The sequence below is a fragment of the Rousettus aegyptiacus genome, unplaced genomic scaffold (assembly GCF_014176215.1).
Source record: "Rousettus aegyptiacus isolate mRouAeg1 unplaced genomic scaffold, mRouAeg1.p scaffold_m13_p_14, whole genome shotgun sequence".
Taxonomy (NCBI): Eukaryota; Metazoa; Chordata; class Mammalia; order Chiroptera; family Pteropodidae; genus Rousettus; species Rousettus aegyptiacus.
In genome coordinates this window covers 47,091,787-47,313,619 of record NW_023416289.1, presented here as the reverse complement: position 1 = coordinate 47,313,619, position 221,833 = coordinate 47,091,787, and the positions used below count along the sequence as shown (strand labels likewise).

General features: G+C 44.5%; 12 protein-coding genes, 1 long non-coding RNA gene and 3 pseudogenes across 30 annotated transcripts in view; 5 read left to right on the top strand and 11 right to left on the bottom strand.

The window, feature by feature from the left end:
* Nucleotides 1-3,688: 3,688 nt before the first annotated feature.
* Nucleotides 3,689-3,804, top strand: LOC118611778 (annotated as a pseudogene).
* A 10,355-nt stretch (nt 3,805-14,159) lies between these two features.
* Nucleotides 14,160-37,797, bottom strand: PPP2R1A (protein phosphatase 2 scaffold subunit Aalpha). The gene is made up of 15 exons (XM_016125607.2): nt 37,578-37,797; nt 32,817-32,907; nt 29,152-29,252; nt 25,178-25,410; nt 24,224-24,371; nt 23,977-24,132; nt 22,008-22,122; nt 21,840-21,910; nt 21,322-21,456; nt 19,269-19,442; nt 18,943-19,003; nt 18,119-18,273; nt 17,004-17,146; nt 14,726-14,817; nt 14,160-14,566 (listed from the first exon to the last, which is right to left on the bottom strand). The coding sequence occupies exons 1-15, from the start codon at nt 37,653-37,655 to the stop codon at nt 14,550-14,552; spliced, it is 1,770 nt and encodes a 589-aa protein (XP_015981093.1). The 5' UTR covers nt 37,656-37,797; the 3' UTR covers nt 14,160-14,549.
* A 6,569-nt stretch (nt 37,798-44,366) lies between these two features.
* On the bottom strand, nt 44,367-64,502 carry LOC107500428 (zinc finger protein 350). The gene is made up of 10 exons (XM_036232711.1): nt 64,245-64,502; nt 62,580-62,664; nt 59,181-59,378; nt 58,158-58,284; nt 57,780-57,875; nt 54,390-55,720; nt 48,956-48,976; nt 48,462-48,588; nt 48,084-48,179; nt 44,367-45,847 (listed from the first exon to the last, which is right to left on the bottom strand). Exons 3-10 carry the CDS (start codon nt 59,193-59,195, stop codon nt 44,619-44,621), a joined length of 3,042 nt encoding a protein of 1,013 aa, XP_036088604.1. The 5' UTR covers nt 59,196-59,378; nt 62,580-62,664; nt 64,245-64,502; the 3' UTR covers nt 44,367-44,618.
* LOC118611822 lies at nt 45,908-46,026 on the bottom strand (annotated as a pseudogene).
* A 6,700-nt stretch (nt 64,503-71,202) lies between the features above and the next one.
* Nucleotides 71,203-85,479, bottom strand: ZNF614 (zinc finger protein 614). Its single transcript, XM_016125608.2, is given in 6 exon segments — nt 71,203-73,038; nt 73,040-74,501; nt 74,834-74,929; nt 75,205-75,331; nt 79,503-79,720; nt 85,350-85,479. Coding segments are annotated over 5 exon segments (1,902 nt in total). The 5' UTR covers nt 79,518-79,720; nt 85,350-85,479; the 3' UTR covers nt 71,203-72,836.
* Nucleotides 83,735-83,853, bottom strand: LOC118611592 (annotated as a pseudogene).
* A 133-nt stretch (nt 85,480-85,612) lies between the features above and the next one.
* LOC118611471 lies at nt 85,613-89,473 on the top strand. Its single transcript, XR_004954479.1, has 2 exons — nt 85,613-87,071; nt 87,929-89,473. It is a non-coding gene; the product is annotated as an uncharacterized LOC118611471 (long non-coding RNA).
* Nucleotides 89,474-90,234: 761 nt separating this feature from the next.
* Nucleotides 90,235-104,576, bottom strand: LOC107500408 (zinc finger protein 432-like). Of its 3 annotated transcripts, none has more exons than XM_016125585.2 (5): nt 100,299-103,721; nt 98,617-98,796; nt 96,507-96,633; nt 96,301-96,399; nt 90,235-92,346 (listed from the first exon to the last, which is right to left on the bottom strand). In XM_016125585.2, the coding sequence occupies exons 2-5, from the start codon at nt 98,629-98,631 to the stop codon at nt 90,626-90,628; spliced, it is 1,962 nt and encodes a 653-aa protein (XP_015981071.2). In that variant the 5' UTR covers nt 98,632-98,796; nt 100,299-103,721; the 3' UTR covers nt 90,235-90,625. The 3 variants fall into 3 exon arrangements, with proteins under 3 accessions (XP_015981071.2, XP_036088482.1, XP_036088483.1); XM_036232589.1 differs by lacking the exons at nt 90,235-92,346; nt 96,301-96,399; nt 96,507-96,633 and adding exons at nt 103,732-103,802; nt 104,465-104,576 and having other exon boundaries at nt 98,634-98,796; nt 100,299-100,405; nt 100,568-100,590; XM_036232590.1 differs by lacking the exons at nt 90,235-92,346; nt 96,301-96,399; nt 96,507-96,633 and adding exons at nt 103,732-103,789; nt 104,465-104,575 and having other exon boundaries at nt 98,634-98,796; nt 100,299-100,405; nt 100,568-100,590.
* Nucleotides 104,238-135,029, bottom strand: ZNF613 (zinc finger protein 613). 6 transcript variants are annotated; one of them, XM_036232587.1, is made up of 5 exons: nt 130,985-131,114; nt 118,024-118,232; nt 115,176-115,342; nt 114,824-114,967; nt 104,238-109,858 (listed from the first exon to the last, which is right to left on the bottom strand). In XM_036232587.1, the coding sequence occupies exons 3-5, from the start codon at nt 115,207-115,209 to the stop codon at nt 108,183-108,185; spliced, it is 1,854 nt and encodes a 617-aa protein (XP_036088480.1). In that variant the 5' UTR covers nt 115,210-115,342; nt 118,024-118,232; nt 130,985-131,114; the 3' UTR covers nt 104,238-108,182. The 6 variants fall into 6 exon arrangements, with proteins under 6 accessions (XP_036088480.1, XP_015981066.2, XP_036088479.1 ...); XM_016125580.2 differs by having other exon boundaries at nt 115,176-115,302; XM_036232586.1 differs by having other exon boundaries at nt 114,824-114,916; nt 115,176-115,302.
* A 96-nt stretch (nt 135,030-135,125) lies between these two features.
* ZNF350 (zinc finger protein 350) lies at nt 135,126-146,693 on the top strand. Of its 5 annotated transcripts, none has more exons than XM_016125653.2 (5): nt 135,126-135,532; nt 137,351-137,549; nt 137,915-138,041; nt 138,325-138,420; nt 140,437-146,693. In XM_016125653.2, the coding sequence occupies exons 2-5, from the start codon at nt 137,535-137,537 to the stop codon at nt 141,744-141,746; spliced, it is 1,548 nt and encodes a 515-aa protein (XP_015981139.2). In that variant the 5' UTR covers nt 135,126-135,532; nt 137,351-137,534; the 3' UTR covers nt 141,747-146,693. The 5 variants fall into 5 exon arrangements, with proteins under 5 accessions (XP_015981139.2, XP_036088500.1, XP_036088501.1 ...); XM_036232607.1 differs by having other exon boundaries at nt 137,882-138,041; XM_036232608.1 differs by having other exon boundaries at nt 137,351-137,559.
* A 986-nt stretch (nt 146,694-147,679) lies between these two features.
* LOC107500400 (zinc finger protein 182) lies at nt 147,680-155,374 on the top strand. 6 transcript variants are annotated; one of them, XM_016125552.2, is made up of 5 exons: nt 147,680-148,130; nt 150,472-150,644; nt 151,299-151,425; nt 151,709-151,801; nt 152,311-155,374. In XM_016125552.2, exons 2-5 carry the CDS (start codon nt 150,630-150,632, stop codon nt 154,263-154,265), a joined length of 2,190 nt encoding a protein of 729 aa, XP_015981038.2. In that variant the 5' UTR covers nt 147,680-148,130; nt 150,472-150,629; the 3' UTR covers nt 154,266-155,374. The 6 variants fall into 6 exon arrangements, with proteins under 6 accessions (XP_015981038.2, XP_015981040.2, XP_015981039.2 ...); XM_016125554.2 differs by lacking the exon at nt 147,680-148,130 and adding an exon at nt 148,183-148,198; XM_016125553.2 differs by lacking the exon at nt 147,680-148,130 and adding an exon at nt 148,212-148,337.
* A 12,566-nt stretch (nt 155,375-167,940) lies between these two features.
* LOC107500373 (N-formyl peptide receptor 2-like) lies at nt 167,941-172,677 on the bottom strand. The gene is given in 3 exon segments (XM_016125502.2): nt 167,941-169,867; nt 169,870-170,002; nt 172,657-172,677. Coding segments are annotated over 3 exon segments (681 nt in total). The 3' UTR covers nt 167,941-169,340.
* A 2,670-nt stretch (nt 172,678-175,347) lies between these two features.
* Nucleotides 175,348-185,949, bottom strand: LOC107500453 (N-formyl peptide receptor 2). The gene is made up of 2 exons (XM_036232644.1): nt 183,090-185,949; nt 175,348-175,660 (listed from the first exon to the last, which is right to left on the bottom strand). Exon 1 carries the CDS (start codon nt 184,953-184,955, stop codon nt 183,900-183,902), a length of 1,056 nt encoding a protein of 351 aa, XP_036088537.1. The 5' UTR covers nt 184,956-185,949; the 3' UTR covers nt 175,348-175,660; nt 183,090-183,899.
* LOC107500454 (N-formyl peptide receptor 2) lies at nt 175,681-181,369 on the bottom strand. The gene is made up of 2 exons (XM_016125714.2): nt 181,302-181,369; nt 175,681-177,530 (listed from the first exon to the last, which is right to left on the bottom strand). Exon 2 carries the CDS (start codon nt 177,517-177,519, stop codon nt 176,464-176,466), a length of 1,056 nt encoding a protein of 351 aa, XP_015981200.2. The 5' UTR covers nt 177,520-177,530; nt 181,302-181,369; the 3' UTR covers nt 175,681-176,463.
* A 19,761-nt stretch (nt 185,950-205,710) lies between the features above and the next one.
* On the top strand, nt 205,711-214,270 carry HAS1 (hyaluronan synthase 1). The gene is made up of 5 exons (XM_016125710.2): nt 205,711-205,719; nt 208,487-209,194; nt 210,624-210,849; nt 211,454-211,586; nt 213,246-214,270. Exons 1-5 carry the CDS (start codon nt 205,711-205,713, stop codon nt 213,919-213,921), a joined length of 1,752 nt encoding a protein of 583 aa, XP_015981196.2. The 3' UTR covers nt 213,922-214,270.
* Nucleotides 214,271-215,956: 1,686 nt separating this feature from the next.
* SPACA6 (sperm acrosome associated 6) overlaps nt 215,957-221,833 on the bottom strand; it is an 11,677-nt gene continuing 5,800 nt past the window's right edge. Inside the window, exons 3-8 of one of the 2 annotated variants that reach the window (XM_016125779.2) lie at nt 220,007-220,075; nt 219,357-219,380; nt 218,914-218,991; nt 218,671-218,789; nt 218,114-218,270; nt 215,957-218,036 (exon numbers count right to left, since the gene is read on the bottom strand). In XM_016125779.2, coding sequence (XP_015981265.1) covers nt 217,822-218,036; nt 218,114-218,270; nt 218,671-218,789; nt 218,914-218,991; nt 219,357-219,380; nt 220,007-220,075 — 662 coding nt within the window. In that variant the 3' untranslated portion in view covers nt 215,957-217,821. The other variant, XR_001594530.2, reaches the window with a different exon arrangement.

The following is a 221,833-nucleotide window of genomic DNA, read 5'->3' as shown; positions in this document are numbered from 1 at the left end:
TCCTGTGGAGCCGGGCTCTTTCCTGCCTGTTTTAAGTTTATTTTTCGAACCGTTTCAGGTAAAAGCACAGAGTTCTGCGGGTCATTGTGTTGAAATGAGCTGTCTACGCTTTAGCAGATGAAATCAGCTTTAGTCAAAACAGTTTCTGCTAAGGGATGGAGGAGACACGTGTCTGACGTAGGTCCAGGACCGGCTCCTACAATGAGTTTTTAATTAAGCAAGAATTGCAGTAGTTAGTGCAGGGGTTGTGTGACCGGATTGGGGCAGACACTCAGCAATTGGAAACAAGCTAGCTTATTGAAAGAAAAGTACACTCTCAGACGGCCTCCTTTTGCCCATAAAGGGGCCGGGGCGGGGTGGGGGGGATGCGGAATCGCGATGTGGATTCATGATAATGACCATGATAATGAAGTAGAGGGGAACTCTAGGTCACACTAGCTGTCCTTTCTGCCACTACCTGTGTTGGGGAATTTCACTATCATTGCTTTGCTATTGTGTCAGGTCGAGGGTTTAGTCAAGCTATTTTTCATCTTGTCTGCTGTGGGGAGTGCTCCTAATGTAACTCCTGCCTCAGACGCACACTTGAATATGAAAGTCAAAAATCTACCGGAGGTAACCAGACATTCGTTAAAGAAAAACTATGAAGAAATCGATTTAAATTGCTTTGTTCTTTATGCTTTTTATTCTACAATCGAGGTGAATGATAAACTCAGAAGCCTTTTACATAAACTTGTGATTCATAATTCATTTGTCAAAAATTTCTAAATCTAATTTCAAAATCACTTTACATTTATCCAAGAGTAACTACAAAGAGCGCTTTTCACATAAATAGTCATATTTTAGCTGTTGTTTCTTTACTGATGTTCTGACAGGTATGCATAATAAACGCTGTTGATGAAAAAGGCATCCTATGAAAAGTACACAGAGTGACCTGATCATAAATTCCTACCTGGGCTGGTCTTGGTGGGTAGTCACGCCCCAGGCATCCAGCTCCTTTACTGAAAGGCTTATCTCTGCCTTAACTAAGCCCTGTTCATTGTTTCTGTGCATCTAGGTTAACTCTCCTTTGAAACACTCCCTTAGAGACTGCTCAAGAGAGAGCAACATCTTAACTTTCCTGTAATCCTATCCCTTTGTTGCTTCTGCTCACCCTTGTCATCTTCCTCTTACTCCTTCCTTAATCTCAAAATGCATTAAAAGAAACTGCAGTTATTCTGGAAAGCGCTCAGCTCAACCTACTGACGTCTTGCTTCCAGGTGTATCCTCGTCTTAGCTCATAAATGTTTGCAAAAACTCTACAGGTTTGGAAGTTCTTACATCAATAATAGACATTATACTTTTTAGATTTCTCTTTGGGGTTTATTTACTGATGTTTAACGATGTTTGAGTCTTTGTTATGTTAAGGGGGGAAATTTTCAAATGGCCAACTTCTGCTTGCTTGTTTAATGTTTAACCAGAGTATAGTTCTAGGGTGTAGTTATCCTGTGCAAAGATATGCTAATGGATAATTCCTGCTTCTGTAAATCTGCTTGCTTGTTTAATGTAATTGTAGGCTTTATAAGCGACCACCTCTGAAAGCTCAGGGCTGACTCTCTAGTGGGGAGAGTCAGTCGCCAGCCGGCTAATAAAGGTTCACAATTCATCTCATTTGGCTCCGTGGGTCTTAAATTTGATCATGCCAACAACAGTTAACTACATTGCCGCATTTGTTATAATTTTAAGATCTGTTATGAATTGCCCATGAATAGTGGAGATTCCTGCTGTCTAAAGTCCTTCCAAATTCATTATATTTGTAATATTTTTTTTCTAGTACTTACACTGTGATAGTTTGTTATCAATAGATTTTTTCATCCTATTGTAAATGTTGCTTTTGACACTGCAAAGGATTCTTTCAGGAAGTGAAACTAAGGAACCACTCTGATAGATTTCTTAACTTGGTTACATTTATAATATGCATCCTCAGATTTAAATCCCTACCAGTCGCCTTGAGGTAACTGGAAGTTAATCCAATCCTATTATGAAATCATTCTACCCTTTTGCTTTGTGCACATTTTCTTCAAATAATAATAATAATAATAATAATACAGTGTTGGGGATAGATTTGGGGATTTTTAGAAGGTAGATTATGTAGATTATACAGTATGATGTAATACTGCCGACCGGCCATGTCGTCATGAAAGAGATTTCGGCATGAACACCCACGTTCACAAGCAAGTGAACTGAACGAGTGTCTGGTAGAACTTTTCGTCAGACTCAGAGTAGTTGTGGAGAAGCCAATTATAGGTGACATTCATGATGCATTTTGTTTATGGGGAGTTTTGTTTCTTGTAAAATTTATAGGGGAGTGAAATAACATATTCACAAGAAAAAAGATTATTTCCTCAATCACAAGAAGCTTTTTTGACACGTCTCTTTGTAATATCATTATAAACAGATGCAAATTATTAAAGACTTCAAAATTATTAGACTTCAAAAATTTGCCAAACAAAAAGTAGTCTGACCTAATGAATTCAACTCTATCAGGAAAACAGAGACTACACACATTTTAAGCACACATGGGACTGTGGGGCCTCAAAAAAATCATTTCCCTGCCACCTGGCTGGGCTAATAATCACTTTGAATAGAGACAGGTTAACAGGAGAAAATTAACAGGTTTATTATGGATATTAATTCTCATGGGGGCCATGAGATAGGTGACTCAAAGAGACATTGGGGGTCGAGGTTTATAAGCCATTCTAGAGCTAAAAAAGAAAGTGGAGTGTGTGGTTTGAGGACTTGAAAGTGCAGGAAAGCAATTCACATGGAGATGGGAAACTAAATGTTTGGTAAATAAATGTTGGCTGGATCATCTTTAAGAATGGGACAGAGGACTTTGAAGGAACAGGCCTTGCCAAGTTCCGTTCTATCACACACTAGTTTATATTAAACTAGCTATTTCTTATGCTATCTCCCTTACCAGGCTCTTCTATCTAAATTCCTTTAGGCAAGTAAAGGAGGGTTTGAAGTTCTTTTCAGAGTCTTTTGTTCCTTCATACCTAGCTTAAAACCAATATCTCAAAAGGCATATTTTGGGGCGGCAAACTCTGCTTCCTGTCAGAATATACAATGTTTCCCCCTATCAGATAAAAGAAAGCCAAGCTGGTTTTTGGAAAAGATTTTAGACAAAAGAGAGAATGCGTTGAGCATGAGCTCTCTCAGGATCTCACAGAAAGAACTTCAAACCCTCCCCCTTTACTTGCCTAAAGGTCAGACAGAAAAGGGCTTGACTTTTACAGGGAGGGGTCTAGAAAGAGCAGGGTGGGGGAATGAAGGAGCCGGTAGCAAGACCTACAGTGGACAGAGAAATGTTTTTTCTCTGAAGTTGCCTGGTCTTAGGAGAGGTTTCTCCTAATTACACTGCTCAAGGATGTGCCTCAATTCAGAGACCTAAGAAGGAGAGATTAACAAAAGTTTGGTTAAGTCATGTGACTCAAGTGGAAGAGTTAAACCCATCAGAAAATATCTTTGATTAAAAAAAAAAAAGATTGTATGCTAGTTTGGACTAACAGCTACAAGAAGGCAGTCACCTGGCATCCTCTTAACTTTTATAGAAAGTTCTTAGGATGTGGTTCCATAGCATAGCAGATAGCACATCTGCTTTACACACAGAAGGTCCTGGGTTCATACCCTGGTAGAGCCACAGTCCACGGTCTATAGCCATGCCACCCTGAACAATCCTGATGTCTGATCTCAGAAGCTAAGCAGGGTTGGGCCTGGTTAGTACTGGGAATGGAGACCACCTAGGAAGACCAGGTGCTGTAGGCATTAATAATAAAAATCGCTTAGCCTAGGGCCTATTAGGCTGTGGGGAAAATAAATAACCATGACAGCAGAAATAATAATGGCATGGTAACGAGTAAGAGTTATAAGGTGTATAGCTTCTCTCCCTGCACATCAAGATGACCTAGTAATGTGCATTGTTAAGATGTTTTCAGTCCACAGAGCAAAGAACCAAATGAAATGGAGGCTCCTGTGTGATTTTGACATGATATGCGCACCAGCACTATCAAGTTTCTTCCCAGCATGTCCTAAGGCTGGGCCCTTTTTCCTCACTAGTCATCAACCCCCTGAGGCAGCCAGAAACAATGGTCATGCTCGAGACTAAGGGCCTCAAGTATGGGTTTCTGTTAAGGTGAAGATAACATCATGGCCTCTGGTTTCAGCCCTTGAGTCCTAAAGAGGATGACCTCATGGATTCAGAGTGAAGGACACAGCAGCCAATCTTAAGACCCCAGAATCATTTACTGCCCTTGCCTCACTCTTGACTGGTTGGCAAGACCCCTGACCTTCCAAATCTTTGTTCATGAGGACTCGGAGTTTTGCTCTGTAAAATCTCCCCCATCTGTGCATCACAGAAGACACGTGCTTTTGAGCCTTAGCTTCATGCTCTCTGGGGTGGAACCATCCATAACAAAACAGTGGATCCTTCTCCACCTTAATCCTCTGTGTTTAGGGTTTGGCTCAGCCAGCGCCAGGTGGACAGTTTCTGTTCAGCCACATTACAAGCATTTCATTCCCATTGATCCGTGAGGATGAATAGTTCAGCTAATGACTTATAGGACAAAAAAATGGGAATTTGTAGGGTTTGGGTCTGGCTTTGTTCCAGGTAAACTGGGCTGTCCCCAAGTCTGACCTGAGTCTTATAAGGGCAGTTCTGCAATGGGATACTATTGAGCCATAAAAAAAGAAGGAAATCCTGCCCTTGGTGATAACATGCATGAATCCTGAGGGCATTATGGTAAGAAAAATAAGTCAGAGAGAGAAAGACAAACACCACACTATCTCACTTATATGAGGAATCTAAACAAACAAAACAAAACAAAAAATGAAAACAAAAACAAAAATACCTGAATGCAAACTCAGACACAGAGGGCCGACTGGTAGCTGCCAGAGGGAATAGGGTGTGGGGGAGGGTGAAATGGGTGAAAAGAGTCAAAAGGTACAAACGTCCAGTTATAAAATAAACAAGTCAGGAGCATTTGAGATCTTGTTCTCCAGCATGTCACCAGTTTGGCTTAAATAAACTCTTATTTAAAAGGAAAAAAAAAAAAAACCCACACGAGTTATGGGGATGTAGTGTACAGCATGGCAACTATATTTAATAATACTGCATATTTTAAAGTTGCTAAGATAACAGATCTTAAAGGTTTTCATCCTGAGGAAAAAAAATTCTGTTAACTGTGTGGTGACAGGTGTTAAGGAGACTTATTGTCAGGATCGGTTTGCCATAAACAGAAATATCGAATAGTTACATTGCACGCCTGAAACTATTATAGTATTATATATCAATTATACCTCAATAAAATAAACAAATAAGAAATTTTAGGAAAGAAAGGAAAGGTGGTTCTGTTTCCTCAGACACAAAGCCTTGGGGGAACTCCTTAAACATTGCTGTTTTCCAGGATGACAAGGCTCAGGCACATTTCAGTATAGTCACTAGGGAGTATGACACCTAGCAGAGTTAAAAAATAACAATAATAAAAATAAATGTCATATGAGAATAAAAAGAACATTATAATCTTAGGCTAATAATAATGAACTCTTTAGTCCTCCTCTCTAAGGAGTCCCCCAGACCTTGGCAGCTTTAGATTTCGGTGATGATATGTGATGCAAACTAATTTCCTCTTCAGAGTGAAGCCCCCAGGGGTGGAGCTTGTTCTGTGATGCATGTGGCCACATCTCGGCCTGGTATGTGCCGGAGCTCAGGTAGAAATCACCTGGTGGCCCCAGGGTTGTGTGAGGGACCTGCCTTCAGCTTTTCCCCAGACTGCCCTAAGTCCCCAGGTCCTTGCACCCCCTCCATGGGCCACGTGGACTAACAGGGCCGTTCAAGTAGGGCCCTCTGTCTACACCTGAGAGGAGCCTCTACCCCAAGAGACTCGGAGCAGGAAGGTGTTTACATCACAGCTTTCTTTGCAAAAGAGCAGAAACAGAGGACTGGAATAGCAATTTGCGATGGAAATGGACAAAAGTCTATGATAGTGATGTCTAAAATGCATAGTTGGTGACATACGTGGAAGTCATGCTAGGTGTTCAGTAATAAAGCAGATAATCACTGAGTTCGCAGATGAGATTTTTCTTTGCTGCTTGCACGTGTTTGTGTGACTGTATGTGTGTGTGTGTGTGTGTGTGTGTGTGTGTGCGCGCGCGCGCGCGTATGTGCAGGGGTTTTATGAATTGTGGTGCCCCGGATTGTCGTCAGCCACCCCACTTAATTTTCTCACATTTTTAAAGTGCATTGATTAAGGCACATTTTTCAAAAGCCTATCTATGTTTCAATATTTTTTAAAAGCTTTGAAAATTTTTAAATGTTATCTCACATAAGTATTTCATCCTCCACATTCCACTGCAGTTTAATAATTTAAAGACTCTCTTAGAGTAGCATTAGGTTCACAGGAAAATTGAGAATAAAATCTTTCCAAAGTGAATCTTTCCAAAACAAAATATGGCAGAGTCTTTTGTAATAGAAATTTGACATGTCCTAATTTACTACAGGGACAGTGGGGAGGAGGTGACTGACATCCCTGGATGGCCCAGCAGCCAGGGCCATCATCTGAGCAGACACAGCCCTAATTCAGATGTCACCTGAGGCAAAGCAGGAGAGGGACAAAAGTCCCTATCTTCTTCTGCACTCTCCACTTTCTCTGCCAGGCCCTCCCTGGGTCTGTACCTGCCCAAAGGGGAGTTGGCTGGGGAGTGGGCCTGAGCAGGTGACAGGTCGACAATGGGTTGGAGAAATTTAAAGCCAATGAGGGACAGAGATTCTAAGACAGCCGAGAGGCTGCTAGTTGCACTCTCCAGGTGGGGACCTTGGACAGAATAGAAGACCAGTCCACAAGAGCTCTTCCCAATCCAGTCCCACTTCTGTCTCATGGGAAAGGGTCACACGTCCCCTGTCCTTGTAAGTCCTGGGGCTGAGTTACTTCCCAGTCCTCTGACGTCAGGCTCTGCTTCTGGTGGCCTCTTGCCCTCTGGATTTCTCAGGAGAGCTGAGGAAGCACTACCAGAGGTGCCCAGTATGCCCGCAGCCTGTGTCTTCCTCTACCATGAGACGACAAGCCAGACTAGTCACGGTGAAATGAAGTCCTTTTTAAACAATCGCTTCCTTCAGAAAAATCACTATTTCAAGAGAGATGTGCACCGCCATATTCACGAGAGCCAAGACATGGGTACAGCCTAAGTGTCTATCACCGGATGAATAAAGAAAGGAATGGGATCCCCAACCTTTACAGCACCAGAGGCCGGTGCTCCTGTGAGCATCTGCGGCAAAGCTGAGGCTGGGGAGAGGCTGCAGGTACAGATGGTGCTTCACTCACCCATCCATGGCTCCCCTCTTGCCGCGTGGCCCAGGTTCTAGAAAGAACTGAAGCTGCAGGGGAAGAGAAGCGGGTCCACAGGGCTCACTGGGGCCAGCCGTCTGCTCACACTGGCCTTGCTCCAGGATCGAGGGCCTGGGGCAGCAAACTAGCTCCTTTAGAAAAGTCTAAGCTTGGGGACAAACGAGGCCTGTGGCACACGTGACCATGACTGCTCTCAACAATGAGCTTGATAACAAAGCAGAGTCATCTCTTTATCTGACGCTTCCACGTGCCAGCTCATAGGAACTAGGTTGCCCACTCATGTGAAAGGAGAACCGGACAGCTTGAGGGATGGCACCCCGGGGCCGCGGCCCCTGCCAGATCTTCCCAGGCTGCGGCGCCTCTCAGGTGGGTGAAGGACCACAGGACTCACCTCGGGTCATAGAAGGAGGACATTACTCGAAAGAAGATAAGGCATAAGGACACATTAAGCTGTTCTCCATCCACTGATTATTAGTGAGACTCTTATCTGTTTTGGAAGTATTCCGAATGTTTTGTCTCCCTAACGTATAGAATGTGTTTATATAAAGTATATTCTATTTACATGCTATACTATATATTTTATGTAATTATTTTTAACACGTGGTTTCCAAGTATCCCCAAATAGAATAAACATTACACAATTATATACTTATCTTAAAACATAGATAAAACAAAAATTTTGTCAACACCACTAAAAACTAAGATTTTTCAGCATAAAAGACAAAAGAAGTATAAATATAAAATCCAACAGGTCTGGTTGGAGCCAGACATTCTGCATTTCTAATCGGCCCCCAGGGGACGCTATGGCTGTCACTCCAATGACTGAGCTCCGTGGATCAGGGACATAGAGAAGGTAAAGGTTCTGATTAATGCTAGACGTTGATACTTCGGTATGTAGGGCAGTGGTTCTCAGCCGGGAGGGATTTCACCTCGCAGTGTGAATATACCATGTCGTTTCTGGCTGTGGAGGAGGTGGGGAGGGGTCACTGCTATCTAGTGAATACAGACCAGGGTTGCTGACAAACTTCCTACAGAGGAGGGCCTCCAAGGAATTAGACAGCTAAAACTATCAGTAGTGCTGAGGTTGAGAAACGCTGCTCTGTGGAACTGTTCAAAAAAATAAAAACAGAGTGTGTGGCTTCCAGACTAGGAAGAAGGAAGAAATGGATCGAGAAATCCTAAGTCAATCCACAAGGGAGGTGGTGAGCAAAAGAAACACAGAAGGAGAGAAGGAGAAAGCAGAAGGTGGCAGACCCAAGCCCGGGGGTGGCACTGAGCACTAAACATTGTGCACTAAATATCGGTCACAAACGAAAATCGTCAGACTGGATTTTTTAAAATATGCCATTTACAATCAATATATCTAAACCCTAAGGATGTAGAAAGTGAGAAAGAAAAAAATGGGGAAAACACAGCGTGCAATACTAATAGGAAGGAAACTGGCGAATCTATCGTGATAGCAGAGAAGAAAGACTTGAAAGAAAAAGGCTACTGTTCTATCCGAAGGTTATGTATTTCAAAATGATAAAAGACTGAATTCACCAAGGTATAAAGTCTTCATTTTACACCTCCGTAAACATGACTTCAAAATATATATAAAGTGACAATTTACAGAACCGAGAGAGAAAGCAGGCAATGCTATGGTTAAGGCGCCAGTTGGGCACAATTTCCTTAGTATTAGTATTTTAAAAGCAGGATTAATTTTGAGACAAATAGTAGGTCTGCCTACCAACGAATCATAAACTCGATCATTGGATCAAATGTAGAACGGTGTTCCCGGTGTTTGCAGACTATGCATTCAACAACACGCAGATTTACAAAATTTGACTAGATACCGGGCCCATAAGTCTCGGCAGGTATAAACATTTTTAAATATCAAATATGTTCTCTAATTATATAATTCAATGAAGCTAGAAATCGAAAGCAAACAAAATTCAAAAGAAATAAAATCCTCTTCTAAACAGCACTTGAAACGAATAGTATTTATTATTTCGCGGAGAAAAGAAAGTTCCGTTTTATACTTACAAAGCTACTTAGCTGGACCAAAGGTTGGCAAACTATTGTGCGTGGGCCAAATGGGGCCTGTCGCCTGTTTTGGAGGTGGGATGGGCCTTGGGGGTGGTTGTTTTTCACTGAGATATAATTCGCATGTCATAAATGTTAGTTTATAATTCAGTGGCTTTTAGTATATTTACAAAGTTGTGCAAGTATCTCCACCCATTCCAGAACGTTTCATCCCCCACAAAAGAAACCCCATACTCATGAATAGGTCACTTACCATTGCCACTCCTTTGCCCAGACACTAATCTACTTTGTCGCTATATTGCCCGTTCTGGTCATTTTGTATAAATGGGATGCTACAATATGTGGCCTTCACCTTCGCTGTAGCATGGACCGACACTTCGCTCATCACTATGTCTGAGTCACACGCACTCCGTGGATACACCACATGTTGTCTATTCATTAGTTGATGGACAGATGGGTGGTTTCCACATTTTGGCTATTATAAATAATGTTGTTACAAATATTTGTACAAGTTCTCACGTGGCTATTTCTTTTCAATTCTCCTGGGTATATATATACCTGGGAGTGGAATTGCTGGGCAGAATGGTAACTCAGTGTGACTGCCAGAATGTTCTCCAAAGTGGGTACACACTTTACATCCCCACCATTTGGCAGCATATGAGGGTTCCAGTGTCTCCACATCCTCACCGAACACTTATTATTTGCAATAACTCATGGGTCTTGTACCCGGTAATCTTGCTGAAATTATTAGCTCAAAAAAAAAGTATTTTAGTGGACTTCTTGTACACAAGATCATGTCGTCTGTAAATAGTTTTGTTTCTTCCTTTACAATCTGCATGCCTTTTCTTTTTCTTGCCAACCAGTCTGGCTAGAACTTCCAGCACAATTTTGGGTAGAGGTGGCAAGAGCGAAAAAACATTTTTGTCTTGCTCCTGATCTTACGTGGAAAGCACCCAGTCTTTTATAAAATATTAAGTACTTGCGGGTTTTTCGTAGATGGCTTTTATCAGGTTAAAGAAGTTGCCTTCTAGTCCTAGTTACTTGAGTGGTTTGTTTGTTTGTTTGTTGTTTTTGTTTCACAAAAGGGTATTGAATTTCTTCAAATGCTTTTTCTGCACCAGTTGGGATAATCATGCGTGTTTTATTTTTATTCTATTATGATGTATTACATTGATTTTTCCAATTTTAAACTAACCTTCAATGCTTAGAATAAATTCTACTTGGTCGTGATGTACAATTATTTTTTCATTGCTGGCTTTGGATGGCTAGTATTTTGTTGAGGATTTTTGCATCTATGTCCATAAGATAATGGTCTGTCGATGTCCTTTATTTAATGGTTTCGGTATCAAGGTCATGCTGGCCTCAGAATGAGCTGGAAAGTGCTCCTCCGCTTCTACTTCCTAGAAGAGTTTGTAAACAATTGGTATTACCTTTTTAAACGTTTTGGTAGAATTCTGTGAGAACATAGGACGTTCTCTGTAGATCATTTTTTAATTATTAATTCAATATATTCTATATATTTCTAATGCGTGATTATTTCTGCTGTGATTTACTCTCTATCTAGGACGATAAAACTCTACATAGTAGTCTAAGCCAAGTTTTGTCACTAGAGCAGCTCAAGTCAGGTCAGGATTGGCCCCAATAACTCATTTCTACATCTTGCATCATGGCTGAGGGTCAGGGCCCATATTTCCCACAGTGCTGCCAGCCAGCCATGCCCTGCTTGTCCTCATCTAGCTCGTGGGGCTGTCTTCCCTCCTTGGCTGGGCCCCAGGACTTCAAGTCACCAGAGTCGGGTATTTTCCTTCTGGGAGATCTGTGGACTTCCGGTCTGGTCTGTTTGTAAGAGCCCACAGAACACACCCTGAACATTCTGGTCTGTTCCCCCATCTGGAAAACACAGCTGCACAGGGAAGGTCTGGAGGGGCTGTGGGGATGTCCTCCAGATCCGAGGGCCGGCAACAAGGCAGGTGCTGAGGCGTCAGCTGTCATGATCAGACTCGAGGACAGGAGAGGGACAGGGCCTTCCTTCCGGCCGCTCCTCCTGTAACCTCTTGTGGGTTTGAAAAGGGGAAGTGTGAGAAACTCCTGCAGTCCTGGCGGGATGCCTGGTGCTTGGAGCAACAAGGTCATCAGAGCAGATGTGGACTTGCACACAAGGACACAATGCAGGGAGGGCGCACGCGCCTGACCTTTTCTGGGACTTCTTCTCTAGGGACCGGGATAGGAAAAAGATACCTGAGAAGAAAAGGTGATAACACAGTCATAGCCTTGAGGCTGAGTCTGGGAATTGGCTGTAGTTTGTAATTGCTAACCTGATAGTAACTAATGATGTTTTGCAAAGCCAGCTTTGTGAGGGAGAATAAAAAGCCATGGAAACAGTGGGTGGGGGCTGCTAGCATTGCCATTCCCCCTCTCCCTTATCCATGTTAGTAAAAGCATTTCCAGACTCTGACTCTTCTTCCTAATTGTCTCCGCAACAGGAAGTGGCATCAAGTCTGCCTCCTCGATCTCACCTCGCAGGACCTCTCAGCCACCTCCCTGATCTCCTGGCCTCATCTGACCCTGGAAGGATCTTCCCAAGTCTTACTGGACTCTGTCCCTCAGGGCCAAGTTCAAGCTCTTTGCCTTGGCATCTGGAAGCTCTCCAGGCTCTGGGCCCGCGCGCTTCTGCATGCCCGCCTGCTGCACTCCACACGACAGCCCACAGGCCGGGAACTGGCCAGGGACGCTGACCCACGGTGGCTTCACAGGGACCACAAATGTTTTCCAGGTAGGAGGGAGGGAGCGGTGAGGCCTAGAAGCCTTGAATCCTGGTCGCCAGGGTGACTGCTTCCATCCCTACTCCCTCGGTCCAGGTGCCATGGAGCCGGAGCCCTGATCTGCCTCCTTGGCAACCGTTTCTTCCATTTCCCTTTTACCCACCACCTCCCTTTCCCACAGTACTGGCTCCAGCTCAAAAGTCCTCTCACGGGCCAGAATCCTCCTGGGGCTCCTGTCCTAACGCCACCCCCTTCCATTCTGATACTGTCACTTCTCTGCCAAAAAACTCTGTGGCTGCATCCACCCTCCGGGATAACGTTTCCGTCCTCGGTCTGCTCCAGAAAACTCTACACTCTGGCATCAGCCTCGTCTCCCGAGCAGGCGACACCTCTGCATTTAGGCAGCAGAGCCAAGGTGGACCACGTGTGGCAGAGTGCCACTCATGGCAACACTCAAGCGCGCCTCGCCTGGGCCCCGCCATGCTGACTCAGCCTCGCCACGCGGCTCACTCCGGCCTGTGGTGCGGGCCAAGGCATGTGGGGCACTTGGCAGCTGGGATCCTGTCTTAGCATCAGCTCTGCAGCCTATGCCATTGGCTAAGGCAGTTCGGTCCCATCTGGCCGCCATGGAGAGGCCGTGTTAGCCCAGGTGCCGGCCGCGAGTGAAGACACCATCGTGGACACTTCTGCTCCAGGAGATAGCACAAGAAGCAGCTTCCAGCTAAGCCAAGCCTGGACCACGGCATTATGAGGACCAGGATGCTGTCAATAGTTTTTGTCATTAAGTTTTGGGGGCGGGTTGCTCTGCAGTAAAACCTAACGGAAACACGGTGGACCGTTCATTTCCATGTTCCTTCAACGATTATGGGAGGGATGCCCAGGGCCAGAACAGTCAACGTCACTCTGAAAGAGATGAGTGACCCCCACTCCCCCCGAAACCTCATATTCTTCACTCATTCAAGTCCTTCAAATGTTCATATCCTGGGAAAGGTACACGTGTGGTGGGGGTGGGGAGTTTAAGGCACAGGCCCCGCCCTTAGGAAACTAACATAAAATGAGCTGATAGCTGAGGAGCAGGGAACCCGGCCTGGCAGGGTTTAAGCCCCAGCAGAACACGGCATTCTGCCAGGGCGACTGTTACTCAAGCATCGCATCCTCTGTGAAACCTTACGCGCTGCTGCAAAGTCAGCACTATTTATCAGAATTTAGGTGACCTGCAAGTGACAAACCCCAAGCACAGTCACTCAGACAGTATAATTCTCCCCGGCACAGACACTAGCGCAGCCTGGACAGCACGGGGCCTCGCTGCCACCCTGGCAGCCATCCAGCTGGTCGCCACCTGGCCTGCACAGGAGCACGGGAGGGAGGGAGCGGGCACAGCTCCTCTCTTAGAAACGTTTCCTGGATGCTGCACGTACCATTTCTGTTCACATCCAGAACTCGGTCTCATGCCACATGAAATTTTGAGACCTGGAAAACGCCTTAAATCCAGGCAGTCCTCTCTATTATGGAGAAATGGGAGAACAGATATTGTGGGACAGCTGGTTCTGTCCCCGTCCCGCCCTGCTACAGCCCTGAGGACCCCGAGGGCTCCTCTGGGCAGGGCCAGCCCACAGGCGCTCTGGCGAGTTCCAGCTGACCCTGATGCACTGTTACTGCTTGACAAGTATTAATTCACTTGAATCTTCACAACCCGCCTCGTGGTGTAGATTCTACCGTCATCTCCATTACAGAGTACAAAACCGAGTTTAGAGGGACTGCATAACCCGCTCACAACTGCACAGCTGTGCGCTGAGGACTGGGCCATGGTCCCGGGGCAGTCTGGTTCCAGGAACCTGCTCATGGCCGCCAGAGTCTGCCAGCCCCGCAGGCCGGCCACACTCTCCAAAGAAATCCCATACTCGGCCACCAAGGCCTCCTTGGCGAGAAGGACAGAGACCATGGCTCAATGGGCAGCCCTTCTCCACGCCAGGGACAAAGACCAGACAACCAGCTGTTTCTACACCTTTATTTCTTTGTGAAAAGGGGGAAAAAGGAACAAAATAAAAACGGCACAGTTAACACGAAGAAACCACTGGGGAGGAAGGAAGGGAGGCAGAAGTAAACGGTGGAGGGGGGCTCGGATGTGCACATCTCTGCCCTGTGGGCAGGGGTGCCCCCCCGCCCCCTGGCTGCTGCGCTGTCCTGCTGCCGTGCTCCCCCAGGCCCCAGGGAGGTGGACAGTGAGAATTCGGACTCCCAGGCTGGGGAGAGGAGGAACCGTGCTGGGGGTAGGGCCTGGGGTCAGACCATGCTCAGGGAGTGACAGCCAAAGGCCCCCAGTGTCTCCCGAGGGCGGACGTCAGAGGCGGCTGCTGGCTCTTCTTCCAGCACCATTCTGGCATCATGCGAGAGACAGCACTAGGGGACAGGAGCAGGAGGCAGTCAGAACCACAGGTGGCGCCCTGCTCGCGCTTGCTCCTGCTCCTGCACCCCTGCCCTCCCCCCAGGCTGCTGCCCACCCATGCAGACTCCCCCCATCCGCCACCTGCTGGCGTCTCTGAGTTCGCACAGCCTCACCAGTCAGGGCCTCCTGGGCAAAGTACTTGACGTCCACGTCCTGGTCCTGCGTCAGCTTCTCCAGGATGGGCTTGACCTCGCTCTGCAGCGTGCTGAAGAAGGGGAGGGTGAGGCACAGGCTGAGCCAGGCATGGCTGGGCCACGAGGCAGGTGGAGGTGCATACAGATGAGGCCCATGAACCACGTGAGGCCCAGAAAAGAAGGTCACAGGGCCCACGAGTCTAAGGGGCGGCAGAGAGTGGACTTCCATCTATTTAATGTGCTGATCGAGGCCCACCAGGGATGAGGTGTGAACACACAGGTAAATGCCACACTCTCGATTCCTGCCAAGGAGCTGACCTGGGGGGGCGGGGGGAGAGGTGCGGACAGACTCAGCTGATGACCAGGAACAGAGTGGCAAGTGCCAAAGAAGTTCTTGGCCCTAGGCCGTACAGGAGCAGCCCAAGGAGGCTTTTGCTCTCGTGAGGGGCCCCGGGGACATCTGTCTGCTCTGGGAGTCAGTCATTTTAGGAAATGAACGTGAACGTGAACGATACTGAAGGTAATGTTGTGTCTTGGAATAGACGCAGAGAAAGACATCACAGACGCAGGCGTCACATGTCCCCTTCCAGGTGACTGCTCCCTCCCTCCCCGACATGTGACCGCTGTTCTTACTCCTGTCACCTAGATCCATCTTCTGTTTCCGAACTTGATATAAGCAAATCATAGGATAGGATTCCTTGGTCCGGCTTCTCATCCCACATCGTGTCTGGGAGTCTGTGAGAAGCACCCATGTGCTGTCTATGGCAGGAGCCATTCTTCACTCCCAAGCAGAGCTCCCTGCTGTATGGCCGAACCACAGCTGACCTGCTGGACTGCTGCCAGGCACGCGGGCTGTTTGTTTCAGCAACAACGTGACTAAAGTCACAACATCCTTTTGCGAGGAACACTTTTGTCTTGGATGCGCACGCAGGAGTGGACGTGCCGGCGCAGAGGAGGTGCGCGCAGGCATCTCTGTGAGTCTGCCTGGCTTCAGAGCTCAGACACACTCACGGCTCAGAGTCCCGTCCGCCCGCAATGTGCGGGCCCAGCTCCCAACCCGAACGACTCTGCACTCCTCCAGTTCTGCCCATTCTGCGCTGTTTTGTTTGCATTTTCCCGATGGCTACTGACGTTGGGCACCTTGGCACATGCTCGCTGGCTATCTGGAACCTTCTTTCGTAAGTGCCTGCTCGAGTCCTTCTTAGCCCACGTCTTTCCTGGGGTTTGCCTTACCGATCCATCGGTCGGTCCCGCCAGAAACGTGCACGTCGCAAACACCTGTGTCAGCGGCTGCGGGACCCTCGCCGCACCCACCGCGTGTGGTCCTTGCTGTGCTGAAGGCGCGTGTCTCAGTCCGCTCCTCTGGCAAGCGGCTTGACAAAAAGGTGCCTGCTACTCTAAGTCCTGATGACATTTTCCACTTTGCCTCTAGGAATTTTTTAAAAAAATATTTCTAATTCCTGCCTGTTACCTCTAATTTGTTTTTGCACTCAGGCGGGAGGTTCTGAACCGGCCATCTACGGATGGTACCGGGGTTTCCTCTGGCTCCCGAACCGTGATGGCCCCTGCTGCTGCACACACGCGGGCCTGTTTCTGTGCCCTCGACTCTGTCCTACTAGGCTGTGTGAATGTCATGACGATACCTCACTTCTTAATTACTGCAGTGTCAAGGTATCTCCAACGTAAGTCTTCTGACATTTTTCTTCCTTATACTAACCTTGGCTGCTTCAGATCTTTGCATTTCCATGTTAATTCCAGAATCGACCTGTAGATTTTTCTCTGACCCTGACTGAGATTACACTGAACCGATCCATGAATCTGGGAACCTTCCCGTCCATAAATAGCACGCGGGGCTTTACCTCCCAGGATGCTTAGCAGTTTTCACTAGAGGTGTTACATGTCTTGCAGCGACTATGTTCTTGGACGTTTAACTGTTTTGATGCAATTATAAATTTCACATGCACAAACATACTTACATTTGCCAATTTCATTTTCCACTCCTCATCTGTTCCCCGTATACAGAACCACTGCCCACCCCCTTCTCTCCCGCCACATGAGGTGGGCCACGCGGACTCTCGTTCTACACCTGAGGAAACTAAGACCTTGGGAAGGGGAAGAACAAGCCAAGGTCACACAGCAAGCTAAGAGCAATGCCGGGCCAGGGTGCAAAGCCAAGGCTGTATCCTCAAAGATCAAAGATCAATGAGCCTGGAACCAGCCCCACTGACCCTGGACTGAGGGTCAGTCCAGGCCTCACCTGTTGTCCAGGATGGGACCTATCTTCTGCAGGGACTTGGCCACGTTGAAGCGGACGTTGGCAACGGGGTCCCCCGCCATACGCAGGACCGTGGGCAGCATGTGCTTAGTGGTGATGTCCTGCCCGCAGACCTCAGACAGCACCTGAGGGTCAGTGAGTGGCAGAGAGGCGATTATCCAAAGTTCACAGCCAACTCCCATGTCCCCATTCCCTGACCAGCCACCTCAGTGATCACCAGGCCTGAGTGTGACACGAAGCGATGTGGGGACCCCGAGTCAAGGGTCGTCCATCCCGGGTACACGGTTTAGTCTCCTGAAGCTCTCGCCTACCCTAAAACCCCCCAACACCACTGTCCCCTCCCCTTGGAATGCGTGGCCCAGGTAGTCCCCCAGCCCCATCTCCCCTTCTCCTCTGGGGATGTGCCTTGACTCCCAACCCCAGGACCCCTCCTCAGTGCAGTGGTCCCGAGGGTGAGGCACGGGAAGAAGTGACCAGAACACACATTATGTTTGTTTAGAAACACGACCCTTTCGTTTCGAGTTTAACACGCGGCTCACTGAGGTGACGAGGAGGGAGCACCTGCTCTGTAGCACAAAACTGTCCTAAGCCCTCTGTGTGTGCAGCCAAACTAAACCTCACGACCCCGTGACCAGGGCACGGTGGCTGCTGGCATGAGTCTGTCACAGGTGCGAACATGGCCAGGCCTCGCTGTCAGGTCACCTTCCCGTGGTCCAGTGCCAACGCACGGCCATCGAAATCGAGGTCGGGACCCAGAGGCTGCACACCTGCCTGTCTGTCACAGACACACACACGTGTGCTTGTGGGGAAGGGCAGGGGCACTCACGAAGGTTTGGCAGTTGCTGCTTTCATTGGCTGAGTTCCCCTAATCCTGGGTTTCCCACCCTGCAGGTCCCCACCTCCCCAGAGACCCTGTGACTCTGACTGGGGAATAGAACCTCTGGCCTGCAGCTCCCCTGGGACTCAGGCCTCTGAGCCCGGGGTCCCTGCTTCCCCACTGCCAAGGCAGGTGTCTCCCTGGATGACCTTTAGCCACCCATCCTCTCCCGGGTACGCTGGTCCTCAGGGACGGGCCGTGGGCACATGAGGGTGCTCACATTGATGCAGAAGAGTGTTGTCATGCGGTGCAAGTAGTTGGGGTCCCCAGACATGGCCAAGACCTTGGGGATAATAGTGGCGTGGGCCCACTCCTTCCCGAACTTCTCCACCAGCTTCTTCAGGTTGCTGGTGGCTGCCTCGCGGATGGCATAGACTGCAGAGGAACAAGGAAGAGAGAGCAGGGGTTCAGGAAGTGAAGGATTAATGCTGGGGAGTGAGTCACGCCACCACCGCCTCCTGAGCAGCCCTGAGGTCCCAGGCCACAGGTGACCCAGGAACTAAGAAGGACGAAAGGGCTCCTTCGTGTAAGTGCGGGCACCCTCTCGGCAGCCTCAAGACACCAGTTCTATTACTAGCCAAGTCACACGGTGGGCGAAAGGCCCCAAGAGGCAATGCGCCCAAGCCAGAGACTCAGGACTCAGGACCTGGGACAGTGCCTGCGACCAGAAAAAGTTGCCATTCCTAGCAACAGTGAGCAGTGCTCACGAAGGCCCTGAAACACTGGGGTGAGAAGTCTCACGTTTCACAGGACTGTGGCTGGTGGCCTGTTTCCACTTCGACACCCAGGGGATTCAAACCCAGGGCTGGTGGCTCGGTGGCCCTGGGACTTGAGACCATAGCAGGCAGCCCCTGGTGGTGTAACGTGCCCCGCGCACCTACACTGCTCCAGGATTCTAACACACAAGGGACTTGGTCCAGGTGGGCATCTGGGGGCATGGAGAGTGACTCCAGCATCCACCAGTCCCCTCACGGGCCCCAGCCAACCTGCCACCTGCCCTTCCTAGAGCCGCTGTGGCCCCCTCCAGCCCGGCAAGGGACTCACCATGATCCACAAGCCAGGCCATGCACAAGGAGTTGAGCTTCTCGTCAAAGAACTCCACCCCCTGCGGGAGGAAAGGGCGTGAGGGCTGGGAGGCGGGGCTGGGAGTGTTTCCGGCAACCCCCCAGGGAAACACCCATCTCCCCCTAGTGCCCCTCCCAACAGACGACCCGGCTTGCCGTCACCAAAGGAGCTGCTTTCCCTGCTTTTTCTAACAGTCCCCTTCATGTGTTAGAGCCCCACTTCTGGCGTTACTCCCGACAGTCCTCATAGCCCGTCACGTTGCCAAGTGATTGGACCCCAGCCTGGCCCCCAGCCTCGTCACTCACCAGCTGCCCAGCCAGCAGGGGCATGTACTCGATGATGGCCAGCCGCACTCGCCACTTGGCATCCTCCGCCAGCTCCACGATGGCGGGGAGCAGCGACTGGGACAGCTGCCGGATGCCGATCACCTCGTTGACGCAGTCCAGGTTGGAGATGATGTTCAGCCGCACCTCCGGGCACTAAGGGGGGACGGGAGGCTCTGGGAGGGCGCCCAGCACGTGGCGCCCCGACGGGCTGCCAGCAGCTCACCCACACCGATGCCGCGCACCGAGCACCACCCACCCAGCCCAGCTCCCGGCGCTGCGCACACAGAGCACACAACGTGGAATGTTAAGTGAAGCTGCTTTTCAGATCCTGCTAACAGTGGCACAAGAAATGATCAGCCACAGCGAAGAACTTGCAGGAATCACAGTACGAAAATACAGAACTTGGGAAAAAATCTGACTCGTACCGATCCCACCGTTTGCTAGTTGGAGGCCCTGTGGCAGGGGACTTTAGCTTTCTGGACACAGAGACACCTATCTAGCGTTGCAGGGTGTCTGAGGCTACCACAGTGCCTGCCCCAGGGTCTGACCCACAGAGGGCTTAATGCGGGAGCTTCTTGTTAGCATTTCTGGGACTTTTACTCTGCTAGGCCTCGAGCTTTGTCTGTCTCCAGCACCCAGCAGTCTCTGGCCCATAGCAGGTGCTCGACACATTTCTGAAAGAATAAGCAAAGGACTACCTGCCTGTGAATAGCAACATTACACTCACTGGTCACAACAAGTGTATATGCGACCCCACCTACTGCCACAAAGCACGTAAAACTTACAAGAAAAGACACATATACACCATTAGCGCTTGTCCATCAAAATGGAAGGCCGACTAGATCCCTGTTCCTCATCACATGTCCCTGGATGGCAAAGGCCACCGACTTGTTCTTCTAGCTCAAATGAAGGAACAGGTGAATCAGTGAACCGGGTGAGTGTGTGAGTCGTGGTTGGGTGGCCCAAAGCCTGCCTGGCCCCTGCCCGGCTCCTGGGAGGTGACCACTAAGCCCCTGGAGTGTCCTGTGTGGAAGGGTGTCACTGTTCACTTGGGGCCCTGGGCCCTGCACACAGAGTATGCTAACAGTGTGACTGAGGGTGGGGCCTGGCTCCTGCAGTGTCACCTGAGCTCTGCAGGGGCTGGGGACCAAGTAACTAGGGGCAGCTCCATTCCAGACCCAGGCGACCAATCCCCAGTAAAGTCCCTGGGAACCCAGACTCAGTGAGCTTCCTGGAGGACAGCACTCCGTGGCTTCTGTCACGTGTCATTAGTGTGAGACTTAAGCACTGTCCACGTGAAGCCGCCGGGAGAAGACAACTGGAAGCTGGTGTCCCTGCACCTCCCTTGCCATTGCACCTGGATCTATCTTCGACATAAGTCTCAGGGCTCCCTCCCGACACTCATCTGTTTCAGCAGCTCTGTTCCCCCAGATTCGAGCCCAACCTCTCTCCCTGATACCCGTGACCTCTCCAGCCATCTATGTGACCTCTCATCTCTACTCCAGGCCAACTAGGCAGCTGGCGTGCTCGCATGCCTGCCTCAGGTGAATGGGGTGTCCGGGGTGTGAGCAGGCTGATTGCTGCCTCTTTTGGGCCCTCAAGGGCCTAGGCCGGCTGCTGTCCGGTGCTTTTTCCTTCATGCCAGCCAGGAGGGAGGCAGCAAAACTCAGCAGCGCCTCAGACCCACAGGGCGTGGCGGTCCCGGGCTAACCCCAGGTGGCCCGCCCACCTCTGGGGCACAGTGTGAGAGACAACCCTCTTATTTAGGCCTGTGTATTTTGGGGTCTCCATTAAAGCTCCTCAGCCTGAGCTGTAACGAACGCAAACGTGTCACTGCTGGGATCGCGATCATGAGGTCGCCCAGCTCGCTCCCTTCCCAGCCAGACTCGGATGGTCTCGGGGGATCAAAACTGTCTGTCTTTTCTCAGTGTCCCTGATACCCAGGAAGACTGGCACAGATTAAGGGCACGCGAGACAACTGTCTGAGAAGTTGTGACACGGTTGTGACAGTGCGCCACGCCCGCACCCTCACCTCGTCCTTCAGCTGAGCCAGGAAGAGGGGCAAGAGGTGCTCAATGGTGTTGTCCTTGCCCAGGATTGGGGAGAGGCCCATGATGACCGAAGCCAGTGCCGACTTGACGTGCTGGTTGGCGTCTGACACCAGCTCCTGTGGGGGAGAAAGGAAGGGTGGCCGCAGGGCCCGCAGCCCAGTGAATGACGCTGACGAGCCTGAGCCATGCTTCTGCTTTTGTCCTCGTCGCTCGTGGAACAGGGGATGGCTCAGGCTATGAGGGGACCTGACTCCTTAGACGTCCCACCTGCTTGAGGTTCAGTGACCACACCTCTAGCAGCCCCGCCCCAATCCCAAAGTGTCTGGAGAGTGGTCTCAGCGGCCTCTGAGGGGTAAGCACCCCACTTGTGGGCTTGGCCCCCCGACCGTTTCAAAACCAGGCTGCCCGGCACCAGGAGGCTGGGAACTCAGTTTGCACCCGGCTGTCCCTCGAGTCGGTAGCCTCAGGTCTGCCCCCTCCTCCCACCAACCCCCACTACCTTGATGCACGGCAGGATCTGGGTCATGATCACGTTCTCCCGGCAGTCGGCAGAGAGATTTTCACAGAATTCTGTGGACGGGGAGGGGAGGCCGGAAGGTGAGACCTGGTCCTCGCTCCGGCCCCGCGGATACCTGCCCGCTCGCTATGTGGGGTCGCCAGCACCAACCTTTGACCTTGTGAGAGGCTGCGGCCCTCACCTCGGCCTCACAGTCTTTCATCAGGTTCTGGAAGGCGGGGACCAGGTCCGTCTTGGTGATCTCAGGTCCCACGGCTTTCTGGAGCTGTGGAGCAGGCAGGGGGTGGGTGGGGGGGGGGAGGTGTTAGAGGGCCTGACAGGTGCTCCAGGCAAATGAGGCCAAGATCAAAGTCAAAGGCACCAGAATCAAGGATAAGAACAAGGCCCTTGGAATCACAGCTGAGACCTAACCCCGCTGCCATGAGTGACCCCAGGGCAATTGTTTGAGCATCTGTCTCCTCACAGCATGGGCGCAGTTGTTGCAAGTGTGGCTCTGGGGTCCGGCTGCCTGGCTCAAATTCTTTTCAACTTGTGACCTTGGATGAGTCACTTTACATCTCAGATCCTGTTTCCTCAAGAGTGAATGAAGACGAGGGCACCCACCACGTGGTGATGGTGCCTGCGTCAGAAATGACGCTGCCCTCCACATCGCTGAGGCTGTTGGAGGTTCTCGCCCTTTGATCTGTGTACTTTTTCTTTCTGAAGACTGGTTGCCAGGAGCACTTTCGTGATTAAGATAAAACCAGATACTGAGCAGAAAGAAGGTAGGCTGGGACCTGCCTGTCCCCTGGCACCAGGCAAGGGAGGGTGCGGGGCTCTCCTGCACAGCTGGGTCTTGAAGACTGAGAAGGGAACAGGGCAGTTCCTGAGGAGGGGACACACAGTGAAGACTTTGCAGGGCCTCACGTCACCCTGGCAGGTGCTGCAATTCTGCTGTGTGCCAAGCAGTTTTAACAGCCTGAGGTCCCTGCCTTCATGGTACTTCCATAGAAACCCCACGGTGACCCAGGGTCCTGCCGGCCAGAGCCAAGGACGGGAGGTGCCCCAGCCCCGCGGAGCCGAGGCCACAAGTCCTTCCAGACACAACAGGGGAAATAAGTGTGATCACAGGAGAAGGGGCCACAGGGCAGAGTGGCGCCGAGAGCTCCAACTGGACCTGCCCGTCTCTCCAGCTGACCACGTCGTGGGCCCCCGAGGCCCAGCTGTGAGGTTCCTGCTTGCGCTAGCACCCCACTCCCAGCGTCCTCTGTGAGATCCCAGTTCCCGTTCTGGCTCTCAGCCACTCATCTTCTAGACCTAGCTGTAGTGACACCTCCTATCCTCCACGCGTCTATGCCCCACGGGGGCGCCTGTGACACCGGACCATTAATTGACCTCCGTGTACCTACCTTCCCACAGGCTGCCTGTTCCCTGCGGGCTAGGCACGAGCTGAACCCACGGCATCCCCAGCGCCCAAGGAGGAGCTGGTGCTCCACAAACACGTCCCCGTGGAGAAAGCACTGCCCTGGAGGGTCAGCGACGTGGACCTCCTCCCCGTTCTGCCTGCCTGGTGCTGTCACCCTGGCCTGTTAAACTTCTGGGCAGCAATACGGCCTACACTGTGGCCCACCTCCAAGATTCTGTGTTGAGGGCGTGACCCCCCAGCACCTCTCAGAACGTGACTGTCTGCAGGAAGGGCCTTTAACGACGTGAATAAAGTACAGAGAGGTCACGGGGTGGACCCGGTCCAAAGTGACCGCAGCCCTTACAAGGGGAGATGAGGACACGGACACGCAGAAGGAGAACCACATGAGGACGCGGGGAGGGGACAGCCATCTGCCGGCCAAGGAGAGGGGACCTGGGTTGCTGCCTAGGTCTTGGACCTGGAGCCTCCGGACTGTAGGACATAAGGACACCCGGCGCTTCGCTAGGGCAGCCCCAGCACCCTCGGGCGCCCCGTTGTGCCTTGTCTGAGGGTGGTCAAATTGGGTTAGGGTACATGAGCATCCCTGATCTGCTGTGGCGCCCTCTCCCATGGAACTGGACCTCAGAACCGTCCTTGACACTGCCACGAGCTGCCCCAGTCACCGAGCAGCACTAGCGCATATAGCAGGGCCCCAGAGCACCCCGGTCCACCCACCTCTGTGAACTTGTCGGCCACCATGTACCGCACGCGCCACGACTTGTCCTCGGCGGCCTGGCGCAGGGTGGGCATCACCAGGGCCTCCAGGTCCTCCTGAGGCAGCAGCTGAGCGATGTTCACGCATGCCTCCACTGCCAGCAGCCGCACCGAGTCCTACGGGGGCACCGGGTGGCGGATACCCCGTCAGCGCTGGGCCGCTTCCGAGGCAAGGCCCGCCCAACAGGGGCACGGGAGCCAGACCCACCTGCTCGTCAGAGGCCAGGTTGGAGAACATGGGGATGATCTCGCTCTTGACGTTGTCCAGCTCCAGCACCTTGGCGAACTCCCCCAGCTTGGAAGCTGCGGCCCGCCGCACCATGGGGGTGTCATCTGAGCACAGGTTCCGGAAGTACCTGGAGATCAGGATGCGGCTCAGGGGGTGGGACTCAAGGGACCCCGAGGCAGCGGGTGGCGAGGCAGGGAAGAGTAGTGAAGGCGCCAGTTTTGCTCTGGACAAGTGATGCCGCCTCCCTGCGTCTTCCTGGCCCTAGAGCGGAGCTGTGTGACAGTGCCTTTCCCTAGGGTCACTGTGAGGTTTAAATGGGACAACGTGTGAGCACGCAGCAGCCTGTCAGCACAGTGGGTGCTGATCATGTCATAATGACCCCATGACACCACTGCGCTGAGGCACTGGGCGAGGGTGAGGGCCTGAGCCTGCTACTCAGCAGGCGGTAGAGCTGGCAGGTGGATGGACATCTAGAGGGAGGGCAGGAAATACACGCTCAGGGGAAACTTTAATCCGATTAAAACATTCTCATCCGTTCTTCCGGGAGGCAAGTCTCGCACACGAGAATTCCCTGGGCTATTGTCCCATGGGGGCAGAGGTGGGGCAGGCCCAAGACAGCACCCCGCGTCACGTGTCGAGTGCTTTTACGCACCAGGTGTGTGCAACACACTTCAGATGTGATAATTCTCTTAAATATCACAGCGACCAAAGGGAGAAGGAACTATTATCTCCATTTCCCAGACGAGCAGGAGGCAGCACCTGGATCAGAGACCGGGCCCTCAGTGACCCCTCCCCAAGGGGTCGGAAGGGTGCCAGGCGCGGGAGAGCTCGGGGTGTTCGGGACCCAGGGAGGCCTGAAGGGGGCTGAGGCACGAGGGAAGGGGCCAAGCTGAGCAGCAGGCTGAGCCACCTGGGGACAGGGGCCGGACTCACTGTCGGAGCTCGGCCTTGACGGCGCTGGACACGCGGGGGTAGCAGACGGAGAAGAGGCCGCAGGCCGAGGTGCGGGAGGTGAACCAGTCGCCGCCCGCCAGCCGCTTCACCAGCGGCACGAAGTGGGCCTCCAGGTCAGAGGGTGAGTGCTCGTGCGAGATGGCCCGCAAGGACTCCACCGCCTTGTCCCGCACCACCGTCTCCTCCACTGTGGCCAGTGACTCCAGGGGTGGCTGTGGCAGAGAGACGAGGTGACCAAATGGCTTGCCCCACCAGTCCCGGAGCCCCAACCCCACCTTGTCCCGTGGGCTCGTTTCCTCCGAGACGCCTCTGATCGCCCCATCCAGCGCACCTTCCCCAAAGAGCTACCGTGAACCTCGTTAATATCAGTGCCATGGGCCCGCGAACCCCGGTGTCACACGTCGCTTTCTGAGGAGAGAGCCCCAGCTGCCACGGGCTTCACCGAGTGCGATGATCACCACTGACACTAACTGGAATGTCTACTGTGTTCTAAGCAAGGCCACTGCGCGGCACTGCTTGGGGTGGGGGGTAGGGGGTGACTGACTCCTATGAAGCAGGTCCCATCCCTGTCTTCACTTTAAATAGGGAGCCAAGGCACAGACGGGCTAAGGCACTCGCCTAGCACAGCAAGAGCCACATGCCAGGAGGCAAACCAGGCCACCGGACCTGGGGCCTCAAGGGAAGGAAAGCGCAGAAGTGGCTTCTGACAGGTGACTGCATCATCACGTTGGTGAGGGAGCCTGGAGGGACACCTGATGGGCTCACTGTCACGTCCCCAGAGCCCAGCAGAGGTCTCAGCATAGGGCAGGGACACAGTAGCCACTGGCCCAATGAAGGTGGCCCAATCCACCCTAATGCAGCCCAGTCAGATGATGGAGGGGACGCTGTGCTCTGCCGTCCAGCCTGGCCTGACGGGGAAAAGAAACCACAAAGCGAAATGCTACCGGGGCCTGGGCAGGTGATAGAAGGAAGAGCTCAGCAAAGGTGATGGGTGGGGACAACAGAGAGGCAGAGACTATGGCATGTGGCCCAGGAAGCATGGTGCCTGTCAGCTCATCAGACGTCACCACAGGGCAACACGGTTGGTAAAAAGCAAACCTGGTTTTCCAAAAGCAGCCAAAGGGCCAGATATTTTATGTAAAAACTCTCCCTCTACCCGTGCTGCAACACGGACGGGCCTTGAAGACACGTGCTAAGTGAAATAAGCCAGTCACAGAAGACATGTGTCGTATGAATCCTGCACGAGGTGCCCAGGGCGATCGGATTCAGGGACAGAAGGGAGAAGGGTGGCACTGGGTCCGGCAGGGGCCGCTCTTTGATGGAGACAGTTTCAGTTTGGGAAAATGGGAAAGACTGGAAATGCACAGTGGCGACGGCTGCACCACGACGCACGTGTACTCACTCCACAGAGCCGCGCACTTACAAATGGTTGAAATGGTAAATTCTATGTATCTTTTATCACAAAACAAAAATTAAAAACAAAAACAATATTTTGTAAAGTCTCATTTACAGAAGGCAGGCGATGACTCAGGAGGAAAAGGTCACACTGGGGACCCGCTGTGAGGGGCCACTGTGCTGGCCCAGGGACCCCGTTATGAGGCTGCGTCACAGCATTCTGCTGTCCTAGGGTTTTGGGCACAGGATCGGCTCACGGGGCTGCAGTGTCACCGGGCTCTGCAGGGACTGGCACGCAAAAGGCACTCTGACTGTAAGTGGGACTTAAGGTAATCTGTCATTATAACAGGCTGGGGACCAATGTTGACTGTACTACGTCACCCAGGGGTCTGTGTCCCAGGGGCTCGGTGTGGCAGCCAGCTGGCCCGCAGCAGGCTCACCTGGGGGGCGATCCCCAGGCCCTCACCTGAAGAAGTGGGCTCTGGAGCGGGACTCAGGACCATGCCCATTCAGGGAATGCCCAGCGATGCTTTGGCACACTGGGGACCCGCTGTGAGGGGTCACCCTGAGAAGGGTGGGTGCCAGGGGCGGGGGGATGCAACCTCCTACCCCATCTGCTCTTGGGAGGAGAGTGGCTCTCAGAGACCCGCCACCCTGAAAGGGGCAGGAGCTGCTGCTACAGAAACAATCCTGGCGCTGCGGCTGCACGGGTCCCCAGGAAATCAACTCTGGGTCAGCACCATGGGGGCCCAGGGCTGGGATGGGTGATACACCTCCAGCCCCCACGGGTCACAGTCCTTGCTCATGTGTGTGGGACGAATGATGGCATAAGAGCCGTTTTCCATTTCTCATAACTTGTCAAGCACCAGAGCAGCCGCCTCCTCTTCCAGGAGGTCTTCCATGACAGCCACCACATTCCATCTGACGGAACCAGGGCCCCCTGTGACCCTCTGTCCCAGCTCTGATCAGCCCCTTGAGCAACAGGAGAGGCAGTGGCTCTGGGCCAGGGGCCTGGCTTTGCGTCCTGGCTCTGCCTCCTCCCTCAAAGCTGCCTGTGCCTCGGTCCTCCCCTGTGCAAAGGGCTGACACGTGCGCGTCTCGCAGATTTACCGTGCCTCAGGCACTAGGAACGCATGCTGTGCATGCTGAGTGAGCATCGCTATTGTGACCTGACTCACCTCTGGGCTCCCTACACTGCTTGGTCCGGGGGCCCCGGGATGTGTGTGCTGATGTCAACGCTATGGACCCCAGTCCCAGAGGTCACACATAATTGTTCCCCAGAAAGATGGGTGAGACGACCAGAACTCCCTACCCTCCCCCCACCCCCCGAGATGGCTCTGCAGGAAGGGCCCCTACGAGTGCAGAGGTGCTGAACAGCATTTCCTGCTCAAATCCTCCGAGAAGCTGCAGGAAGTCAGGGACTCTCTCCTCAGAAAAGTGACAAATGCCAGGGGCTGCACAGAGTTCGGGGGCCCTCCCAGGCTGGTCTCCAGACCCTTCATCCCCATGCTAAGCGGCTGCGATCTATGTAAAACATGAATGATCCCATCCACACACGACTCTGCGCACAAGTGACATGCATCCACATGGACGAAAGCACCAGCACCGGACGGCGACCATTGGAGTCCCTCAGACTGCACTGCCTGGGAGCAAACAAACTGCCACGTGTGCCGAAGCCCGAGATGCCGGCGGCTGTGAGCAGCATGCCGTTTAAGGCTGCAGCTGACTCTGTGACAGCACCACATGCAGAGCCCACGGTATGAAGTTCCTTCAGAAACAATGGAACAGAATGCTGAGTGGAAGGGGGGGGGCAGGCTCAGCGCCCAGGGACCTGAGGACCAGAGGCAGCCAAGGAGCTGGGCCACCTCCAAGGCCACAGGACTGGAGCACTCCCCAGATGACAGTGGAGGACCTTCCTTCTCTTCTCTCAAAGGGCATAACTGTTAGTATCTGACCCATCTGTGTCCCCAGACATCACCCGGCACGAGCCCAAACAGGCGGGCAGAGTGGCAGGGGCCTGGGGGAGCACTGAGTGGACACGCCAGGAACCCCAGCTCTGCTGCCTGCCAGCCATGCAACCCCGGACGAGATGGTCAGACTCAGTGCTCCAGGTGGCTCCTCCGCAGCAAGGGAGGGGCAGGCACGGTGGCACAGCACACAGCCCAGCACTGAGGGCCACCAGCTGTCAGCGCTGACTGCGTGCGGGCCCGGTACTATGCTGAGGGCTTAAGGTGACATAAAGACAGGTGCCAAGGATGCTGCCTTTCCAGATAAGAGAATGACAGATGGGACAGAGAGGCTAAGCAACTCCCGCAGGTCACACAGCAAATAAGCGGTGGAAGCCAGCCTGATGCCCGACCCAGAGCCCCCATGGATGCAGCATGCCTGCTGGGGCCTGGCGCTGGCGAGCAGGTGGCGGCTAATGGCGAGGACGGTTGCGTTCTCAGTGCTGCTGTATCAGATGCACTTACTGACTCGATGGGTTCAAGTGAATGTCCCCGTGTTCTGAGAAGGGGACTCCCGGGCCCCATGACATCCTCCCCTCCCCCTGGACTCACCAGCAGGCAGTGCACGTACTCGGGGCCTCCCACCAGGGTGGTGAAGGTTCCCAGCTGCTCCGCCAGCGCCAGGAGGACCTCATCCTCATCGTAGATGGTGTCTGCGGGACCAAGACAGACTGTTCCAGGCCCCCCACATCCGTCCCGGCCCCTGGCCCCCGCACTGGCAACCAGCAGCCTCCTTCCAGCCTCCCCACCCCCACCACCACTCACCTGGGCTGCCAGCCCTCCCGGCAGCTCGCTCTCCCCTCCACCCCCCACTGGCACAGGGATCAAGGGCAGGGCTGGGCCAGATGATGGCACCAAGTCCCGCGTCTGCCCTTGACCGGGTAGGGGATGCTGGGTGAGCAACACCACCTCTCCAAGCCTGGTTTTGCGCCTGTCACATGCTGCTCATCACTGCCCCCCTCAGCGGGGTTACAGGGAGGAGCAAACGGAGCATGAGGCAGAGCCCCGGAAACGTCCGCCCTGGTCCAGCTGCCACCTGCGAGACTTGTTCAGCTACTGCCTCTTGCAAGAGTCCTGAGCAGACCCAGCAGATCCCTTCCCTCGATCCCCTCCCCCTATGCGTTTATCAGAGTCCTTCTCAGTAAGCTCCCAGGATCGGCTGCTCTCTGTACCCCAGTTCCTGCCAGACATTGGGCTGCTGATCGAACGGCTGAGGAGAGTGCTCCATCCTGATGCCATCCCCTATGGCCCTTGCCCTCCAACTCGATCAGTTTTCTCTAAGGCGCTGGAAACTATCACCCTCCACTGTGCCCACCCACCACACCGAGCACTCACCTGCCACCCCCCTGCCCAGAACGCTCCCTCAGAGGCCCCTGTGGTTCCTCTCATTCAGGTGACACCCCCGGCAGGGCCTGCACAACTGCCCAACTGGCCTTTTCTGTCACTCCTGCTTCACCTCTCCCCGCCTCATCACCCACTACCCAGGTCCCCAACTGGGATGAAGCTCCGAGAACATGGAACTGGGATCCGTCCTTGGGGGGTGCACGTGGGGCGCTCGCGGAGTCAGTGGCTACTGGGGACTGTTTACGACTGCACTGGGACCAGCGCATGAGAACCCGGACCTCCTTCCTGAACTGGAGGAGCCCGTGGGGCTCGAGGGCAGACGGTATCACGCTCTCTGCCCGGTCCAGGGCATTGCTGCAAGGCCGTGCGGTGTGGTCAGGCCAGGCCCGGGACTTCTGAGCAGACCCTGTATCAGCGTTCTCACCGAGTCCGAGTTTTTAAACGGCAGGTTACTCTGCGGCCCAACAACAGACACACAGGTTACTTGTCTCACTCAGGAACCCACCCACGTCTCATAAATCATGGCCCACGTCACAGACACTGGTCTAACATGGTGGGGACATGACGTGGGCATTTTCCTGTTGTGACACCAGCCCTGAACGTTTCGTGGGAGCCCAGGGAGGCTCGCAGCTTGTTGGTCTGAAGAAGCATCAGCGTCTGAAATGCAGCGCTCCCGCCGTCTGCTGTTCGGACACTGTGCAGTCTCCTGAGGCCCAAAGCCGAAAACATCTGTGGTCACTTGGAACTACGACAGCTTAGGGAAGCTTTTCTCATGAATTACTGGCTCCTCTTCCATCTTATGGTTCCCACATATTTTGCCCCCAGTTCTTCGCACCTGAATCATTAGCATGAGGCCACCACGCGTGACACTACCATGATGAAGATAACGCACGTGCTAACTCACTGCATCTGCACATCGGTCCTAACTCGCTTCAAGCGATTATTCCTTTTCCAACAGGCGATGACGCGCACCGAGGCTGGGACCGAGCCCGCCCCTAACCCTGGGGCCTCTGCTCGCAGCCTGTCCCTCCCGGGGGAACATCCTGCCAGGCCTTCCGCCCATCGCGCCCTCCCAACACAACTCTGCACGCATGCTGGGTTTGTTCTTCTACATCTTGTGTCCCCGACCCGAGTACGACACCTCTGCAATTGCTGTACTGCTTTCATCTGCTGGATTAAACCCAAACTGCGCCCTGGCGCCCAAGGCTGGGGAAATCCAACCCGCCATCACCCAGTCGTCCCCACGCCTGCCCTTGGCAAATCACCACGCTCAATCCCGCTCCTACCTGCCGCTGACACCCGCCAGGCCCGCCCCAGACGCCTCCGCCACCAGGGGCGAGGCTGCGCGTCCTCTCTGTGTGGGGCACTCAGTTCTCACGGTGATCCTGTGCATCAGGCCCCGCACTTCCAACCCGTCACAGAGACAAGAGCCGAGGCAGGCGGGTGTGGCAGCTCGCCTGGGTCTGCCCTGTGGGCTGTTGGCACAGCTGGGCTCAAACCCAGGTCCCTGCAACCTCCTCCCCTCTCACAGCTTTTTAACAGCTGCGCCACTGCCGTGCGCGCCACCATCCCCTGTGCCTCAGAGTCACTCCTGTCTCAGTATTTGGAGGCTTTCAAGTCTCTCCGACAGTTCGTCAGGGAAGCCACCTCGTTTGGGGCCATCTGCTCAGATGCCAACTCCTCCCACAGTACTCAGAGGCAGGTACACCTGTGCTCTTCAGTCACAGCTGTGTCACCCCAGGAAAGTCCCCGTAGTGCTTTAGGCCTCAATTTCTCCACATGTCAAATGAGGAAGGGGTGGCAACTTCCGCCTCCTTCCTCTCCAGAATCATGACCAGGTCCAAGAGGACTGGACACGAAAGCGTTCATTAGTGATAACACACTGTGTGACCTAGGCTTTAACTGCCATTTTAATTAGTGTTACGTACGAAGTCCTGATAAAAATAATGGGAAAAGAGGACTTAGCAACTGGCGTTACATGCTGCGCTAAGTGCTCCGCACCCACTTTCACGGACAGGAGCTCAGAGCAGGCCGCTCGCTGATGCCTGCACAGCACCTGCCACATGCTGGGCCCCGTCACAGCGCCTTCCTCTGACCTTACCCAACCCTCCTTCCAGGTTATATACTATGCCCATGTCACACACAAATAGTTGGAGGCCGGCAGATGTGAAACACTGTGACCAAGGTCATGTGGCTGCAAGGTGGCAGAGTGTGGATTTGAACCCAGGTGGTCGGGACCCTGAGGCTATAGCCAATGCTGTGTGTTTGGGGCCAGCACGACCACATAAACATCCTCTCTGGGTCACCTCCCAACTGCATGACCTTGGGCAAACAGGTTACTTCTGCTCTTTGTGCCTCAGTTTCCCCATCTACAAAATGGGGGCAATAGCCCTACCTACCCTAGGAGGCGCTGGGGGTTAATCTCAGATAATGGAGGTGACCTGCGTGCACTGCGCACAGGCCCCAGTCCGAGGACTCCACGTGCGTGAACTCGGTCCCCGCAGGAAGGGGTCAGAACACCTCCTGGCGGGCAATGGCCAGAGCTACTGATTGTTATTATTTAATGTTCATATCAACACCACAGCATGTGGACGATCGCCCCTATTGATACATGACACAGATGGAGAAGTAAATGACACCTAAAGTCACCAGCATCTAATGGCTGGATCTGCGGCTCACACTGGCTCTCCCCTCTGCCAGACCCCTTCCCAGTCCTTGCCCCGAAAACTCCAGAGCATTCCCTCAGAGTGGGGCTGGACATCCCCTCCTCAGAACCTGCACCCCCACCTCAGTGCCCAGCACGGGGCACACAGTGACAAACCACGTCAGATCCCCCGCGAGGCCTCCCACCAGCTACATGCACCTGGGCTCACCTGTCAAGAAGGGCAGAAGCTCGCTGCGGGTCCTCTCCACCCCGAGGGCCAAGGCGATGGTGGACAGCTTCTTGATGCTGTTGAGGCGGAGCTGACGAGAGAACAGAAAAGGAGGGGGATGTCAGCGAGCCCAGACGGCACCCGGAACCACATGTGTGTGAAGGTGCCAAACAGCAACTTGGTGACACCCACCAAGTGACCGAGACCTTGAGTCGTTACGCTGCGCCGGGAGCACTGGCCTCAGCAGAGCACCTTCTGGGGCTTGCTGAGCCTCCACCGGCCCCGTGGCACTGTCCAAGACCATTCTGTGCAAAACTGTAGATGCCTGCCCCCACTTGTCCCCTGCCTCCCCCTCCCTTTTCCCTGTCTCGTGCTCAGCGCCATCGGATGTGCTCGGCACCCTCTGGAGTTGGTCGCAGCCACCAGGAGCTGGGAAGGGGGTGTCAAACGGATCTTCCCCAGAACTTCTGGAAGGAACCAGCAAGGCTGACACCTTGATTTCAAACTTCTGGCCTTGAGAGAATACATTTCTGTGGCTCTAAGTCACATTTGCGGTGCTTCATTGTAGCAGCCACAGAAAACAAATGCATCTGGCTCACTCACGCACACGCACATGTGCACACAGGCAGGCGTGGTGCTGAGCGTTTACAAATGAGGATGTCGCCCAGCCCCCTGGTCCTAGGGGGGGTGGAAGCACAAGCGACACCCTCCTTCAGCACTGTGGACAGAGCCCGGAAAGGCAGCAGCCTGAGTCAGTGAGCGCTGAGAGGGCGGGGACCACAACACAGCTGTGATCACTTGGCTGACTATGACGCCTCTGCCTTGGCCTCCACCTTGTTTCTACATCACAACAATGGGGCCTCCCCTCCCCAGCTAGCAGGGCTGTCACCAGAATGCAATGACGTCACGTGTGTGACAGGAGAAGGAAACGCCCTCATGAGTCAGCCACTGCCAGGCAGGGCAACAGGGCAAAGGGTTGGGGCTCTCTCAGCCTATCCTCCCCTGGGCCCCACCCCAACTGCAAAGGGGTGTGCCGGTGACAGAGGTCCCGCCACATCCACATCGACATGGTTCCTGCGTAAGGGGTTTAAGGGTCTCTGTGGCATCATAGACAATAAGGAGAATGTGAGGAAGTGCTCTGCGGCTTCTCCTCACACACACGCACACTAACATCCCTGTGCAGTATCGCTGGCTTTCTGGACTTGGGCTTGAGGTGGGCCAAAAACTCTTCTCCCTGGCAGAGAAAAGGCCTCGTTGGGCCCGGGCTGAGCTCCTGCACTGGGCTATCCCGCAGCACGTGAACCCCTGGCTTTCAGCTGTGCATGTGAAACCCCCAGCCCAGGAAAAGACACCCCCAAAACACCTCTGCGTCTTCACTCAGTGAGTGACAGAAGCATCTCCCCACCTCCTATAAAGTCCTGATGTCTACACGGCCTCCGTCTTAATTTCGCGAAGGAACACGTTTTTAAATGAACATGTGTGTGCGAGTGGGCAGGTGTGGGAAACCAAGCACCCACTTAATCACTGTCGTGTAGCTCGAGAATGCAAAGAGACATCACGATCTCCATTTCTGTAGCATTTGGGGAAAAAAGTAACATCCCTACCACCTTGGAAACTGCAGTACCAACGCAAACTGTTTGTACCACTGCCTGCCACCATGATTATCTACGGACGCACCTGTTCCTCCATTTGGAAGGTGACTTGTCTCTGGGATGAAGAAAGAGTATTACTAACTGGGCACATTGAAAAATAAATATAAACATTTTTTGAGTTTTTAAAAACCCAGTTACCATTTAAGTGCTTCCTATGTCAAAGTGTGGTACTTTACACATGTTCTCTCATGGATTCTTCCAGCAAACCCATGAGACACACACCACCTGTGTTCATTCACAGATGAGGAAACTAAGGCGCAGAGACGGGAACGCAGGTCGCCGTGACACCGTTTGGAACTTGGCCCCATGTTCTTCACCACTATGCTTTTTGGTTTAAACCCTCAGAGGACAACTTTATTTCTAAACTCTGCTCCACCAAGTCCCTAGATACTCTATAAAAAGAAGTCAACCCCGGAACGTCCTGTTTCTAAGATGTGGACACGGGGACACTGTTGCAAGGTCTCCAACAGCGGCTAGTAACTGTGTTTCTTTACAGTTTTATATCTCACTTCATCCTGGCAGCAACCTAGCCATCCTTTTTTTCACTTAATGAGAAAATCAAGGCCCAGAGGGTTGAGTGGTAAAAAAAAATAAAATAAAATAAGAAAATAAAAAAAAAAAAAAAAGAAAGAAAGAAAAAAAGAAAGAAAAGAAAAAAGAAAAACCTCACAAAGTGGTCAAAGCAAGTTTGGAAATGCGCTCTAATTCCACCCACGACACAACCTCCTGCGTGTCCCCTCTAGGCCTGGACTTTCCTTTGATGGAGGAAGGGACTTCAAGCCAAGAAACACTGGCAGCCTCTGGAAGCTGGGAAAGGCAAGGAAGCGTTCTCCCCTAGTGCCTCCAGAAAGAACTGTGGCCCAGCCGACACCCTGATCTTAGCCTGGCAAGACCTGTGCTGGACTTCTGACCAGCAGAACTGGAAGACAATACATTGGTGTTCTCTTAAGCCACTAAATCTGCTTCAGGAGTTTTGCATAACAGGGCTCCTCTCGACCCTATCCTGGACATTTTCGGCAGATGATTCTTTGCTGGGGGGCTGTCTGTGCACTGCAGGTATGGAGGCCTACCTGACTTCTATACGCTAGATGCCAGTAACACTTCACTAGTGGTGACAATCAAAAATGTCTCCTGGAGGGCAAAATCACCATGGGCCGAGAACTACGGCCATGACCTGCCTGTTCTCTCTTCCTCGAAAGCTCTTCCCCACCCTCTTCCCGGAGCAGGCTCCTTCTTTTCATCTCACCTTGAACGCTGCGCCCTTAGAGCCCTCTCTGACTGGCCTACTTAAAACGCACCTTCCTCACCCCACCTCGTGCCTGCTGTGACTCTCTACCCAGAGAGCCTCACGTCTCAGGTCTCTACTCAAACGTCACTTTGGCAAGCCTGCCCTTGACCACTCTTTAAAACTCATCCCGAACCCCTCTCATTTTTCTTGGCACTCACCCCCATCTAACACACAACACATTGTACTGTCCTTGTCTTGTTTATCGTTTCCCCTAAAACTTAAGCTCCACGAGCCAAGAGTTTTTGTCCGACTAATTCCCTGTTGCGTATCTGTGCCTACAGTGGTCCCCGACCTTTCTGGACCAGGAATCAGTGTTCCTATGACAATCTAACATCTGATGATCTGAGGCGGAGCCGAGGCGGTGATGATGGTGCTGAGGAGCAGCTGCAAATATAGATGAAGCTTTGCTCATCTGCCCACCGCACACCTGCTGTGTGGCCCAGTTCCTAACAGGCCATGGACCAGTACCAGTCCGCGGCCTGGCGGTTGGGGACCCCTGCCCTACACAGAGCAGAAGTCCTCCGAATATGGGCTGATTCACTATCACAATGTCCTACTGTTTCTTTCCCAACACATCTCACATGTGTCAGTGACAGAGTCGGCTCTGTTTCACATCTGTCTCTTGTAGAACAGTGTCACCATTACATCCTCAGCACCACACCTGATACGTGGCGCATGTGTTCACTTAACAGATGTGTTACTACAACAGCCCTATGAACCTGACAATGAGCTCCGCTGGAGAGAACAGGACACCAAGCATTGGAGAGCGTAACTAAACTGCCCACGTCAATGAGCAAGTGGAAGCCCAAGCGAACGACCGCGGCTTGTCTGACTCCAGAACCAGGGTGATACACCCAGAACCTCTAAGGCTGGGTGGGCCCAGGCAACTGGCTAAATCCTATAAAGAGGGAAATTGGAGCCCGAAGGGACGATGCGACCGCTTCAGTCAGCACTGCCGATAATTACAGCTAACATTTACTGAGCCCTTAAAACGGGCCAGGCACCCGGTCTATTACACGTGTGTTATTAACTCGTTCAGTCCCTCACCGCCCCTCAAAGAGACCGCGCCTATTATCGGCCCACATTTATGGAAAACAGAGGCCCGGAGCGGTGAAGTAATTTGCACGAGATCCCATGGGGGGGTGGAAGGTGGAGCTGGGGAGCCCTGACTCACCCCGATCCCGAGCCGGCCGGGCCCCCTCTCCCGCTCACCGGTGAGGTGTCAGCCCTTTCGGGAACTGCACGCCCCCGAGACCGTGCGAGGATCCCAGAAGCTGGGCGGGTTTCCACCTTTAATTCGCTCCAAATTTAGCAAGACGCCCCTTGCAGGTGGGACGTTTTCTCCCATTTCCGGGGGCTACGCCAAAATTGGAGGGGGGAGAGAGGGCAGTAGGAGGGCAGCCTTCCCTTCAGTGCCCGTCTGGGGTGTTCGTCCCGCAGCACCGACGGCCCGCGACCGAAACCCAGAAAGGAGAAAGCGAACCCCAATCCCGACCAAGCGGGGGTCCCTACTGCGCCCTCCCCGTCGCCAAGGGGCGCTCAGGGGCCGCCGCCCGTCCCCGAGCCGCCCCTCTCCCTGCCAGCTACCTAGGCCCGGGGCCGCCGCGCGCCACCAGGCAGGCCCGGGACTCCGGGCCGCGCGGCACCCAATCCCGGGCGCCGTCTCATCGAGTACGGGGTGTCGGGGAGATAAGAGCGGGCCGCTGATTGGCCGCCGCCCCTTCCGCCCCTCCCCGCGAACACCGAGCCCTCTCCGCGAGGGTCGACCGCGCCCCCGGGCCCCCGTTCCCTCCTTGCCCGAGTCCCCTGCGGCCTCCGGACCTGCACATCCTCGTTGCGAAGCTCGTCTATGAGCACCGCGATGGGATAGAGCGAGTCGTCACCGTCAGCGGCCGCCATCCTGGCTCCGTCCCGTTCCGGTCAGACGGCGGCCAGCACGGTGCTGAATTTGAGCTGGGGAGGAGCAGGACCGAGAGGAGGCGGGCGCGCGAGCGTGGGGGCGCCCGAGCCACTTCACAGGGGCTGGCCCACGGTCATTGGCCGCCCCTCGCCGGGCGAGCCCGCGTTTCTTTGGTCCGGACAAATGAGGTCCCGCCCACTTCCCGTTTGCCATTGGTCGAAGGGACGCGGTGAGCTCTGCCGAGCCAAGGACGGAAGAAAGGAGACGGAAGTCCTTGGTATCTTAGCGACCGAGGTTGTGCCCGCCTACGTCGTCACTAACAACGACCGAGACGAGCAGTTGTTTCCAGCCAATGAGAAGCAAGATTGGGAGGTGGAGCCGCCTGCCCTTCTGAGAGTCCTGGAAAAAGCTTTTGCGCGTGCGTCGCCAGTAATACGTGACGTCATGTAGGGACCGAGATAGTCTGCAATTTTAGCTCGTGGGCCAGTGGCCAGGTGGGTTGGCGGGTGGACTCCGCGCGTTTGTGCCGGAGGAGGAGGAAGAGGAGAAGGAGAAGGAGGGCGTGGATTTTTGATTTTTGACTTATTGCGCGGAGGCCCAGAGAAGTGTGGTTACTTGCCTGAGTGTCTGGATTGAAAACCAAGCACCTCAGGCTGGCCGTCAGGACCTTTGTGAATTGGATCCTTGAACCCTCTAGGCACATCGCCCACCTCCCCTCGTCGTACGTGAGCAGTCCTGGAAATAAGAGCCGGCTCAGCATATTGTAAAAGTGGAAAATTCTCTAGTAAGCTAGTCACAAAGACAGGTCAGGGAGTGATATCTTCAAGCACCAGCTCCCCCCCCCCCCAAAAAAAAAAATAATAATGACTATCACTGCCAGGATGCAGATAACAGAACTGTCTACCAGGCCCTGTTTGCTATAAGATTTAAGAGTCCCCCAGATTTTTGCACCAGATGATAACAGCCAACTTCTGCTTCTATAATCTGCTTAATGCATAACTAGAGTGTAGTTCTAGCAGATGTCCTGTGCAAAGATATACTGATGGCTAACTTCTGCTTCTGTAAACCTGTTTGCTTGTTTGATGTGGTTTTAGGCTTTATAAGCTACCTCTTCTAAAAGCTTGGGGCTGATTCTCTAGTGGGGAGAATCAGTCAGCGGCCAGCTAATGAAGGCTCATAATTAATCTCAAATTGGCTCCGTGGGTCTTAGATTTGAACACGCCACAACAATATCATGCTTTTTCGTTCCAACAAGCCTTTGCCCAAATCACACTTCCTCCTCGGAGAACTTTTCCTCTTCAATTGTCAGATCTTTACATAAATGTCTCCCCTTCCTTGCCTTTCTTTACGATTGGCTCTCGAGCCCCCGGAGTCACTACTCTCGCTCCCCCGTCTCTCCCTCCTTCTTTAGGACTGTGACTAGTTTCGGAGTCTGTTTCCTTACACACACTAGGAGCAGAGTCTGGGCAGACAAATTTCTGTTTCAGCCTCACGCAACACAGCCCCCTGGCAGTCTTGGGCTCGTCCTGACGGAGGGAGTTGAAGAATGGGGTTGGGGAGGCCTTGAGATGCTCCTGCCTCCTTCATTCTGCCCTATGAAGGGTGATCCTGAGTAGGACTCCTGGACAGGTCCGAATAGCCCAAGCATCCTTTCCAAAGGCCCCTACCCATTCTAGTTAGGAAACTACCCGCCATTAAAAAGAGGAGCGGTGGTGGCGGTGGTGCATATGTCGACCTTTGACCTTTATATTCCTAGGATCTACCCTTGCCCTCCCCCCTCAACACGAGCTCACTGAGAGAGACTACAGTTCTCAGCTAAGGATGCACTTTTTAAAAAATTAATTAATCATTTTTTTTATGGTGACATTGGTAAACAAAATCCAGTAAGTTTCAGCTGTACATTTTAACAGTAAGGCATATATATATTTATGTTGTGTGTTCACTTCCCATAGTTAGATTTCTTTCTGTCACCATATATTTGATCCTTTTACCCCAATTACCTTCCCACCCCCTCAAGTCTACTGTCCATGTCCATGCTAACTAAGGGTGCACTTTAAATATCTTGAAGTATCATTTGTCAGTTATACCACAAAGCTGAATAAAAAGTCACAGATGTGCCACACAGAGGTGACCTCTGAATCAGAACAGATTTAATCAGGACCTTGACTCTGGTCAGATTCTCAGAGAACAGGGCCCTACCATGGGCATCGGTATGACAACACAGGCTCCTATTTCAGCACTGCAATTAGTTTCCACAGTTCGAACCCCGAAAGAGGAGTGTCCATAACCTGCCAGTGTATAGTTTTCCGAGTGGCACAGTAAACAGACCACTGGCAACAGTCCTGGTATCTGAGATCTGACCAGAAAGGGAAGAACCACATCCGATTTCAGCACTGCACAGCCGACACAGGTAAACAAACATGGTAGCCCAGGGAAACAATTAGGTTTCAGCCTAAACCACCAGGGAAACTGGACCTTGCATCTACGAGTCTAAGGTTCCTATTGCCAGTGGCTTTGACTATAGTGTGGAGATGAAGTTTTCTTCCAAAGTGACAGGTACCACTTTTCTAAACCTGAAACGTCGCTGGTTGCATTCTTGAATTTGCATTTCCCATGAGATGTAGGACTTTGTGGACCCTTCGCTTCAGTGCCCGTCTGGGGTGTTCGCCCTGCAGCACCGAGGGCCCGTGACCGAAACCCAGAAAGGAGAAAGCCAACCCCAATCCTGACCAACCGGGCGTCCCTTCTGCACCCTCCCTGTTGTGGGTAGTGAAGTCCAAGTTGACTCATTCCAATATTGGAATATAAAGCTTGTTGAAAAAGGAGACAACAGGCCCAAAATGGAGTCATTTGTACTAAACCCCACCTGGCTCCACATGGCTATTATAGTACTATTGACTATATTTCCTATGCTGTAATTCCCATCCTTGTGACTTTTTTAACTATCAATTCGTACCTCTTAATCTCTTCTTTTTTTTTCGCTCATGCCCCCAACTTTCCTCCCACCTGGTAATCATTAAGTCTGTTCTCTGTTCTATGAGTCTGTTTTTATTTTGTTTCCTCATTGATTTTGTTCTTTAGATTCCACATATAAGTGAAATCATATGGTATTTGTCTTTGACTTCTTTCACTTAGCATACATAATATCCTTTTTGGTTCATTCATGTCATTGCAAATGACAAAATTTCATTTTTTTGGCCGAGTAATATGCCATTGTATATTAGTACCACTACCTTTTTATCCAGTTGTCTATTGATGGGCCCTTAAGTTGCTTCCATGTCTTGTCTGTTGTAAATAGCACTGCAGTGAACATAGGGATGCATATATCTTTTTGAATTAAGTGTTTTGGATTACTTTGAATTACCCAGATCAATTGCTAGGTCACAGGTATTTTTATTTTTAATTTTTTAAGGAACGTTTAAACTGTTTCTCATTAGTGGCTATACCAATTTTCAATCCATCCAACAGTGCACAATAGTTCCCTTTTCTTCACATCTGCCCACACTTGTCATTTGTTGATTTATTGATGGAAGCCACTCTCACTGGTGTGAGGTGATAGTTTAATTTGTAGTTTTAATTTGCATTTATTTGGTCGGGAATCTCCAGTTCAATAATATTCATCCTGGATTCTTTTCAAGAACCACTGCACATACTAGAAAAGTAGCCAGGCTGACCTAAGTATATTTTGTGTTAGCTCCACTCTTCTCCTAGAGCACAAATCTTAATGTCACTATTGTCACCATTCAAAATAACGTTTGAATATAGCCAATAATATTGTAATAACTGGATGTGGGATACACGGAAAATCTTTGTACCATCTCTGTAATTTTTCTGTAAATCTATATAGTCTAGGTGAAAACAAAACAAAACAAAACATGGCTGGACTACAGGATAAACAGTACAAGAGTGGCTAAAATAAAAAAGGAAGAAAACAAAGAGTTATTTGGGAAAAAAAATCATTTCCATTTCTGATATTTCTGTGAAAAGAAGAACCTCAGGCGACAGGCACTGTAGAAGCAAGCAAACATAGGGTAGAGGTCAAGTGTGACAATACTTGCCAATCTGGAAATACCAGCAAAAAAATAATAGCTTAAGCTTTCAGAAGGAGGAAATCATTGAGGGAGTTACAATAAAAGTTAAGAAGGAAAAGGGACACTGTTAACAGGCAGGGAGGTGCCCTCATCTATACAAGAAGAGAATAAAGTGGCCAGTCTGGCAGAGGCATGGAAGGAATGGATGACAGAGAGCAGGACCTCAGCTGTGGCTGGGGCAGAGAAGGAAGAAGTAGGTGAGCCGAGGGTACCGGGAAGAAGGACACCAAACAAGAAACCTACAACCTAGACGAGCCAAATGGGAATCACATCCAGAACAGATATGGAAGACAAATCTTTAAAAGCCAACCATAAGAATGATCTTATTGAGGTAGAGTCGTAATTGGATGCATCTTTAAGATAGATGAGAACGAACTGTATCAACTGTTCTGAATCATCTCCAAAGAATTAAGAACTGTAAGGAGAGTTCTCAAGACATTTCAAAGGTGTCATTCCATTGACTGTCTGGAATTTTACTTCAACTCTCTTCCATCTGGCAGGTTCTCACACCCTCTCCGGGATGTGGATAATTGTATATTTCTTCCCCTGCTCTCCATGGTTCATGTTCCAATCTGAAGGGCCTCTGTTTTGTTAACTTGATACCGTCATGAAGGAGAAACCACAGAGAAATTGGACCTAATTTCTTCAGCTGGGGGTGGGGAATGGGGGAGGGTGGCTGTATCTGAGGAAAGGAGAAAATTTCCCTTTAAGGGACTATAAACTTGTACCCTGGAAGAGTACAACCCTTTCACTTGGAAAGAAGAGCATCTATTCTGTTTGGAGGGAGAGAGGCAGTGAAGAGTCAATGACCTAAGAAATTGAAGGCCAAAATGAATCAACACTTCAGACACTTTCAGCAACTGAAAGAAGCACAACAGACAGGGTGTGCTCGGAGTGACACAGGGCAGATCTTCTCACCCCCTGACACCAGGTTTCTACATCATGTCCCCATACAGGTCCTTCTGAACAGGGGCCTGGAGCTGCCACTCCTCCCAGGTGAAGTCCACAACCACATCCTTGAAAGACAATGAGCCCTTAATCACACAACCAATTCAGTCTGAGGTTTATGTCATAAGGTGAAGTAGAAAGAGAAATAGTATGTTGTGATCATTTCCACCATACATGCTATGGGCCACTTTCTATAGATCCACTTGTAATTTTTGTGTGTGAAAGTAAAATCTTTAAAATAAAAATATAGTATTAATAACTACTCATTTTCTTGTTCTCAAGTGTCAAATGGAATAAGTTGACTTTAAAATCTCTGGCTTACCCAGACTCCATCTTCAGTATATATTTTTGACAATCTATCCATCTGGCACTGTTTATAGTTCCTGTGATAACTGATAAGCCGAACAATTTCTTAGTGTCAAAAGGCTTGTCTTACAGAAGGAGACAAACTTGAGTCTCCAAATGCAGTAAAAAGTTAGAGACAATGCCAAAGCTGTATCTTAGGGCAAAACGGATACACAAATAAAAGGAAAGAGAAATTCTATTTGAGGGCATCCAGTTAAATTGCACTGAAGGAGTGAAACGAGCTGAGTTTTAGGGAATTATTAACGTGTTCCTCAGAAAGACTGGCAGTGGGGTGAGGGTACAAATGGGCTTTCAGGAGGGAGCTGATTCTCTTCAGTGTTCACGTAGAAAGGCCTATTAGAGGCTTCCCCTCCGCCAGCTACTTTCTGATGCGGGTTACCTTACAACTGCCCTGGCACCTCCTCCCAAAGATTCAGTAACACCCCTGAGCGAATAATAACCGTGGGTCACAAGAGGAGCCTCCAGGGACCCAGATTCTGACTATTTGGGCCATTGGGAAGAAAATATAACAGACACCTATGGAGCAGACATTTTCTGAAGGTATGCCCTACAGAGAAGGTAGGCCTTTCCTGTGGACATAAGACTTTTATCTCCCCAAGTACCAGCAATAGCATAGCGGATGTGCCAACTCCAATAACACAGTGCTATCCTCTTCCCAGTCACTATATAGGACTGAGACATTTCAAAGTTGTCACTCCTTCATTGTTTTGTCTCGTTTTCCTCGCTGTGTTGTAACCATCTGTCACACGACTGCCAAGCACGTGAAATCTGGCTACTACGACAGAAGAGATGAATTTTCACTTATTGGTTTTCAGCTTTTTAAAACATTAAAGTTTAAGTAAAGCCACTAAATTTAGAAAACTTATAGTATGTTGGTGGAGAAAAGAAATGGGATTTAAAATAACTCATTTGTGTTCCGATACTTGTCACGAGAAGTTTTCTCCACTCCCTCAAAACAATACGCTCCTTAAACAAGTCATATTCCTTTGAACTATTTCACCTAATAAAAATATTTACATCCTCTCACTGGATCAGCCGTCGTATCCTCAGTGCCTGGAACAGAACCAGGTACAAAGGTTGACAAATACTCTGGTAAATGAGATAACTGACTCATTCTAAACCAGGTTTCATGAGTTCCTCTAGATGATAGAAACTCCCTCTGACAGTTTTTGGGTGACATCCCAGTTTTCAAATAACCCTTTACCTCGGCTGGGGAAACTGAACTGTTATTTACTGCCCATAGCCCACCAATCCAGTATTTACCTTTCAGTGGTTTTCCCTTCTTAGCAACATTCCAGATACAAGTTATGTTCTAAAAATTCACTTTATTTCCTCCACTTAGCTTCTTTCATTCCTTTGACACAACAGAGAACCTGAAGTAAGTTTGGGTTAACATAAGATTATGCCTCTGTGTCAACGGACGTATTTAATACCATCAACATATCAGGCCTTTCCAGTCTCAGCATCTATACGATTTCTCAGTATTTACTTTTCAGACATAATACGAGCTAGAAATTTGACTCCAATCTGTTACACATAGAACAGCTCACTTTTCTCCTACTGGTTTCCTGGGACATAAAATAAGACATAATTGATCACTGAAGGCGTGACCACACTCATTGCATTCACGGGGTTTCTGTCCTGTGCAAATCCTCCCGAGGGCGCACATCTGGCCACAGGCTGCCCCAGTATGACTACGTTCCGGTTATTTAATGTTGTCTGAGAGACCACACAAGGCAGCCGCACAGTCACTGTATTAACAAGGTTTTTCTCCTGCAGGACAACACTGGTCTGTGATGAGCTGTGACTCTCTGAAGGAGGGTTTTCTACCTTGATTGAGTGAATTTTCTGATGTTCATTGAGGACTGACTTTGCTCTGAAGGCTTTCCCACAGTCATTACATCGATAAGGCCGCTCTCCTGTATGAATTCTCTGATGAACAACAAGCTGGGGCTTCCCAGTAAAGGCTTTCCCACAGTTGCTGCATTCAAAAGGTTTCTCTCCTGTGTGAAATCTCTGATGTGTTGTGAGGGATGACTTCTGGCTGAAGCCTTTTCCACATTCGGTGCACATATAAGGTTTCTCACCTGTATGAGTCCGCAGATGTACTATGAGATTGCCCTTCTGGATGAAGCCTTTCCCACAGTCACTGCATATAAAGGGCTTCTTTCCTGTATGTATCTTATAATGTATATTGAGCCGTGATCTCGTCAGGAAGGCTTTGCCACACTCAGTGCATTCATAAGGTTTCTCTCCTGTGTGTGATCTGCGGTGTTCGTTTAGTGTGACCTTTCTGAAGAAGGCTTTACCACACGAATTACACTGATAAGGCTTCTCTCCTGTATGAAATATCTGATGGTCGGTGAGCAAATATTTCTTCATGAAAGCTTTCCCACATTCACTGCATACGTGACGTTTCCTTATTTTCTGGGATTTCTGATGCTTCATGAATTGGGACTTAGTGTGGATAGGATTTTGGCTTTCAAGGGATTTTAATTCAGTCTCAAACGGTTCACTGTTAGCATGGAGGAAGGATTTCCCATGTCCAGTAAGCTCAGCGCAGTTCTCTATTGCATTGGTTCTGCTCTGGTTAAGTAAAGTTAATTCTGATTTCGTACTTGCTCCATGTGAGCCAAATACATCATGATTTTGATGAAATAGAAAATGAATTTTGCTCTGATGAACAGAATTGTCAAATGTGTTACATTTGTGCCATTGTTTTAGGTTATTTTCCATCTTTCCATCTTGGAAGTGCTCTAGCATATCATCATTAACTTTCCAGATTCCTGGGAAAGAAAAGAACAATCAAATCACCCATCCTCTTTTTTTTTTATTATTCTTATTTATGCTTACAGCACCTGGTCTTCCTAGGTGGTCTCCCATGCGAGTACTAACCAGGTCCGACCCCGCTTAGCTTCTGAGATCAGACAAGATTGGGCTTGTTCGGGGTGGCGTGGCCATAGACCATGGACCATGGCTTCACTGGGACATGAACCCAGGACCTTCTGTGTGTAAGGGAGATGCGCTAACTGCCGCACTATGGAACCACGTCCCCATCATATTGATTTGGACATAGGGTGATTAAAAAAATACCTTGATGTGAGATGTCATGTTTAGTGATGATCCTATGATACATAAGTTTAAATAATACTCCACGTTCAGTGTTCCTTGTTCATTGGAAAAAAACAGATAGTGAAAACACACAAATTTGGCTACTTTCTGAGTATTGGCCTTGCCAAATGTGCAGAACATTAGCAATATACTGTTGCAGCAGACCATGGGTGGGAGGGCCACCTCACCCCAACTGGTGGGAAACAGTCGCTCTCCCCATATTCCTTCCTCACTGATGGCTGCTGAGGACGAGGCGTAGTGCTGGGATGCAGGCACACACATAGTCCTCACGTTCACGGAGCCTGCGCAGCATTCGGTAAAACCACTCAAAGGGCAAAGGCAGACATGAGGGAAACTGTGCCACGTTTTGAAAGATGGACGGAAGACACACAGGAGATGGAGAGGGACAGAGGAAATGAGTCTGTATTTGGGAAGCCAGGACTCACTAGTGAATTCAGTGTTGCGGGTGGCATGGTGGGAATGAACAATGATACAGCGGAGCTCCATGCATGTCTAACATACAACTTACACCTCGGAGAGGTGTTCCATTTTGTCCAGGATCAACCCCAGCCTCAGCACTTAAGTGTTCTATTATGCTGACTTAATTTGATCACAGCACATTTCACCCCATCTACATAGTATTTACTTTTTAATTTTGATTGATTTTGGGTCTCTTTAGAATGAAAGCATTTGGTTTATCTGTATGGTTTTTCAAACTGCTGTTATACCCCAGCTTATTTTAGGGTATCAAAAAATAAGTTATAAAAGGGTGAAGGTAGCAATCAGATGTGTAAAACATATTAGTTTAGGAGAAATGATAGCAATCTCTGAGTGAATAATAGACCACATCACAGAAATCACTGAAAGAAAAATTTCATGTCATGTGAGAGGTAACATGGTTAACTGGGAATTAATGGCCTCAGAATATGATGGGAGAAAAACGAAAGCATTCAGGAAGTAAAAGAGTAGTAATAGCTACGATAAACTGTAAGAAGGATCAGAATTAGTAAAAACACGAAGGGATTAAATGGAAGTAGACAAGACTCATGGTCTGATGTAGACTAGAACTGGTAACGGAGGCTGTTACAATACATTTCCTAGTTAAAATACATCAAAACAGCAGACTCCTTTAAAGGAGAATGCTGAGTGGGAAGGGAACATTGAAGGAAATGCCTGCATGGCCCGGATGTAAGATGTGCAGGAGTGAAGAAGAACATAAACCTATCAGGGTTTCCTGGGAGGGAAGGTGATTCTAGGTCCTCGCAGGTATTGGGAGCCCAGGAGAGTTGACATCGAGATGAGTAAATCCTACAGCACTAAATAGACTCAATGCTGGACCACATGGGGAGAGAGCAATTGGGATGTCTTCTCCAGTGAATAGCTTAGCTTATTAGAAAGAAGAAAACATTGAAGGGATAGGAGATTACAAAAAAAGAAAGAAAGAAAAACAAAACCTTTCAAGAACCTCAGAGTGGGGAAAATGGCACAGCATCAAGATGGGTGGATGTTCGGAAAGGAAGCCATGACTCGTGGGGATGGAAGGTGCAGTTGTCAGAGGACAGAGAGTAACTCGGGGTGTTGTCTTTGGAGGGAGGCCTTGGACAGTGGAATCTCAGAGCAAGCGAGATGGAAGTGTAAGAAGAAGGAATGATTTGAGAATCCTAGAAACGAGAAGACTATGCAAACCAAACAATTAAGATGTAGATAAAACACGGAATGAACGGATCCCAGAATAGAGAAAGGGATATATTTTTCTGGAAGCTCCTACAAAGAAAAACTGGTGCCCCATCAGAAGAGACAAGCATGGAGGCACTGCTTATCTGTCCTCAACCCCCTCACCTCTGTGACTCTTCTCTCAATGACTAGAATGGTATTTCCATGCTTGCACCCTTGGCTGGTTCTCTCACTCACCTGAACGTGTTCGAGGGTGGACTTTGTCCGCCATCGTCCATGGTGGTTCTCCTTGATCCAGCCTGGACAGTGTGTCTGGTTTGCTGGCTTGACAACCTGTTCGTGGAAAATGATAGAAGGCTTAGATACGCTGAATTGGGCTTGCAGGTCTGAGTCTGCAGAATGTTACGTCTGAGGACAAACAATTCTCACACCTACAAAGTCAAGGCTCTTCTCTCAGGAGAAGGGAGAACACAGCCATTTCTCTGGAACCAGAGTGGGCACTGAGGCTCATCTACCACTTCAGGGCATCGCGAACCCTCCAGAGCTTTCAGGAGCTGAGGAAGGAAAGACCACTGACTGGGCACCCTTGGAGCGACACAGGGGAGCTGTCCTCACCCACTGACACCAGGTTGCTGTAGTTCTCCGACATCACGTCCCGGTACAGGTCCTTCTGGGCAGGAGCCAGGAGCTGCCACTCCTCCCACGTGAAGTCCACGGCCACGTCGTCAAATGTCAGGGACTCCTGTAACAACACCGCGCAGTTTAATGATGTCCTTTTGAAGGTATGAAAGAAATGTTAGTTTCCTGCTCATTTCCACTTTATAGGCAGCATCTAGATATCAAATGGAGTTCTAATGTATAGTTGAAGAATCAAATGCCTAAAAGTATTCTATAATTGTACATTCAGTCATCCATGAAGTCATCCAAATAGAAGTTTCTATAATGTGTAGAAATGTCTAATTAACCTGGAAAGATAACATTTATATATAAATGAGACAAAAGAGATATACATATCTGCATACTTTCCGATTGACAGAAGTGGTTTTTTTTATAGGCCTCTTCAAATCCATTAGGGAACAAAGGAAAGAATAAAACAAACCCAATGTCACCTGGGCCTGGGGCATTTTCTTCTAATTTCTGAAAACAGCTCACAATGATGAGGTTCTGTCTTGGTGTCTTCTGGAACCACTCTAAATTTCTGTCTAGAAATCTCAGTCTTCAGTCAGGTGTCTGTCTCCCTGGAAATGCTGACACCCAATCTAACTTCTTCCTCTCTCAGTTGATTCTTTTGCTCCTGGGTGTCAGGACCTGTATGTGCAGAAAATTCAATTTGAATGATTCATTTCTGCTTGATCCAGATGCTACAATGTTCCTGAGCGCTCATCTCCACACAATGCCACAACATCTGAGGAAAGTGTCCCCCTTTCCATGGGGTCCTGGAAGAATTTATACCTCTGGCCAATAAACTAAAGATTCTGTTATGGGAGAGGTAGTCCTTTTCTGTGGAGTTTAAGTGGAGTGACTGTGAAAAGAGATGAGCAAAATGACACTGTAGAGTCAGAATAATTTTTGTCTTCTTCCCTTTAGGTTCTTTGGCTGGTCTAATAATTAAATTGGTATGACACAGATTAACAGGAGAAAACAATTCAAACTTCTAGTAACATTTACATCTCTTGTATATTGGGAAAAGATCTAGGAAAACTGAGTAACTAAAAATAGCAGAAATCATCACCTTAAATATACCACTTTCAGCCAAAGACAAAAGATGCTGGGAGTGGAGGATGTTATGGGAGGTTACCAGGAACTGGGTTAGATTATTATGCGAATTGAAGTCCCAACATACTCCACTCATAGTGAAGGTGGGCCAGGTACACCAAGAAAGACACCCTTACAAATGGAAATATTCTTTACTAAAGGAAACTTCTACTAGGTTTTGAGAGCTTCTCTCAGGACTGCAGTTTCTGTAAATTACACAGCCTAAAATAATCAATATCCCAAAGAGGAATATTTTAGGATGGCAAAATCTGATACTCCTCAGATTCAAGGAATAACTCATCTAGAAGAAAAATGTTCACCACAAATCACTAAAGAAGTTTTCAGCATTCTAGCTAGCTAAAAGTGAACCATTTACCCACTCATTTCATAGTAATTCGGTCACTAGCGTTGGGAGTTGGAACCACCACGATTGACTAAGATGGACCAAGACTTACTAATATACTAGGTCATGGGTCACTTTGCCCAGAGGATAGAGACTAAACGATGTGGACATTCTGTCAGCAAAAAAAGAAAGAAAGAATGTATGTCAGGCAAGTATGTCCGCTGCTGTGAATTAAGAGGTGAGTTCAGACGTTAGCGAACATTTTCTGCAGAGACAGATAAACACTTTTCCACTTGCAGGTCAAAATGTCTGTGTCACAATGGCCCATTTCGGCCTTTGCAGCCCGAAAACTGCCACCTAAGATATGCAGCAGCGGGTGTTCCTGCTTTAGTCCCTCAGTCTGTAGTTAGTCAACTCCTGTTCAAAAACTAGATGGTTTCGAATGACTGCCCCGGGCTGCACCTCCGCAGGTTCCAGCGGCAGCCAAGGTCCCGACCTTAACCAAACACCCAGGGTCCTAGGCGCCCCTTTAGAGCGTTACTCTCAGAAGCCTCTCTGGACCACCGACGTGGACTGCACACTTCGTTATCATCCGTCGGAAGCGTGGGCCAGGCACCCCCACGTGATGACATCCACGCCGACCCCAACATCACTGCGCCCATACTGAACACCCAACCTGAATCCGAAAACGCGATCATCCTAAATGCCACCTGCACCCCCTGCGAGTGGAGTGACCTGCAGAGCCCCATAACCTGACGATCGGGACGAGGACGTTGATCTCCACAGCTGAACCCCAGGACACCCCTACCGCAGAGAAACGCGTCTGGCTCCCCGGAGTCCTTAACTCCCGTTCCCACCTGGTCTGGCTGAAGTCCCGCCACCTCGGCGCTCCCACCCTCCCGCTCTGACCTCGGCGATGATCCCGTGGCCCGCGCTCCAGCACGTCCACACGTCGCCCGTGAGAAACACAACGCCTACTGTGACCAAGGAATAAATACACAAGAAACTTCCAGGGGCAAAGCTACAAACCGACCTGATTCTCCCCAGACCCACATGAAGAGTGCGCACCGAGCACTTCCCAGGACGGTTTCAACTTCGGGGCCGCGCCTGCTCCGTCTACGGCGGCCGACGAGGACCCGCGGGCAGCGGGATTTCCGGCGTTTCCCTCGGCGGCACTATGTCCGCGCCCGGCTCGCCGAGTTTCCATGGGGGCGGCCATGTTGGGAAACTGACAGCCGTACAGGAGGCAAACCGGCGGCTGTGGGGTCAGTAGCCGGGGGTGGCGGGAAGGTGGGAAGCCACTGCGCTTATCTCGTGTCCTGGCACTTCGACTTTGGTCGAAAATGGGTAAATTCTCAGAACTTTGCGAGTTCAACAGGGCGCGCGTGAAGTTGCTTTCACCGGGGCTGGGCGAAACACCGTGGCCGCGGGGCACATGCTCCACCTTGTGTACGAAAGAAAAAAAAAACGTTTAGGAACGGATGACCAGGAGTTTGGTGTCAGTACAGCGGGCGGGAAAGGTGGACAAGATAATACATCCCGTAAACGGACACCCCAGAAAGCTTCTGGCCGGAAAACAGTTTGCAGGAAGCGGTCTTTAAGGGTAGAAAAGAGTTTCAGACACTGGGTACAGTCTGGGGCTCGATGTCATGGTCAAAGGGAAAAGGGTGGCTGGGACGAGCCTAAGTTGTCATTGGAGTGGGGACTCGGGTACAAACCCCCTAAAATGAGGCCAGTGAAGGTCCGGAATGCACGGGGAGGGCCCGACCTGAACCCGTCCCAGTACAACATGAGGGTGACGGTGGGGACCCTAACTCGGCATTTAGGGCAGGGAATGTCCAAATGAGGTGTGCTCCCGCAGCTGTTAAAAATGGAGTCCTGACTCCAGCCCCAGAGGTTCTGGTTCAGCAGGGGTGGGATGTGACTGGGGAATTTGCATTCCAGTTTCTGAGGCAGGAAAATGTCAAAGTGAGTCATTGCAAAGAGTCCTGTGTGGGGCTCACCGTGAGGATCACTTCGTAAATGTCTAATCACTAGGTTATACACCTGAAACTAACATAGTTCATGTCGACTGTTTGAAAAAGAAATCTTTTTGTAAAAAAAAGAAAAAAAAAAAAAAGGAAACAAAACTGCCCTGGAATGTTGTCTGGTTACAGATTTTATGATGGATGACTCCACTCAGTACTTCAGTGTTGGCTCAAATTACAAATTATATCTAGAAAAGCTGGGGCGGGGGCGGGGGTGGTGGGCAGGAATAAAACCTCTCCCGTTACTACCTATACATATTAGGCTTTATTTTTCCTCATAAGACTCATCACTTCTTGACATTATATAATCCATTTACTAGCTCGTAAGGTCCATAATGGCTGTTCCTTTGACCGTTGCATTCACTGATGTAACCTCTGTGTAGTGCAGTGCCTTGCACAGTGCTGGTGCCTTAAAGCGGTGTCCCCAACCTTTCTGGAGCCAGCGACCAGTGCTCCTGTACGAATGTAATGCCTGATGATCTGAGGCGGTGATGGTAACGCTGGGGAGCCAGTGGTTAGCAAATACGGATGAAGCTTTGCTAGCTCTCCCACTGCTCACCTCCTGCTGTGGGGCCTGGTTCCTAACTGGACAGTACCCCAGTGGCCAGGGAGATTGGGGTTCCCTGCCTTAAAGTATATCTGTAGGTGTGAACTGCCCAACAACCTAGCACTTCAGATTGAATTCTTAAAACAGCCACAATATGGCAAATTTCCACTTCTTTTCCACTGAGCGATGCTCACTGTTTATAATTTGAATAGGCGGAAAACTTATGGGATAGATCTGAGAGTAAGGGAAAGTGTTCTGGATAGTGAGAGGCCAAAAGCCCCACTCCCAGGAGAGAAAGAAGGAAAAATGAAGAGAGCATATGTCTCAATTCAACAGTTAACAGTGGAGTTGGGATCTCTGAAATGGTGGCACCTCTCAAGGGTGATAGTCCTGGGGACAAATACAAAAGCTCTTCTCAGCAACATCCTTAGGAACCAGCACCTCCAGCCTCCTATAATCTCCTCCATTCTTAGAGACTAAGATTCGTGTCCTTTTTATTGTTTATTATGAGGATCCTTTTTCTTTTCTGTTCTGCCCAGTTTACATTCAGTTATTAAGTCTAATCACACAGAGTTTGTGGGGGAGACAACTCTGTTTTAGAATGGCCTTCCAATGGTTCATTCCCTTTAGTGACAATGTACTGATTAGTCGTTCATTTAACTTACTCATTCACCTTCCAAATCAAGATATGTTTTTCACGGCACAGCAAATATAGTCAATAACATTGGAATGTTGTTATTAACTATGTGCGGTGCCAGGTGGGGACTGATTGGGAGGATTACTTTGTACTTTTTACAAATGTCTAACCACTGTTCTATATACCTAAAACTAATATAACACTGACTATCAACTCTAATTGAAAAATAAAAATTAAGTGCATATGTTTTTGTTTTTCTGTGCTGGCAAATATAAAATCAGGTAAACCAGTGCTCCCCAGTTGAACTTTCTGGGATGATGGAAATGATGACAGATTTCTCTCAGTACGTACTTTTCAGCCACAGAGTTAGCTACAAAGTTTTGCTCATTGTCTGTGCTGTCTGTTGAGGTAGCCACGAGCTTCATGTGGCTATTGAGGGCTTGAAATGTGGTTTAGGGCAAAGAAGGAAATGAATTTAAATAGGAAAACAATTATCGAGGAATTTTTAATCTACTTGGGGAGATGAGACACGGGCATTAAAAAAATAACTTACTTGTATTCTGGGATGCTTCAGTTCCCTTAAGAGGTGTCCATGCTGTCCCTCTAAACAATATACCCCTGGAACAACAAATTATCACAACTCCTAGAAACAAGATTCCATATCTGCCATGGAGTGAATTTCGTGTCCGCCTAAATTCATATGTTGAAGCCTAACCCCAAACGTGATATTAAGAAGGGCATTTGAGAGATGATTCACTTGAGGATAGAGCCCTCGTGAATAGGATTGGTGCCCTTATAATCAAAGAGGCCCCAGACAGCCCCCTCACCCCCTTCCCTTATGTCAGGACACAGTGAGATGAACCAGGAAGTGGGCCCTCAGTAGATGTAGAATCTCCTGATACCTTGATCTGGGGCTTCACAGCCTCCAGAACTGAGAAATAAATTTGTTTTTATAAGCCACCCAGACTATGGTATTCTCTTAAAACAATGAGAACAACTACGACAATGACTATTTCACCTAGTGAAATAGATATTTCTATTTAGAGAATCTAAAGTATGTTTGAGTTAACATAAGAATACGCCTCTGTATCAACACATATTTAATACCATGAGAATATCAGGCCTTCCCAGTCTCAGCATCTACACGATTTCTCAGTATTTACTTTTCAGACATAATACGAGCTAGAAATTTGGCTCCAATCTGTTACACATAGAACAGCTCACTTTTCTCCTACTGGTTTCCTGGGACATAAAATAAGACATAATTGATCACTGAAGGCGTGACCACACTCACTGCATTCATGGGGTTTCTGTCCTGTGCAATTCCTCCCGAGGGTGCACATCTGGCCACAGGCTGGCCCACTATGACTACGTCCCTGTTATTTAGTGCTGTCTGAGGGACCACACAAGGCACCTGCACAGTTACCGTATTAACAAGGTTTTTCTCCTGCAGAACAACACTGGTCTGTGATGAGCTGTGACTCTCTGAGGGAGGATTGTCCACCTTGACCGAATCTCCACATTTCTCTCTTGTGTGTATTCTCTTATGTTTCACAAGGCAAGACATGTAGGCAAAAGCTTTCCCACATTCACTGCAGGTGTAGGGTCTCTCTCCTGTGTGAGTTCTTTGATGGACAATGAGCTTCTGCTTTGTAGTGAAGGCTTTCCCACAGTTGCTGCACTCAAAGGGCTTCTCTCCTGTGTGAATTCTTTGATGTTTAATGAGACCTGATTTCTGGGAACAGGATTTTCCACATTCACTGCAGACGAAGGGAGTCTTTCCTGTGTGAAATCTCTGGTGTGCTATGAGACATGTCTTCTGGATGAAACCTTTCCCACATTCAGTGCAAATATAAGGTTTTTCACCTGTATGAATTCGCTGATGTACAATGAGATTGCCTTTCTGGATGAAGCCTTTCCCACAGTCACTGCATATAAAGGGTTTCTCTCCTGTGTGTGTTTTCTGATGTATATTGAGCCGTGATTTCTTGAGGAAGGCTTTGCCACATTCAGAGCATTTGTAAGGTTTCTCTCCTGTGTGCGTTCTCTGGTGCTCAGTGAGCATAAACTTTCTAGAGAAGGCTTTGCCACAAATACTGCACCGATGGGGTTTCTCTCCTGTATGAACGGTCTGATGATCAGTGAGCCAAGATTTCTTCGTGAAAGCTTTCCCACATTCACTGCACACATGAGGCTTCTCTATTTTCTGAGGTTTCTGATGCTTAATGAGTTGAGACTTAGTATGGATGAGTCTTCGTGTTTCGGAGAATTTCGCTCCATTCTGAAATGGTTCACTGTTAGCATGGAGGAAGGACTTCCCATCTCCAGTAAGCTCAGCACAGTTCTCTATTTCATACCTTCTTCTCTGGTTAAGTAAAGTTAATTCTGATTTCATACTTGCTCCATGTGAGCCAAATATATCATGATTCTGATGTAACAGAAAATGACTTTTGCTCCGATGGACAGAATTGTCAAATGTGTTACGTTCGTGCCATTGTTCTAGGTTATTCTCTATCCTTCCATCTTGGAAGTGCTCTAGCACATGATCGTCAACTTTCCAGATTCCTGGGAAAGAAAAAAACAGTCCAGTCACCCATTATCTTGATTTGGAAGAAATGTAATTAAAAAAAAAAAAACCTTGATGTGACGTGTCGTTTTTAGTGATGACCCTACGATATATGAGTTTAAATAATATTCCACGTTCAGTGTTCCTTGTTCATTGGAAAAAAACAGATAGTGAAAACACACAAATTTGGCTACTTTCTGAGTATTGGCCTTGCCAAATGTGCAGAACATTAGCAATATACTGTTGCAGCAGACCATGGGTGGGAGGGCCACCTCATCCCAACTGGTGGGAAACAGTCGCTCTCCCCACATTCCTTCCTCACTGATGGCTGCTGAGGACGAGGCGTAGTGCTCGGATGCAGACACACACATAGTCCTCACGTTCACGGAGCCTGCGCTGTACTTCAGTAAAACCACTCAAAGGGCAAAAGCAGACACGAGGGAAACAGCGCCACGTTGTGAAAGGTGAAGGGAAGACACATAGGAGATGGAGAGGGACAGAGGAAACAAGTCCGCGTTTGGGAAGCCAGGACTCACTGGTGAATGCACTGTTGCGGGTGGCATGGCGGGAGTAAACAAACCACACAGCATGAAGCTCTCCTAACCAACGACCTCCAAAACGGAAGTCCTGGTTTCCCAACCCAAATCGCCTTCTCCACATACCGCATCCATCACCATCAGTGACTAGTTCACTCTTTAACTATGGCGAAGCTTCTGAGCATCACCCTTCATTTATTTCTCACTCACAGATACCCCCATCTACCTCCGAGATTGATCACACCTGCTCTCCTTTATAAACACACCCAGAATTGGACCAATACCCACCGCTCACGCACGGTCGAAGGCATCCCTCTCCCATAGGACAGCAGTAGCCTCCTGCTAGGCCTGCCTGTTCCTCTCCTGCCAGCGACTGTCTATTTTCTATACAGTAGCCGAAGTGATCCTTTCCAGATAAATTATATTTCATCAGTCCACCTCTCTCAAAACTCCTTAGTGGTTTCTCATCTTGTGAGGAATAAAATCAAACACTTAAAACATCCCTGAAAGTCCCCGATGTGACTTGCTACCCCAATTCCCCGCCACTACCCTGCTGTCCTTGTCTTCAGTCTTGCCCACTCTTCTCTATCCGATCAGGCTTCCTAACGTTCTTCAGATAGAAGCCTCTGACCTTGCCAACTTTACTCTGGAACAGTCTTCACGCAAAGAGCCTACGCACATCCCTTATCTACCTGCTCAAAATCACCTCAACAAAGATTTCTTATTCCTAAAATCGGTGCCAAGGCCAAGCTCAGTAATCATTTGTGCTGATGCCTTAATGTTCCTCACAGCAAGTTTCATCCCAAGGACCTTGCCATCAGCCTTCATCCATGTCTTCCCCTCACAGCGCATATTGAATTTAACGTCAAACCTCGTCTGCCAGCTATAATGTGTTTCCAGAATTTGCTCAGAAAAATCTTAGTTTATTAGAATGAAGAAAACTTTGAAAGGATAGAGTATCAGAGTAGAAAATGAAAAAGAACTTTTGTAGAACCTCAGAGTGGCAAAAAAGAAAAGCAAAAAAAAAAAAAAAAAAAAAAAGGAAAGCAAAAGATTGCACAGATAAGACCAGTTCACTCTGAGCACAGCGTCCAAGATGGGTGGACGTTCAGAAGGGAAGCCATTACTTGTGGGGCAGGAAGGTACAGTAGTCAGAGGACAGTGAGAAACTCGGGGTTTTGTCTTTGGAGGAAGGCCTTGGACAGTGGAATCTCCAAGCAAGCGAGATGGAAGTGTAAGAAGGATTTGTAAAGATTTGTAAGATTTGAGAATCCCAGAAAGGAGAAAACTTTGCAAACCAAACAGTCAAGATATAGATAATACACAGAATGAACAGATCCCAGAAGAGAGAAAAGGATATGTTTTTCTGGAAGTTCCTACAAAGAAAAACTGGTGCCCCATCAGAAGAAACAAGCATGGAGGCACTGCTTACCTATCCTCGACTCCCTCACCTCTGTGACTCTTCTCTCAATGACTAGAATGGCATTTCCACACCTGCCCCCTTGCTGGTTCTCTCACTCACCTGAACGTGTTCGAGGGTGGACTTTGTCCACCATCGTCCATGGCGGTTCTCCTTGATCCAGCCTGGACAGTGTGTCTGGTTTGCTGGCTTGACAACCTGTTCGTGGAAAATGATAGAAGGCTTAGATACGCTGAATTGGGCTTGCGGGTCTGAGTCTGCAGAATGTTACATCTGAGGACAAACGATTCTCACACCTACAAAGTCAAGGCTCTTCTCTCAGGAGAAGGGAGAACACAGCCATTTCTCTGGAACCAGAGTGGGCACAGAGGCTCATCTACCACTTCAGGGCATCGCGGACCCTCCAGAGCTTTCAGGAGCTGAGGAAGGAAAGACCACTGACCGGGCACCCTTGGAGTGACACAGGGGAGCTGTCCTCACCCACTGACACCAGGTTGCTGTAGTTCTCCGACATCACGTCCCGGTACAGGTCCTTCTGAGCAGGGGCCAGGAGCTGCCACTCCTCCCACGTGAAGTCCACGGCCACGTCATCAAATGTCAGGGACTCCTGTAACAACACCGTGCAGTTTAATGGAGTGATGTCCTTTTGAAGATACACAGAAATGTTAGTTTTTCTGCTCGTTTCCATTGTATAGGATGAATCTGTTTTTTTTTTTTAATGCACCATGGAAAAAGCAAAAGTCTAATAAAATATTCTGTAATTGTATATTGAGTCAACTATCCACTCATTCAAGTATAAGTTTCTATAATGTGTAGAAGTTAAATGTTCTTCCTAACCTAGAAATACCACATTCATTCATGTATCTATATATATGACATATGCTAATGACAAGATGACTGAGTCTTCACAGCCCCCAGTCCTTCCACTGCCCTAGGGTGCTCAGGTTTTACTGCTGTATAAATCCAGACTGCCACAAGGTGGAAATCACCTCGTGCTGGGCCCGGCTCCCTGAGTCTGATAAGTCTATTCCCAGGGGGGTTATGGGAATCCTCTCAGACACAGCCCCAGGGAATCCGCTGCTGCAATTAGAGGAGGCCACTAGTCAGGACCCACCGACCTCATCATCTCTAGAAACAACCATGAAAGAAACTTGCTGAGATCACAGGGCCATGACATGTTGACATCGCCCCTGGAAGCAATCAGCTTTCTCCTCAAAACCAGTCCATACTGCGTGATGACAATGATTCTCTGAGGTGCTGGCTGCAGGGATATTAGTTAGGTGTCAGGTGGCAACTAACGTCACCCACAGGAATCCTGCGAATCATGTTTCTTATCCTGCTCTGCCTGAGGTTGAGTTAAAAACTAAAATTATTTCTCTCTGAACTCCGCTTTTCAAAATTTATACTTTTCAGATTAACAAAGCGTTTGTTTTTTTTTTTTAAACAATAGGCTTCTACAAATCTATTAGGAACAAGGAAAAAATATAAAGAAACCAAAGTCACCTGAACCTGCAGCATTTTCTTCTGTTTTCTTCTGAAAACAGCTCACAAAGAAGAATCTCTGCCTTGGTGTCTTCTGGAACCGCTCTAAATTTCTGTCTGGAAATCTCAGTCTTCAGTCAGATGTGTCCCTGGAAATGCTGACGCCCAAACTAACTTCTTCCTCTTTCGGTCGATTCTTTTGCTCCTGGGCATCGAGACCTGTGTATTGTGGAGAAAATTCATTTTGAGTGGCACATTTCCATTGGGCCCAGATGCCAGAACATTTCTGAGCACTCGCCTTCACACAATCCCGTGAGATCTGAGGAAAGTGTCCCGCTTTACATGGGGTCTAAAAGAATTTACATGTCTGGTTACTAAAACCTTAGGGTCTGAATGTGTATGGGGATGTCCCTTTCATCCGTGAAGTTTTAGTGGGGCGACTGTCAAAGGAAACCTGGGAAATGACATCCAGCCTTGCGCCATGCCTCAGGAGCAGGTGACCCTCAGGCAGGTCAATGACACAAACAGACACATGGAAAGAGAGAGTCTGGGCACCGTTTCCACCCAGTACCTGCACGCATTTCAGTTTGAAAACCAATGCGGTGGGCAAATCATCAGCACTGTCTTATAAGCAATAATGATAATACCTTAGAAGGTTTTAAATACAGAAAAAAAAAATAATGTTGCAAATAAATTGGAAAATGATAAATGAAACTGGAGCTCTCTAAGATAACTGTATTATCAGAGAAGAATGTAAAAATGCTAATTAATATAAGAATCTGACAAAGGTTCCTTGCTGCATGTAATCTCTAGTGTCAGTGTGAAAACTAACAATAGTCTTAAAGTATATAATTTCCATGCAAACAGGAGAAATGAAAGAAGAAATTCATCCAAAGGAGGGGAAAAAAAAGAGAGAGAATAAAGAACAGAGAACAGTGGGGCAAATATAATGCACTTAAGTGACTGTTTTAAAACAAAGCATACTACGAAAGGGGGGAGGAGGTAGGTGAGGGTAAAGGGGGTCAAATATATGGTGACGGAAGGAAATTTAACTGTGGATGGTGAACACACAATGCAGTATACATATGACATATTATTGAATTGTACACTTGAAACCTATATAATCTTATTAACCAATCTCACCCCAATAAATTTAACAAAATGATAAAGCATACTAAACATTATATTAAGTATGAACAGAACAAGGAGTCCAGTTAATTACGTTAAATACAAATGCCTCAAGATTGTCATGCTGGATTAAAATTTAGGCCTTTTGAGCCATGCTTCTCTTGCTCAGGCCCACCTCCATGTCTGGAAGTATACTCTCCCTTCTAATAAAGCTTTTGTTTTCTGCTGTAAAAAGAAAGAAAGAAAGAAAAAAAGAAAGAAAGAAAGAAAAGAAAAAAACAAAACTAATAACATGCTAGTATAGGTGGTATGTCTGAAACGTAATGATAAAGAAAACTCGAGAATAAAAGGTTAGAAAAAGATATACCATGTAAAAGAGTAACCACGGATAATCTAGTATAATGACATTCTCACACAAAATGAACCAGAAAGCCCAAAAATTATGACAGAAAGAGAGACAACGATCACTAGTAGAGGTTCAATTCACCACATTATAAACATTTGCAATTACTATGCACCTAACAATATAGCCTTGAAATGGACCAAAAAACAAGAACAAAGAAATCCAGACTAATCCAGATTTCAACACACCTCTCCCAGAAAGTGACACAGAACAAACATGCCATCTACAACAACATTTATAAGCAATATCATTTTGAAGAGCATCAAAAATATTTTATAAGTGGGATGAAATCTTGAGAGAAATTTTAAGTCTTAAATAAATGAAAAGATGGACTGTGAAGATGACTTAGAGAAGCAAGCATTTTAAAGATGTATTGCCAAATAAGTAGAGCATGGGCTCACCTTCATACCCTATTACCTAGCAATTGTATTCCCAGATGAAATTCTCTCCAATGCAATTCTTGTACTTTATATTAGAAGGCAATGATACAGTGAAGGGTTAAAGAAGTACAAATCAGTAGCTGATACATGGTCACGGGGATGGGGAGCGCAGCGTAGGGAAGGCAGTCAGCAGTAATGTAATGTAGTGGAGAGCCAGAGGGGTGAGAAAAGTAATCAAGACGATCGTTGCATAAACTATATAAACATCTAACCAATGAACTGTATATTTGAAACTAATAAAATAAAATGCTAAAAAAAGAGGTCATATCTCCCAAATGCATAAATAGATCTAATGACATCCCAATCAGAATCATAAACTGACGCAATATGCACCTTAAAAAAAAAGTTGGAAGACTTGTTCTGTCAGTTTTGAGGGTTTAAATTTACTTCAATTATGACAGTGTGGTATTAGCACAATAATAGACAAATGGGCCAGAGGAACAAAATAAAATACCTATGAACAGACCCATGCATATATAGAGACTTCAAGACACAGATAGCACTGCAGAGAAGAGGGCAAGAATGTCTTTTTTTTTTTAATGATGCTGGGACAATCAGATATCCACTCTGGAGTATGGAGGGATGGGGAGAAGGAGCTTGAACTTTACCTCACAACATACTCAAAAATCAGTTGGGGGCTAACTCTCAATGTCGATGAGAGAGGCAAATCAATAAAACTTTAAGACGATAATACAAAAGAATCTCACAATGTTATCAGGGTATGGAAAGATATTTTAAACTGACCACATAATGCATACTATATAGCAAATTACATTCTGCTGGAGGATATGTAAAGGGTACAACCACCTGGGGAAACATTTTGACATCATCTGTTTAAACTGAAGTTACACACTCCCTAAGATACAGCAATTTCACTCTGAGGTATACATCTAAGCTATACAACCCCTTGCAAATAAGGGCGCCTTTGAACCTGAAGACATGTACAAGGATTTTCATAGTGGCAGTATTCATAGCAATCCAAACTGCAAACAGTACAAATTTATTTAATAGTAGGAAAAACTTCCATACACTCAAACTGGAATGCTACAGGGAAAATATAATCTTGGCCCAGCTTGCAAGCTAAGAATGCTTTTAACACCTTTAAAGGATGTTAAAACAAAAACATGTGTTTGTGAAGCACATGTGAGAGACCCTCTGTGGCCTGAAGCTCCTAAAATATTTACCATATAAACTTTATAGAATAGCCTTGTGTTACAGAGCAAAAACAAAACAAAACAAACAAAAAACACCCATGTGCAAAAAAAAACTTCTTACAAGCATTGAGCAAAAACGAGCCTGACATAAAAAAAAAGAGTGTTGCATAATTACACTGATATACAGTTAAAAATAGGCACGACTAAATAAAGGTTAGGCATGAATAATTATATGATAAAACTATAAAGAAAAGCCTTGAAGCGTTTGGTATTGAGAGCAAAGAATGATAATTACCTTTTGGTGGGAAGACCAAAATTGGGAGGCAGCTCACACAGCACCACTGGGTGCCAGCAGAGTTCTTTCTTGACCTGGGCAGTGACTGTTTATACACAAAAATAGTACAAAATTTTATATATAGCACATATATTTAAAACACATATTCAGATTCCAGACATTTTACATATAAAGTATATGTAAATACCACACATATACATATATGTAGATACTGCTTTTATAGTGATTAACCTGCAGAGCTTTTAAATTTACAAATAAATGGAAGAGCTCAACAATACCAAACACTTGTTCTTTAAAAAGACCAATAAAATATATGCATTTGTAGTGAGATGGATCAAAAGAAACCTCGTGCAAATAAAGTATACAAAAAGTAACAGGAGACATGAATCACATTAAATATATATTTTTTTAAATTTAAAGAATACTATGAACATTTTTATGTCACTAAATTTGAAATTCTGGTTGAATTCATCATTTTATGTTCCTGCCCTCCCAGATACTGTTGACTCCAGAAAACCCAGCAGGTGAATTTTGTGGGACACAGCTGTCCACTACTACCCCCAGTTTCCTACTTCGTATTGCAGATTTGAGCCAAAGAATTGAGATAAGAATAAATTATAGACATCAGAAAGTAGAAGAGAAAATTAGGGCTATATTCGGACAATATCATCATCATGGACATGGAAAAGGAGATTCAAGGAATTTTAAAGAGAAAATGCCCTGTCCCCCGCACACCAATAACAGATTTTCACGGATATAGCTGGACCTAAGCTCATTTCACAGAAATTCAATCACTAGCAATAGGAACTGGAAACCACCACGACGGGCTATGATCGACCAGGACTTAGTAATAAACTGGGGTATCAGTCACCTTGCCAGAGGGGTGGGTACTAAACAAGTAGTTTGTTAGCAAAGAAGACGGTGTGACTGTATGTCAGGCAAATAAGCAAGTGTACGCTGCTATATATTGAGGTGAGCGCAGGCGTTGGCAAGCGTTTTCTGCAAAGGGCTACGGAGTATGCATCTGCGACTTTGAAGGCGGTAAAGTCACTAAGAATCAGTTCTGCCTCTGCGGGGTGAAGTCACCCACAGACGGGGCGTGAGCGACAGGCGTGTCTGAACGAGTCGCTCCTGCAGTTAGTCAACCCCTGGATTAAAAAAAGGCCAGAAACAAAACAAAACAAACAAACAAACAAACAAAAAGTGTTTCTGACCACCTGCCCGGTGCCGTGCCGCCTCCTCTAAGTTATACATCCAAGTTACACACATAAGATCTGAACCGGAAAACGTGCAAGAATTGTCCTAGCATCGCGGTTCGTAACACCCCAAACTGCAATCACAAATTTAATCAACAAAGGGAAAAACTGCCATAGATTGAAACTACGGAACGCTATGCGTTCCGTTCCGTTCTCAGCTGCGGAGGCTGGAACTCAGGGTTCTGGCGCCCCTAGCCGGGCCGCAGACGCTGGTCACAAACACCCCGTTACCCCAAACCTGGCCCAGGTATCCCACATGACGACCTCCTCGCCGATCCCCGCATCGCTGAGCCACAGAACAAACCCCGAACCGGAACCTGACGCCGCGATCACCCTGCCACCTGCATCCGTCACAGAGGCACCCGCAAAGACCCTGACAGCTGGGACAGGGTCGGTGACCTCTACGAACCCTTAATCGTCTAATGAGTCCCAAGGTACAGCGACCGTTGACAGGCGCGTGACAGGCTCCCGCCTGGCTTCTCCCACGCGGTCCGCCGATGATCCCGCAGGTCTAACGACACCACTTCCTCCCTGTGACGTCACGTACCCTTTGAGCGACAACCCTCCCGATACAAAAAATTTTCGAATAAACTTCAAAGGCCAAAAGCACACACTCTCCTGCCCATGAGGAGGGTCTAAACGTAACACTTCCGCGAACTGCTTCCGCTTTTGGAAACGTCGCCCAGACAGTTCGGCTGCCTACGGCGGCCTACGAGGAGCCCAGGAGTGTCTTCGGCAGCAAGATGTCCGCGCCTAGTGCGCGATGGAGCCACGGGGGCGGCCATGTTGGGAGACCAGGCTGACGTACAGAAGGCAAAGGGGTGTGTTTGTGATGCCGCGAAGGTGAGAAGCCACCGAAATTGGCTCGTTTCCTGCTCCGATTCTTGTGGAAAATCAGTAGATTTATAGAGACTCGAACTTCGCCAGGAGAATATGGAGCAAGCAAAATCGCGTTCGGCGTGCTGGGCAGAGAAGTCATATGACTGCAACCTTTATTTCGCTTTATATATGAAAAAAATTATTTTTTAAGGTTTTGAAAGGGACAGAAGTTCGGGTGTCACTATTGCAGCTGAGAACGAATGCCCCGAAAGAGAAATGTCATTCATCTGGTAAAGGGACACCCACGGGAAGCTTCTGACAGGAAATTGCTTGCAGGAAGTGGTTTTTAAGAACACAAAAAGATTTTCAGAAACTGGTACTTTGTGAGACTGGCTATCACCAACTAGGGGAAAAGAGCAGCTAGGACGAGCCTAGGTTGTCACTGTAGGATGAAGGTCTCGGGGAAAGGCTATTAAAAGTGAGGCCAGTAAATGACTGGAGCCAACGAGAAAGGAACAACCAAAATTGAGAATCTAAAAATATTAAGGTCAATATTTTTGACCAAGGAGCCAAGATAATCCAATGTTAGCCTTTTCAACAAAAGATGCTGGGATAATTGCATATCTATTTGCGGAAAAATAAATTAAGATTCTAACCATAAACAAAAAGTAACTCAAATTAATCACAAACTTAAATATGAGTTAAAGTATAAAACTTAGAGAAGCAAACAGGAGATAGTTTTTCTGAACCTGATTTAATCAAAGCGTTCTGAGAAAAGATAGTAAAGAGAAGACATAAAATAAAAAATAATAAATTGAACTTAATTAAAATTGTACTTCTAATCACAACATTTATGAAAGTGAAGAGAGGGAGAAAATATTCCACATTATACATCCGATAAAGACCTTGTATTCAAAATATATACAGAATTCCCAAAACCCAATAAATTAACCATACAATTACTTTTTGGGGTCATGAAATTTTCTAAAAATCGGATTGTGGAGATAGTGAAACGACTCTAAACTTACTATATGTAATTGAGTTGTACACTTACTATGTAAATGTTATATGTAAATTATGACCATAAAGTTGTTAAAATGAATTGCTGTTTTTAAAAAGCTGTTAAAATGAAAAAATAGAAATGAATTCTATACTTCAAAATTTATAGGGTATTTTAAAAAAAGACAAAGTATAATTGCAAAATCATAAACTACCTAGGATTAAAAGTAAATCAAGATGTCTGGGACATATCAGAAAAAAAGGCAACAACAAAACATGGAATGAGAATGTAAGAATTTAGATAATGAGAGCATGATAATATAAATTGAACATAACTGAATTTTGCATTTTTCAAATATGCCCCACTTTAATGCATACCTCTTATGTGACTAGTTACCATTCTACTCCACTACTTCACCCATAACATTATTATAGCCACCTAATATTGTACATAAATATAAATATTTAATAATATGGAACTATGTTTATGTTGAGAAACTGAGTGATAAAATTAAATTATCCCTGTTTTTTCCCCCCCAGTTTTATTGACACATGATTGACATAGATTAGACCTATTTTTAATAAACTTTAGTTTGGGGAAATTTTAGATTTATACAAATGCCACAGGGTACTACAAAAAGTTCACATATACCTTCATTCGACTTTCTGTCATGTGAATATTATACATAACCATGGTACATTTGTCAAATTGAGAAATTAACACTGGTATAATACTCAACTGAATTACAGATTCTACTTGGGATTTCACAAGAGTTCTCCTTAGTGTTCTTTTTCTTTCAGGATATAACCCAGGATACAACATTGCATTTAGACAACATGTTGCCTTGGTTTTCTCTGCTGCATGACCATTCCTCACAGCCTTTTTCGTGTCCTCAATTATTTTGAAGGAGTGCTAATCAGGTATTTTGTATATTATCCATCTTTTGCATTGGTCTAGGTAGTCTTCATTCAACAGGGGTTATGAATTTTGGAAAAGACACCTCAGAATGAATGAAATCCCTTTTTCATCACATCAAATCTAAGGATACAAAACATCAAAATGACTTTATGTGGATCTCCTGGTAAAGGTAATGTTTGCCAGGTTTCTCCACTGAAAATAGCAAAAACAATTTCTGACCAAAAAGAATCAACATACAAGGCTCTCATCAACAGATTTCAAGACTTATAGTATTGGCAAAGAATAAACACATAGATCGATGGAACAGAATATACATCCTACAAAAAACACCCACAAGTCAAATACACTCAACTGTTTGACAAAGATACAAAGGCTATTCAATGGAGAAAGAATAGACCTTCCAACAAATGATACTAGAACACTTAGAGATCCAGAAGAAAAAATAATAAATAGATAGACGATAGATAGATAGATAGATAGATAGATAGATAGATAGATAGATAGATAGATAGATAGAATCTCACATTCATCACACAAGTCATCTATCTGATAAAGGATTGGTATCTCGAGCATAAAAAATATTCTTAAAGGTAAACAATAAGAAAATCCAATTTTAAAAATAGCCAAAGACTGTGGACAGACACAATCAAAGATAAGCATATGGCAAATAAGCATAAGAAAAGATGGTCAACATCGTTTATTAGAGAATTACAAGTTAACATTGCAATGTGATAAAGGTACCTGCTATTAGAATTGCTGAATTACAGGGCTCAGAGAGCTTGCAAGGTTTGGTGAACACATGTAGGTCCTGGGAGGGTGGCATACCTACAGAGAGCATGGCAGGTCCTTCCCCATTCCTTCATACCTTACCCTATGCATCTCTTCCACTTGGCTGTTCCCACATTGTATTCTTTAAAATAAACTGGTAAATATAAGTAAAGTGTGTTTCCTGAGATGTGAGCCACTGTAGTAAATTATTGAACCCAAGAAAGGATTGTGGGAACCCCTAATTTGTAGCCAAGTCAGAAGTATGGGTATCCTGGGCATCCAATACTTGACATCTGAAGTGGGGGCAGTCTTTAGGACTGAGCCCTTAAACTCATGGAGTAGGATAGTAACTCCAGGTCATTAGTGTCAAAATTGAATGATATTATATGTAGTGAGTGGATTGTAAAATGACGAGGTCCTTGCAATTTGTGAGATCAACCAAGGATCGCCTCGCCTCATCTAACACTCCTAAGAATGGGAAACTGATCGGGAAACAATGTAGTGTCCTCTGAGGCAGGGAGTAAGCTCTTAGCCTTGAGCATACAGAACTGCAAAAGATTCAGGGTGTGGGTTGAGTGAGGATAATCTTTTCTTAGCCAGCAATTGTATGCTGCTGCATAAAAGCAGCTTGCAAAAATAAAACTACACCATTGCTCCACCATCAGTGGACAGTGGACTCCTGATCCCAGCTTTCTGTCTTCTTTATTTTCTTCATCTCCCACCGTTCCCACTCAGGTACATTCTCCAGAGCTGTGCTGGATGTGGCAGAATTTACCACTTGCTGGATGCCGCAATTATAGTCACTCATTTGGTGTCTGGTTGGTTGTTGGTGTGGAAAAACTTACACGTCTAGTGTCAGATCATAGTATTACCTATCATATCACATATAATTCTCAAGTGATGGCTGTCAGAGATATTAGACATAAACTGACAGCTAATGTAACCCACAGAGTCTGGCACAGTTACATATTATATTCCAACATGAATCATGAAGTATGAATCCTATGAATATTTCTGATCCTACTCTGCCCAGATTTCTCGAGATCCTATTTTCAATTTAAACCCTTCTACTTAATTGCCCTGGTTATTACAGGCTTATCCATTGGGGAATAAAGGACAGAATAAATGAAACCAAAAGTCACCTGGGCCTGGATCATTTTCTTATGGTTTGGGGAAATGGCTACTAACTGGGATGCTCTGGCTTTAGCTCTTCTGAATCAGTGCTCAATTTCTGTTCAAAATATGTGTCTCTAGTCAAGGGTGTCCCCAGGAATGATGATATCTAAGCCTTGGAATCTCTTCCTCCTACTTTTTCCTCATCCGTCTGTTCCTTTTGGAGCCAGGACCTGTAAGCTGAAGAGTAAATTTCTCTGAGTAGCATGTTCCCTTTAGTCCTAGATGCTGTCACTATTGCTGTGCATTCACCTTAAATCAAGGCCCCCCAAAGATCTATCTGTCCTTTTGTTAAGTGTTCCAGAAGCTTTAACATTTGGGCCAGTAAAACATAACATTTACAATATTTGGGACGTATACTTTTCTTTTGCAAAGTGGAAGCAGTAAGATTATGAAAAGAGGATGTGGGGAGGACAGCAAAGCATGATACCCAGACAGCAGGAGTCATCAGGCAGATCAATTTTTGGAAAGCGGACAGTTAGAATGTACACATTTTTCTTTCAAACCACGTGTATCCACGCATCTCTTCAAGTCTTTTTATACCCCAAGGTGCATGGCCTTCTATTTGAAGGACAACTGTGCTAAGCAAATAATCAGCATTGTCCTATTTATCATTACCGTCCACTTCATAATACTCTGTAAAATATTATAAGTATAAACCTATACAGGCTACTAAAAAAATTTTCCTTTAGGAATAAAATTGAAATAAAGGTATTTTCAGGGAAAACCAGAGAGAATTCTTCATCAGAAGACCTGTAATACAGCAAACGCAAGTGTTCTCCAAGCAAAAGAAAAGGAGTCTCTCATGTAACCAGAGGAGTGAGAAGTGAAGAGGAACAAAACAGAAATAAAGTTAAGTCTACATTAGTACCAACCAGAAAAATAATGACCGTATCTCATGTTTTTAATACACAGAGGTAAAATACACGATAATAGCATATGAATTATGAGGTGGGTAAGTGGGAAAGTGTTCAAAAAGGTAGAATATAAAAGTACTAATTCCCATTGCACTTTGACAAATAAAGGCTGTATGTTATTTGTAACCTCTATTGTCAGGAATGAAACTAATAATTTTTAGAAACAGATAATTTTCATATTAAAAGAGAATGAAAATGTATATGGTTTCTGTGGCAACTACTCGATTTTACCATTGTAGCTCAAAAGGAACCATATTTAAAAAAAAAAAAAACAAGTAAGTGTGGCTGGGTACCAATAAAACTCTATCAACAAAAACAGGCACTAGGCCAGATTTAATCCCCCAGCTCCAGGTGCCCAACTCCAGATTAGAGCAGAAAAGCCATTATGTTCATCTAAATCAAGAGTCAGTTGGAGGACTTCTGATCAAATGGTTGAGTAGGATGTCAACTATTATTAAAAAGTAAATATAATAAAAAGACCAACCTAATTTTTAAAAATAGCTGAATAACAGGCCGCTTATTTTAAAAAAATCAAATACTCAAAACAATTTTAAATGCATTACTAATATTCAAATAAATGCAAAGTAAATACGAATCAAAAATGTTTTAACCCTTTTAATTCAGAGTGAATGATGAATAAGAGTGGTGAGGCCATGAGATAAAGGCATTCTATCATGTGAAGGCTCTAAGTCTTATTTTTCTCATCTGCATAGTAGATAATAGTATTGTCCACCACATACAGCTTTAAATAAATTTAGATATTACCATGCTTGTAGTTTGAAGTTAAAAGATGCACACTACATTTAATAAATATTAGGTATTACATTTGGTGTGTTTTTTAGAAGGGCAGGGTTGAGTCTAGAGTATATAAATTAGTAAAATGTTTTGGGAAGACAATTTGAAATTATCCAATTTAAATTTTTCATTCCCTTTGTGCCACTAATCAATTTTAAGAATTGATCCAGTGGAAATCGATTCTTTTAAAGAACAATCATGTCATATATGGCTTCGAATTTTACAATTTTAAGGAAATAAGAAATAATCTAGTGATTGTTATGTAAATTTATCCTTGCATCTCTGTATTCATACCTTTGGATAGTATCCCCTCACAATGACTATGAACTGTGTCCAATGAGACAATAGCAAGTGCAACACGGAAGTAGATTTGCTCATCGAGGCATGTTTGATTTGTCTCTTGTAGCTCTTCTAACACATTGTAATAGAGCACAGGCTAACCTCTTGCAGAATAAGAGAGCCGTCCATTCCAGTGGAGGCTCAGATATTTAAAAAAAAAAAAAAGCCATCTGGATTATGCAGGCTGTCAAGACAGCCCACACCAGATAACCCAGCCCTCAACCTACACAACAGAGAATATTGTCTTGAGACAATATGTTCTAGGGAGGTGTAGGTTTGTAATGTGGCAAGAGGGGGGATGCAAATGGGTGGGTGAAGGTAGTCAAAAGGTACAAACTTCTACTTACAAGATAAATCCAAAAATAATAAAGTGTGGACCATCCTTAGCCATTAGGGAAATGCAAGCTCAAGATCAGAAACTACAACATACCTATTAGAATGGTCAATGTAAAAACATAACGGCGATACCAAGTGCTGGTGAAGATAAGGGCAATTGAATCTCTCATATGTTGTTAGTAGAATGGCTAAATAAAACATACTGAAAATACCAAGTGCTGGAGAGGATGTGGAACTAGTTTCACACATTGCTAGTGAGAATGTATACCAGTACATTCCACAGATAAAACATTTAGATGATCAGGGTTTGTCATCTGCACATTTATTGTAGAGGAATGAAAAGATATGTTCACACAAAACCCCATATGCAAGTTTCATAGTATCATTATTTATAAAAGTTGAAACCAGGAAACAATACGAATCTCTTAAGTGAATGGTGAAACAAACTGGCACATTGGTATGTATACTACTAACAAAAACAAAATGACTATTTAACTCAAATAAGTCTTAAGAGCAATTTACCAAGTAACAAAACCACAAAAAGCTTAATGTTCCCTGTTAATAAAAAATTATAAATTTGTATAAATACAATTTATTTATATAAAATGTATAAAATCCAGTTATGACTTTTATAACATTCATGAAATGACAAAATTAAACTGATGGAAAACGGTAAGAGGTTGACAGAGGTAGGACTGGATAGAGAGTATGAGCCTAAAAAGGTAGCATGAGGGAATCTTTTGATTAAGCAATTTTCCAGCATAGTTGTGGCTACATGACATTAAATAGGTAATAAAGCTTCTTAGAATAACAACTTTTAAAGTAAAAACACTAAAACCTAATGAAATACAAATAAGGTTAGAAGTTTTGTTAACAGCATACTATCAATGTTATTTTTCCTGGATCCAATAATAAAATATGGTTATATAAGATGTTTTTACTGGGAAAAGTTGAGTAAGGATATGAGAAGTCTCTAAACTTTGTAATTTTTTGTAAATCAAAATGAATTCAAATTAAACATTTTATAAAAATAACTTTGAAGGTGGTTTTGTAAAATATTTGGCCATACTTATAAATTTAGTTAAGCAAATACAAAGGTGTTATATTTATACATTTAAAATATCGTTTCCCTTTACGGTACTTCAGTATGCTAAAGTGAGGTTTAGAGCCAAAGGTAACAGCTAATCAAAAAACATGAGGTGGCTATAGAACTCTCTATAGAACATTCCTATATTGTATATAACAACAGAAATTAATCAGGGGTGCAGAAAGCAAACTACTTTTTAAAACTATGGAATTACTGACAAAGGCAACAAGAAAGGAGGTTCCAAGTATTGCCTGAAAATGCACATCAGATGAATCAATCATCTGATGTATAACGAGGTTAAACTTGTAACAAAAAGCACTCAAACATCATCACTTTCACAGAATTTCTTTCCTTTGTGATTTCTCTGATATCTGACTAAAAGTGTCCTACATTTAGCATGTTCATTAAGTTTTAATTTCTATATATTTTCCTGACCAATGATGGGGCAGAATGTACCCATGAAATCCTGCCATATACATATTGTCCTCTTAAAATTTTTCTCCAGTGTGAACTCTGGGGTCTTCTTTCTGGGTAAATGCTTTCCAATGGTCATATTTATTTATTTATTTTCCTTCATATTTCTATGAACAATGAGCTCACTGATGAACTGAGATGATCCTGACAATAAGTCTATCTTCCCACTGAAGACTTTGCTAGTCTCTGCATCCACAGAATTTGTTTTGGTAAACACTTTTCACATATATAATTAAGCTGGAAAGGCATCTCCATGTTGAATGTATCAGTTTTTCCAACATGCTTTTTTTTTTTTTCCTAACATGTTTTCACTGACAGAAAATGTGAGGTAAGGATCACTAAAGGCACTACCACAGTCGCTATATTTTTCCAGGCTTATCTCCTGGGCAAATTCCTTAATCTCCTCAGAGCACACAACTGACAAAAGGCAGTACCATGACTGCATTTCAATCTGCTAGAAATGCTGATGGCATTTCCAGTCACTGCATTAATAGGGTTTTCATTCTGGTTGAATTCACTCAATAGGAATGAGCTGTGACTCTCTTTTAAAGGACTTTCCAACTTGGCTGACTGCACTCATTTCTCTTAGATGCATTTTCTTATGTTTGACAAGGTTTGACAAGTGAGAGAAGGCTTTTTCACAGTCGCTGCATCCATAGGGTCTCTCTCCTGTGTGAGTTCTTTGATGGACATTGAGTACTGACTTTGTAGTGAAGGCTTTCCCACATTCCTTGCACTCATAGGGTTTCTCTCCTGTGTGAATTCTCTGATGGGTAATGAGACCATATTTGTGAGAATAGGGTTTCCCACACTCATTACATACAAATGGCGTCTTTCCTGTATGACATCTCTCATGCTGTATGAGGCATATCTTCTGGCTGAAGGCCTTACCACAGTCATTGCATTCATAGGGTTTCTCTCCTGTGTGAGTTCGCTGATGTATAATGAGAGTGCGTTTTGTGGTGAAGCCTTTTCCACACTCATCACATATGTACGACTTCTCTCCTGTATGAGTTCGCTGATGTATAATGAGTGTGCGCTTCACAGTGAAGCCTTTTCCACACTCACTGCATATATAAGATTTTTCTCCTGTATGTGATCGCTGATGAACAATGAGATTACTCTTCACAGTGAAGCCTTTTCCACATTCATCACATATATAGGGTTTCTCTCCAGTGTGAGTTCGCTGATGTACAACAAGATAACGCTTCATGGTGAAGCCTTTTCCACACTCACTGCATATATACGGCTTTTCTCCTGTGTGAGTTCGCTGATGCACAATGAGATTGCTCTTCACGGTGAAGCCTTTCCCACAGTTACTGCATACATAAGGTTTCTCTCCACTATGAGTTCGCTGATGTGCAATCAGATAGCGCTTCATGGTGAAGCCCTTCCCACATTCACTGCAAATATAGGATTTCTCTTCTGTATGGGTTTGCTGTGTGGTGAGACCGTGTTTCATCGTAGAGCCCTTTCTGTATTCATTGGTTAAAGAGAGTTTGTCTTGTGTTTGAGTTTTCTGATGTTTAGTGAGTATGACATTTGTGGACAAAGATTTCTCCGACGAATCATACCCATGGGATTGCTCTCCTGTATGAATGCTCTCATGGCAAAGTTGCTGTGACTTTCTGATGCAGTTTTTCTCACCTTCAATGTATGCTTGGGGTATCTCTATTTTGTGAACCCTCTGATACTTAAGGACTTGGAATTTAGTGATGTGTTTTGCACTTTCAGGGAATTTGGTTCCAGTGTACAACTGCTCATGATTACCATGCAGAAAGGACTTCTCATCTCTATTCAGCTCAGTGGAGTCCTTTACTTCATCTCTTCCTTTCTGGTTAACTAAACTTAAATTTGACTTCAAAGCTTTCCTACATAATTCCAACATGTGATTTCGCATAAGGGCTAGCTTTGTTTTGCTCAGGTGAATAGTATTTCTAAATGCATTCTGTTCACTCTTTAATGCATTTTGCTGCATGATCTTAAGATATCTTTGGTTTTGAGAGTGTTCTTGCAGACGACTGTCAACTTTCCCAATTCCTAGGGGAAAAAAAAATCTTTCATGAGAATATCTTAGGATAAAAGTGCTTAAAGATGATGTGGTGGGGACTGGCTCTTTATTGTCAACCACACAAACCCTGTATAAAAGAAAATTATAAAGATATAAGATGAAAAGGTATCAGATCTAAGAAGAAACAAGGAGTATATTTAAAGTGAAAAACCCACAAAGAAAAAGAGTTCTCATTTGGGGAGATGCATACGTGAAGGAGCTGTCTGGGTTTCCTCAGACAACCTCACAGCTGCGACTCCTTCTACTGATGACTAGAATATGACTTCTATAGCCACTCCCCTGCTGGTTCGCACTCACTCACCTGGACAGGTTCCATTCTGGAGTTCATCCTCTATTAGGCGTGGTTCTTCTCCATGTTCCAACTTTGGGAGTGCATTTGGTTTCTTAGTTTGATATCCTGTTCATGAGAAACAGTAAAAGATTTTGATATAGTGACTTGGGGTACGGTATGTGAAGATGGGAAAATACTACATTTTAGAGATAAAACGATTTCTCATATGTGGAGTAAAAGTTCTCTTTCAGCATAGAGGAAATTACACCCCTTTGTTTGGGGCCTGAAGGGTACTGAAAATCTGACTCTTCAGAACACCAGTGACTGCAAAGCTTTCATCAAGTGACAGAGGAAAGGCCAGTGACTGGACACCTCTAAGTGACACAGGAAACTATTCTTACCCAGTGACATCAGATTGTGATAGTTCTCCAACATCACATCCCGATACAGGTCTTTCTGATCAGGGGCCAGGAGCTGCCACTCCTCCCAATTGAACTCCACAGCCACATCCTCTGGTTTCAGCAATTCCTGTAATAACATAGTCCTGTTTAATACGATTCTACCTCCTTTTATTAAGATAGGAGATACACGAGGGAAGGTGTTCTAATTTTCACTATATAAGCAGCATCTATGTACTTTTCTCAAATATATTTTGGTAGAAACAAATCCTATCTTTCTATCTATGTAGTTTAGCACCTATTTCCAAATACAGAAATATGCAAATAACATTAGGACAAATAAAATATTCCAGCATTCTCATGAAATCTCACAGCCATCATGAGACTCAACTATGACCAGATTCCATATCCAGAATTTGCAAGATAGTATTTTAATAAATGTAAAAGAATAACAGAAACCACACAAGATATGTCTAAAGCAAAAAAGACTATTAAAGTTGATTAGAAGATTTGGAGAAAAATAGAAACTTGTAATAAACAAACATGCATACACACACATATGCAAAGAAAAACTCTAAAAAGCATTGAGACAAAAGACAGATTACCTATAACAGAACCAATAGAACGTGGAAAAGAATGGATTATCTTCAAGGTCTTGATTTTCGTGCCCAAAAGGCCAGACACGAAAGCCATTTGGTATTGAAATGCATGACTCTCCTCATGGAGTACTGGACGGCATTATATCCACCTGGTCACATTGTGTGACAGTACTCGAGAGTATTATCAACCAAGGAAGCTCATCTAAACTTCAGTGTCCAGAGTTTTTATTGAGGTTTCCTTATTTATGTAGGATTTATTGAATTGTCGACCACGTGGCTGGACTAAATCTCCAGGTCCTTCCCTTTCTGGAGTTCAGACTGATATCACATAGCTCAAAAGCCACAACCCTCTTGGGAGCATTTGAGATCTTGCTCCCTAGCATATGTCATCAGTTTGGATCAAATAAACTCATTTAAAAAAATCTCTACAGGTTCGGATGTTTCTTACATTGATAACCTATTACTCTATGTTACTGACATTCAATTCCACATCTTCACCTTAGACCTCTTCTCACCCTTCCAAATTCCAACTCTACCAAAAGCTCCATATATCCAATTAAATACAAGGGTAGGCAATATAAAATTAAGGATACATTTTCTTGAATCATATTGTCTGGGTTCAAATTCAGACTCTGCTTCTTAGTACCTATGAAGACCTGAACGAGTTACTTAAGCTTTCTGTGCTTTAACTTTTTCATCTGTAAAATGGAGATTACAGGAATACCTATTTTATTACCTAGTTGTGAGGGTTAAAGACTTAATTCACACAAAGTACTAGAATAAGCCTGGTACATAAATGCTCGGTAAATATTAGCTGTTGTTATCATCATTTACCCTTTCTTGCATAAATCTTGTTTTTCAGGCTGTTTTCTGTCTCAGTTAATGGTAGCAACATCGGCTCAATTATCCATACTAAAATCCTCACAGTTACCTTCTAACCTCTTTCTCCACTCAGCTATGCTTTATAACTAGTTTCCACCAACTACATAAATATTTCATCTTATTCTGGTCACAATGTAGCCAATTTTTTTCCTTACCTTTGATCAAGTGGCCCTGTTGTCTTCCCCAACTGCTCAGAAATTCTGGAAACACACCATATATTTTAATTCACTGTGTGCTTGTAAAAGTTCTCTGTGCCTCAGTATCTCATCTACCTCATCTTATTTATCAAAATTCTATTTATTTTTTAAGCACCAGTTAAAACAGCATGAAAGTAAGTCATCTCTTTCATATCTCCATTCCTTGAGAAAGATGACAGATAAATAGATAATAGGTACTTGTTTATAGCCCTATAATTGATTAGATTGTGAAGTTTCCCAATTTTGGACTATGATATCCATATTTGTATTTCTAGCCCCTAACAGAGTTTCTGACACATATTAAGTGCCCTATGAAATTTTATTGAATAAATCAATGTTCCTCCCAAGTGTCCGATGCCTATCTCTGTCTCTTTCTACGCTTATGGAATCTATTGCAGAAATGTTTTTCCTATTAACCTCACTCTTCTATTTTCACTGCTTTCCCTAGTTCAGGACTGCATCACCATCGGCTAAGATTATAACAAGAGCATCCAACTAAATCACCAGCTTTAGTTTCTCCTCTTTCAAAGCCATCCATGATACGTTCCTACCACTGATATCTTTATTCACAACAGATTCCACAGTATTCTATTGCTCAGAACATTTTGGTCTCCCCTTATCTAGAGAGCAAAAGGCAAACCTTTCAGCACTGTTCCTTCTAACTCCCCATCCAGCTTTATTTCAGATATCTTCCCTTCCCTACCCACCACATACATACATGCTACACGCCAGCATCCTGAACTATTGGTTATTCCTTTAACCTAGAATGCTCATACTCCATCATGTTTGTATATTCTCCATCTGTCAAAACCAACTAGAATGGCCCCTCTTCCATAAAGCCTTGCACAAGCCCTGCCCTGCCCGCCTTGAGCATAAAATGACCTAGTAAACTGTTTCTAAAGAAAAAAAATACAGTACAATGACAAGATGCCACTTTTACAATTAGGCTATATATGATCCATCTTGCTAAGAGAATCGTCTTTTGGTAACTTTGATGAAACAAGTTGGCATTTTGGGAAGGTCCACCTGGCAAAGAACTAAGACTGGTCTTGCATGAGCAGACAGGTAGAACCTGAGGATCCCATTTTGTCAGCCATTCTGTAAATGAATCCTGCCAATGGCCATGTAAACGAGCTTAAAAGTGCATCCTTTCCCACTTGAGCCTTCGGCTCAGACTCCACCCTGTCTGACATCTTGATTGCAGCCTCACGAAAGACTGTGAAACAAAGTACCCAGAAGTAATATGACAAAAAATTAATAGTTGGTCTTTGTCCTTAGTTCCTGGTAGAATAGGTCCTGAAATGCTTAGAATCTCCAGTGATAAGTACTTTTTGTATGCAAATGAGATGACTGGTAGGGGACAGGGGTTTGGTTAGTTTCTGGATGGGGATTGCTTGCCAGAGGAACGAAACATTGATTAAAGGGTTGGAACTTGCAACCCTATCCCAGCAACCTCCAGAGAGGAAAGAGAGGCTGGAGATCGAGTTCAATCCCAACAGCCAATGATTTAATCCACCATGCCTAAGTAATGAGATCTCCATAAAACTACAGGTCTAGCAAGCTTCCAAGTAGTTGAACATACTGAGGAACTGAAAGAGTGGCACGCCTCCATTCTCTGCCCGATGCATCTCTCGCACTTGAGCGTTTCTCAGTTGTACCATTCATAACAAACCTATATATGTAAGTGGAGTGCTTTCCTGAGTTCTCTGAGTTGTTCTAGCAAATTATCGAACCTGAGGAAGGAACTGTGGAAACCCTAGATTTATAGCCAGTCAGTCAGAAGTACAGGAAGCCCAGAACTTGTAACTAGCATCTGCATCTGATATGGGGGTCAATCTTGCAGGCCTGAAGCTTTAAATCTGTGTAATCTGACGCTAACTCTTTAATGTCAGAGAGTTGGAGAAGTAGTATTAGAAAAGAGACCATATATTTGTTGTCAGGAAGAAAAAAACTTCTCATTTGGTGGCAGAGGTGTTGTGGGTAAAAACAACATGGACCAGCTAAGCCATGCCAATATTACTGATCCGCAGATAAGAACCATGCATTTGAAGTTGCTAAGTTTTGGAGCAATTTGTTAGGCACCTGTTGGGGGAAAACTCACTTTCATTTTCCTTTACACACTCACACAGAATGTGTGAGCTTTCCATACCAAGGAATTCTGCCACTGACTGCCTGGAGTGAGCGCAGACCCAACAGGTTAAGGGCTCAGTCCTGCAAGATTGCTCCTACTTCAGACACTGATCACAAGCAGTGGGTCTCCAGGTAACCTACTGTCCGAGTTGACTACAAATTGGAGGTTCCCACAACCTACTCCTTGGGCTTGATCATTTGCTAGAACAGCTCACAGAACACAGAGCTATGAGACGCAAAGTGACAGCTAACGTAACCCATAGTGTCTCCCACACTCACATGTTGTGTTCCAATATTTGTTAGTGTGACACCACCCCCCAGAACAATATATTTCTGATCCCACTTTGCCCTGATTTTGAACTCAGTCTAAGTTAATTTCTCCCAAAACCCAATTATTCCAATTTAGACTTCTTTTATTTTTTGAAATGATTTTTTTCAAATGACCACAAATCTGTCAGGAAACAAAGGAAAGGTGTAACAAACCAAAAATTACCTGGGCCGCCATCATTTTCTTCTGTGTTCAGGAAATAATGAGTAACATGGATGTCTTTTGCCTCTTCTGTATCTGCCATGAAGTTCTTAGAGTCAGAAATTGTGGTGTCCAGTTAAAGCTGTCTCCAGAAATGATGAAACCCAAGTCCAAAATCCTCCTCTTCCTTCCCTCATTTCTTCACTTGATGTCTCTGCTCATGGGGAGCCAGGACCCGTGAGCTGAAGAGCAAAAGGACTTTGAGTGGACATTCCCTCTGGGCTCAGATGTTGTCACTGCTACTACGTATTTACCTTAAATAAAGGACCCCAATATTTCCAACTGTTCCTTTACTTGGTGACCCAGAAGCTTTCACACTCTAGAGCAATGTCTATAATGGAACATAAGCCAGTTTGGCAGTTTCTTACAAAACTTAAATATATTCTTACCATATAATCCAATGACCACATGCCTTGGTATTTATCAAAATGAGCTGAAAACACGTCCACAAAAAACCTGATCATAAATGTTTATAGCACCTTTATCTATCTAGACAACAGAATATTATTCTGTAGTAAAAAGAAATGAGCTATCAAGAAAAGGAAAGACAAGAAGAAACCTTAAATACATGTTAAGTGAAAGAAGCCAGTCTTAAAAGGCTACAGATTGTATGATTCCAACGATATGACATTCTGGAAAAGGCAAAACTAATGAGACAGTAAAAAAAAATTACTGACTGCCAGGAGATACAGGGAGGGAAAAGATGAATGGGCAGAACCCAGAGTATTTTTAGAGTAGTCAAACTATTCTGTGTGATACTAAATGATGAATACATGTCATTATACACTTGTTAAAAACCATAAAACATATAACACTAAGAGCAAATCCTAATGCAAATTACATACTTTGGGTGATAATGTGTTAATATGTTAATTGATTGTAACAAACCCACTACTCTGGTGCAGGACGTTGACAGTGGGGAAGGTTGTGCTTGTAGGGAAAAGGGAGTATATGGAATCTCTGCGTGCTTCTCACGCAACGTTGCTGTGAATTTAAAATTGCTCTAAAAAATGAAGTCATAGCTATAGCTATACTCATACATACACACACTACCTTGCAGAAAACATAGGAGACATTTCTCATGCCCTTGGGTTAAGCAGAGAATTCTTAGACATGTCATTAAACCAGCAGATCATAAACAAAATGAAAACAGGCTCATAGATACAGAGAGCAAACAGGTGATTGCTAGATAGGAGAGGGTGGGGAAACTGGGTGAAAAAGGTGAAAGGATTAAGAAGTACAAATTAGTAGTTACAAAACAGTCATGGGGATGTGGAGTAGAGCATAGTGAATACAGTAAATAATATTGTAATGGCGATGGACAGTGCCAGGTGAGTACTGGAGTAATTGGAATCACTCGATAAATGATATAAATGTCTAACCAAAGTGCTGTACACCTGAAACTAATAAAAAATTAAATTAAATTAAAAAGATATTACAAAGGAAAAAGAAAGGTAACATACAGATGGGGAGAAAATATTTGTAAATCGTATATCTGATAAAGGACTTCTATACAAATGTATAAATAACTCTGTAAATGATTTGTTAAGAAAACAAACTCGTTTATAAAATGAGAAAAAACTCAAATAGACATTACTCTTGAGAAGACATATGAATGTCTAGGAGCATATAAAAAATGATCGCTATCTGTCATTAGGAAAATAAAGATGATAATGAAATTCTACTACATACCAACTAAAAAGACTATGATCAAAAAGACTAACGACTGCAAATGTTAATAAGAATGCGGAGGAACTGGAACTCTCACTCAATAATGGTGGAAATGTAAAGTGGTAAAGGCACTTTGGAAACTTTTAAAAACGTTACACATACACTTATCTCATGAACTAGCCATGCCACTCAGAGAAATTTAACGAACAGAAAGGAAAACATGTCCAAATTGTGCTGGAATGTATGTAGCAACATTATTCATAAGTCTCAAACTAAGAACAATTTCACTGAGTTTGGTCAGCAAAATAACCAAAGATCAGAGGATATTTCCCAACTCATTTTAAGAGACCATTTAGTTTTTAAAAACTTACTACTATTTACAATGCCATCAAAAAATGTGAAATACTTATAAAAAAATTACCGAAAATGTAATTTTAAGATTTTAATAGATACCTTGCTCATATCAGAAAATGAACCATTTTCTCACATGAACCAAATAGACCATTCTCCAGAATTGGTCTATAGAGTCATAAAATCCCAACCATAATCACAGCAAGTTTTTCTGTAGAAACTGAAAGCATCGTTATTAAATTCAGAAATGCAAAGGGTCTAGAATAGCCAAACAACTGTGAAAAAGAATGAGGTTGGTGAGTTGATACTACCCGATTTCAAGAATTTTTACTGAGCTATGGTAATAAGACGGGATGCTAGTCATGTCAAAATCAACAAAGAATGGACTCTATGACAGAGTCCAGAATAAGATTCACGCATATATGGTTAACTGACATTTTACAAAGGTGCGAAGGTGCTACAGTGGAGAGAGGAAAGGCTTTTCAGTGAATGTTGTCGGAACAAGTATACATGCATATACAAAAACAGAAACAAGAAAAAAAGAACTTGAAGCCAACATTGCACTATATACATAACTCAAAATGGAAAATAAACCTAAATGAAACCCTTAAAAAAAAAACCCTCCAAACTTCTAGAAAAAAAATAGGAGAAAATCCCTGATCTTTGGTTAGGCAAAGATTTCTTAGGTATAACACTGTGAAGAGCGGATTGTAAGCTGACAAGGTCCTTACAGTCTGCGAGGGCAACCAAGGGTACCTCGCCTCTGCAAACTCCTTCTGAGAACAAGAAAGTACAGATGCAGCCACAGGCAGCCAAACAAGCTGAAGGTCATGATACAATATGGTTTGGCAAAAGTAGAAGAAACAGTGTTGTTACACCTAAGGGAAACTGCTTATGCCAACTAGTATGTTCTTGTATAAAAGCACCTTGCGAAAATAAAACTGCACCACTGTCCACCACCAGTGGGCAGTGGACCTTCTGGTCTCAGCTTTCTGTCTTCTTTCTTTTCATCTCCCACCATTCCCACTCAGGTATATTTTCCAGAGCCACGCTGGACGTGGCAGGATTTACCACTTGCTGGATGTGGCACCCCACCAAAAGAATAATTCATTTTTTTAAAAGTTCATACATTGGACTTCATAAAAACTAAATCCACCAGCTCTTCAAAACACATTGCTTAGAAAACGCTGAAAGGCAAGTCAAAGACTAGGAGAAAATCTTGGCAAAGTACATAACTGGTAAAGAATGATCTGTACCCAGAATGTACAAAGAATTCTCAAAAATCAACAAGAAAATACAACAGAAAATTGCAAAAGACCTAAACAGGTACCTCACCAAGGAATATATGGATGATAAATAAGCACATGAAAAGATGTTCAACATTGTTAGCCATTGTTAGGTAAATACAAATGAAAAGCACAAGGGGGTAAAAAAAAATAAAACAAAAAAGCACGAGATACTGCTTCATACATATTAGAACGACTAAAAACAGATTGACGGTATGAAGTGTTGGAAAGGAAGTAAAGACACCGAATAACCCATGACTGAGCCATTCGACTCGTAGATTTTTACCCATGATACTGGAAAACATATGTAAATATAGCCTTGAACATGAGTGTTCAGAGCTTTATTTGTAGTAGCTAAAAATCAAAAACACAATTGTCCATCAATGGGTGACTTAAGAAACTCATCAGAATAAATGGGTATTCCTACAATGGAATACAAAGCAACAAAAAGGAACTATTGATACAGACAGAGATGAATCTTAAAATATTAATGTTGATGGAAACAAATCAGAATAAAAAGTGAGTATATACAGTATGATTTCATTTTTAAAATCTTTTAAAAATATAAACTTTAGTAATGAAAAACAGATCCGTGGTTGCTTGGGGAAGGGAGAGGAAATATGAGAGAGATGGATTTAGAAGGGGTACAAAGAAACTTCTAGAGGTGATGGTTATGTTCACCGTCTTCATTATGGTGGTAGTTTCATGAATATATATATCCAATTTACCAATCTGTACGATTTAAGTATATATAGCTTATTATATTCAATTTTGCCTCAATAAATGACTTAATTTTTTTTATTATTATTTTTTAGGCGAGGTAGGCCTTGGTTGACCTCACAGTTTGCAAGGACCTTGTCAGCTTACAATCCCTTACTTTATTTTTTACGCTTACAGCACCTGGTCTTCCTAGGTGGTCTCCTATCCAAGTACTAAACAGGCCTGACCCTGTTTAGCTTCTGAGATCAGAAGGGATCAGGCTTGTTCAGGGTAGCATGACCGTAGACTCAATAAATCACTTTAAAAAGGGGAAGCTTAGTAATAATGATAATATAGACCTCAAAAATATGCTAAATGAAAAAAAGCAACAATACTATACATATTTTATGACTTTATGTGAAATGTCCAGAAATTGCAAATTAAGAGAGGCAGGAAGATGATCACTGGTTACGCACAGCTGTGGGTAGGAGTGGAGGCTGAGTATATAGAGGACAAAGACTATTGAGGATGACGAAATTATTTTAAAATTAGATTGTGCTGATGGTCGAACAATTCTAGAAATTCAGTTAAAATCCCCGCCACGTATACTTACACATGGTGAATTTTGTGGTATGTAAATTAAACCTCAATAAAACTAACAACAATAGACTTCCTTTTCTATAGTAAAAAAAGGAAACGGAAAAAAACACCAATTGTAATTGCAAAAAAGTGTAAAGGAAAAAAATTTTGCTAAAAATAGACATAGCCAGAAATCTCTGAAATCAAAATAAGGGGGGGGGGGCACAATTTTTAAGTGGAGTAGGAGAATCTGTGTAATCAGAAAATCAAAATGGGTTACTTAAATTATAATACTTTTGAGTACTTTATCATTGTTACTTAAATAAATGAATACATCTGATTCCAGACACCAAACCTGTGCTGACACTATTGCAATGATTAAAAAATGTATACTATCATCTCATATGCAAATATGTTGAAAAATAAGAAATTAAGTGATACAATTGATTATTCTTATATTTATACAGATTATCCCACATGTAGAAAACAAAATACAATTTTGAAAAAAAGGTTTCTCACTGCGGAACAGAATATAAGGTAAAGAAAGTGCTTTTTCGTGACTCAGAATAACCGTCAGGGGAAATATCCAAAATAAATACAGTAAACTTGGAGGCAAGAACAACAAAAATTACATCTTTTAACATTAAACGTATCACTAGGTTACTCGGAACCACACAGAATTTTGTGGCGACAGTGAGAAAAGTGGTGATGCGGGAGACACAGACGTTTTTAGTGAGGTCTGGAAGGACGGACTTGAACTTGAAGGAGGGTTCGGATTAAGGAAACGATGTCTTCCAGTCTGTTTCCAGCATTCAAAGTTTAAGGCCGAACTTAGTGACTGTCCAGGGCCCTGACCGTCTCAACAGTGACAGTCCCCGCGTCTCTATGATTGAGTTCTATAATGAATGCAATGTGAAACCCCGACCTGCCCCAGAAACCAACAGGGACATTCCGTAACCCGGGCTTCCCCGACACAAACTTCCCGCCCCGGCTCTCAAGCCCTGAGTCCCGCAGGCCAAGAGATCCACGTGGACCTGAAACCCTGCCGGAGTCGGACTCGCGGCGGATGATTTCTTCGGACTTTGGTTACTGCCTGTCACAGGCCCTGTCACTAACGCTCAGACTCGTGACCGAAAAAATCCCAACCGCGGTGCTCCACGAACGCTCACGTATCACGGACGCCGCAGGCCGTGACTCGTGAATCCGAGCCCAGCGCTCGACTCACCTGATCCCGAGACTCTCCGGTGACACCACTGGCGGCGACAAAGGCTGAATCCTCGCTAGAAACCACTTGCTATGTGGTTCCGCGCCTTCGCGGTCCCTAGGGACGCTGACCGGCAGGCACCAGAGTCCCGCGAGGACCTCGGAGCATGGCGGGACTTCCAAGTTCTATCGCGGGCCCCGCGCTGTGACGTAACGTGGCCACGCCCATCCGGACGTTTGTGACGGGAAGGGCCATAACGGCTACAGGGAGAAATCCCAGTCATTCGTGGCCACCTCGATGCTTTTACCTCGAGGTGGGGACGGTCTACAATGCTGTGCTAATTGCGTAAGATTTCCGAGGTCGATGCCTATCCGAGGCCAACGTGGCGCGCTTAGCGGCTGGGAAACCAGGAAAGATGGCGGCGCCCTTTCTGCACTGTGGCATTGAGACGTTACTCTGGGGCACCAGGGCGCGGCCATCTTAGACCAAGGCAGGTGTCCGTACGGCAGAGATGGGCTCAGAGCTCGGAAAACTTGTAGACGCCGAGATGTCTTTGGAGAGGCGGCGGCCACGGCTGACAAAAGCAGTGGTCCTTTAAAGTTTTAAGTCTGGGTGGAGGGGGATTGTGGCGCGGCGTGGGTAAGGCCTTTGTAGTTCGTAAGGAAGTAAGACTGCCATTGAAAGTGCGGAACCAAAAGGGCGGAGCATAAATATGCACAGAAAACGCCAATACCCACGTTGGAGTGGATACTTAGCTCTCTCTAGTTGGGAAAGGGATGAAGTGAAGGTCCAAATGTATGTTTCCTTTCAAAAATGAAATTATGAGATAATGCAATTATTATACTTCGCATACATAGTTCCTAAGTAGAAAAGAACGCACTTAAAAATGTTATTTTTATGCAGGCGAGAGGGGTTTAATTGTAGAGGATTTAAGTAGATACCCCCTTTTTAAAAGGCACCAATTAAAATTTTGTATTCTCTTTGACCTGGAACCAATTAAAATTTTGTGTTCTCTTTGACCTAGCAGTTCTAATTCTAGTTGATTGGTAAACATTTTTCTTAATAGTAATCACAGTGGCTTTTCTAATTAAAAAAAGGGAAAACCACGATAGATGAATTATGGAACATCCACTCGGCATAATAGTTTATAGCAATTAAAAAGAATGTACTACTATTGTCAGTGTAAATAAGGAAAGATAACTATTCAGAGGACAAAAAACAGATCTACAGGATAGTATGTATGTTACAATACTGTTTGGGGAACAAATCATACACGTTTGCTTTTTGAAAATTGCGACTGGTTAAATAAAACATTTCCTTTGTGCAGAGGGTAGACAATGTAAGAAGTCTTCACATTCCCGAGGTTTGCAAATCTCCATTGTTCATCTTTGTATAACTATGTATTACGTTAATATTTTCAAAAGATGTTGATTTTACATAAGTTTCAGAAGAATATCTCATGATGTAGATATTCATAATACAACCTTATTCATAATAGTCTTGTTTTTCTTCATAAAAATATACTTACATTCATTAAAATTTGGGGGAAAATATTTTTTAACAATGCTTGGCTCTTAGGTACAATTATAGGTGATTTAAGATTTCTTCATTTGCTTATATGTTTTCTAATTTCTATACATTAAGAATTTATTTTTTTCTGTAATTTCTAAATAGTAAGAGCATTATATTACTTTCAAGGACTACATTTCAGTTCCATTCTTCTGGGATGTCAAGCTCTGAGAGGTGAGTTCAGAATCTGGTCCAGAGAGCTCAGGGCAGCCTGGGCATGCTGGGACCCTAACTGATCAGTTTCAGGAATGAGCGGATCTGACCTTTCCATGGCAGCATGTGTAGGTTCACAGAAGGATAAGAAATGGAAAGGATCCAAGTGCCTGGGTGGCAGCACTCATGTCCAGCTCGTTGCTTTATTTCCCCAGAATCCATCCTGTTACAGTGTCAGGGTGGTGACGGCAGCACTAATGCAGGATTCAGGGCAGCTATGTTCCAACTTAAATATATATCAGAAAGCTCACTTTATAAACCCAGAGTCCCAGACCGTAGCCCGAGAGGTTCTGGTTTAGGCAGTTGGGGGTGCAAAACAAGAATTTATATCTTTTATAAGCTTCTAGAAGAATCCTGAGGCAGGAAACAGCCCTAGAGTGTTTCTGGCTTACAAACACTTGGGCTGGCTCCCATCAGTACAGTTAGGTCTTAGTTCTAATTACATCTGCCCAGAAAACCCTTTTTTTAAACCCTTAACTACATACAACTTCATTACAGTTTATGTGTTAGGCTTCATATATCTTTATAGCACTTTTCAGAACTGACAGTCTATTATGTATTTATTTTACTCAGTCTCCTTCACTGCACTGTGTGCTCCATAAAGGCTGTGACTGTGTTCACTGATGTGGCCCTAGTGTCTAAAGGAGTGGCTGGTATCATGTAGATGCTCAAGAAAATATTTTTAAAAGAGTAAATTACTCAATATGGAGTTGGGGATCTAATTCTGCCAAAACAGTGTATGGCAAGTGTCCGTTTCTTTTGCTATAAGCAAGACTCACCATTTGTAAACTGGACTGAATATGTTTATTATATCAAAGGAAATAACTTTGGTTCGAGACAAGACAAGCTCTACTGCTAGGAAGACTAAGAATTTGTTATCAGCACACCTGCCCCAAAAGAACTGATAACAGAAGGACTGACAAAAAGGAAAGAATGGAAACAATTGCAACATCGGGAATGAAGAAAAAGACATGGAAAAGGTAAATATATCATCAAACACAATAGGCTATTCTCCTTTGGAGTTTTTAAAATTATGTTTGATGGCCGAAAGCAAAAATGACAACTTTATCCAGTATCATTCTCAGTGTATGTAGAAATGTTGAACATTATTCGTTGTTAGAGAAAGGGAAGTTAAGGCCACTGTTATATGCTACCACACACCTGATAGGACAGCTAGAGTCAATTATGACAGTGCCAAGTGCTGGAAAGGTCACGGAACAATCGGACATTCATACACTCCTAGTGGGAACGTAAATGGGTATAGCCTCTGAAAAACTTTGTCAGTTTCTTATACAATTAAACACTAGCTTAGCATGTGGCTCCTGGGTATGTATCCCAGAGAGACAAAATTTATGTTCACACAAAATTGGCTACACATTTGTTTATACTATTTCTGTTGATACTAGTGAAACACTGAAAACAACCCAAATGTCTATCAACAGTGAATGGATAAGAAAACTGTGGTACGTCCATACCAAAGAGTACTACTCAGTAACAAAAAGGAAAAGTGTAAACCCAACAAATTGAATCTTAAACAATTTACTGAGAGGAGGTTAAAAGCCTAGCGCAAAGGTTACACACCGTATAACTCCATTTTAATAGCATTCTTGAAATGACAAAATTAGAGTGATGGAGTACTATCAGTGGTCACCATAAGTCAGGGTTTGGGGAACAGTGTGACTATACTGGGATAGCAGGAGGACATCTCTTTGGGTTGGCACAACTCTGCCTCCTGATTGTGGTGAGATTTACAGAAATCTGTATATGTGATAAAATTTCTTAGAACTCTACACCAGAAAGCAAAAACAAACAAAAACACACAAATGAAAGCATGACTAGTGAAACCTAAATAACGTATAAGTTTACTTAACAGTATTGTACCAATGTCATTTTATTGGTTTTGATGATGTATGATGATTATGTAAGATAATATCACTGAAGAAGCTGAGTAAAGGTTCTCAGGAACTTTGCATATTTTGTAAAGTCTTGTGAGTATAAAATGATTTCAAACCAAATTTTAGAAAAATCATATTTAAGATGTTTTTGTAAACTAATGCTACTTATAAACTTGGATAAATACATCCAAATATGTTGAATATTTTTGAGTATATTCTGTTTACCTTTGAAGTCCATAGTAGACTGAGAGGGACAAGTTTAGAACCTAATAAATGCAAGAGCTAGTCATAAAATGATATGGGGTGAGCTCAGAACACTCCTGCTTTGTATATGACATTACAATTTAATCAGTGATAAGAACTGCCTACTTCAAAACTATAGAATCATTGAGACTATGGTTCAAGGTATCCTGTCCCAGAATGGATGCCAGGTATATAATAAATTTAGACTTGTGATAGAAAATTCAAGTATACCCCATTTTCATGTGGCTTCTCTCTTTCATGAATTCTCTGATATTCTGCTAAAGTGACTCCACATTTAGCGTGTCCCTAACAGTTTTATTTCTGTATGAATTCATGAGAAATGATGAATTTTGCAATATTATTTGCCATCAGAAAAATTTTCTCCAGTATATTGGGTAATTCTTGAGGTTAATTCTAAGCAAAAGCTTTCACACAATCACATATTGCTACTGAGTATGAACTCACTGATGATCTCATGATCACTGATGAGATCGTCTTTATTCCCATAGAAGGCTTTCCTAGTCTCTCCATTCATAAGATTCATCTTAATATATACTTTTCAGACATACGATTACCTAAAAATTTTTCCTTAAGACTTTTCTGCTTGAATGTATCAGTGTTTTTTTCCTATATGTTAATTTTGACATACAGTGTGAGGTAATTTATCACTGAAGGCACTAACATATTCTATGCATTCATTAAATTTCACTCCTATGCAAATTCCATAATTTTCCAAGGGTAAAAATCTAGCAGCAGTCTACTCTACACTGACTATATTCAAGAATGCTAGGAGCACACTAATGGTTAATGAATTCACCAAACTATCAGGGTTTGTCCCCTGCTTGAGTTCACTTGTATATAATGAGCTCAGGTTCTCTGTAAAGGATTACATCCCTTGACTTACACATTTGTATATTAACAAGATGTGACAAATGAGAGAAAGGTTACCCCCAATCGTTCAATCCAGAGGGTCTCTCTTTCATAAGTCCTTTTTATGTTTACTGGTTTATTTTTGAAAATATTATAAAGTATTCAAACGAACAGCCAGATAAAGGGTTGCATAGAGTATGGTCCAGAAGGGTTGCAAGTATAGGAGCTTCTGGCACATGGATGCATTCACCATCCTGGGAAAAAATCCTCTTTTGTAAGCTCTTTGATGTACACTAAGTGCCGAATTTGTGTTGAAGCTCTCTCACACTAACTGCATGCATACGGTTTGTCTCCTGTGGAAATCCCCTGCGGGGTCATGAGACCAATACTGTATGAATAGGATTTTCCATAGTCAGTATACATAAAAGTAGTCTATCCTGTGTGAAGTCTCTAATGTTGTACAAGGCATATTTTCTTCCTGAAGGTGTCACTGTACTCATTGCACTGTTAGGATTTATTTCCGTTATGAGTTCTCTGATGTACAAGGAGATTTCTCTTTGAGGAGAAGCCTTTCCCACACTGATTACATACAAAAGGTTTTTCTCCTGTATGAGTTCGCTGATGGACGATTAGACGGCTTTTCACAGCAAAGCCTTTTCCACATTCATCGCACGCATGAGGTTTCTCTCCAGTATGGATTTGTTGATGTAAAATGAGCTCGGTTTCTATGGCAAATGCTTTTCCACATTCATTGCATATATAGGATCTCTCTCCTGTATGAATTTGCTGATGTACAATGAGATAACGTTTCATGGTGAAGCCTTTTCCACATTCACAGCACATAAAGGGTTTCTCTCCAGTATGAGTTCGCTGGTGTACCACAAGATTGCTCTTAAACGCAAAACCTTTTCCACATTTATTGCATATATAGGGTTTCTCTCCAGTATGAGTTCGCTGGTGTAACATCAGTCCACTGTTCACGATGAAGCCTTTCCCACACTCACTGCATCTGTAAGGTTTCTCTCCGGTATGAGTTCGCTGATGTACAACCAGCCGACTCTTCAAAGGGAAGCCTTTCCCACACTCACTGCAGGTGTAGGGTTTCTCTCCAGTATGCGTGCGCTGATGTATGATGAGCATGCTCTTCACAGTGAAGCCTTTTCCACATTCACCACATATATAGGATTTCTCTACTATATGATTTCTCTGATGCACAATGAGGTTACTTTTCCTGGGAAAGCCTTTTCCACATTCACTACACACATAGGGTTTCTCTCCTGTATGAGTTCGCTGATGTTCAATCAGACGGCTTTTCATGGTGAAACCTTTCCCACATTCACTGCATATATACGGTTTCTCTCCTGTATGATTTCGTTGATGTATGAGGACATAATGCTTCGTGGTGAAGCCTTTCCCACACTCACTGCAGGTATAGGGTTTTTCTCCTGTATGAGTTCGCTGATGTATGATGAGCATGCTCTTCCCAGTGAAGCCTTTCCCACATTCACTACAGACGTAGCATTTCTCTCCAGTGTGATTTCGCCGATGCACAATGAGATTGCGTTTCCCTGGGAACCCTTTTCCACATTCACTGCATACATATGGTCTCTCTCCAGTGTGAGTTCGCTCATGTTCAATCAGACGGCTCTTCATGGTGAAAACTTTGCCACAATCATTGCATATAAAGGATTTCTCTCTTTTATGAATTCTCTGATGTTCATTGAGCCTGGACTTTCTGGAGAATACTTTCTCACACAGACTGCATCCATAAGGTTTCTCTCCTGTGTGAACTCTCTGATGATCAGTGAGCTGAGACTTCTTAATGAAGGCTTTCCCACATTCATTGCACACGTGGGCTTTCTCCACTTCACGAGTTTTCTGATGTTTAAAGACCTGGGACTTACTGCTAACGGGTTTTGCACTTACAGGGAATTTAACCGCAAAATGAAATTCTTCACAATTACCATGCAGAAATGATTTCCCATCTCCATTCAAGTTAGTAGAGTTCTTAAGTTTGTAGCTTTTGCTCTGGTTGAACAAACTTAAATTTGATTTCAAAGTTTTCATGTAAAACTCAAACATATCATGATTTTGCCTGAAAGGAAAAGGACTTTGGCTTTGGGGAACAATATTTCCAAGTGCATTTTGTTTGTGGTTTTGTTTCATACCTTTCAGTATTCTTCGATTTTCCCAGTGACCCTGGAGATGATTATCAACTTTGTCAATTTCTGAGAAAAAAGAGAAAAAATGAATGAATCCTTTTATAATCTTGTTGTGATAAAACCATTTAGAAACTTCCGTGGTGTTTTTTAAACAATGGCACTTCGGTGACAACCCTGTGATAACACTAAGAGAAATGCCATGTATAAATGTTCCTTTTGAGGGTTGGATTTGTTCACTCCAAAACTCTATATCAGGTGGTACCAGGCACTATGCTAGTGTTGGAATATATAAAATATGCCCTACTTTTACTCATCTTAAATCTAGTTAGGGAAAACTGAATAAAGAAGAAAGAAAGAAAAAAGAGAGTTGGAGATTGTTAAATGTGGTTTCAAGGAGGAATGCAGATGGTGGAAAGTGCAAGAAATCAGGATATACTTGCAGAGAGTAAAGACAAGGTTCAGTGGTGAGAATGGTTAATGAAAGTGAGGAATCCAGGATTACTCTGCTGATTATATGACCTAAGTCACTGGGTAGAAAGAAGCATCTCAAATTAAGATGAGGAATGTTACTGAAGTCCAGAATGTGTAAATAAACAGAAAAGTATGCACTGTGGAATGTAAACTTTGAGATGATTATTAAATATGTAGTACAGACATCAAGATCCAGTTGGAGGTATAAATGTGGAAATAAGCAATATATACGTATTAATGGAGAAAAGAGAACTGGGTGATATGTTGGGAGGACACGTAGAATGAAAGATGACGAAAGTACAAACCAAAGTTTAGACATTCCAACATTTAGAGTTTGCGGATTTTTGAGTCCACTTAGAGGAACTAAATTCTGACTACAGAGATGAGGGAAATATACACGTTAAGGTGTATTGAATAAATATGCTTGTTACCTAGCAAGTAAAAATGTAAGGTCTTCGGAATTTGAATTAAAGTAAGCTGAGACAGACTCTCGCACTGTAATCCTGTTCCTAAATTTTCCCTTCTGTAGAGTACCATCAAGGTGACCTTCCAGAAACATCAATCATATTGCATGGACAACTTGTAAAATCAATATTCCAGCTTTTAGCTGGGTCATATGTTCCATTCATAAGGAAACAGGGCAACAGTGATTGACAGGAAATTGTGCAGCTGGCCAGAGTACCACGCAGTGATCTTCGGAAGCTTATGTACTGCATGGTATATGGCAACTGTCACCTTTTTTCAATCACATTCTGCATTCAGTACAAAAGTCATATCCAAATTTTTCACTGTTCAACATCCCTGACACATGTTACTTCATTTGCCACCAGCAGCATCTACTTCAGTGATTCTATATTTATGTCTCACTTGGCAACAGTTGGGTTGTACTAAAGCCTTGACCTTCTTTGAAGATCTAGATTGTGTCAGCTTAACCTTCAGTTTTTTTTTTTTTTAGAACATCTGGCTCTTTCTCATTGCTATACTGCCACCACCCAGGTGAAAGGACAGGGAACACAGAGCTACAGAAATACGAAACCAGCCAACCCTCCACCAGGCCACCTCGTTTACTCACATATGAAATCCAAACAGTCATCTTGGCAACAAAAGTGCACATCTCCATGAATATTCCATTTACCCGTATTTCCACTCCATTACTTCTGCAGGAACCTTCTAACAATGGTCTTCATTTGCCTGACTTCAGGCCACTCCTTTGTTGGTCAACCCCACGGCCTCACACATTTCCTGCTTCATGCTTTCATTCCTAATTCATAGAATCATCTTCCTAATTCAAAATGTAGACTTGCCTCAGACATATCTTGCTGTCATCCCATTCTACCACCATGGGCTCTATTTCCTCTGATTTTTAAAATTAGCCTCTTTATTATTCATTTTTACAGTTATCTTCAGTGAAGAGTTAACTTCACCCAGAAAGCTCAAGTGAGCTTCCCTCACTAGCAATACCCTTTGTGTACTGTCACACACCATGGCCAGGAGGAGGCAATACTGTGCACGAGTCCAGATGCAGCATATTTGGACCCTTTCTGAACTCCATGTGACCCAACGATTTCCCTGCCAGGTGTATACTCAGGAAAAACTAATGCGTATGTTTGTGAAAAAGTTGTACCTGAATGTTCATAGCAGCAGAATTCATAAAAACCAAAAAGCGGAAACAACTCAAATGTCCATCACTAGATAAAAGGGTAAATAAAATGTGGCAGATCCATGCAATGGAATCTGATTTGGCAATAAAAAAGAGTGAGTTCTAATACATGCTAAAACATAGAAAAACTTCAGAAACATGCTAAATGAAAGAAACAGGCATGAAAGACCACATAATTTATGATACTATTTATATGAAATATCCAGAACAGGCAAATCTATAGAGATATTAGTGGTTGGTTGCCTAGGCTGGGGTTTATGAGAAAGCATTTTTTTTTAAAGTGATAAAGTGATGAAAATCCTCTAATACTGATTGTGATATAGTTATATAACTGTTGAAAAACTACAAAGCGCTGAACTGTTGATTTAAGTTGGCAACTTGTGAGGTATGTGAAGTATCTAAATAAAGCTGTTTAAAATAAACAAACAAGAATGTGATGGGAAAAACGAATGATTAGGGAAATGAAAATAATGCTAACACCTAAGAGGAACCAAAGGAAAATCAGAAATATCAAAGGTACAAAGGAAGTAAATTGAGGCAGACACAAACCATGATTTGGGCTAGAACTAATATAGGATATAAAACAGTCTTTTCTAGTTAAACAGCCAACAGGAACAGCAGAGACCTTTAAGATGAGAACCTCATAGGTGTAGAACACTCAAGATAACACCAGCGTGGACAGGCTAGAAGAGGAACTGTAGTAAAGGAGAATCTAATATTAAAATATGGTAGTGGGAAGGGTTTTAGTGGAGGGAAGATGATTCCTGTTACTTATGCAGGAACTTGGAAATCTCAGGCCAGTAAAATATTTAGAACTAAAAATGTGTTAGACAATATTAATAGGAGATATCAATTTGGAATCTCATCCAGAGAAACAGAAAGAACTGAATTCATGAGACTGAAGGAAAATGTTAAGGAGTACCACAGGAAAAAATGGAAAATAAAACCACTGAAGAACCTCAGAATGAGGGAAAAAAGAAACCAAGGAAGCAGATTAATGCTCAGTAAAAGATGAGGTGACCGTGAGGGCATGACGTGCAAGGTAGTGGTGGCGGTTACGAAGGGAAGCCACTAAATTCCCAGAGGAGAAAGAGAGTGAAATCATCAAAGATCTCTCTTTGGAGTGAGGATTGGAAGGTGGAATGTCATAGCCAGGGAGGTGGAAGGAACAGGGAGAGAGTGGTGACGATGCAAAGAGGCAGGTTGTAGAAGCCAAGGAAGAAATCGGGACCTCTGTTCCTCAAAAGACCTAAAAGAGAGTTCTGCTTTGGGGAGAGATGGAGGCATGGTTTCTGTATCCTCAAACACCTCCCAGCCTTCTCTGACTAGAATACGACTTCTGCGGTCATCCATGATGAGGCACATACACCTTTTGAGATACTGATTATTTTAAGCTGGTTACTTTAGAAACAGAAGACTCAAGAACCACCTTTGACCCTCCCCCTTACTACCTGTAAGAATTTAGACAGAGCACCTGCTCCGGGAAGGTACCTGTCATCAGAGGTAACCACAGTTTATTATGAACCAGTGTGATGGACAGGTAGGAACCTAGGAAGGCCCTTTTGACCCAAGTCCTCTCTGTGTCCCCCTTGTTCAAGATGGCCCAGTGAAGAATTATTCACCAGGCATTGGCTTTCCCATCTTTTGCCTTCCGCCCCTTTGAAGTCCCAAATACAACCCCCACTCCTCCTTAGCTCTCAACTGCCTGATCTGTCCCCGGGCCCATGTTCTTAAACCCCCTGTACATACATACATAACAAATTTGGTTATTTCCTCCTGTTGATCTGTATCACATCAATTTAGTCATTCTCCCAGCCAGAAGAACATAGAAAGGAAAAAAGAAAATGATTTTTCCTCCCCAACACTGGCTTGCTGGTTCTCCTACTCACCTGGACAGACGGGACTGTGGATTTCATGTTCTATGGTCCAGGATTCTTCTCCTCGTTCCAACTTGGAGAGCACGTCTGGTTTGCTGACTTCATACCCTGCTTGTGGAAAATGAAGGAGCATTGCAGTGACTTCAAAGTGTAAGCAGCTGAGAAAGGAAAGACCACTGACCGGGCACCCTCGGAGTGACACAGGGGAGCTGTCTCACCCACTGACACCAGGTTGCTGTAGTTCTCCAACATCACGTCCCAGTACAGGTCCTTCTGAGTGGGGGCCAGGAGCTGCCACTCCTCCCAGGTGAAGTCCAAAGCCACGTCCTCCAGTGTCAGCAATTCCTGTAATAAATGTTCCTGTTTTTTTTTTTCCTTTTTTATTGATTCATAACATCATAAACCTGCTCATATTAACTATGATTCTGACACCAATTCCTATGTGTATGTTTGTTTTTCAACCCATACCAAATAATTCTCCAACACCAGCTGGGTGTCCTATGATTCAACTCAATTCTGACACTGTACAGTTCAGATCCCATAGGTTAAGGGCTCAGACCCACAGACTGTCTCCCCCACCCCATGACTTCAGTGCAAGTCCAGGTTGTGACCTGTCCTCTGACTGACCAGCTATAGATGGGAGTTTCCAAAGACCACCTCCTTGGGTTTGATTAATTTGCTAGAGCGGCTCATAGAACTCAGAAAAACAGTTTACTTATGTTTAATAGTTTATTATAAAAGGACACAGATGAACACCCAGGTGGAAGAGATGCCCGGGGCGAGGTATGTGGGAAGGGGCGCGCCACTCCCCCAGCTTCTCCGTGTTTTCACCAACCCAGAAGCTCTCCGAAACACACGCTCCGGGATTTGTATGGAGGCTCCACCACGTAGGCATGATGGATTACTAATTCAATTTCTAGCCCCCTTCCCCTCTCTGGTTAATGGGGAACAGAGTTGAAAATTCTAAGCTTCTAATCACAGCTTGTTATTTCCGTGACCAGCCCCCAACCAGGTGCCACACAGAGTTACCTCGGTAGAACAAAGACATTCCTATCAAATAGTAGAACAAAGATGCTCCTAGTATCTTATCACTTAGCAAATTACAAAGGTTTTTAGGAGTTCTGTGCCAGGAATGGGGTGAGGAGGGAGGGGGACGGACAGAGACCAATGTCTATATTTATTATTTCATGAGAAGTTAACATCATATTGGACACGCTAAAGGTAATTAGTAAACTGGAATGTGCATTTAAAAATATAACCAAAAATGAAGCACACAAAGAGATGGAAAATATAAAAGAGAGTTTAATAAATATGGAGGATAGAGTGAGGCCTAACGTAGGCCTGTACGTAGTTTTCGAAACGGATTATAGAGGAACGGAAGCAATATAAAGATCTAAGGGATGAGAAATGTTCAGAACCCATTAAAAATCCTATGACTCAGGTTTAGTAAGCCAACAAACCAAGCAGGAAATATGCATGGAGACCCATCAGGCTGAAACTATAGAACACCACTTGCAAAAGTCACATTATGGAAACAACCAGAAAGAAAAGATGCATCACTATTAGACAGAACTTACTTGAAACAAAGAAAAAAGAAGCCAAAAGACATGATAAATAGATACGTGGTCTTAGTCTCTGGTTCCTGGCATAGTTTGTAAAACCCTTGGGGTCTCTGGAGTGATAAGAGTGTCCTCTGTGTGTGAATGAAATGGGTGGTAACTGGGGGCCCCAAGTGCTTTAGGATAGGGGCTGGTTGCCATAAAGACCCCCAACCTCCAGGGAGGAAGGAGGGACTGGGGTTCAAGTTCAGTCATCAGTGGCCGGTGATTTAATCATGCCTACATAATAAAACCACCATAAGACTGCATAAATGACAGATTCAGAGAGCTTCCGGGGCGGAGACCACATCGCCGTGCTGGCAAGGTGGTGCTCCCAAGGGGCCCTGTCTGTCCTTCACCTGTATCTGGCTCTAAGCGCTTCTTCTATTTGACTGTTCCTGAGTTGTAGTCTTTATATTAAACCAGTAAATGTAAGTAAAGTGCTTTTTTGAGTTCTGTGAGTCATTCCAGTGAATTACCAAATCTGAGACAGGGGTTGTGGGAACCCTGAAATTTAGAGATGGTTATCAGAAACAGAGGTGACAACATGGGACTTTCAACTAGCACCTAAAGTGGGGGCAGTTTTATGGGACTGAGCCCTTAACCTGTGGGATCTGACGCTATCTCTAGGTCGTTAACTCCAGGTAGTTAGGTCAGATCTACACACTGAACTGATCTTTTACAAGTCCATTAGGGGATAAAGGAGAGAATAAAACAAGACAAAAGTCACCTGGGATGCGATCATTTTCTTCTGTTTGGGGAAATGACCAGCAACTGGGATGCTGTCTTTGTCTCTTCTGGATATGCCCTAAATTCCTAGTTAGAAATCTCATTCGCTAGTCGAAAGCATCCCCAGAAAGGACAACACCTAGATCCTGGAACCTCCTCTTCTTTCATTTCTCGCCAGGACCTGTGAGATGAAGAGCAAAATTACTTTCAGGGTTACATTCCCCTTGCTCTATGGTCACCTTAATACATGGTCCCCAGTATTTACCTCTTTATTTGGTTCCCCAGTGATCACATTTCACGTTAATGAAACATAAGACCCTGAATGTGTGAAAGTAGCATGAAATGGAAATGTGAAAGTGTTGTGAGAGAGGCCTGCAGTCCTGGCAGGATGCCTGGTGCTTGGAGCAACATTGTCACACTACAGGGAGGACCCACTCACCTTACCTATTCTGGGACGTCTTGCTCTAGGCACAAGGATAAGAAAAAGAGAGGGAGTAGCTGATAACACGGTGGCGGCCTTGAGGCTGAATTTGGGAGTTGGCTGTAATCTGTAATTACTAATCTGATTGTACCTAATAACAAAGCCAGTTTTGTGAGAGAGAGAATAAAAAGCCATGGAGACAGGGGTGGGAGACTAGCATTGCCATTCATACCCTCTCCCTTATCCACATTAGTTAATGCATTTCCAGACTCCAGGTTTTCAGAGGCTGGACTCTTCTTCCTAACCGTCTCCCACAACATGAAAGTAACAGGAAATTGGCTAAGGAGAACCAACACAGCATCCTGCCTGGGTAGCAGGTAATTTTCAGAACAGTGATAGCAATGAAGCCACATGAATGCCAAGAAACTGTCGATTTTTCCTTTAAATTATGTCGTTCTCATACCTTATTAACGGTCTTTATATACCGTTTACGTACAAACAGAACAATGAGCACAACAAAAATAGGAGAGAAGGAATATGAGTTATAAATAAAAAATTTCATAAATATTTTAAAAATACAAATACTGGGAAAATAGCATCCTTTATATATTTACATACAGAACCTGGCAGGAAATATACAGGAAACCTGCAGAAGGAAAAATAAAAATAGAAGCTTAAATAAAGAAGCTTATTAATTTTAAATATGCCGAATGGTTCATCCACCCCAAAAGTTATATTTCTGCGGGTTTAAAGGAATGGGATGATGTGAGGAGCCGGAAAAAAATTAGAAAATGAGTCGTGGAGGAGGAACTTGGACCTGAAGCGTCTGGAGAATGGAAATGTTCTACAGCAAGACAGTTCCAGCAGCCTGAGCTCAACACACGAAGCAGCCGGGGCCCCTGCGCCTCCAAGCCTCCTGCTGTCACACGTCTCGGCACAAAGGACAGAGGCTACCACCCCGCTCACGGCTTCACGCCCAAAGCAGACCCAATACACATCTCCGCGGATCCCTCACTGGTTCCTCTATCACTGAGCTCCGAATTATTCCAGAACACGACCCAGGCGCCGCGGTTACCGACAGACCCCACCGCACCGGTTGTCAGTCACCCAGAGGTATAGAGACCCTCAGCCCTGACCCCGGAGACACCCCGATCGCAGACGCCCCGCGCGAACACCGACCCGGGGGCCGATGGCCCGCCCCCGCCCCCGCCCCCGCCTTTTCTGCAGCCAGACCCCCAGAAGGGCCGGAGTCTCCCCCGAACCTGCGGCGGCCGCTTTCGGGCCTAACTTCCTCCCCTCGACCGCCACCGCTTCTGGCCTCCTCTCCTGAGAACGGCCGTCGAAGGTCCGCGGCGTTTCTGTTGCGTTTCTATGGAGAACGGAATACAGGTTCCTGGCTTTTGCTTATGAGGTCATACGTCCGCGCCGCCGCCGCCTCGGCGCCCTGGGGGCCGCCATCATGGGACGGCTTGCCGTACAGAGGCTTTTGCGTGACACTACTACGCGACAGTGCGGCCGTCCCGAAACTCCCCTTTCTAGAGGAGCTGCAGCAGCCTTTTAGGAAAAAAGAACGGTTTTCAGAGGCTGGAAGGCAAACATGACATGGGGGTAAAACGTTTGTTGTAGGGGACGGCGAAGGACGCAGACGTTTCAAAGGCTGGAGCCCATCACGATCAAAAGCGGCTGTTACAGCCGTGACGCCTGGGCTCGGAGGGAAATTAAAGCAACTTCTGGGTACTTAAGTCACTAAATTCCGAAGAGGTTTAAAGTTAAGCGTGCTTGACACAAAAGCTGGCGGCGCGCTGTTGTATAGGTTTACCGCCGTTTGGCAGGAACACCACGGGCGCGGCCACCTTGTGGGATGTTCTGTGTTCGCACAGAACGAAAGGTTTCTGTGGAGCTCAGTGTGGAACCGGCAGGTGCTTTTGGAAGACCAGCAACCTTTGTATGGGGGATGCAGTGATCACAAAGTGAGCGGGAACGATGGATGTCGTGAGCCCCTTTCCATGTTCCCAGCCATGCCCCCTTACCCAGCCCAAGTACAAAACCTGCTGCATCCTAGGTAGCCACTGACCCACCTTCTGATACTCACATTTTATGAATAGAATTTTACCGTATCTACGTTTTACATCTGGTATCTTTCACACAATGTAATTGTTTTGAAGTATCAGTAAGTTCATTCCTTTTTGCTGCTTAGTTTTCATTGTATGGAGATTCCAAATGTGTTTAACCACTGCTCGGTGAACCTTTGAGTTGTTTCCAGGTTTTTATGATATTGCAAACAAAACTGCTACCAACATGCAAAAAATAAAATGACTTCAAAGAACTGGATATGCCACAGTCTTGTGCATCTGCCATCTCCTCACCAAAAAATCTCTGCCAGGCATTTATTTGCAGGACTAGTATCCGTTTCTAGCCCTGCTCTATCTAGCTCACCCCTCCCCCCTGCCGCCCACCAGTCCAAGCCTTGAGCTAGAAGTCTCACTCAACACCAGGAACCAAAGATCTTGAGAATATACAGGCTGTCACACAGATGCCAGGTTTATCTGCTTGTTCATATTATGTTCAACCCATAGGCCTTTACAATTCTCAGAATGCACCTTTAATGTAACCACAGGCTAAAGCAGGTAGTCAGTTCCATCTTCTTACTCCTCTATCGGTCCTATGCTGGCCCAGGTCTCTGGCCTAGGATGCTAGAATTGTTCCTGCTTACACTCTTGGTCTGTACTATCTCGTCTTCCTAGAGCAGGCAAGGTGATCTTTGTAAAACACAAATCAACCATGAAAGTTTCCTGTTCTCAATTATCTAATGACTGTATTACAGAATAGAGTAAGTATCAAGATGGCTAAATTTAGGTGTTTAAAAATATATGTTGGAGTGGCTATACCTGAAAATTCAGGGTTTGTGATGGAACTGTAATACAGCTACTGCATAGCAAATTTCCTATTTCTTTTTCTCTAGCAGGACTCAAGGCTAAAAAGGGAAAGACTATGGGTAGAGGACAGAGGACAAGAACCCACTCATAAAATAAAAGTAAGAAAGAATGAAAAAGATCAGGAAAATCACATGTCCAATGAAGCAGGTCACAGAAAAGATAGATCTTTGAGATGATGGCAACCCTTAAAGGTGATAAGGCTGTGAACAAAGAAATACATACAAGGTTTCTTCTACAATATATCCCAAGGGGAACTTGCTTCCATTCGTCTCCTATACTTCCCTCCATCTTAGACCAAGGTGCTCCTACCTTTTATTTTACTTATCTTGGATATCCTATTCCTTTTCTGCTCTCCCCTTTTTATATTCAGACAGACACTGAGTCTCTCTAATCTCTTGCTCAGACATTTTCTCTCTGAAACACACACACACACATACAAACACACACACTGTTATAAATGGGAAGAAAACACTAAAATCATCATACACCTGCCATCAGTTCATATTATATTCCATGAATCAGCAACTGCAGCGAATAATGTTCACAGCTATATCTTTCTTGAAAGATGTTCTAGTTTTGCTTCTGGAGAACAAGCCTCTCTCAGGTTTCCAAACTCACCGCCTCTTTCTTTGGACTTCACCACTGCTCTTTCTTAACCTATTTTATTAGAGACTCATCTTTCTAAACTGTTAGAAGACCCTAAACTTTAAAAAAAAAAAAAAAGATGGAAGAAATTTTCTTGCAAGGAAGATGATTTTAGTTCCTTGAACAAAAAGTCTAAATTCATTTAGGAGTTTTTGTGAAGACAGTAAAACATATGGCGCAAGTGTACAGATCAGAACATATTAAAGGAAATGTGAATTTAGAAGACTTTATAGAGAATAAAAGGTTAACTTATTAGAATGAAGGAACAATTGTAAGGATTATGAGAACAGAGCAAGAAATGGAAAACCAACTTTGGACAATTTCAGAGTGGGGCAGACATTTCTTAGTCGGTTCGGGCTATAACACAAAATGACAGAAATTTATTTCTTACACACATCTGGAGGTTGGGAAGTCTAAGATTAAGGCACTGGCAGATTCGGTGTCTGGTGAGGGCCTGCTTTCTCACAGACAGTGACTTCTAGCTGTGACCCCATGTGGTGGAAAGGAAGAGGGATCTCTCTGAGCCCCAGTGACCTAGTTGCCTCTCATAGGCTCCATCTCCTCATCTTATCATCTTGGGGGTTAGGATTTCAACGGGTGAATTTTCAGGGGACACAAACATTTAGTCTATAGCAAGAAGCAAAGAAACAATATAAACATGCAGAGTTTGGGACACAGTGTGAGCATAGCATCCAACATGGGGTTGGGGAGGGAATGTTAGGAAGGGAAACTGCTATTTCCCAATGGAGCAGGGAGATGCTCCAGTTAAAGACTATGCTGAATTCAAAGATCTCTGTTTGGAACAAGGCCTAGAAGGTGGAATTGCATAGCAAGGGAGGTGGAAGAAATAGGCAGATACTGTGACAAAGGACCAAAAAAGAACAAAAAAGGAAGAAGAGAATTAAGCAAAGAACAGAAAAAATCAAGAAGTACATAAAATGAACAGGGATCAGATGGGATCAGGTCTCAGAGGAAGGAAAGGGGTATATTTTCATCCTACAAAAAGCCTACATGAGAAGAAGGATGCGAGGAGCAGCCCTTCACATTTTCTCAGACATTCTCACACCAGGCACATTCTCTGACCGACTAGAACACACCTTCCCCAGCCGCTCACCTTGCTGGTTCTCTGCCGCGTCCAGCAAGTGGTAAATCCTACCACGTCCAGTGCGGCCCTGGAAAATAGACCTGAGTGGGAATGGGGAGAGATTGAGAAAAGAGAAGACAGAAAGCTGGGATCAGGAGGTCCACTGCTCACTGATGGTGGACAATGGTGTAGTTATATTTTTGCAAGTTCCTTTTATACGAGAGTATCCAATTGCTGGCTATGATAAGATTATCCTTTGCACAATCACCCAACTCGACCCCTGCTATGATCTTTTGCAGTTCCGTCTGCTCCTATGAGCATTCTCTCTGCCTTGGATCAACACCACACTGTTACTTTTCCATCTTAGGAGGGTTTGTTGAGGCGAGGCAACCCTTGGTTGATCTCACAGATCGCAAGGACCTTGTCAGCTTACAATCCACTCTCCGTATCTCCCCGTTCCTTTTTATTTTTTAAGCTGCAGAGCATGCGATGTACTGAGACTGTGCTATTTGTCATTAGACGATTCAATAGCCGACTGAAAAAGCACAGAAAAATTATAATTGGTACAAGATACATCGAGAAGTCCATTTGAAGCATGTTTGCAATTGTCCAATTGAAAAACATAGGGGGCAGCAACACAGGCTCGAACCCCTTATCTGCAGTAGGCAAATCAGATAGATTAACAAAGTCCAAAACTGCAAAAGCTCGCCACAAGTCGTTCTGAATGTGTCCTTTCAGGATGGTCATCAAAGAGGCTACGTACCCTCCAGGCGAGCTTCTCCGGGTCTGATCCATTCGCCATCTTCATAATGCCTGATCAGCCTTTCAGGCAGCCAAAGAGGTCCATCTGCACCATTAGGAAAAAACAACAGGCCCCTACCCCATACTAAAACAGGATCTGGGCCATGCCATTCATTAGTTGCTGGATCTTTCCAATGAACTACTGCTAGTGGACTCCCCGAAGATCAGAACCTTTCTGCAGCTGTTTGACCATCATCAACTGTTTAAAAAATTTAAATCAAAAAGTACATGGTTTAATATATTTTGAGGAGTCGTGGGGCTAACTCCCCATGACTTTTTGTATTTGAAGTTTGTTAACAGCAATAATAGCAGACCAAATAAGTACCAGGCAGGATGTTTAAGAAAATTGTAGGGGTTAAAGCCTCTCAAATCATCTAAAGTTTTCTCAGCCAATTTTGCAGGCTCTACTGTTTTGGATGTCGTGAACATGTTAATGAAGATTAGCTATATCGAGACTGGCATTATTGCCAGTCCTCCCTTGTATATGTAATTTAACTTTATTTTAATCCCATTCAGAGGCATCGTAGTCTCTAAATGTGGCCTGACCAACACCTCAATTTTCCTGTCTCCTCCCTACATTATTTCCCTTTAGAGATTTTATTCCCTTAATCTTAAGGGGATGTTGAGGGAAGAAGGTCTGTCTTCTGTAACTTCTTCAAAGCTGAGATAGGGCTGTAGACCCTGCCTACTGGGAATAAAAATCTCTGAAAGCTTATGCTAAGAGCCCTAGAGGCAGACAACGTGAAGGAATTCCAGCATGTAGAAACAGTAGGAAGCCTTGTAACCTAGAAGATATAAACTTAGCAAAAGGATAGAAAAGACAAGTCAAAGTAATAGTAGAGGTAATCGACAGTGAAGTTACTTTTTCATGGCAGTTTGTTAATTCAAGGTACACACAAGTTCCCTGATTCCCTAGCACCTGTGGACTTATCTAGTTTCCGGAATAAGAGCTTAAGATCTTCTGCAGGTTCAAAGGAATAGGTCATACTTTCCGGTTTATTTTCTGGAGGAACCTGTAAAGACTTATAAGAAACTTGGTTAATTCAAGATAAATGTACCCAGCCCTTGATTCCTTGTAATTTGACAGCATTTAGGAACTTAATAAAACATGGTAGGGCCTTTCTATTTGCCTTAAGGGCTGAGTATTTATTCCCGTCACTGTGCAGTTAGCACTGGAGAGAAGCCCATGGGATGGGTCAGGACAGAGTAGGTAGCTCTAGTACCTAGTAAATATTCAGGTTTTCCTTCCTGCCATGCCAAGGGTGACCTGAGGTTCGTTCCACTGTTGTGATTGTGGTGGATTTTCCTAGGATTGGAGCTTGCAAGCACTTGAACCTCTGTTGTTGGAAGAGAGAGAAGCCCCTTCATGAGAGGCTTGCCATGTGGGGCGAGGGCTTATGAGGTCCACCCCTCCCTGGCTTCCCAGGGTTGGATGAATACTCGCCCTTTCAGTGCCCTTCCTTCTGCAGTTTGCACACTGATTATGTTTAAGTCCTGACAATGCCACTCATGGCCAACCAAGATTGAGGCCTTCCAGGCATGCAATGTTTTTATTGCCTAGGGTCACCTTGAGATGGTCCCTGTATTATGGCAGCTAAAATTTGCTCATTTGCTCCCTTTTTGTACTCTGCTTCTTCTCTGCCCAGTCCCAGTTATTAGACACCTTAAAGACTTTTGGCACCAAGGCAGCCTGCGGGGTTGGGTTTAGGCCCCAACTTTTGGAGCTTCCTTTGAATATTGGGCACAGACCAAGTTATGAAATGTATAGCTAGAAGTGTCTGACCCTCAGACTTTGGGTCAATGTTAGTATATTCTCTAAAAACCTAAAAAAATTGGTTAAGGCAACATAAAACACATAAATTACTTTGATTAATCATGGAATCCTTATTTTCTACTCAGAAAACGGTAGCAGACTAATTGCCTAAGAAACATTAAAACACAACTTTAGTTTTGCATTTCTTTACTTTTGGCATTTAAATCTCCAATCTTGTTTAATTTAATCACATAAAATTTCCTCTCAGGATTTTAATTTTTTTTTTATAAACCTTCTACTACTTTCTTCATTCCTTCAATTTGCCTCTTCTCATTTCACAATGACCAACTTTAAGACAAACACCTTTCCTTTAGTTTCCTTCAAAATAAATTTCCATACTTCATACCTTCTTTACCAAAAACATACATTTTCCTTTCCATCATAATTAGAATTCTTAAGTGAACCACCATATTACATATAACACAAATATAGATCAGAGGTCATACGCATACTTATATCAGTACTTGTAACTTCCCTGGGGGTGCCAACTCAGCCAGTTAAAGTCCATTCCTGACTGTCCTTTCCTCCCCTAACCTGCTGATCTCTGTAAGCCTCCATGTCTACTTCTTGCTCATACTCAGGAGGCAATGGTGGCAGAGGAGCAGAAAGGTCCTCACACTCCTCCAAAGTCCTTTGCAGTGTAGCAACCCGCTCATTACCTTCTCCTCCTGAGAGTCTTTGGAATACTCCGATTTTTGTATTCCAGTCAATTTAACTATGGAAATAATTTGTGCCACCTAATCTGGCCTCCCCACCCCTACTATGATTCCTTGGAATTATCATCTTATCATTATAGATTTGAAAGACTGTTTCTTTATCAAACCTTTTAGATCCAGAAGATAAGAAACGTTTTGTCTTTAGCCTTCCTTCTCTTAATTTTAAAGAACCTATGAAGATATACCAATCAAAGGTTCTTCCTCAGGGTATGGCTAACAGTCCTACATTATGTCAAAATTTTGTTGCTCAGGCAGTATTAACAGTTAGAAAAAAGTTTTCAAATTCCTATATCATCCATTTTATGGATGACATCTCGCTTGTGTATGTAGAGGAAAGAGCATTGCTGCAGGCATATCTGAGTTACAGATATCTTCACAAAATATGGTCTTTGCATTGCACCAGAGAAAGTTCAGAGGTCTACATTTTTTTCATATTTAGGAACTATAATTTTTCAGTGAACGACTAAACCACAAAAGGTTCAAATTTGATTCGACTCATTAAAAATGCTTAATGATTTTCAAAAACTACTTGGAGATATCAATTGGCTTAAGCCACAATTAGGAATTACCGCAGGCAACTACAGCCTTTATTTGATATTTTGAGGGGAGATTCTGATCCTTCTTCTCCAAGAGAATTAACTCTTGCTGCTAAATAGGCTTTACAATTAGTAAATATGGCTATACAAAATACACGTTTATCACATAGACCCCTCTCTGCCTTTAATATTAATAATTTGTCCAACTAAACCTCTTCCAACTTGAATTATATGGCAGAAACCAGGGCCAATAGAATGGTTACACTTGCATAATTCTGCTTCAAAAATTCTTAACCCTTATTCTGATTTAACTGATGGGGCAGAACACACCACTGAAAACCCTGCCACATTCCTTGCCTTCAAAGGTCCAACAGTTCCCTGTGTGAGCTCTTTGCCACCTATTGAAGTCTTATTCTGAGAAAAAAAACTTTCCACAATCATATTTCTAACAACAATGAGCTCACTGATATGTGACCTTCGAGGCACTCATAGGGTCTGTCTTTCCACAAAAGGCTCTCCCAGTCGCTGAAATCATACTTGTCTCAGTATACACTTATCAGCCATATAATGAACTAGGTTTTACTCAAAGGTTTTCCACCTTGATTGTATCACAGTTTATTCCTGTGTGACATAAAATATAACATAATTGGTCGCCGAAGGCACTACCACATCACTGCATTCATAAGGTTTCTCTGTGCAAATTCTATCTTCTGCTGATGGTGCACCTCTGGCACCTGGCTGTTGCATGATAGTCACGTTCCTATCTGCTAGAAACCCACTGATGTGTAATGAAGTCTGAGCTGCCACAGAAGACATCTGCACGGTCACTGTACCAACAGGGTTTTTCTCCTTTATGACATCACTTGACTGTGATGAGCTGTGACTCTTACAGAATGAATTTTCCAATGTGACTGAACCTACATGTTTCTCTCTTGCATGTGGCATTCTCTTATGAGACAAAAGGCAGGACAAGTTGGAGAAGGCTTTTCCACAATCAGCACAACGATAGGGTTTCTCACCTGTACGAGTTCTTTGATGTCTATTGAGGCATGACTTATTTCTGAAGTCTTTCCCACAATCACTGCACGTATAAGGTTTCTCTCCTGTGTGAATTCTCCGATGCTTACTGAGATCTGAATTGTGTGAATAGGATTTCCCACATTCGGTACACACAAAGGGAGTCTTTCCAGTGTGAAATCTCTGATGTGCTATGAGGCGAGATTTCTGGCTGAAGCCCTTCCCACAGTCTGTGCATACATAGGGCTTCTCTCCAGTGTGAGTTCGCTGATGTATAAGGAGATTGCCCTTCTGGATGAAGCCTTTTCCACATTCATTGCATATATAGGGTTTCTCTCCTGTATGTGTTCGCTGATGTACAATGAGATTGCTCTTATGAATGAAGCCTTTCCCACAGTCACTGCATATATACGACTTCTCTCCTGTATGAGTTTTCTGATGGGCATTGAACTGAGCTTTACAGCGAAATGTTTTGTCACACTCCGTGCATTCATAAGGTTTTTCTCCTGTATGAGTTCTCTGATGTTCGATGAGTGTGAACTTTCTAGAGAAAGCTTTATCACACAGACTGCATCCATGAGGTTTCTCTCCTGTATGAACTCTCTGATGATTAATGAGCCAAGACTTCCTGATGAAGCCTTTTCCACATTCATCGCATAAATAGGGTTTCTCTCCTGTGTGTGTCTTCTGATGAGCCAGCAGCCGTGATTTCTTGGGGAAGGCTTTGTCACATTCAGTGCACTCATACCGTCTCTCTCCTATATGAGTTTTCTGATGTTCAGTGAGCCTGAACTTCCTAGAGAAGGCTTTCCCACATACACTGCATCCATGAGGTTTCTCTCCTGTATGAACACTCTGATGATAGATGAGGCGAGACTTCTTGATGAAGGCTTTCCCGCATTCACTGCATACATGGGGTTTATTTATCTTTTCGATTCTATGATGTTTAATAAATTGTGAATTTCCACATTCAAGAATTTTAATTTCAGCATGAAATTGTTCATGCTTTGCATGGAGGAAGGATTTTGTAGCTCCGTTAACCTTAACAGGATTCTTTACTTCATAGCTTTCATTCTGGTTGACAAAAGTTACATTTGATTTTAATGCTTTCCCGTGTAAATCAGACATATTATGATTTTGCTTTAAAGGAAAATTATTTTTATGCCGATGAACAATGTTTCCAAATGCATTATGTTCATGGTATTGTCCTGTTTTCTTTAGACATCTTTGATTTTGTAAGTGCCCCTGTAAATGCACATTCTCTTTCTGGATTTCTAGGAAAAAGAGAATAATGAATCTTTCCATGTGCTTGGAATAGAATAAATAGCATAAACAACTCTGTGGAGGCTGGCTCTTTATTGACAATACTATGATCTCAGTTTCAAGAAACTCAAAGTAAATATGTTATCACTTGAACAAGAGTAAAATGCAATAAAATAAACAAAAAAGAGGTAAAAATAGTAAACAAGATTAGTTCATTCAAAATGAGTAGATACAGAATTGCTTGCTTTCTAAATGTGACCTTATAAAGCATGCTGAGATAGTAAAGTAAACTAAAATCAAGTTAGTATTCGCACTAGACCACAGAAGATATTTGTTTCAAAATGATGTGGGGACACATTCATACATTCAGAAATCCTCACTAAATTATGCCTATATACCAAGCATTGTGCTAAAGATGAGAATATAGAAGCATTCCTTTTTTCATTGAGCATGCATTCTGGTTAGGGAAAACTGAACAAAAAAGTACTGATAAAGAAAGCAGGTACAAACTGTGGTTTGAGAGAGCAATGGAGAGCAAAGTGTTAGAAATCAGGATATAATCTGGAGAAAGACAAGACTCTCTCATGGTTTCAACACTGTGGGATGAATAAACATGAGGAATAATGTATTATTCCTAACTACTTGACTTGGGTCACTGGATAGGTCGGTAGTACGTTTTAATGAGATGGGGACTATTACTAAAGTTTGCCATGTGGGGAAATGGAAGTATGCATTTCAAAGCATACAAACCTTCAGATGGGTTTTATATTACCAATACAGGCATGAAAAGCTCAACTGGCTATAGATTATTGAAAATGGTTTTAACCATTCTAATATTAACCATTTTATCATTAGTGTATAAATATTATATAAGGACAGAGGACTAAATGAGATCATGTTCAGAAAAATGTGTAGACTGAAAGAAGGTGAAAGCAAGGGACTATATTTATAGTTATTTTAACACTAAGAGTGTGGGTTTTAAAAAAGTCCACTGAGCGGTGCCAAACACTGTCTGTACTGATCAGGGAAATAAGCACTCACATATTCAGGAAACTACAAGGGTTTTAGAAGCTCTGTGCCAGGAACTGGGGCCAAAGACCAAACACATATTTCTTATATCACAACATCACACTAGGGAACCTTTTCCAGTCATACTTTGCACTTTTACACATGTAATATTTAAAATATTCCCATTTCCATGCAATGATGTCCAAACCCACCTTGCCAATAATGGCATCTTCTTTCAAAATTCTATACAAACAACTTGGTTTCTATCACTTAAAGAGTCCAAAAAGATCACAATTCTGATCACAGACCGAGAGTCTTGGCAGTTAGCTTTGCCTTCCATTTGTCTTTTCTAGGATAAAGAAGAATGTTTTCTAGAACTACTGGATATATTTTACTATTTCTACAATTCTGCAACCCGGTTAAAAAGTAAGACTAAATATCCAAGGATAATATAAGTCAAACTTCCAACCTCACCATTCTACCTCAATTTCTAACAAAGTCTACAAGAGTTAAGCCTGGATAAAAGTTATATTACCCATGATGACCCCATTTATCCATGTTCGCACTCCACTGGTTCCTCTACAAATACCTTCTCAAATTGGCTTTCATGTGGCTAGTTTCAAGCCAATTTTTTGACAGTCCCCACAGGGCCCTATATATTTCCAACTTCGCACCTTCATTCTTTGCCCCTCATCATCTTTATTCAAATCCTAGTCATTCTATCATTTCTCCATCCTATGTCACTACAAGCTGTTTACCCTAAATTTCTAAAGTATTCCCCATCTTTACTCTTCATTTTGACAATTAACTTCACACAGCCCTGAACTTTACCAAAAGATGTTTCATTTGAAAGCTGTACTTCTACAAATTACATGAAGATTCTCTTCCAGTTGTCACTAAAACCTTACTCCTAGAATGTCTTGCTTTAGTTCTAACTAAATCCAATCCCGTCTGGCACTTAATAGGGCTGTGGTTCACCAAATAACTCCAATGGCCAACTTACAGCATTATATGTAGACTAGTCCAGGTTGTCACCCCAAATCTAACAAAACACTCTCAAAAGAAGAGGCCTTGAAACTACGCATTTAACAAATATTCTTTCTGACTGCTAGCTGTCCAGGGCTCTTCTTAATCTGTACTCACACAAGAGATCTCACTCTGTCCATCCATATTTCTACCTCTAGTCCTATACTCTCCCTAAATTCCTCAGGTATATCCAAACGCAGGAGAGTGCACCACTTGGATGTGAACAAGCACATCTAAATTACAATGCGCACAACAAAACTCTCCACACATCACATAGAAATAGCACTCCATGCTCCTCAGATTCACAGCCAAAAACCTTACCATTGTCCTTGATTTATATTTTTCCCTTGCACTCATTATCTACTTCAATAGGAAATCATTTCTTCCCTCCTTTATAAATATATTTGGAAGCTGACCGCCCCTCACGCTCTAACTTAGGTTGGAGATAAGCGTTCTGTCTTATCCTATAGCAAACAGGCTCCCAAGTAGTTTCAGGATCAGCCTCTGCCTGCCACTGTCTACTTTCCACGAAGTAGCCACGGGGATCATTTTAATGATAAATTGTATCGCATCACATCTTTACTGAAAACTCCTTAATGTTTTCTCATCTCCTTATTTTAAAATGTCAAGATGCTAACATGCCTTTGAAAGGTTCTAATACTGCAAAATCTCGCTACTACCACAACGCCTTTATCTCCGTATTGCTCTCCATCCACTGTCTTGTCACTCCACTGTATTCACACAGGCTTCCTTGAGGTTCTTCAAACAGGCTCTGCCTTGGGCCTTTGAACATGCTATTTTGTCTACATTGGAACGCAACTCGCCCAAAGGACACACTCGCATCTCTCAGATAGCTGCTTAAAGACGTGTCACCAAAGAGGCATTTTCCTTCCTAAATGACTTAAGATTAGAGAACCTGAGCTAGATTCTTGACTGTGAAGAGCTGCTCCAAGTCCTCTTACACACTTTTCCATTTTGCTGTTTGAATGATCTTCAGAGCACTTTTCACTGCAAGATATCATACTTACATATATTTATTCAAATGAATTTTGTGTCTCCTCCATTTACGGCATAATCTCCAAAAAGAATTTTGCTCTTGGTGGTGCTCACGGCTATCAGTGCCAGTGAGTAAGAGGCCATCCAAAAACATTTAAAGCATCAAAAAATATTTCAAGCAATGGACCAAGGAAATATTCTCATGGATGGAAAATACTGGGGAGATGCTTTTAAATATAGTTGACCCAGAGTTTAGGAAAAAGCAAGGAAGTTCTGTATAAGCAAGGCAATATCACATCATGGAGGCTGTTGACAGAAGAGGAATTGCCATCTTATACAGCTGGTAATATGATTAACTGGGATTTCATGTCATCAGACTATCATGAGGAAAAGGAAGAAAGCTTTAAGAATCCAGCAATATCATTTAAGATAAACTAAAATAATGATCATGATCAATGATTATACAAGGTAATAAAAGCTAAACAAACATGAGGTTTAATGATGTTTTGATCTAGAACAGAAAAATTATAAGAAATCAATAAGAATAGTAAAGATTTTAAATGAGGGGCATGAGGAGGCAGAGAAGCATCTAGGAGAAAACACATTTCGCCTGCCCCTGGTTCCTGGCACAGAGCTCCTGACACTGATCATTTCCTAAGTGGTAAAAGCACTGGGATCATCTTTTGTTCTGATATTTAGTCTTTGATCCTGGTTCTTGACAGAGTTCCTAAATTCCTTGGAATTTCCTAGGTGACAAGAATGTCTTTTGTTCTAATGAAGTGACTCTGGCCACCCAGTGACGCTGGTCAACAGAAAGACCCAGCTATGATTAGAAGCTTGAAAGTTTCGGTCCCACTCCACACGCTCTGGAGGGAGGAGAGGAGCTGGCAATGGATTTAATAATCGATCATGCATACGAGAGGAAGCCTCCATAAAAATCTCAAAAGTATGGGGTTCGGAGAGCTTCTGGGTTGGTGAACACGTGGAGACTGGAGAGAGTGATGCTGAGGGCATAGAAGCTCCAAGCCCTTTCCCCGTACCTTGCCCCATTCACCTCTTCTATTTGGCTATTCCTAAGTTATGTCCTTTTATAATAAACTGATAATCTCAGTAAAATGTTTCTCTGAGTTCTGCGAGCCATTCTAGCAAATTAATCGAACCCAAGTTGGGAGTCTTGGGAATGTCTGATTTATAGCAGGTTGATCGGAAGTGCGTTGTGACAAACTGGACTTGTTATTGACGACTGAAGTGGAGGCAGAGACAATCTTGTAGGACTGAGCCCTTAACCTACGGGATCTGACGCTATCTACAGGGAGCTAGTATCGGAATAGTAGGTGTCACAGAGAATTACCTGTTGTGGAGAAAAGCCCTCAGACATCTGGTATCAGAAGTGTTGTTGAGTGTGGCAGTGGTGTGGCAGTAGAGGGGGGTTGTTTTTCTGATACGGTCAGGATATATGTCAATAACAGAAGGTGCCACAGACTTAATGTTTACGTCCCCCAAAATTTATACATTGAAATCCTAACTCCCAGTCAGAAATGGGTGAGGTGGATGTTAGAAAGGGAAATTACCATTATCCAAAGGGGCACGAAGGTGCAGTAGTCAGAAGACAGTGCTAAAATCAAACAGCTCTTCTTGGAGAGAGGCATGTAAGGTGGAATTTCAGAGCAAGAAAAGCAGAAGGGATGGTGCTGGAGGAGGAAGGATGTTAACATGTGAGAATTCTAAGATACCTAGAAGGGAAAGAAATTGAGACCTAGATGAAATCAACAGGGATCAAATTCAAGAAGAGATGTGTCCTCCTACACACCTAAAAGATTAAGAGCTCTCTGGTGAGAGATTGGCCGGGGCTCTGTTCACATGTCCTCAGAACCCTTCACAGCGGTAACACCTCTGAATGACTAGGACATGACTTCCGCAACCCTTGCTCATTCTCTCTCACTTACCTGGACAGATTCGACTGTGGACTTCATTTTCTACTGCCCATGGTTCTCCTTTTTCCAATCTGGAGAGAGCATCTGGCTTGCTAACTTGATACCCTGTTCGTGGGAAGTGACAGAAGAGGCAGGCTCTTTGAATTGGGCTGTGGTCTGCCAACATAGAAGAATGTTATAATTTAGGAACTATGTCATTTGTAGGACAGCAAAGTAAAGGTACATTACACCTTCTACTTTGGGACTAGAGAGGGTGCTGAGAATCTGCCACTTCAGAGCACCACACTCCAAAATTTTCAAAAGTTGAGAATAAAAAGACCACTGACTGAGGACTCTCTGAGTGACACCGGGCGGCTGTCCTCACCTACTGACACCAGGTTGCTGTAGTTCTCCAACATCACATCCCGGTACAGGTCCTTCTGATCGGGGTCGAGGAGCTGCCACTCCTCCCAGGTGAAGTCCACAGCCACGTCCTCCAGTGTCAGCGGTTCCTGTAATAACACGGTCCTGCTTAATCTGTTTCTATAGTTACTGAAAGAGAAGGAATATGGCGGAAGTTGTTCTGCTCGTTTCTACCATATAGGCTACATCTCTCTACTTAAGTATTTTTAATTTTTTTAAAACTAGGTTGTTACGGAGCCAAAATCTAACCATATTCAAGATCAACCCCTAGCAAAATATTCTGTAATCATGCAGTCAGCTATCATTCAACAAATACAAAATCTATTTAAGTCATTAAATTCTCTTGCTAAACTAGATTTCCAAAATATATCTGAAGCATTATTTTCCCCCTTCGGAAGTAGGCACATATTTGCCAGGCATTAAATATATTCTAGTATGTCAGGATTAATAAAATCTATTCCTACATTCACCATCAATCTTGATAACTATTATCAGAATGAACCATGAAAAAATCCAGAAAAAATGCTACATAATATTAAATTAGTATACTTTTATATGTTAGGAGGAATAAAAGCATCTTTCCAAAACATATCCAAAGAACAAGAGACTATTAAAAATCATTAAGAAGGCTAAAAAAGTAAATAGCAACTTTCAAAAAATACATAAACACAGTCACACGCCACACAAGCACACTTCAGTCAGTGATGGACTGCGTACACGACAGTGTTATATCATACAGCTCAGGTGAGCAGTAGCCTACACTGTTTAAGTTTGTGTAAGTGCACTCTACGGTGTTCGCACAATGAAGAAGTTGCTTAGTGACACATTTCGCAGAATATATCCCTATCATTAAGCAAAGCACGACTGTACATATATATAATTTATATTTATATTATCAGGTGAGTTCACAGTATATTAGATACACTGAAAAGATAATGAACTAGAAGGCAGATCTCAGAAGAAATTACTCAAAATGCAGTGAAAGGCCATAGCAATGGAATATGTAAGCGACAGAATCATAAACATACAGGCTACGATGAGGGCTGACATTTACCAATCCAGTTTATGAAAGAGTAAATATCTATCACACGGGAAGGCACTACCCAAAGGTCTAAGGGCTGAGACAGATACATCTGTAAATATCTATATAGACATAGATATAAACACAGGTACAGTGACAGGAAGTACACACTACTGCCCACTTGTCACACTGTACTAGGGGATTAGGAAAGAAGCATAAAGAGTATCTTACTTTTTTACTACATGTGCTTTGTAATCACTGAAGTTTCAAAAATGTATCCACTGCAACAACATGGATGGACGTAGAAGGTACTATGCTAAGTGAAATAAGTCAGACAGAGGAAGACAAATACTATGATTTCGCTTGTACACAGAATTTAAAGAACAAAATAAATGAACAAATAAAGCAGAAACAGACTCATAGATACGGAGAACAAAACTGATGGTTGCCAGAGAGAAGGGGACTGGGGGACTGAGTGAAAAAAACGAAGGAATTGAGAAGTACGAATTGGTAGTTATGAAAGAGACACGGGGATATAAATAAAAAACAGCGTAGAGAATACAGTCGATAATATCGTAACAACTATGTGTGGTGCCAGGTGGGTACTGGACTTATCAGGAGGATTGCTTTGTAAATTATATAAATGTCTAACCACTGCGCTGTAATATAAAATAGTACTAAATGTCGACTGTAATTGAAAAGTAAGATTTAAGAAAAATTGAGTAAAACAGAAAATTAATTAATTAATTAATTAATTAAACAAAAAATGTAGCCTACGGCCATGCCACCCTGAACTTGCCTGAAGTCGCCAGATCTCAGAAGATAAGGAGGGTTGGACCTGGTTAGTACTTGGATGGAAGAGCACCTAGGAATACTAGGTACTGTAGGTATTTAAAAAAAAAAAAAATAATAATAATAATAATAAAATAATGTTTAAATAAATACCCCGTCCCCCAAAAAATGTATCCACACACGTTCGAATAAATTTTCATAGGCAATAAAAGAAGCAGTAGGAATTGGCTTTGAAAACAGGAAAGGAGACTGTTGTTTTAGAGAGGGGACATTCTAAAGTATATCCTCTGGGATCCCACTGACCTTGGCAGATAACAGTACTTTCAAGTCCCTACTTCCAACCCTGAACTCAAAAACCAGTTCGACCACCTATTCACACAGGACCATTGATGTCATGTAATCCTTCCATTTTCTTAGATTATGTAGGTTTTGTTTCTAGATCAACCCTGGCCATGGCAAGGCTGGGTCCATGGGTCACCCTACTACGGTACCATGAAAAACTGTTCCTGCTGAGATCTCATACTCTATGCTCAAAGAAGTCCCTGAGGAGCCCTGCTGTGGCATTTATGAGAAAGCTGAAGTTAAGGACACTGTCTACCACCTTTAGAAGAAACAACAACAAAAAATGCCCTATCGCCTAAGTGTCAGGAAACATTTACATCTTCTAAGGAACTGGTGTGCTTTCTCCTCAGAGTCAGTACACAGCCTATCATCATCATGATCATCTCTGGTTGTGGAAGCTGTCAGAGAGATCACACAGAAGGTGACAACTAATATAACCCATAGGATGCTCCAGCCACATGATGTTCCAACATTAGTCACTTAGTGCAGATTCCAGAAACAATAAATTCCTGATCCTACTTTGCCTTGATGTTGGAATCTAAATTTATTCATGCACAAATCCTACTTTACCAATTTAAACTTTTCTCTTTAATTTAATCGTGTTCGATTGCTTCTGAAATCAAACACAGAATGAATGAAACAAACTAAAAGTCACCTGGGCTTGAATCATTTTCTTCTGTTATTGGGTAATGGCCACTAATGAGGACGGTGTGTCTTTAGTCTCTTCTTAAACCACCTTAAATCTCTGATTAGAAATCTTAAGTCTCCAGTTAGTGGTGTCCCCACAAATGACAACATTCAGGTCCTGAAATCTTTTCCTCACTTCAATCGATGTATCTGGATCCTGGAGCCAGGACCTGTGGGCTGAAAAGTAAATTCACTTTGAGTGGACATTTTCTCTGGGCCCAGATGTTGTCACTGCTGTCACTAACCTGATTTCGAGGCCATCTGTTCCTTTATTTGAGGCTCCAGAGACTCTGGAGAAATTAAACATAAGATTCTGAAATGCGTAGGTGGAGTATATTATTCTTCTTAAAGTGGAAGTAGAATGACTGGGAAAGGGAAGATAGAAAAGCAGATGTCCCTGTAGCAGGAGACTTCTCACACAGATCAGCTTTTGCAAAGAAAACAGAAAAAGTGAGGACCTGGACATCTATTTCTTAGAAACTCTATGTGCTCATGTTCCGGTTCAGAAATCTTTGTACACGTCACATGTAAATATACCTCAGTGTGAAGACAAATGTACCTAAGCCAAGTATTACCTAATAGACCTTTTTCACTAATCATTATGTAAAAGAAACAAAGGAAAATCAATAGAAAAAAATTAAAGCATATAGACCAAGCCTATTACTTGTCGGTATATACACACTTAGTAATAAGTAGAAAAACACGTGTTACATAAAACAAGTTCAAGAAAGTGGTTATCTATGGGGAAGGAAAGGGAGTGGGCTAGGGGATATTGTGGAGAGTGGACTGTAAGGTGACAAAGCCATGATAAGATGTGGCTTTGGGGAAGTAGAAGAAACAATGGTATTATGCCCAAGGGAAATGGCTTATGCCAGCGATTGTATGTTCTTCTATAAAAGCACCTTGCAAAAATCAAACTGAGTCACTGTTCCACCATCAGTGGACAGCTGACCTCCTAATTCCATTTTTCTGTCTTCTTTCTTTTAAAAATCTCCCACTGTTCCCACTTAGGTTTATTTTCCAGGGCTGTGCTGGAGGTGGCGGTATTTAGCACTTGCTAAACGCGACAGATATCACGTAAGTTGCACCTGCATCAGTTTACAAAAGTACCAGTGAGATAGATAGATAGATAGATAGATAGATAGATAGATATCAGAGTAGGCAGCTCCAAAGGCCCATCCCACCACAGCATCAAAAAAAAATCAAGTGAAAACTGTCAGCATAAAAAAAAGGAAAATCTTGGTCAGAATTCTGAAAAGCAGTCAAAAAAGCAGCAACAGAATGAGCACAGAATCAAAAAAAAAAGAAAAGAAAAATAAAAAAGACAAAGACAGAAAGAAAGAGAGAGAAAGAAAGAAAGAAAGAAAGAAAGAAAGAAAGAAAGAAAGAAAGAAAGAAAGAAAAAAAGGAAGACTTAAAAACCACAGGAAAGCTCTGTGCCAATTTGGTGGTTATCATAAAGACATAAAGATGGCAGTTATCCTTCCCAGTGTGGGACCCAGTGTGGAAGGCCCAGAGCAGACTTTATTCAGAAAGAACTGAGTCTGTCTGTTCCAACCTGTCTGGGGCCAAGCTGAAGAACTGAGGCAACGTGCTCATCTCTGTTCCACCGAATCTGGAACTCACTCAGGGAGAAACAGCAGCAGGCATTTCTCAAAAGCATTGTAAGGAGAACGAACCTGCAGCAGCCTGGAGCAAAAGACTACAGCTGACGCACAGCTGAAAGTTCACAGGAAAAGCTGGGAAAAGAATTTCTTTGGGAAATCAGGCCACCCAAGAGCATCGGTCAACGGTCAACTGTATAAAGCCATGTTCATGTACAGGGCGGACGCCTACTCAGAAGAGATCCAAGAAGACCCTAAGCTTTTCTGCTGGGTGACCCCTACACTCTGTTCAAGCAGGAGATGAAGGCTAAGGTAGAGGTGTAAACAGCCTGGATAAGCACTGAAGGAGCACGCAACCATGAACCATGAACCATGACACACAACCATGAACACATCATACTAAGCGAAAGAAGCATAACGCAAAGGTTAACATATCGTGCAATTCCACCATAAGAAATACTGAGAATAGGTAAATGCCAGAGTCTGGGGGAAGGAAGAATGTAGAGTGACTGCCTAATGGGTGCAGGACTTGCTTTTGGGGTGATAAAAACGTTCTGGGACCAGACAGGTTGCACAATATTATGAATGTGCTAAAAGCTGCTAAATTGTTGACTTTGAATTGTGGATTTTAAGTTTTGTGAATCTCACTTCAATACAAAAAATCAAATACATCTGACATATGTCCAGTGAAGTGATATAAGTAATTTTTCCAAAGCTGAGAGCAAGACATGGGCAGTATCACCAGCATTATCTACAACTATTCTTGACATGCAACCCCACTAACTTGATATAGAATCGAGTAAGAATAATCAACATTAGAGAAGAGGAAACAAATTATAAGAAGTTCCCCAATACGAATAAGCAAAAGTAAGAGTTTCAAAGATTTGAGTGAACATAGATCAAAACTAAGTTTTAAGTTACTTGAATAATTACAGAATTTAGATCTAAAAATTGATAACATTCCAAAACACACACTTCTTATAGCAATACACATTGACCGAATATTTTGAGGGAATAGTTTACTATTTTGTACTGAATACTTTCAAAGAAGTATTAGAATCCAAAAATCTGCCTCTAGGAATTTTTGCGACGAAAATAATGGCATACACGTCAAAGTTGATGTAAAAGTATTATTTAGGTCTATTAACAGGCTTAATTGAAGGAAGAAAAATATACACACCTAACAAAATACTACGCAGCTATTAAAAATGCTAACAATCTATTTACTGAAAAGATGTCTGCCTCAAAGTTCTGTATCACGTAAGCACATAAAAGGTATTCAGAGAAATGCATATCGAAACCACAAATGAGCTATGGCTTCACACCCTCAGAACAGCTTTAATAAAAACATGAAAATAACACGTGTTGGTGAGTATGTGTGAAACCCTCATACGATGCTGATAGAAATGTAACATCGGGAAAACAGTCTAGTAATTCCTTAAATGATTAATCACATTTATGATCGAGCAATTTCACTCCAGGTTTTTATCCAGAAGTAAAAGGACGTCCAGACAGGGCCCAAGCCCTGATCGCTCACTGACTTTGAATCCTTGATCTCCACATGTCAGGAGCCATCTTAAGACTAGAGGTCCGCCATTATAAATTACCAGGAAGGTCACGTAGCCAGAAAGAACTTGTTCTTCTTTTTGCATAAGTCACTCAGCACCTTCTAACTAAGCAACGGGAAGCCGCAATAACCGCAGGACAGAACGACGCTGATACCAGCTGGCCAATCAGATCATGCCATATACTCCTCTTTCCCTAATCAGCCCTACCCCTTTCTCTTATTTCCTGTATAAAAGCAACTGCTGCTCAGAATAAAATTTGAGGCTTGATCAGAACACTGTCTTGCCTCCACTCTTTTCTCTCGTCCGTGTTACCCCTCTTTTCTTTAGGTTGGGTTCTCCTCGGTTCTCCCACCAAATAACCGGTCCCGCGGGCGGGACAAGTGGCGCCCAACGTGGGGCTCGAGTGCAGAACCCTTACCCAGGCGGACTACGAAATAACAGAGGCTGCAGCTCGTTAAGGAGAAGTTTTTCAGAGAAGACTGCCTTTCACCGCTCATGGAAGGTCCTCGTCTTCGGCTCACCGGAGATCGCCGTCTTCGGTGAGTGTTCATCCGCCTTAGTTTAGTTTCAACACGGACTGCTAGGATCATAAGTAACAAATTTTAAACGGGGAAAAGAGTTGAGCATAACTCCCTCTGTCTTCTCTAGGTCCTCTTGTCTTTTCCTTTTTTTTTTCAAAGGATTTGGGACTTTTCTCTCTAGCCCGCTTCTCGGCACAAGCCGTCCACCCCCGAGGTTAGAGGCTGCTTTTTCTGAGTTGGGAAAATACAGTGTGTCAGTCGACTTTAAGGCAGAAGTCGTCCACTCAGAGGGCATCCCGGTCGTAGACCTCTCCCTCCGCCCTGGAGAGAGCTGTAGGTCTGCGATTCGCCTCTTGAGAAGCCGTGTTGGCGGATTGTACCAACCGACTGCCCACGTCGAGACCTCTGGTATAATCCCTCCTCTGCCGCCTCTGTAAAAGAGCCTTGTCTATGCCCAAAGGCACAGCCGGCGGGACGTCCGTAGGCATCGCACCCCAGGGGGTCCGTGTTAGCGGATTGTACTAACCGGCTGCCCACGCGGGAGAGAAGTTAAGTTCCCTTCTCCTCCTTTTTGCCTTGATACCTATGTTCACTTCCTCAGTTCCTATCCCTCTTTCTTTTTAGATAAATAAAACAAAAAGATGGGACAAACCTTGTCCAGAGAAGCACTATTCATAAAAGACTTAAAACGCTCATTCAAGGAACGAGGAATCCGAGTAAAAAAGAAGGATTTAGTCAAATTTTTTCTCTTCATTGATGAAGTCTGTCCCTGGTTCATAGTAAATGGCCCCGAAATCCATCCAAAAAAATGGCAAAAGGTAGGCAGAGACTTAAACGATAAGTTACAAAAGGAAGGCCCTGATGCCGTCCCCGTCGCTGCTTTCTCTTATTGGGGACTAATTCGAGATATTGTAGAAACCGCCTCCGATGACCCCGAAAAACGACAACTCTTGTCAGTAGCGGAGTACTGCCTTAAACCGCTGTCTCGCTCAGCATCCGTTGCTTCTCTTCCCACTGAGAAGCCCCCCTCTAGATGTCCCTCAGTCGTTATAGACATGAGCGATCCCTCTCCAACTAAAGGCATATACCCTTCTTTGCCCACAGAACATCCCCCTTCTCCTAAAAGTCCTCTTACCAATCCCTTACTGACTAAAAGACCACTCAATGACCCCTTAGATCCTGGTGATGCCGCCACCTTAGAAGATGAGGCCGTACGATATCGTAACCCAGATTGGCCTTCTACTTGGCTCCCACCCTACAATCCACAGTTCTGTGCGCCTGTTCTGCCATTCCCCGCCTCCAACGGCAACAACCTTTCACAAACCAAAGATAAGCTTGCTGCACAGATGGCCGAGATAGAGAGCAAACTAGCCTCCCTTCAGGCTGCTTTACAAGAGACTGTCCTTACCGCCCAACGCTTGCCCATAAAACCCTCCAAAAACCCCAAACCAAAGACCCTCACCTTCCCTGTCATCACCCGATCCCAACGACCTGAATCTCCCACCTCTAACACCGCTGATCCCCCTGATGCCCCTGAAGGTGGAGAGGACACTGCTGACAATAATGATGAAGAAGAAAGCAGTGACGACGAACTCCCTCCCCCCGCCCCGGAGCATAGAGAGTTCCATAAATTACAGTTCAAAAACTTAAAAGAACTAAATACAGCTGTCAGGACTTATGGACCTAATGCTCCTTACACCTTATCTGTCCTCGAAACACTGTCTCGAGGGGGACACCTTCTCCCTTGTGAATGGCTCCGCATAGTCCAGGCTGTCCTCACCCGTGGCCAATATCTAACTTGGCGGGCTGATTTCTGTGACCGCTGCCAGACTATAGCCGCTAATAATCTTAAAAATTCCCGCTCTCACTCTTGGACCTTTGAAAAACTTACTGGTCAGGGGACATATGCCACTGAAGAGCGACAACGAAATCTCCCTATTGGACTCCTTTCTCAGACACATAATGCCGCTCTTGGGGCCTGGAGAACTCTTCCTAGTTCTGGCACCCCCACCACACCACTCACCAAGGTTATCCAAGGTCCCCAGGAAGATTACAGTGAATTTGTCAGTCGCCTTCTAGAGGCTGCTGAGCGCGCTCTAGGAAGCGACGCCGCTAATGACAGGTTAGTCAAACAATTGGCTTTTGAAAATGCTAACGCCTCCTGCCGAGCCGTCCTCAGGGGTAAGACCCGGGACAAGACGCTCGATGAAATGCTTCGCTTGTGCCGAGACGTTGATCCATTTACTTCCAAGGTATCTCAGGCCATTCATCTAGTGGTTGGTGCTGCAATCCAGGCCAACCCTGGCCAACAAAAAAATTGTTTCAAATGCGGTCAGCCAGGGCACTTTGCCCGTCAATGCCACGGTTCCCATGACAAACCCAGGGTTCAGGGCCCTTATAATAAAGGACCTTCTCCTCCCTCGACACCTTGCCCTGTTTGCAAAAAGGGCCGACACTGGGCTAGAGACTGCCGCTCCACCACCGACATACTCGGTAACCCCATCACTCACCAGCAGGGAAACGGGCAGAGGGGCCAGCCCCGGGCCCCTCAGCCAATCCCTTTTCTCAGGGCCTCGGGGAACAGCCAGATAGAACAAACTCAGCCCCTACCCACCTTTCCCCAAAATCAGTCCATTCCCTTTACAGGGCCACCCCAGGAAGCGCAGGACTGGACCTCTGTGCCTCCTCCGACATCATATTAGAGCCCGATAGCGGGACTCAGGTGATCCCCACAGGCGTTTTTGGGCCCCCTCCCCCTAAAACATTTTTTCTTATCCTTGGAAGGGCCTCCTCTACCTTGCAGGGCATCACCATTTTTCCCTCTATTGTTGACAGTGATTATTCCGGGGAGATAAAGATATTAGCCAGTAGCTCCAGAGGCCCACTTTATATACACCAAGGTCAACGCCTTGCTCAGGCTCTACCCCTACCCCTCGACACATCTAATCCTTCCCTAGGGCCTTCCCGAGGGGCGTCTACGCCTGGTTCCTCTGATATTTTTTGGATCCAACAACTTTCTCGAGAACGCCCATACCTCACACTCAAAATCAATGGCAAAAAATTCAAAGGCATCCTTGACACGGGCGCTGACTCTACAGTGCTTGCAAAGGCCTCCTGGCCTTCTTCCTGGCCTTGCCAGCCCTCTCTTACTCATCTTCAAGGCATAGGACACTCTCAAAACACCTTACAAAGCTCTCAACTCCTCACCTGGGAAGACCCTGATGGAAACACTGGTCAGGTCTGCCCCTTTATTGTCCCCGGGCTTCCCGTGAATCTGTGGGGTCGCGACATATTGAGCCAGATGGGAGTTTTAATGTTCAGTCCCTCAGCTACCGTTACTCACCAAATGCTAAACCAAGGGTTCATCCCGGGCAAGGGCCTTGGAAAAAATAATCAGGGTATTACCGTTCCCATAGAGGCCGAACACAGGGCCCCACGGACAGGCTTAGGGTACGACATCAAAAATTTTTCGTGAGGGCCGTTGCTCCCCCTGCACTCCAGGCAGATAAAATCACGTGGAAGAGCAACCACCCTGTCTGGATCGATCAATGGCCCTTGCCCCGTCATAAACTTTCAGCGGCCACACAGTTAGTGCAGGAACAGTTAGATGCTGGCCACATTGAACCATCTACCTCCCCTTGGAACACTCCCATCTTTGTTATACAAAAGAAAGGGGGTAAATGGAGACTTCTTCAAGATCTCAGAGAAATCAATAAGACCATGGTTCCCATGGGGGCGCTCCAACCAGGGCTGCCGTCCCCCGTTGCAATACCTGCAGGATATCATAAGATAGTCATAGATCTAAAAGACTGTTTTTTCTGTATCCCTTTACATCCGGAGGACAGAAAACGTTTCGCCTTTAGCCTCCTAGTTGTTAACTGCATAGGACCCTCCCCAAGATTTCAATGGAAGGTTTTGCCTCAGGGTATGGCAAACAGTCCTACCCTTTGTCAAAAATTTGTTGCCCAGGCCATTGATCCGTTTCGCCTTACACATCCCGACCTATACATTGTCCATTATATGGATGATATTCTCCTGGCAGGCTCTGATATTGCCATCTTGCTTGATACCAGCCATAAATTAGTTGATGCTCTTCAAGATCTAGGACTACAGATTTCCCCAGAAAAGGTCCAATTACAGCCCCCTTTCCTCTTCTTAGGTTTCGAGTTACACCCCTCTAAGGTCCTTTCACAAAAGGTTGAATTGAGAAAAGACTCTTTACAGACCCTCAATGATTTCCAACGCCTGTTAGGTGATATCAACTGGCTTCGCCCATATCTAAAGTTGACCACCGGAGATTTAAAGCCCCTCTTTGACATTCTCCGAGGAGATCCTGATCCCTCTTCTCCACGCACCCTGACGCCTGAGGCAGCCTCGGCCTTAAACTTAGTTGAAAAGGCCATTTTAAATCAAAATATCTCATACTATTCCCCTGCCTGTGCCCTGTGGCTACTAATTCTTCCCACAACCTTCACGCCTACGGGTGTCCTGTGGCAAAACAAACCCCTATATTGGCTTCATCTGCCAGCTACTCCTTCTAAGATACTCCCTGTCTACCCTTCTCTTATCGCACAAATACTTAAAATGGGGCGCGAAAGCTCCCTAAAGCTTTTTAACAAAGACCCTGACATCATTGTTGTGCCCTATGAAGCAGCTCAGGTCAAATGGCTACTACAAACATCAGATGAATGGGCTGTCAATTGTATTTCATTTCAAGGAAAGATAGATAATCATTACCCTGCTGACAAACTCATACAATTCCTTAAAAACCAGGCTGTAGTTTTCCCTTCCCTGACCAAGAGCCGTCCTATTCCACAAGCTCCTTCTGTTTTCACAGATGGCTCCTCTTCAGGAATTGCTGCCTTTAGTATTAATGGACAGCTTACTAAGATCAGGACCGACTACTTGTCCGCACAGCTTGTAGAACTTTTTGCAGTTGTTCAAGTCTTCAAGACTCTCCCTAATAGTCCTTTTAATTTGTTCACCGATAGTGCTTATATAAGTCAATCAGTTCCCCTTCTGGAGACCGTCCCTTTTATTCGACCCTCCACTAATGCCTCCCCCTTGTTCTCAGAACTCCAAAACCTCATCCTCGCCAGATCTCATCCCTTTTTTATAGGGCACATCCGTGCTCACTCAGGTCTCCCTGGCCCCCTAAGTACTGGTAATGATCTTGTTGATAGAGCCTCTCGAGAAGTTTCCAACCTTGTTATGGCTATATCTTCTACTGACCCCATTCAACAAGCTCAACAGGCTCATCAGATACACCACCTAAATGCCCGGACTCTTCGCCTTTTATTCTCCATTACTAGGGAACAGGCACGCCAAATAGTGCGCCAATGTCAGGGGTGTCTTACTCTACTACCTGAACCCCATCTTGGCGTCAATCCTCGCGGCCTTACTCCTGGAGAACTGTGGCAAATGGATGTTACTCATTTCAGCCCTTTTGGTAAACTGAAATATATACATGTTTCTATAGATACCTTCAGTGGCTTTCTCTGTGCAACCCTACAGTCTGGAGAAGCCACCAAACATGTTATCAGTCATATGATTTCATGCCTTGCCTTTCTACCATTACCTAAAACTCTCAAGACTGATAACGGCCCAGGCTACACCAGTACTTCCTTTAAACAATTTTGTGCTCAACTAAATATCAAACATATTACAGGCATTCCGTACAACCCCCAGGGCCAGGGCATTGTTGAAAGAGCACACCAGACTTTGAAGAATATGCTTACAAAACTTCAACACTCCAAAGGTATCCTATACCCCCCACACAACAATAATAAGACTTTGCTAAATCATGCCCTTTTTGTCCTTAATTTCCTGACACTCGACAATGATGGAAAGTCTGCAGCCGACCGATTTTGGCACCCTACTACTGCAAACTCTTATGCACAAGCCCTGTGGAAAGATCCTCTGACATCAAAATGGAATGGTCCCGACCCCGTCCTTATCTGGGGCAAGGGACATGCATGTATCTATGATTCTAAAACACAAAATGCCCGATGGCTGCCTGGGAGGCTAATAAAACTCATCGACCCACCAGGGGAACTGCCCCCTGAGAAAAATGTATAAATGTGTTCTTTTCCAGGTACTTTACAAAAATGTCTCCATTCTCTGCGATATGGCTCGCCATCTTTGGGGCACTCCAAACCGTAAGCGCCTCCTCAAGCTACACACTCTACAACTTCACCTGGATCATCAGAAATCAGGCAGGAGATATTGTCAACACCTCTTCTTCCCTAGCCCCCCAACCACAGAAAGCCTCCCTTCAAGTAGATCTTTGCCAACTGGCAGCTGGAGGGGACCCTTTATGGGGACTTGCCACAGATTTCCTCCCGCTAGTCAAGGCACCCAATAATTCGGACCATTATCACACCGTTCCAACCTGCGATTCCCCTTGGGGTCGCACTTCTCTTTGGCTGCAACAAGGGGGATACTATGTCTGTCCCGGCGCTCATAGGCCGCGAGGGTTAGATTATAAATGTGGTCTCCAGGCTGATTATTATTGTGCCTCTTGGGGCTGTGAAACCACTGGAGATGTAAGCTGGAAGCCTGCCTCTGACAAGTTCATACAAGTAAAGAGGCTTAATCCTCCCTCTCCTGAAAATGATCTAAACAACATCCCGACATCAGTCTATAAAGCCTGTAGCGACCCAGGGTGGTGCAACCCCCTCCAAATATCTATCATTAAGGCCGACCTGAATGATTGGCAAACCACCCGGAAAAGACATTGGGGCATTCGTGGCTATTTTTCAGGGAAAGATAAAGGAATGCTTTTCTCTATTGAACTTTCTAAAGAAAGTCCCAACCGAAATGCGGCTTACCTGGGACCTAACCCAGTCCTGTGCCAATCCAAAATAGAAGGCACTGCTCCAAAACCTAAACGCTCTGCTCCTAAGCTTACAGCCACACCCCAGCCCAGCCATAAAAAAACCACCCCTTTTCAGCCTACCATCCTGCCTGGGCCTCCTGATTCTTCACAACTTATAGTTGACTTGATTAATGCCTCATTAGAGGCTCTCAGAGACAAAAACAGCACAGCCCATCAAGAATGTTGGATTTGCTTCTCGCCTATCCCTCCTTTTTATGAAGGCACAGCGACCCTTGAACCTCCCCTTTTTACAAATGATAGCGGTGCTTTGTTACATACTCAAGACCCCTTTACAGCCCTCACCTTAACATCTATCTCCGGCTTAGGCCTCTGTCTCATAGGACCAGCAATGCGTCCCCCGACCAGCCTAATTCCCATATGTAACCAAACCATGACAATCAATCACACATTCTCATATGTGCTTGCTGCTAGTGGCACTTATTTTGCTTGCTCCTCTGGCTTAACCCCATACGTTTTTACATCCCACTTTTTGACCTCTCGCGATTACTGCGTAGTTGTTGTTTTATTCCCCCGATTTTTTCTCCACGACCCTAATACTTTCCTTCAATTCATAGATCCAGATGCCACGTCTCGTAACAAGCGTGAGCCTCTCACTGCTATCACCCTTTCTGTCTTGTTAGGTGTCAGTGCCATAGGAGCAGGCACTGGCATTGCTTCCTTAGTCACTTCCAACAACCAATACTTACAACTTCAATCTCTTATTGACAAAGACCTTAATAACCTCAGAGAAGGAATACAAGACCTAAAAGACTCTGTAGCGTCCCTCTCAGAGGTAGTTTTGCAAAACAGAAGAGGGCTTGATCTCCTCTTCCTCAAAGAAGGGGGCCTTTGCGTGGCCCTCAGAGAAGAATGCTGTTTTTATTCTGATAAGACAGGCCTTGTGCAAAATAGCCTTGACAAGGTAAAAAAGAGTCTAGAAAATAGAAAAAGAGCTAGAGAACAACAAGAGTCTTGGTACCAAAACTGGTTCTCTGCCTCCCCTTGGCTTACCACCTTGCTACCTAGCCTTTTAGGACCTTTTGTAGGCATTTTCTTACTAATCTCATTTGGGCCTTGGGCATTTAATCGTCTTACAACCTTTATCAAAGACCAGGTTGACAATGCAATCAAAAGACCGTTAGAAGTCCATTACCATCGCCTTGCCTCCCAGGAGCCGGTTGACAGCTACAATCAAGAACCGCCCACCGCGCCTGTTGGTCTGCAGTTCTCCTTCCTCGATGAAGAAATGAACCTTCCCTGGTATAGCAGAATATGGCGCTTTATCCGTAGGACCTAGCTCCCGCCCTTCGGGGACGGCCTGGTAACTGGAGACAGGCCCGCCTCTTCCGATATAAAACAAGAGGCCTGGGCACCGAGCTGAGTGCAACGTCTAATAGTGCAAGGGAAGGTCCTTACCTGACCTGCTCCAGAATTCCCTGAGAGCATGCCTGGCTACCTAGAGGTTAGCTGACATCACTCTGCCACTCCCAGCCTTCGGGAGGAGTCAGGCCACTGCTCCCTCACTCGGTTAAAGCTCACCCCCAAGACGCAGAGGCTGGTAGTCAAAGACGGGTAAGAATCCCTCAGGGCTGGGACCAACCTAAGACAGGGCATGATTGCATGACTTTCATGTGCCGATGACGGGTAAGGCCCAGACTGGTGAGGGGTCGCCTAAGACAGGCACAGTCTATCTGCGCCTCAGCAAAAAAGGCTTTGGCATTTTAAGAAGTAAAAAAGGGGGAGATGTCAGGAGCCATCTTAAGACTAGAGGTCCGCCATTATAAATTACCAGGAAGGTCACGTAGCCAGAAAGAACTTGTTCTTCTTTTTGCATAAGTCACTCAGCACCTTCTAACTAAGCAACGGGAAGCCGCAATAACCGCAGGACAGAACGACGCTGATACCAGCTGGCCAATCAGATCATGCCATATACTCCTCTTTCCCTAATCAGCCCTACCCCTTTCTCTTATTTCCTGTATAAAAGCAACTGCTGCTCAGAATAAAATTTGAGGCTTGATCAGAACACTGTCTTGCCTCCACTCTTTTCTCTCGTCCGTGTTACCCCTCTTTTCTTTAGGTTGGGTTCTCCTCGGTTCTCCCACCAAATAACCGGTCCCGCGGGCGGGACATCCACAGGCCTTTTGAACCTGGCAACTAGAATCCCTCCGCGGCAGAGGCACCCCAGCCAAAAGCGCCCCAGCCAAAAACGCCCCAGCCAAAGGCACCCCAGCCAAAGGCACCCCAGCCAAAAGCGCCCTAGCCAAAAGCACTCCAGCCAAAGGCACCCCAGCCACCGACTCCCGCTTGCTTCTCCTCCTCCCACGGTCCCACGGCTCCCCCCACATGGCCACCCAGACACCTGAGTCCTCTCATTCCGTTCCACGGAGCACGCCACACAGAATTTTCCCAAAAAGGCCACCGCAGTCTTCTGAAACCTGCATTTCCGTGAGTTGATTTCCTCGCGCGTCCTCGGCCCACGTCCGCGCCAGCCTACGTATGCCGGCAGGAAAGGGTTGGAGTCGCCACCGCGGCTCACGATCGCCGGAATTTCCGGTGGTTCCGCGAAGGAAATAGGTCTGCGCCCATCACGGATCTAGGGGGCAGCCATCTTGCCACGCTAGACGTACAGATGACAAAAGGTCCGTTTTTGTTCGAATACGCAGAGAAGGCTCCGAAACTTCCTAATTTCCTGGCGACTTGAAATCCTACGCCGCAAACCGCATTGATTTTAAGAAGCTCAAGGACACATAAGAGATAGAAGGCGTGGGCTCCGTTCACTCCAGCAGGCCGGGGAGAAAAGTAATCCAGTTTGCATAAACCAAGATTTGGAAAGGACACTGTGGGCGCAGCCATCTTAGAAGATAGATGTCCGTACAAAACAAAAACATGACTTTTTAGGGAAGGAAAAAGAGCAAACGTACAGATCGGAAGGCAAATACCCCCTGAGACTGCCTCTGGCTAAATGTGGAGGGCAAGAGGAAGATTTTGGTGATAGAAAAGGGTCTTCTACTCACATGGAAAACAAAAACAAGAACAACAACAGCAAAAAAAAAAAGAAAAAAAAACACGTAAACCTAGCTTGCCTTTGGCTTGTGACATGGTTACCACCAGAGGGGTGGGAGTGGGGGGCTTTAGGTGGGGGTGGGTAGCATTATTCATTCTCTTTGACGTGACAATTCCAATTCTAATAATTTCACTAGAAATTATATGTGAAAATAGAGTTGAGATAAAGTCTGTACAGAAATTTCTACTAACAATTTCTGGTCTTCTTTTCCTCCCCATTTCACCATATTCCACCTAGGTCAGGAACATTGGCTCTCTCGCTAGCTCTGTCCTCCCACTAGCCCCCTCACCCTTGACCCTGGAGCTGTCACCTTACCCGCACCACCAATCCTGGCTGGAGAAGATATTGTTGCAGAACTGTTGCGAAACAAGACCAGTGAGAAACCAAATACCACTCAGAGAGTTGGAAACTCAGGTTTATTACGCAGTGCCAGAAGAGCTAGCGCTCTGAAGATCTGGGCCCCGAGCTTAGGGGTAACCTTACTTTTATAGGGCTTAACAGGCAAAGACAATAAATCTGTTCTTAACAAGCAAAGGCAATACATCTGTTATCTAGACAGAACCAGCAAAGGGGAGGGTAAGTCTTCAGTTGATCTCAAAATCACTCTGCCCTTTGGCCTATGCAGCAAGCATGTCTACAGAAGCAGAAGAAAGAGATGATTACAGAGTTAGCCATTTGAGTGGGAAATACCTCTTCATCCTCCCATTTTAATGTCCTTTAAATTCTTATAGGGCATCAACCTCCTGATCCTCCTGGCCAGCAGCTGGTTTAAGGGTGGTCTTGATGTCACAGCCATCTGTAACTTCATGGATTCTATGCATGAGGAGACAAACTTGACAAGACAGTTCAGGGTACAGGGACCAAATAAGAGCTATGAAGAGCATGAGGAGAGGACCTGCAAGTGGGAGAAGCCAGGATCTCCAACTCCATATTCTGGACAAGGGCCCCATGATACATTTAATTGTTGGCAGATTAGGGTGGACCCCTTCTAGGATAGGATGACCTTGGTGTTTTGCAGGCAGACCCAGAAACCCCCTAACTAATTTTCCTGCCTAACTCTTTTCTAAGAGCCATGAATCACCTTGTTATTAGTATGGATGTTTAGGGACAGGAGGTTTCTTCTTCCATATATGCTTCCTGCTGAGATGGGTCATAGTCCCTGCCTACTGGGGTTTCATGAAGCTCTTTCCCTTTCTGCCTTAATCAGGATGGAGTCTTGGGTTTCCTGCTAAAGTGTAACCTCAGTCCCTAGACAAGAAACTTCCTTCTCTGCCCTGTCTCAGTTATTGGACACCTTAAAGACCTTTATCACCAAGGCAGCCTGTGAGGCTGGAGTCTAGGCCCCAACTTTTGGAGCTTCCTTTGAATATTGGGTACAGATCAAGTTATGAAATGTATAGCCAAGAGTGTCTGGCCCTCAGACTTTGGGCCAATGTTAGTATATTCTCAAAAAGTCTCAGAAAACTGGTTAAAGCAATATAAAACACAGAAATTATTTTCATTAAGCACGGAATCCTTGTTTTCTACTTAGTAGCAGACCAATAGTCTTAAGAAATATTAAAACAATTGTAATTTGCATTAGCTTACTTTTGGCATTTAAATTTCCAATCTTATTTAGCTTAATCACATAAAATGTCCTCTCAGGATTTCTCCTCACAAACCTTCTGCCACTTGCCTCATTCCTTCAGATCGCCTCTTCCCACTCATTCAGAAATAACCAACTTTAAAACACCTTTCCTCCAATTCCATTCAAAAGAAAACTCCATACTTTATACCTTCTGTTACCAAAAACATTTTCCTTTCCATAATAATTAGAATTTTAACTGAACCATTATATTACGTACAACACAAATATAGATCACAATTCATATACATACTCATTTCCCCATCATCAGTATTTGTAACTTGCAGATTGTAAGCTGACAAGGTCCTTGCAATCTGTGAGGTAAACCAAGGGTTGCCTTGCCACAAGGAACCCTCCTAAGAATGTGGAGTAAGAATTCTTCCAGGAACAATGTGGTGTTGCTCCAAGGCAGGGGTGTATGCTCATAGCCTCGAGCAGACAGAACTGCAAAAGATCGTAGCAGGGTGTGGGTTGGGTGATTGTGCGGAAGATGATTTTATCTTAGCCAGCAACTGTATGCTCTTGTATAAAAGCAGCTTCCAAAAATAAAACTACGCCATTGTTCCACCATCAGTGGACAGTGGACCTCCTAATCTCAGCTTTCTGTCTTCTTTTCTTAATCTCCTACCGTTTCCACTCAGGTACATTCTCCAGAGCCATGCTGGACATGGCAGGATTTTCCACTTACTGGACACGGCAGCTACTACTGTCCTATGAGAGGGTGATGGCTTCAACCAGGCGGGAGTGGTGGGTGTTGGTCCAGGTCTGGGTGTATTTATAAAGGAGAGCAGGCATGATTGATCCCAGAGGTAGATGGAGGTGTGTGTGAGTGAGAAACAAATAAAGGGTGATGCTGAGATGCTTTGCCATAATTAAAGAGAACAGTGGACACGAAACTGATGGTGATGGAGCTGGTATGTGCAGACGGCTGATTGGGTTGGGAAACCAGGACTTCATCTGTATCTGCAGCTACTGGCTCTCCAGCTCTGCCTTAGATCATCAGGTGTTAGATTCTCACAGGAGCACTGGTCCCTGGGTCCAGAAAGGTTGGGGCCACTGCTTTAAGTCACCAGCCCTGTGCCTTCTCTCCTCTCCTCTCTTTCCTTTTCTATTCTTTAATGCTCTTTTCTTTTCTTTTCTCTTTTCTTTTCTAGACTTTTTTTCAAACGAAGTTGATATGAACTGTTTTAGTTTCAGGTGTATAACCTAGTGATTAGACATTTATGTAATTTACGAAGCAATCCCCATAGTCAGCCCCGCACAGGACTCTTTGCAATGACTCACTTTGACATTATCCTGCCTCAGAAACTGGAATGCAAATTCCCCAGGAACATCCCACCCCTGCTGAACCAGAACCTCTGGGGCTGGAGTCAGGGCTCTATTTTTAACAGCTACCGGAGCACACCTCATTTGCACATTCCCTGCCTTAAATCCTGGGTTAGGGTCCCCACCGTCACCCTCACGTTGTACTGGGACGGGTTCAGGTCGGGCCCTCCCCGTGCATTCCAGACCTTCACTGGCCTCATTTTAGGGGGTTTGTACCCGAGTCCCCACTCCAATGACAACTTAGGCTCGTCCCAGCCACTCTTTTCCCCTTGATGTGACATCGAACTCCAGACTGTACCCAGTGTCTGAAACTCTTTTTCTACCCTTAAAAACCGCTTCCTGCAAACTTTTCCAGCCAGAAGCTTACCGGGGTGTCCGTTTACGGGATGTATTATCTTGTCCACCTTTCCCGCCCGCTGTACTGACACCAAACTCCTGGTCGTCCGTTCCTAAACGTTTTTTTTTCTTTCGTACACAAGGTGGAGCATGTGCCCCGCGGTCACCGTGCTGCTCCGCCCAGCCCCGCTGAAAGCAACTACACGCACGCCCTGTTGACCTCACAAAGTCCTGAAAATTTACCCATTTTCGGCCAAAGTCGAAGTGCCAGGACACGAGATAAGCGCAGTGGCTTCCCACCTTCCCGCCACCCCCGGCTACTGACCCCACAGCCGCCCGTTTGCCTCCTGTACGGCTGTCAGTTTCCCAACATGGCCGCCCCCGTGGCAACGCGGCGAGCCGGGCGCGGACATAGTGCCGCCGAGGGAAACGCCGGAAATCCCGCTGCCCGCGGGTCCTCGTCGGCCGCCGTAGACGGAGCAGGCGCGGCCCCGAAGTTGAAACCGTCCTGGCAAGTGCTCCGTGCGCACTCTTCTTGTGGGTCTGGGGAGAATCAGGTCGGTTTGTAGCTTTGCCCCTGGAAGTTTCTTGTGTATTTATTCCTTGGTCACAGTAGGCGTTGTGTTTCTCACGGGCGACGTGTGGACGTGCTGGAGCGCGGGCCACGGGATCATCGCCGGGGTCAGAGCGGGAGGGTGGGAGCGCCGAGGTGGTGGGACTTCAGCCAGACCAGGTGGGAACGGGAGTTAAGGACTCCGGGGAGCCAGACGCGTTTCTCTGCGGTAGGGGTGTCCTGGGGTTCAGCTGTGGAGATCAACGTCCTCGTCCCGATCGTCAGGTTATGGGGCTCTGCAGGTCACTCCACTCGCAGGGGGTGCAGGTGGCATTTAGGATGATCGCGTTTTCGGATTCAGGTTGGGTGTTCAGTATGGGCGCAGTGATGTTGGGGTCGGCGTGGATGTCATCACGTGGGGGTGCCTGGCCCACGCTTCCGACGGATGATAACGAAGTGTGCAGTCCACGTCGGTGGTCCAGAGAGGCTTCTGAGGGTAACGCTCTAAAGGGGCGCCTAGGACCCTGGGTGTTTGGTTAAGGTCGGGACCTTGGCTGCCGCTGGAACCTGCGGAGGTGCAGCCCGGGGCAGTCATTCGAAACCATCTAGTTTTTGAACAGGAGTTGACTAACTACAGACTGAGGGACTAAAGCAGGAACACCCGCTGCTGCATATCTTAGGTGGCAGTTTTCGGGCTGCAAAGGCCGAAATGGGCCATTGTGACACAGACATTTTGACCTGCAAGTGGAAAAGTGTTTATCTGTCTCTGCAGAAAATGTTCGCTAACGTCTGAACTCACCTCTTAATTCACAACAGCGGACATACTTGCCTGACATACGTTCTTCCTTTCTTTTTTTGCTGACAGAATGTCCACATCGTTTAGTCTCTATCCTCTGGGCAAAGTGACCCATGACCTAGTATATTAGTAAGTCTTGGTCCATCTTAGTCAATCATGGTGGTTCCAACTCCCAACACTAGTGACCGAATTACTATGAAATGAGTGGGTAAATGGTTCACTTTTAGCCAGCTATAATGGTGAAAACTTGCTTAGTGATTTGTGGTGAATATTTTTCTTCTAGATAAGTAATTCCTTGAATCTGAGGAGCATCAGATTTTGCCATCCTAAAATATTCCTCTTTGGGATATTGATTATTTTAGGCTGTGTAATTTACAGAAACTGCAGTCCTGAGAGAAGCTCTCAAAACCTAGTAGAAGTTTCCTTTAGTAAAGAATATTTCCATTTGTAAGGGTGTCTTTCTTGGTGTACCTGGCCCACCTTCACTATGAGTGGAGTATGTTGGGACTTCAATTCGCATAATAATCTAACCCTGTTCCTGGTAACCTCCCATAACATCCTCCATTCCCAGCATCTTTTGTCTTTGGCTGAAAGTGGTATTTATGGGTTTCTGCCATTTGTTGAGTTACTCAGTTTTCCTGAATCTCTTCCCAATATACAAGAGATGTAAATGTTACTAAATGCTTGAATTGTTTTCTCCTGTTAATCTGTGTCATACCAATTTAATTATTACATCAGCCAAAGAGCCTAAAGGGAAGAAGACAAAAATTATTCTGACTCTACAGTGTCATTTTGCTCATCTCTTTTCACAGTCACTCCACTTAAACTCCACAGAAAAGGACTACCTCTCCCACAACAGAATCTTTAGTTTATTGGCCAGAGGTATAAATTCTTCCAGGACCCCATGGAAAGGGGGACACTTTCCTCAGATGTTGTGGCATTGTGTGGAGATGAGCGCTCAGGAACATTGTAGCATCTGGATCAAGCAGAAATGAATCATTCAAATTGAATTTTCTGCACATACAGATCCTGACACCCAGGAGCAAAAGAATCAACTGAGAGAGGAAGAAGTTAGGTTGGGTGTCAGCATTTCCAGGGAGACAGACACCTGACCGAAGACTGAGATTTCTAGACAGAAATTTAGAGTGGTTCCAGAAGACAGCAAGAGAGAACCTCGTCATTGTGAGCTGTTTTCAGAAATTAGAAGAAAATGCCCCAGGCCCAGGTGACATTGGGTTTGTTTTATTCTTTCCTTTGTTCCCTAATGGATTTGAAGAGGTCTATAAAAAAAACCACTTCTGTCAATCGGAAAGTATGCAGATATGTATATCTCTTTAGTCTCATATATAAATGTTATGTTTCCGGGTTAGTTAGAAATTTCTACACATTATAGAAACTTCTATTTGGATGACTGCATAGATGACTGAATGTACAATTATAGAATACTTTTAGGCATTTGATTCATTAACTATACATTAGAACTCCATTTGATATCTAGATGCTGCCTATAAAGTGGAAATGAGCAGGAAACTAACATTTCTTTCATACCTTCAAAAGGACATCACTCCATTAAACTGGACGGTGTTACAGGAGTCCCTGACATTTGACGATGTGGCCGTGGACTTCACGTGGGAGGAGTGGCAGCTCCTGGCCCCTGCTCAGAAGGACCTGTACCGGGACGTGATGTCGGAGAACTACAGCAACCTGGTGTCAGTGGGTGAGGACAGCTCCCCTGTGTCACTCCGAGGGTGCCCGGTCAGTGGTCTTTCCTTCCTCAGCTCCTGAAAGCTCTGGAGGGTCCGCGATGCCCTGAAGTGGTAGATGAGCCTCAGTGCCCACTCTGGTTCCAGAGAAATGGCTGTGTTCTCCCTTCCCCTGAGAGAAGAGCCTTGACTTTATAGGTGTGAGAATTGTTTGTCCTCAGATGTAACATTCTGCAGACTTCAGACCCATAAGCCCAATTCAGCATATCTAAGCCTTCTGTCATTTTCAATGAACAGGTTGTGAAGCCAGCAAAGCAGACACACTGTCCAGGCTGGATCCAGGAGAACCACCATGGACGATGGCGGACAAAGTCCACCCTCGAACACGTTCAGGTGAGTGAGAGAACCAGCAAGGGGGCAGACATGGAAATACCATTCTAGTCATTGAGAGAAGAGTCACAGAGGTGAGGGGGTCGAGGACAGGTAAGCAGTGCCTCCATGCTTGTCTCCTCTGCTGGGACACCACTTTTTCTTTATAGGACCTTCCAGAAAAACATATCCCTTTCTCTCTTCTGGGATCTGTTCATTCTGTGTATTATCTACATCTTGATTATTTGGTTATTTGGTTTAAATAGTTTTCTCTTTTCTAGGATTCTCAAATCTTTCCTTCTTCTTACTCTTCTACGTTCCTTGCTATGTGATTCCACTGTCCAAGGCCTCCCTCCAAAGACAAAACCCCGAGTTTCTCACTGTCCTCTGACAACTGCACCTTCCTGCCCCACGAGTCATGGCTTCTCTTCCAAACATCCACCCATCTTGATGCTGTGCCCATAGGGTGAGCTGGTCTTCACTTTGCCTTCATCTCCAGTCTGAGGTTTTCTAAAGGTTTTGTTTTTCATTTTTTTTTTTTTTTTAATCTGCTAACCCTTCAATGTTTTCTTCTTTCTAATAAACTAAGGTTCTATTCACTGGAGAAGACATCCCAATTGCTCTCTCCCCATGTGGTCCAGCATTGACTCTATTTAGTGCTGTAGGATTTACTCATCTCGATGGCAACTCTCCTGGGCTCCCAATACCTGCGAGGACCTAGAATCACCTTCCCTCCCAGGAAACCCTGATAGGTTTATGTTCTTCTTCACTCCTGCACATCTTACATGCGGGCCATGCAGGCATTTCCTTCAATGTTCCCTTCCCACTCAGCATTCTCCTTTAAAGGAGTTTGCTGTTTTAATGTATTTTAACTAGAAAAGGTATTTTAACAGCCTATGTTCTCAGTTCCAGTCTACACCAGACCGTAAGTCTTGTCTACTTCCATTTAATCTCTTTGTGTTTTTACTAACTCTGATCCTTCTTACAGTTTATCGTAGATATTACTACTGTTTTACTTCCTGAATGCTTTCATTTTTGTCCCATCATATTCTGAGGCCATTAAGTCCCAGTTAACCATGTTACCTCTCACATGACATGAAATTTTCATCCAGTGATATCTGTGATGTAGTATGTCTTGTTCACGGAGAGGTTACCATCTTCTCTCCTAAACTATGTTTTACACATGTGATTGCTCCCTTTACCCTTTTATAAATTATTTTTCATAGCCTAGCGTATGCTGTGATTATCCACCAGTTTGAAAAACCAAATGCTTTCATTCTAAAGAGACATAAAATCCAGCAAAATTAAAACATAAATACTATGTAGATGAGTGAAGTGTGCTGTCATGAAGTTAAATCACCATAATGGAACACTAAGTGCTGAGGTTGGGGTTGATGCCGGACAAAATGGAACACCTCTCTGAGGTATAGGTTGTACTTCAGAGGTGCTAGGAGCTCCGCTTTGTCAATGTGCATTCCCGCCATGCCACCCACAGCAGCAAATCCACCAGCGAGTCCTGGCTTCCCAAATGCAGCCTGATTTCCTCTGTCCCTCTCCATCTCCTGTGTGCCTTCCCACCAGGTTTCATATGTCCCTGTTTCCCTTGTGTCTGCCTTTGCCCTTTGGGTGGTTTTACCGAGGTGCAGTACAGGCTCCGTGAATGTGAGGACTATGTTTTGTATCCGCATCATAAAACCACGCCTGGTCCACAGTAGCCATCAGTTAGTAATATGGAGAGAGTGAGTGTTTCTCACCAGTTGGGTTGAGGTGGCCCTGCTACCCATGGTCCACTGCTATAGTAACTTGCTAATGTTTTACAGCCCCTGCATGTTTGGCAAGGCCAATATTTAGAAAGTAGCCAAATTCTTGTGTTTATTATCTGTTTTTTCCAATGTACAAGGAACATTAAATGTGGAGATTTATTTAAACTCACATCATAGCGTCATCACTAAAAACACCACCTTACATCAAGGTATATTTTTGATTACCTATCTTCCAAATCAAGATGACGGGTGACCTATTTGTTCTTTGCTTTTCCAGGAATCTGGAAAGTTGATGATCATGTGCTAGAGCACTTCCAAGATGGAAGCATGGAGAACAATCTAGAACAATGGCATGAACGCAACACATTTGACAATTCTGTCCATCAGAGCAAAACTCATTTTCTGTTACGTCAAAATCATGATGTATTTGGCTCACATGGAGAAAGTATGACATCAGATTTAACTTTACTTAACCAGAGCAGAAGCAATGCAATAGAGAACTGTCCTGAGCGTCCTGGAGATGGGAAATCTTTCCTCCATGCTAACAGTGAACCGTTTGAGACTGAACTAAGATCCCTTGAAAGCCAAAATCCTATCCACACTAAGTCCCAATTCATGAAGCATCAGAAATCCCAGAAAATAAGGAAACGTCACGTATGCAGTGAATGTGGGAAAGCTTTCATGAAGAAATGTTTGCTCAGTGATCACCAGAATCTTCATACAGGAGAGAAGCCTTATCAGTGTAATTCGTGTGGTAAAGCCTTCTTCAGAAAGGTCACACTAAACGAACACCGCAGATCACACACAGGAGAGAAACCCTATGAATGCACTGAGTGTGGCAAAGCCTTCCTGAAGAAATCACGGCTCAATATACATTATAAGATACATACAGGAGAGAAGCCCTTTATATGCAGTGACTGTGGGAAAGGCTTCATCCAGAAGGGCAATCTCATGGTACATCTGCGGACTCATACAGGCGAGAAACCTTATATATGCACCGAATGTGGAAAAGGCTTCAGCCAGAAGACATCCCTCACAACACATCAGAGATTTCACACAGGAAAGACTCCCTTTGTGTGCAGTGAATGTGGAAAATCATGTTCTCAGAAGACAGGTCTCATTAAACATGAAAGAATTCACACAGGAGAGAAACCTTTTGAATGCAGCAACTGTGGGAAAGCCTTTATTGGGAAGCCCCAGCTTGTTGTTCATCAGAGAATTCATACAGGAGAGCGGCCTTATCGCTGTAATGAGTGTGGGAAAGCCTTCAGAGCAAAGTCAGTCCTCAATGAACATCAGAAAATTCACTCAATCAAGGCAGAAAACCCTCCTTCGGAGAGTCACAGCTCATCACAGACTAATGTCCTGCAGGAGAAAAACCTTGTTAATACAGTGACTGTGCGGGTGCCTTTTGTGGTCCCTCAGACAGCACTAAATAACAGGAATATAGTCATACTGGGCCAGCCTGTGGCCAGATGTGTGTCCTCAGGAGGATTTGCACAGGGCAGAAACCTCGTGAATGCAGTGAGTGTGGTCACACCTTCAGTGATCAATTATGTCTTATTTTATGTCCCAGGAAACCAGTAGGAGAAAAGTGAGCTGTTCTGTGTGTAAAAGATTGGAGCCAAATTTCTAGTTCGTATTATGTCTGAAAAGTAAATACTGAGAAATTGTATAGGTGCTGAGACTGGGAAGGCCTGATATTCTCATGGTATTAAATATGTGCATTGATTTAGAGGCATAGTCTTATGTTAACTCAAACATACTATAGGTTCTCTGTCCTGTCATGGGAACGAAAGCAGCTAAGTGGAGGAAATAAAGTGAATTTTTAGAACATAATTTGCATCTGGAATGTTGCTAAGTAGGAAAAACCACTGAAGGGTCAATACTGGATTAGTGACTATGGGCAGTATATATTGGTTCAGTTTCCCCAAGCCAGGATGAAGGATTATTTGAAAACTGAGATGTCTCCCAGATATTTTCAGAAGTTTATACCATGCCGAGGGACTCATGAAACAACAGATTTAGAGTGAGTCGATTGTCTTATTTATGGAGTATTTGTCAGATACTTCTTTTGTACCTGGTTCTGTTCCAGGAGCTGAGGATACGATGGTGACAACAAAGAAGCCCCTGGTCTCCTGGAGAGAAAGTGGGGTACTTGGATCATCTTTAAGTGGTATCTCAATTACTCCAGCTGATGAGAGGATGTAAATATTTTTATTAGGTGAAATGGACATAGAGTAATTGGTTCAAGGGAATATGATCACTTATTGTTGAGGGAGCGTATTGTCATGAGTGGAGAAGAATTCTCGTGACAAGCACAGAACACAAATGAGTTATTTTAAAGCTCATTTTTATTCTCTACCAGCACACTATAAATTTCCTAATTTTAGTGGCTTTACTTTAGTGTTTTAAAACACTGAAAAACCAATACATTTAAAATCATTTTCTCTGTCGTAGTAGCCACATTTCACATGCTTGACAGTCATGTGACAGATGGCTACAGCACAATGAGGAAAACGGTGAGAGAATGAGAAATCTTTGTCATTTCCTTTGTGCTAGAAAGTAATTTGGGGAATGTTGTTTTCCATGATTTTATATTTCCCAACACAGTAAAAAAATATACTAATTATATATAAATTTGTAAAGTGAATGTATGAAGTAAAAGGCTAATCAAAGTTTATTTTCTCACTTAAGGTAAAGAGAGTTCTAATGAATATAATTATGACCCAAAACTTTTCATGTGGGATCAGAGAGGCTTACTGATGAGAAGGAGAGCAGAAAAAGAAAATGATTCCTAGAATAAATAGAATAAAAACCAAAATGAGAAATTTAGTCTCTAAGAATGGTAGAGGTATAGGAATGTCTTGGAGATGAATCCTTAAAATTTGTTCACAGGCCTGTCACCTAGATCCTAGCTATTTCGTGACCTGCTGAATGGAGACATGTTACTTCTATCTCCTTCATTCCTTCCTACTGTTCTGAAAGTCAGTGTTTTGACTTCTCCTTAATCCAGGGTTCTTTCCCTTGATCCCATGAGGCTATAATTTCCCAGTTAAATACATGAGTTTACTCATGGAAAAAGAAATGGGAATATGCCATGCTGTGTCTGTCTCAGAATTCAGTCAAAATTCTGGGTTAGGGTAATTTACTTTTCCAAAAGTATTTTAAAGTAGCATCACTACAAGGGCACAGTTTTACACACATGATCCATCAGTGAACACAACAGTGAGAACACCTTTCGTGAGCCTCATCATCTAGTGAGGGTAAGAGACAGTAAATGGATTATATAATCTCAGGAGTGATAAGTCTAATGAAGAAAAATAAAGCCTAGTAACAGAGCATAATAGAAGAGATGCCTCCCTCCCCAGTGGAAGGCTTTTCAGGATGAAATGAGTAGATTCCAAAGTACTGAGGGAAATCACCGCGCATCATCATGAGTGAACCAGTAAACATTCCAAAACTGTTTCTTAAGGATTGTCTATCATAAGCCTCAGATTCTCTAAGAAACCTAAGAGAATGCAAATTCCTGAGTCACACGCATACTGAAACCAGAACCTCTGGCGCTGGAGTTCCAAGACTCCGCATTTTCAACAATAGCCTGATGCATACCTCATTTTAAATATCTTTGCCCTAAATCCTGGTTTACTGTTTCAGCACATCCCTCACAGTACATCTTGTAATAGGATGGATTCAGGACAGATGTTTAGCAAAGAATCAGTCAAGTTGTCCATCAAGCAGACCTGCAAATCAACTACGTTTCTTGACCTGCGAATCTCCGGATCCAGCCAAGGCAAGGTCAGTTTGACTCATTTCTGAAACTGAACAGTCAGGGCCCCAGGATGAGCTTCCAGGCTGACCTGAACCCTGAGGGACACCTTCAACGTTCATCTTTCAGAGCGTGATTCAAACATCTAGAGTTGAGAATTCAATGATGAGACAGCCACTTCATAGCAAATATCCACTTGTCGTGATAAGCAGGACTCATTGTACTTTAAGCTGGTTATAGCTTTATTAAATCCAGGGAAAAAGAACCCTGAGTATGGAGAGAGGACTAGGGCCTCTTGCACAGGACAGCAAGAAGGAATGATTAGACTACATCGCTTGGCTCAATTTGTCATGTCACAGAGGAGCCAGGATCTTTGAAATGGTGGCTGTTCTAAAAGGTGATAGACCTGTAGACAAATATAGGTGTTCTTCTCCAAGACAACCCAATGATCTCACCTTCATACATTTCACATACTGTCCTCTGTTTTTAAAGTTACTTTTTTCCATTAATTGGGTTATTTTCCAAATGAACTCTTTCCTCCCCGTCATGCAAATAATACTATGCTACTTGAATAAGAAATTATCAGGACATTTTGTTCCTTATACTTTATGTCCTCAACTAACATAGGTGTATATATCTTTCGATTGCAGCTGCTGGAGGATAAAATTGCAATATGCATGTAATCTACCTTTAAAAAAATTCCTAGCTCAAAGGTAGCAAGAACTTTGTTTAGTTCATTACCATCATCATCTATAGGTCCTAGAACAGTACCAGGTAAAGAGAACAGTTGTTAAAGATTTTCTGGGTGGTGTGTGCGTAGGATGGGAAGTATCTTCTAGGGTAAGAGTGTGGCTAATAGAGTATTCATGAGCTTTAAGCTTTGTTCCTCCAGTTCATATTTATAAAGTTAGCACACCCAAACAACCTGTTACATAATTGAATGAACTTTTTACTTTTGAAGAACTTCAGTAGTCTGATACAAACTGAATACATTTAGAACAGAAGAAATGCAAGAGCTAATCATATAATGTTTCTATATGGGGAAGAGACTCATGCCCCCAAAGGGGGGAAGGTGCACTGTGTTATAACTTTAATCAATGATGTGCAACACGGTCAACCTCCTTTAAATTGAGGAGTCATCGACATTTCAACTAGGAGTTTGATTCACAGTATATTGTTAGAATTGTGATAGAAGTACCTAAAATCTTCATCTTCACAATCCTTATTTGCTTAATGCATTTTCTGATATTTTGCTGAAAATGTTCCACAGTTAGTGTGTCAAGTTTTATTTCTAGGATTTCCTCTGCTAACTGATGGGGCAGAACACACCACTGAAAAGCCTGCCGCATTCGTTGCCTTCAAAGTTCCAACAGTTTCTCTCCTGTGTGAGCTCTTTGCCACCTATTGAAGTCTTATGCTGAGAAAAGACTTTCCACGATCATTATATTTCTACCAACAATGAGCTCACTGATATGTGACCCTCAAAGCACCCATAGGGTCTGTCTTTCAACAAAAGGCTCTCCCAGTCTCTGTAACCATACTTGTCTCAGTATACATTTATCAGCCATATAATGAGCTAGGTTTTATTCAAGGGTTTTCCACCTTGATTGTATCACAGTTTATTCCTGTGTGACATAAAATATGACATAATTGGTCGCCGAAGGCACTACCACATCACTGTATTCATAAGGTTTCTCTGTGCAAATTCTATCTCCTGCTGATGGTGCACCTCTGGTACCTGGCTGTTGCACGATGGACATGTTCCTAACGGAGAGAAACCCACTGATGTGTAATGAAGTCTGAGCTGCCACAGAAGACGTCTGCACCTGTCGCTGTACCAACAGGGTTTTTCTCCTTTATGGTATCACTTGACTGTATTGAGCTGTGACTCTTTCAGAATGAATTTTCCATCTTGACTGAACCTACATGTTTCTTTCTTGCATGTGTGATTCTCTTGAGACACAAGGCAGGACAAGTTAAAGAAGGCTTTTCCACAATCAGCGCACTGATAGGGTTTCTCACCTGTACGAGTTCTTTGATGTCTATTGAGGCGTGACTTATTTCTGAAGTCTTTCTCACAATCACTACATGTGTAAGGTTTCTCTCCTGTGTGAATTTTCCGATGCTGAATGAGATCTGAATTGTGTGAATAGGATTTTCCACATTTGGTACCCACATAGGGAGTCTTTCCTGTGTGAAATCTCTGGTGTGCCACAAGGCAAGATTTTTGGCTGAAGCCTTTCCCGCAGTCTGTGCATACATAGGGCTTCTTTCCAGTGTAAATTCGCTGAAGTATAAGGAGATTGCCCTTCTGGATGAAGCCTTTTCCACATTCATTGCATATATATTGAAAAACATCCCAAATTACTAGTGGTCAAAGTCACAACAGTTTCTCTTTTCTTCCAAGTATCTAGTTATCCTCTGATTCAAGCAAGGATATATTGATGTCTAGACTATGATAGACATACAGCCAAGATACTGATGAGGAAAAGATTTGTGTGACATTAGCTCAAACATGTAGAAGTTTTCAGCTTCACTCAGAAGGTAGACGATTGACTAAACATGATACTGCATAAATGTTAGCATTATCTTGATGCTTTTTGATTGATTTTTTTCTTTGAACCATTTGATGGAAACATGGAAGTAAAGTTGGACAGAAATAATCTGGGGACATATCAAAAATTTTAACTATTTTTCCGTTCGCCCTGAGAATATTCACTGGTAGTGCTTGTGGCTACAGTGTTTACCCGGATATAACTTGCAGATTATAGTTCTAACCTTACCCTCAAAGTTTGCCACAAAAATTTCGCTGTTATTATTTTTTCATCACTCTAGTATATCAATAGTTTTTAGAAACAAATAACATCATTCTACTTATAACATTTCTGTTTTCAGTTGTGGTATTTCCATTTAAAAGAGACTGAAATAAATGGAGTGATACACAATGTTAATGGGTTTTAAGACCTCATATTGTGAAGATGTCATAACTCAAAATGATTTATAGATTCAGTGCAGTCACAATACAAATTTCAGCATTTTGTGTGCGTGTGTGTGTGTGTGTGTGTGTGTGTGGATGTCGACAAGGTGAGTTAAAATTTTATTTGAAAATGTAAAGGGCCAAAAAAACCAAAGCCATTCTTATGAAAATGGTAGGAGAACTTGCTTTATTAGGTTATCAGACTTAGAAAGCTCCCATAGCTAAAACAGTACTATTGGCTCAGGAATAAACAACAGATCATTGGAAGAGAACAGCGTTTTAGATCAGAGCTATACAGATACAGACACTTGATTTATGATTTATAGCGCTATGAAGCAGTGGAGAAGAGATTGACTTTAAATCATGCTGCTGGGATAATTACGCGGAGGGGGAAAAGCTGATCCCTGTAGCGCAGTGTTCACAGAAACAAATGACTGGGCGGGTCGTGCTTATTCAGGACACACAAGATCCTTCTTGATGTACCAGACACATATACTATTCTCTTGTGGACTGTGGTTGCCACGGTTGGATCCACACCCTTTTTGTCCCAGTCTTTAACGCCTCATTGTGTCTCATCACGAAGCACACATCCAGACCCTTCTTCTGGATTCAGTTCTAGTCTCTTCATGCTCATTTTCTCAAACACGTCACTGGAAGTTCCCTAACCACCCTCCCCAAGCCCGTTCTTTATTGTACGGACGCAAACGTTTTCAATATGGCCGCGTCTTCCCTGCGGTTTCTGAGGGGCTCCGAAGGGAGCGCGGGCGCGGCCATGTTCTGCCTGTGATTGGTTTGGCTCTCGGGTCCGATCGAAAGACTCCGAGCGAGCGTGCTGAAATGGTACTAAGCATGCCTGACGGTGCCGACAGCCGCTGTGGAAGTGGAAGAACCCGAGGCGACAGGTCCTCAAAATAAGAGACAGGATGGATTGGTGTTGAACGTGGCTAAATGGGCCCTCTCGCTCCCCGTAGGCCAGACATCCAAGATGGCGGCGCACGGTCGAAGATGGCCGCTCCCAGCACACAGTCAGGAGAATGGCGCAGTCATAATGCCCCGTGGGAATGCCAACGGAGACTAGAATTAGCGTTCGTAGATACATCGTTCGCTTCCAAATGCCATTGAGTCTGTAAAACAGCCCGCGACGCGAACCCGCAAACGGCGGAGCGGAAGCGGAAGTTGCGTGCTGAGGCGCGGTTTTCCTCTCGAGGTCACGGTTCGCGGAGAGGTGAGGTTAGGTTTGTGCGAGCGGCTCTAAGAATCCGGCGCCGTGGGGATTTCGTGACGTGTGATGTGGTGTGTGGTGGCCGTTCGTGGGGGAGGGGACGGGGGTGGCGTCGTTTAAGGCAGCTTCGTAATTGTCGCGGGCATCAGAGTTCAGGGGAGTAGGTCGAAGAAGATGCGCGACATTCACCATTCCTGGTGGCAGTGACAGGTCGGTTCCCGGTCGCTCCCCGGGCGGTGAAGAGAGGCGCTGGGAGGGCCAGCGACGGAGGGGCCCGTGGGTGGCGGCGGTGGGGATAGGGTTGTGGGTGAGTCATCTGGTATTCCCGTGGTCGGAGGCTGAGCGCGGTATTGGCGCCCGAAGAGCTGCGAGTGGGTGGGTGGCAGAGCCAAGCGCAGGGCGCTGGGCAGAATGATGTGCTTGTGAGAGGCTGAAATTTGAGGCCTCGAGGGGACAGGCATTCGAGTGTGTACTCATCGGTGGGACATTACTTTTCTCAACTTTTCGTGCTGAAGAATTTCAAGCATACAGAAAAGTCGAAGAGTACCAAAATGATCACGTGTATATCCACCATCTAGATACATGAGCTGTGAAAATAGTGCCATAAATACATAGAGTGTGACAACGTGCCAACCAGTGAGCAGGTGTGTGTAAGCGCCTGAAATCACGTTCTTTTATATCAATTCTGCTGTTTGTTCGTGTGACTTGGGTAAAGTATCAAGTTCTCTGTAAGTCTCGATTTTCCCATTCAAACAAATTGCTGTCCACCTCACAGGCCCTCAGAGGGTCCTACATCTAACCCACAAAGGCCACATTTCCAAATATCACATCAAGTAGTCTTTCAGCTTACAAATCGGGGGACACAATGTTGAGTCTATAACAGTTAGGTACTTGACAAAGGGTAGCTATTATTATTCAAATGTGTACCTTTCTGATGGGAGCTTTTCTAAGACAAACCTAACTTATTTTTATTATATATGTGTATCTTCCTTATGAGTTTGATATTAAATGGAGATCTCTAACTTTTATCAATATTATTGTATGCTTATCATTAATAAAAAGCAGAATAAAATCACCTGTAATGTTTTCAGATGTATTTTTAAACTGAATTATATATCGTGGATATTTTTCTTTTTTAATTTATAAAAGGTCAGATTAAATGCATATTTCAAAGGCTTCTAATTTAGTTACCAAACTTCCCCAATAATGTTCTATTATATAATGCTTCCACATACAGTGTGCCAGGTTTTTCCACATCTTTAATGATTAGAGGTTTGGGGCTTTAAGCCAGGTGATACAGCCCAACCTCCAGGAGGATAGTCACTGGAGGATGTCATGTGGCTATTGGTTCTTTAATTGTGCTTATTTAATGAGCTTCTGTATCTAATAAAAACTATAGATACTGAAGCTCAGGTGAGCTTCTGTGGTTGGCAATACCCTGCATACACTAGATGAGTAATGTGTTTTGATACACAGATACATTGGATGAGTAATGTGTCCTCACTCCAAGAGGAAAGGACAGTGGAAGCTTCTGGTTTGGAACCCTCCCAGACCTCACTATATTCTGTCTCTTCATTTAACAGGCCATGATTTGCTATAATTTACATGCTTTTTTGCTATAATAAAATTAATTTTGTACTTTTTTTTTTCCAGGTACCTAATAGGTTTTGTTGGTATTTTAAAGAGTTTTCTTTTAAATCTTTTTGTTGTTTGAATATGAAATTGCAATTAATGTTTATTAGTTGATGGTTAAGAGACTCAAGGAAACCCTTTGCACATCTACAGAGTGAGTTGTCTGTCTGTCTCTCTCTTTCTCACTCTCCTGGTGTACTGCCTGAAAAACTTGCCACCTTTGCTTATTCAGACTTTGAATTCTGTGTCATTAACTCAGCAAGACTGCCAGACATTTTTGGCCTCCTTCTCTCTGCTGTATGTAGCCTGAAGAATCTCCAGGCAGTGAGCTGAAGCCTACAAAGTTCTTGGTTTGTTTATTTTTCCTCTTCTGTGATTTCCATGTCTGGAAATAGTTGTTCTAGATATTTCTATCTTTTAAAAAGTTGGTTAAGATGAAGGATAATTCTGGTAATTCTCCCAGGAATCAGAGGATTTATTGATTATGAGGGTTTGTGTTTTATCCTTGCTCCCTGCGTTACTAGTTGTGTGGCTTTTAGCTAGGTGCTTGGCCTGTCTTAGTTTTCTCTGAAATTGAATAATTATAGTCTGTACCTCATAGTGTTGTTGTGAGTGTTGAGAAAAGAACATGCTAGAAACAGTTCCTTGCATGTATAGAAACTTGCTTTTGTTACTATTTTTATGTCAAACAAATTTTTCCTTAAATTTGTAGATGCTGGCTTTCTTGTATGAGGTAGCTCTTGTAAAGGAAAAAAAGTAGAGCTCAAGTCCAGAAATTAATCTTTGCTGAGGATACTGTTGATGAGACACCAATTCAGGATTTTAGGACAGATACCAAAAGTGGTGGCCATGTTCTGAAAGCTGCTGAAAATGACCAAGTTCCAGGTGAGCTGTTTATTTCCCAGTTTGTTATCCAGTAGACTTCTAGAAGTTTATGTACAAAGGGAATAACGTATAGGTAGGTAGGTAGGTAGGTAGGTAGGTAGGTAGATAAAAGTACTGTGGCTAGGAGAGATGTGCTTAGACTGAGAGAATAAGTGGGCCAGAAGAGCCATCAGGAAGGGAGATTATCTGCATGTCATAGAGTCCTGCAAGGTGCTAATAATTAGAACATTGCCACATAAGCAGCACGGTCCAGAACTTTGAGTTGCAAACTTTTCTATGGTAATACTGGAAACCATCACAAAATGTGGAAAAATGTTACAAGACTTACTTTGTATGTAAGGAGGAAGCACATGAATTTATTTATTTTCTCTCTCTTTTTTTTAATTATTGCAAAATGTATAGTAGGTAACATTCAGTGTTATTAAGGTGGGTTGAAGATGGTTTTTAGGGAGTTTAACATTTTGCTTTGGGTGAATGAATGAGTGAAGAAGTGAATGAAGACTGTGTAAAGAGAGGATAGTTTTAATGAATTTAGCCAGTGTGAATCAAAACTATATATAGAAAAATATTTATTTATAAATTTTCATAGTATAAATATTTGATATTTTATCCCAATGTATTAACTCCAGACTAAAAAGGATTATGTTATAACAGGGCTTATTGTCATTCAAAGATGTGGCTGTGGATTTCACCCGGGAAGAGTGGCAGCTACTAGACACTGTTCAGAAGAACCTCTATCGGGATGTGATGTTGGAAAATTATACCAACCTAATGTCATTGGGTAAAGAGAACTTTCCTAAACATTTCAGCATAAGCCCATTAATTGCCTGTCTTTTTTCATTGCTACAATATATGAGTATTCTGATATCCTTAATGATTTTGGACTTGGACTTGTGTAGATGATAGAACTTATTTTCTTTATGATTAACAGTGACTGTACTTACTTTCATTTTCCAAATGAAAAGTTTCATTTCGCTGAGATTAAAACTATATATTCCCTGAAACAGAACTTTTCCTCATAGGCCCCAAGACTGCTCAGGTTCTCTGTGATTACCCTTTGACAGGTTATCAAGCTGCCAAGCCAGGAGCTGTGATCCACTGGGAGAAAGAAGAACAAGGAATAGTAGAGAGGGAATTTCCAAGTCATTTTAGCCCAGGTGAGTAAAATCAGTGCAGGGGGAGTTAGTGGATGCAAAGTGACACTCGTTTATTGATGTGACACTTTTCTTATTTAAATATTTTTCTCATGGTTTCTGAACCTTTAGAGGTGACTTTGAGTGAAAAGAAGTCTTTCGTATGAATGTTGCCTGTACCTCCTTTTATTTTCCTTGAGTCAGATCTCTGCCTATTTCATTTGGTCTTTCCTCTTTTGCACAGTTGTTCTTCTGTTGCAACCTGCTAGTCACAACTAGCTTCTTTCCCTTTTGATCCATATTCATATTCCTTTATATTATGCTTTTAAACATTCATAGATTTGTTTCGAAGTTTGATGACACCCATGTCCTTCAGTTCATTACCTATTACTGTTGTTTTATTGAATAATGTCTTAGACTTATATTGTTCACTTGCTGTATCACTTTCTTCATTTCCTTTGAATATTGACTCAAGATTCCATCTCTCTCCATTTTATGATAATGGTAAAACTCATTGATTTTTTACCCCCTAGAAGTAATATGGCAAGTTAATGATTGGTATCAAGAAGATATCGTGAAGGATGAACCTGTGGAGAGAGATCATGAAAATAATGCATTGGGGAAAATATTTTCTCTCAGCAAAAATTTTGTTCCATTTATAGAAGAAACCCATAAATGTGTTTCAAGAGGAATAAGTTTGAAACAAAATTCAGATTCAGATTTTCAGAGTAAAAACTATGTAGAAACAAACTCTGATGAGTCAGATGGTCCTGGGAAATCATTTTTCCATTCTCTACATGAACTCTCCTGTGCTCGAGCCCAGTATTACGAACATAATTTACGTGCGAAGGCTTTCAACCTGGTGACAAATCCTAAAAGACATAACAGAGTTTGCACAGAAGGGAATCCTTATGAATGCAGCGAATGTCCAAAATCCTTCAGGTATAAGTCAAAGCTCATAATACACCAGAGAACTCATACGGGAGAGAAGCCGTACAGATGTAGTGAATGTCAGAAAGGTTTCGGTACAAAATGTCATCTCGCTCTTCATCAGAGAATTCATACAGGAGAGAAACCATATGGATGTATCGAGTGTCAGAAATCCTTCAGAACAAAGTATCATCTCATTCTGCATCATAGGATTCATACAGGAGAGAAACCTTATGAATGTAAAGAATGTGGAAAAGCTTACAGGGAGAAGACAAAGCTGAAGTTACATTACAAAATGCACACAGGAGAGAAACCTTTTGAGTGTAGCGATTGTGGAAAAGGTTTTATGCAGAAGTCAAACTTGATTATCCATCGAAGAAGTCATACAGGAGATAAACCCTATGGGTGTAGAGAATGCGGAAAGGCCTTCTGTAGCAAGTCTCAGCTTGTCGTTCACCAGCGAATTCATACAGGAGAAAAATCCCATGAATGCAGTGAATGTGGGAAAGCCTTCTGTAAAAAGTCTCACCTTGTAACACATCAGAGAATTCATATAGGAGAGGAACCTTATGAATGCAGCGAATGTGGAAAAGATTTTGTACATGTGTCACAGCTCATTGTACATCAGAAAAATCATACAGGGAGACGACCTTATGAATGCAAGGAATGTGGAAAAGCCTTTAACAAAAAGTCACACTTTATAACACATCAGAGAATTCATACGGGAGAGAAGCCATATGAATGTAGTGAATGTGGAAAAGCGTTTATAGACAACTCACAGCTTATTGTTCATCGAAGAACTCATACAGGAGAGAAACCGTACGAATGCAGGGAATGTAGGAAAGCATTTAATAAAAAGTCATCTCTTATAACACATCAGAGAATTCATACAGGAGAGAAGCCTTATGACTGTAATGAATGTGGAAAAGCTTTTATAGACAAGTCACATCTCATCGTCCATCAGAGAACTCACACAGGAGAGAAACCATATGAATGCAGTGAGTGTGGAAAAGCTTTTGTGCGAAAGGCAATGCTCATTGTACACCAGAGAACACACACAGGAGAGAAACCCTTTGTCTGTCCCGAATGCCAAAAAGCTTTCCGCAGCATGGCAATGCTCAGTAGACATCAGTTGATTCATACAGGAGAGAGACCCCACAGATGCAATGAATGTGGAAAAACTTTTCGCCAAAAAAGCCATCTTATTATCCACCAACGATGCCACACTGGTGAGAAACCCTATAGATGCATTCCGTGTGGTCAAATCTTTAACCAGAAGTCACAGCTCATTAGACATCAGAGACGTCACACAGGAGAGAAACCATTTCAGTGCACTCAGTGTGAGAAATCCTATTTTGAGAAATCATACCTCAGTGACCATCAGAGAAGCCATGCAGGAGAGAAACCTTATCAATGTAGTGAATGTGGGAAAACTTTCTCTCTGAAGTTCTTTCTCACTTCACATGAAGAAACTCATACAGGAAAGAAATCTCAGAAACACATCGAGTGCTGGAAAGACTTTAGTGAGATGTCAAATCTCTGCAAATGCAAGAATTAGCACAAGAGACACCCTATGAATGAAAGTTAGGATACTTTTACATTATTTTTGGCCTTTGTAAGTTTCAGAAAACTTATGTAGGAGAGAACTCTTAAATGCAGTGAATATAGGAAAATTATTTTCCAACAACAAAGCCTCACATTTCATTAGAGAAAGGCAATCCAAATGAGTTAAAAAGTCAAAATCATTTCTGGAGAAGAAAAATCCTATTATACATCACACATAAATGAAACCTGAGTGCAACAAATATTTTTGACAGGTTGTTTAGTTTTCACTGAGAAAAAAATCTCATCAACATTGTGAGTCTTGGAATACCTTCAATACAAATGAGTTTTCATACTAAAGAATACAGATGAGTGAAGACTTGTGAAAAGGAATGACTCTGTTGTGAAGTTCAAATTGACTGTGCATCAGGTTATATTTATTAAGGAAAATTAGTATAGTGTGGTGATGGTATAAAAGGATGTTTACATAAAACAACATTACAATAGAAGTTTTGATCTCAACATGTATTTATAGGAAATGTAACACAAAAGTAGTCATTTATGAAGAAGCGACAACTTTAGCATGCCAAAGGACACTTTGTTTTATGTTTAAGTATATTATATAGTCAAAGCAATAAATTAAAGGTCTCACGTGTGTGTATTTGCTTTGTGTCTGAATATTTTTATAGAACGTATATAATCATTTTTGGATATCATAAGATGATATGAAAGTTTGTACCATGAAAATCTTCTTCCATTTTTATGTGCGTGATATCCATAACAAATGCCAACATTGTAAACGTTTGTGTATCATAAAATGCAGTGTAGATTTCTGCAAGGATTTAATTAGGTTTAGGATTAAGCAAGACTATAACTTAACACCATTTATATACTGTTTTATATATACTGTTTACTGGTATACATAAATGGATGGTAGTTCTTTTCAGCCACTTAGATTAATAAACCTTTTTTTTTAATCGTCTTCTGGTTGTCATAAAAACAAACAAACAAAAACCTTAAAAACCTGGAGATTTAAGAGTGATGTGTAATCACAGCTTTTTTGCCCCTGAGTTCTGAAAACTGGAAGCAGCTGCTATTTTCAAAGAAATAAAGATCAAAATGTCACTTTGGTTGGTGGTATTGCTCATAAAAAAAATATGGCTTAGAGCTAGACCAGATTTGCTTCACCACACTTTAACCCATAAAAACCTAGTTTATTAGTTTCCTATGGCTTCTATAATAAAGTAGTATATATAAATGGAGCGGCTTAAAACAACAGAAAGCTCTGGAGGCTCGAAATCCGAAATCAAGGTGTCATTAGGGCCGTGCTCTCTCTGAAACTTCTTGGGGAATCTTTTGCCTTCCAGGTTCTGGTGACTTGCTGGCAGTTTTGACATTCCTTAGCTTGCAGCTCTAATCTCTGTCTTTGTCATAGTCTTCCTCTCTATCTCTGCATCTTCACATAGCTATTTTATAAAACCAGTCATACTGGGTTAGGTTCCCACTCTACTCCAGAGTGACTTTAATCTTAACTAATTACATCTGTGACTACTCTCTTTGCAAATAGTCACATTCTGAGGTACTGGAGGTTAGGACTTAAACATCATTTTTCGAAGGGAGGGTACATTGGTTTTGGTACCAACTCCAGCGTGTGTGTGTGTGTGTGTGTGTGTGTGTGTGTGTGTGTGTGTGTTTCCCATACCAACAAATCTCAGTTACCAGCAGGGTGTCCAAGAATTCAATGCATTTCTGACACTGTGTACCTGTGGCTGCCAGCAGATTGGCAGGCCGGAGTTCCACAGGCCTCCACCTTAGTGTTCCTTGACGATGAGCCCCATCTCTCCCGTAGCCTCCAGTGAGCTCCTCCATCATCAGTGTGGCCACACCACGTGGACCCCGTATGCCTAGCTGGCACCTTTCTGTGAGCTCTGCCGCCTATAGGCTGCTCCCACTTTAAGTTACTTTGCCATTGGCAAGCTGCATGGACCTGTGGCAACTGTGTTTCTCCAATGAACTGAATTTGATTTTGGGATTGGGAGAAATCCTCTTCCAAGTTTTTGGTTTCTCCCCGTTCCGGTCTTTCGGTCTTTGTCTCAGTTCTGGAGGTAGTAATTTTTTTTTTTTTTTTTTTTTTTGCATTCACATTTGCTATTTCAGTATTATGTGGAGTCCTTTCAGTATTTAACTACCTTTTAATTGTTAATTCTTAAAATTACTGCTAGCATTTCTCTCTCCTGCTGAACCCTGACAGATAAAATATTTTTCACTTGAGAAAGCTACAAAACTATATTTTTTCTACATAAAGATAAATATAGACAATTTTTAAAAACGGGCAATAAGAAGTAAAAAGTAATAGCTGTTGTTACTGTTTGGGGTCTGGGGGTAGGGAAGATTTGATCAGGATGGAGCCTATACACCATTTCAATTGTATGATAAATATTCCTTTTCCCCTTTACCTCATAGTTATTTATACAGTTATTTTTTTGAGCATCATCAAAGTACATAAACATTGTCTTTTTAAAATAATTATGATTAGAGTAAATTATTTTCTGTTGCTATTCAATTTCATTGCATCTTTTGGCTGCCAGCAGATTGGCAGGCCGGAGTTCCACAGGCCTTCACCTTAGTGTAGCTCTAATACATTTTAAAGGTTTTTTTTTTCCAATTGTAAAATTTCCATTGTGTTCTTTTCTATTGTGTTTATTTCTCCACCGAGAACTTGAAACTCTTCCTATGTGTTTCAGAAAACACATACAAGAAAAAGCCCTATGAATGCAGTCAGTGTCAGAAAGCGTTTCTCTGCTGGTCACAGCTCATTGAACATCAGAGGAGCCACACTGGAGAAAAACCCTTTTCATGTACAGAGTGTCCAAAAGGTTTCAACTGGAAGTCAGAACTCACTTTATAACAGAGAGTTCATACTGGAAAGAAGCCGTACCAATGTGGTGAATGTCAGAAAGCCTTCAGCACTAGATCACCTCTCATTATACACCAGGGAATGCACACAGGAGAGAAACCCTGCAGATGCAGTGATAATGGGAATGTTTTCACACAGAAGGCACAGCTCAGTGTATGTGAGAGACTCACACAGGAGAGAAACCCTATGAGTGTAGTAAACGTGGGAAAACTTTCATTTATAGGCCTAGTCGAAATAGATTCCAAAGAACACATGAGGAGACAGACCCTATAACTACAGTGAATGTGGGAAAATTTTATTTCTACCCTGATGACTGGGCCCTGCCACTGGCCACATGGAGCTCATAGCTCTCCCAGGCAGGGCTGTTCAGGGTAGTTACCATATCTTCTTTCCTTTGAATTTGGGAAATTTTTTAATGTCACATCTCAGACACCAAAGATGTCGTTTAGGAGAGAAGTCAAATGGATACAGAGAAAATGAAAGCACTCAAGGTCATTACAACATGAGATTACAGGCATATAGGAAAGAATTCTTATATATACAGTGAATAAAGAAGTTTTCACTCAGATGTTTCCTAGAGAATTAAATTGAGAGAAATCAGTAATTCAGTAAATATAAAATCTACAGTAATAACTTGCAGCTTATTGTTCATCTGAAATGCATACAGATAAGGAATTTGACAAACATGCAAAAGTTCACAAAATTCATAGCACATACAACAGAAAGACAAGCACTGAATGTAGTAATTTTGTGAAAACTTCCTTTTAGAAGTGTACATTATTTTATATCAGAGAAACGCGCACAGGAAGAAACTACAAGACAAATATTGCAATACTTTTATTGAGAAATCAAATTTCAGATGCATCAGAATTTCTACCAATCATATAAGAGTAATAAATGTGAGAAAAACTTTTCTTAAAAGTCGCAAACGTCATATTGGAGAATATATACCAAGGAATAACTCTCCGATTGTCATAAAGTACTAGAAAGCCTCTGATTATGGAAAAGAGTCCACAAATAAAACATACAAGAATATAAACCTTAATGTGAATATATTAAATGTGGGGATGACTGCACCATGAAATGCAACTTTATTGTATACAAGACAGCATTTAGGAAAAATGAAGCCAGGTCAGTGAGTTGAGGAGTTATTTTTCCTAGAAATAATAAGTCATGTTCTTGCTGTGAGTACCAAATCGATAAGGAATATATTTCAAAAGGCTTTCCGTATGAAGAGAGAGATGTTTACCGTGGAGTAGATAAACTATGTGAATAAATGGAATGATCAGAACAACAGATAAGGTTACCAAAAATTTCAGCTGTGGCTAGGTGTTTTCTTCCTGGAACCCAAATGTTGTACCTTTTTGAGTTTTGTATGTAAATACAGTATTTATAGGTATGAAATGAATACATGTAACTATTTTGAAGTGATTTCCAAATTACAGAAAAGTAGCAAGAATGGTACAAAGATTCTCCAGTTGTTGCCATTTTACTGCATTTGTTTTATTATATTCTCTCTCCATCCATAAACACTATTTTGTTTTTCTGAACTACTTGAGAGTAAGTTTCAGACATGATGCCTCTTTGGTGTATATTTACTAAGAACAGGGATAGTCTCAAACATAATCACAGTATAGCTATTAAAATCAGGAACTTTGATCTAATATGTTTATATAATTTAGAGATTTTATTCAGTTTATCAATTAGCTTACTAATATTCTTTATAACCAAAAAAGAAGAAAAAAACCCCTTGGTTCAAAACCATGTCTATAATTGTCATATTTCTTTAGATTCCTTTAATATGGAACAGTTATCTTTGTCTTTCATGACGTTGTCATTTTGCAGAGTAAAGGTCACTTCAATTTAAGTTGGATGCCTCCTAACGATTGCTTATGTGTTTCGGGCAGAAGTACTACATAAATGATATTGTGACCTCAGTGCGTTGCACCAGGAGGCATATGATTTTGGTTTGTCTTATTACTGATGTTATGAACTTTAATCAGTTGTTCAGGTGTTGTCTGCCTGGTTCCTCCACTCTTCCCCGTAGAAATTAATAAATTGCAGAAATAATTTGAAACTCTTGATATCCTTCTCCTCATCAAACATCTATTAGTTTTAGGAACCATTGATTCCTCTTACCTGGCTTGGTTATTACTGTGATGGCTGCAAAATATTGATTTTTAAAACTCTATTCTCTATATTTTTCATAGTTGATATTTTACTGTAAGGAAGGGCTTTCTCCCTCATTTGCTTATTGTAGTTGATAGATGGTCATGGGAATGGGAAGCACAGCATAGGGAAATGCAGTCACCATTAATGTAATGGCTAGGTGGAGAGCCAGAGGAGAGAAAGAACAATCAGGAGGGTCGTTTTATAAACTATGTAAATATCTAACTAATGTACTGTATACTTGAAACTAAATACAATTTAAAAATAAGTTTTAAAAATGTCACTATGGATTCAAGAGATATTCACTGGTTTACCATTGCTGCCATTATTGTTTTGAGCTCACATTTCCCTGGATCTGGCCAGTGCAAGTCCTGTCATGTTGGCTTCTGTAGATTTTTGACATCTTACCACCATTTTGTGAACACTTCTCTTTGGTTCAAGAATATTGTTCAGGCTCCTTTATTTTCCTTGTCCTAGTACTGGAATCGGTGATTTCTTTGAAGAGTTCTAGGTTTTTAAGGTGCAGAGTTGTATTTAGAAACCAAGATCAGGGTACTAGGTGTACTCGTTACTACTGAGGTCATTGTTTTCAGGCTGTCTTAGTGGACAGAACTCCAATACCTTGGATTCATTCTAGTCTTTCCCTTCTTCATATTTGTTACTTTATTCTCTAACAGTGTTAAGATCTTTCTCCCATTATTCTAAAAATACTTATTTTCTCAATCCCTAGAAGACACAGAAAAGAATTTCAGACTATAGCTAACTCATATTGTTGGGAAAAACTTACTGACTAGAGTTAATATTTATTTATAGTTCTTTTCATCCCAAATATAAAGGCGTATAGTTGAAATATTGTCAAAGTGTTACTTGGGACAGTTTTTGAAATCAGTTTGATGTGATTATGAATAACATTTTATTAGATTAGTTATTTTCTATTTGTATTCTATTTTTCTGATGATGCTTGATGTTATTTTTTGTTTGCAAAACATTAGCACGGTTTCTATTTTATTATATATAAAGCAAGCACAACATAGTTTTAGAAGTCAAAATTATACTGAAAGATATACTCAGCAGAGTGAGTCATGTGATTTTGTTTATAGATTTTAATAAAAATTCCAAAGTTTGCATTTTATATTGTAACAATGCAGCATTATAACTGAAATAGTACAAATTACTATACCATCTATTTTTTTTTTTGATGGACATGACTGAGGGTATAGAGAGAAGTATGAGACTATCTTTCCCAATATTTCTGAAATGGTTCAAACTCCTATATACCAGCGGTCTCCAACCTTTTTGGCACCAGGGACCAGTACTCCTTTGAGAATCTAATGCCTGATTATCTGAGGCAGAGCTGAGGCAGTGATACTAGCTCTGGGGAGCATCTGCAAACACAGATGAAGCTTCAGTGACTCATCTGCCGCTCACTTCTTGCGGTGCAGCCCGGTTTCTAACAGGCCACGAACCGGTACTGGTCCATGGCCGGGGGGTTTGGGAGCCCTGCCATATACTATACTCATTCACGAATATGGACTAGGATACCTTTTTACAGATGTATATTTTAAATATGCAAAGGCACAAAACATGTTTGCCCAAGGAACACTATATTACAGTGACAAGAAATGACCTAGAGCTAGCTAGCTATGATTATCAGTATGATTGAATCTAATGAATACAATGTCAATTGAGAAATCTGATCACAGAAGACAAACAGTATAATACTATTTAATACAATTAAGTGGCATGAACAAGTTTCTTAGAGGTATGGATATATAGCAAAATCATAAAGAAAACTAGGGGAATGCTAGACACAGAATTTAGCATAGTAGTTACTTCTGGTATGAAAAGGGTATTTGGTCAGAGAAGAGTTAAGAAGAGGCTTCCAGTAGTGTGATGGATATGAGCCTTTAATAATTGTTTTACCTTTTCTACTAAATCCTTTAGCACTTTTGTAATTAAAGTCCCTGTGTGATAATTTCAAAATTTGGGGCTATTCTCTGGTTCTACCATTTATGTTTCTAATCTTCAATATATCAAATTTTCTTTGCGTGTATCTTTTAATGTTTTTTTTTTTTTGCCACCTTTTAGAATCCTCCTCAATCACAGAGTTGTACCTTCAGAGTGGTTTCTTCCTTTTTTTTTTTTTTTAAAATATATATATTATTTTTTACATTACCGTTGACATGCAATATCATATTAGCTTTAGGTATACAACATAGTGATTAGACATTTATATAACTTATGACACGGTCCCCTGATAAGTCTATTACCCCCTCATACCATACATAGTTATTACAATATTATTGGCTATGCTCCTTATGCTATACTTTACATCCCCATGACTATTTTGTAACTACCCATTTGTACTTCTTAATTCCTCCACCTTTTTCACCCCTCCATCTGGCAACCATTAAAAATGTTCTCTGTATCTGAGTTTGTTTCTGTTTTGTTTGTTCATTTATTTTGGGTTTTTAGATTCCACATATAAGTGAAATCATATGGTACTTGTCTTTCTCTGACTTATTTAACTTAGCATAAAACTCTCTATATAAAATGATAGTAGAAACTGAAGTTAACATTTACCTTCTAAGCAATGCTTTTATAGATTTCTAACGCCGTATATTAGTTTCTTTAAACTTTTTTTTTTAATTGTGAGGTACAACACAAAAAATTGCAGAAAATGTAAATGAATATACCACAGTTTGTCCACACTCCTATTGATGGACTCCTGGGCTCTTTCCAGTTTTGGGGTATTATAAATGAAGCTACTATGAACAGTCTTGTAATCTTTTTATTGAAATATGTTTTTGGTTTTCTTGAGTAAATATCTAGGAACTGAGGAGCTTTTTCAGATTATGTAGTTTCTTCCCTCCATACCTGTTTTGTGGAGATATAATTGACATACATCACTGTATAAGTTTAAAGGCACACAGTATAATGGTTTGATTTACATATATTATAAATGATTACTGCAGTTAGTTAGCATCCATCATCTCATAGATATAATTTAAAAAACCGGAAATTTTCTGCTTGTTATATGAACTCTTAGGATATACCCACTTAACTTTCATATATATCGTACAGCAGTGGTAACTGTAGTCACATGTCCATTATATCCCCAGTTCTTATTTGTTACGTAACTGGGATTTTTGCCTTTTGACCACCTTCTTCCAATTTCCTCTTCCTTTACCCCTCACCTCTGGTAATCACAAATCTGATCTCTTTTTCTATGAGTTTGGTTTAGTTTGCTTTTAGAGTCCACATATAAATGAGATCATGCAGTATTTCTTTTTCTGTCTGATTTATTTCACTTAGCATCACGTTCTCAATGTTCATGTTGTTGTAAACAATAGGATGTCCTCTTTTTTGTTGTTGTTTATGGCTGAGTAATAGAATATGTAGTTTTTAAATCTGTATCTTCGATTACTTGCCTACTTGATTCTGTTGTGGCCACACCAGAGATCAACATGATGGAAACATCACCACAGATGGTATTCAGAGGCAGGGGAAAGGAGGAGATGAGAAGATAAAGGAAAAACAGTACAACAGAGACTGTAACAAGATTGTAAAGCATTTGTAACCCTATTTTTGTTCTGTCTAGTAATAGTGAAAATTGAGGAGAGGGCCAATCTCTGGATAGATGAAGATATCCTGGATTTCTTGGAAGGTTATTTATTCCGAAGGCCCGAGAAAAATCATTCTAGAGAAACTGACAGGGAAGTAAGCAAGTTCTCCAGTCTGAAGAAATGAGATTTAGCAAACCGTACACTTCCTCGATTGTGATTTAGCTCCAGGCAACCACTAGGTGGAAACTGTGTTCTTTTAACTTGAGTTTTCATTAGCTCTTGGGATAAATAAAGGTAACACAGATGGAATCAACATCAGGTCACACCAGAGTTGTTCAGCTTTTGCCATCCTTTGTTTCCCTTGATTTCTCTCTTCTAATAAGCCCAAGTTTAGATAACAAAGCTCTGATATGAAACAGTTGCTATACTTCAGGCAGGCTGGACTCCTGAAGCTATGTCTTCTTTAGTATAAAGGGAAAGGACACAAGATGAATTGATTAAAAAAAAAAAAAACTAACTTTTTTTTTTTTAATGTGAAAGATAATCAATGTACAGAAAATTGAATAAAACAATGTAGTTTATCCCATTGTTAAACAAATACCTCTGTGCCCCCCCACACAGGTCGAGAAATAGAAACTTAACCAGGACTTTAGAAGTATGTCAGCCAACCATGTGTACTTCTTAGGTATTTCATAGATCAAATTTCTCTCCCTTTAGCTGTGATCACTATCTTAGCTCTTATGTAATAAATGCCTTCCTTTAAAAATACCTAATTTTTATACTTAATTATGCATAGCTGAGTAGTATAGTTTAATTGTGCCTCTTTGAAACTATGTAAATGGAATACATGTCTATTCTGATATGTGACTTTTTTTCATTTAATATGACTGTAAGATTTATCTGTGTTTTATAGGCTGGTTTCAACCATTTCTATTGCTGTATAGCAATTCATTTTAGGAGTATACTTCAATTATTTATCCTGTTGGTGAACAGTTGGTTTGTTTCCAGTTTGGGGCTGTTATGAAATATGTTAATATTTTATAATCTTGGGTACACTCTTGTTCATCTGTGTTTTCTCCCTCACATATTATGTATGTTGTGAGAAACTCCTGCAGTCTTGGTGGGATGCCTGGTGCTTGGAGCAACAAGGTCATCAGAAGCAAGTGTGGACTTACAGACAAGGACACATTGAAGGGAGGGTGCACACGCCTGACCTATTCTGGGACTTCTTGCTCTAGGGATGAGGATGGGAAAAAGTTACAGGAGAAGAAATAGCTGATAACGCAGTCATGGCCCTGAGGCCGAGTCTGGGAATTGGCTGTAGTTTATAATTGCTAACCTGATAGTAACTAATGATGTTCTGCAAAGCCAGCTTTGTGAGGGAGAATAAAAAGCCATGGAAACAGGGGTGGGGGATGCTAGCATTGCCATTCCTTGCCATTCCTCCTCTCCCTTATCCATGTTAGTAAAAGCATTTCCAGACTCTGACCCTTCTTCCTAACCTTCTCCGCAACAATGTATCCTAGTATTCATAGGTACACATTTTTTTCTGGCAGGGTGTATATCTAGGTGTGATTTGGGTCATAGAGTGATTTTTAAAAGACTTTAAAATGGCAAATAGAAACATAGAAGAGTAGAAAGCGTTAAGAATTTAAAGGAATTTGTTGATCTCTTATTGCCTTTCTCCCTCTGTTTCCTGAGAATATTTCTAATCAAATATCATATGTCATCTAATTTCCCTCTTAAATACTTTATGTATCTGTGACAGATAAGGATTTTTAAAAAACTGTAGCCTCCATATCATTATACCCAACAAAATGAACAATTATTTGATATGTTAGGGTCCTCTGGAGAAACAGAACCAATGGGCAGTGCGTGTGTGTGTGTGTGTGTGTGTGTGTGTGTGAGAGAGAGAGAGAGAGAGAGAGAGAGAGAGAGAGAGAGAGATTGATTTATTATAAGGTATTGACTCACATGATTATGGAGGCTGAGAATTTGGAGGTGGAAAGGGTAGGGAAGACTTTTTTCTAATTAATTAGTAATCCTGTTAACTGTTCTTGAAAATCTCACAAGAGCAGAATAGTGACAGCTTCACACCTGCTGCTTCAAGAGCGGGTAGCCCCAGACAGCCTTGAACAGGATGTTGGGGACAACAACTTTTCTGCCAAGATTTATTTTGCCAACTGAACAGCCGCCCACCTCACCCTCCCAGTGGCTGCCTCACTACCCTGTATGAAGAAGACCGTTTGTTCTTGGGTATGGACTATAAAGATGTGTGTGTTTCCAAGATCTAATATTCTGTCCTCTTATGAAGAGAACATTTGTTTAACTGATAATCAGGGGAATGTGGTTGCACATTACAGTTACTAGGAAGCTTTGTGAATAAACATTCCTGCGTTCTGCACCAGGCTTTACTGACCCAGGTTCCTTCCTGCTGTAGTGACCAAACCTATATTTTAAAAATACCTCCACGGGTGATCTTGAACAAACAGTATCAGCTGTAGATCAACATTTGGAGTACAGGTACTTAAATGGTATCTGGAGGTGTGAGAGGCATGAGATGGGAATGTGAGGGGAAAAAAGTTACTGTTGGACAGTCTTCAGCATCCTAAGATTATGAAACACAGATTTTCTTTATCTACTAGCTGGGATAACTCTTAGGGTGGGACCAGATAACAGGAGAGATCTCCAGACTCTCCAGTCTTTGGAATGTACATTCTGGAATGAAGGGGACTTCCTGGATTAATCCTCCCCACCCCCCTCCACACACGGTTTCTGGTCAGATGCACTTAGATGTCACTCTAGGGCTGCTATGGAAAATAAGCTGTCCTAGAGGTTCTGGGACATCCAATGAGGTCACAGAGCTGAGGCCGAGGGGAGACTTCCATTTCCTTGCTTTGTGTTTCAACCACAGTTGGAACTCAGTTTCAACTGAGTTTGTTTTCCTGAGCACTTGAGACAGATGCCAAAGCCAGTCATGCTTTTGATTGATTGTTACTGCTGCCTTTCGCCATTGTTAGGTCAGCTCCCTGTCTTAATAAGTCCAAATGTAGAGGACTACCATGTCTTTTTGAATAGATGTCCCTACTTCAAGCCGCATGATTCCAGAAGCTGTGAAGCTTTTCTTGTATAAAGCAAAAGACCTGAATTTGATAGAGCTATTTTCTCAAAAATTTTTAAATGTGGAATAAACAAACCCTAAGGGGAAAATATCAATAAAAGATAAGCATGAAGATCAATACATTTTTGTAAAAGAAACACTTGTGTACCACCAGCAAGTCAAGACATGGATCATTGTCAACACTCTAGAAGCCATCAACCACAACATACTTTTTTCCACTTCTTTCCTTGATCACTTTCCCTCCTTCCCTCCAACTCTAACCATGTCTTGACCATTACGATAACCAATTCATCATTTTCTTTTATAGTTTTATACATAGTTAGGTATCCCTAAGCTGTATAGTTTAATTTTTTAATTAAAAAAATTTAAATATAAATGGAGTTATGTTATATCTACTGTTATGTCTTTTTTCTCAAGATGGTGTGGGTTCCAGGTCTGGCTGTGATCCAGGCTTGCAGCTAGGGGTAGAACTCTGGATTTAAAATGTTACATTAATATAGTAAGGCACCTGCACCTAACTTTTGCAAGTATGACTCAGCTTATTGTTTATTACGCATGTGTGGCAGAATGTCACTATTCTCCAATATATATAAAGCCCATGTGGTCCAGAAGCATGTATTCCCTGCAATAATGTTGGGGCCTGCTGTTTCATTCTCATGTCGGTTCCTCATGCATTCTTTCAACTGGGCATCTCACTACTGAAGCCTTCCCTTCTTGATCAGCTTGGTGCTGACAGATGGTATGTAAGATTCATCTATGTAGATGTAGTTTCTTTTTAAATTGTATTGCTGAATAGTAACTTATAAGAATACCTTATAACTTGTTCATTCTGTTGTGGAGAAACTTTGGGATTATTGACAGTTTGGTGCTACTGTGAAGAATTATGAAATGATTATTTGTGAACACATACTATTGGGCAAGAAAACATAATTGATATGTGGGATTGCTGGGTATAGAGAGTCTTTTTCTTTAAAGTCTTAATAGGAACTTCAAGTATACACAAAGTAAAGAAAATACTACAATGAATTATCATTTTCATTAATTATAAATATTTTTGCCAAATTAATTTAATTTTACTTCCCTTTTATTCTACTCTAGAATGTTTTATCTCTAAATAGATAAGAACTTTGAAAACAATAGCCATAATACCTCTCTCACACCCAAAGAAACTAATTTTTAAAATTGGATTGATTTTTCCTGGCCAGGCTTCCATATGTATACCAAGAAAAGCTGTCTACCTAAGAGAGTTGTAACAATGGGGCTTTTTACCCCCAGAAATAGACATGTACAAGAAAATTAACTAAATTATATGTTATCATTTAATTTACCCCACAGAAAAATGTATATCCATGTAAGGAACATGTAAGTACAGTTATTCATAGTGGCATTGTTGGTTATAGCAAAATATTAGAAACAATTTACAATGGATATTAGCCAAAAGGCCAGAGAAGCAATTAGAAACAATTTAAATGATCATTAATATGTCACTGATTAAATACATTTTGTCACATCAATCCAATAGAACAGAACACAAGCATTCAAAATCCCAGCTCTCAGCTTACATTTTCATTGTGTGAAGGAAACTATACCAAGTACTGTAAATGGTTATACTGTTGTTTCATGCCAATAAATTTAACATTTGGAATGAAATGGCTGAATTCCTTGAAAGTTAGTTTGCCAAAAGTGATAGGAGAAAAATAGAAAATCTGAATAGTCTAATAACTATTAAACAAATTGAATTTGCTATTAAAAGCTCTCCCATGAATCACAGGGATGTGAAGTACAGCATAGGGAATATAGTCATGATACTGTAATAACTATATATCGTGCAAGGTGGATACTAGACTAATCGGAGGATCACTTTGTAAATTATATAAATGTCTAACCATTAGCTTGTACACTTGAAACTAATATAAAATAATATTGAATGTCAACTTTAAATGAAAAATAAAAATTAAAAACCTTCTCATAAAGAAAACCCAATACACAATTGGCTTTACTGGTGAATTTCACTAAACAATTATAAAAGACATAACACCATAGAAGAGAATCAGAGGAATCATTTACTAGCTGTTTCTAGGAGGCTATTATAACTTTAATATAATACCTGAAACAGACATTAGGGGAAAGTAAAAGAACAGACCTTTCTTTACATAAATGCAGAAATGTATAGTGAGATTGATTATAAATGTATAAAATAAATCATGACAAAGTATCATGATTCATTCTAGGAATACAAGGGTGATTTAACATTCAAAATTTAATGTGATGATGTAAATAAAAAATAAATATAATACCATCACTTTACTATATGCAGAAAATGCGCATGATACAATTTAATAGCCATTCATGATTTGAACAGGAAAACCCTTAGTAAACGAGGAATAGGAAACTTCTATGGTCAGATAAAAAGTAGCTAAAAAAACTCGTACAGCTAGCATTTAATGGTGAAATACCAAAGTTTCCCCTTTAATATACCATCTCATTTCAGCTTTACAAATCCCCCGTAACTCTGTCTCTTCTCTTCCTAGTCTCTTTTCCAATCTACAATCTCCTCAGGATGTAGGCTGAGGTACCAAAACCAAAAATGATCCAGTGGTACCCAAATCAAGGGGCACCAAAATATTTTTCATAATAGTGGCTCAGTATGACCCAGGTAAGTTGAAGTTGCACTGAGGAGGAGGGTAAAACTGTGCAAAGCTTAAAAATGTCCCACAGCCTCTCACATTGCCTGTAGCTCAGCCTCCGTAGAGGATGAGGCAGGTTTGGTTGTGGTGTCACTGGATGGAGCTGGGCCCTCTCCAGACTGGCAGGCAGGGAGTGGATTAGTCTCTTTCAGAAGTCTTGGCCAATGAAGACGTAGAGCATTGGGTTGAGGCAGCTGTTGAAGAAGCCCAGGGATCTCACTGGGTTAAGCAGGATATAAAGAATTGGGTGCATACGCTCAAACAGCTCTGACCCAAATTGTTCTCAAAAGGGCAATCAGTTGAACAGGGAACCAATAAATGAAGAAGGAAACCATGACAGCAGTGAGGACTCGTAAGGGACGACTGGTATCCATCGTGTGTTGCAGAGATGGTTAGGAAGAAGAGTCAGAGTCTGGAAATGCATTAACTAACATGGATAAGGGAGAGGAGATGAATGGCAATGCTAGCTTCTCCCACCCTTCTCCATGGCTTTTCAACTCCCAAATTCAGCCTCAAGGCCACCACCGTGTTATCAGCTACTTCCTCTACATATCCTTGTGCCTGGAACAATAAGTCAATGTGACTTTGTTGCTCCGAGCACCAGGCATCCTGCTAGGACTGCAGGCGTCTCTCACAACATTGTGTCTTTCTTGCAGATCTTGGCAGCTATGAGCCCATAGCAAATAGCAACAATGGACATTGGCATAGTGAAGACAATGACAAACCAGATGATCCCTCTGGCTGTCAATATGACAGCAGCCTTCACCCTCTCTGTACGGTTGGCACCCCATGGTGCAAAATTGAAAATACAGTATGTATTCCCTCTTCTGTCATTTACTATACCCATGAAGGTGAAAATTTGTGATGTAAGGACTAGTGCAAGAATCCAGGGTACAGTAATCACTTTTCTAGTTAGACTAACCGTGCAGTGATTCTGGGCCCAGACTGGATGCAGGACACAGATACAGCGGTCCAGAGCAATGAATGCAATGAGGAAGAAACTTCCAAACAGGTTTATGTCCACCACAGTGTTAATTAGCTTGCATAGGAACCAACCAAATGGCCATTTTTCATTCATCGCTGTTGACACCATGAGGAATGGTAGAGTGCAAGTGAATGAGAAGTCAGCTAAAGCCAGATTCAGGTAACACAGATGATGACTGTGCGTGCCATCTGGAAACCAGCCACCCAGATGACAAGCCCATTGCCTAATATACCGAAGACACAAGTGACACCGAGCACCACCAAGGAGGAGATCTGAAGAGCATTGAAGACAGGAGACTCACTGACATTCTATTTCGATCCATTCACAAGGATGGAGAAATTGCTCTCTATCGTGTCCACGCATGAAACATTTCAAAAATGGCCCTTTCGTAGCTGTGAACACACCTGACAGTGTCCTATTCAGACCGACTTCTACTCTAGCTCCACTCCAATCTTGATACCCATTTACTGAACCCTGAGGCTGGTCATAATATGATATTGTATAATATTAGCACACCCTTGTGTGTCCCCTTGGAAAAGGACCATTCACTGTATTCCCATAATCATTAATATGCATTCCACCAATCAGGCTGATTACTTAACCAGGAGGGTTATGAGGCTCCTGTCCACCTGCAGAGTACTGAGCTGAGAGTGCGCAGACCACAGAAAGTTGAGGGGAGGCATCATCAGCACAGTGAGGGAGGCACTAGACTCAGAGTATATAGTGTCTCATCGTCTTCTACCCATGATTCAGTGCATAGGAGCTGGCAAGCTCTGTAATCTCTGCCCCAGAATCTCCCAGATTCCCAGCTTCTGGCCCTCCCCTCTGAGAATCCTTGGCCTATTGTTGGGTTAGTCTTTAACTTAAAGTTTTCGAGTGTGGTTTTACAGTTAAGGAGATGTTGAACCGTTGCTGATGATATGTGGTAATATGTTATATATCCTGTGAATTTGTGCTCGAGGCAGTCAGCAAAGGGGCTCTAGCTCTACACTGAACTCTTTAGTTTCATTGTCTACGTTTGATATGAAACTCTTCTGTGATTGGGATGCAAAAGTTTTTGCCCATTTTGTAGTGTTAGTATCTTTCAGATAAAGGATATGAAAAAAATAAGTTTAGTTACTATTTTAGGAGTCCTTATTAGAGACCATCCATTACATTAAGTAAGCATCCAGTTGGATATATTGGGGTTGAATCTGACCTACATGTGACTCTATGAAGGCCATTATTTCTAGTTTCATGAGAAAAAGTTGACATTCAAAGCAATTGTGAGACCTGCAGAAGGTCACTTATGTAATGAGTGGCAGAGGATAACCTTCAATCCAACTTTATATGATATCCAAGTCTCCTCCACACACAGCTGTGACAGACATTGCTGGTTGCCTACCCAACATTCTTCTCTGCTAACCACATTTTTCTCCGCTAACCACATTCAATTCTGTTTAGTTCCTCACCTTTCAGGAAAGATGTCCCTCTCCATCTCTGGAGGCAGATCCTAATCATTTTGCTGGTAGCTAGACTCCTCCTTGCTTTACAAGGGATGGCTTTAGCAATGGAACATGACTAAATTCTAGACAATAACACTTGGGGAACATATCCTGAAGACTTCTGGGATAGATATCGTTGTTCTTAAAAATCAGAATCCAGAGAAATAGAGTGTCTGCCTCTGGACCAGGTCACATCTGTAAGTGTTGCTTCCAGATTCTACCCAATGTCTGTGTAACCCCTTAGTCCATGTCAGCTGACCACATTTTCTCACACTGTGGCCTGCAAGCTTTATCAGAGACATCCAGAGTGGCTGTTAAAATGCGCATTCATGAACCCTATTCGATAATCTCTTTACATACAAGGTAGGGTGCCTTTCTATGATCACAGAGATTTGAGAATCAGCTGAGGCTATTAGGCCTTCTGAAAAGAAATAACTATTTTTCAGGCTCTATTCACATCTAATACTTGTATAATATTGGAAGACATCTATCCTAGTAGAAATGTGCTCTTAACTTCCTCCCACTGCATCCCTTCTCAATAGGCTCAGGTCTCTCCACTGCTCAGCACACTGCAAGGCATTCAGGAGATGTCGTATACTCAATAGTCTCTAAAGAACGGGTTTAAAATGTTGAAACAATCAGGAAGAATGATTGGGCAAAGACAGGTGGGGAAAGGCCAGTGATGCAAAGTTATCAAATTATGGGCCCACCCTAGCTGCATGGTAGGGGAGAAAACTTATGTGCTTCAGGTGGTACGTGGAGGATTATTATGGCCACTATTGGAAGAACCCCTAAGAGGTGCCCGTCACTGTACATTTGACACCTCTAAAGCCAACATCCTGGATCTCGGATAAGTATCATTCATGATTCTGGCAGGGGAAGTGATCTGCCCAATGTCACAATTATTAAGGGGTGCAGCAGGATGTATGACCACAGATTTCACATGGAAACTCAGCACTTCCTTGTTAGCTTGTTCAATTTCTTCATAATATTCACATTTTCATGCATTGAAGTAATTGCTTTTGTCTTCTTTCCCCTCCAATTTTCTGACATCTCTCCCATCCCAGCTCTCACCTGATACCTTTGCCTCATATTTCAGTGAGAAAATTGTAACATTCTGTTGTGAACGTTTTAGCCTTCTGTCACCTGAAACCTTTATCTAGCTGCACCTGTTACAGTGAGTAGAGAATTCTTGTTCAGTTCCCACAGTTTGTCAAGAGATTTTGTTTATGTCCACCACACGTTTGCTCTGACTCCCTCTCTTTCACCCGTCCAAGAATTTCCCAAAATACCCTCAAGATATTCTTCTACTAGATCATTCTATAAGATAGACATGCTCCATGCCCTCCGTCAACAAAGAATTTATTATCCTTGGCCCATATTCTTTCCAGCTTCAACCTTGTTTCTTCTAAGAAAATTCTTTAAGTGAGGAGGATTCACAGCCCGGATATTAAGAAGCAGTGTGGCCACCTGCTCACCTGGGCTTTTCTCCTGAACATGCTCCAAGCTGATATGGTTCTGAGCACTCCATGGACTGTGCTCTACTTAAGGATGTTTATGATCCTCTTGTCGCCAACTCCAGAGGTGCCTTCTCAGTTCTTATCCTGATATCTCAGTGGTATGGGACCCAGTAGACCCCTTCCTCCTTCTCAAAACTCATTTTTTTCTACATCTTGAGAAGATAAAATGTACGCACACTCTCTTGGATTTTTTAATAGCTCGATCGGCCCCCTCGTCTCAGTCCAAATTGTGAGCTTTTTCTCCTCTAACGTCAACTGTAAATTTGAGGGTGTCCAATGGCTTTTCCTGCCTCCCCACTCCTCGAGTTTTTCCATAGGTGCTATCATCCAGTCTCATGGCTTATAATATTAAACTGATAACTTCCGATCTAAGCAATTAGCTTTGGCTTCTCTCCAGACCTCTAGCCTGATACAAGCAATTGACTTCTTAACATCTCCCCATGGGAATCCCATAGGCACCACAAAGCCAGCATTACCTAAACCTAGCTTAATTCTTCCATCCTCCATATCTGCCACACTCCCCAAAATCCTTTTCAATTTGGAACTTAAACATTCGGTTGTTCAAGCTCCAAATCTGACATCCCTAAATTTCCTTTCCCTGATCATGCAGTCCAATCCAAGTCAATCGATGTCTACAGTGCAACTGAATTCACGCCTGGAATCATTTTTGTGGCCAGTGACCTTGTCCGTATCTCCAGGCTGGCTGCTTATCTGCACTAACCTTGCAAAGAGCTTGTTCTTGCCACTGAACTTCGTTACCCCCCCTCCAATCTATTCTCTAGACAGGGGCCCAATGATCTTTGAAAAACACAAATCATATCATGACTTTATGCTGCTCAACACCCTCTAATGCCGTTGTAACTCTTGATTTACGCTAACTGGACCATTTTGGGTCTGCCCTGTATGTTCCTCAGACCTCCCACTTTCCCCGTCTTCTCACAAAAGAATGTTTTTTCAACACATAATCATTCTAAAAGTCACAAATAACATATTTTGCATTTAAATATATTAAATGCATTTTAATATATTTAAAATACTACAGCACATCTGAGGTCAGACTAGCAAGAGGTCAATGAGCATACATGTCAGTGGATTCTACCCCGGACAGCCCAGCTCTAGAGCTGGGGATGTATCTGCCACCTAATTTCTAAACTGTCAGGCTTTCAACTTACCAACAGCTGAGATCCTTATTCTGTGGCCAGTTCCTGGCTGCTTGTGGAGTGACAGGCTGGAAGGGCTTCAGCAGATGCTTTATGGAAGGACAGGGGGAGGGGCAATGGTGCTCAACCAATTAGGTGGCAGAAACTCAGAGCTTTTTCAGTTTCCAGAAAGCACCTGGATACGTTGTCAGCATATGCTCCTTTGAACCTCACCTCCCTCCTTCTGTGAGAGACAGAAGTTCAGTCCTTCAAATATCAGGGTTCAGGGCATCTGTCTAGGCTTTTTCTCTTTCAGAGAGTCAGGAAAATGAAAGGAACAATTACTGAGGTGAGAAGAATTAGAGGGTAGCAATAAAAACAGGTGGTGGCTCAACAGACACTTGTTTCTCTACTCACACAACACTTCTGACACCAAGTGTGTGGGTTTGTTCTACACCAAGGAATTCTTCAATTCTCTGTGGACCCGAAGTGGTGTTTGGCCATTCAATTGACACTATCTGTCTGGAATTAGAGGCCTTCACATGGTAAAGGGCTCATTGCCACAAGACTGCTCCTACTGGAGTTGCCAGTTGCAAGTCCTATGTAGCCACCTATGCTAATGACTGAATAGCTACAAATCTGGCTTTCCCCTGACCCTCATCAACCCTTTCCAGGTTGATGATTTGCTAGAATGGCTCGCAGAACTCAGGAAGGCATTTACTTATGTTTATCAGTTTATTATGAAGGGCGCAGCTGAAGAACAGCCAAATTGAAGAGATGACTAGGGCAAGGTATGGGAGAATGCGTGCTCACAGCCTTCATGTCCTCTCTGGGTACCACCCTCCCAGCTCCCTGATCTGTCTAGCAACCTAGAAGCTCACCAGATCTCATAGCTGATGAGTTTGCATAGAAGTGATGTCCAGCCCTCTCCTACTTCCCCTTCTCAGAGGTCAGTTTTTAGGAATGAAAAGTCCAAACCTTTATTACCTGGTCCTACTGAGGCTACCTACGGGCCTAACCGAACTCATCTGTAGCATAACTGGTTTGGTCTAAAGGGTCTCTTTATGAATGAAATAAGATACTTTTGTCATTCTGATAATTGCAAGATTTTAGAAGCCCATTGCTAGTAAGGAGGGACTGAGACCAAATTTTTTTTCATTCCCATATTTGCGTTCTATCTTTTCCCAACGAGTCAGGAAGGTATGTTATATAAGAAGGGCCCATGTGTGAATGATTATTCGTAGGAAACAAACAAACAAACAAAACCCAAAACAAAAGACTGAGTAATCTATTCACTTCCAGCCAATACATCGGTAAATAGTTAGTGAGAGTGCTTTATTTGAAGCTGAAATCAAAATCTGAGGTGGCCGTAAATTGAAACCACATAGCAATTTTTAAACAGCATAGACGTGGGGTGAGAGTTCACTGGACATGGCCAGGACATAGTCAGTCATGACAGGAGGGGCAGAGATCGTTTTGTCTGGACATTAAATATTCTCACTTGACACTATTTGAGATACTGTGTTTATTGATTAATTAATTCAATGACTACTTATTGAGTGTGTATACATATCAGGCCCAGTTTTACAAACAGGCTATGAGTAATCACTAGTGAATAACATAAACCAAAATTTTTTCACCGAGATAGCTTTTAGATTATGTAGCAGAAACCATACCAAATACTATACACAGTTATCACACTGTTTCATATGAATAAATTGACAGTTTGGATGAAATAGTTGAATTCCTTCGGGTCACACTTTCTCTAAATTGACAGAAGAAGAAATGTTAAATATGCCTAGTCCAATAACAATAAATTGAACCTGGTATTAGAAGCCTTTTCGTAAGCCTAGTATTAGAAAATGCGTAACGCAATTGGATTCACTGGTGAATTCTCTGTATAAACATTAATAAAAGATAAGAGCAGAGAATAGAATCAAAGGAATCACTTCCCAGCTCTTTTTAGGAGGTAATTATAACTTTGATGTAATACCTGACACAGACATTAGAGAAAAGTAAAAGAACAGAACCATCTTTATGTAAACATAAATGCAGAAATTCTAAACCAATCTAGTGAGATTAATGATATAAAATGCATCATGACCAAGTGTAGTTTATTCTAGCAACAAGTGTGCTTTATGTTCAAAAATTAATATAATTTATGATAATGTAAATGAAAAGATAAACAGAATATGACCATCGTAATGTATGAAGAAATTGTATTTAATATAATGCATTAGCCATTCGTGATTAAAAAATGGAGAAAACTTGTAGTAAGCTAGGAATAGGAAAAAACATATGTATTATGATAATAATAGCTTTATTACAACAAACATCTTACTTAATGATGAAATGCCAAATTTTCCCCTTAATAAATTCTCTGAGCCAAGCTTTACAAATTCCCCATAACACGGTCTTTTCTCTTCCCTCTATTCTTTCCCAGCTCCACTTCCCCCCGGGATAGGCTGAGGCCTCAAAACCACAAATTATCCAATAGTACCCTATGTCCATTATATACCCCCAGAATTAGTGGGCACCAATGTAGATTTCATGACGAGTGGCTCAGTATGAATCCAAGTAAGAGCAGGGAAGGAGTAGGAAAAGTTCAGAATGCTTCCAGTCCCTCTCACATTGCCTGTAGCTCAGCCTCTGTAGAAGGCAAGGCAGGTTTGGTTGTTGTGTGGCTGGTTGGGGCAGAGTCTTCAGACAGAGCCTTCTCTAGACTGGCGGGCAAGGAGTGGATCAGTCTCTTTCGGAAGTCTCGGCCAACGAACACATAGAGCATTGGGTTTAGGCAGCTATTGAAGAAGGCCAGGGCACTCGTTGGATATATCAGAACGTCAAGAATTTGATATTTACCCTGAAGGAGCATCTCTCTGAGCCAAACTGTGCTCAGAAGGGCAACCAGTTGAAAGGGGAACCAACAAATGAAAAAGGAAGCCACGACAGCAGTGAGGACTCGTAAGGGACGGCTGGTATCTATTGTGCCTTGTTTGCGGATCTTGGCAGCTATGAGCCCATAGCAAATAACAACAATGGACATTGGCATAGTGAAGCCAATTACAAACCGGATGATCCCTCTAGCTGTCAACATACTGATGGCCACTTTTAACCTCTCTGTAGGAGTGTCACCCCAGGCTGCAAAGTTGAAAGTACAGTATGTATTCCCTCCTTCATCACTTACTGTAGTCATGAAAATGAGAATTTGTGACGTAAGGACAAGTGCAAGAATCCAGGGTACAATAATCACTTTTCTAGCAAGACTAACTGTGCGGTGATTCTGAGCCCAGACTGGATGCAGGACACAGATACAGCGGTCCAGAGCAATGAACGCAATGAGGAAGACACTTCCAAACAGGTTTATGTCCACCACAGTGTTAATTAGCTTGCATAGGAACCAACCAAATGGCCATTTTTCATTCATCACTGTTGACACCATGAGGAATGGTAGAGTGCAAGTGAATGAGAAGTCAGCTAAAGCCAGATTCAGGTAACACAAGGTGGTGACCGTGCGTGCCATCCGGAATCCAGCCACCCAGATGACAAGCGCATTCCCCAATATGCCAAGGACAAAGGTGACCCCAAGCACCACCAAGTGGGTCATCCGAAGAGCAGTGAGGACAGTAGACTCAGGTACGAACTCATTTGATTCAGTCGCAGAGATGGAAATGTTGCCCTCCATGGTGTCTACACCTGAAACATTTCAAAAATGGCCCTTTTACAGCTGTGAAACCACCTGACAACGTCCTGTTCAGTCCAACATCAATTTGCACTCTATCTCCACTCCAATCTTGATACCCATTTACTGAACCCTGTGGCTGGTCATACTATGATATTGGCACTCCCTTCTGTGTCCCCTTGAAAAAGGACCGCTCACTATATTTCTATAATCATTAATATGCATTCCACCCATCAGGCTGATTACTTAACCAGGAGGGTTAGGCGGCTCCTGTCTACATGCAAAGTACTGAGCTGAGGGTGTGCAGACCACAGAAAGTTGAGGGAGGCATCATCAGCACTGTGAGGGAGGCACTAGACTCAGAGTCAGTAGTGTCTCATCGTCCTCTACCCATGACTCTGCACATAGGTGCTGGCAGGTTCTGCAACATCTTCCTGCCCCAGGGTCTTCCGTATTACTGGCTCCTGGCCCTCCCCTCTGTGGGAATCCTTGGCCTAATGTTGGGTTGGTCTTTAAGTTAAAGTTTTCAAGTGTGGTTTTACGGTTAAGGGGATGTTGAACAGTTACTGATGGTATGTGGTAATGTGTTATATATCCTGTGAATTTGTGCTCGAGGCAGTCAGCAAAGGGGCTCTAGCTCTACACTGAACTCTTTATTTTCATTGTCTGCATTTGATATGGAACTCTTCTGTGCTTGGGATGCAATTGTTTTCTTCCATTTTGTAGTGTTAGTGTCCGTCAGATAAAGGATATGAAAATAATAAGTTTAGTTACTATTTTAGGAGTCCTTATTAGAGACCACCCATTACACTAAGTAAGCATCTAGTTAGATATATTGGGGTTGAATGTGACCTACATATGACTCTATGAAGACCATTATTTCTAGTTTTCAGGAGAACAAGTTGACGTTCAGAGCAATTGTGAAACCTGCAGAAGGTCACTTATGTAATGAGTGGCAGAGGATAACCTTCAATCCAACTTTATATGATATCCAAGTCTCCTCCACACACAGCTGTGACAGACATTGCTGGTTGCCCACCCAACATCCATTTCCCCATTCTTCTCTGCTAACCACATTCAATTCTGTTTAGTTCCTCACCCTTCAGGAAAGATGTCCCTCTCCATCTCTGGAGGCAGATCCTAATCATTTTGCTGGTAGCTAGACTCCTCCTTGCTTTACAAGGGATGGTTCTAGCAGTGGGACCTGACTAAATCCTAGACAATACACTCGGGGAACATATCCTGAAGACTTCTCTGGATCCTCTTAAGAATGAGAATCCAGAGAAATGGGGTGTCTGACTCTGGACCCGTTCACAATGTCTACCCAATGTCTGTGTGAAGCGCCTTGTCCATGTCAGCTGACCACATTTCCTCACGCTGCGGCCTGCGAGCTTTCTCAGAGACATGCAGAGTTGTTGTTAAAACGCACATTTATGAACTCCATTTGAGAATCTGTTTACATACAAGTTAGGGTGCTTTTCTGTGATCACAGAGATTTGAGAATCATCTTAGTTGAGGCTATTCTGCCTTCTGAAAACAAATAGCAATTTTTTAGTCTCTATTCACATCTATTGCTTGTATAATATTGCAAGACATCTATCCCAGTAGAAATGTGCTCTTAACTTCCTCCCACTGCATTCCTTCTCAACAGGCTCAGGTCTCTCCACTGCTCAGCACACTGCAAGGCATTCAGGAGATGTCTCTAAAGAACGGGTTTAAAATGTTGAAACAATCAGGAAGAATGATTGGGCAAAGACAGGTGGGGAAAGGCCAGTGATGCAAAGTTATCAAATTATGGGCCCACCCTAGCTGCATGGTAGGGGAGAAAACTTATGTGCTTCAGGTGGTACGTGGAGGATTATTATGGCCACTATTGGAAGAACCCCTAAGAGGTGCCCGTCACTGTACATTTGACACCTCTAAAGCCAACATCCTGGATCTCGGATAAGTATCATTCATGATTCTGGCAGGGGAAGTGATCTGCCCAATGTCACAATTATTAAGGGGTGCAGCAGGATGTATGACCACAGATTTCACATGGAAACTCAGCACTTCCTTGTTAGCTTGTTCAATTTCTTCATAATATTCACATTTTCATGCATTGAAGTAATTGCTTTTGTCTTCTTTCCCCTCCAATTTTCTGACATCTCTCCCATCCCAGCTCTCACCTGATACCTTTGCCTCATATTTCAGTGAGAAAATTGTAACATTCTGTTGTGAACGTTTTAGCCTTCTGTCACCTGAAACCTTTATCTAGCTGCACCTGTTACAGTGAGTAGAGAATTCTTGTTCAGTTCCCACAGTTTGTCAAGAGATTTTGTTTATGTCCACCACACGTTTGCTCTGACTCCCTCTCTTTCACCCGTCCAAGAATTTCCCAAAATACCCTCAAGATATTCTTCTACTAGATCATTCTATAAGATAGACATGCTCCATGCCCTCCGTCAACAAAGAATTTATTATCCTTGGCCCATATTCTTTCCAGCTTCAACCTTGTTTCTTCTAAGAAAATTCTTTAAGTGAGGAGGATTCACAGCCCGGATATTAAGAAGCAGTGTGGCCACCTGCTCACCTGGGCTTTTCTCCTGAACATGCTCCAAGCTGATATGGTTCTGAGCACTCCATGGACTGTGCTCTACTTAAGGATGTTTATGATCCTCTTGTCGCCAACTCCAGAGGTGCCTTCTCAGTTCTTATCCTGATATCTCAGTGGTATGGGACCCAGTAGACCCCTTCCTCCTTCTCAAAACTCATTTTTTTCTACATCTTGAGAAGATAAAATGTACGCACACTCTCTTGGATTTTTTAATAGCTCGATCGGCCCCCTCGTCTCAGTCCAAATTGTGAGCTTTTTCTCCTCTAACGTCAACTGTAAATTTGAGGGTGTCCAATGGCTTTTCCTGCCTCCCCACTCCTCGAGTTTTTCCATAGGTGCTATCATCCAGTCTCATGGCTTATAATATTAAACTGATAACTTCCGATCTAAGCAATTAGCTTTGGCTTCTCTCCAGACCTCTAGCCTGATACAAGCAATTGACTTCTTAACATCTCCCCATGGGAATCCCATAGGCACCACAAAGCCAGCATTACCTAAACCTAGCTTAATTCTTCCATCCTCCATATCTGCCACACTCCCCAAAATCCTTTTCAATTTGGAACTTAAACATTCGGTTGTTCAAGCTCCAAATCTGACATCCCTAAATTTCCTTTCCCTGATCATGCAGTCCAATCCAAGTCAATCGATGTCTACAGTGCAACTGAATTCACGCCTGGAATCATTTTTGTGGCCAGTGACCTTGTCCGTATCTCCAGGCTGGCTGCTTATCTGCACTAACCTTGCAAAGAGCTTGTTCTTGCCACTGAACTTCGTTACCCCCCTCCAATCTATTCTCTAGACAGGGGCCCAATGATCTTTGAAAAACACAAATCATATCATGACTTTATGCTGCTCAACACCCTCTAATGCCGTTGTAACTCTTGATTTACGCTAACTGGACCATTTTGGGTCTGCCCTGTATGTTCCTCAGACCTCCCACTTTCCCCGTCTTCTCACAAAAGAATGTTTTTTCAACACATAATCATTCTAAAAGTCACAAATAACATATTTTGCATTTAAATATATTAAATGCATTTTAATATATTTAAAATACTACAGCACATCTGAGGTCAGACTAGCAAGAGGTCAATGAGCATACATGTCAGTGGATTCTACCCCGGACAGCCCAGCTCTAGAGCTGGGGATGTATCTGCCACCTAATTTCTAAACTGTCAGGCTTTCAACTTACCAACAGCTGAGATCCTTATTCTGTGGCCAGTTCCTGGCTGCTTGTGGAGTGACAGGCTGGAAGGGCTTCAGCAGATGCTTTATGGAAGGACAGGGGGAGGGGCAATGGTGCTCAACCAATTAGGTGGCAGAAACTCAGAGCTTTTTCAGTTTCCAGAAAGCACCTGGATACGTTGTCAGCATATGCTCCTTTGAACCTCACCTCCCTCCTTCTGTGAGAGACAGAAGTTCAGTCCTTCAAATATCAGGGTTCAGGGCATCTGTCTAGGCTTTTTCTCTTTCAGAGAGTCAGGAAAATGAAAGGAACAATTACTGAGGTGAGAAGAATTAGAGGGTAGCAATAAAAACAGGTGGTGGCTCAACAGACACTTGTTTCTCTACTCACACAACACTTCTGACACCAAGTGTGTGGGTTTGTTCTACACCAAGGAATTCTTCAACTCTCTGTGGACCTGAAGTGAGTGTTTGGCCATTCAATTCAATTTTAACACTATGTGTCTGGAATTAGAATCAGATTCACACGGTAAAGGGCTCAGTGCCACAAGACTGCTCCTACTTGAGTTGCCATTTGCAAGTCTCATGAAGCCCCCTATGCTAATGACTGAGTAGCTACAAATCCGGGGTTCCGCTGACCCTCATCAACCCTTTCCAAGTTGATGATTTGCTAGAATGGCTCACAGAACTCAGGAAGGCATTTACTTATGTTTATCAGTTTATTATGAAGGGCGCAACTGAAGAACAGCCAAATCAAAGAGATGCATAGGGCAAGGTATGGGAGAATGCGTGCTCACAGCCTTCATGTCCTCTCTGGGTACCACCCTCCCAGCTCCCTGATCTGTCTAGCAACCTAGAAGCTCACCAGATCTCATAGCTGAACAGTTTGCATAGAGCTAATGTTTAGCCCTCTCCTACTTCCCCTTCTCAGAGGTCAGTTTTTGGGAATGAAAAGTTCAAACCTTTATTACCTGGTCCAATTGAGGCTACCTATGGGCCTTACCGAACTCATCTGTAGCATAACTGGTTTGGTCTAAAGGGTCTCTTTATGAATGAAATAAGATACTTTTGTCATTCTGATAATTGCAAGATTTTAGAAGCCCATTGCTAGTAAGGAGGGACTGAGACCAAATTTTTTTTCATTCCCATATTTGCGTTCTATCTTTTCCCAACGAGTCAGGAAGGTATGTTATATAAGAAGGGCCCATGTGTGAATGATTATTCGTAGGAAACAAACAAACAAAACCAAAAAACAAAAGACCGAGTAATCAATTCACTCTAGCCAAATACATCAGTAAATAGCTAGTGATAGTGTTTTATTTGAAGCTGAAAATTAAAATCCGAGGTGGTCACAATTTCAAACCACATTGGAATTTTTAAACAGTGTGAGCATAGGGATGAGAGTTCACTGGACATGGCCACGACATGGCCAGTCATGACAGTCATTTTGTCTGGACGTTAAATATTCTCACTTCACTCTATTTGAGAAACTGTGTTTATTGATTAATTAATTCAATGACTACTTATTGAGTGTGCATTACATATCAGGCCAAATTTTACAAATAGGCTCTCAGTAATCACTAATGAATAATGTAAACCAAATTTTTTTCACTCAGATAGCTTTTAGATTATGTAACAGAAACCATACAAGTACTATACATCGTTATCACACTGTTTCATAGCAATAAATTGACAGTTTGGATGAAATAGCTGAATTCCTTGAAGGTCACATTTTCTCTAAATTGACAGAAGAAGAAATGTTAAGTATGCCTAGTCCAATAACAATAAATTGAACCTGGTATTAGAAGCCTTTCCATATAGAAAACCCAGAATGCAATCAGATTCGCTGGTGAATTCTCTCTATCAACATTAATAAAAGATAAGAGCAGAGAATAGAATCAAAAGAATCACTTCCCAGCTCTTTTTAGGAGGCAATTATAACTTTGATGTAATACCTGACACAGATATTAGAGAAAAGTAAAAGAACAGAACCATCTTTATGTAAACATAAATGCAGAAATTCTAAACCAATCTAGTGACATTAATGATATAAAATACATCATGACCAAGTGTAGTTTATTCTAGCAACATAATTGTGGTTTAATGTTCAGAAATTAATATAATTTATGATAATGTAAATGAAAAGATAAATATAATATGATCATCATAACATATGAAAAAATTGCATTTGAAATAATCCATTGGCCATTCATGATTAAAAAATGGAGAAAACTCTTAGTAAGCTAGGAATAGAAATAACCTCTGTATGATGATAATAATAGCTTTATTATAATAAACATCTTAATGATGAAATGCCAAATTTTCCCCTTAATAAATTCTCTGAGCCAAGCTTTGCAAATTCTCCATAACACCGTCTTTTCTCTTCCCTTTATTCTTTCCCACCTCCACTTACCCCCAGGTACGGGCTGAGGCCTCAAAACCACAAACTATCCAATAGTACCCCATGTCCATTATATACCTCCAAAATTCGTGGGCACCAGTGTAGATTTCATGATGAGCAGCTCAGTATGAAGCCAAGTAAGATGAAGCTGATGCTAGGAGCAGGGGAGGAGTAGGCAAAGTTCAAAAATGCTCCCAGTCCCTCTCACATGACCTGTAGCTCAGCCTCTGTAGGAGGCGAGGCAGGTTTGGTTGTTGTGTGGCTGGTTGGGGTAGAGTCCTCAGACAGAGCCCTCTCCAGACTGGTGGGTAAGGAGTGGATCAATCTCTTTCGGAAGTTTTGGCCAACGAAGACGTAAAGCATTGGGTTGAGGCAGCTGTTGAAGATGGCCAGGGATCTCACTGGGTACACCAAAATGGTAAGAATTTCATACTTACCCTCAAGAAGTATCTCTCTGAGCCAAACTGTGCTCAGAAGAACAACCAGTTGTGAGGGAAACCAACAAATGAAAAAGGAAGCCACGACAGCAGTGAGGACTCGTAAGGGACGGCTGGTATGTATCGTGCCTTGTTTGCAGATCTTGGCAGCTATGAGCCCATAGCAAATAATGACAATGGACATTGGCATAGTGAAGCTAATGACAAACCGGATGATCCCTGTGGGTGTCAACGTACTGATGGCCACTTTTAACCTCTCTGTAGGAGTGTCACCCCAGGCTGCAAAGTTGAAAGTACAGTATGTATTCCCTCCTTCATCACTTACTGTAGTCATGAAAATGAGAATTTGTGACGTAAGGACAAGTGCAAGAATCCAGGGTACAATAATCACTTTTCTAGCAAGACTAACTGTGCGGTGATTCTGAGCCCAGACTGGATGCAGGACACAGATACAGCGGTCCAGAGCAATGAACGCAATGAGGAAGACACTTCCTAACAGGTTTATTTCTGCCACTGTGTAAATTAACTTGCATAGGAACCAACCAAATGGCCATTTTTCATTCATCACTGTTGACACCATGAGGAATGGTAGAGTGCAAATGAATGAGAAGTCAGCTAAAGCCAGATTCAGGCAACACAAGGTGGTGACCGTGCGTGCCATCCGGAATCCAGCCACCCAGATGACAAGCGCATTCCCCAATATGCCAAGGACAAAGGTGACCCCAAGCACCACCAAGTGGGTCATCCGAAGAGCAGTGAGGACAGTAGACTCAGGTATGAACTCATCTGATTCAGTCGCAGAGATGGAAATGTTGCCCTCCATGGTGTCTACACCTGAAACATTTCAAAAATGGCCCTTTTACAGCTGTGAAACCACCTGACAACATCCTGTTCAGTCCAACATCAATTTGCACTCTATCTCCACTCCAATCTTGATACCCATTTACTGAACCCTGTGGCTGGTCATACTATGATATTGGCACTCCCTTCTGTGTCCCCTTGAAAAAGGACCGCTCACTATATTTCTATAATCATTAATATGCATTCCACCCATCAGGCTGATTACTTAACCAGGAGGGTTAGGCGGCTCCTGTCTACATGCAAAGTACTGAGCTGAGGGTGTGCAGACCACAGAAAGTTGAGGGAGGCATCATCAGCACTGTGAGGGAGGCACTAGACTCAGAGTCAGTAGTGTCTCATCGTCCTCTACCCATGACTCTGCACATAGGTGCTGGCAGGCTCTGCAACATCTTCCTGCCCCAGGGTCTCCCATATTCCCGGCTCCTGGTCCTTCCCTTTGTGAAAATTCTTGGTGTATTGTTGGGTTAGTCTTTAAGTTAAAGTTTTGAGTATGGTTTTACGGTTAAGGGGATGTTGAACAGTTACTGATGATATGTGGTAATATGTTATATCCTGTGGATTCTGTGCTCGAGGCAGTCAGCAAAGGAGCCCTATTTCTACATTCAACTCTTTAGTTTCATTGTCTACGTTTGATATGGAACTCTTCTGTGCTTGGGATGCAAAGGTTTTCACCCATTTGTAGCGTTAGTGTCTGTCAGATAAAGGATATGAAAATAATAAGTTTAGTTACTATTTTAGGAGTCCTTATTAGAGACCACCCATTACATGAAGTAAGCATCTAGTTGGATATATTCAGGTTGAGTTTGACTTACATACAACTATATAAGGCCTTTAAGACCATTATTTCTAGTTTTCAGGAGAATAAGTTGATATTCAGAGCAATTGTGAGACCTGCAGAAGATCACTTATGTAATGAATGGTAGAGGATAACCTTCAATCCAACTTTATATGATATCAGGTCTCCTCCACACATAGCTGTGACAGACATTGCTGGTTGCCCACCCAACATCCATTTCCCCATTCTTCTCTGCTAACCACATTCAATTCTGTTTAGTTCCTCACCCTTCAGGAAAGATGTCCCTCTCCATCTCTGGAGGCAGATCCTAATCATTTTACTAGTAGCTAGAATCCTTGCTTTACAAGGGATGGTTTTAGCAGTGGAACATGACTAAATCTTAGACAATAACACTCGGGAAACATATCCTGAAGATACTGGGATAGATATCAACACTCTTAAGAATCAGAATCCAGAGAAATGGAGTGTCTGCCTCTGGCCCAGGCACGTCTGTAAGTGTTGCTTCCAAATTCTACCTAATGTCTGTGTGACCCCTCCTTGTCCGTGTCAGCTAACCACATTTCCTCACGCTGTGGCCTGCGAGCTTTATCAGAGACATCCAGGGTGGCTGATCCCAGTAAAAACACCCTCCAGTCATGACAACCAAAAGTGTTGAATTGCCCTTGGGGGGAAGGTCATGCCCCAGTTGAAGGTCACTGTTCTAGTGTACAGTGCTGGGTATGGGAGTTATGTCACTCTGTATTCTCATGTTATGCCTGACACCTGCCCAATAGGAGTGCTTGTCAATCACATCTCTTCAGTTTCCTCTACAGAATGGGATGGTTTTGTAGTGAAGTCTGGTTTCTATGTGAGGAATAGATGAGAATACACATAGAAATCTTTTAGGCTGAACCCATAGCTTTAACACATGAAGACTCTTGTGCTGTGTACTGGTACTCAATCCACTTGAATAGCTCAATTTCATGCTCAATTTCAGGTCTGAAACAATGCTCATATCAATGGTAGTTACTACTTTTGCATGTTTTGTATGTGCCAATAGTTCTTTTTGTCACCACCACTCCTCTCCTATGGCTCCTGAAGATTGCACGTGTGAATATAGGTGAAGCATTAAGCCTACTGTTGACATCATAAATATAGTATTATATTAGTTATTATGAGTATAACTATTGTACAGAGGAGAAAGCAAAGACATAAACTAGTTTCATTAACTGTTTAAAGCCCCCAGTTAGAAAGAGGGAGAGCCTGAATTTGAGCTCAGGGAGAGGAAATCCACCAAAAATTTCCCCGTAAGTTCCTCCTATCACATTCTTCTTCAACAGACTCAGATCTCTCCCCACTACTCATTACACTACAATCATTCAGGATATGTGATCAATAATCTCTAAAGAATTGGTTTAAAATGTTGACATAACCAGAAGGATAATAGTGGGGAAAGCACAAGTGGGGAAAGCTCAGTGAGGCAGTTGTAAAATTATGGTTCCACCTGGCTGCAGGGCGGAGGAGAGAACCTATGTCCCTCTGGTGGTACTAGGGTGGATTATGATGGCTGCTATTGGATTAGCTGCTGAAAGATGCCAGTCATTGTACATTTTATCATCTCCAAAGGCAACATCCTTGCTTTTGGGTAAGTATCATCATCATGTAATACAAGAGGAAATCATGGCCATGACCGGAGAAATAACTTCCCCAATGTTACAATTATTAAGGGGTGCAGCTGGATTTATGACCACAGATTTTACATGGAAACTAAACACTTCCTCATTAGCTTACTCTTATTGCTTCAGCATATTTGCTTTCCCATGATTAAATAATTATTTCAGTTCTGCTCTCTCTTCAAACTACCTAAGTTTCCAATCCCTGCTCTTATCTGAAGCTCTTGCCTCATATTTCGGTGAAAAAATGGTAAAAAGTAGTTTTGAAATTTTTAGCCTTCTGTCACCCAACCCGTCACCTATGTGTACCTGTTACAGTGAGTAGAGAGTTCTTGTTCATTCCAGTTCTTGCAGTGAGTCAAGAGTTTTCATTTATTCTCTCTGCATGTTTATTCTGAATCCCTCTCTCTCACACCTCCCCAAGAATCTCTCCCGCACTCTCTCTTTTCTTTTCTGCCAAAAAACCCACCAAGATTTTCTTCTACTAATCATTCTATAAAATAAACATGATCTATGCCCTCCCTCAACAAAGAGTTTATCCTTGACCCATATCCTTTCTAGCTTCAGCCTTGTTTCTTCTAAGAAAATTCTTTCAGTGAGGAAGATTCACAGCTCGCATATTAGGAAGCAGTGTGGCCACCTGCTCACCTAAGCTTTTCTCTTGAACGTGCTCCCAGTTGATTTGGTCCTGAACACTCTACGGACTGTGCTCCCCTTAAGGATGTTTATGGCCCTCTTGTTGCCAACTCCAGAGATGCCTTCTCACTTCTTATCCTGATATCTCAGTGACCAGGTAGACCCCTTCCTCCTTCTTAAAACTCATTTTTTTTTACATCTTGAGAAGATAAAATGTACACACAGTCTCTTGGTTTTCTTTATAGCACAACTGTCCACCTCTTCTCAGTCCAAATTGTGAGCTTTTTGTCCTCTAAATTCTACTGTAAATTTGGGGGTGTCCAATGGCTTTTCCTGCCTCCCCCCTCCTCTAGTTTTTCCATAGGTGCTATCATCCAGTCTCATGGCTTATAATATTGAACTGATAATTTCTGATCTAAGTAATTAGCCTTGGCTTCTCCCCAGACCTCTAGCATAATATAACCAATTGACTTTTTGACATCTCCCCATGGAAATCCCATAGGCACCACAAACCCAACAATGCCTAAACCAAACTCTTAATTCTTCCATCCTCCCATATCTGCCACGCTCCCAATAATCTGTGTTAATTTGGAACTTAAACATTCAGTTGTTCAAGCTCCAAATCTAACATCCCTGAATTCTCTGTCCCTGGTCATCCAGTGCAATCTAAGTTGATCAATTATATCTACAGAGTAACTGAATTCGCATCTGGAATCATTTTTATGGCCAGTGCCCTTGTCTGTGTCTCTGGTCTGACTGCTCATTTGCACTAACCTTGCAAAGAGCTTGTTTTTGCTACTGATGCTGTCCCTGTCTCCCCATCCCCCCAAATCCATTCTCTAGAGAGGAGCCCAATGATCTTTGAAAAACACAAATCATATCATGACTTTATGCTGTTCAATACCCTCTAATGCCTTTGTAACTCCTGACTCAAGCTTACTGGGCACTCTTGGATCTGCCCCATGTGTTCCTCAGACCTCACCCTTCCCCTGTCCTCTCACAGCCCGTGATAGAGTCACACTGACATCCTTGGAGTTCTCACACATGCCAGCTCATTGCCACGTCAGGGGTTTTGCATCCTCTGTTCCTTCTGCCTGATAGGTTCTTCATTTCAACTTTCCACATCTGGCTCTTTCTAAATATTTATATCTCTGCTTAGATATTACATTCTCTGAGACATCCTACCTGACCAACAACGCCCAGCGGCTGCCCCAGGTATAGCCTAAGTCACCAGGGGCTGTTCTTGTTTATTTTTTCCTTTGTTTGTTTTTCCTTTTAAATGCCTTCCACATTGTATGAATGCTATAGAAGACGACCAGATTTTTAGTGCGACTATCACTAGAGTAATGTTATCTAATAGAACCATAAATGAGAACCTCATATGTGACTTACAATTTTTTTACAAAGTAAAAGAAATTCATTTTAATAATATATTAATTAATTTTAAAGTGTATTTTTATACTCTTGAATACATTTCAATAACAAATGAAATGTATTCCAATAACAAATGAAAGAATATTAGTTGAATACATGACCATCTTAGAATTATCAATGAGATATTTTGCATCTTTCTTTCCTACTAAGTTTTTGAATATACTAAATTAATTTTATACTACAGCACATGTGAGGTCAGACTAGCAAGAGCTCAATGACCATATTGTGGAAGTGGATTCTATATTGAACATCCCAGCTCTAGAGCTTAGGAGGTTTCTGTATTTGACCACACAGTAAGTGGTCAAATAATCTTTAAACTGTCAGACGTCCAACTTACCACCAGCTGAGATCCTTATTCTGTGGCCAGTTCCTGGCTTCTTGTGGGGTGACAAGCTGGAAGGGCTTCAGCAGATACTTTATTGAAGGACAGGGGGAGGAGCAATGGAGCTCAACCAATTAGGTGACAGAAACTCAGAGCTTCTTTTGATTTCCAGAAATTCCCCTCACCTTCCACCTTCTGTGAGAAACAAGAGTTCAGTCCTCACAGCTTCCATGTCCTCTCTGGGGGCACCACCCTCTCAACACCTTGATGCTTCAGCAACTCTGAAGCTCATTGGATCTTATCGTTCAAGAGCTTAATCTCCAGAATGTCTTCCACATCCCTTTTCAGAGATTTGTGTGAGAGGCTGAATGTTCCAAAGCTTTAATCCCAGTGAAGCTATGTAGGGTCCTGCCCTAACTTGCCTCATTAGCAAAAACTCTAGTTGATCAAAAGGGGCTTCTTATATTTCTCTTATATGATAGTGCTGCTATAAGGCTCAGTAACCCGGAACAGAGAAGTAAGGGACATTTGTTAGGGAGGACCCTTTATATAACACCATCACCAAGATTAATGCCCTAAATTTCTACTCCTGAAGGAGATAATTTGTGGGTCACTGATCTAAGGAGATGGCCCTTTCTGAAGTTTTAAGCAACACTGGGATATCCTACAGAGTTGTTCTCAAACTCAGTGGATACAACCCTAGATGAGAGTACAGAGTGAGGAAACCAGACTCCAAGAGAAAGAGATAAAGATAAATTTTTGCTTGTTTTCCAAATCACTGTATAATTGGATGCTTTCATGTCTAAGTTACAGCAAACATAAGAATTCCTTAAATCATGAAGAAATATATTATTTCAAAGAGTGGAAGGAGGTAAGCTCTGAGTCTGAATATGAACTAATTTTAATTTTAATATATCCACTCCATCATCCTGTTGGCTTTCTTTCTAGGGCTATTTGAACATGACTCAGTAGTCATGTGGCATCGTTTTTACCACATTCCATCCGTCAAAGTAGTCATAACCTCACCCAGATTCAGGGAGAGCATAGACACTACATCTCAGTGGGAGAAGTGTCAAAGAATTATATGGCCATTTTCTTTTACATTGCCACACCAGGGTAATTTGATAGATTTGAGGACCATCATTGAGATGGAATCCCATGAGGAGGAGGAGAGTGTGTTAGTTTGCTCAGACGACCTTAACGTCGTACCATTTACTGACTGGGTGACTAAGACAACAGAAATTTATTTCTCACAGTTCTGAAGGCCGGAAGTCCAAGATTGAGGTGTCATCCGGGTTGGTTTCCTCTGAGGCCTCTCTCCTTGGCATGCAGATAGCTGTCTCCTATATCTTCACACAATCTTCCCTCTGTGTGTGCCTGTGTCCTAATCTCTTTTTATAAGGACCCCAGTCAGGTTGGATCAATGTCCACCCTGGTGACCTCATTTTAACTGAGTCACCTCCTTAAAGGCCCCATCTCCAAATACAATCACATTCTGAGATCCTGGGGGTTAGGGCTTCAATGTATGAATTTAGGAGGGACACAATTTATTCCAAAATACAGAGTTATAAAAGGTGATGAGATCAAATTCTGGAGGTGAGCCTTGAAGGGACAGAGGAACCCAAGATGATATGTCTGGAATTCAAGATCAAGGTCTGAGCTGGAGGTAGGGATGGATAAGTTCACCCAGAGAGAGTGTAAAACATGAGATAAAGAGATTTTTTTTCTGATTGCTAGCATATAGATAATCTTTGTTGCCTGAGAATTCATAGTAAGTGCTTTGCATCAAATATCTTCTTTGCTCTGCTCAAAAAGTCCTTCATAAGCATTATTATTCTCATTTTGTAGATGAAGTGACAGAGGCTCAGTAAATCAGAGGTCAAATACACTTGTTGCATATGGCCTGTGAGCCAGAAATGGTTTTAACATTTCTTAATGTAATATTCTGAGGCAAATAAAAATTACATAAATTCCAAATTTCAGTTTCCTTACATACAGTTTTACTGGTACTCAGCCACACTCAACACTTGCATATTGTCTGTGGTGGTATTTCTGCTGTAACAGCTGAGCTGAGGAGCTGTGATGGAGACCTTTTGGCCTGTGAAACATAAAATATTTACTATCTGGTTTTTTACAGAAAACATTTGCTAACCCTTAGGTTAAATGACTTGGCCAGTTGCTGGTCAAGACCAGACCTGGATTTCCAGCTCAGGCAATCTGGCTTCACGATCTCAGGCATCACAACTTACTGAGGCCATTTCAGACATCAGCCACCAGAAGGCTCAGGCATTTTTGCATCACAGGCAAGAATTTTCCCCAGATCAACCTCAGTGTCATTCCCCCAGGTTCAGCCAGTGGGGCATTCCCTGGGTTTAGCCCGTGGGGCCACGCCAGCATGGGAGTCTGTTTGAGAGTTTTCTTCTTTTCCTTACCCTAGTCATGTTGCCTCTGTTCATTTTTTTTTTTTTTTTTTTTTTTTGCCAATCTTGGTTAATTGTGGGTTATTTGGCAGCAAGGAACAAAACCTGCTTATGCTTCTGTACAGGGAGTTCACGGGAAACGTGCAGGGGCCTGCCTCAGTTTCAGGAAGAACAACTGAATTTTTCTAAAGACCTAGAAATCTGTCTGGCAGTTACTCTCTGTGAGGCCCCACATCTCTTGTTTTTTGTTTTTGTTTTTGTTTTTGTTTTTTCTCAGCATCTGGGCCCTTCTCTATACATTGCAGTGCCCTTTGCCATACTCTTGGCTTTAATTCCCCACAAGGCTTTGGCTTCCGCTGGGTCACATTCACACTTGTTACCCTTCCTCCCCTGGAGCCTGCTAAAATTGGTCTTTTATGTATGATCCCAAGGACGTTTTTATAAAATACAAATCTGAGGATATCTCACTTCTGATTTAAAATCTCCAGTGCAACCCTATTTTATCCATATTCTCCTGGCTCGAGATGCTGTAGTGATGAAGTCAGGAGTTATGGCAGCTATCTTGCAGCCATGAGGTGGCAATCTCCAGGAAGAAATCCACCATATTGAGGATTATAAAGTGGAATGATTAAAATGAACATGGTTCCTGATGATATTATTCAGACAGAACCTAACCTAGCACTACCTGTCTTGTAACCTGCAAATGTTGTCTCAGTTTAAGTCATTGTTAGGTGTAATTAATTGTAAATTGTAAATTACCTGTAATTGAAAGCATCTTAATTGGTACAAAGCCTTGGCAATATGTAGGGTAACTGTCCTTACCTCTGTCTCTGTCTTCCTATCATTCCCTATATCCCTTGATATTTTAGTGAGACCACCAACTTTTTGGGCTAGAAGCCTACCAGTGAGCTTCCACAGAAGCAGAGAATTATGGGACTAACTATGGAAAGGGTTGGGGGGTGGGGAATGCTTTGTCTTGTCCAACTGTCTACCTTCTCTGCCTCCCACCTGAGAGTTCTCTTTGTGCGTGCCTGGTTCCTTTTGCTCTCACTATCATCTCTGCCTTTCACTGCTTACTTCTGATTCTTCTTACCTTAGTACTTGCTCCTTTACTTATCCTGGTTTATTGAGAGAAAAGGGTCCTGGGCACCCAGATTCTTTGACCCTTGATGTTGAGAGGATTGAACTTCTTTTTATTCTATTTTAATTTAATTAATTCATTTTCAGTTAAAGTTGACATTCAATATTTTATATTAGTTTCAGGTGTACAGCATAGTGGTTTGACATTTATATAATTTAAGAAGTGATCCCCCGATTAGTTACTACCTATCTACGTGGCACCATCCATAGTTATTACAATATTATGGACTATATTCCATATGTTGTACTTTACATCCTCGTAACTATTTTGTAACTACCAATGTTCTTCTTAATCCCATCCCCTTTTTTCACCCAGCCCCCCTCGCCCCCTCCTATCTGGCAACTATCTGTCAGTTTCTGTTTTGTTTGCATATTTATATTTTGTTCTTTAGATTCCACATATAAATGAAATCATATCATATTGTCTTTCTCTGTCTGACTTAATTCATTTAGCATAATACCCTCTAGGTCCATTCATGTTGTCTCAAATGGCAAGATTTGAGTCTAATTTCTATGGCTGAATAATATTCCATTGTATATATCACCTCCTCTTTATCCAGTTGTCTACTGATGAGCACTTAGGTTGCTTCCATATCTTGGTTGTTTGTAAACAGTGCTTCAGTGAACAGTAGAGGTGCATATATCTTTTCAAATTGGTGCTTTGGATTTTTTTCAGATACATCCCCAGAAGTAGAACTGCTGAGTTTTAAGGCAGTTTTGTTTTTAATTTTTTGAGGAACCTCCATGCTGTTTTCCATAGTGGCTACACTAATTTGCAGTCGAGAGGTTGAACTTTTGCATAACACAGATAACTGAGATTATGAAAAACAGTCAAGTACTTGAATTTCTAAAAGGGCCCAGCCTACTTCCCAAATGCTGTTAAAACAAGTGTCATGTTGGTCTATTCTTGGTATTTTGTGGCCACTGAGAAATGCAAGGAGCCTTTGTTTCTTGTCACCCAACTGGTTTTAGTTCACTTGCCTGTCCCCCACTCCCACTCGGTCCCTTTTGTGTATCTTCTGCTGAGACCATTAAAGCCAGAGTCAGTGTCCTCAAGAGACCAGGTCTTAGAACTGTCCAGAGCAAGGACCACAGTTTATGGAGAGTCCAAGTGACACATATACCCCTGGGGACCTCAACAAAGAATGGTAGGGATGAGACTCTTTGGAGTGAGTTGTAGAGAAATATAAGATGAAGAAATGAGTACAGCAAACATACATACCTTTTTAGGATGTTTTGCTGTGAAGGAGAGCTAATTGGTTAGAAACTAAAGAAGGATATGGAGTTGAAGGACACAATTTATTTTTTTAAAAAGAAGAGGTTCCAAACCATATCGGGGTGCTGATGAGAATGATGAGATAGAGAGAAAATATAGATGCCGCAAGAGAGAGAAGGTATAAGTGAAAGAATGAGGGAGTGGGGTTCAGAGGACAAGTAGAGCGTAGGTCTTGGGTAGGGGTCCTTGTTTTCTGGAGGTGAAGACAGAGAACGGTGATGTAAGAGGATATGGGAGTGTGGATTTGGTGGAGTATAAAGCAAGGGTATCAGCTGTGAGTGGGGTTGAGAGAGGAGGTTCAGACCTTTAAGGACAGAGCAGAAGGGCCAAAATAGTTATTATGAATCATGGGGAAACGAATGTAATAGGGAGGCAGTACCCTTCCTGAGTAATGATGTATCACAAGCAGAGACTGGTCCTGGATGCTGTGTGGGACCCATCAGCAGAACTCAGCTCTGCCCTGCTCAAAATTGCAACCTTAAGCCATAGGCCAGTCACCTTTCTCAAAGCTTAAGTTTCTTCTGTCACTTGGTGATTATGTTTAGCTAGTTCCTAGCTTCTTGTGTTTAGAAGCGAGAAAGGTGAGGGTTTGGTACAGTGACTGCCCTGCAGAGGGGCTCAATAAATAGCAACCACCATGATTGGTGCTTGGTGCAGATTGCAGATTTTCTTTCTTACCCTCAAGCTTTGGTGGAGTCATAATTGCAGTTTTTTCCTTTCTGGTGTTTCTCCTTCTGTCATTGCAGAATTTCCCTTATTCATTGCATCAACCTTTTCAAATGATTGCCTTAGAGATTCTTGAGAACAAACTGTCCTCGAGGTGTCTCTGTGGTTGGTTGGATGCAGGTGGGAAAACACCTACAAATTATTTTTCAGACTGTAGAACAGCAAAATTCAATGGAAATGTGAGCTATGTGTGTAACTTTAAATTGTCTGGGAGGCACTTTGAAAAAGTAAGAAGAAACACATGAATTTAATTTGTATAAAATATTTTACTTAACCTTATATAGCCAAATTGTAATCATTTCAACATGTAGTCAATATAAAAATTATTTGCAAGCTAGTTCACATTATTTATTTTCATTGTAAGTCTTCAAAATATGGTGGGTGTTTTACTCTTACAGCCCATCTCAAAGAGGACTAGCCATATTTCAAGTGCTCAAAAAATGCAGAGTGGCTATTACATTTGACAACTCAACTGTAGAGGCAGTATGGCAGGGCTGGGGCAGAAGGAGACCTTTGTAGGTATTTGACAAGCCTGAGATTTTCAATAACTTTAAGGAGTTAACTTGAATGCTCTAAGTCTCAATTTCCTCATCTGCAAAGTAAAGGTGAAAACATAACATCATTCAGTACATACCATGTGTTGATCACTGTCTATGCTCTACGGTATTAACCTAGTTCATCCTTACAACAAATGTTTGAAGAAGGTTGATGCAAGATTTAGAAGGATAGATAAGCTCTCAGCAAGAGCCTGGCATGTATTTTGAGGACCCAGACTAACAAAATCCCATACCTAGGGCATATTTGGATTATTATTACTATCACGTTTTTCTTCATCCCCAGGGAAACAAAGCCCACCCAGTGGAGTGCCTTTTTTCCTCTATACATCTTTTACCCAATATCTATAAATGTTTTTCCACCCCCGTCCAACCACAGAGGCACCCTGAGAACTGTTTGCTTGTCCTCAAGAATATCTAAAGCAATCATTTGAAAAGGTTGATGCAATAAACAAGGACGATTCTGACAGCAAGGGACACACCAGAAAGGAAGATGAAGAAGACCACCCCATCTACCTGACCAGGATAACCACAGAGACAGGAGTGGATATGGGGTCTCCTGCTCTGACTCCCTCCGGTACAGGATCCACAAGATGTAATAATACTTGATGTAATGACACACTGTTATCACTCACTGATCCATTTTGCCTATCTTCGAAAACTAACCGAGTGGTAAATTTGACCTCTCACTATCGCAGAGGAAAGGGGACTTTCATGCCTCCTCAAAGAGAAGGGAGCAGAATCTGAAATGGCGAAGTCGAATGCCTTGTAGGCCTCAGAGAGTAATGGGAGGAAGATGGTCTTAGCCGAACTTTGCCTGTCTCCCATCAGTGTTCTGATATTTACTTTCCTCCTCGTTCTCCTTCTTTGCTTTTTAAAAATTGTAAAATACACATAACAAAGAATTTATCATTTTTAAATTATGGACAATAATTACTTTTTAGTCAAAATTCTGGGTGACATTGGTTAATAAAATTATATCGATTTCAAGTGTACAATCCTATAATATTGCATTCCGTGTTCACCACGCAAAGTCATAAAACTAAAAGCAACAAATGAATAAGAATTTACCGTTTTGTTGCGGAGATGGTTTGGAAGAAGAGTTGGAGTCTGGAAATGCTTTAACTAACATGGATAAGGGAGAGAGGATGAATGGCAATGCTAGCTTTCCCAGCCCTGTCTTCATGGCTTTTTATTAAGTTTCATTACAATGCTGGCTTTGTGACTATTAATAGTTACTGTCAGGTTAGTAAATACGAGCTACAGCCAACTCCCAGATTCAGCCTCAAAGCCACCACCATGTTCTCAGCTATTTCTTCTCAGATATCTTTTTCTTATCCTCTAAAGTATCCTTTTCTAGTCCCTAGAGCAAGAAGTCTCAGAATCGTTCAGGCGTGTGCGCCCTCCCTGCAATGTGTCCTTGTGTGCAAGTCCAGGTCTGCTTCTGATGACCTTGTTGCTCCAAGCACCAGTCATCCTGCCAGGACTACAGGCATCTCTTACAACATGTTTTAACCATTGTAAGTAAGTAATTCAGTGGCATTAAGTACATTCACATTGTTGTGCAATCATCACCACTGTTCATCTCTAGAACTTTTTTTATCACCCCAAACAGAAACTCTGTCCCGCTTGAGCAATAACTCCTCATTCCCCAGCCCCCAGCAACCACAAATCTGCTTTCTGTCTCTGTGAATTCCCTTATTCTGGACATTTTGTCTAATTGAGATCATGCAATATGTGACCTTTTGTGTATGGCTTCTTTCACTTTTCAAGGTTCATCCTCACTGCAGCATGTGTTAGTTTGTCATTCCTTTTAATGGCTGAGTAATATTCCACTTTATGAACAGACCACGTTTTGTTTTTCCATTCATCCATTGATGGACATTTTGGTTGTTTTCACTTTCTGGCTATTGTGAAGAATGCTATTATGGACAGCTCTGTGTGCAAGTTTTTGTTGGAGTGCCTGTTTTCTCTCTACATCTTTTGCCTGGTATTTTCTCTTGGAAGGCAAGAACCTTATCTTCTGTAGCTAAGTAAAGTGCCTGGTAGGTGGCTTTTATGTTAGCAATTATGGAAGCATCTGTGATACTGCGATTTATAATAAGGAATGTGTACTTGGTCTTCATCCTCATTTCTGGCACAGAGCTCCTAAAACCCTTGGAATTGCCTATGACGAGAGCGATATAGGTATCCTTTGTTATTTAATGAGGTGACTTTTGAAAAGCACCTAAGGATAGGAGCTGGTTACCAGAGAAACCAACTCTGTGACTGGAGGATTGGAACTTTCAGTCCCAGCCCCCACCTCTGGGGAGGGGAGATGGGCTGCAGATTAAATTAATCAATCACGCCTACGTAAGGAAGCCTCCTTAAAAGCCCAATAGGATAGGGTTCAGAGAGCTTACAGGTTGGGGTCCCCAGATTGGGAAGGACACTGGTTCCTGTTTTTCAAGCAGCCCCAGAACTACAGCCATCCCCCCTCATCCATGGGGGATATGTTCTAAGACCCCCAGTGGATGCTCGAAACTGAAGATGTTACTGAAGCCTATGTATACTATGATTTCTCCTATACATACCCGCCTGTGATAAAGTTTAATTTATGAATTAGGCACAGCAAGAGATTAACAACAACAATAACAAACTGGTACAAATACAACAATATACTGTAATACAATTATGTGAATGGCTTTGGGGCCAGTTAAGTAAAATAAGGGTGACTTGAACACAAGTTAACCTAATAATTGAGCTAGCTAAGTGACGGATGGGCGGGTAGTATAAGCAGCCAGGAAATGCTAGACAAAGGGATGATTCACATTCCGGGTGGGATGGAGTGAGATGGCATGAGATTTCACGAAGCCAGTCAGAATTGTGTGGAATTTAAAACTTCAAATTTGTTTATTTCTGCAACCTTCCACTTAACGTTTTCAGGCCCCGGGTGACCGCTGGTAACTGAAACCACAGAAGGGGAAGCTGCAGGTGACGGGGGAGCTGCTGTGCTTCCCCTTCTCGCCCCTCGGTTCCACTGCTCTGGGAGTCACTGAGGCTTGGGAATCTTTGCCTGGGTCAGGACGCAGATGAATGAGGGTAGAGAACTGGGTCCCTCAGTTCTTGTGTGACAAAGCAGGAGCGCGAGGGATCCAGACTCCTGGCACCGAGGACTTCATCTCTTTGAGCCTCTGTCTTCTCATTCGTGAAATGGGTCTGTTAGCAGTCCCTCTTGCAGAGCGTCGTCTGCACAGGGAAAAGAAACAGAGTGTAGTCACACAGCTCAAGGCTACTCTACAGGAAGGAGGACGAGTGATTACCACATGCACCGCACAACATGGCGGAATCTCGCAGACGTGATGGTGAGTGAAAGAAGTCAGGTGCAGAAGAGCTGCGCGATTGCACTTACAGGACGTGTGAACATGAGAATAGTGCAGACTGGGGTCAGACAGTGCTTATCTGTGTGTGCGTGTGTGTGCATGTGTGTATGTGTGTGTGTGTGTGTGTGTGTCTCTGTGTGTGTGTAGGGGGCCGGAAGGGGGCAGGTTGGGCTGTTCTGGACCTGGGTGCTGGTCACACAGGTGTGTTAACCTTGGGAATATTCGTCCATGTGACATTTATGATATGTGCAATGTTCTGTGTGTATATTATTCTTCAGTAAGAATTTTACTGAGAGGAAAAGGATGAAGGGAGGGAGAAAGGAAGAGAGAAAAGAGGGACAGGGACAGAGAAGAGAAGTGAGGAGGAGACAGTACTTTCCTGGCACAGAGGAGCTAAAGGGTAAGTTTCAGAATTTTCTGCAGCCGAACAGATGAAGTGGGGTGGGTCGACTCGGGACTCAGGAGCAACTGCGAAAGTCATTCCTTCTCCTTCCTCATTGGCACCTCCATCCACACATCTGGAGACACGGAGGGAAGGCTGGGAGAAACACCAGCACTGCAGACAGGGACAGCTGTGTTCTCAGCACAATGGCCGGTGACTTGAAGCACTTACACACTGCCTGAGGCAGAGAGGCTGCCAGTGACAAATTCTTCCCATCGTCGATATTATTTCCATGGGCTAGAGATGGCCTCAGTCTCCCAAGTCTCAGAGGAAGCCAGGGACAGTGATTTCTGGGACTCTGACATGGTAGAGACCCATGTCCGTCCCCACCCCCCACGCACCCTATGCCCACAGGAGCAACACCAGCGATGCGATCTCGACATTCATTATCATAATATGTTTATTATCATAAACATATGTGTTTCCATACAGACCTTATTTACCTAGGGAGAGCTGGTGGTTAAACATTTTACCGGCATACTGCAGTGTGGAAATCACATGTCCTTAGGGTTCTGTAAGCACCATGTTCAAATCCCGGCTCTGTCACTACTTGCGTGAACTTTGACAAGTCACTTCCCTTTTTAAAACCTCAGCTTTCTTTAACAAGGGAGCTATACTAACTATCTGAGAGAGATCTTTTGTCAGAGATAACTGAATATGAAGTGGGTAGCCCAGGGCTTGCCATCGATATGTACACGGCCACCACCCTGTTGCCACCTCAGTTAGTCGTGGAGACACTCAGCTGGTGTCACTTCAAGAACAGCTAACACTCACCTCAAACTCCAGTGAACCAGGCAGACACTCCTAATCTGAAGGGCTCCCCGTGAGGGACAATTTGAAATAGTCCCATTTCACAGATGAGGAAAGAGAGGCTGAGGCGAATGAAACGGTTCCCAACCAAGAATACGCATGTAACCAGCTCCTCCCCAGGGCCACCCCATTTCTCCTGCGCCTCAACATCACATCCTTCTTCTGACCCAGACTGTTGTGTGCTTCCACGGAGCCTCTTCGGGCCTCAGTTGAAGTCAGGCCGATCCAGGATGAAAGGTGAACCACGGAACCCCGGGAAGGGAGTAGAGGAGGCACAGAGCCAAGCCACATGTGCTGGAGAAACCCGGGTCTGCAAAATTCTCTGTCAGAGGTCAGAAGGTGATGGGGTCAAGAGGCCGGGCCTCCCGGCAGCATGCAGCAGTGAAGACCCCAGCAGTGAAGACCCCAGATGCCTCATCCCTCAGGCCCCGCAGTCCGGTTGCCAGCCCCTCCTCCCTCAGTGACCTTCCTACCCTGTGTTGCAGTCCCCTTCCTGCCTCACAATAGCCAGGAATCTTCTCTTTCCAGACCTCTGGAAAATGAGACGCCTCCTGTCTTGCTTCCCTAGGAGAGGACACAGCTGCCTAACAAGAGGGTTTCTCTCCCTTTCCCTCTCTCTGGCTCTTTCTCCGTTTACTTCTGGGGAGCAGGCGGGAGCAAAGGAAGAGGTGGTGGCTGTGTCTCCAGCTGCTGAGACAGGGCCGCGGGCAGACAGGACCATCCCCTCCTTCTCCCAGCCCAGAGGTCCCCTCCGCCCCGCAGAGGCAGGTCGGTGTGGCATCACCACCACCTCCCTCCTTCCCAGGATGTTGGCAGGATCTCTGAGGCCTCAGTGTTTTCCAGAGGGTGGGGGTGTGGGAGGAGTGGCCTGTGTGACTTCCGCAGTCCAAGGCTCCACTGAGCTCAGGGGGCCCAGCCTGTGAGTTCCTGGAAGTCCAGGGACCAGTTGGCTTCCAGACTGGGGATCTTTTCTCCTTTGGTTCCACCTCCCTGGGGGTCCTCAACTCTTCCCTCTCAAGACTGGCCTCTGGAGAGTGGGGGTGGACGCGGGAGCTGCTGGGTAGGCTCGGGTGGGGGGGTGGGGTCCAAGCTGCTGGGCTCTTGCCCTCCTCCTCCCCACTTTCCTCCATTTCCTTTTTCTCCTCTGCCTCTTTCCCTCTCTGTCTACTTTTCCCAACCTCATTCATTCATTCGACACCTACGCATTAAGCACCTACTGTATACCAGGCACCAGTCCAGACCCTGAGGAAACAGAGTCGTGAACAAAACAGGCAGAGACGGCTGCCCGAGTGTCTGGGGAGAACGTGCGTTGTAGCAAGAGAGAAGAACATTATACAAAAAAGATAATAAATGGGTAAGTTGTACCTTACGTAGGAAGGCCATAAATGCTACAGAAAAAAGAATAAGTAGAAGAGGATAGAGGAGATTCAGGGTCCTCGCTGGGGCAGAGTTCCTTATTCAACAGGGGGGTCAGGGGAGGCAGCCCCTCCCTGCCCTCCTCTGTCACTCTATCTAGATTCTCCTAAAGTGCTTCAGGGTCACCCAGGGCACCTGGCGGAGAAATCCTTGCCTGCACTCAACATGTGATGAAACACGAACTTCCTTAACTTCCCCGGGCCTCTCGCTCTTCCTAGTCCCCCAGAGGCTAGCGGTCATTGAGACGGTCCGTCCCTGAAATGAGGCAGCTGTCGCCAGAACACCTCGGTGACAGGCCAAGTCCGCCTGCCGTGTCTGCTGACCATCTCCGGGTCTCCTGGCTCCTCGGGGTTGTCTCTTAGATTTCTGCCCAGCCTCGCTCCGCAGGTCTCACCCCGAGCGCTCCCCCAGGCACGTAGCTCCTGCCCGCATGCTTAGCCATAAACGACCCCATGTGACCTGCCACCCAGGCACTTGGCCGGACACCCTCAGTCTGTCTAGCATGCCCCTCACTGGTGCCTAGAGCTGCCCCTGCCTCTTTTCTGCTCCCAGGGCTCCCTAGCGCCCCCTGGGACAAAGCCCAGACCTGAATCTGACATTCAAAACCCTGCACTGGGGAGCTATGTACTCACCCACCCCTGTTTCATCACTTAGGCTTCCACAGCTTCCACCTGCCCGTTTCTGACTGACTGACCAGGACACTCCTGGCCTTGGATGCTCCACCCACTCCACCATCCAACCTCCAGCCCCACTGCCACCTGGCTAACTCCTCCTGCACATCGCCTCCTCCAGGAAGCCCTCCCGGAGTCTCTGGCTGGGTCGGTGCATCCTCGAACTGGCCCGTGGGCCTCTGTTTGTACAGCTGTCTCCTCCATCAGACTGGCATCTCCCGCAGGGCCCGAGTCATCTGGGTGCTGGCCATTGCCCAGCTGAGGGCCTGGCTGGCCAGCAGGGTGGATATCCCTGCAGTAAAAGAATGTTCTCGCCTCTGCCTCTCCTCCATGTCTGCCTTGTCATCTCCCCTTTCTTCACTCCTGCCCTGATGGTCTGGAAACCACACTCCGAGGTTTTCTGATGATGACAGAAGTCTTGGAAGGGCCACTCGGAAGGACTCAGGGGAGGGACAGAAGGTTAGCCCCTCTGGGAGTGGAGGAGGGTTCTGGGGGAGAGACGGCTCTGAGCGAGCAGAGCAGGAGGTGGTCCTGCCATGAGGAGTCTCTGCCTCTTGTGGAAGAGCCCGGTTTCATCTGTGCTTGGCTTTCAGCTCTGTCCTGGCTGCTCCCAGCTTTGGTTATCACTTCCTGCAAAGGGTTCTGGGAGACTGGACTCCTGGTGTAAAGGAGGGGGGGGGCCTGGACCCCCGGGCCTGAGGGGTGAGGGGCTGGGGGCCTGGACTTCTGGATCCCAGAGAAAGAAACTGTTGGGGTTTAAAGTCCTGGTCCCTCTACACTCATGTATGTTCTGGTTTTAGAAACATCTGGTTTTATACAGTTGCTCCACCCTGGTAGGGTGGGGTGGGGGCTCAGCAGCCAAATGCCCAGTTTCTGAGTGGAGCTGGGGCTGCCCCGCCCCCACCCACCGGGGTAGAGGAATCACCCTCCCCGCCTGCTCCGGGCTTAGCTCCCACCGGAGCACCCATCATCCTGACATAGCCAGACACCAGGCAGCGGCCCACGCTCCCGGCACCCACGTCAGCACGGGCCCGCCCTGCCTCTGGTGTTGTGGATGGGCTCCCCTCCGCTGGGCCCTGAACTGGCCTGCTTCCCCCTGACAGCCAGGCTCAGGCAAAGGCCCAACCAGATACTGCCTCCCCCTCCTCCATGCCTTCCAGGGAAATTCAGGAAGTGAGGGCTTGGCACCTTGTGGGGTACAGCTCCAGGACAGGCTGGACACGATGCAACAGCAGGGAGAAAGGACTTGGAGACAGAAAAACAGAGAGCAACAGTGAAGGAGAGAGAGAGAGTGAGTCAGAGACAGAGAAACACATACAGGGAAAGCACGTCAGAAAGAGATGCACAGAGAATGCAGAGAGACGGAGGGAGAATGGAGGCCAAGCGTGATGGATCAATCGATAGATAAATAGATACAGGCAGGGAAAGGAGAAACAAGCAGCCACTGAGAAGAACAGAGAAAAACAAAAACTGGGAGACAGAAAAGAAAAAAAGATAGGGATATGGTTATGCAGAGAGTAAGACATAAAAATATATAAAGAGAGACAAAGGCAGAGAAACACAAAGAGAGAGAGGAAGAGAGAGAAAGAGACGATGAGAAGGTAAGGGAGAGACACTCGGAAATAAGAAAGTCAGGAACACCAAGAGTCAGAAATTTAGCTATGCAGAAACAAACCCAGACAGAAGCAGGTAGACATGGAAATGGAGAGAGATGGGAACACACAGAGAAAGAGAACCAGACAGACAGATGGACAGAGAGAGAGAGAGCGAGCGCAGAGAGACAAAGATGAGGGACAGACTCGGAGAACAGAGGCAGAGAGGAGGTGGGAATGGATAGGGATAAAGAATCAGTCACAGACACAAGGAGAGAGACAAACATCAGCTCATAGTGAGAGGAGCAGAGAGAAAGAATTACATACAGAGATTTTTTTGGCACAATGACATTTATCCCTGAGTCCCCTGGTTCTGAGGGGCTGGGGGCTCAGATGGCCAGGACTCTTATCTCTTTGGTCTCAGAGAGAGGCCACTGGCACCTTTACTCTGACTCAGTTTCCCTGGGGCAGCTGACCAACTCTGAGCTTACCCTAGAGCCCCTGGGGAGACAAATCCTGGTGTTCCAGCCCCCTCCGCAGCCCCTGGTGCACACACAGACACACACACACACACACACACACACACAGACACACACACGGGAACTCATCATTCAGATGCTGGACGGACAGACGTTCACTCACAGCTCTGGTTCCAGACAGCCGTGCCTCACAAGCCAGCACACGCACAGTCACACCCACAGTCATGCACGTGTGTGCACTTTATTCCATCTACCAGTTCCCAAGACAATCCCTGGGGGCCCCAACCCAGGATGGATGCCCGGGCTAGCAGGGGAGGGGCAGTGTGTAAAGCAACCATCATGGTTGAGAAGGGGGGAGGAGAAGAGAGCTGGGGATGGGGGGTGGGAGGTGGGAGGTGTAGGGACGTGAGTGGGAGGAGAGAGAAGTAGGGGAGAGATGAGGAAGGAGAAATGAGAGATGGGGGAGAGAGAGAGAGGTGGGGAGACAGAAAGGGATGGAGAGAAATACACAGAGAGAGATACATGGTGGGGAAGTGAGAGAGAGAGAGAGAGAGAGAGAGAGAGAGAGAGAGCGTGAGAGAGACAGGAAATACAGAGGAGACTGGGAGAGATGGGGAGAGATACAGAGAGGGAGAGAAATGTGGATGGAGCAAAATACAGGGATAGAGGACAGGAGAGAGCTGAGAAAAAAGGGGAGAGAAAGGGTGTGATAGGAAGAACTGGGAGGAGAGAGGAGGGCGGTGATGATGGGGGGCTGGGAAGGGAGGCTCATCTGGGTGCAGGGGGGTGGGGAGGAGGTAGTGGCGGGAAGAGGGTGGAGCTGCCCGGCTGGGCCGTGACCTCAGAGCCCCTGGCCCAGCTCAGCCCTGACGTCAGCTCCTCCTCTCGCCCCCGCCTGAGCTGGTCTTCAAATGACGCCCCCCCAGCTCTCGAGCCACAGAGAGACCTGGAGAGCAGCAGGAGAGAGAGCCAAGCCCGGACCCGCGGCGATGAGACAGGTGCGTGTGAGAGAGTGTGGGGCTGCGGCCATAGGGAGGACCACGGCCATGTGTGTGTCCACGTGTGTGGGGAGGGGGCACCGCCCGTTCGCAGAGTTTCGTGTGTGAGCTCAGGTGTGTGACAGCGATCATCTGTGCAGGACGGTGACCAAGTGAGGCTGAGTGCACCAGCCCTGTCTATATGTGGGTGGCCATCTCACCAATATGCATGTGACACTCGAGATGTCCATGTCGCTTTAAATCTGTGAATGTCTGTGTATGGGGGGGGGGGGCGAGGGAATGAACGCAAGTGAGCAAGTGAGAGAGACAGCTGCATTTGCTTGACACGTGGGTCTGAATTTCTATTTTTGTGTTTCATTTAAGTTGAACTAAATGAGATTGCTACTTGGTCGCTTTTGACTTGTAAAAGTGGCAATTTCATATAGTTCGAGCTCTACTGTTACTATTTCTTCTGAAACTCTGTCCGGGAGCTCCAGACGCAAGGGTGGGTGTCTGCCTCTCTGTTGTCACATGGACTGCGCCTTGCTCCCAGTGATGCTTTTTTCTGCTGAAGAGCGAAGGGCTTATGTCTCCAAGTTGACTTATGTGGTTGTCGGTGGGGGTCTCTGCTTTAAGTTCTCCTTTAGAAGAGGCGTCTGGGTCATATTCTGGGACATGACAATTTTCCTAAGTGGGCACACTCTGTGTGTCGCTTGTCACGTGTGAGTATATGTGGCGGGGGTGTCCACAGCCGACACACGTGTGCGCGTGCGTGTGGTTGGTGTTAAATCCTACAAACACCACCTATGTCTGGGCTCCCCAGCATAAATTAAGCCACCGCCAGAAACTCAGGCAGGGCTCCTTGTGGTACAAAAGGACAGAGCAGGAGGACCCCAGAAGAAATGATAGTAATTGATGATACTGAGTGATTACTAGCGCCAGGCTAATAGCTCCGCCTCCCTACAAAAACATAACATGAACTACAGACATGATTTCGAATTTTCTAGGAGGCACACTACAGAAAATAAACACAAACGGGTGAACTTAATTTTAATGTTATATTTTAATTACCCAATGTACCAGAGGTCGACAAATGTTTTCTGTACACGGCCCGATAGTGAATATTTGAGGCCTAAAATTTGGCATAGTGTGAAATCAGCCACAGACAACATGTAACAGATGAGTTTGGGTGTGTGCCAATAAAACTTGATTTGAGGATGCTGAAATTTGAATTTTATATAATTTTCATATGCCACAAAATATTCTCCTTCTTTGGACTGTTTCCAACCATTTAAAAATGTAAACACCAGTTTTAACGTGCGGGCCATAGCGAACAAGGCGGCAGGCGTTGGGCCATGGTTATATAGTATGCTACTAAAAATATTATCATTTCTATATGTAATCGATACAAAAATACTAAGGAGACATTTCACTTCCTTTTTTCATACTCAGGCTTCAAACGCCAGGTGTGTAGCACGTCTAACTCAGATGCTGTATTTTCAGTGGACGTGGTCTGTATTTAAAGTTCGTTTACAGTCGAAAAAGATGCCACTTAGTCCAAACGCGCTTAAGCTTCCCAATAGCTCACTCAAGGATCAGTGTTTAAATTTAAATTTGTTTAAATAAATTTAAAACTTCAGTTTTAAATGGCTGCATTCCAAGGGCTCGCACGTGACGGGTGGCTTCTGTTTTGGACAGCAATACTCTACATCTTAATGACTCATTTAACTCATCATAAGCCCACGAGGTGGGGACTGGTGACACAGGATGGCATTTTAACATAGCGGACGACAATGGAGCCAGGTTGCCTGAGGGACCTTGGGCAAGGGGACATACCTCTGCCCGCCTGGGTTTCCTCGTCTGTAATGGGTGAGAGTAACAGTCCCGACCTCATGCAGAGCACTGCTTGGCATGTGCAAGGAGATAAAGCCCCATTTTAAAGCTCTTTCAGCCTCACCTGCTGGGCACCTGGCCCGCGGAGAAGGAGAACCAGGCCATGGCTTTGGGAAGTGAGCTTTGTGACTTTGAGCGAGCTACCCCTCCTGGCTCCTCGGGTCCTGTTTTGCCATCCGGATGGTGGCAGTAAACATTATGTCCCCCAGGGCTCTGCGGAGGAATAAACCCAGTATGTAAGGCTGTGATTAGCCATTCTTAGGGTTCAAATCCTGGCTCCTGTGCTTTCCAGGTGTGACAGTGGGTAGGTTGCTGCACCTGTGTGACTCAGTTGCCTCACGTGTAAAATAGGGGCGGTAACAATAGTAGGTGTTGTGAGGATTAAAATAAGTCGGCTCCTATTAAAGGCTGAGTGCAGCGCCCGGTACACACCATGTCGCACTGTTCTTCTAGACGTACGGTATATCATTATTATGTTGTAGTTATTATTATTAATTATTATTATTATCTTAGCACTAAGACTTTTGCTTGTGAGATGGGTCTTTATTTTACATGCCACTAAGAAAGGGCGGGGAACGCCTGTTAATTACACTGTGACACTCCACTGAGTGTACTCCTCGTGGGTTTAAGAGCTGTTAAAAAAGTGAAAACAAAACAAAACAAAAAAACAAAAAAGCATTAGCATCAAATATAATCAGACATTCCGTCTTGATAACTTTGCCACAATTAGTTTAACGAATGAAAATAACGTTGCAGGACTCAGGGTAGGGGGTGGGGTTCTCTACAGAAATGGGATGTCATTGATCCTGGGGAAAAACACCCCGGCGGCCTTCTCTTCCCGGAGGAGGAGTATTAGATATTGACTCATGTTGCCATCTCTCGTCTCCGCCCCCAGCAGGACGCGCCCAAGCCCGGCCGCGCAGCCGGCCACTGCCCCGGCCTGGCCCGCCGGGCGCTGACCGTCGCCTTCGCGCTGCTCATCCTCGGCCTCATGAGCTGGGCCTACGCGGCGGGCGTGCCTCTGGCCTCCGATCGCCACGGCCTCCTGGCCTTCGGCCTGTACGGCGCCTTCCTCTCGGCGCACCTGGTGGCGCAGAGCGTCTTCGCGTACCTGGAGCACCGGCGCACGGCGGCGGCGGCGCGGCGGGCGGCGGCGCGCGGGCCCCCGGCCGCGGCCGCGGCGCGCAGCGTGGCGCTGACCATCTCCGCGTACCAGGAGGACCCCGCGTACCTGCGCCAGTGCCTGGCGTCGGCGCGCGCCCTGCTGTACCCGCGCGCGCGGCTGCGCGTGCTCATGGTGGTGGACGGCAACCGCGCCGAGGACCTGTACATGGTGGACATGTTCCGCGAGGTCTTCGCCGACGACGACCCCGCCACCTACGTGTGGGACGGCAACTACCACCAGCCCTGGGAACCCGCGGCGGCGGGCGCGGCGGGCGCCGGCGCCTACCGGGAGGTGGAGGCCGAGGACCCCGGGCGCCTGGCGGTCGAGGCGCTGGTGAGGACGCGCAGGTGCGTGTGCGTGGCGCAGCGCTGGGGCGGCAAGCGCGAGGTCATGTACACGGCCTTCAAGGCGCTCGGCGACTCGGTGGACTACGTGCAGGTGAGTGCCCGGCGCCCCGCCGCGCCCCTCACGCCCCAGCCCCGCCTCCCTCCCGGCCTTCGTGCGACGCAGGTCGCGACGAGCCTCTTCTCTCCTTCCTTTACCCATTCACCTGTTCAGTGTAGAGACTCTTTCCTTCACTCATTCATTCATTCATAAACCCCTCTGTCTATCCGTCCAATGTAGAAGTCACTCATTCATTCATTTTATTCATTCGTTTTTCCATCGTAGACATTCATTCTTTTCTTCCTTTCTTCATTCATTGGACGCACTCCTTCCTTCACTGATTCAATCCTTCATCCATCCATCCATCCAGCCATCCATCCAATATATTCACTGGCTCATCCATTCAATATAGAATTTCTTTCCCTCCTTCCCTTCCTTCCTTCACTCATTCATTTATCCACCTATTTAATAAGAGATCATTCATTCCTTTATTTATCCATCCATTCAACGTAGAGATTCCTGTCTTTCTTTATCCAATGTAGAGATTCCTTACCTATCCATTCATGCATCCATCTATCCATCCAGTATGGAAACCATTTGTTCATTTAGTCATTTGCTTATTCATTAAATGTAGAGATTCATTCATTCTGTCCCTTCCGTTTTTGTTCATTCAATGTTGAGGTTCTTTTGTTCATTTCTTCATCATATATCTATCTATTCAACATTAAGTTTCATTCATTCATTTAGTCAGTCATTCATCCATTCAGTGTCCAGATTCATTCACTGATGCACTGCATTAGTTTTCTACGGCTGCATGATGAATTACCACACACTCGGCAGCTTGAAACAAAACATGCTGTCTCGGTTTCCATGGGTCGGGAGTCTGGATAAAGCTTAACTGCATCCTCTGTTCAGGGTATGATCAGGCAGCAATCCAGGTGTCCGCTAGTGCTTACCTAAGGCTCAGCGGCCTCTTCTAAGCTCACACCTTTGTTGGCAGATTTTTTTTTTTTTTTTGCAGTCATAGAACTCATGGTAGCTTGCCTGTTTAAGACTAGCAACGGAAAGTCTCTGACTTCTAAACCCTCTTCCAAAGAGCTCATCTGATTAGGTCAGGCCCACCCAGGAATAATCTCCCTTTGATTAATTGACAGGCAAGAGATTAGGGACCTTAGTTACATTGCAAAACCTCTTCACTATTTCCATTTAACATAATATAATCACGGGAGTTATGTCCTATCACTTTTGCCATATTCTGTTGGTTACAAGAAGGTTATAGACCTTGCCCACACATCACAGGGGCGTATTATACAAGAGCATATGTCTCGGGTGGGTGATTAGACATTGAAAATGACTAAAAAATTCAAGGTTATGTTTACATTGGCTGCAATGTCATGTTGCTCTCCACCCCGAGGTGCCCTCCCCTCAAGCACCAAGCCGCATTCAGGAACTGACCTGGTCCTGGCCCCTTCTTATCCCACAGGTCTGTGATTCAGACACGAGGCTGGACCCCATGGCACTGCTGGAGCTGGTGCGGGTGCTGGATGAAGACCCCCGGGTAGGAGCCGTTGGGGGGGACGTGCGGATCCTGAACCCTCTGGACTCTTGGGTCAGCTTCCTGAGCAGCCTGCGGTACTGGGTGGCCTTCAATGTAGAGCGGGCTTGTCAAAGCTACTTCCACTGTGTGTCCTGTATCAGCGGTCCCCTAGGTGAGCAGGGGTAGGGTTTGGGCGGGCCGTGCATGGATGGGGAGAGGGAGAAGGGAGACAGGATGGATTGAGGATGTGATTGAGATCACAGACAAAGATGGGGCTGGGGCGGACACTGGGGACAGGGGAAGATAGGAAGTTTAAGGAGGAGGGTGATGGTGTATAGTGTTGAGAATGGGTTGGAAAAATAGTGTGGCTGGGGCTGGAGTAGAATTTGGAGAAGGGGCTGAGGTGGGTTTGGAGTCAAGGTCAGGGTTGTGGCCATATTTGGTGTCGCAGATGGGTTTCTGGATGAGCGTGAGCAGGGGATGGGGCCGAGAATGGATATGGGATTGGGGATGGTGTTGGGGTGGGTTTGCCATGAAAGCAGGCATGGTTCAGGGACAGGACTGGGGCAGGTTTGGGATGGGTGTGGGGTTGAGGAAGGATTCGAGAACAGGATTGGGGCTGGAGATGTCATCAGCAATAGGGCTGATAATGGGATGGAGATGGTTAAGGTTGGGGTTGGGGTTGGAATTGAGATGATCAGAGGTTGGAGATAGCAGAGGGGATGTTGTTGGCAACGGCAGAGGCTCACACTCCTGTACTCTCCTTTCCCACCTAGGCCTATACAGGAACAACCTCCTGCAGCAGTTCCTCGAGGCCTGGTACAACCAGAAGTTCCTGGGCACCCACTGCACTTTTGGGGATGACCGGCACCTCACCAACCGCATGCTGAGCATGGGCTATGCCACCAAGTAAGCTGAGGGGACCAGTTGATCGAGTGTGTGTGGAGGTCAAAGAGTATCCTAATGAGTGTGTGTGTTGGGAATTCTCCAAACCCGAAGTACCTTGCAGAACAATGAGCTCTTCCAAGTGAGGTGTTCGAGGCAAGGTACCATAAGGCGTAGAGGCAGCATTTGCATTGAACCATGGGACTCAACCGACACTACCAAGTGAGGCAAGGTGAGGGTGGGGAATTCCACCTAGAAGATACAAAATGAGATGGGCGAGGTGGCTCTACCACGGAAATCACAGATGACTGCAGTAGCAGAGACTACTCCAAGTGACATGAGAAGGGAAAGAGATAAATAGAGTGAGATCTAACCAGCGAGAGAGCAAGCAAGAAGAATCAAGCGAGGGAGGAGGACAGCACCTAAACTCTAGTTAGTGCTTCAGGAAGAAGAGACATAATTCAGTGAGACTCAAGGGGGTATGGGCTAGCACAGGTGAAGTTCAGTGGAAAATGATTCCTACAGAGCTAGACCCAGCGAAAGGATCAGAGAGAACCCGGGGTAAACTAAACCCAAGCATTCATTCACTCACTCAACAGATAGTCATTAAGTGTCTACAATGTTTTAAGGTTTGGGGATGCCACAGTTCACAAAAGAGGCACAAATTCATGTTTATGTGGACTGCGGAGATAGATAATAAATAAGAAACACGTAGAACATAGAGTATGGTCAGTAATGGTACATGCAGTGGGGAGAAATAAAGCCAGGAAGGGGCATAGGAAGTTTAGGGGTAGGGAATGAAGTGCGAAATAGAGTGCCAGAGGGGAGACAGGAATGGAGGCAGAGAATAGTGTCGCTGGAGCAGAAGCGAGGGAGAGCGTGTCGGGGGAGTGAACAGGGGTTCACTCCTGAAAGACTTGCATGCCAGGGCAAGAACTCTGAACTAACACGACAGTGCCATGGGCCGTGTCTGAGCAGAGGGGTGACATGCAGTTGTAACAGGATCCCTCTGGCAGCTGTTTTGAGTACAGACCGCCGGGGCAAAGGAGTTAGCAGGGAGGCCATTGCAGATGCCAGTGACATAGGGGCTAGAATAGTTTGACCCCTCCTCATGAACTGACTGCTGGTGGCCACCTGATAACAATCCCCCAAAGGGATTCTAGCCTTGTGTTGGAGTGGTTGGAAACCAGTAGGGATCAATTAGTGATGTCTGCGGGGGCCACAGGAAGGAGGAAGGTTTGTGGTTCCCTTGAGAAGCTCTAACACATGGGCTGTCCAAGGTAGGAGCCACGCCTGGCTATTCCTCACCACCCCGCCTGCCAATAACAGTAAGCCCCAGAGTGTTCGTCATAGCATAGTGATGGTGTTTGTAATGTTGTCAGTGGCCATGGTGATATTAGTAATGACAACGGTAATATTAGTCACTGTCAAAACAGCAGTAGTGGCTGACATTTATTGAGCAAGGACTATACATACTGGTCCTAAGCACTGCACATTTACTCCTGGTTGGGTCCTTAGGATACCCCATTAGATAGGAACCGTCATTAACCCCATTTTAAATACTGTAACACCGAGGCTCAGAGAGGTTGGGAAACCTTGCCCAGGGGCCATGGGCAGTGGCAACGTCTGGATTTCTGTCCGGCCCGGAGAGAGCCGTGCTGATGTGTCCTCCCGCCTGTGCAGGTACACCTCGCGGTCGCGCTGTTACTCGGAGACCCCAGCGTCCTTCCTGCGCTGGCTCAGCCAGCAGACGCGCTGGTCCAAGTCGTACTTTCGCGAGTGGCTGTACAACGCACTGTGGTGGCACCGGCACCATGCGTGGATGACCTACGAGGCGGTGGTCTCGGGCCTCTTCCCCTTCTTCGTGGCGGCCACGGTGCTGCGACTGTTCTACGCCGGCCGGCCCTGGGCGCTGCTGTGGGTGCTGCTGTGCGTGCAGGGGGTGGCGCTGGCCAAGGCAGCCTTCGCAGCCTGGCTGCGGGGCAGCGCGCGGATGCTGCTGCTGTCGCTGTACGCGCCCCTCTACATGGGGGGCCTGCTGCCCGCCAAGTTCCTGGCGCTGGTCACCATGAACCAGAGCGGCTGGGGCACCTCTGGCCGGCGGAAGCTGGCTGCCAACTACGTCCCGCTGCTGCCCCTGGCCCTGTGGGCTCTGCTGCTGCTCGGTGGCCTGGTGCGCAGTGTGGTGCAGGAGGCCCAGGCCGACTGGAGCGGCCCCGCGCGCGCCGCCGAGGCCCAGCACCTGGCCGCCGGGGCCGGCGCCTACGTGGGGTACTGGGCGCTCATGCTCACGCTGTACTGGGTGGGCGTGCGGAGGCTCTGCCGGCGGCGCGCGGGGGGCTACCGCGTCCAGGTGTGATCTGGGCACGCGGCTGGCCAGCCCAGAGGCCTTCTGAGAAGGCGAGAGGAGCCCCACTGGACCCCAGGAGACACGGACTTGCTAGGTGACTCTATGGACCAGTTTCCCGCCTCCGTGGAGTGAAGGCGGGGAGGGGTCGACCAGAGAATGATTCTTCAGCCTGGACTGGGGGCTGGGACTGCTGGATCTCCGGGGAACGGGTATTTATTGATCAGGGTGTGGTTTTTAGGGGCAGAGGGAGAAGGGTCCCCAAACGCTGTTCTGGGTCTCCCGCTTTCCCCCCCCGCCCTTATTTAATTTCCATTTGTACTGTGTGATTAGGATATAATAAAGAATTTTATTTATTTTCTTCTGAGACTCCCTCCTATTTTTGGGGGGGCCAGGGGAATGGAAAAGGCTGCATAGTTGAGAACTGGGGACTCCTGGTTTAGTCTTTAGTGCCAGCTGTTTGAAACTAGACATGATACCTTCCCTTCCTCTGAGCCTTGGTCCCCTCCAGGTAAACAGGAATATTAATCCCGTGGGTCAGGGCTTTTGGGAGGGTGTAATTTCTATTGCGGAATTTCTCAACCCTCATTCACAAATACTTATGAGCGCCTCCTTCATGTGGACACTGAGGCACTGTGGATGTGTTCCTGGTCCACCAGCTCATCTCCTGAGACTGGCACCTCACACCGTCTCCCCTCAAACCCCCAGCCCCGGCCTTACCTTGCCTTGTATCTCACTGAGAGAACACAAGTGACATGAAGAAAATTTTAAGAGTCCCCACCTGCATGATTCCCACTTGTCGTCACCTGTGCCCACATGGGCCACCGTCCCTCATTACTGAGGGTGAACTGCTCTAAGACCAGCCCCTTCCACTTGACACGCTCTCGTCTCTTGGCTTTCAAAACGCCACCTGCCTTGCTCTCCCAGGTTTCCTTCTGGGTTCATCTTAATGCTGCCGATCGCAAAACACTGGAGAAACATCTTTTTATTAAAAAAACTTTTGAAAATTATTTTTAATTTTTAAACTTTATTTTCAATTACAGTCGACATAAATATTACATTAGTTTCAGGCATACAACATAGTGGTTAGACATTTATATAATTTACAAAGTGATCTCCCCCCAATTAGTCTTAATACCCACCTGGCACCATACATGGTTGTTACCGTATTAAAGAGAGTGACACACGCCTCTGTGACTTCTGCTGCCACAAAGGAGGGATGATTTAGATTTAAGTTATCAAAGCTACATAAAAGGTTATACAATTCAGCTCCTCAGTCACACTGGCCACACTTCGCATGCTTCATGGCCACAGGCGGCCGGCGGCGGCTGCCACACTGGCTGGTGCGGAGCTAAAACATTTCCATCGTGGCAGAGGGTTCCACTGGACATTGCTGCTGTCCCAATCACTGATCCTGGACCCCTCTCTTTTCTTCCTCTCATACCCAACATTCTGATCCATCAGCAAAGTTCCAGGACAGACCTGGAACCAGGGCTCCTTGCTTTGTCACCACTTTGTCCCCAAGCCGCGCCTCTTTCCCGGATTAAAGCTGCTATCTCATTCCCGGATCACTGCTCCCACCTTTGTCCCCAAGAGTCTGTTATCCATACAGTAGCTGCCTAAATCAGATCGAACCACATCATGACCATGGCCCAAAATTGCCATGACCTCGCAGAGGGGAAAATCCAGACTTTATAGCAGCCAAAGTCCTACGTGATGCAGTCCCCGGCTCCTCACTGCACACTCATTTCCTGAAGCCCTGCTCCAGCTGCGCTGGCTCCTGGCAGTCCCCCCAAACCAGACACACTCCCACCTCAGGGCTCTGCTCTTGCTGTTTCTTTTGCTGGCCACTCGACACAAATTATCCGCATGGCTCACGTCCTCACCCCCTCTTTTCATTCAAATGTGAGGCCTTCTCCGAAGCTCCTATTGCTCCTTCTCTCCCCCCAACACTCTGTGTCTCAGTTTCCCTGCTTTGTTTCCTCTGTCACATGTCATGACGTAACTTGATGCACATTTTATTTTGCTTACTTCATTGTTTATCATCTGGCTGTCCACTAGAACCTGAACTCCATAGGAGTGCAGACCTTTGTCTGTTCGGATTTCTTCACTGCTGTCTCTACAGTGGCTTGAAAATGCCTGGCACCTAGTAACAATGGTTTGAAAATGCCTGGCACGTAGTAAGCACTCAATGAATAGTCACTGAATGAATATTCGCTGAATGAATGCATACGTTGGTGAATGAGTACCTGTCCAGAAGGAGTTTATCTTTTAGGAGGCCAAGACATACAAATCAAATAAATAGAGAAGTTTATATTAGATTCCCATGAGTGTTATCCATGAGCTAAAATAGGGGAATGTCAATCACGGGGGGAAGAAGTCAGAGAAGGTGACATCTAGGATCTGTGCAGTGCAAGGGAAATGGCTTTGTGAGATTCAGAGTACCGTCATTTCAAGTATATGAAGGACAGCATGTGAAAAGGTCAGAGAGGGGACGGAGATTTGCATGTTCCAGGACAAAAAATAGGCCAGTGGGACTAGACAGAAAAGAGGGGGACAGGAGGGAAGTAGAGTCAAGCAAATAAATACTGTGAGGGCTGCATGGAGTTGTAGGGATTAAATAGATTGATACGTGCAAAGGCGGCTCAGGAGAACTCATAACTGAGTTAACTGGACAAAAAAGGGAGAAAACATTATTTTAGACAAGTTCCCAAGTCCTGGAGAGGGTGAGAAGAATTGTGATGAATGGAATATAAAGAATGAGTAAATGCCAGATGAACCGCAGGGCAGAAAGGTCAAGGGATAGGACTGGGCGGGAGGAGATGAGGCTGGTCAGGCCAGCAAAGGCCAGAACCTGGGGGGCCTTGGGGCCTCGACAAAGAATTGGATTTTGTCCCAATGGCACTGGGGAGCCGAGGACCAGTTTTGAGCAGAGGAGTGGCCAGATCTGACATACTTCAAAATCTGGCTCTGGTTGCTACGTGGAGAATGGACCACAGCAGGGTAAGGGAGGCCAGTGGGATTGTCCCAAGAGTGGTCCAGGCGAGAGACGGTGGTGACTGGGATCACAGAGATAGAGTCACCTAACGAGACATTTAGGAGTTGAAAAGGCTGACGCTTGGGAATAGATTGGATGCGGAGGAGTAAACACAACCTTTAGGTTTCTGGTTGAGCAGCTGGGTGGATGGTGGTGTCCTATATGGCAGCAGGAAAGCCCTGGGGACGCACCAGCTTTCCAGGGCACGTCAAGGACTCTATTTGAGAGTGTCTTCTGCAGTTGGAGATGTCCAGGGGGCTGCCAGTACTCTGTGGAGGGGTCTGGGCTTGTAGCTCTGCACAGGGTGTTGCACTGTAATAACTATCATGTTACTGTTGTCACATGAATGGAATATAAAGAATAGTCCCCCTGACACTGGTTAGTAGAAACTGCCTTCAAAGATGAAAGAATTTGTAGAGCTGAAATATATTCTTTATTTTAAGGATGGAAATTGAATAAGGGAGAGAAAGGTACCTTCGTTAGTTGCCACTGAAGTACCATCGAAAGAACACCCTGGGGAAACAAGGAGGCAGCTGTGTGTGCGTGCGTGCGTGTGTGTGTGTGTGTGTGTGTGTGACAGAGAGAGAGAGAGAGAGAGAGAGAGAGAGAGAGAGAGAGAGACATAGACAGAGACGGGGGTGCGGGGAGGAGTGAACGAGAGAAAGATTGGGGACCAGATATCTGAGTCCTGGAAGTCTGGCTCCTAAAGGTGGATAGGGCCTGGACCCCTCGGTCCGAGGGCGGCTGGAGGCCTGGACTCCCGGGTCTGAGGGAGGAGGATGCTGGGGGCCAGGCCCCCTAGGTCTAAGAAAGGTGGCTAGGCACCCGGTGTGAGGAAGGAGAGCCAGATGCTGGGACGCCGGGGTCTGGGGTGCTCACCATGCCAACAGAGTCACACCGGCTGACGCTAAGGCCGCGACGGCTGCGAGCAGGCACTGGTTAATCGGCGTCAGAGCCTCAGGCCTGGCCAGCAGCTCGGCCAGGCTCGGTCTCCAGGGCTCGATCATCTCCGCCTCCCGCGGCGCCCAGCGCAGCACTTCCCGAAAAGAGGCCTGCAGCTCTGTCTCCCCGCGCGGGGGCGGCCCGGTCACTGCGCGGACGCGCACGTCAGCCGGGCGCGGCCCCGCCCCTCGCGCGGCCCCGCCCCTCGCGCGGTCCCGCCCGCACCGTTAAGAAAGAAGTAGAGTCGCGCCAGGGCGCGCTGGTCGTGCGTGATCACGCAGGAGAAGGTTCCGCGGTGAGTGGGCTGCACGGGTCGGATCCGCGCTAGGTACCCCTGGGCCCGCGGCATCTCTCGAAAGTAGGTCAGGTCCTGAGTCCGGAGCTGCGGGACGCTCGGGCTGAAGTGGCGGGAGGAGCGGAGCCGCCCCGAGCCGGGGTCTGACTCTCCTGTCCTGGACTCGCCACCGGCATTGTACAGGCCCCGCCCCGAGTTCGACCGCGCCTTCTTGGGCCCCACCCCTCACTCCTTATTCGCCGACCCTTCACGCATAGCCCCGCCTCTTACGCATGGATTCCGGCCCTCGGGCCTAATAGTTGCTCTCCGCCCCTAAACCCTTCTACCCCTGTCCTGCAGTGAGCCTTGACACCCTCCTCCAAATGTGGGGACCCTCCCCGTGCACGAAGGCCGAATCTAGACCGTTTCCCCGAGTCCCGCCCCTGCGTCCTGACGCCCCATTCTCTGTGAAGCATAACCCGCCTCCTAAACCCGACGCGCTGGCCACGCCCTGACTCACACCTCCTGCGAACCTCCAGGAATAGGTGATCTCCTCCTTAGGCAGCTGGAAGTTCACCGTGCAAGAGAACATGGCCTGATCACCCCGAGTCACCGTCACATCCTGAACTGGAGCCGGGGCCGCGTCACCGTCTCGGCCCCGCCCCAGACCATGTCCCTTCCCCCCACTCCCCGCTCAGCTCCCGTCTTTCAGTTCCTCGGGTTCCTTGCCCTTCCAGGCTCCGCCCCTCACCTGGGCAGTCCAGCGGGAGGTCGCAAGCTGTGGAGTAGCACCCGCGGCAGCGGAAACGCCGGGAGACCTCCTGGAGGCCTGTGGGTGGGAACGCCGGGTCTCGGCTCCACTTGCCTTCCCCAGCCCGGGTTTCTTGGGCAGTTTAAGGCCTCGTAAGCCCTACCTAGGTTAACCGGCCAGAGCCTGGGCCCCGCCTCCCCTGCGCTCACTGGCTGACGCGCACCTCTCCGGTCTCTAGCATTCCTATTGGTTTGCTTAAGCTTTCGGACCCGCCCCTTTTGAGGTGTGTGAGCAATACCTTGATTGACTGACTTTTCTCCAGGGCTCTAATTGGCCTCCTTCGGATCTGAGGCCCACCCCTGCCCTGCCACGCGAAGCCCCAGGTTTCGGTCCCGACCACCTCCCTTTCCCCTGCAATTCTGAGCTCCGAAGGGAGTGCTTACCGCAGGGAGGGATGCAGGCCTGGACTGCAGAGAGAAAGGAGGCGTTACTGCCCGGGAAGTCTCGGGAGGTGCCCACCCGAAGCTCCTCTAGAGGATGCATTACTGGGCGGAGCCAGGCCTGTCTAGGGGGAGGAGCCAGGCCTGCTGCGTTCCACCTGGGGACCCGGCCAGGCCTGCAGCATTCTACCAAGCGGTCAGGTTCGAGCTTGCTGCTGGCCATCTAAGGGAGGAAGGCCTGCGGCAGGCATCAAGGAGGCGGGGCCAGCCCCAATGTAGTCCACGGACGGGGCGGGGCTAGATGCTGGGCGCTTCTCGGGGACCAGTTAGGGAAGAGGCGAAGCCAGACTAGAAGGAGCCTGCTTTCACGGAGTGCGCAGTATCGGACCCTGAGATCCAGGAAGAGGCCCGGGCTAATCTGAGACAGGACCACCCCAAAAAGGGGTCCTAGCTGGGGAGGAAACCTTCTTTCGAAGGGGCGGGGCCGGAACCCAAGCAGTCCACGCAGAAGGGCCTGTGTTTCGCGTGTGCCCCTCCCCGCAAGTGGCTCAGAGATCCGCCAGGCGAGGAGACTGAAGGGAGCGGCCGGCGGGCTCGGGAGTGGGTTTTTTTCATCGTGTCTGTGCCTGGGGGAAAGAGATGGGGTGTTTTACCTTCTTTAAGCTGCATAATGACCTTGCGCATTTTCTCCGCCGCGTCGGGGAAGGCAACCTCAAAGGACCCTGGAGGGCGGAGGGAGGCCTTGTAGTAAAAACCCTTCATCTTTGGCCGGGCGGGCTCCACTGGGCTTGCTGCCATGGTCGCTGTGCCCCTTCCCAGCCCCTCTCCAGCCCTCCCTCTCGGACACACACGGTCCCCTCTTCTTATCTTCTACTCTGTCTACCAAGACGGCTGACAAGTGCCCAAGTCCTCTTCCTCCTGCCGCCTATCTTCCAAATCGTCTGCATTGATCTTGTTGAGGGTGAAGGGGAGGATGAAGACTGAATTCCTCTCCAAGGCCTACTAAGCCTTACACGGTCCAGCTTAGCTTCCTCTCCCTCTCTGTTCCATTCCTATTGCCCACCTTTTACTTCCCCTAATAGTAAAAGCACATTCTCTAGCACCTCAGGGCCTTTGGACAGGCTGACTTTCCTGTCTTCCCCCCTCCTCCTACTCATCCTTCATGTCATACCTTACACAGGCAGTAAGAGAGTAAGAGTCACAAAGGGGTTCAAGGGTTAATGTCATACCTTGTCATCCAGAGATGTTCCTCGACCACAAATCTGAGTCCCCAATTTTTGTCTCTTACAGTTCCCCATTTGCTACATTCATAGCTTTCACCAGTTTGCAGTTACATATTTTTATATATAGGGCGATCATCCAAACCTGTCTCTTAAGTAAACACACCCTTCTTTAGTGCTGTCTCCAGAACCCAGGAGAGGGCCCCGAGTCCTAGCAAGTGCTCAGTAAGTGCGCACAGAATTTTAGTATCCAACGGAGATGGAGACCTCAACTAGTGGCCTGTGGCCCAAACTCATCCCTTGGATGTGTCGTATTTATAGTCTGGAAAGTGTTAAAAAAAAAAAAAAAAAAAGAACCAGATGCCATTGGAAAATTTGGAAAAGTCCCATGTTTGGCATCTGTTTTAAAAAATTCGGAAGAGCTGAAACACGACACGGAATTTCCATGAGGCCACAATTAGCTGGAGCTTAGTAGCAGCCACCCCTTCAGACAGGGGAGACACCCGTCACCTCTTCGTAGTCCCCGCCTTGATTCATTCCTCCTCCTCTTGCACTCTTTCCTGTCCTGTGTCCTTATGGGCGTTGGAACCTTAACTACTTTAATAATCTCTAAACTCTCAGGTTCTCTGACTTTTTCCAAAACGGATGGCTGGATTTAGTGCTGAAGGTTGTTTTGGAAATCAGAAATGTGGCAGTGTTCTAGGCTGAACTGTGTTCCTTCCAAATTCACATGCTGAAGTCCTAACCCCTAGAACCTCAGAATGCGACTGTCGTCGGACACAGTCTTAGAGACCTAATGAAGTTAAAATGAGGTCATTGAGGTAGGCCTTAAGCCAGTATGACTCGTGTCCTCATTAGAGGAGGACATTTGGAAGCACACACACAGAGGGAGGAGCATGTGAAGACTGGGAGGGAGAAGCTGGTCATCCCCCACCAAGGAGAGCGGCCTTGGAAGAGACCAGCCCTGCCCACACTGACACCTTGTCTCAGACTCCCAGCCTCCGGAATTGGGGAAATATAATTCAGGGTGCCTGTTGTTTCAGCCACCCAGCCTGTGGCAGTTACAGCATCCTCAGTGAACTAATTAATACACAGAGATTGCCAGTCACTTCCAAATATCTGTTTAGTAACAGAACACTACACTTCCCAGGCTTCTTTGCAACCAGCTCAGATCATGCGGCCTAGTCGTGGTCATGGGACCAAATGTTGGCTATTGAGATACAGGTAGAAGTATCATGTGGGGGTCACGGGAAGTAGCCT

Excerpts from the sequence above, each read along its gene's own strand:
- HAS1 (XM_016125710.2), top strand. Across the intron at positions 209,195-210,623 it reads ACTCGGTGGACTACGTGCAG|GTCTGTGATTCAGACACGAG; the intron begins GTGAGTGCCCGG and ends CTTATCCCACAG. Across the intron at positions 211,587-213,245 it reads AGCATGGGCTATGCCACCAA|GTACACCTCGCGGTCGCGCT; the intron begins GTAAGCTGAGGG and ends CCGCCTGTGCAG.
- LOC107500408 (XM_016125585.2), bottom strand. Across the intron at positions 96,400-96,506 it reads CAGCAACCTGGTGTCAGTGG|CAGGGTATGAAGTCAGCAAA; the intron begins GTGAGACAGCTC and ends ATTTTCCACAAG. Across the intron at positions 92,347-96,300 it reads CCACAGTCCCGTCTGTCCAG|AAATTGACAAAGTTGATAAT; the intron begins GTGAGTAGGAGA and ends CTTTTTTCTCAG.
- LOC107500428 (XM_036232711.1), bottom strand. Across the intron at positions 55,721-57,779 it reads CCACCCTCGAACACGTTCAG|GAATCTGGAAAGTTGACGAT; the intron begins GTGAGTGAGAGA and ends TTTCTTTCCCAG. Across the intron at positions 48,977-54,389 it reads TTTATGTCCCAGGAAACCAG|AAGAAAATGCCCCAGGCCCA; the intron begins TAGGAGAAAAGT and ends TTCAGAAATTAG.
- ZNF350 (XM_036232607.1), top strand. Across the intron at positions 138,042-138,324 it reads CAGCAACCTGGTGTCAGTGG|GTTGTGAAGCCAGCAAAGCA; the intron begins GTGAGGACAGCT and ends TTCAATGAACAG. Across the intron at positions 138,421-140,436 it reads CCACCCTCGAACACGTTCAG|GAATCTGGAAAGTTGATGAT; the intron begins GTGAGTGAGAGA and ends TTGCTTTTCCAG.
- LOC107500400 (XM_016125552.2), top strand. Across the intron at positions 151,426-151,708 it reads TACCAACCTAATGTCATTGG|GTTATCAAGCTGCCAAGCCA; the intron begins GTAAAGAGAACT and ends ACCCTTTGACAG. Across the intron at positions 151,802-152,310 it reads TCCAAGTCATTTTAGCCCAG|AAGTAATATGGCAAGTTAAT; the intron begins GTGAGTAAAATC and ends TTTACCCCCTAG.
- ZNF613 (XM_016125580.2), bottom strand. Across the intron at positions 114,968-115,175 it reads CAGCAACCTGGTGTCAGTAG|ACCACAGCCCAATTCAAAGA; the intron begins GTGAGGACAGCC and ends CTATGTTGGCAG. Across the intron at positions 109,859-114,823 it reads CCACAGTCGAATCTGTCCAG|AAATCCAGAAAGAGAATGTG; the intron begins GTAAGTGAGAGA and ends TCTTTTTCCTAG.
- LOC107500453 (XM_036232644.1), bottom strand. The coding sequence starts at position 184,955 with ATGGAGGGCAACATTTCCATCTCTGCGACTGAATCAGATGAGTTCATA.
- PPP2R1A (XM_016125607.2), bottom strand. The coding sequence starts at position 37,655 with ATGGCGGCCGCTGACGGTGACGACTCGCTCTATCCCATCGCGGTGCTC. Across the intron at positions 32,908-37,577 it reads TTCGCAACGAGGATGTGCAG|CTCCGCCTCAACAGCATCAA; the intron begins GTCCGGAGGCCG and ends TTCTCTCGTCAG. Across the intron at positions 24,133-24,223 it reads ACCTGGCCTCTGACGAGCAG|GACTCGGTGCGGCTGCTGGC; the intron begins GTGGGTCTGGCT and ends GTGCCCCCGTAG.
- LOC107500454 (XM_016125714.2), bottom strand. The coding sequence starts at position 177,519 with ATGGAGGGCAACATTTCCATCTCTGCGACTGAATCAAATGAGTTCGTA.